The sequence below is a fragment of the Boleophthalmus pectinirostris genome, unplaced genomic scaffold, assembly GCF_026225935.1.
Source record: "Boleophthalmus pectinirostris isolate CB_2022bp ecotype Guang Dong unplaced genomic scaffold, ASM2622593v1 HiC_scaffold_2, whole genome shotgun sequence".
Taxonomy (NCBI): Eukaryota; Metazoa; Chordata; class Actinopteri; order Gobiiformes; family Gobiidae; genus Boleophthalmus; species Boleophthalmus pectinirostris.
Genome location: NW_026571152.1, coordinates 42,472,120 through 42,703,714, shown reverse-complemented (window position 1 = coordinate 42,703,714; position 231,595 = coordinate 42,472,120). Strand labels below are relative to the sequence as shown.

General features: G+C 41.2%; 7 protein-coding genes, 1 long non-coding RNA gene and 1 other non-coding gene across 9 annotated transcripts in view; 3 read left to right on the top strand and 6 right to left on the bottom strand.

The window, feature by feature from the left end:
- The window catches only part of LOC129409540 (pleckstrin homology domain-containing family G member 7-like), a 55,979-nt gene extending 28,594 nt beyond the window's left edge, over window positions 1–27,385 (top strand). Inside the window, exons 4-6 of the mRNA XM_055155929.1 lie at window positions 22,184–22,302; window positions 24,973–25,013; window positions 27,284–27,385. Coding sequence (XP_055011904.1) covers window positions 22,184–22,302; window positions 24,973–25,013; window positions 27,284–27,385 — 262 coding nt within the window. The remainder of the gene's footprint in view (window positions 1–22,183; window positions 22,303–24,972; window positions 25,014–27,283) is intronic.
- A 1,718-nt stretch (window positions 27,386–29,103) lies between these two features.
- LOC110165608 (pleckstrin homology domain-containing family G member 7-like) lies at window positions 29,104–76,767 on the top strand. Its single transcript, XM_055155928.1, has 12 exons — window positions 29,104–29,196; window positions 31,109–31,330; window positions 35,373–35,468; window positions 36,412–36,510; window positions 40,267–40,380; window positions 46,161–46,335; window positions 59,934–60,049; window positions 64,332–64,419; window positions 68,330–68,409; window positions 71,662–71,809; window positions 73,518–73,615; window positions 76,569–76,767. Exons 1-12 carry the CDS (start codon window positions 29,104–29,106, stop codon window positions 76,677–76,679), a joined length of 1,440 nt encoding a protein of 479 aa, XP_055011903.1. The 3' UTR covers window positions 76,680–76,767.
- LOC129409625 (U6 spliceosomal RNA) lies at window positions 44,176–44,286 on the bottom strand. Its single transcript, XR_008632481.1, has one exon. It is a non-coding gene; the product is annotated as a U6 spliceosomal RNA (small nuclear RNA).
- Window positions 76,768–90,958: 14,191 nt separating the features above from the next.
- On the bottom strand, window positions 90,959–144,318 carry eea1 (early endosome antigen 1). Its single transcript, XM_055155119.1, is given in 30 exon segments — window positions 90,959–93,890; window positions 96,084–96,182; window positions 96,351–96,367; window positions 96,370–96,470; window positions 99,034–99,272; window positions 101,168–101,353; window positions 102,191–102,322; window positions 104,529–104,714; window positions 106,394–106,576; window positions 108,995–109,189; window positions 109,287–109,388; window positions 111,304–111,634; window positions 113,092–113,231; window positions 114,606–114,761; window positions 115,717–115,830; window positions 116,927–117,127; window positions 118,326–118,529; window positions 121,338–121,457; window positions 121,546–121,695; window positions 123,503–123,841; window positions 129,237–129,353; window positions 133,589–133,744; window positions 134,122–134,243; window positions 136,938–137,042; window positions 137,135–137,156; window positions 137,257–137,322; window positions 138,743–138,797; window positions 139,256–139,368; window positions 140,061–140,138; window positions 144,159–144,318. Coding segments are annotated over 30 exon segments (4,176 nt in total). The 5' UTR covers window positions 144,183–144,318; the 3' UTR covers window positions 90,959–93,767.
- A 1,210-nt stretch (window positions 144,319–145,528) lies between these two features.
- On the bottom strand, window positions 145,529–175,362 carry nudt4a (nudix (nucleoside diphosphate linked moiety X)-type motif 4a). The gene is made up of 5 exons (XM_055155713.1): window positions 174,830–175,362; window positions 157,780–157,890; window positions 152,996–153,040; window positions 151,634–151,721; window positions 145,529–148,126 (listed from the first exon to the last, which is right to left on the bottom strand). The coding sequence occupies exons 1-5, from the start codon at window positions 174,926–174,928 to the stop codon at window positions 147,891–147,893; spliced, it is 579 nt and encodes a 192-aa protein (XP_055011688.1). The 5' UTR covers window positions 174,929–175,362; the 3' UTR covers window positions 145,529–147,890.
- A 3,171-nt stretch (window positions 175,363–178,533) lies between these two features.
- On the bottom strand, window positions 178,534–187,139 carry ube2na (ubiquitin-conjugating enzyme E2Na). Its single transcript, XM_020931398.2, has 4 exons — window positions 186,999–187,139; window positions 185,023–185,269; window positions 179,624–179,764; window positions 178,534–179,529 (listed from the first exon to the last, which is right to left on the bottom strand). The coding sequence occupies exons 1-4, from the start codon at window positions 187,026–187,028 to the stop codon at window positions 179,483–179,485; spliced, it is 465 nt and encodes a 154-aa protein (XP_020787057.1). The 5' UTR covers window positions 187,029–187,139; the 3' UTR covers window positions 178,534–179,482.
- Window positions 187,140–192,809: 5,670 nt separating this feature from the next.
- On the bottom strand, window positions 192,810–205,831 carry LOC129409539 (T-cell differentiation antigen CD6-like). Its single transcript, XM_055155927.1, has 5 exons — window positions 205,514–205,831; window positions 195,179–195,469; window positions 193,931–194,260; window positions 193,226–193,311; window positions 192,810–192,881 (listed from the first exon to the last, which is right to left on the bottom strand). The coding sequence occupies exons 1-5, from the start codon at window positions 205,578–205,580 to the stop codon at window positions 192,810–192,812; spliced, it is 846 nt and encodes a 281-aa protein (XP_055011902.1). The 5' UTR covers window positions 205,581–205,831.
- LOC129409391 (uncharacterized) lies at window positions 203,079–205,212 on the bottom strand. Its single transcript, XR_008632392.1, has 3 exons — window positions 205,158–205,212; window positions 204,468–204,553; window positions 203,079–204,148 (listed from the first exon to the last, which is right to left on the bottom strand). It is a non-coding gene; the product is annotated as an uncharacterized LOC129409391 (long non-coding RNA).
- Window positions 205,832–210,337: 4,506 nt separating the features above from the next.
- Window positions 210,338–231,591, top strand: LOC129409538 (myotubularin-related protein 5-like). Its single transcript, XM_055155926.1, has 13 exons — window positions 210,338–211,009; window positions 211,700–211,823; window positions 214,208–214,313; window positions 215,576–215,710; window positions 215,958–216,066; window positions 219,918–220,031; window positions 223,423–223,500; window positions 223,575–223,688; window positions 224,119–224,247; window positions 227,227–227,325; window positions 227,466–227,664; window positions 231,171–231,283; window positions 231,559–231,591. The coding sequence occupies exons 1-13, from the start codon at window positions 210,338–210,340 to the stop codon at window positions 231,589–231,591; spliced, it is 2,025 nt and encodes a 674-aa protein (XP_055011901.1).
- Window positions 231,592–231,595: the final 4 nt, after the last annotated feature.

The window sequence follows — 231,595 nt, the reverse complement described above, 5'->3', positions numbered from 1 at the left end:
GCAGACGCCCTCCTCCTCCTCCCGCAGACGCCTCCTCGCAGATGCCCTCCCCTCCTCCTCCCGCAGACGCCGCGGTGAGACAGTAGCTCATTCGTGAGTGGAGGAACTCGCTCGAGCACTAAACCCGTGTAAGCCTGAGGAGTACACGCGCTCCTGCCGCTTTAAAACAGGACAGGTGACAGGTGGCAGGTGACAGCTGACAGGTGACAGGCGCTCAGGCTCACTGCTACTGTCGGGCTCAGGGTGCATCATGGGAAATAGCAAAAGGATTTTAGGTGAATGTTTAAAGATATTTCTGACAAATAAAATTAGATCGTAGATACAAGTTCCGGAGCGTCTTTCTGGAATTTTGTGTTTATTTTTTCGATCTAAATTTGCCGTTTTGTTTGGTTTTATAGTGCTGCAAAATGACAGAATAAACTGCGACTAATACTACAGTTTACAGAATTTGTGTAGGTTTTTAAATAGGGCTGGGTATCGTTCATTAAGAAGTTGCCGATACGATACATATCTGGATACAGTGCACTTTCGGTTTGATACGATATATTTCAAATCGATTCGATACGGTTCAATAAAAAAAAGCTAAATCATGGCTCCGATACTAAAAGTCTTAGTTAAACCACTTTTTGTGTAAAGTTCATCTGAAAAATGCCCATTTTAATCATCAAAACAGTGAAAATGTCAAATGTGTTGAATAAAAAAAGATTTCTTCCTCTGAACAAGCAACAAAACTGTAGCTGTAACAAAATAATTAGTGAAAATATACCCCAAAATACTCTCGGCGATATATCGATACAGCAGCCCACGATATCGATACTGTATCACCACATTAAACGATACGATATATCGATATATCAATATTTTTGCACAGCCCTATTTTTAAAGATATTTCTCATGTATGAAAACACTCATAGTTATATAAGTTTAATGCCACAGGGTGGAACATTTCAGCTGCTGAACACTGGACTTTAGAGGGAAAAGAGAAGGAAACGTGTGAAGTTGAAGAGACAAGAATGTGTCAAAGCAAGTTACAGGTAAAGTCTGTGGAGAGGAGACACATCTGGTTTTTAAATATATTTCTGACATGAAAATATCCGGATTTATATTATTTTAATGCTATAAGGTGAAACTTTCCTCGTGAAAACTGTGGACTTTAGAGGGGAAAGTTGTAGACGGAAACTAACAGAATTTGTGTAGTTTTTTAAAGATATTTCTGACATACAAAAACACTCATAGTTCGATTGTAGATGGAACATTTCAGCTGTTGAACACTGGACTTTAGAAGGAATGTGAAGGAAACGAGCACTAGTGTAAGATTTTACTTACTTAAATTTTACGTAAACCTAAATTAAGAACATATATTTTAGTTTCGGTCCCGAGTCATATGTCACTCTGAACTTGAGCAGAGGTCAGAGGTCAGTATGTGTCCAGCTGAGGTGTGGGACTCTGCCTCTGCCTCTGGAGACGAGACGAGACGAGACGCTTCCATCAGCCCCAGAGGAGGAGCTCATGTGTCTGTGCGACTTGAAATGAAATGCATTTTCTGTTTTACTGTCCTTTGTATCATGTCAGTTCTTCTGTCAGTTCTTCTGTCAGTTCTTCTGTCAGTTCTTCTGTCAGTTCTTCTGTCAGTTCTTCTGTCAGTTCTTCTGTCAGTTCTTCTGTCAGTTCTTCTGTCGGTTCTTCTGTCGGTTCTTCTGTCGGTTCTGTCTGTTTTGTCGGTTCTTTCTTCTTCTGTCGGTTCTTCTGTCTGTTCTTCGTCAGTTCTTTCTGTCTAGTCTGTCGGTTCAGTTCTTGTCAGTTTTCTGTTCTTCTTGTCAGTTCTTCTGTCGGTTCTTCTGTGTTCTCTTCTTCTGTCGATCAGTTCTTCTGTCAGTTCTTCTGTCAGTTCTTTCAGTTGTTGTCAAATGTGTTTTTGGTGTCTGTCTGTCAGTTGCTGTTTGCTGTCTGATCTCTGATGAGGAGACTTAGAGTATTTGTTTTAAGTTGGCTCAGTTTATGTTTAAATCCTGGAACCTCCGTAAGAGACACTTTATATTTGAAGTGTGATCTGTCTGTGTATTGTTTTATGTGTCTTATAATTCAATGCGGGTTCGGCACCAACTAAATGGTGCATGACACTAAATAAGTAAACTCAACTAAACTATTAAAACAGCCATAGTTGGATAAGTTTATGTTGAGTTTATAAAGCCATAAAGTGGAACATTTTAGCTGCTGAATACTGGACTTTAGAGGGAAAGCGAAGGAAACCAGTAAAGTTGAAGAGACAAGAATCTGTCGAAGTAAGTTACAGGTAAAGTCTGTGGAGAGACACTTCTGACAGAATGAATACAGATTTTTTTAAAGATATTTTACACAGTTATATAAGTTTAATGCCATAGAGTGGAACATTTCAGCCGTTGAACACTGGACTTTAGAGGGAAAAGAGAAGGAAACGTGTATTATTATAAGGTTATGTTTTTGGAGGTGTGAGAAGACGAGAAGTGTGACATTTCTGACATATAAAAACAGCCATAGTTGGATAAGTTTACGTTGCATTTATAAAGCCATAGAGTGGAACATTTCAGCTGTTGAACACTGGACTTTAGAGGGAAAGTGAAGGAAACCAGTAAAGTTGAAGAGACAAGAATCTGTCGAAGCAAGTTCCAGGTAAAGTCTGTGGAGAAGTGACTCTACTGAGAGAATCATTACAGGCTTTTCAAGATATTTGACACAGTTCAATAAGTTTAATGACATAAGGTGGAACATTTCAGCCGTTGAACACTGGACTTTAAAGCAGGCGTGTCCAAACTACGGCCCGTGGGCCAAATGCGGCCTCAGACAAATTTTTCTTGGCCCTCAGACTTCCAGGTGAATTGGCCCAAATGACTTTGCATCAATTAAAAATGAACTTTATGCTACAAGTTTTTTTGAAAATCTACCTTGATAAAGCCAATATTTAATATTTATTGTGTGGTGGATTTTAGCATGAATAAAGAACTGATGGCTCATTCTAATGTGTTTAAACTTGCACATATTTCAATTATTCACTGTATTGAGCTCCAGTCTATGACCTCGATCAGCCTCTGCTTCATCTGTGTTTAGAAATGTGGCCCTCGATGAAAAAAGTTTGGACTGTGTGAAGGAAACCTGTACTATTATGTCTATTTTTTTGAGTGTGTGAGAAGATGAAAAGTGTGACATTTCTGACATATAAAAACACCCACAGTTGGATAAGTTTAAAGCCATAGGGTGGATTATTTCAGCCGTTGAACACTGGACTTTAGAGGGAAAAGTGAAGGAAACCAGTAAAGTTGAAGAGAAAAGAATCAAAGTAAGTTGCAGGTAAAGTCTGTGGAGAGGAGACTCTTCTGAGACAATAAGTACAGGTTTAAAATATATTTCTGACTTACAAAAACAGCCATAGTTAGATAAATTTACGTTGAGTTTATAAAGCCATAGAGTGGAACATTTTAGCCATTGAACACTGGACTTTAGAGAGAAAAGTGAAGGAAATCTGTACAATTTTAAGTCTTTTTTTGGGCGTGAGAAGAGACAAGAATCTGTTCATTCAAACTGCAGGTAAAGTCTGTGGTGAGGAGACTCTTCTGACAGCATCAATACAGGTTTGACGTATAAAACCGGCCACAGTTAGATAAGTTTAATGCCATAGGGTGGAACATTTCAGCCGTTGCACACTGGCCTGTGGAGGGGAGAGAGAGTGCACTGGCGGAGGGAAACCTGTCCTGTTATGAGCCTGTGTGTTTTATGGGTGTGTGAACTGACAAGAATCTGTCAGAGCAGATCAGCTCAGAGCTCCGGGACGCACGGAAGAACGTGATTCCGGAGCGTCTTCCTGGAATTGCGCATTAATTTTGTGGCCGTAAACAAACACAACAACAAACGTGCGGCGGTTCTGTTCATCGAGAGTCATTACATGAACATGAAAGAGTTTGTGACGCTTCTGGGGAATGCGGTTTCCTCTTTCACACGTTTAACAACGCACAAACCCGGCACATTGAGGCTGCGCTCACACACAGAACACACTCTGTTCCACCTTGTGATGTCATCATGTGGTGATACAGCAAGTGCTCCACTGTGTTTTTAAACTCCACACACCTTCACTAGAATCATCTGGGTCATTTCAGTTCTACAATTTCCAACCTTAATGAACTAAAATACATGGAGTGTTTTAAGCAGCACTCAACCAATGTTTTTTTTTTTTTTTGACATTAATGACACTAATAAATCGGGAGTTGGAGGAGCTGACAGTCGATATAAAAGCTGATATATTTAGTGATGTAAAAATTCAGTGTAAATCTTCAGTTGATTATAAAACTTAGGTTTGGCTCGAATGGATTTAAATTTTTTAATATTTTTTTTTAGGCAACATTTATTGTTATTTTGTCTCTTTATGTCATATTTAAAGACCGTAGGTCAGCCTAGTGGTCTTTTTACATCACATTCAAGTCTGTAGTCCTGTTTTAGTCCTAGTTTAGACCTGACGTAGTCCTGGTTTAGTCTTCGTTCAGTCCTGGTTTAGACCTGACTTAGTCCTAGTTTAGAAATAACATTCCGCCAATAGACATACATGAAGAACACCCAGGGGCGGACTGGCAATCTGTGCGTTCTGGAAAAGCCCAGAATGGCCGTCCAGTCTAGGACTGAACCAGGACTGAACCAGGTCTAAACCAGGTCTAAACCAGGTCTAAACCAGGACAAAACCAGGACAAAACCAGGACAAAACCAGGACAAAACCAGGACTTGAGAGAGAGGGAGAACCCTGAGCCCGTGGAGCAGTGTGTCCATAAAGTGCGATCGGGCCACAACTGCACTTTGCTCTGTGAGGTGCCGACCTCTGGCCGGGCCTTTTGCCTGTGGTCACCTGACGGTCTACGCGGGCGCACCTCCAGGCCCGTCCCAGCACTCAGTCCTGGTTGAGTCCTGGTTCAGTCCTATATTTAGTCCAGCATCTCGATCGATGTTTCTTCTGTCTGTGAAGTGATGTTGTATTTTTGACCGTCGAGTCGCGTTTGTGAATTTGTATTTGTACTGAAGAAAGTGTAATCGTAAATTTTCATTTGGTGACTGTAATTCTTGATGTCGTAACTTTTCAGTTCATATTCCGATTCATAAAATTCACACAGCACATTTTATGTACGACTGAAAATCCAAGAGTTTGTGCATATAATATAATAAATATTCGTAGAGTGTTTTGAGCAGCACTCGACCGATGTTTTTTTTTTTTTTTTTGCGGCCAATATGATCCCAATAAAACGGGAGTTGGAGGAGCTGACAGTCGATATAAAAGTCGATATATTTAGTGATGTAAAAATTCCCTTCAGTTGATTATATAACTTAAGTCTGGCTCTACTGGATTTTAAATTGTGTTTGTTTAGGCAACATTTATTGTTATTCTGCGTTTTTACGTCATATTTAAAGACAGAAGGGGACTTAAGTTATATAATCAACTGAAGGAATTTTTACATCACTAAATATATCGACTTTTATATCGACTGTCAGCTCCTCCAACTCCCGTTTTATTGGGATCATATTGGCCACAAAAAAAAAAAAAAAAAAACATCGGTCGAGTGCTGCTCAAAACACTCTACGAATATTTATTATATTATATGCACAAACTCTTGGATGTTTTCAGTCGTACATAAAATGTGCTGTGTGAATTTTATGAATTGGAATATGAACTGAAAAGTTAGGACATCAAGAATTACAGTCACCAAATGAAAATTTACGATTACACTTTCTTCAGTACGAATACAAATTCACAAACGCGACTCGACGGTCAAAAATACAACATCACTTCACAGACAGAAGAAACATCGATCGAGATGCTGGACTAAAATAGGACTGAACCAGGACTCAACCAGGACTGAGTGTTGGGACGGGCCTGGAGGTGCGCCCGCGTAGACCGTCAGGTGACCACAGGCAAAAGGCCAGAGGTCGGCACCTCACAGAGCAAAGTGCAGTCGTGGCCCGATCGCACTTTACGGACACACTGCTCCACGGGCTCAGGGTTCTCCCTCTCTCTCAAGTCCTGGTTTTGTCCTGGTTTTGTCCTGGTTTTGTCCTGGTTTAGACCTGGTTTAGACCTGGTTCAGTCCTGGTTCAGTCCTGGTTCAGTCCTAGACTGGACGGCCGTTCTGGGCTTTTCCAGAATGCACAGATTGCCAGTCCGCCCCTGGGTGTTCTTCATGTATGTCTATTGGCGGAATGTTATTTCTAAACTAGGACTAAGTCAGGTCTAAACCAGGACTGAACGAAGACTAAACCAGGACTACGTCAGGTCTAAACTAGGACTAAAACAGGACTACAGACTTGAATGTGATGTAAAAAGACCACTAGGCTGACCTACGGTCTTTAAATATGACATAAAGAGACAAAATAACAATAAATGTTGCCTAAAAAAAATAAAATTTATAAAATTAAAATCCAGTCGAGCCAAACCTAAGTTTTATAATCAACTGAAGATTTACACTGAATTTTTACATCACTAAATATATCAGCTTTTATATCGACTGTCAGCTCCTCCAACTCCCGATTTATTAGTGTCATTAATGTCAAAAAAAAAAAAAAAACATTGGTTGAGTGCTGCTTAAAACACTCCATGTATTTTAGTTCATTAAGGTTGGAAACTGTAGAACTGAAAAGACCCAGATGATTCTAGTGAAGGTGTGTGGAGTTTAAAAACACAGTGGAGCACCTGCTGTATCACCACATGACATCACAAGGTGGAACAGAGTGTGTTCTGTGTGTGAGCGCAGCCTCAATGTGCCGGGTTTGTGCGTTGTTAAACGTGTGAAAGAGGAAACCGCATTCCCAGAAGCGTCACAAACTCTTTCATGTTCATGTAATGACTCTCGATGAACAGAACCGCCGCACGTTTGTTGTTGTGTTTGTTTACGGCCACAAAATTAATGCGCAATTCCAGGAAGACGCTCCGGAATCACGTTCTTCCGTGCGTCCCGGAGCTCTGAGCTGATCTGCTCTGACAGATTCTTGTCAGTTCACACACCCATAAAACACACAGGCTCATAACAGGACAGGTTTCCCTCCGCCAGTGCACTCTCTCTCCCCTCCACAGGCCAGTGTGCAACGGCTGAAACTGTGGCCGGTTTTATACGTCAAACCTGTATTGATGCTGTCAGAAGAGTTCTCCTCTCCACAGACTTTACCTGCAATTTGAATTAACAGATTCTTGTCTCTTCTCACGCCCAAAAAAAGACTTAAAATAGTACAGATTTCCTTCACTTTTCTCTCTAAAGTCCAGTGTTCAATGGCTAAAATGTTCCACTCTATGGCTTTATAAACTCAACGTAAATTTATCTAACTATGGCTGTTTTTGTAAGTCAGAAATATATTTTAAACCTGTACTTATTGTCTCAGAAGAGTCTCCTCTCCACAGACTTTACCTGCAACTTACTTTGATTCTTTTCTCTTCAACTTTACTGGTTTCCTTCACTTTTCCCTCTAAAGTCCAGTGTTCAACGGCTGAAATAATCCACCCTATGGCTTTAAACTTATCCAACTGTGGGTGTTTTTATATGTCAGAAATGTCACACTTTTCATCTTCTCACACACTCAAAAAAATAGACATAATAGTACAGGTTTCCTTCACACAGGAGTGTCCAAACTTTTTTCATCGAGGGCCACATTTCTAAACACAGATGAAGCAGAGGCTGATCGAGGTCATAGACTGGAGCTCAGTACAGTGAATAATTGAAATATGTGCAAGTTTAAACACATTAGAATGAACCATCAGTCTTTATTCATGCTAAAATCCTGAAATCCACACAATAAATATTAAATATTGGCTTTATCAAGGTAGATTTTCAAAAAACTTGTAGCAAAAAGTTCATTTTTAATTGATGCAAAGTCATTTGGGCCAATTCACCTGGAAGTCTGAGGGCCAAGAAAAATTTGTCTGAGGCCGCATTTGGCCCACGGGCCGTAGTTTGGACACGCCTGCTTTAAAGTCCAGTGTTCAACGGCTGAAATGTTCCACCTTATGTCATTAAACTTATTGAACTGTGTCAAATATCTTGAAAAGCCTGTAATGATTCTCTCAGTAGAGTCACTTCTCCACAGACTTTACCTGGAACTTACTTCGACAGATTCTTGTCTCTTCAACTTTACTGGTTTCCTTCACTTTCCCTCTAAAGTCCAGTGTTCAACAGCTGAAATGTTCCACTCTATGGCTTTATAAATGCAACGTAAACTTATCCAACTATGGCTGTTTTTATATGTCAGAAATGTCACACTTCTCGTCTTCTCACACCTCCAAAAACATGCCTTATAATAATACACGTTTCCTTCTTTTTCCCTCTAAAGTCCAGTGTTCAACGGCTGAAATGTTCCACTCTATGGCATTAAACTTATATAACTGTGTAAAATATCTTTAAAAAATCTGTATTCATTCTGTCAGAAGTGTCTCCTCTCCACAGACTTTACCTGTAACTTACTTCGACAGATTCTTGTCTCTTCAACTTTACTGGTTTCCTTCACTTTCTCTCTAAAGTCCAGTATTCAGCAGCTAAAATGTTCCACTTTATGGCTTTATAAACTCAACATAAACTTATCCAACTATGGCTGTTTTAAGTTTAGTTTAGTTTAGTTGAGTTTACTTATTTAGTGTCATGCACCATTTAGTTGTGCCGAACCCGTTGAATTATAAGACACATAAAACAATACACAGACAGATCACACTTCAAATATAAAGTGTCTCTTACGGAGGTTCCAGGATTTAAACATAAACTGAGCCAACTTAAAGGTTGTATGGAGGATTTTTTTTAGTTCAAATTGTCAGTGAAAGTTTCTAACACCATTACAGAGATGCAGCAGCCTTGTAATTATGACCAAAAAAAAAAAAACAGAATGAAAATCTATCGACTGTGGACGTAGTGAGGCCAGATAAACATCAGCCAATAGATGACGAGGCTGCCTCATTTTCTGTTGGCTGTTGAGTTGTCAATCAAACTCCCTACGTTTCTAGTGTAACTGACTCACGGCGTGCAGGGATTACGTGGTTTATGCAGCGGTTCTTAGAGGGTTTTTCAAACTGTAGCTTCCTCGCAGTTCGCACAAAGTTTGTTGCGACGGCGGACGAGAATCCACGACCAGTTCGCCGCAAAAGAAAGTCAGTTTTTGAGTCGCTGAAAAAGAAGAGAAGAGGAAAAGGAGCGAAGACAAACTGAGGTGATTCTTGGAGATTCTTCCAGCAATTGCGCAAATGAAGCAGATGAAGGGTCTAAAACTAAATTATTTCCAGACAGGTCACTTCAACAGTAATTCTGAACACGCACTGGATGTAAACAAGCGTGATTTCTAGAGTAAAGAGGCGGGAGGAGATGTTTCTCCTGAGGCTGTGGAGGAGGAAGGAGGCGTCACACATGCACAACATTTGAAAAAGGACTGTTGCTGTATTTCTTTTCGCTTAAAAAATCCTCTATACAACCTTTAACACAAATACTCTAGTCTCTCCTCATCAGACGCAGCAACAAACACCAAAACACATTTGACACAACTGACAGAAGAACTGACAGAAGAACTGACAGAAGAACTGACAGAAGAACTGACAGAAGAACTGACAGAAGAACTAAGAAGAACCGACAGAAGAAAACCGACAGAAGAACCGACAGAAGAAACAGAAGAACGACAGAAGAACTAGAAGAACTGACAGAAGAACTGACAGAAGAACTGACAGAAGAACTGACAGAAGAACTGACAGAGCAGCTCATGATACAAAGGACAGTAAAACAGAAAATGCATTTCATTTCAAGTCGCACAGACACATGAGCTCCTCCTCTGGGGCTGATGGAAGCGTCTCGTCTCCAGAGGCAGAGTCCCACACCTCAGCTGGACACATACTGACCTCTGACCTCTGCTCAAGTTCAGAGTGACATACGACTCGGGACCAAAACAGTCTTTAATTAAAATATATGTTCTTAATTTAGGTTTACATAAAATTTAAGTAAGTAAAATCTTACGTAGTGCGCGTTTCCTTCACATTCCTTCTAAAGTCCAGTGTTCAACAGCTGAAATGTTCCATCTACAATCGAACTATGAGTGTTTTTGTATGTCAAAAATATCTTTAAAAAAACTACACAAATTCTGTTAGTTTCCGTCTACAACTTTCCCCTCTAAAGTCCACAGTATTCACGAGGAAAGTTTCACCTTATAGCATTAAAATAATATAAATCCGGATATTTTTATGTCAGAAATATATTTAAAAACCAGATGTGTCTCCTCTCCACAGAACCAGGTTTCACACGTTTCCTTCACTTTTCCCTCTAAAGTCCAGTGTTCTGAAATGTTCCACCCTATGCTTTAAACTTATCTAAAGTGTGATCTTTAAAATATTTTAAAAAACTTATTGATTCTGTCACGAAGTGTCTCCTCTCCACAGACTTTACCTGTAACTTGTTTAACAGATTCTTGTCTCTTCAACTAAAAAACAACATCATTAATACACGTTTCCTTCTCTTTTTTCCCTCTAAAGTCCAGTGTTCAGCAGCTGAAATGTTCCACCCTGTGGCATTAAACTTATTATAACTATGAGTGTTTTCATACATGAGAAATATCTTTAAAAAATAGGGCTGTGCAAAAATATTGATATATCGATATATCCGTATCGTTTAATGTGATGATACAGTATCGATATCGTGGGCTGCTGTATCGATATATCGTCAAGAGGATTTTGGGGTATATTTTCACTAATTATTTTGTTACAGCTACAGTTTTGTTGCTTGTTCAGAGGAAGGAATCTTTTTTTTATTCAACACATTTGACATTTTCACTGTTTTGATGATTAAAATGGGCATTTTTCAGATGAACTTTACACAAAAAGTGCTTTAACTTTTAGTATCGGAGCCATGATTTAGCTTTTGTTTTTTATTGAACCGTATCGAATCGATTTGAAATATATCGTATCAAACCGAAAGTGCACTGTATCCAGATATGTATCGTATCGGCAACTTCTTAATGAACGATACCCAGCCCTATTTAAAAAACCTACACAAATTCTGTAAACTGTAGTATTAGTCGCAGTTTATTCTGTCATTTTGCAGCACTACAAAACCAAACAAAACGGCAAATTTAGATCGAAAAAATAAACACAAAATTCCAGAAAGACGCTCCGGATCTAATTTTATTTGTCAGAAATATCTTCAAACATTCGCCTAAAATCCTTTTGCTATTTCCCATGATGCACCCTGAGCCCGACAGTAGCAGTGAGCCTGAGCGCCTGTCACCTGTCACCTGTCAGCTGTCACCTGTCCTGTTTTAAAGCGGCAGGAGCGCGTGTACTCCTCAGGCTTACACGGGTTTAGTGCTCGAGCGAGTCTCCTCCACTCACGAATGAGCTAGACTGTCTCACGTCGCGGCGTCTGCGGAGGAGGAGGAGGAGGAGGGAGGGGAGGAGGGGAGGCGTCTGCGGGAGGAGGAGGGGAGGGCGTCTGCGGGAGGAGGAGGAGGGCGTCTGCAGGAGGGAGGGGGGGGAGGGGGGAGGGCGTCTGCGGAGGAGGAGGAGGAGGGCGTCTGCGGAGGAGGAGGAGGGCGTCTGCGGAGGAGGAGGAGGAGGGCGTCTGCGGGAGGAGGAGGCGTCTGGAGGAGGGGGATCTGCGAGGAGGAGGAGGGCGTCTGGGAGGAGGAGGGGGGTCTGGAGGAGGGGGGCGTCTGCGGGAGGAGGAGGAGGAGGCGTCTGCGAGGAGGAGGAGGAGGAGAGAGGCGTCTGCGGAGAGGAGGGGAGGGGACTGCGGGAGGAGGGGAGGAGGAGGGGTCTGAGGAGGGTGCGGAGGAGGAGAGGGGAGGAGCGCTGCGTGGAGGAGGGAGGGTCTGCGGGAGGGGAGGGCGTCTGCGAGGAGGAGGGCGACTGCGGAGGGTTAGGCGACTGCTGGAGGGAGGCGTCGCTGCGAGGGGAGAGGGGGCGACGGGGAGAGGGAGGGTCAGGCGACTGGAGGAGGGAGGGCGCTGCGGGAGGCGTCTAGGGCGAGGAGGAGGGGGCGAGGAGGGGAGGGCGTCTGCGAGGAGGAGGGAGGGCGACTGCGGGAGGAGGAGGCGTCTGCGGAGGAGGCGTCTGGAGGGAGGAGGGCGATTGCGGAGGGGAGGCGGGGAGGACTGGAGGGGAGGGCGACTGCGGAGGAGGGTCTGCGAGAGGAGGGCGAGCGCGACTGCGGGAGGAGGAGGGGAGGGAGGAGGCGTCTGCGGAGGGGAGGGGCGTCTGCAGGAGGCCGGAGGGCGTCTGCGGGGGGAGTCTGCAGGAGGGCGACTGCAGGAGGGCGACTGCGGGAGGGCGACTGCACGAGGGGAGGGCGACTGCAGGAGGGCGTCTGCAGGAGGGGAGGGCGTCAGGGGCGTTTACTCTGCGACTGCAGGAGGGTTTAAAGCTGCACGGAGAAACATTTAGGGCGAAGCGTCCGTCTTCTGCTTGGATTTGGAGACAGTTTCTTCATTAGTAGAGTGTCCATAGGGTGTAGTATTTTACTAAATTATTTTGTTTACAGCTACAGTTTTGTTGTTTGTTCAGAGGAAAGAAACTCTTTTATGTGACACATTTGACATTTCACTGTTTTGAGGATTGAAGTGTTTGTGTTTCATTTGAACTTTGCACAAGAAGTGATTTAACAAAGACTTAGTGCCACAGCCGTGATCTAGACTTTTATTTAATTAAACATTAAGTGTGAACTGTATCAAGGTGTGGATCGAATCTGCAACTTCTTAATGATACCAGCTCTGTCAACAAACTGTCATTTGTTTGAAAGTAAGTAAGTAAATCTTTATTTATATTGCACCTTTCACAGATTAAAAAAATCAGGCAGTGCTTTACAGAGCAAAACAGCATAAAAACAACATAAACAAGAACAGAAGAAGTACAGATACAGTCAACTAAAAGCCTGTCTAAAGAGCAGCTGCTTTTTAAAAGAGTTTATAGAGTCTGTCTCACGTAGAGCCGGGGCAGGGCGTTCCATCATTTGGGAGCCACAGCCTGAAAGCTCACGTCACCCCGAGTTTTAAATCGGGTCTTTGGGACCATCAAGAGGCTCTGACCTGAGGACCAGAGGGCGCGACCTGAGGAGTCGGGCGCAGTAAGTCACTGATGTACTGGGCACCTGTCCGTTTAAAGCTCTGTAAGTTAAAACCAAAATGTTAAAATCAACACGGAGCTTAACAGGAGCCAGAGCAGTGAAGATAAAACAGGTGTAATGTGAGTTCGTCTGTTTGCTCCTGTTAAAAACCTTGCAGCCGCATTTTGTACAAGTTGCAGCCGTTTAAGAGTAGAAGCGTTAAAACAAGTAAAAAGAGAATTACAATAATCTAAACGAGATGAAATAAAAGAACGAACAATCATTTCAAGATCAGCATTTGATAACGTTTGGTTTGGTTGGTGAGTTTGGTTAAAATACAGAAAATCTGCTTAAAAAAACGACCAAAACAAAAAGAAAATGTGACTGTACTGACTCACGTGTTCGTCATGAATGGACCGAGTGCAGAACAGTTTTCTTAATCACGCACTTGTTTCACATTTTTATTATTCACCAACCACCACAAACCGAGAGTGTCCCAGGTTTTAATTTTGAAAACCCGGTGACCCTGTTTATGCTGTGCTTTTGTAAACGAGTCCCTCTCACTCTCAAATAACGTTTCAGCCACAAGTAAGAGTTGGTTTTTTGTTTAAACCTGCACATGTTACAAATATTTAAACCTGCACATACCTGCACGTTAAAATGTCTTTTGAAAAATGCCTGTATTTCAGTTTTTTTCAAGACTTCAAACAAAAATGTCCCGAGTCCTGCCTCACTCTGCTGCTTTGATCTGAGCGTCTGCAGTGAACCGTCATCACAGAAAATATTCAAAACTGTTCCCAAAGTTCACGAGCGAAAATTGTTGATAAAATAAATCTATTTTAAAGCTCCTATATCGCACAAAATGGACCCTTTCTCTGACTTTTTCACCATGGAGATGTTACTACTTCTTCTGGAATGCTCCACGGTATGACTTTAAACCTTTCTATCTCCATGGAGACCAAACCAGACCAAGCTCCAGGTCAGATCTGTGGAGAGGCGACCCCGCTCACAGTCAGAATTTAGTTTTTCGAGGTGTTTTTGAGCTATAAAACCTGCGTCTATAATTGAATAAAAGTAAAGTGGAGCTGTTTAATGTCACACTGTGGAACATTCCAGGCAGAGCAATGATGTATCCATGGAAACAAGCAGGTGGTAAACCCTCTCTCCACCAGAAAAGTTACACAGTGCAGCTTTAAAGTATAACTCAGATGTTATGTTACCAGTGACTCTTTTCTCAAATACTTCTTACTTTTACTTGAGTAGTTTTTGCTTTAAACCACTACTTTGTACTTCAACTTCAGTAATATTATTCATTTTAAAGGTGCACTGTGGAACTTTTTCTATGCATATGTCATTTCTCAGTCTGGGATGTTCCGCAGTGTGACTTTAAACGGCTCTACTTGACGTTTATTCAATCACAGGTGGATTTAAAGCTCAAAAATACGGAGAAAAACAGACATTGTGACTGTGAGCGGGGTCGCCTCTCCACAGATCTGACCTGGAACTCTGTCTGGTTGGTCTCCATGACGATAGAAAGGTTTAATGAGCAGATTTCGTAGCCGCTGTTCCACCTCCGGGCGTCCGTCGTGTACGAGGAAGCGACATTTATATTCTGAGCCTTTATCACTCCTCAGTCACACAAATCTGCTCGAGTTTATCACCGTTTTATCTTTTTTGTCCGACGCGCTCGACTTCCTTATTGTGTTTTGTAATAACTTTTATCTGTTCTGACCAAGTTGTCGTAAATGATGCGTGTTTGGGAGCGTGGATAAGACGAGCTGTGATCTCTGGACAGTTTGTGTTGGAGAAAAACGTTTAGTATCAAATTACACGTGTAAAATCTCCAAAGGTCAGAGCTGATTTTAAAGTTTCAGGTGAATTCCAAGAGTAAATTTTTATTATCTTATTTTATTTATTAGATTTTATCCAGTTTAGTGTTTAAAATGCCTATGACAGATTTTGATGATTCTCTAATTTTATTTTACTTTAACTTTTAGTTCTGGTACATTTGTTCTCATCTGAATTTTTTTCTTAATTTTGCGTTTAAAACTCCCCCAAATACAGATATGTCAAACTCAGGCCTGGGGGCTAAATTTGGCCCGCGATATAATTATATTTGGCCCGTGAGATCAAATTAAATCTATATTAGAGCTGCTGCTGCTGCACACAGATCGACTACAGAGACATGATTTATCTAAAATGTTGTTATTTTATCTTCTGTTTGTTCTGAATTCAGTGTTTAAGCAAAACTATTATTAAACATTTATTTGAATAAGAAAAGGTTTAACATTACATATGTCGAAAGAAGAGAAAACATGCAGATGTTGCTGAAATTTTTCAATAAATATTTAGTTTGGCCCACGACCTAGTCCCAGTTTTTAATTTTGGTCTCTGTCAATTTGAGTTTGACTCTCCTGATCTAAAATGTACATTTAAATTCATTCATCAGTATTATTATCCTCTAAAATACAATTCATGAACAACATGAACATCAAGACAAATGTCATTAGTCAATCAAAAAACATTTACATTTATTGAATTAATCAATTAATTTTCCTGACAATTAGTCAGAACGTTTTCAGTTTCAGACACTTCTGACCTAATACATCCTTTTTTCAGTACAACCTGTTATTTAACAATCTGCTGCTGGAGTTGTAGTTGTGTCATATGACTAATAAAAACTACAGAACCAGAAATACAAAAAAATTATAAAAAATAATAATAAACTAGAAAAGCAGTCAGAGAGCGCAGACCTCCGCCAAGGACTACCCCCATTTTTTATATAAATTATGATAAAATCCGTCTTCTGGATCAGATCCGGATCAGCCATTGTTGTCCCATTGTCCATCCCTGAGTCAAATTTTCATGGGGTTTGGTCAATAATTAAACCAAGATATTGAGAAACAAAAATTTTTGGCCCCATTTACCACAATGTTAACTAAAATTTCAAAGTGATCCAGAATCCAGGATTTCTTCCGGATCAGCCCCAAAATGAAATCAGTTCTTCCTTTTCACATTTCCAACAAATCCTGAAAATTTCATCAAAATCGGTCCATAAGTTTTTGAGTGATGTTGCTAACAGACAAACAAACAAACAAACAAACAAACAAACAGACAAACGCTGGCAAAAACATAACCTCCTTGGCGGAGGTAATAAATAAATTAATAAAAAAAAATTTAATTCACACTCTTTCATACAAAACACACACAAACATGTATAAACATTTGGACATTAAAAAAGGCTTAATTCTGGGCCTTGGCTACAAAGTGCAAAATATCAAGTCTGTAAATAAACTAAAAAATTTCCTTATTGCCTCAAAACAAAACAAAAGTGTAATGTCCCCATGACTTGACTGGTGCAGGTCCAGGGCTCAGAGCCACATCACTTCCTGCATTTCCATGTGTTTATTACATTTGGATTTGGACATTTGGACTCAAATAAACCTGAAAATAAAAATAGAACAGAATGTGCATTTACACAGACCAAGATAAAGTGTCATTTGTCCATTTATTTAAGAAATGTTCTGAACACAGACGCTCAGAGCATCGAACGTTTTAATCTGTGTGTCATTTGTTCATTTGTTTTTCAATATAAAACCAAAAAGAAGAAACGGAAGAAAAAACTGCTATTTTCTTCATTATTTGTCTCCAAAACCAAAATGAAAAAAAAAACAGATAATGATTAATTTTTTCAGTTTCTGATTTTGTGTTTAAATTAAAACACTCAGTTTAAATCCCGTTGACGTGACTTAAACTGAGATGCAGGACTGAACCAGGACTGAACCAGGACTGGACCAGGACTGGACCAGGACTGGACCAGGACTGGAACCAGGAGGACTAGGACTGAACCAGGACTGAACCAGGACTAAACCTGGACTAAACCTGGACTGAACCAGGACTAAACCAGGACTGAACCAGGTCCGGGACCAGACCAGAATCAGACCAGGACTGAGACTGGAACCAGACCGGGACTTGAGACCAGGACTTGAGACCAGGACTTGAGACCAGGACCAGACAGGGACTGAGGCTGGGACCAGACCACGATCAGACCACGATCAGACCGTGATTGAGACCGGGACTTGAGACCGGGACTTGAGACCGGGACTTGAGACCGGGATTTGAGACCGGGACTTGAGACTGGGACTTGAGACCGGGACTTGAGACCACGATCAGACCGTGAAACCAGGACAGTCCTGGTTCAGTCCTGGTTCAGTCCTGGTTCAGTCCTGGTTCAGTCTTGGTTCAGTCCGTTATCCGTTTTTTCCATTTTTCATTTAAATTCGATTAAAAATCGAAAACTGAAAAAACAAATCATTATCTGTTTTTTTAAATTTTGTTTTTGGAGAGAAATAATGAAGAAAATAGTTTTTTCATTTTCTTATTTTTGGTTTTATATTGAAAAACAAACGTACGAACGAATGATACACACAGCTTCATTTTGACTCACTACACTCTTTGGCAAAGTTTGGCCCAAAACAAAATTCCTACTGGACACTCGTTTTCCCGACGTCATCGCGCAGTGTGTGACGTAGAATAATGACGGAAATCTGCTCGGAAAGTCACGACTCTCAGCTTTACAAGGGACATAAAGTTTCTGTCTTTTATGGTTGGAAAGTTCTGCCCGGTTTTATAAGACATGATTCCAGGTGTTGTTTACGATACTGTTGATCTGGAAGGATTAAGGATGATAGTTTTACACAAATCAAGAAGCAATTTGTAAAGAAAAGTTGAAAAATATGTAAAAAAAAAAAAAAAAAAAAAGAATTAGAGGAACCTGAGTGTGTCCCAGTTTAGAATTTTGAAAATCTAGTCACTCTACACTAAGGATGTCCTGATCCTGATCACATTTTTTTGCCCCCGAGTCCGAGTCCTTTGATTTTGAGTATTTGCCGATACCGATTCCCAATCCGATACTTCTATAAGACATTATAAAATGAACTAAGAGCAAAGAATCAGATCCAGGATGTTTGGGGGATCAGATTGTGTTGATTTTATGTGTCGTATTTGGGCTGAACTTGTAAAAAATCAAATGTCCAAAACTTTAATTTTTTATTAACTTTTCTAACATTTCATCACCATTTTTGGAAATCTTGACTTTTACCACAGTCTCGTCTTGGAATGTGTAACTTATTAAACTTAATGAACTGGACAAAACAGGAACCAGACCAGAACCAGATCAGACCTGAGACTCGACTCTGCACAATCTACACTTTGTATATTTGACTTTATATGGAAGGATGTGTGTTATATTTGAAACATTTAGGCTCGTCTATGAAATCCAAATAAAACAAAATCTTACCAAATATGCGAGTTTCAGCTGACGTCATTGTTATTAAAAGCCCGCGTTGCTGCTGGGAAATATTTTGGTCAGAGGCAAGAAACACGGTAGCGTCAAACACAGTGCGTAACCTCGCGTATTTCTCCCCGATAATGGTAAATTCCTGCTGCATTATCGGATGCACAAATAGAAGCACGGAAGAAGGAAAATGTCTTTTTCGTATTCTGAGTGAAAAGAACCACTAACGGTGAATTAAACGACTTTCAAACATCCGCAGAGCAAACGTAGAAGATCCTAACAAACCGTGGACTCAACAAGTTCAACAACACATCCAGACTCTTGGAGGTTTTCATCTTTTCTGCTGTGAATGGCCCAGGAGTTTCACCAAGTCATTGTGGATATCGCCCAAGTGAATATTTGTCCAGGGAGTTGGAGATTCAGACCAGAAATTTGGTTTGGTCCACCTTTTGTCGGGGTTGAAAAGGGTGATTTGTCGTCCGTCGATGTTTATGACCAATTTCTGGTCAAATGGTCTTGGGTCCTCTGCCGTTAGAGTGGATAAATAACCGGGATCAATACCCTTTACGTGCTTTCTCGCTCCGTCCGTCATGTTGAATTAGTGTTTATTGCTGCTGACCAAAATAATTCCCAGCATGCAACGCGTGCTTTTGTCAACAATGAAACTCGCCTATAAAAATGAGATGACAGAAGCTCCACAGCCTCTCAGTCGCGCTAACTGGACGTCCCTGAACAAACCCTGCGCCTCAGAAAAACTGTTGAGTCCTGTGTGCGCTGTGTGTTATATATGTATGTGGGTCCGGTCAAGTGGTAACGGAGGGAAACAGGGGCAGATTTTTGACATTCAAATGTCTCTTATTCAGAAACTAGAGGAACTATTGAAATAAGTAAAGTATCAGAATGTAGGAAAGAGTTACACTCCAACAGGGTCAAGTTAAACCTGTGAGATTCTTTCAAGTTGTTGACAAAAAAATTTAAAAACTCATGTTGGTAACGGAGGGAATGAAATATGCAGCAGTTTTTGGGCAATAAATCCAAACAGTGATAACTCTTGGTTCTCACTTCCATATCCTTAACAAACTGGTTTGAATATTTGCTTCATATAGTTTTCTACCATATGGTACAAGATTAGGTTGAAAAACCTCTTACTTTTTGACTCATGAGATTTTTTATTAAGAAAGGTCATGGTAACGGAGGGAAAAGTAACGGAGGGAAAATTGTACAAACAAGTAGAAGGTGCAGGATTTTACATCATTTGTCACTTTTTTCTTACGAATACTTTAATATTACTTCAAAATGAAAGGAAACTATTTCTATAAAATCTGTCAGTCCTTCCAAGAACATTTTTATCATTTTAAATTTTTATTTTTTTTAAAATCCTGTCCCTTCATCAACAGTTCAAAGATGGAATAACACAAGATATGATGAAATACATCCATTTATTTACATGATTTGCAGGTCTTTGAAATTTGGGAAATAATTTTTGTTCCATGTTTCATACATGGTCTGTTTAAAACTTTAGAACCAAAAATGGTACAGAAAAAAGGTCAACAGTTTCATAAACTAGAGTACATATGTATCTGTTCAATACATTTTTATATCAGATGCATTAACTTGAATTTTTGGCCTTGTTGTTTACTTCTGCTTGACCGGGACCATATTATTTATCTGATTATTTACACATGACATCACAAGGTGGAACAATGTTTTCTGTTTGAGAGAAGTAGAAGCCTAAAAAATGCAGGGTTTGTGCGTTAAACATGTGTGAATGAAACAAAAAAACACAACTCCAAGTCTGTTTGTGATGAAGAAACGAGATTAGAACACGACTTAAATCTCGTAAAAGTCCTTTCTGTGTAATATACGACCTTTAACAAACCTACTTGAGACGGCTCCTGTGTCTTTACAAACTCACCTGTACGATCTTCTCCGGGGTGAACCTGCTCGTGCTGTAGTGACGGGAGATTATGTAAGAAACTGGGCCAAGTCACGGCTGCAGAGCTCACGGCGTCTGAGCTGCGCCCGGAGCCGCGCAGAGACCTGGGTTTTTCCGTCTTGGGTTTCAGACTCTGAAATGTGACCGAGCGGACGGAGCGTGGAGGAGACGGTCTGACAAACCAGAGGACGGATACACAACACAGACTTATGACACGTTTACAGGGTGTTTGTTGTAAATAAAATGTTAAAGAGTGTGTGAGATTGTTCGTTCTCGTGTCAGAATCTGAGGAGCTTCTGTCTCTGTGTTTTTTTGTTTTTTGTTCATTCACAAACACGGATTTCTGTATTTTGGCAAAACAAACGACAATTTATGCTCCTGCTAGTTTAGACCTGGTGTAGTTCTGGTTTAGTCTTAGTTTAGTCCTGGTTTAGTTTATGCTTAGTCCTGGTTTAGACCTAGTTTAGTTGTGGGTTTAGACCTGATTTAGTCCTGATTTAGTCCTGGTTTAGTCCAGGTTTAGTCCTGGTTTAGTCCTGGTTTAGACCTGATTTAGTCCTGATTTAGTCCTGGTTTAGTCCAGGTTTAGTCCTGGTTTAGTCCTGGTTTAGTCCTGGTTTAGTCCTGGTTTAGACCTGATTTAGTCCTGATTTAGTCCTGTTTAGTTTTAGTCCTTTTAGTCCTGGTTTAGTCCAGGTTTAGTCCTGGTTTAGTCCAGGTTTAGTCCTGGTTTAGTCCTGGTTTAGTCCTGGTTTAGGCCTGGTGTTTGTACTGTGTCCTGGAGTGCCCAGAAAGTTGTTGTTGTTGTTGATAATGTTGTTTTTAATGATGTTAATGTTGTCATCGTTAATGTTGTTGTCGTCGTTAATGTTGTCGTTAATGTTGTCGTCGTTAATGTTGTCGTTGTTAATGTTGTCGTCGTTAATGTTGTCGTCAATGTTGTCATCGTCGTCAATGTTGTTGTCGTCGTTAATGTTGTCGTCAATGTTGTCGTCGTCGTCAATGTTGTCATCGTCGTCAATGTTGTTGTCGTCGTTAATGTTGTTGTCGTCGTTAATGTTTGTCGTCGTCAATGTTGTTGTCGTCGTCAATGTTGTTGTCGTCGTTAATGTTGTTGTCGTCAATGTGTTGTCGTCGTCAATGTTGTTGTCGTCGTTAATGTTGTTGTCGTCGTTAATGTTGTTGTCGTCGTCGTTAATGTTGTTGTCGTCGTTAATGTTGTTGTCGTCGTTAATGTTGTCGTCGTTAATGTTGTCGTCAATGTTTGTTGTCGTCGTTAATGTTGTCGTTAATGTTGTCATCGTCGTCAATGTTGTTGTCGTCGTTAATGTTGTTGTCGTCGTTAATGTTGTTCGTCGTCAATGTTGTCATCGTCGTCAATGTTGTTGTCGTTAATGTCGTCGTTAATGTTGTCGTCGTCGTCAATGTTGTTGTCGTCGTTAATGTTGTTGTCGTCGTTAATGTTGTCGTCGTCGTTAATGTTGTCATCGTCGTCAATGTTGTTGTCGTCGTCAATGTTGTTGTCGTCGTTAATGTTGTTGTCCTTGTTAATGTTGTTGTTGTCGTTAATGTCGTCGTTAATGTTGTTGTTGTCGTCGTTAATGTTGTCATCGTCGTCAATGTTGTTGTCGTCAATGTTGTCGTCGTCGTTAATGTTGTCGTCGTTAATGTTGTCGTCGTTGTTAATGTTGTTGTCGTTGTTAATGTTGTTGTTGTCGTTGTCGTCGTTGTTGTTATTTTCTGTACTGGTCCCTTTAACAACTGCAGAATTGTCAATAATCAATGACAACCAACTAAATCTCTGGCCGTAACATCACAGTTCTCCACTTCTACAGAAATGTAAATGTAAAAAACGTTAAACCAGATTTTATTGATGGTTTTGTCTTTGTTTCGTAGGTTACAGGAGAGGAGGCGGAGCTCCGTGGTGGTCAGTTTACCGGGCCTGGACGTTTCACCGGGAGATCTGTTTGTATCAAACGGAGCAGCACATTTACTCAACGGTTCAACATTTTCAGGTGAAAAAAAGAGCCGTTTTATTTCTGTTACTGGACCAACATACATGTCATTATAATTCAAATAGACTTTTATTCTCCAGTGAGCAACCTTTTGCAAAATGAAAATATCAGGGAACTTCTCATTTTAACGACTGCAATGACCTGTGTAAATGTTAGAGCCGTGGCGAGTTTTAGTTGAGGAACAGTCTGATGCCTATAAAACAGAAAGTTATTTATTTATTAGCACATGAAATGATACATTTACTATGGTTATAGACATGGACAAATTTTAGTTGTTCAGCACAGCACATATAATTCCAAATCCCTTGGAAGGAGCTGGAGAGTTAATAACTCCAGAGCTACAGGTTGGAGCTCCCTGCTTTAGGATAATCCCAGTGTGTTTGAACATTTACACATTCACCAAACTGCCCTGAGGTGACGTCTTAGGTCGGGTGAGGTTAAGACACTTGATTGCCGCCGGAAGGAAATTTGTCTTCTGCATTTGACCCACTCTTTAAAGCTCTGGGGCAGCGGTGAGGAGCATCTGACCCACAGAGTCTGGGGTCCCACCTGCAGATGTTGTGCTGGTGTTGGTCTGGACTCCTTCAGACGGACGACTCTGCTTTTTGCTTTAACTTGGATGTCAAAATGTTCTCATGGTTTTCAGTTTCATGAGTGTTTATTTATTTAGCGTGTATATGACATAATATTAAAATAAAAAAGGCACACTAGAAAAAAAATTGGTGCAGGAAGAGGGCTTGTACAGTATTAAAGCCTCCACCTTCTGAATGCATTAAAACTGAACATTACAGCTGCGCAATACTTTTAAAAATGATATTTACACACCTTAGATTAAATAAATTTGATTTAAACATGGATTAAAATACAATTAAACGCCCCACAATTGAATGATTGTTGTATTGTGTGTCAGCAGTGTTGGGAAGGTTACTTTTAAAATGTAATCCCCTACAGATTACAGATTACACACCCCAAAATGTAGTTTGTAACATAATCCATTAAATTACTTAAAGTGAGTAACGTAATCTGATTACTTTGGATTACTTGATATTGTCATGTTTTTTTAAACGACATGAATGAAAATTCTTGTTTGTTTTCTTCAAATTGTCTGAGCCCAAGTCTCCATGAATAAACAACTGTTTACTGTAGAAACAAAGACCACGAGATCTGAACAGAAGAGGTTTTGTCTGTTAAAAGACAGAAACAAGATCAGACTTTCCTTCACCAGATTAAAAAATATTATTGATAGAGAAATGATTTTTTATATGAGATCACCTTAAATTATGTCAACCTACTGTTAGGTGTCGTGTTGTTTAGACCTGGTTTAGTTTGATGACGATGATGAAGTGTGTGTGTGTGTGTGTGTTGTGTGTGTGTGTTGTGTGTGTTGTGTGTGTGTTTGTGTGTGTGTTTGTGTTGTGTGTGTGTTGTGTGTTTGTGTGTGTGTGTATATGACAGTAGTGCAGATATTATGAGTCTATGCAGGTTGTTTTCACCGGTGCCAGTAGCTCCTGTTTCACATTTAAGTTGTAGGCGATTTTATATTTGTTTTTGTTTTTTATATATTTATCTCACATCGGGAGAAGAATTTCCAAGACACAAATGCGTTTTTACCAATGCACTGCTGCTTCCACTGTGTGACTGACACCGCCAACTTTAACATGACGTTTACATCTCTCTTACTGTCACGTTCTGTTTGAGTTTCCAGCAATGAGTGGAAATACCAAAATAAAAAAATTAATAAATGGGATGTAGCACAAAATGTGAAAACAGGAAAATACCGCCTTGTAATCCACTTATTTCAGCAAAGTAACTGTAATCCAATTACCACTCATTGAAACAGTAACTGTAACTGAATACAGTTACTCATAATTTGTACTCTGATTACATAACTCCGGTACATGTAATCTGTTACTCCACAACACTGTGTGTCAGGATCTGATTTTTTTAATGTTATAAAATTAAATTTGATACACTACAATGCCATTTAAACAATATAGCAATATAATATTTAGTTTTAATTGTGATGACAACGGTCCTAATTTTCTGTCATTCTGAAATCCGTAGACAATTCCGGGGCTGAAGTGATCCAACCGATCTTGATCTTGAGACCGGCCTTGAGATCGTTTTATTCGCGGTCTTAGTCTCGCCTCAGACTTAACCGCATCTTATCTTGGTCTGGACTGAGTTTGGTCTTGGTCTTGTCTCGGTCTTGAAGGTGTCTGGACTTGGTCTGGTTTTGGTCTTGAAGGCATTTGGACTTGTTCTTGTCTCGATCTCTACCGTGTTTGGACTTGGTCTTGCCACGGTCTCGAGTTCTGACACTTGACGAGTGATAAAATGGAGATAGATTTATAAAAACATTGACATATTTGTGCCAGAATAACTGTAAAATACAAATGAAATATTGAAAATTACAAAGATGGTCTTGATGTGGTCTCGGTCTTGTTTCGATCTCAGCCTTTATAAAATTCCATACACTACGAAACCATTCAAACAATATCAAATTTAGTTTTAATTGTGATGACAGCGGTGTTAATCTTCCATCATTCTGAAACCTGTAGATAAATTTACCAGGATGTGATTAACGACTTGAAGCATTTCACTGGAACAGATTCAAAATAAAAAAATAAAAGTTGCATTATAATCAAACGTATTTCTGTTTTGTCCCAGATTCTAAGAAGTTAAAGTGGCCCTTCTCACGGCGGAACACGGTGAGTCTGTGTGTGTTTGTGTGTGTGTGTGTGTTTGTGTGTGTCTGTGTGTGTGTGTGTGTGTGTGTGTATGTTTTTTTTATGTGTTTTTTTGTTCTGTTTTTCAGCTGTAGCTTGTTGGTTGTGGTGAAATTTAATTAAACTGTGGTCTTGGTTCTGGACTTTGTTCTCTGACCCACTTCCCAAAGCAGATTACATTTCTTCCTCTTGCCCCATTGGCCGTTTAGATTTGAGAATTAACAAAAAGCTGAACAAGAACTGCAGCGCTTTTAAAGGAAGTACCGGCATTGTTAAAAATCTACAATTGTGAATGTTTTTTTTTTTTTTTACCTCATACGTCAACAAACTTTTGTCTTTAATCTGTGTATTATACTTTAACATATCGTTTTGATGTATTTTGTGAACATCTGCATCAGTGTGAACGCTTAGGCTGCGTTCAGTCTGCAGCCTGAAGTGACCCAAATCAGATTTTTTGTCTCTATGTTCCTGTATCTGATCTTTTAATGACAGTCTGAACGACACAGATCCGATTTTTTTCAAATGTGACCCAGGACACTTGGATCTGTGCTCCTGAAACTGATACATATCTGATCTTTTGACATGTGACTTCAGTGTGAACGGCCAAAGTGCATTCATCCACCTACACGTTATCAACAAGACACAAATGTACACAAACGTTCTTCTCCTCAAACGAAAATTGTTAATGAACTCCTTGTGACTGAAACACATCTCCACTCACCACTCTTGGCTCCGTCTCCACATCCACATGTTCCTTTCAAAGGACTGAACCACAAAACACCACGACCAAAAACCTCGTCCTTCTCCTTCTCAATCTCCTCCTTAAAACAAGTCAGTTGTTCATGTTGTGGCTCCGGTACGAGAGGAACTTTAAAATCTCCAGGTGCTCGATGCTGCGTCCATGTTTGGACAACTTGTGTAAACACAGAGACGCTCGCTGCGGTTGACGTCGTCGTGTCTCCAGTGTCACATGTGGGACACTTTTGGACCGTTTAATGTTCACACTGGAGTCACATACAAGTCACATTTAACTGGAAATGTGAACGACCTCGAAAAAACATCAGAATTGAGCGTTAAGCCCTGCAGTCTGAACTAGGGATGGGCATGATTAATCGATAATTGATCATTAAGAATTTCATCGATTACGTTCATTTTAATCGACAAACCGAATGTATGTTTGTGTGTCGTGACCAAACAGGTGTGTACATGTGTCTCTGCATCAGAAGGAGCGAGACACAAACAGTGGGTCAGTCTGTAACGAACCGAAGCACAAATGTGGATTTAACCAGGATTTGTAGAAGAAATTCCACACTTTCCGTTGCGTTGGGACAAGTGTGAGTCCATGTGCACAGTGGATAAAGCAGCACATATGTTTCTGTGTCCAGTGGGAAAAAGTTTTTCCAGGTGAGAGTCGCTCAATGTGGATGACGAGGCCCCGCCCCCCTCCCCCCGTACGCTGTCCTGGTTTTGACAAACACAAATCTGGTCACACTGACCTGTATTCACCTGAGTCATGTCTTTTAATCCAACACAAGTTGAACCACATCAGCGACACAAGAGCTGGAGTTTTATCTTCACTTAGTTTATGTAAATTAGTGATGTGGTTTTAAGTTTTGTTTCTGTGAGATTTGAACAAAACTGAATTAAACACATTATAATGTCAAACAGCTGATGTGGATCTAGAGTCGTTATGTTTATATGTCGTAAAGTTGAATTTATTTATGCAGATTAGTGCAGATAGTAATAATAATGATGATCATTTTAATATAAAAACATTAATGATTAATCGATAATTGATCGTTAATTCTTCCGATGATCGATTAAGGAAATATCATCGAATGCCCGTCCCTAGTCTGAACGTAGCCTTATATCAGAGTTTATGTGTTATATTAAAGCTGTAGTGTGTAACTTTTTGGTTGGGGACCTGCTTGTTTCAATGGAGATGTCACTGCTCAGCCTGGAATGTTCCGCAGTGTGACATTAAACAGCTTTACTTTACATTTAATCAGTTACAGGTGGGTTTAAAGCTCAAAAATACCTAGAAAAACAAACATTGTGACTGTGAGCTTGGTCGCCTCTCCACAGATCTGACCTGGAAAGAAAGCTTTAATGCCAGTGCCATTCTGTGAAAAAGCATTTGACGCACCTTCCACCAGAAAAGTTACACAGTGCACTTTTACTAACTTGACATTCCAGGCGTGTGTGTGTTTTACCTACGACCGGGATTTGACCCTTGACCTTTGTGTTTCCAGTCTAAAGGGAAGTTGCAGATCGGCACGGCGTCGGATGTGGAGAAGTGTCTTTCAACGGCGCAGATTCAAGACTGGAGGAACCCGGATTTACAAGGTGTGTGAAGTATTTTAAATATCCTGTATTACACAAACTGACTCTCGTGAGGTTTAAGTCGTGTTCTAATGTTGTTCTTTACTCAAAATCAGACCTGGACTTGTGTTTTGTTTCATTCACATGTTTGAGTAACTCTTTATTATGAGTCTGTCTACATCTGCAAAGCTCAAAACGCTCTGCTCCACCTTGTGATGTCATATGGAGGTAGTTTTCAAGTTTACGTCTCCCTTTTTATCTTTAGTTCAGCGGTGATTGACGATTCTAGGACTGAAATGATCCAAATGATTCTAGTGAAGGTGTGTGCAGTTTAAAAACCCAGACCATTTTTTTGCGGACTTAGTCTCGCCGCGTCTTGTCTTGGTCTTGAAGGCGTTTGGACTCAGTCTTGTCTCGGACTCGGCCGCGTTTGGACTCAGTCTTGTCTCGGACTCGGCCGTGTTTGGACTCAGGCTTGTCTCGGACTCGGTCTTGTCTCGGACTCGGCCGTGTTTGGACTCGGTCTTGTCTCGGACTCGGCCGTGTTTGGACTCAGTCTTGTCTCGGACTCGGCCGTGTTTGGACTGGACTCGGTCTTGTCTCGGACTCGGTCTTGTCTCGGACTCGGTCTTGTCTCGGACTCGGCCGTGTTTGGACTCGGCCGCGTTTGGACTCGGTCTCGTCTCGGACTCGGCCGCGTTTGGACTCGGTCTCGTCTCGGACTCGGCCGCGTTTGGACTCGGTCTCGTCTCGGACTCGGCCGCGTTTGGACTCGGTCTCGTCTCGGACTCGGCCGCGTTTGGACTCGGTCTTGTCTCGGTCTTGAGGTCTGACTCTCGACAAGTGATAAAATGAAGATAGATTTATAAAAACATTGATATATTTGTGCCAAAATATCTGTAAAATACAAATGAAATGTCAATAATTTCAAACATGGTCTTGATTTGGTCTCAATGGGCTGTGGTCTTGATCTCTGCCTTCAAAAGTCCTGGTCTTGTGTGAGTCTCGACCCTCAGACGTCTCAGGCAGGTCTTGGTCTAGTAAGTCTTTATTTATTTCTATAGAGCTTTTCACAGACATTTTTGTCACAAAGACGCTTTACAGAGCTTTATTCAGCATTATTCACTCTACACCTGGTGATGGTGAACTTCTGTTGTAGCCACAGCTGCTCTGGGGCAGACTGACAGAAGCGTGGCTGCCAATCGGCGCCATCAGTCCCTCCGACCACCACCATCGCTCATGCACACACACCGCTTTCATACTACTCAGTGTGGGTGAAGTGTCTTGCCTAAGGACACTGTCACGGGTTCGTCCGAAATAAATGTAAAAAATGATGACTCAGTCGAAAAACTTCACTCAAGTGAGTTTTTATTCACACCACAGCTCCAAGTGCAGAGTGGAATATTTACAGTGACAAAATGAGGTGGAGAAGTGTACAACAATATGTACAATAATCACAGTTACAGCTGCCAGCCCCACGTGGTCAGGCCAAATACAAACTCCCAAATGACCGGAGCTCCGTCCTTTTATACCCCCTTAGCCCCTCCCCCCGGGCTAACCAATTAACGAAAATGGGGTTTTAAGGAATTAACATAAGCAAAACTGTATTGAGGAACACAAATCAACTTGGAAATAAACATAATAAAAATAACTTAAAGAACCCCTCATAAGGTTAACAGAAGTTCCATTAAACAACTTCAAAAACCCACAAATGACCCCAAATAGACACAATGGTTGAGTCCACGATCACATGTCCCCCTTGAGCGCCACTATGCGCTATTTAAAGCACAACCAGGAAGTGCCTCGGTTTGGCCCCGAACCCAAGAACTGGAGGCTGCTGCAGGTAGAAGTGCGGTGTCGTCGTATAGTGTGCACCTCGAACGCACGAGCCGGGAAACCGTTCAGATGTTGGGGAAAAACAGGACGGCGAGACACACGCGCGGTCCTGTGTAAAACGAGGAGGGAAGGAAGCGTCGCGCTCTTTGGCCAGATGCAGACGCGCCAGTCGGGAGATGACGCGGCAACACAGGCGCTTTTCCCAGTGTCTCCATCCAAGTCCAGACCAGGTCCGGCCCTGCTGAGCTTCTGAGATCTGACGGGATCAGACTTTTACAAGCCAGTATGGCCACGCCTCCATTAGTCTTGCCTACAACACTAACCACATGACATCACAAGGTGGAACAGAGTGTTTTCTGTTTGATAGAAAAGCTTAAATATGTATAAATGTGTTTGTTAAAAATGTGTGAATGAAACAAACCGATTTAAACAGTCCAGGTTTGTTTGTGACGAGGATCAGAGATCAGAGAAGAGTCTAATATTGTCGTTTAAATCCGTATTGGCTCAGGCTTTAGCGCTGTGTTTGGAGAGCTAACGGCCCGAGTCTTTATCCAAATAAAAGAGTTTGAAGAGAAGTGACTCAAATGACAAATGACAGAAACATGTTTAACCAGAACCAGAAAGTCCAGGTCTCCACACGTATAAAAACAGTCGAGTGGTTTTAGTCTCTGTACAAATCTGCGAGGAACAAAAGTGTTTATTTTAGCCGCTCACGTCAGAACATTTAAAAGAAGTGATTTAAGACGCACAGAAATGTTCACAGGTTATTAATGGAACAGTGTGCGACGTTAACACTGTTTTACGTTTAGATGTTCTTGGTTTGTCCGGAATGTTCCACAGTTTGGTTGTTGGTGATTTCTAGGAGGATTGTGTAAGTGCAGTGTTGGGAGTGTTACTTTTAAAATTGTAATCCCCTACAGATTACAGATTACACACACCAAAATGTAGTTTGTAATGGAATCCATTAAATTACTTTAGGTGAGTAATGTAATCTGATTACTTTGGATTACTTGATTTGCTGTAGAGAAACAAAGACGAGGAAATCTTCACATAAGAAGTTTTGTCTGCGAAAAAGAAAATAAAAAGTCCAGATTTTTACTGAACCAAATTAAAAATATTATTGATAGAAGAAGAAACACGTCCACACAGCAGGATTTAGTCCTGGTTTAATCCTGGTTTAGAACTGGTTTAGAACTGGTTTAGATCTAGGTTAGTCCTGGTTTAGTCCTGGTTTAGCCCTTGGTTTAGTTCTGGTTTAGAACTGGTTTAGTCCCGGTTTTAGACCTGGTTTTAGTCCTGGTTTAGATCTGGTTTAGATCTAGTTTAGACCTGGTTTAGACCTGGTTTTAGACCTGGTTTTAGACCTGGTTTTAGACCTGGTTTAGTCCTGGTTTATTTTCCAGCAATGAGTGGAATTACAAAAAAAAAAAAAAAAAAAAGGGGGATTTATTTCAAAATGTTAAAACAGTAAAATCCCTCTGTGTAATCCATTTATTTCAACAAAGTAACTGTAATCCAATTACCACTCACTGAAACAGTAACTGTAACTGAATACAGTTACTCATCATTTGTACATTGGTGTGTGAGTGTGTGTGTGTGTTTCCTTGTTGTAAAGCAAGTTGGTAAAACACTGAATAAAAACGAGACTATTTACTTTTACAAGAGTCGGTTTTGTTTAATACAGGACCTTTAAAACATAAAAAAAAACAGAACTAGTCATAAAAAAGCAGAATTACGAAACATAAACACATAAAATCATCCTAATTATTCACCAGGATGAGTTTATAACGTCTCTTTACGACTTTGGGCCAGAGAAGAAGAACACGACTTAAACCTCAGAGTTCATTTCGTGTAATCTGCTGTATGACCTTTAATTCTGAACTGTTTTTTGTTTGTTTTGTTTTCCTTGGTGATTCCAGGATTATTCCGTGGTGGAGTTCTTACGGGACCAGTCTCTCCAGGTGAGCCCCGCCCCCGACGCCCCTGACCCCCACGCCGCCCACGCCGCCCACGCCGCCCACGCCGCCCACGCCGCCCACGCCGCCCACGCCGCCCACGCCTACAAGAGGCAGGAGGCCGTGTGGGAGCTCTTCACCAGCGAGTGCGTCTACTTCCTCGATCAGCTCATGGTCCTGAAGGAGGCGAGTATCTCACGTTCGACACCGCAGCGTCATTTTACGGGCACCGTCCAGAGGGTCCGTCCGCGGAGATGTCACTGCTCACCCTGGAATGTTCCGCAGTGTGACTTTAAACTGCTCCACTTCACATTTATTCAGTTACAGGTGGATTTAAAACTCAAAAATACCAAGAAAAACAGACATTCTGACTGTGAGCGGCGTCGCCTCTCCACAGATCTGACCTGGAACTTAGTCTGGTTTGGGCTCTGTGAAGTCCGAAAGGTTTAAAGCCATACTGCGGAAAATTCCAGACATCTCCATGGAGAAAGGTTACACAGTGCAGCTTTAAAGGGCTCATATTACACTGTTTTCTGATTTGTTCTAATGTCGTTTCCTCGTCACAATCGGACCTGGAGTTGTGTTTTGTTTCATTCACGTTTAACACAAACCCTGCAGATTTAACAGGAGTTCTACACTCTGTTCCACCTTGTGATGTCATGTGGTAATACAGGAAGTGCTCCACTGTGTTTTTAAACTCCGTACAGGGCCGTTGTTTGCCGTTTGAGTGTCCTAAGCACAAAAGCTTTGCGGTGTCGCCCCACCCGAAATGAACAATAATTCAGAATTTATCAGAGAGATTTGCTTCTTTTCCAAAACAAATACACCAAACCTGAAAGTTAACATAATAAATTATTTAAAAAGGTGAATAAATAAAGAAAATAAATAAATGGCACCAGCGTTATTATAAACAAAGATTTGTGCAATGACTGAACATTGAACTGAACACTGTAAACACAGAACAAGTTCAGACACTCTTAAGTAATAATGTACAAATAGTTGCACAATAGAATTTACTCAATCAAGGAACTTTAAATAAGAATTTGAAAGTGAAAGAGTTTTCACGGAGAAATTATCTGCTGCACGTGTGGAGGTCCAGACATCGAGAGAGAAAATAAAGGAGGAAGAGAGAGAGAGATTTTGGAGCATTCTGTTGGCGCTGGCTCCAGTTTCTTATCCAGTCTGGCGCCACCTAGTGTCTCTGCTCAATTTCATTTCTCTCCAGCGACTAGAATCAGAAAACACTAGACGGTTTACAAAAACCCCAGAAGTTGTAGACGGCGCACCGACCAATCAGCTGTGACCTGTGAAGTCATGACGTCAAACTGACTCCGTCTGTCTGTGTCCCTTTTGTGGAACAACACGACAGTAAACAAATCGTCGAGATGGATGTAGACGAAGACAGACATTCTGTGTTGGCAACGATTCCCCAGATCCCCGAACAGAGAGAATGAAGAGGAAAGATGTTATTGTTGTTCTTCCTACAGGATTTGGAGCATTAGATACGTCACGACCAAACAACAGCGACTGATTAAATAAAAAAAGTCCCCGTCTACTGTCGAGCGAACGAATCCTAATGCTGCGAGGTCACACGGTTTCCACCAAGTGAAAAACAGCTTCTCGCCTCTCTTCACTTTGGAGGGACAGTTTTGGCGAGGAGAAAGTTCAGTTTGTCGACTGGACAAAAGTTAGTTTGGTTGAAGACGTTTCTCAGTTCATCCAAGCTGCTTCTTCGGTTCCGCAGCTTGGATGAGCTGAGGAACGTCTTCAACCAAACTAACTTTTGTCCAGTCGACAAACTGAACTTTCTCCTCGTCGTGGATTCTACCTGGACGACTGAGGGATTCTTCACACGTCTTGATGGACGGTTTTGCAAAGATTCACGATCCTGACGGCGATGGCACTGCACATTTAACACAGAAACCCTGCAGATTTCAAACAAAAAAAATCACTTGTGATGTCATTTGGTGATACAAGAAGTGCTCCACTGTGTTTTTAAACTCCACGCACCTTCACTAGAATCATTTGGATCATTTTTTCAGTCCTGGAGTTGCCCAGACTCTACTGAACTAAAGGTAAAAGGAGCTGTTCACTTGAAAACTACCACTTCATGACATCACAAGGTGGAACAGAGCATTTGGAGATGTAGACAGACTAATAACAAAGAGTTACACGAAACAAAACACAACTCCAGCTCTGTTTTTGAGGAGGTAAGAACATCAGAACACGATTTAAACCTCTCAAGAGTCTGTTTTACACGATATAAAAGCTTTAAAATGTAAAAATAGTAATAAAAAAGCAGAATTACCAAACATAAACACATAAAATCATCTTAATTATTCCCTGTGATGAGTTTATAATGTCTCTTTACGACCGTCTGACCGTCCGCCAGAGCGGAAGTCGGCCGTCACGATAATTAGAGCCTCAGCGAGCCTGCCAGCGGCGCTCTGGCATAGCTCCCTGATTCGCGGACAATAAAACACTTGAGAATTAATTGCGGACAGCTCACGGTCGACTTATTCTGACCTCAGGAGCGGCTTTAAATGCGTCTGTACTAGAGCGAAACTAATCTGACTGTTACATGGAAAAACACAATGCAACTCCTTTGGCAAAACAACACAAGAACGTACTTTAAAGCTGCACTGTTTCCGTTCTGTTTGTTCATTTATTTATTCATTTTCTGGTGTTTGGGATTGATTCCTTCCATTGGCGAAAACTTTGGGGCTTGTGTTTTGTAGTGATCTAACGATATTTAAATCCCTCGATACGATATTTTCACGCAACTCACAGTTCCATATTTATTGCGATATTTTGTGGAGGTTTACAAAATTGTGAATATGCTACTTTTTCCTTTTAAAAGCCTTGGAAAAAACTTGAAAAGCTGTCGGTTCTGTTTATAATATGAAGAATTACGATTTAAAATGTGCTTAAGAACAGTTATTTTTTCATGTCGTCCGCACTGAAACAGCAAAGGATCATGGTCTGTGTAGTTCCCTCTGTTTTTTTAGCTGAGGCAAAGCAAGAAAAGTTGGTAACACTTTATAATAACTACAACTTACTTAGCCTTAATAAAGCATGAACAAAGACTTAATTAATAATGAACAAACATTTAATTAATAATGATTCACGCTTAGTAAATGCTTAATAAAGCATAATTCGTCTTCACTTTAGAAAAACTCTCAAAAAGACTTAACTAACTAACAGATAACAGCTGCCTGAATGATCATTGCTTTGTATTATTAGTAAATCATTCTCTCATAGTTTACTAATCATTAATAAATGCTCAAATGGTTAGTTCATGAGTAATTAAGTATGAAATAATTATGAGTAACTATTTACAGCACAGGTGAATTAAGTGTAAGTGCTAATTAAGGTAGTAATTAAGTAGTTACTAAGTGTGAATCATTATTAATTCTTTGTTCATTATTAATTAAGCCTTTGTTCATGCTTTATTAAGGCTAATTAAGGTGTAGTTATTATAAAGTGTTACCGAAAAGTTTAATTGTACAGCACAATTCGTTATACAAAGTCACAAAAAGTGTTTTACAGAATCAGAAACACAATAAAATCACAAAGAAAGACTTAAAAAATCACCATAACTATAAATTTAAGCGAAGAGACTTTTAATTCCATATACTGTAATGGCCCACGATATTATTTTATGACTTCCGTCTCAGCAGATTTATACAAAACCAGTGATTTGTTCCAGTTTTAAACAAGAAGTGCCCCTATTTTTGACCAGTCTGATCCCCGCCAACAGTAAAGAGAGGCGTATATTGTCATTTGTTTAAGTAAAATACAAAAATTCTGCTTAAAAACGACCAAAACACAAAGAAAACGTCAATATGCTGACTTACATTTGGGCCGAGTGCAGAACGATTTTCCGTAATTACGACTCGTTTCACAATTTTATTATCACCAACCACCACAAACCAGAGATGTCCCAGTTTTTTATTCTGATAATCTGGTCTTTAAAAGGCTGGACTTAACCTGAACTATTGTGTAAATGTAAACTAAACCTTTTACCCTCAAGGGACAAACTCGTACGTCTTTCCGAACAAACAAAGATGCCCTGAACTTGAAATCCAGAACTTAAATTCCTGAGCTTCTATTGTTGTTGTTTTTGTTTTTGTTTTTAATATTACACTATTTTCTTTTCTAATGTAGTTTCCAGATTTCTTCACTTTGTTCTAAATCTCGTTCTTTGTGTGTGTGTGTGTGTGTTCAGGTGTTTTTGGCCACCCTGAAGAGTCTGCAGACGAGGAACTGTCTCACGGATGTGGATGTTTGGAGGCTCTTCGCGAACCTCAACGAGCTCTGTCTGGTGAGGAGTTCGCTCAAACCGTACAGATGGTTTGACGTTCGTGCTCCGGTTAAATTAGAATTCTGGAAACTGGGGGCAAAAAATAAACTGAGGGAGACTTTTCTGCAGAATGTGGTTTCTCATTAGACTTGGTTTAGACCTTTAATAGTCCTGGTTTAAACCTGGTTTAGTCCTGGTTTAGTCCTGGTTTAGACCTGGTATAGTCCTGTTATAGACCTGGTTTAAGTCAAGTTTAGACCTGAAATAGTCCTGTTTTAGACCCGGTTTAGACCCGGTTTAGACCCGGTTTAGACCTGGTTTAGACCTGTCATAGTACTGGTTTAAACCTGGTTATGACTTGGTTTAGACCTGGAATAGTCCTTTTTTAGACCTGGAATAGTCCTGGTTTAGACCTGGAATAGTCCTGGTTTAGACCTGGAATAGTCCTGGTTTAGACCTGGAATAGTCCTGGTTTAGACCTTGTTTAGACCTGGAATAGTCCTGGTATAGACCTGGCTTAGACCTGGTTCAGTTCTAAATTAGTGCTGCAAATTCAAAGAAAAGTTGATCACAATATTTTTAGCCAGTTCCAAAAAATAGCATTTTTTTTATTTGTCAGTTAGTTTAAAGACACATTATGTAACTTTTCTGGTGAAGGCTCCAGTAGCTGCTCGTTTCCGTGGAGATGTTTCCATGTTAAAGTTTTGTCTGAAAATGTCACAGTTTCACATAAACCTGATCTGGCTGAATGTTTAAAGTGACAGGAGAGTTTATGACTCCAAATACTTGGAAATATTTGAATTCTCAGCGTCAGAGGAATTTCTCTTCACACGAGTCGCCTCGGTGACACAAACACACCTCAGTCTGACTCTGACTCTGACTCTGACTCTGACTCTCTGCACTTTCACTCTCTGTTCTCTCTGTTCTCTGTTCTCATTAGTTCTGTTCCCTCTTCTTTCTCCAGGTGAGCTTCGGTTTCCTGAACAGCCTCTTTCGTGTCATCAAGGACACTCTGGCGATAAGTGAAGGGGGCGGGGCCACGCTTCTGCAGCTGCTCAGCAAAGTAAGTCTGACTCAACACGCTGCATTTTACACCTCGTCAGACGGGATCACAGGAAACCCTCAGAGGGTCTCCGCTGTGACGCCAGCACTTTGTCTTAGACTTGGTTTAGACCTGGAATAGTCAAATTCACTTCAATTCAATTCAAATTAAGTTTATTGTCAATTTTCATATAAAACATATGAAGAACTGAAATTGTATCTTCTAGATTAATAATAATAATAAAAGTCCAAGCGTTCTTCTTTGGGGAGACACAGATTCTTGCTTCCTGTTGCCGGGTGGTTTTAGAGGGGAGAGAGTTCAGCATCCTAACAGCCTGGTGGATGAAGATGTTAGTGAGTCTGGTGGTGTGGGAAACGAGGCTCCTGTAGCTCCTCCTGGAGGACAGGAGGCTGAACAGGTTGTGTGCGGGGTGACTTGTATCACTCACAGTTGTGATGTATATGCGGGTGAGGCACATGCCCACTTGAGTTTCCACAGGAAGTCGAGATGCTGCTGGGTTTTCTTCACCAGTGCTGCAGTGTTGGTCCAGATGTCCTCACTGATGTGTGCCTCAGGAGTTTAGTGCTGCTCACTCTCCACAGCAGCACCGTCGATGGTCAGTGGTGGGTGTTGGGTGTGTCCTCTCTGGAAGGATCTCATTAGTCTTGCTGATGTTCAGCCGGAGGTTTTTGTCTCTGCACCGTGTGGTTTTGTCACTACACTCTTTCCTGTAGTGACTACAAGAAAGAGTGTAGTGAGTCTCGTCGCCCTCGTGATGAGTTGTGTCGTCCGCCAACTTCACAAGATGGTTGGTGCTGTAGGTTGTTGTGCAGTCCTGTTATAGACCTGGTTTAGATTTGGTTTAGTCCTGTTATAGACCTGGTTTAGATTTGGTTTAGTCCTGTTATAGACCTGGTTTAGATTTGGTTTAGACCTGGAATAGACCTGGTTTAGATTTGGTTTAGACCTGGAATAGTCCTGTTATAGACCTGGTTTAGATCTTAGACTCTTCTTTACACAGTCTGACCTGGCATCTCGGCTCCAAAACCTTTACAGAATCCTCAGACCCTGCGAAGGGCTGAAGCAGATCCGCTGTGGGCCAAAGACGATCACTTTCAGAGACTTGTGTTCTTCAGTCATGCTTTTGTTTGCATGTTATTTGTTGAATAATCGGGGGTGTGTGTGTTTTTCTTTGACATACAAATAAATCGTGTACATTTGCTAATCTCATAAGTAACATCTGAACCTGGAATGTCTCGTGCCATTTGATAAATCTGAATCACAAAGGGACTCGAGGTTAAACAGTTATTATAAAAACGATAAAAATATTTGGTGAATGAGAAATTTGCTGGATTTATGGCTCTGCAACACCCACGTGAAACCACACGAGTATTGTCTGTGCACAATCACATAAGCCGAGCTCGAGCTGCACTTAAGGTTTAAAAGAAAGAAAATGATTAGAGAAAAGTATTCACTGCTGGCAGCAAATTCCGTCTAAATGATTGAAATGTACAGAATCACAGGCTGAATTTTTTTTTCCATTTTATTTATTGAATATAAACATACATACATGCAGATATAAGTCTGTGGGATGTTCTGTCTTTATTCATACTTTGCTGTGACGTCATGCTGGGGGTGTTCTGCGTGTATCTCTATAGACTTTTTTCACCTGACGGTCTACGTGGGCACGTCTCCGGCATTTCACCGCTGCTGATATCGCTGTGATTTTAGCGAATTTGTATGAAGAAAAACCCACCACTTCAATCCAGGTTAAAAAAGCATCTGTGACGCACGTTACTCACATTTGTACCAAGTAAAACATTACAATTTTTTTCCTTGTAATGCCTTAAATTACTGCATTACAGCAAAAAAAAACAATGCATTACAGTAATTCGTTACTTTTATAACGCTTTACTGGGGGTGTTCTGGATGTATCTCTTTGTAGAGGTTTGCACGGGACCTGCAAAGAATTGTAATTTTCATTGCTGCTCCCGCCTGCATCTGCGATATTTTGTCCCGCTCCCGCCCACAAATCCGGCAAGATGTGGACGTTCACTTTCTTAAGCTCTAAACACGGAGGCGGAAAGGAATTGTGTAAAATATGCGTGAGATTAGACCACGTCCTCAAGTTTAGTCTGTCAGTTTAAAATGTTTTTCCATCCATCCATCCATTTTCTTCCGCTTATCCGGGGTCGGGTCGCGGGGGCAACAGTCTGAGGAGGGCCTCCCAGACTTCCCTCTCCACACACACGTCCTCCAGCTCTTCCAGGGGGATCCCGAGACGTTCCCAGGCCAGCCCAGAGACATAGTCCCTCCAGCGTGTCCTGGGTCTTCCCCGGGGCCTCCTCCCGGTGGGACATGCCCGGAACATCTCCCGAGGGAGGCGTCCAGGAGGCATCAGAAACAGATGCCCGAGCCTCAACTGGCTCCTCTCAACGTGGAGGAGCAGTGGCTCTACTCCGAGCTCCTCCCATGTGACTGAGCTCCTCATTCTATCTCTAAGGGAGCGCCCAGCCACCCTGAGGAGGAAACCCATTTGTGACGCTTGTATCCGCGATCTCGTCCTTTCGGTCACTACCCAGAGCTCATGACCAGAGGTGAGAGTAGGAACGAAGACTGACCAGTAAATTGAGAGCTTCGCCTTTCGACTCAGCTCCTCTTCACCACCACGGTCCGATACAGCGACCGCATCACTGCCGACGCTGCACCTGTCCACCTGTCAATCTCACGCTCCATGCTCCCCTCACTCGAGAACAAGACCCCGAGATACTTGAACTCCTCCACTTGAGGCAGGGACCCTTTTTCCGGTCGTGAACCATGGCCTTGGATTTGGAGGAGCTGATCTTCATCCCAGCCGCTTCAGTGCACATTGCAGGTCCTGGTTTGATGAAGCCAACAGGACAACATCATCTGCAAACAGTAGAGATGAGATCCTGTGGTCCCCAAACTGGACCCCCTCTGACCCCTGGCTGCATTTTTTTAATGCCAAATAAAATCTCCAGCACAAATGATGTATGATACACAAACATGAATCATTTATATATTTTATTTTACACTCATATTTAGTTTGCGGGACTGAGGTTTATCATCCTGCCCGTCCGCTCTCGCCCGCTCCCGCAATGAGCTTTCAAAATGTGTCCCGTTCAAACCAGATTAAAGTCTAATTTGAGTTTCAGAGCCGTGCCTCCAGTTCAGCATCACACCCACAGGAAATGTTGACCGTATCAACACCACGGTCGGCGAGAATTCCAATTTATAACGTCCCGTGCTTTATTTTTGTATAACCGGCGAGACTTAATCACCGTCCTGTATCACTAGTATACACGAGCATCGCCATAGCAACAGATAAACACATGAACCGCTGTGAGGAGCGACGAGATTCAACGGAAACAGAAATAAACAAATCTCCGAACGTTCCACAGACAAAAGTGCACTATGTCACTTTTTGGTTCGGAGTCCGTCACCTGTAACTGTAACTCGGTCCGGTTTGGTCTCCGTGAAGATTGAAAGGTTTAATGCCATACTGCGGAACATTTTTATATCAGCGCTTTGTTCCCGGTTGTTTTGTTTTAAAAAGTGTGATCAGATACGAGTGATTCCAGCGTCGTGAAGCAGATCGAGACGAGATAAAGTGTTATATTTGTGCTGTTGAGAGGCGATGAGATGATTCACTGATTATACACAGATAACCTGAGAGTGTGTGTCTGTGTGTCTGTGTACGTGTGTGTGTGTGTGTCTCTGATCATGTGTTTAACCTGTGTGTGTGTCTCTGTGCAGGTGTTTGAGGAGAGCGTCTGTCACTGTCTTCAGAAGTACTGTCTGAACTACTCCACGGCTCTGCTCTACCTGGACAGCCTCAAACACAGAGACGACTTTGGCTCCTACGTGAAGGTACGGAGAGGGACCCGACACACAGTGTGTAAAGACGTGGGCTCGGGGAGTGTGACGTCTCCCACAGGGTTCGGCTCCAAATCACGAGGCTGATCATAATTTTACCTTACACTAATGCTCATTACAAACTCATCGAAGTCGTCATTATTCACTCCACAAACTGACTAAAGTGAGGCTGCCAGTCTGCACCATCGACCCCTTCATCCACCACCATCCCTCACACCACTCAGACCGGGTTTTCAAGCTGACGTCTCGGTGGCTGAGTAGCAGCAGTCGCACTTCAATCCGTGTATCATTCGTTCATTCGTTTTTCAATATAAAACCAAAAATAAGAAAACGAAAAAACAACAGTTTTCTTCGCTATTTGTCTCCAAAACCAAAATGAAAAAACGGATAACGATTCGTTTTTTCAGTTTTCGATTTTGTGTTTAAATGAAGAATGGAAAAAACGGATAACGGCCGTTTCCCGTTTACGTGACTTCTGTGACTGCGATGCCGAACTTTGCACCGGGTACGGACTGAACTAGGACTGATCCAGGTCCGAGACCAGACCGAGACTAGAGCGGGACCAGAGCGGGACCAGACCAGGACCAGAGCAGGACTGGGGCGGACTCCAAGCTTTGACTCTGAGCCTCCGCGGGGTCCAAGCCTCAGCTTCGAGCTCCGGCCCTGCCGTGGGCTCTGAGCCTCCGATCTGGTCTCGGTCTTGTCTCGGTCTTGTCTCTGTCTCAGGCCTGCTCTGGTCCTGGTCTGGTCCTGGTCTTGTCTCGGTCTCAGTCCCGCTCTGGTCCCGGTCTGGTCCCGGACCTGGTCCATTTGAACCAAAAGCTCTTAGTTCGGTTCGTTTTCGTTGGTGTGAAAGCGTCAGTTGGATGCTTTGCACCACCTTGGAACCAGCCGCGGTTCTGGAGCAGCCCGTCCGGACCTGTAGTCCACAGAACATTCTCACTTTCCCCGCACGGAACCAGCGCGGAGACGATGACACGGAACCGCTCGGACTGCTGGTCTCCGGTCTCAGTTCCGCTCTGATCCCGCTCTGGTCTCGGACCTGGATCCGTCCTGGATTCAGTCCGTATGCGGTGCAAAAGTTCGGCATCGCAGTCACGGAAGTCACTTAAACGGGAAACGGCCGTTATCCGTTTTTTTCCATTCTTCATTTAAACACAAAATCGAAAACTGAAAAAACGAATCATTATCCGTTTTTTCATTTTGGTTTTGGAGACAAATAGCGAAGAAAACTGTTGTTTTTTCGTTTTCTTATTTTTGGTTTTATATTGAAAAACGAATGAACGAATGATACACGGATTCACTTCACTGCAAGAAAGTTCCAGGTTCCATCCCCGGGTCACCTGAGTGGAGACACTGTGAGAGGTTTGCATGTTCTCCCCGTGTCCAGTTTCCCCCATCATCAACCCAAAACATGCACCAGAGGTAAAATCCTCCAGCTGAGGTCCTGATCAAGCCCAGCAACCACATCACGGAGCTGGGTCCCCGGGCCCCATGTGCTGCCCACTGCTCCTGAAAGGATGGGTCAAATGCAGAGGACAGTTTCCCTACAGGAATAATAAAGTACCACAAAAAAAAATATCATAAAATTAAATCCTGATCCCGTCAGATCTCAGAAGCTCAGCAGGGCCGGGCCTGGGCGGGACTTGGATGGGGGATGGGGCAAGACACTTCACCCACATTGCCTTGTGAAAGTGGTGTGTGTGTGTGTGTGTGAGTGATGATGGTGCAGATTGGCAGCCCTGCTTCTATCAGTCTGCCCCAGGACAGATGTGGCCACAGTTGTAGCTTACCACAACCAAGTGTGTAATGAATGAATAATGCTCTGTAAAAGCATTTTTGAGTGTCCGGAAAAGCGATATATAAAACTGATACTTTATTTTTAATTTTTATTTATTTTATTTTATTTTTATTTTATTTTATTTTATTTTATTTATTTTTTTATTTTATTTTTTTTTTTAAATTTTTATTTCTAAAGGAACTGATTTAAGGACAAAATAACAAAATAAAAACTCCAGGATCATGTAGAGCGAGTTAAGACGAACACTTAAGACCAAAATGACAAAGCTCACAGCAGCAGGTGCAGAGAGAGACAGTGGGGTGACAGTATTTTTCAATGTAAAGTCAACTGGAGCCAGAGTGGATGGATCCAGAGGCGTGCCCGTGCTCGCGTCCTGCCTGGATCGCGGCGGCTCGCACGTTCGCTCTGCTCTCTTACATAAACAGCGAGCGGAGGGAGCGCGGGACGACTCTGTGTGTACTCTGACAACACGACCAACGGCAAACAAACCCTCAGCGCCAACTCCAGGAATGTCCCGCCCGGGCACAGCGCGGCCTTCACCGGTGTCCATGATGGAGGTTACCTAGCAACCACAATGTAAACAAACGCCAGAACCAGTCTAATTTTCACACGAGTTATAATTAGACTAACGAAAACAAATGACACACCACCGAGGGAACATATCAGACTCATCACAAACAGAGCTGCAGTTTTGTTTCGTTTTGTTTTGAGTTCTTTTCTCAAAAAAAAAAAACACGACATACAGGATACAGGAAGTGTTCCACTGTGTTTTTTTTTATTATTCAAGTTTTTATTTTATTTTACAATTTTTACCATATAACATAACAGACAGCAGCACATTACTTTGGCCCGATGGAGTAAAACAACAATAAACAATTAAATAAAAATGTCAAAGTGCCTGTGACAAGCCTCCACACGTCTCTCATTTCCACTCAGTTTAACCTGTTACAAATACAATTAGTTTCAATTCTAAATAAAAAGGCCAAATCCATACCACATCCATAAAGTGCAAAAAACAAAGGCTGTGTTCAGACTGCACCTGAAGTGACCCAAATCCGATTTTTTGGCCTCTATGTTCCTGTATCTGATATTTTAATGTCAGTCTGAACCACACAGATCCGATTTTTTCAAATGTGACCCAGGACACTTGGATATTTGCTCCTGAAACTAATACATATCTGATCTTTTGACATGTGACTTCAGTCTGAACGGTCAAAGTGCATTCATCCTCCTACACGTTATCAACAAGACACAAACGTCACTATTCTGCACTGAAGTTGGCGAAAATTGTTAATGAACTCCATGTCACTGAAGTGAAGCACATCACCACTCACCACTCTTGGCTCCGTCTCCACATCCACACGTTCCTTTCAACGGACTGAACCACAAAACACCACGACCAAAAACCTCATCCTTCTCCTTCTCAATCTCCTCCTTAAAACAAGTCAGTTGTTCATGTTCTGGCTCCGGTACGAGAGGAACTTTAAAATCTCCAGGTGCTCGATGCTGCGTCCATGTTTGGACAACTTCTGTAAACACAGAGACGCTCGCTGCGGTTGACGTCGTCGTGTCTCCAGTGTCACATGTGGGACACTTTCGGGCCGTTTACTGTTCACACTGGAGTCTCAGACAAGTCGCATTTAATTGGAAATGTGAACGACCTCGCAAAAACATCGGATTTCACAAAAAAATCGGAATTGAGCATTAAACCCTGCAGTCTGAACGTAGCCAAAGATTTGTTTTCCCAATGCACCAATTTCAAATGTGTTTTAGTCAATGGATCAAACCTGTCCCAGGCATTTCAATCAAAAACAGGTGCCCAAGATTTTACAAAAATGTCCATGTATCATTCAACTGAGCCAATAATTTCTCATATGAGACTATTTTCATCAAATTGTCCATCCATCTATTAAAGTCTGGAGGAGAATGATCCTTCCGTTATTACCCCCACCTTTAAAACCACATACTCACATTTTGTTACCCCGGCAAAAAATAAGGAACGTTTCACAATTGTGGGTGTCATCCTTGCGCCAGGGGCCATGCTTCTCACCTTCTCTGTTCCACTGTGTTTTTAAACTCCGCACACCTTCACTAGAAACATTTGCATCATTTTGGTCCTGGGATTGCGGTGGTAGTGCATGTCATGGTGATTTTAAAGCGCTAAAGGGGGGAAGGGCGTTGAAGTCTATGACAGAAATGATCCTCCAGTGAAGACAATGAGCCGGGTTCATGTGATACGAGGTTTAGACCGAGCTCCAGGACACAGAACAGTTCTATGGGGGAATTTGCCGTGTAACTGTCGGGTATCAGATGTGTTGACCTGGTTTTTGGTTCATATCTCTGGAATTACTGGGACTATTGACATGAAATAAAAACTGGCTCCAAGTTCTAAACTAACTAAACACCAAAATCACTTTTTTCTCCTGATTTTCTGTGTAAATGTTTTTAAAATAGAAGTGTGTCTCTTCTCCAGGCCATATTTTGGTATTTTACTGTTAAAAATTTGACTTTTGGTTCAAACTCGTGTCTGTATCGGCCTCTTTAGGATCAACTACGGTCATGACTAGGGATGGGCATTCAATAAAATTTTCTTAATCGATCATCGGGAGAATTAACGATCGATAATAAGATTAATCATTAAAATTTTTTGTATTATAATGTATCATCATTATTATTACTATCTGCACTACTAATCTGTATAAATAAATTCAACTTTACGACATATAAACCGTAACGACTCTAGAGCCACATCAGCCCGTTTGACATTATAATGTCAAAACTCTCACAGAAACAAAACTTAAAACCGCATGACTCATTTGCATAAACTAAACGAAGAAAAAAAAAAACAGCTCTTGTGCACTGATGCGACATGACTCAGGTGAATACAGGTTAGTGTGACCATATTTGTGTTTGTCAAAACCAGGACAGCGTACGGGGGAGGGGGGCGGGGCCTCGTCATCCACATTGAGCGACTCTCACCTGGAAAAACTTTTTCCCACTGGACACAGAAACATATGTGCTGCTTTATCCACTGTGCACATGGACTCACACTTGTCCCAACGCAACGGAAAGTGTGGAATTTCTTGTACAAATCATCGTTAAATCCACATTTGTGCTTCGGTTCGTTACAGACTGACCCACTGTTTGTGTCTCGCTCCTTCTGATGCAGAGACACATGTACACACCTGTTTGGTCACGACACACACAGCAACATACATTCGATTTGTCAATTAAAATGAACGTTATCGATTAATCATGCCCATCCCTAGTCACGACATTTGAGTTTTCAGGTTGGACTAGCGGCGCCGATGAGTCAGACGCAGGTTATTATGTGACAAGCGCAGACACTGGCGTTTACGGGCGAGACGTGAGGACCCGCTCTCAGCCCCGCCCCCACCCGCACCGCCATGTCCCGCCGTGTCTGGAGAAAAGGGAAACGGCGTGATCCGAGAACAAATGTCTGCTCTGTTCCAAAATCCGGGAGCGCACCAGTCCACGCCGTGTCGGATTGGTGTGGCTGTCGGTCGGCTCCAGAGCCTCACACCTGCTCCCCCCAAACCCGCCGGGCACCACCCACTTTTTTTCAGATTAGGGAGGATGATTTATGGCTTTTTAAAAAACACAGTGGAGCTTTTGTGGAGTTTTTGTATTGCCACATGACATCACAAAGTGGAACAGAGTGTTTTCTGTTCAAGAGAAGAACCTAAATATGCAGCGTTTGTGTGTTAAACATGTGAATGAAACAAAAAAAAACACAACTCCAGGTCTGTTTGTGATGAGGAAACAACATTACAACACGATTCTAAGTTCAGTTTTTGCAAATACAAGTTTTTTTTTAATTCTTTTTGTTTAGTTTCGGCTTTGACTTGGACTCGTTTTGTGATCTGAATGCGCTGGTGAAAAGCTCTTGTGTTCCGTTGTTACACAAAAGTCTCTCATCTGTCGGCTCCGGTCTCTCTTCTTTCTCTTGCAGTGGTGTGAGCGGCAGGAGCAGTGCCGGAGGCTGCAGCTGCGTGACCTGCTGGTGGCGCCGTTACAGAGGCTCACCCGATACCCGCTTTTGTTGAGGAACATCGCGAAGAGGCTGCAGACGGAAGAGGAGATCCGAGGCCTCCAGTGTGTGGCGGAGCAAGTGGATACGGCCATCTGTAAGTTCCCTCTCTGTGTCTCTGTCTCTGTCTCTGTGTCTCTGTGTCTCTGTGTCTCTGTGTCTCTGTCTCTGTGTCTCTGTGTCTCTGTGTCTCTGTCTCTGTGTCTCTGTCTCTGTGTCTCTGTGTCTCTGTGTCTCTGTCTCTGTGTCTCTGTGTCTCTGTCTCTGTGTCTCTCTGTCTGTCTCTGTGTCTCTGTGTCTCTGTGTCTCTGTCTCTGTGTCTCTCTGTCTCTGTCTCTGTGTCTCTCTGTCTCTGTGTCTGTCTCTGTCTCTGTGTCTCTGTGTCTCTGTCTCTGTGTCTCTGTCTCTGTCTCTGTCTCTGTGTCTCTGTGTCTCTGTGTCTCTCTGTCTCTGTGTCTCTGTCTCTGTCTGTCTCTGTCTCTGTGTCTCTCTGTGTCTCTGTGTCTCTCTCTGTGTCTCTGTGTCTCTGTCTCTGTCTCTGTGTCTCTCTGTCTCTGTGTGTCTCTCTCTGTCTCTGTGTCTCTCTGTCTCTATGTGTCTCTCTGTCTCTGTGTGTCTCTCTCTGTCTCTGTGTCTCTCTGTGTCTGTCTCTGTGTCTCTGTGTCTCTCTCTGTGTCTCTGTGTCTGTCTCTGTCTCTGTGTCTCTGTCTCTGTCTCTGTCTCTCTGTCTCTGTCTCTGTGTCTCTCTGTGTCTCTGTCTCTGTCTCTCTGTGTCTCTGTGTCTCTGTGTCTCTCTGTCTCTGTGTCTCTCTCTCTGTGTCTCTGTCTCTGTGTCTCTGTGTCTCTCTCTCTGTGTCTCTCTGTCTCTGTCTCTGTCTCTCTGTCTCTGTGTCTCTCTCTGTGTCTCTCTGTCTCTCTGTGTCTCTCTGTGTCTCTCTGTGTCTCTCTGTGTCTCTGTCTCTCTGTGTCTCTGTGTCTCTGTGTCTCTCTGTGTCTCTGTGTCTCTGTCTCTGTCTGTCTCTCTCTGTCTCTGTGTCTCTGTCTCTCTGTCTCTGTGTCTCTGTGTCTCTGTGTCTCTGTGTCTCTGTCTCTGTGTCTCTCTCTCTGTGTCTCTGTCTCTGTGTCTCTGTGTCTCTGTCTCTGTGTCTCTCTCTCTGTGTCTCTGTGTCTCTGTCTCTGTGTCTCTGTGTCTCTCTGTGTCTGTCTCTGTGTCTCTCTCTGTGTCTCTCTGCTCTGTCTCTCTCTCTCTGTGTCTCTGTCTCTGTCTCTGTGTCTCTCTGTGTCTCTCTGTGTCTCTGTGTCTCTGTCTCTGTGTCTCTCTGTGTCTCTGTGTCTCTGTCTCTGTGTCTCTGTGTCTCTCTGTCTCTCTGTCTCTGTGTCTCTCTGTGTCTCTCTGTGTCTCTGTCTCTCTGTCTCTCTGTCTCTCTCTGTCTCTGTCTCTGTCTCTCTCTCTGTGTCTCTCTGTGTCTCTGTCTCTGTGTCTCTGTGTCTCTCTGTCTCTCTGTGTCTCTGTGTCTCTCTCTCTCTGTCTCTGTGTCTCTCTGTGTCTCTGTGTCTCTGTCTCTGTCTCTGTGTCTCTGTGTCTCTCTGTCTCTCTCTGTCTCTCTGTGTCTCTCTGTGTCTCTGTGTCTCTGTGTCTCTGTCTCTGTGTCTCTCTGTGTCTCTGTCTCTGTGTCTCTGTCTCTCTGTGTCTCTGTCTCTGTGTCTCTCTGTGTCTGTCTCTGTCTCTCTGTGTCTCTGTGTCTCTCTGTCTCTGTGTCTCTCTGTCTCTCTCTGTCTCTCTGTCTCTGTGTCTCTGTGTCTGTGTCTCTCTGGGGGGCGGAGCTCTTATCAGACTCTCGCTCTCTGTTAATGAAGAAAGACGTGGTCCTTCGGTCAAATGAGGCTGGCAGGTTTAGGAGCAAATTTGGGGCCACGTCCATATGAGGAAAAGAAATTTATTTACAGATGAAATAGTAAAATAAAAAACCGAGGATCATGTGTCGCGGGTTAATACGAACATTTAAGACCAAAATGGCGAGGCTCACAACAGCAGGAAGTACAAAGAGAGGGGAGAAAATAAATAAATAAAAAATTAATTAAATATGAATAAATAAATTTAATTGTAAATAAATTAAAATAAAATAAAAAAAATAAATAAAATATGAATAAATAAATTAAATAAATAAATAAATAAATAAAATAAATAGATAAATAAAAAAAAAAAATAAATTAAATATGAATAAAATAAAAATAAATAGATGGATAAATAAAAAATAAAAAGATACATTAAAATAAAATAAATAAATGAATGAATAAATGAGTGAATGAATGCTCTATTCATGGTTACGTCACAGTCCACGAAGACATTTGGAAACATGCGATGACAACGTCCGGCCAGGGTTCCCACGGTCATGGAAATCCTGGAAATCCTCAAAGTCATGAAATTTTAGTATCTCTTTCACACAGCTCCAGTGTTCTGTTACGTTCTCATGAGGCTGTTCTGATTATTTGTGAACGTCTGCGCCTTTTGTTTAAAAGAGACGACAATAAATGCACTGACAGGATTTAGAATGTTCAAAAACTATAATCCCAAACCATGAGGTGAGTGGAAAGAGTTAAACATTTCAGATTTAGACCTAAAATTCTCATCAGTTCTACACATGTAGGTGCTGTAAAGTCATGGAAAATTCACTTTAGGTCATGAAAAAGTCAAGGAAAAGTTTTGAAATTTTGTCAGTGAGTGGGAATGAGTCCGGCTGGCTCTGATTTTGGTCTTTAGAATGATCTTGATCTGTATCAGAACAAGTCAAGTTTATTTATATAGAGCTTTTCACAGACATACTGTCGGTCACAAAGTGCTTCACAAACAAAAGATAAAAAAACAGCATAAGATAATTTCATAACAACATCATCAACGTCACAGCAGCTCTAAACCTGAGGGGGAACAGTTACTCACATTTTTAGTCACTTTTTAAAAGCATCTACATGATCTTGAGTTTCCTGAAGGTGAGGAGGCAGTTTGTTCCAGAGTTTGCGGGAGACGATTTGAAAGGATCTGTCTCCTCGAGTTTTAAAGCTTGTCCACGGAACTATTAACCAGAGATGGGACCAAGTCGTTGTTTTGGAAGTCTCACCTCGAGTCTTGAGTCACTGGCCCATAAGTCCAAGTCAAGTCCAAGTCGCCTGCTTTGAGCTTCAAGTCATTTCAAGTCTTTAAACCAAATATAGCTTAGATTTTTGCAATTTTAATAAGCAAGTCTTTATTTATATAACACTTTTCACTGACATATGTCACAAAGATGCTTTACAGAGCATTATTCAGCGTTATTCATTCACTGCACACCTGGTGGTGGTAAAGCTACTATTGAAGCCACAGCTGCCCTGGGGCTGACTGATGGAGGTGCGGCTACCATCACTCACACACACTCCACGTTCATACATAATTTATATGAATTTTAAACTAAACTTGTACTTAAAAAGTCATAGTATATTTATAGGTGAGTATTTATAGATGATATACGAGTTGTGGAAATGCAAACTTTTTCTTTTTAAATGTTTTGACAAGATCTGAGAGTGAATCATTACGGTCAGAACAGAAAGAATTCAGATTTAAAAGTGCTTCTCAAGTCACAGGCCTCAAGTCCAAGTCGAGTCCAAAGTCTTAGTCCGTTTTCTCAAGTCAAGTCTCAAGTCCTAAAGACAGTGACTCAAGTCTGACTCGAGTCCAAGTTATGGCTCACAAGTCCCACCACAGCTATTAGCACATTTTAGCTGGTAGACGTCAGGCTGCAGGCCGAGGTGTATAGAAGTATAAGAACACAGACTAATGTACGCCCATGGACCTGGTTTAGACCTGGTTTAGACCTGGTTTAGACCTGGTTTAGACCTGGTTTAGACCTGGACCACTGAGAATTTCACAGATATAAAGACACATGGGAGTAGAAAAAAAAGTTCTACCATTTAATGTGGAAAATCATGAAAATTTTTGTCTAAAGAAAGAGTTGTTTTTTTTTAAATATCATCATATTAAAGTCGAGTTTGAAATGTGAGTATGGTGACAGCTCTAGTCCACACTGATTGATCTGAGCATTTGTCAGTGTTTTATAAACAGATTAAACCCTGTAAATCTTCTGAAATCTGCTGAAATCTCTTTAACAGTCAAAGAATTGTTCTCAGGTGACAGTAACGTTACTTAAAAATAATATTCGTCAAGTAGAAGTACAAAGTCAGAGGCCCAAGAAATCAGCTCAGAGTAAAAAACATTTTGGATATATATTTTAAGTGACCTGAGTGCTTTACAAACAGATTAAACGCTTCAAATGTGAGGAAGTGGAGTTATCTGAGGACAAAGAGAAGAGACTAGTTTAAAGCCTTCTGTCTCACGCTCCGGTGCACAGTCATGTTTGTTTTCCCTTTTGTCCTGTTCTGGCAGGTCACTCGAACCAGACGGACAGGTGCAGGCGCAGGTGCAGGTGCAGGTGAAATCACTTTGTTATCATTAAACGAGCTCTGCCTGATCAGGTTTCCACGGCGCACTTTACCCCGTACAGTGTCCAGGTCCGGCGTGGGCAGGAGCGCGGGTATTTAGCCACACTTTATCACTTTATGGAGGAAAAATGACGTCTGTGATCCGGAAATCCTTTATCATTAAATCAACAACAACGTTTAAAGTTCAGATTTGGGCTTTTAGATTCAGTGCTGTAGTTTTAAGTGTGTGTTTTAAGTGTTTTTAAGTATGTGCCGATACGTGACGGGGTTTAGGTTTGATTAGGAAAGGAGTGATGATTGGGAATGTCGGGATAAGTTTCCAGGGAATGAACCTGTTCAAAAGTGCCTTTAAATAAAAGCACAGGGTTTCCAGAGTCATGGAAATCCTGGAAAAGTCATGGAATTTTAGTATCTCTTTCACAAGTTCTTATTAGACTATTATGACTATTTGTGAACATCTGCGCTTTTTGTTTAAAAGAGACGACAATAAATGCACTGACAGGATTTTGAATGTTAAAAAAACTATAATCCCAAACCATAAAGTGAGTGGAAAGAGTTAAACATTTCAGATTTGGACCTAAAAATCTGATCAATTCTACACATGTAGGTGCTGTAAAGTCTTGGAAAATTCACTTTAGCAAAAACCAGTCTAAATTTGTGTTCCAGTGTTGGCACAAAGCAGGTCTACAGCATAGAGCGGATCTACAGAACAGACCTACTGCCACATTTGGCTGAAGTTTGTCTGACAAAAGTGACAAATGCATCTGTGTTTGTCACGATGTGCGTTTGGTTTGGTAAACGTGCAGAGGCTGGTAAATATCACTGCAAAACCAGAAAAGAATGAAACTCCAGTTTGGAACTTTAAAAAACAGGTTTAAAAATCTTCCTTCACTTTTTTCACAGTTTTGTGTAAAGTGCCAGAGGAAGTTCTCTTAAAGAAGAGGTTCTCAAACTGTGGGGGAGGGTCCAAAAAAGGGCCACAGAGTGTTTCAGTGAAGTTTGTTTGACTTTGTATTAGTGACCAGGTTTGTTTCCATGTGCGTGTTACTGCGGCGCACACACACACACACACACACACACACACACACACACACACACACACACACACACACACACACACACACACACACACACACACACACACACACACGAACACACACACACACACACACACACACACACACACACACACGCACACACACACACACACACACACACACACACACACACGACACACACACACACACACACACGACACACACACACACACACACACAAAAAGGCACACACACAAAAAGCACACAAACACAAAAACACACACACAAAAATGCACACAAACACAAAAACACACACACAAAAACACAAACACAAAAACACACAAACACACACACATACACACAAAAACACACACACAAACACACACATACAAAAACACATACACACACACACAAAAAAACACACACACACACAAAAACACACACACACACACACACACACACACGACACACACACACACACACACACACAAAAACACACACAACAAAAACACACACACACAAACACACACACACACACACAAAAAACACACACACACAAAAACACACACAAAAACAAAAACACACACACGAACACACACACCCATGCACACACAAGCACGAACACACACATGAACACCCACACACACGAACACACCCACACAAGCACACACAACACACACACACACACACACACACAACACACACACACACACACACACACACACACACACACACACACACACACACACACACACACACACACACGAACACACACACACACACACACACACACACACACACACGAAACACACACACACACACACACACACACACACACACACACACACACACACACACACACACACACACACACATGAACACACACGAACAAGTACTAAGTAACTAAGTTGTAAAGCACTTTGGGGAAACTTGTTACGGTTGTTTTGAAATGTGCTATAGAAATAAAATGACTTGACTTTACACACACACACACTCACACACACACATTGCCACGCCCGTGTTTAGAAGCTCCTGCGGGTCATTAGATTCTCTTAGTCACCTCTTAGCTCTTGGCACAGACTCTGCAGCGGTGACATGTCGCAGATCGTCTGAGCTTTGAACCCGTCACCGACTCCGAGCTCCGAGTTTGTCAAATCAAAATAACAATGACGAACAATAATAATTACAGCGCATTTGTCACAAGAAGCTCCTGAAATTACAAGTCACTGCAGAACAACAAAACAGAGTGAGAGAGCCGTAAGTGCACGCTGGAATAATGACCTCTGTTTTTTATTATTATTATTACTACACCGTCATTAAGAGAACTGTGCTCTTCAAAATAACTTCAAAATAACACTGCAGAAGTACTTAGAAGAAGCACAAAGAACTGGGAAAACCACTAAATAATCGAGTAAGAGTTTATTTTGAGACGTAGCATCTGATTTATAATTAGAAGTTTGAAGACAGAACGTGAAATAAATCGCAAAGTCTGTTGTTTTCAAAAGAGAGACACAAACACGAGACAAACTAAATCAGACGTGAAGGAGGTTTTGTCACTTGAGACTCACTCACAGTGGGAAGACGAGCCAAAACCTCTACTCAAATAAGAGTACAAATATTACTCAAGTAGGAGTAGAAGTACTCTGCTGGAAAAGTACAATTTCTTTAAAGGTTCTATATTACGCAAACTTGACTCTTGTGAGGTTTAAGTCGTGTTCTAATGTTGTTCCCTCCTCAAAAACAGACCTGGAGTTGTGTTTTGTGTTTGAGTAACTCTTTATTATGAGTCTGTTTACATCTCCAAAACTCAAAACACTCTGTTCCACCCTGTGATGTCATGAAGCACATGAAGTTGAAGTGGACAGCTCCTTTTACCTTTTTGTTTCATGGAGATTGGAAGGTCAAATTAAGATTCTTTAGAATTTAATTTAATTTAATGTATTTTTATTTTATTTTTATTTTAATTGTATTTTAATTGTATTTATTTTTTTATTTTAATGTTATTTAATTTAATGTATTTTAATTAAATTTTAAGTTATTTAAATTTTATTTTAGAAAAAAATGTAAATATGTAAGTTGTGTGAGGGCCTGGTTTCAGGACTTTGGTGCTGTGAACTGATTTGTGGCAATAAAAGAATAATTAAATTAAATTAAATTAATTAATTAATTAAAACACAAACACAGTGGAGCTCTTCCTGTATTGCACATGACATCACAAGGTGGAACAGAGTTTTCGGCTTGTGTGTTAAACATGTGTGAATGAAACAAAACACGACTCCAGGTCTTTGTCCTGTTAAATAACACGTTTCAGTTTCACTTCAGGTCGTGTGTTGTTGTTGTTGTGTGTTTCAGGTTGTGTGTTTGTTGTTGTGTTTCAGGTTGTGTGTTTGTTGTTGTGTGTTTCAGGTTGTGTGTTTGTTGTTGTGTGTTTCAGGTTGTGTGTTTGTTGTTGTGTGTTTCAGTGTTGTGTGTTTGTTGTTGTGTGTTTCAGGTTGTGTGTTTGTTGTTTGTTGTGTGTTTGTTGTTGTGTGTTTCAGGTTGTGTGTTTGTTGTTGTGTGTTTCAGGTTGTGTGTTTGTTGTTGTGTGTTTCAGGTTGTGTGTTTGTTGTTGTGTGTTTCAGGTTGTGTGTTTGTTGTTGTGTGTTTCAGGTTGTGTGTTTGTTGTTGTTGTGTGTTTCAGGTTGTGTGTTTGTTGTTGTGTGTTTCAGGTTGTGTGTTTGTTGTTGTGTGTTTCAGGTTGTGTGTGTTGTTGTGTGTTTCAGGTTGTGTGTTTGTTGTTGTGTGTTTCAGGTTGTGTGTTTGTTGTTGTGTGTTTCAGGTTGTGTTGTTGTGTGTTTCAGGTTGTGTGTTTGTTGTGTTTGTGTTGTGTGTTGTGTGTTTCAGGTTGTTGTGTTTGTTGTTGTGTGTTTCAGGTTTGTGTGTTTGTTGTGTGTGTTTGTTGTGTGTTTTCAGGTTGTGTGTTGTTGTGTGTTTCAGGTTGTGTTTGTTTGTTGTGTGTTTCAGGTTGTGTGTTTCAGGTTGTGTGTTTGTTGTTGTGTGTTTCAGGTTGTGTGTTTGTTGTTGTGTGTTTCAGTTGTTGTTGTTGTGTGTTTCAGTGTTTGTGTGTTGTTGTGTGTGTGTTGTTTGTTGTGTGTTTTCAGGTTGTGGTGTGTTGTTGTGTTTTTGTTTGTTGTGTGTTTCAGGTTGTGTGTTTGTTGTGTGTTTCAGGTGTGTGTTGTTGTGTGTTTCAGGTTGTGTGTTTGTTGTTGTGTGTTTCAGGTTGTGTGTTGTTGTGTGTTTCAGGTTGTGTGTTTGTTGTTGTGTGTTTCAGTGTTGTGTGTTGTTGTGTTGTGTGTGTTGTTGTGTGTTTCAGGTTGTGTGTTTGTTGTTGTGTGTTTCAGGTTGTGTGTTTGTTGTGTTGTGTGTTCAGGTTGTGTGTTTGTTGTTGTGTGTTTCAGGTTGTGTGTTTGTTGTTGTGTGTGTTTCAGTTGTTTTGTGTTTCAGGTTGTGTTTGTTGTTGTGTGTTTCAGGTGTGTGTTGTTGTTGTTGTGTGTTTCAGGTTGTGTGTTTTGTTGTTGTGTGTTGTTGTGTTTTATTGTTGTGTGTTTCAGGTTGTGTGTTGTTGTGTGTTTGTTTGTTGTGTGTTTCAGGTTTTGTGTGTTGTTGTGTGTTCAGTTGTGTGTTGTGTGTTTTAATGTTGTGTGTTGTTGTGTGTTTCAGGTTTGTGTGTTTGTTGTTGTGTGTTTCAGGGTTTGTGTGTGTTGTTGTGTGTTTCAGGTTGTGTGTTTGTTGTTGTGTGTTTCAGGTTGTGTGTTTGTTGTTGTGTGTTTCAGGTTGTGTGTTGTTGTGTGTTTCAGTTGTTGTGTGTTTCAGGTTGTGTGTTTGTTGTTGTGTGTTTCAGGTTGTGTGTTTGTTGTTGTGTGTTTCAGGTTGTGTGTTGTTGTGTGTTCAGTTGTGTGTGTTGTTGTGTGTTTCAGGTTGTGTGTTTGTTGTTGTGTGTTTCAGGTTGTGTGTTGTTGTTGTTGTTGTGTGTGTTGTTGTGTGTTTCAGGTTGTGTTTTTGTTGTGTGTTTCAGGTTGTGTGTTGTTGTGTGTTTCAGGTTGTGTGTGTGTTGTGTGTTTCAGGTTGTGTGTTGTGTGTTTCAGGTTGTGTGTTGTTGTGTGTTTCAGTTGTTGTTTGTTGTGTGTGTGTTGTTGTGTGTTTCAGGTTGTGTGTTGTTGTGTGTTTCAGGTTGTGTGTTTGTTGTGTGTTTCAGGTTGTGTGTTTGTTGTTGTGTGTTTCAGGTTGTGTGTTGTTGTGTGTTGTTGTTGTTTGTTGTTGTGTGTGTGTTGTTGTGTGTTTCAGGTTGTGTGTTGTGTGTTTCAGGTTGTGTGTTGTTGTGTGTTTCAGGTTGTTGTGTGTTGTGTGTTTCAGGTTGTGTTTGTTGTTGTGTGTTTCAGGTTGTGTGTTTGTTGTTGTGTGTTGTTGTTGTGTGTTTAGGTTGTGTGTTTGTTGTTGTGTGTTTCAGTGTGTGTTGTGTGTGTTTGTGTGTTGTGTGTTTTCAGGTTGTGTTGTTGTTGTGTGTTTCAGGTTGTGTGTTGTTGTGTGTTTCAGGTTGTGTGTTGTTGTTGTGTTGTTGTGTGTTGTTGTGTGTTTCAGTTTGTTGTTGTTGTGTGTTTCAGGTTGTGTGTTGTTGTGTGTTTCAGTGTTGTTGTGTTGTTGTTGTGTGTTTCAGGTTGTGTGTTTGTTGTTGTGTGTTTCAGGTTGTGTGTGTTTTGTTGTTGTGTGTTTCAGGTTGTGTGTTTGTTGTTGTGTGTTTCAGGTTGTGTTTGTTGTTGTGTGTTTCAGGTTGTGTGTTTTGTGTGTTTCAGGTTGTTGTTGTTGTGTGTTTCAGGTTGTGTTTGTTGTTGTGTGTTTTCAGGTTGTGTTGTGTTTGTTGTTGTGTGTTTGTTGTTGTGTGTTTCAGGTTGTGTGTGTTGTGTGTGTTTGTTGTTGTGTTGTGTGTTTCAGGTTGTGTGGTTTGTTGTTGTTTGTGTGTGTTGTTGTGTGTTTCAGTTGTTTGTGTGTTTGTTGTTGTGTGTGTGTTGTTGTGTGTTTCAGGTTGTGTGTTGTTGTTGTGTGTTTCAGGTTGTGTGTTTGTTTGTGTTTCAGGTTGTGTGTTTGTTGTTGTGTGTTTCAGTTGTTGTGTGTTGTGTGTGTTGTGTGTTTCAGTTGTTGTGTGTTTGTGTGTGTTGTGTGTTTCAGGTTGTTGTGTTTGTTGTTGTGTGTTTCAGGTTGTGTGTTTGTTGTTGTGTGTTTCAGGTTGTGTGTGTTGTTGTGTGTGTTTCAGTTGTGTGTGTTTGTTGTGTGTTTCAGGTGTGTGTTTGTTGTTGTGTGTTTCAGTGTTTTGTTGTGTTGTTGTGTGTGTGTGTGTTGTTGTGTGTTTCAGGTTTGTGTGTTTGTTGTTGTGTGTTTCAGGTTTTGTGTTTTGTTGTGTGTTTCAGGTTGTGTGTTGTGTGTTTCAGGTTGTTGTTGTGTGTTTCAGGTGTTTGTTGTTGTGTGTGTTTCAGTTGTGTGTGTTTGTTGTGTGTTGTTGTGTGTTTGTTGTTGTGTGTTTCAGGTGTGTGTGTTGTGTGTGTTTCAGGTTGTGTGTTGTGTGTTTCAGTTTGTGTGTTTGTTGTGTGTTGTGTGTTGTTGTTGTGTGTTTCAGTTGTGTGTGTTGTTGTTGTGTGTTGTGTTTGTTGTGTGTTTCAGTTGTTGTTGTGTGTTTCAGGTTGTTGTTGTGTGTGTTCAGGTTGTGTGTTGTGTGTTGTGTGTGTGTTGTTGTGTGTTTCAGTTGTGTGTTTGTGTGTTGTGTGTTGTGTTGTTTGTGTGTTTCAGTTGTTGTGTGTTTCAGGTTGTGTGTTTGTGTGTGTTTCAGGTTGTGTGTGTTGTGTGTTTCAGTGTGTTTGTGTGTGTGTTTGTTTGTTGTTGTGTGTTTCAGTTGTGTGTGTTGTGTGTGTCAGGTGTTGTTGTGTTGTGTGTTTCAGGTTGTGTTTGTTGTTGTGTGTTTCAGGTTGTGTGTTTGTTTGTGTGTTCTTGTGTGTTGTTGTGTGTTTCAGGTTGTGTGTGTGTGTGTTGTTGTGTGTTTCAGTTGTGTGTGTTGTGTGTTTCAGGTTGTGTGTTGTTGTGTGTTTCAGGTTTGTGTGTTGTGTGTTTCATGTGTGTTTGTTGTGTTTCAGTTGTGTGTGTTGTTGTTGTGTGTTTCAGTGTTGTGTGTGTTGTTGTGTGTTTCAGTTGTTGTGTGTTTGTTGTTGTGTGTGTTTCAGTGTTGTTGTTGTTGTGTGTTTCATGTGTGTGTTGTGTGTGTTTCAGGTTTGTGTTGTTGTGTGTTTCAGGTTGTGTGTGTTGTTGTTGTTGTGTTTCAGGTTGTGTGTTTGTTGTTGTGTGTTTCAGGTTGTGTGTTGTGTTGTTGTGTGTTTCAGGTGTGTGTTGTTTGTGTTGTGTGTTTCAGGTGTGTGTTGTTGTGTGTTTCAGTGTTGTGTGTTGTTGTGTGTTTCAGGTTGTGTGTTTGTGTTGTGTGTTTCAGGTTGTGTGTTTGTTGTGTGTGTTTCAGGTTGTGTGTTTTTGTTGTTTGTGTTTGTGTTGTTGTGTGTTTCATGTTTGTTGTGTGTTTGTTGTTGTGTGTTTCAGGTTGTGTGTTGTTGTGTGTGTTTCAGTTGTTGTGTGTTTTGTTGTTGTGTGTTTCAGGTTGTGTGTTTGTTGTGTGTTTCAGTTGTGTGTTTGTTTGTTGTGTGTTTCAGGTGTGTTTGTGTTGTTGTTGTTGTGTTTCAGGTTGTGTGTTGTTGTTTGTGTGTTTCAGGTTGTGTGTTGTTGTTGTTGTTGTGTTTGTTGTTGTGTGTGTTGTTGTTGTGTGTTTCAGGTGTGTGTGTTGTTGTTGTTGTGTGTTTCAGGTTGTGTGTTGTTGTTTGTGTTGTTTCAGTGTTTGTGTGTGTTGTTGTTGTGTGTTTGTTGTTGTGTGTTTGTGTTGTTGTGTGTTTCAGGTTGTGTGTTGTTGTTGTTGTGTGTTTCAGTGTTGTGTGTGTTTGTTGTTGTGTGTGTGTTCAGGTTGTGTTGTGGTGTGTTGTTGTTGTTGTGTTTGTTGTTTGTGTGTTGTGTTGTGTTGTGTGTTTCAGTGTTGTTGTGTTTTCAGTTGTTGTGTGTTTCAGGTTGTGTGTTTGTTGTTGTGTGTTTCAGGTTGTGTGTTTGTTGTTGTGTGTTTCAGGTTGTGTGTTGTTTGTTTGTTGTGTGTTTCAGTGTTGTGTGTGTTGTTGTTGTGTGTTTCAGTTGTGTTTGTTGTGTTTGTTGTTGTGTGTTTCAGGTTGTGTGTTTGTTGTGTGTGTGTTGGTTGTGTGTTTGTTTTGTTGTTGTGTGTTTCATGTTTGTGTGTTTGTTGTTGTGTTGTTTTGTTGTTGTGTGTTTTGTTGTTGTGTGTTTGTTGTTGTGTGTTGTTGTTGTGTGTTTCTGTTTGTGTGTTGTTTGTTGTGTGTTTGTTTGTTGTTGTGTGTTTCAGGTTTGTGTGTTTGTTGTTGTGTGTGTTGTTGTTGTGTGTTTCAGGTTGTGTGTTGTGTGTTGTGTGTTTCAGGTTGTGTGTTTGTTGTTTGTGGTGTGTGTTTGTTGTTGTGTGTTTCAGTTGTGTGTTTGTTGTTGTGTGTTTCGGTTGTGTTTGTTGTTGTTGTGTGTGTTGTGTGTGTGTTTCAGGTTGTGTTTGTGTTGTTGTTGTGTGTTTCAGGTTGTGTGTTTGTTGTTGTGTGTTTCAGGTTGTGTGTTTCATGTTTTGTGTGTTTTGTTGTTGTGTGTTTCAGGTTTGTGTTGTTTGTTGTTGTTGTGTGTTTCAGGTTGTGTGTTTGTTGTTGTGTGTTTCAGGTTGTGTGTTTGTTGTTGTGTGTTTCAGTTGTGTGTTGTTGTGTGTTTCAGTGTTGTGTGTTTGTGTGTTTTGTTGTTGTGTGTTTCAGGTTGTTGTGTTTTGTTGTTGTGTGTTTCAGGTTGTGTGTTTGTTGTTGTGTGTTTCAGGTTGTGTGTTTGTTGTTGTGTGTTTCAGGTTGTGTGTTCAGGTTGTGTGTTTCAGGTTGTGTGTTTGTTGTGTGTTTCAGGTTGTGTGTTTGTTGTTGTGTGTTTCAGGTTGTGTGTTGTTGTTGTGTGTTTCAGGTTGTGTGTTTTGTTGTTGTGTGTTTCAGGTTGTGTGTTTGTTGTTGTGTGTTTCAGGTTGTGTGTTTGTTGTTGTGTGTTTCAGGTGACCTGGAGGGGAAGGTGAAATGGCTGGATAATTATCAGAAGGTGAAGCAGCTCCGTGATGCTCTGGTGTGGCTGCCCGTGTGGGAGAGAGACAAACGCGCCGTCATCCCAGAGGTGAGCGAGGGAACTGCACTCTGGTCACTCTGGTCACTCTGGTCACTCTGGTCACTCTGGTCACTCTGGTCACTCTGGTCACTCTGGTCACTCTTTGATTCTGCGCTCTGTTTATATGGAAAAGCAGCTGTTGTTTTATGCCAGATGCTTTAATGCTGCACTGTGTAACTTTCTGGTTGGGGGTCCGTCTTCTTGTTTCTATGGATACGTCATTGCTCTGTCTGGAATGTTCCGCAGTGTGACATTAAACAGCTCTACTTTACGGTTATTCAATTACAGGTGGTTTTATAGCTCAAAAATACCTCGAAAAACAAAACATTCTGACTGTGAGCGGGGTTGTTTTTGCAAGTCTCAAGTCTTTGACCTCAAGTCCGAGTCAAGTCCTAAGTCGAGTCTCAAGTCTCGAGTCACTGGCTCATAAGTCCAAGTCGAATCTCGAGTCAATGGCTCATAAGTCCAAGTCGAGTCCAAGTCGAGTCTCGAGTCACTGGTCCAAGTCAAGTCAGTCACTGGCCATAAGTCCAAGTCCAAGTCGAGTCTCGAGTCACTGGCCCATAAGTCCAAGTCGAGTCTCGAGTCACTGGCCCATAAGTCCAAGTCGAGTCCAAGTCGAGTCCAAGTCGAGTCTCGAGTCACCGGCTCATAAGTCCAAGTCAAGTCCAAGTCGAGTCTTGAGTCACCGGCTCATAAGTCCAAGTCAAGTCCAAGTCGAGTCTCGAGTCACTGGCCCATAAGTCCAAGTCGAGTCCAAGTCAAGTCTTGAGTCACCGGCTCATAAATCCAAATCCAAGTCCAAGTCCAAGTCGAGTCTCGAGTCACCAGCTCATAAGTCCAAGTCCAAGTCGAGTCCAAGTCGAGTCTGGAGTCACTGGCTCATAAATCCAAGTCAAGTTCAAGTTATTTCAAGTCTTTAAACCAAAGTACCAAATACATCTTAGATTTGATCCATTTATATGAATTTTAAACTAAATTGTACTTATAAAGTCATGGTGTATTTATATATGAATATTTATATAAAAGTTGTAGAAATGCAAATTATTTCTTTTAAATGTTTTGACAAGATCTGAGTGTGAATCATTATGGTCAGAACAGAAGTGCTACAATTGTTTTGCCACGAAGGATCATGTTCTCTGTAGTTCCCCCTGTTTACTGTAAGTACTATATTGTACTGTGTTGTACTGTGTATTTACTGTAGTACTTCTGAGTATCACAGTACTTCAGTTTCATCCAAAGTAAGTTTGTTCCTGTAAAATGAATCACTGCGTTTATCAACTATAAAGAGAAAAGTATTCTCTAAAAACAGATATTTTTTAGGAGAAACATAAGTCACAGGCCTCAAGTCCGAGTCGAGTCCCAAGTCTTTGTCCATTTTATCAAGTCAAGTCTCAAGTCCTAAAAACAGTGACTCAAGTCTGACTCGAGTCCAAGTCCCGACCTCAGATCTGACCTGTCACTTGGTCTGGTTTGGTCTCCGTGAAGACAGAACGATTTAATGCCGTACTGTGGAACATTCCAGACAAAGCAAGAAAAGTTACACAATGCAGCTTTAATGTCTGACAGAAAGTATTGGAAACTTAAAGCGCACGTGACGGGTTTTCATGTTTTTGTGGTTCCTGGTTTGGTGGTGATGCCTGTGGTGAGTTTTTAATCATAGTTTTACATTAAGAAGCAGCAGTCAGAATTCCCACGGTCATGGAAATCCTGGAAAAGTCATGGAAATTGATTCTAGGCCTGGAAAAGTCATGGAAATTGACTTTAGGCCTGGAAAAGTAATGGAATTTTGAGTATCTCTTTCACGCAGCTCCAGTGTTCTGTTCAGTTCTCGTGAGTCTGTTCTGTTTTCTGTGTCTTTTGTTTAAAAGAGACGACAATAAATGCACTGACAGGATTTTAAATGTTCAAAAACTATAATCCCAAACCATAAGGTGAGTGGAAAGAGTTCACATTTCAGATTTAGAACTAAAAGTTTGATCAATTCTACACGTGTAGGAGCCGTAAAGTCATTGAAAAGTTCAGTTTTTTTCTGACAGATTGAACAGTTTTAAATAAATAAACTGTTGTCATCTGTTGCTATAAGTTTAATCAGAACTATTTTGCCACTTAATAATAATAAAAATAATACATAACACTTGTTTATCTCGTTTCTTGACTCTCGAAGACGCTTCTCTCAGTTCGTCTTTGGCTCTTGTTTACATTACTGTTGCTTCGGCACAGTCCTAGAATGCGAAAGTGAAAAAATGGCAGATGTCCAAAACAGTTTTTATTTTTAGATAACGTTTTGGCAAAAAGCCCACGTCAGAACAGAACAACAGAACAGATGTGGAATTACCTGCTTATGTCACGTCTGTGTCCAACCAGGAAATCAAACAAACGCACTTAGCAAGAAATTTAATTAAATCTTAAACTTGTTCATTGTGTTTAGTGACAGAAGCGACTTGACCTGTGAAGCACACTTTGTGTTTGTGTTTGAGTCTGTTGCGTGTGTTGCGTTTGAGTCTGTTGTTTGCGTGCGTTGCGTTTGTGTTTGCGTCTGTTGCGTGTGTTGCGTTTGAGTCTGTTGTTTGCGTGTGCGTCTGTGTTTGCGTGTGTTGCGTTTGCGTGTGTTGAGCTTGTGTTTGCATCTGTTGCGTTTGCGTCTGTTATGTTTGAGTCTGTTGCGTTTGCGTCTGTTGTGTTTGAGTCTGTTGTGTTTGCGTCTGTTGCGTTTGTGTTTGCGTCTGTTGCGTTTGTGTCTGTTGCGTTTGAGTCTGTTGCGCGTGTTGCGTTTGCGTCTGTTGTGTTTGCGTCTGTTGCGTTTGTGTTTGCATCTGTTGCGTGTGTTGTGTTTGCATCTGTTGCGTTTGCGTCTGTTGCGTTTGAGTCTGTGTGTGTTGCGTTTGCCTCTGTTGTTTGCGTCTGTTGCATTTGTGTTTGCGTGTGTTGCGTTTGTGTGTGTTGTGATGTTGCGTTTGCATCTGTTGCGTTGTTCTGTTTGAGTTTGTTGCGTTTGTGTCTGTTGCGTTTGCGTCTGTTGCGTTTGTGTCTGTTGCGTTTGCGTCTGTTGCGTTTGCGTCTGTTGCGTTTGCGTCTGTTGCGTTTGCGTCTGTTGCGTTTGCGTGTGTTGCGTTTGCGTGTGTTGTTTGAGTCTGTTGTGTTAACGTGTGTTGTTTGAGTCTGTTGCGTTTGCGTGTGTTGTGTTTGCGTGTGTTGTTTGCGTGTGTTGTGTTTGCGTGTGTTGTTTGAGTCTGTTGTGTTAACGTGTGTTGTTTGAGTCTGTTGCGTTTGCGTGTGTTGTGTTTGCGTGTGTTGTTTGCGTGTGTTGTGTTTGCGTGTGTTGTTTGCGTGTGTTGTGTTTGCGTGTGTTGTTTGAGTCTGTTGCGTTTGCGTGTGTTGCGTTTGCGTGTGTTGTTTGCGTGTGTTGTTGCGTGTTGTTTTGCGTGTGTGTGTTTGCGTGTGTTGTTGCGTGTGTTGTTTGCGTGTTGTTTGCGTGTGTGTGTTTGCGTGTTTGTTTCGTGTGTTGTTTGCGTGTGTTGCGTTTGCGTGTGTTGTTTGCGTGTGTTGTTTGCGTGTGTTGTGTTTGCGTGTGTTGTTTGCGTGTGTTGCGTTTGCGTGTGTTGTGTTTGCGTGTGTTGTTTGAGTCTGTTGTGTTAACGTGTGTTGTTTGAGTCTGTTTGCTGTTGCGTTTGCGTGTTGTTGTTTGAGTCTGTTGTGTTAACGTGTGTTGTTTGAGTCTGTTGTGTTAACGTGTGTTGTTTGAGTCTGTTGCGTTTGCGTGTGTTGTGTTTGCGTGTGTTTGTTTGCGTGTGTTGTTTGCGTGTGTTGCGTTTGCGTGTGTTGTGTTTGCGTGTGTTGTTTGTGTCTGTTGCGTTTGCGTGTGTTGCGTTTGCGTCTGTTCTGTTTGTGTCTGTTGTTTGTGTCTGTTGTTTGTGTCTGTTGCGTTTGCGTCTGTTGCGTTTGCCTCTCTTCTGTTTGTGTCTGTTGCTTGTGTCTGTTGCGTTTGTGTCTGTTGTTTGTGTCTGTTGCGATTGTGTTTGCATCTGTTGTGTTTGTGTTTGCGTCTGTGTTTGCGTGTGTTGCGTTTGCGTGTGTTGCGTTTGCGTCTGTTGCGTTTGCGTCTGTTCTGTTTGCGTCTGTTGTTTGTGTCTGTTGTTTGTGTCTGTTGTGTTTGCGTCTGTTGCGTTTGCGTCTGTTGCGTTTGCGTCTGTTGCGTTTGCCTCTCTTCTGTTTGTGTCTGTTGCTTGTGTCTGTTGTTTGTGTCTGTTGTTTTTTGCGTCTGTTCTGATCTGATTTGTCTCTTTTACAGAATCTCAAACATCTGCTGAAGGCCGTCACTCTGGAGAACCTCATTTCTCATCGCAGCCTCCTGTTCGAAGGCCGACTGGTGCTGACAGGTGAGCACCTGCTGGACTCAGGGTTCGGGTTAGATCAGGGGTGTCAAACATACGGCCCGGGGGCTGGATCCGGCCCTCCAAGACCTTTAATCTGGCCCTCGGCTGATTTTCTGCTAACATATTTTTATTATATTTTCTATTAAAATCTTGTTAATTTTGCGCGGTGCTGAGCAGAACAGCGTCTCCAGCGTCTCTGTACGTGGCCCCTCCCACCAGAGCAGCACAAATGAAGACTTGTCTCTTTCCAAACGCTCTTAAAGGACGATCGTTTTGACTGTTGACCGTGACACCCTCATCAGAAAAATGTCCAACATGAGAAAAGTGGAGCTGAGTGCAGGATTTTACAACAAAAATTGACTTATTCCTGTTTACAGACAAGTTCATGTTAAAACTTTGTGTTGAAATTGTATTTTTCTTAAAGTTTCAGGTTGTTCATAATATTATAATATTTAGTAAAAGAATTATATGACATGAGTTTTCTGCTCCGGACACTTTGGGGTCAGAGTCGGTTGGACACGACCCCCGGACTAAAATGAGTTTGACACCCCTGGGTTAGATAGTACGCTCCGGAGGGACGGCCTGCTGTTGTTGGTCAAAAAGTGTTAAAGTTTTGGAGCACGGTTGAGGTTAAAGTTCTTCTGTTCATGTTACAATCTGGTGTTTTGGTTCAAGACGATTTGTCCAGTCAGAAGCAGATTGAGCCTCACGTGACTCTTTCAGTTGAGTTGCTGGTTCAAAGCTGAAATCCAGTTGGTTTAAAAATAAAATGTCTCCCTAAACCCCAGCACCTGCAGCAGTCCTGAGTCAGTGCTAGTGCAGCCTCTGCAGCTCAGGGAGGGACCTGTGGAGGTTCTGAGCTTCACATGACGCCTGAACATAAACTGAGAATAAAGAGACAAACTTGGACGTGTCTTTATCTGCAGGTTTTGGCTCAGGGAAGTTGTGATTGTAATACCTTTTTAAACCAGTAGGGGGCTGCTGTTCCTTTACCTGACACGTGTCTCCAGGAGTTTTTCATGATCAGATCTTTTACTCTAAACACACAACACGAGTCATAATCAGATTATCAGAGTTTATCTGAATCCTGGAGTTTGTGATCGTCTCCAGTGAAGCGTCTCCTCCGTCTGCGTCACTTCTTCTTGCTGCTGAAGCGTCCGGACGTGTTATCAGGTTCACGAGGAGGAGGAGGAGGAGGAGGAGCCTCAGGGGGCAGAGCAGTTTGGACTTTCCTGTAATAAATCAAATGATTAATTAGTAACTGCGTTTTGTGTTTGTCTTTATGAGAGATAAACTCAAGCACTTTAATAAGGACACTTCAGTGCACCAGATCAAATCTATATTGAACAAAAGGTTTATTAAGAACGAGTCGGGCTTAAAAACAGATTTATGAGATGGATAAATAGATTGAGACTTTATTAGAGTAACCAGACGTCTCTTTTACCTGGGACAGTCCCAGTTTTGAGCCTGTGTCCCCTGTCCAAGCAGATTTATTTTAAAAAACAGTGATTTGTCCAAGTTTTATACAAAAAATTTAACAAGTGTCTCTATTTTTGACCAGTCTGATCCCTGCCCACAGTAAAAAAGAGACATAAACTGACATTTGTTTCGGTAAAATACAGAAAAGCTGCTTAAAAATGACAAAAACACAAAGAAAATGTGACTATACTGACTCATGCTTGCTAATATTGATCCAAACTGTGACAGATGCCTCCAGTTTCCAGCAACTTCTGGACTGATGTGTTAAATATTTTATCACAAATCATCTGTTTTGTTTGAGGAGGTTTGTAACTCACGTAAAAAAAATAAACACTCGCGGAGATCCAGATCCATTTATCAATTTAAAGAACAAAAAAAAATAAAATAATATTCTCGATGGTTGACTTTCTTTTTGATATAGGCGAGTTTCATTGTTGACAAAAGCGCGCGTTTCATGCTGGGAATTATTTTGGTCTGCGGCAAGAAACACTAATTCAACATGACGGACGGAGCGAGAAAGCACGTAAAGGGTATTGATCCCGGTTATTTATCCACTCTAACAGCAGAGGACCCAAGACCATTTGACCAGAAATTGATAAACATCAATGGACGACAAATCACCCTTTTCAACCCCGACAGAGCCTGGACCAAACCAAATTTCTGGTCAGAATCTCCAACTACCTGGACAAATATTCACTTGGGCGACATCCACAATGACTTGGTGGAAACTCCTGGGCCATTCACAGCAGAAAAGATGAAAACCTCCAAGAGTCTGGATGTGTTGTTGAACTTGTTGGAGTCCACGGTTTGTTAGGATCTTCTACGTTTGCTCTGCGGATGTTTGAAAGTCGTTTAATTCACCGTTAGTGGTTCTTTTCACTCAGAATACGAAAAAGACATTTTCCTTCTTCCTGTGCTTCTATTTGTGCATCTGATAATGCAGCAGGAATTTACCATTATCGGGGATAAATACGCGAGGTTACACACTGTGTTTGACGCTACCGTGTTTCTTGCCTCTGACCAAAATATTTCCCAGCAGCAACGCGGGCTTTTAATAACAATGACGTCAGCTGAAACTCGTCTATCGTGTGGTCACAAAATAGTATCTTCTCCTCCTGCTGCTACAGGTGACAAGATCTACCTGACTGCAGGAGGAAAGGAGGGGAGAGGAGATCAAGATCACCAAGAATAGAAATTCTATCATAAAGAAAAATCCTGCTTAATATTATATAAACTGGCTGCAACATTCCGGCCCCTAATCGTTGTAGCAAAACAATTACCATATTTTAACAGTAGACGGAGCCATAAAATCTTAAATTCAAGTTAAATAAAAAAATAACCAGTATTATCATTATCATATATAATTTTAAACCAATTTAAGCCAACCAGAAGATCTTAAGTTTCTTAAATTCAACTAATAGTTCAAAGTTCTTGTTTTTGTCTTTTAATTTCTTAAGTAAATATAAACTGGCTCCGACATCATCTCTGCTCTGTTTGGTTGTTACACTTGAACCGTCTACGCCAAAGTATCAAAAAAATCTCAATTAAAACTCTCCTTATTCTTCTTAAATGGACGTCTCCTGCTCCACCCAGAGTCGACGCTCGGATTAGAGACTTTCTGTATTTTGTGAACTGAGAAAAAGTCAGATGTCGTCTCGGGGGGAAAACATGGGTTCAATTTTTTCAGTTTGTTGAGTCATTTAATTGTTTTTCACTCTTGTCTTTGATTCCTGTCTCACTCTTTTTTCAATCTGGTACATGTTTATTGTGAGTAGGTGACCTGGTAGTGTGTTTTTTTTTGTGTGTGTGGGTGTCTGTTTTACTCAGCTTTTTGTCTTTATTTAAATCCTGTCAATGCAGATATTTGGAAATTTGTTATTAACTAAAGTTTGGAAGAAAAATAAATAAATAATGAAAAGGCCGAGCACAGAACAATTTTCCTTAATTACTCACATAATTCACTACTTTTTTATTACCAACCACTTCGAATTGGAGGTGTCCCAGTTTTTTTTTAAATGTATTATTATTTTATTTATTTTTTTTTTTAATAATTTGTCAAGTTTGAGGGATTGGATACCCAGCACATCCACAAAAATACAGACTTAACTAAACACGCATACAAAAAATAAATAAATAATTTAAAAAATAAAATAATAATAATTGAGTTTTTGATTCTGAAAATTTGTTCTCACTAAACTTTATTGCTCCCAAAGTAAATTCAAAATGATTCACTGAAGGAGTTGAGGTTTGGCGTTCGGTGACGTAACAGTGACTAAGCCTGAATCATTCTTCATAAATGATTTGCTCACTTAAGTATTTTTTATTGCTACCAAAAGATTTATCGATCAGAAACGGTTAAATGTGTAAGAATGTTTGATTTTTTTTTTTTCTTGTAAATGTTTGACTTTCGTAACAAATCTTTGTCTCACTCCAGAAAACACGAAGCTCCTCGACGTTTACCTGTTCCTGTTCGACGAATTTCTCCTCATCACAAAAATCAAGAGAAGCAAAAAGGTATTTTCTTGAGTGATTCTCGTCTGTTCAGATCCTTCGGTGGTTTTCAGATTCCAGAGTGTGATAACGTCAAACTCACAGACGGGGGCAGGACACAGTTTGATTACGTCACAGTTCTTCATCGGGATGGGACGAGATCTGTTCCCTCGAGACTCCGCGCACACGAGAAAATCAGTCTGACGATTTGAGATTTGATCCTGTCTTTACATTTGGTATCTGGCCTCGCTCAGGCTCTGGAAATTTGCGTGATTTTGAGCAGCTGTAGCAGAAGACTCCTCCACAGAGACACGAAAACTTTAAACTCTGTTACAGTTTTGAATTCGTCGTGATCAGACCAGAGGAGCAGATACTAGGGTTGGGCTTTATCCAGATTTTGATACCGTGAAAGCATCTCAGGATTGTACCGGGGCATACAGTTTTACCTCGGGCCGGGTATCATTCAGAATTTGCCGATACGATACATATCGCGATACATAGGCCACAATACGATACATATTTCGATACAGTGAGCGTACGATTCGATATAATTCAATACGATATATTTCAAATCAGTTCGATACGGTCCAATAAAAAAATAATGTCTAAATCATGGCTGTGATACTAAAAGTTCTTTGTTAAACCACTTCTTGGGCAAAGTTCAAATGAAACAAACATTTTGATCAGCAAAACAGTGAAAATGTCAAATGTGTCGCATAAACAAGTTTCCTTCCACTAAACCACAGGTGTCAAACATAAGGCCCGGGGGCCAGATCCGGCCCTCCAAGACCTTTAATGTGGCCCTTGGGTGATTTTCTACTAAAATATTTAAAATGTTGAAATTGAGTTCATCAATTCAAAAAGATTTCTGTAATAGATTTGCGTTTTTCTGTACAAATATTTGAACTTATTGTTATTTTTGGGGTTTATATGACATGAGTTTTCTGATCCGGCCCCTTTGGGATCAAAGTCGGTTGGACACGGCCCCGGACCAAAATGAGTTTGACACTCCTGCACTAAACAATCAACAAAACTGTAGCTGTAACAAAATAATTTAGTAAAATATACCAAAAAAATTAATCTTGGTGATATGTCGATACAGCAGCCCACGATATCGATATTGTATCATCACATTAAACGATACGATATTTCAATATTTCAGCACACCCCTAGTATTACCGTATTACCAAAATGTTTTAGTACGACTTTGGTAAACTTTGAAGCCTCACCGCTGTACAGTCTGTGTGTGAGATCTGCAGATTTAAGTTACGCATCCAAAAGTTGTAGTTTTTACGCTCGTGTAGGACGAAGTACACGTGCAGTGGAGCCAGGCCCATAATCTCTGAAAAGTTAAAACACGAACCGTCTCCAACACGACACAGAACAGACTCACGATCAGCCGGAACTGATAATGAAACTGAGACCGTTGCTATTTTTTGATACCGCAGTATATTGTAACACCGTATTACCGCCCAACCCTAGCAGATACAGTTTAGTCGAATCATTTAAATAATAAAAATGAAGTTTAATAACATATTGTAGACTAAGGCTGTGCAATGAATCGAATTTTCATCACGATTTCGATTTGTGTCAGTCTGCAAACTCATATAATCAAGTTGAAACGATTTACGTGCCGGTGAAAGTGAAGACCGGAACCGTAGTTTTGCAAAGAATCATGTGGTGCGTCCGCAAGCGCAGCAGGACTCACGTCTGTCTCACTATTTAACAGATATTTCTGCCGCTGGACTTATTTTCTCCGCTAAAGCGCGACATGTAAACAAACAACGTCGTGTGCGGAACATAAAACCCAGAGCACAATCCTGTCTGAACCCGGCACGGTTCTAAAGTCGCACTAAAGCTTCAAAAAGTTCATTTTGGGATATTTTTTATATAAATATAGAGATTGTAGAGCAGCAGGATATATAGTTTATTTTGGATACATTTATGTTTTTCTACGTCTTGCTTCATGTTCAAAGTTTATTTTATTCAATTTATGTTTTATACATTACAAAACTGATCAAAGGTTTATATTTGGAGCCGATAATTATTTTAAATTGAAAAGTTTTGCGTAAATTATCAAAAACAAACTGTTTGTTTTTAGAGAGAGAAATGCTGAATAAATGCATTGTGTAACTACAAAATAATCGTTTGAATAATCGTGATTTCAATATTGACCAAAATAATGGTGATAATGATTTGGGGATTTTGGGAAATGGTGTTTAAAGCGTTAAGGTTGTTTAATGCGTCAAAACTATATGATGAAAATGACTTAATATGTCGACAGTTATAAAAATGACAAAATAAACTCATTCACAACACAATATCTAAAGAAACCAATTAAAAATCATGAGATTAAAAGTCTGAATTGATCCCATTATTCTTCAAAATGTCGTCTTGTGAAAATTTAAATTTATAATTTTGTCATTTTGAGTGAATGGATACTCGGCACATTCATAACAAAATAGACACAACAAAATAAAAGACTAACACACATACAAAAAAAAAAAAAAAAAAGCAACAACAAAAGAACAAAGTAAAAAAAGTAGTAAAAGTTAAAAAAAAAAAATAAAAAAGAGAAGAAAGAAGAAAAAAAGGCCGTTGGGCGTTTGCATGTGAGTTTTTACATTTTGGAGCTGACAAATCAAAGTTGCATTTACGCATTTTCTTTTTTTCATCTCGTGAAAATTGTCTCGTCCCGTCCCGAGTTCTTTAACACGAAACCTCCAAAAGTTAAATTCACAAATGTTGAACGTGATCATTTCTCTGCGGGACCAGAGCCAAGATCTCGCTCTTCTACTCCACAATTCTGCATTTGAACATTTTTAATTTGAGCTGCTTCCGTCTGTGTTTAATCTGATGGGCCTGGAGAAGCTTGGGACGTTCTGATGTTCTCATGTCCTGACCTTCTGATGTTGTGAGATTATGATGTTCTGACGTTGTGATGTTCTGACCTTCTGACCCTGTGATCTTTTGACGTTCTGATGTTGTGATGTTGTGATGTTCTGACATTCTGAAGTTCTGATGTTCTCATGTCCTGACCCTGTGATGTTCTGATGTTCTCATGTCCTGACCCTGTGACGTTCTGATGTTCTGAATGTTCTGATGTTCTCATGTCCTCATGTCCTGACCTTGTGACGTTCTGATGTTCTGATGTTCTGATGTCTCATGTCCTGACCCTGTGATGTTCTGATATTCTGAAGTTCTGATGTTCTGATGTTCTCATGTCCTGACCCTGTGATGTTCCCTGACCTGTGTTTGTGGCTCTGCTCCGTCCAGAGGTCCATCGAGCAGAACCCTCTGAGGCTGCCCCAGAACCAGGAGCTGGAGCATCTTCTGAAGGACGGCTGGACCTTCACGGTGGTGGACCAGCCCGTGTCTCTGGACCGACTCCAGCTCAAGAACATCGACCAGCTCAACGCCTCCAGTGAGATCTTTAGACTCCTCATCTCCATTATTACAAACCACTACTCACTACTCTTTAAAGCTGCACTGCGTAACATTTCTGGTGGAGACTCCGCCACCTGATATCTCCATGGAAATGTTCTTGCTTTGTCTAGAATGTTCCACAGTATAGATTAAACCTGTCCGTCACGAGAGATGCAGCACTACGCGACATTACACGAGGAATTATTGTATTTTTGAGCAACACAAACAGCTGTAATGAATATGTAAAAGTTTAAAGTCACACCACGGAACATTCCAGGTAAAACAACGATCCACGTACCATTGGTTATTTTGGATTTCAATAAAGAACGAAAAACTATAAAATGGGAAAAACAGTTTGAAATAGTCACAGTGACAATGTTTTTGATTGATGGTTATTTGAATTTTTTTTTTGATTTTCTTTAGATTTAGACAAACTTTATTGATCCACAAGGGAAATGATTTGGACACAGGAGTCACACATCACAATAAAATATAATAACAAAAAGAGAAAAAATATAAATGGTGATTCTAAATAAGCAGCAGAGACAATTGTCAAAATAAACTTTAAACTAAATATTAGAAATAGAGATCGAAATCATTTTTTTGTTTGACACTAAAACTGAAAAAAATGAAAAATGAAATCAACTGTTTTCCCATTTTCTTGTTTTTCTTTCTTTATTGAAATTCAAAAGAGCCGTTGTTTCGCCTGGAATGTTCCATGGTTTGACTTTAAACTTACACATATTCATTACAGGTGTTTGTGTTGCTCAAATATACAATCATTCCTTCTGTAGTGTAGATCACTGCTGCCGCTCTCTCTCTCTCTCTCTCCTGATAAACAGGTTTAATCTAAACAATCACATCTCCATGGAGACGAGCAGGTACAAAAGTTCCGCAGTGCATTATTTTCTGATCTCTGGAGTTGTGTTTTGTTTCTTTCACACATGTTTAACACACAAACCTGCAGATACACACTGAGTTCTGACAGTTCAAACAGAAAACACTCTGTTCCACCTTGTGATGTCACGTGGTAATTAATACAGGAAGTGCTCCACTGTGGGTTTTTTTTTGGTTTATTTATTTATTTATTTTATTGTTTTATTGCCACAAATCAATTCACATCAACAGTGTCCTGAAACCAGGCCCTCACACAATTTACATATTTACCCTTTTTTCAAAAATTAAATAAATAAATAAAAATAAATATAAAAAAATATAATAAATTAGATAAAATTTAAATACATAAAATTAAAGTAAAAAAAAAAAAAAGTTAAATAAAATTAAAACACATAAAATAAAATAAAAATACATAGAATGTAATTAAATAAAAAATACAATTAAAATACATAAAATACCTTCACTAGAATCAACTGGATGATTTTTTTTTTTCAGCCCTGGAATTGCTCAACTCTACTGAACTTAATGCAAAAAAAAAAAAAAAAAAAAGGAGCTGTTCACTTGCAAACTTCTGCTTCATGACATCACAAGGTGGAACAGAGCGTTTGGAGTTTTGTAGATGTAGACAGACTCATAATAAAGAAACAAAACACAAGTCCAGGTCTGTTTTTGAGGAGGGAACAACATTTTAACATGATTTGAAGTGTGTAATATGGAGCCTTTAACAACTTTTTTCATGATCTCAAAGCTTCTAATATTTCCAGAGTGATTAAAAGTTGATTTTATTTTGTTTTTGTTTGTTTTTCCAGCGTCGGGTTTGCCTCACTCGTTTATCATCATGCACCAGAACCGGTACCAGCAGTGTATCGGAGCCTTCATCCTGCAGGCTCCTTCTGAAACGGCAAAAGTAAGACGACGTTTTCACACTTTTTTGTACTTTTATCTTTTTACAAACACTGGGATCAGGTGACATCACAACATTCTACTGACAGTTTTCAGATTTTGTAAAACATGAAACACTACAATACAAAAAAAAACAAAAAAAAAACACAAAAATTGGTTAAAACTGACCTGTTTATAACCCTTGGCTTTTAGGATGTATAGTGTCATATATTTTGCTAAAAAAAAAAAGTGTTTGGCTAAAAGTTTTGTGACCAGTGTACTTCAGGAGACTCATAATTATTTTGTTGATTTAAATAAAGGCCTTTTAATTATACGTTTTCTCAACACATAATTAATTTGAAACCGCGTAATAAACAGGTGTGGGTTAATGTTTTTCTTCTTCCCGCTCCTTTTTGAGAACTTTTTCTTTTGTTTACAGTGTAGATGTAGTTTGTATATGATGATTTTTTTTCTCTCTTGGCGCAAACTCAAAATAAAAAACACGACTCAGTCACTCAGTTGAAGATTGTGATGTCATACTCCCAGAAAAAGGTTCTCCAGCCTTTTTCCTCTGGTGAGCTTCATTTACCAAACAAAATACTAGAGAACTACTCATTTTAGTGTTTGCAAGAAATTTACATATAAAAGTCACTGCAAGCACATAAACCATAAACCATTATCCATTTATTAGTAAGTAGTATTATTAACCACAAAGTTGGGTTATAAAATGATGGTCTCAGGTGTCTGCACTGCCCCCTGTGGCTCAGAGACGTTACAGCGGCTCGGTTTGTGTTGGAGTCTCCACGGTCCAGCTCCAAACTACATCTGTGACATGTTAGAGCCGCATGAAACAGAATCAGTGTGTCATTCGTTCATTAGTTTTTCAATATAAAACCAAAAATAAGAAAATGAAAAACAACAGTTTTCTTCATTATTTGTCTCCAAAACCAAAATAAAAAAACGGATAACGATTCGTTTTTTCAGTTTTCGATTTTGTGTTTAAATGAAAAATGGAAAAAACGGATAACGACCGTTTCCCGTTTACGTGACTTCTGTGACTGTGATGCTGAACTTTTGCACCGGGTACGGACTGAACCAGGACTGATCCAGGTCCGATCCAGGTCCAGGACCAGAGCGGGACCAGAGCCGAACTGAGACCGGAACTGAGACCGGAACTGAGACCGGAACTGAGACCGGGACCAGAGCGGAAATGAGACCGAGACCAGTGGTCCGAGTGGTTCCGTGTCATCGTCTGTGCGCTGGTTCCGTGCGGGGAAAGTGAGAATGTTCTGTGGACTACAGGTCTGGTCCTCCGCACTCAAGAACCGTGGCTGGTTCCGAGGTGGAGCAAAGCCTCCGACTGACGCTTTCACACCAACGAAGCTTTTGGTTCAAATGGACCAGGTTCGGGACCAGACCGGGACCAGAGCGGGACTGAGACTGAGACAAGACCAGGACCAGACTGGAGGCTCAGAGCCCACAGCAGGGCCGGAGCTCAAAGCTGAGGCTCAGACCCTGCAGAGGTTCAGAGTCAAAGCTTGGAGTCCGCCCTGGTCCCGGTCTGGTCCCGGTCTCAGTCCGGACCTGGATCGGACCTGGATCAGTCCTGGTTCAGTCCGTACGCGGTGCAAAAGTTCGGCATCGCAGTCACAAAAGTCACGTAAACGGGGAAACGGCCGTTATCTGTTTTTTCCATTTTTCATTTAAACACAAAATCGAAAACTGAAAAGTCGAATCGTTATCTGTTTTTTCATTTTGGTTTTGGAGACAAATAATGAAGAAAACTGTTGTTTTTTCATTTTCTTATTTTTGATTTTATATTGAAAAACAAATGAACGAATGATACACAGATTAAACATCTGCACTGTGAGGAGTTCAGGGACCAGACTCCTGATGTAGTCCTGGTTTAGTCCTGGTTTAGTCCTGGTTTAGTCCTGGTTTAGACCTGGTTTAGTCCTGGTTTAGTCCTGGTTTAGTCCTGGTTTAGTCCTGGTTTAGACCTGGTTTAGACCTGGTTTAGACTCGGGCTCCTGCTGGTGCTCAGTCAGAGTTTCAGCTGCAGCTCAAACCTGGAACAGACTGAAGATGTGACACAGACTTTAGACTCTGACTCTGTTTAAATCCAGACTCAGAACTGTTCTGTTCAGCTGCTTATGTTTCCACGGAGACCAGCAGGTAGCACATTACAGGTCAGATCTGTGGAGAGGCCAGTGCAGCACAGTGAGGATAGTGTTTTTTAATCCAATCTGATCCACTTTTCCAAAGTGCTGCACAAATATATAGTAAGAACAACAATAGAAGTTTTAACAGTATAATTTAGTGATATAATCACCTGAAATTGAACAAAGCAGGATCGAAAAGTGAGAATAGAAATAAAAATAAATATAGAAAAAAATAATAAAAGAAATAGAAAAAAAAAAAAAAAAGAATATAAGCAGTTTCTTTGCTTTATTATTAATAATAAAGCAAAGAAATTTCTGATAATAAGAATTTATAATATTTAGTAATTAATACGTGAATAATAATACATAAATAAAAATGTATAATTAAAATAAAAATGGAAAATAATGTAAAATAGAACAAAAATATATAATACTAATAAATAAATAACAATAAAATAATATAATAAAAAAAATAAGAATAATACAATAATAATAAAAAATAAATAAAATAGAATAAAATGCATAATAATAATAATAAAATAAATATAATTAAAAATAAAAATAGGAAATAATAATAGATATATATCTATAGATAATATATCTAATATATAGATATATAATCTATATCTATATCTATATATATATAATATAAATGAAAATGGGATACAGTGGAACATCCCGAGAGACAACCAGGTGGTGGATCCTGTACCAGAAAAGTTACATAATGCGCCTTTACATCTCACAAGAATCTCTTTTGTGTGACAGAGGAGCTTGAAGAGTTTTTAAGAGTGAACCTGTTGTGTTTGGTGTTCGCAGAGAGCCTGGATGTCAAAGATCGAGGAGGCGGTGACGACTCTGCTGAAGCAGGACTCTCAGCAGCCGCGACTCAAGAGCGCCCCCCTGTGGCTCGAGTCTTCACAGATCTGATCCTCAAAGCCATTTTCTGTCCCCGTGCACTTGGACGTCTCGTCTCTGCGGACGTCCTCACTGACTCTTTTAGTTTTGTACAGTGTCTTTGGCCTCCGGGCGGCTGCTGCGTCGTCAACAATAAATGTCATTATTTAGAAAACGACGCTGGTTTTTCTTCACACGGGACAAAAAGTCTGATGAAACGGGAAAGATCTGAGTTTTGGAGAATGTTAAAAGTGTTTAACTGTGTCATTTTTTTAGTTGGGAGGGTCTGTCACCTGCTTGTTTCTATGGAGACATCATTGCTCTGCCTTGAATGTTCCGCAGTGTGACTTTAAACAGCTCGACTTTACATTTATTCAGTTACACGTGGATTTAAAACTCAAAAATACAGAGAAAAACAGACATTCTGACTGTGAGCGGAGTCGCCTCTCCACAGATCTGACCTGGAACTTCTGGTTTGGTCTCCGTGAAGATAGAAAAGTTTAATGCCAGAGTATAAACCAGGAACCATCTAAACCAGGACTAAACCAAAACCAGGACTAAACCAGGACTAAAAACTAAACCAGGAACTAAACCAGGACTAAACCAGGACTAAACCAGGAACTAAACCAGGACTAAACCAGGACTAAACCTCAAAATTACCTAGAAAAACAAATATTCTGACAGTGAGTGGGGTCGCCTCTCCACAGATCTGATCTGTGACTTGGTCTGGTTTGGTTCATTGAAATTTTAAATAATTTCAGTCAAAGCTGCAGTGTGTAATTTTTCTGGTGGAGGCTCCGTCAGACGCTTTTCTCCATGGAGATGTTATTGGAATGTTCCACAGTGTGGCTTTAAACCTTTCCATCTTCATGGAGACCAAATCAGACCAAGTCCCAGGTCAGATCTGTGGAGAGGCGACCCCGCTCACAGTCAGAATATCTGTTTTTCTCTGTATTTTTGAGCTTTAAATCCACCTGTGATTGAATTAAAGTCTGTTTAATGTCACACTGTGGAACATTCCAGACAGAGCAATGACGTCTCCATAGAAACAAGCAGGTGATGGACTCCCAAACAAAAAGTTACACAGTGCAGCTTTAACATTTCCAGTTTGTCTTTGCCACATTACATTAGTTTTCTACTTTTTCTATAATTTCCTCGTCCAAACCTGCACAGACGAACGATCAGAGAGAAATCAGAGGTTGATGTTTTGCAAGCCTCAAGTCTTTGACCTCAAGTCCGAGTCAAGTCCAGGGTCAAACACAGTCAAGTCCAAGTTGAGTCTCGAGTCACTGGCCCATAAGTCCAAGTCAAGTCCAAGTCGTCTGCTTTGAGCTTCGAGTAATTTTAAGTCTTTAAACCATCTTAGATTTTTACAATTTATATGAATTTTAAACTAAATCATATTTTAAAAGTCACGGTTTATTTATGAGTATTTATATAAAAGTTGTAGAAATGCAAATTTTTCCTTTTTAAATGTTTTGACAAGATCTGAGTGTGAATCATCACGGTCAGAACAGAAAGAATTCAGATTTAAAAGTGTTTAATAACAGGTATTTTATCGTCTTGTCTGCACTGAAATGGAAGGATCAGGTTCTGTGTACTTCCCTCTGTTTTACTGTATATTAGTGTATATTTCTGTAGTACTTTTGAGTATCACAGTATTTCAGTTCCATCCAAAGTAACAAACAGAAGTGGGAGCGACATGTTCCAGTTTGTTCCTGTAAAATTAATCACCACATTTATCACCTGTAGAGAGAAAAGTATTCTCTAAAAACAAGTATTTTTTAGGAGAAGCATCAAGCATCTTAAAGGTTGTATGGAGGATTTTTTTTAGTTTCAAATTGTCAGTGAAAGTTTATAACACCATTACAGAGATGCAGCAGCCTTGTAATTATGATGACCAAAAAAAAAAACAGAATGAAAATCTATCGACTGTGGACGTGTTGAGGCCAGATAAACATCAGCCAATAGATGACGAGGCTGCCTCATTTTCTGTTGGCTGTTGAGTTGTCAATCAAACTCCCTACGTTTCTAGTGTAACTGACTCACGGCGTGCAGGGATTACGTGGTTTATGCAGCGGTTCTTAGAGGTTTTTTCAAACTCTAGCTTCCTCGCAGTTCGCACAAAGTTTGTTGCGATGGCGGACGAGAATCCACGACCAGTTCGCCGCAAAAGAAAGTCCGTTTTTGAGGTCGCTGAAAGAAGAAGAGAAGGAGAAAAGGAGCGAAGACAAACTGAGGTGATTCTTGGAGATTTCTTCCAGCAATTGCGCAAATGAAGCAGATGAAGGGTCTAAAAACTGACGCGTCGGTCGCTAAATTATTTCCAGACAGGTCACTTCAACAGTAATTCTGAACGCGCACTGGATGTAAACAAGCGTGATTTCTAGAGTAAAGAGGCGGGAGGAGGTGTTTCTCCTGAGGCTGTGGAGGAGGAAGGTGGTGTCACACATGCACAACATTTGAAAAAGGACTGTCGCTGTATTTCTTTTCGCTTAAAAAAATCCTCTATACAACCTTTAAATCCAAGTCAAGTCCAGAGTCTTAGTCCATTTTATCTTGTCAAGTCTTAAAAACAGTGACTCAATTCTAACTCGAGCCCACTTATGAACAGATTTTTGGAGTTATAAGACATTTAAAAGACTCAAAATGTCTTTAAAAGTGCAGAAATCAAATGACAAATATTATAAGATTATGGATCTGTGGTGTAACTGCAGCCTGTTCAAGTGACATCTCAATAATCTGATAATCTCCAGAAATCAGATTATGATCAGACTCCAGATGAAGAAAAAAGAGGTAGAGCGTTTCAGTGGGTCTTAAGAGTAAAAAAAAAATAGTAGTACAGGTCTACGAGGGTTAAAACAGTCGTCTTTGAACAGAAAATTACCCTTACTGGAAAATGTATCTTACTGGTCGAAACGCGTTTGTGTCCCTTCATGTAATAAAGGACTTTTAATATATTCAGTCCACGTGCCTCGGGTTTGTGCTTTACCTGTTCTTACATTTTCCAGTCAGGGTGATTTTCTGTTCTATGATCAGATTCCGTTGTTGTTGTTGACAGACGAGACTCGTGGAATAGAAACAGACTTAGACTTTATTATTTAAGTTGGTGATGAGATGAAGTGGAACAGAAACGGCTGCGTGTGAAGTGAACAAACATTACATCATTCTTTTCCTCATCACTTCATCACTTCATTCTGGTTCACACTGACCTAAGGCACCGCTCCTCCTCCTCCTCCTCTTCCTCCAAACTCACACACAATCAAACAGTTGTGTGAGACTGAGCTCTGTCCGTGGGCCTGTCACCATCAACACTGTAAAAACTTATCCTCCAAAATATGAACGATCAAACTTGATATTTTGGGTAATTTTTGATTATTTTATTTAATATTTGAGTAAGTTAGATCTGACTGAAAATGTAGAGATGTGCAAAAATATCCATTTATCGTATTTAAAGGTCCATCTGATGTAAAATAACTCTTTTCACATTCTATCTTCTGCACATAAACAAGCACAGTTTGAGTTTTGGAACATTCATGACACAATAGTTCTGAAATCTTACTGATTTCTTGGAGACAGTCACAGACCAGGAACTATGAAAGTCCGACTATTGCTCCTCCCCCCGCCCGTCTTGAGAAAGCACAGGCTCCGCCCTCCAAATGTGACGTAGGCTCTGAGTGAGCCGCCCTTCCTCCGCCGTCTCAGGGAGGGAGGGGGAGACAGGTGTGACCCTGACAGAGGCAGGAATAAACTTTTATTCATCATGGAGACACAGCGCGTTCAGCCGCATGTGTTGGACCCGGAATCGGACGAGGACTTTGAGGAGCACGAAGCTCAAGCACCGCGTCCACATCAACTGAACATTACTGATTGGTAAAGTTTTAATAAACACTAGTAGATAAACTTATTATATCGTGTTCACTGCAGTGTAGAACAATGAGCTTCTGCTGTCGCTTTTGTTTAAGTGTTCATGTGGGAATTGTCAGTCGAGGCGGTGGTGGGTTTTTTTCCCCCCCAAAATGAGGCTCTATGTTCACAGATTTCCTTCCATCATCATTTTGAATCAGATTTCATCCCATTTCTCCCAATTTGTCAATCACACCAAACTATTCTCCAGCAGCCGTCGACTGCAGATGTAATGTTAAGGTCACGGAGCAAAGGAGGATAAAATGACTCTGAATCATATACAAAGTAGGAAAAAAAGTACAAAATAATGAAAAGCCTTTAATACTACATGGCAGATAAAGTTAAAATACGCCAACGCGTTTGGCCCTTTGGCCTTCATCAGGGCAAACTCGAGATGGATGTCACAGTGCAGATTTAAAGTAATAGGTGTAGGTCACATGTTCGCAGTGGCCAGCCCACTGTGAACATGTGACCTACACCTGTGGTATTAAAGGCTTTTAATTATTTTGCACTTTTTGAGTGCCTCAGTTTTTTTCCTACTTTGTATTTGAGACTGATCCCTACACTGAAGAGCATCAAAAGGACAATTCTACACATTTTTGTATATCCAAGTAGCACTGCTGACTCTGAATCATCTTTTTAAATGTGGTATAAAAATTTAAAAAATCACTTGAATTAGTTTCATTTTGAGAAATATCTTAGAAATGAGGGAGCATAGAGCTGAAAGCCGGCTGCTGTATCGATAAATTGCCAAGACTATTTTTGGTATATTTTACTGAATTATTCTGTTACATCTTGTTTAGTGGAGGGAAACTCTCAGAGACATCTGTTATTCTGACACGCCGCTATTTACACATCAACGTCTCATTGTCGGAGTAGCGGCATAAACATTGTTTTTCAAGGGTCACACTCCTTCGACTTTTTTTCCCCATTTTCCGAGTAGAGGTACTTTACTATTATTCATGTCAGAAAAGCAAAATGTTAAAAAATAGTAATGTGATAGACTGTTATACTTTGCGCTTCCACATATCATTAGAGTGCCTCCGCTCAGTTTCATTTCTCTCCAGCTCTAGATCAGGAATCAGAACACACGAGATGATTTGCATAAACTGTGAGCTGTGAAGTCATGACGTCAAAGTGGTGGCGTCTGTCTGCACAACAGTAAACGTTGCGTCGAGATGAACGTAGACGAGAAGACAGACAGACAGACATTCTGTGTTGGCGACGATTCCCCAGATCCACCGAGGATTTAAAACCGGAACAAAGAGAATGTTTGATGAATTTGATCTCGGTGAAAGACGTTATTGTTCTTCTTCCTACAGGATTTGGAGCTTTACAAACGTCACCCCTCTGCTCCTGGACCGGCCCTTTCCTCAAATTTTATTACCCTTTGTGCCCCACGAGTCAAACAGTTTGCGCACCCCGGCCCTAAACTAACCCCGGACAGAGCAGTGCCCACAGTTAGCATCACACTCCCAGGGAATGTTGAGCTGCAAAATATCAATACTAGGGGTCCAACGATATCCAATACGATATCGTCACGGTATGAACCTCACAGTACGATATTTATTGCGATATCATGGGAAAGTTCACGATATGATGGGGAGGCTCATGATTAGGGATGTAACAATATCCAAATCTCTCAGCACGATATTTTCACGATCTACATCTCACGGTACGATATTTATTGCGATATTTTGTTAATTCTTTGGATTAAGTCTTGTCGAGGCATTTTAAGAGGAAAAAGTCGCATATTAAGACGTAAAAGTGTTAGAACTGTTATTTCTTCTTGGCGTCTGCATTGAAATGGAGCAAAGGATCATGGTCTATGTAGTTCCCTCTGTTTTTTTTTTTTTTTTAGCTATTGCTGCACCATAACTTTTAATTTAAGACACTTGTAATTCGATATATCGTGATGGTCCACGATATTATTGTGAGAACGATATCACAATATTTCGGTTTTTGTTACATCCCTAATCAATACGTACAACGCATTTCCATCACTCATTGTTGAATTCGCTGAACATTTAGAATCGTTTTGTGGAGATGTTTTTCGCTCGTTCGTTTATCTTTCGTTCTCGTGACAGGCCACACCGACGGCAACAGACTCGCCCGCCGCCGCAGCAACACAAAACCAGATTTCAACACGAAAAATCCACGTTAAATCCATGTAAAACACACATGACATTTAAGTTTCTCTCGTTACAAACACGTACAAAGATTATTAAAACAGAAGGAGCGTTTAATAGTGTTGACACCACAGTTCAAACATAAGAACTCGACTCGATACCGATTCTGAACCCAAATGATCCTTTTAAAAGCTGTTTTTTTTTGGAAAATATTGTCATTTTCAACACAGAATAATAGTCAAATGGTCAAACTCGAGATGAAGCTGCTCAGGAAAAGTCCCAATTCCGTTCAGGTTGTGTGATTTTTTTTTCAGTATCGATACTTTTTACGTTTTAGTATCGATTAGTGTTTGATTTTTAGCGATGGTTTAGTGACGTGAGTGAAAAAAGCAGAAGCCTGTAAAGAGAGAGTCTGAGTTTAAGGTGCAGTTTTGAGTTTCAGAATTCAGATTTTTCTCATTTCTAAATTTCGACGTGAATCATCAGAGTTTAGCGTCTGAGTAAAAGTGTGAGGAGCCGATCTGAGGTAGAAAACAAAAGCAGAAACAGACTCAGCGGAGCGGAGACGAGGACATTCTTCAGTAATGAGCCCAGAGACGAGGACGAGGACAAAGAGACGACTGTGAGAATCAAACCAGAGCCCAGAGCCAAACGCCAACGCTCACGCCAACACACTCACGCCAACGTCACCAACACTCACGCAAACGCTGCTGTCACGCTCACGCTCACGTCAACCTGCTTACGACACCCACTCATGCCAACCCAACACTGCCAACACTCAAGTCAACGCCAACAATCACCAACACTCACACCTGCTGCCTGCTTACTCCAAAGCCGCCCACTCACGCTAACGCACAAACCAACGCGGCCCGCTTACGCCAACGCTCACGCCAACACTGCCCACTCGTGCCTAAGCTCACGTCAACACAGCTCGCTCGCGCCAACCCTCATGTCAATGCCGCCTGCTTACGACACCCACGCACGCCAAACCTGCCAACCCAACGTTCACGCCAAAGCTCACACCAACAGTGCCTGCTTACGCCAACGCTCATGCCAACGCCGCCGCTTACACCCACGCTGCCCACTCATGTCAATGCTCACACCAACGCTCACAGCAACGCCAACCGCTCACGCCAATGCCGCCTGCCAACACTCACACCAATGCCACCGCTTACGCCCACACTCTCACACACGCTGCCTGCTTACACCAACGCCGCCCGCTCGCGCCAACACTCAGACCAACATCACCAACGCTCACACCAAACATGGCCCACATACACCAACACTCACGCTGACGCTGCCCACTCACGTCAACATTCATGGCAACGCTCACGCCAACGCTCATGCCAAAAACAACTCACTCACTTTAACACTCATGCTCATGTACCAACATCTCACGCCAACGCCGCCTGCTCACACCAACATTCACACCAACAACACCAACGCTTACGCCAAATGCTCATATGCCAACATCTCACGCCAACGCTGCCCACTCATACAAACACTGCCTGCTGACGCCAACACTGCCCGTTCACGCCAGTGCTCACACCTAACGTAGCCAGCTCACGGAAACACCACACGCTCAAGCCAACACTCTCGCCAACGCTCACATGCCAACGTTTCACGCCAACGCTCACATGCCAACGCTCACATGCCAACGTCTCACGCCAACGCTCACATGCCAACGTCTCACATGCCAACGTCTCTCATCAACGTCTCACGCCAACGTCTCTCGCCAGCATCTCACGCCAACGTCTCACGCCAACGTCTCAAGCCAACATCTCTCGCCAACATCTCTGCCAACGCTCGCCAACATCTCTCGCCAACGTCTCACGCCAACATCTCTCGCCAACGTCTCACGCCAACATCTCACGCCAACGTCTCACGCCAAGCTCACGCCAACATCTCTCGCCAACATCTCTCGCCAACGCCTCTCGCCAACGTCTCTCGCCAACGTCTCACGCCAACGTCTCTCGCCAACGTCTCACGCCAACGTCTCACGCCAACGTCTCTCGCCAACGTCGCCCGCTCCACTTTCACACTTACACCCAGATTTCAGAACATTTCAAAATGAGAGGAATGATTTTCTCCAGTTTTCTCATCGACAGCTCGAACACGGCAGAAAAATTAAATCTCAAATCTGAATTAAAGAAGCACTACGGAACATTTCTGCTGCAACGTTCCACAACACGGCATTACGACCAGGCTCCATTACAGGTCAGATCTGTGGAGAGGCGACCCTGACCACACTGATACTTTTTAATGGAAATTCTGTTAGAAATAAAAACACCTGCGACTGAATAAAAGCAAGATGGACAACTTTAAAGCCACGCTGCGGAACATTCCAGGCGACGCTAAAACTAACTAAGGTTCTGGCAGACCCTCTGTCGGAAATGTTATGTAGTAGAGCTTTAAACTTGAACAAATCAGAGTCATTTGTCTGGATTTGAGGACGTTTTGACAGTTAAACAAGTTTATTTTTCGGAAAAGTGGAATCTGTTCGATCTATTCGCGCCGAGAAGACGTTTGGAAACACGCGGTGAAACTTCCGGTGTAGTTCCGGAAATGATGAAAACTGAGGTGTGGTTGGAATTGTTGACGTACCGAACATAACGGAACGCTACAGTGACATGGAGGACATTTTCTAATTTTTCGTAGATTTTCGTCAGACTTACGACCGGAAAACAGAGCCCAAAGGAAGTTTCGTCGCATTTTTCCGATCGTTTTCCTGGTTTGTGACGTAAACGTGATTAGAATAAAACCGTCTAAGCACCAAAGCACCAAAATCTGGGCCCATTCTCCCTGTTGTCTAAAGAAAAATGAACGTTAAAAGACTTCGAAGGTCCAACGCCCCCGACTCGACTCAAGAAAACTCCTGCTCAACTCAAGAACTTAGAATCGTCTTGTTTAAGATTTTACTTTTTCCCAGACAGTGTTCTCGCCGTAAACACAGAGGAGCAGCCGCGCACACAGACCTCTGCACCACAGACTCGGGAAAGAAAAGTGTTCTGAGGGAGCGTGACGTCACCCGCGGCGCTCAGCTCCAGTCAAACGAAGCTCATCGAGGGTGGAGGTTATAGGAGCGGATCCGAAGCCAGAATTTACAAGCGAAATAAAAACTCCAGGATCATGTAGAGCGAGTTAACACGAACATTTTAACCCTCTCCAGGCAGGCGTTGCAGATTTGCAACAGCTAAATGCCAATTACCTACTTACTCCACATCCATATTTTATGAGCTTTTTTTACTCAGGAGCCTTTTTCCCATCCATGATAAACGTGGACGATGCAAACGGCTCCATGCAAACGGCCAGAAGTGCCAAGTACTTTTGTTGTTTACAAAGGATAAAAAAGTCAGGATTGTATATTACTACCCCATATGATCATTTTCCCCAAATATCAGATTTTTCCTGATACTAAAAATTAATTTGAGCCTGAGAGGGTCAAGAGCAAAATGACGAGGCTCAGAGCAGCAGGTACAAAGAGGAGCCACAATTTCAATGTAAAGTAAATTTTTCACAGCGGCCGGAAGTGTCCCGTTTTACATTTGTGGAACTTCTGATTGATGGTTTTCTGTGTCAGAATGTGTGTGTAAATCCATCCATCCTTTTTCTTCGGTTTTATCGGGGGTCGGGTCGGGGGGCAGCAGTTTGAGAAGAGCCTCCCAGACTTCACTTTCTACACACAAGTCCTCCAGCTCCTCGGGGGAACCCAAGGTGTTCCTAGTCTGTCCGGCGTGTCCCGGGTCTGCCCCGGGACCTCCTCCAGGTGGGACATGCCCGGAACACCTCCTGAGGGAGACGTCCAGGAGACACCAGAACAGACGCCCGAGCCTCAGCTGCTCCACGTGGAGGAGCAGCGGCTCTACTCCGAGCTCCTCCTGTGTGACTGAGCTCCTCATCCTGTCTCTAAGCTGCTGGAGAATATGACACACACTTACACACACACCCCTACACACACACACACACACTTACACACACACACTTAGACACACATTTACACACACACACACACATTTAGACACACTTACACATTTACACACACAGCACACACACACACACACACATTTAGACACACTTACACATTTACACACACATTTGCACACACATTTACACACACATCTACACACATTTACACACACATTTACACACATTTACACACACATTTACACACACATTTACACACATTTACACACACATTTGCACACACATTTACACACACATTGCACACACATTTACACACACATTTGCACACACATTTGCACACACATTTACACACACATTTGCACACACATTTACACACACATTTGCACACACATTTACACACACATTTGCACACACATTTACGCACACATTTGCACACACATTTGCACACACATTTACACACACACACACTTACACACATTTAGACACACACACACACTTACACACATTTAGACACACACACACATTTACACATACATTTACACACACACTTACACACACATTTACACACACACACTTACACACACACTTACACACACATTTGCACACACATTTACACACATTTTGACACAGAAAACCATCTTCCGGCCGATGTGAAAAACGTCGATTGGAGCCAGATCCACGTCACACTCCTTCAGTCCACTTCTTTACACGGTCAGTTTTCTGCGCACACTAAAACACGTCACACTGCTAACGTCACACATTATTGCTTCAAAGCTGCGCACACACACACACGCACACGCGCACACACACACACAGCTGTGATCTTTAGTGCGGTGAGAAAAAAAACAACAACAGCAGCAGCAGAAAAACTAATTAAATTAACAAAAAAACAAAAAACAAAAGATCCAACAGGCAACTGGCAAGAAATTCCACTTTACACTTGAGAAACGTGGACAAAATGACAAAATGATCTCGTCACAGCCGCCAGGGACGTCAAGACACACACAAAAAACAAGAATAAATGTTGAAAATTAAAATAGTTTTTGAAAACACAATCCAAAAACTGTGAAAATGTTGTTTTTTTTCATAAGATGTGATCAAATTCATGAAATATAATGTTACAAATGTTAAAAAAAACACCTTTATTTAGTAGAAATTATGTATAAAGCTGCACCTTGTAACTTTTTGGGTCCGTCGCCTGCTCGTTTCTATGGATACGTCACTGCTGTGTCTGGAATGTTCCGCAGTGTGACTTTAAACAGCTCTACTTTACGTTTTTTCAATCACAGGTGCGGGTTTTAGAGCTCAAAAATACCTCGAAAAACAAACATTCTGACTGTGAGCGAAGAGAAAAAGGCGTTTGACAAACTCTCCAAAGAAAAGTTACACAGTGCAGCTTTAAAGTGTCAGAGAAAGTGTAAATCGCGTTGAACTTTTGGACAGAAATCCCCCAGAGCGACGTCATCGTGTGACCCGTCTCATGAATCATAACGTTACAAAAAATTATTAAAGATTGGGAAAAAAAATACACTTTACCTCATCGCAATTGAATCGAAATCGCAATTTAAATTTACGCTGTCACAAAGACTGAAATTTAATCCTGACAAATATCGTAACGTCCTTCACCACAAAAGACAAAACGTACTGTTTCTCCTGTTTTAGTCCTGGTTTCAATTTTGGTTTTAGATCTGTTTAGACCTGTTTTAGTCCTGATTTAAACCTGGTTTAGACCTGGTTTAGACCTGGTTTATACCTGTTTTAGACCTAGTTTAAGACCTGGTTTAGACTTGGCTTAGACCTGGTTTAGACCTGGTTTAAACCTGGTTTAGACCTGTTTTAGACTTGGTTTAGACCTGTTTTAGACCTGGTTTGGACCTGGTTTGGACCTGGTTTAGACCGGTTTAAGACCTGGTTTAGACCGGTTTAAGACCTGGTTTAGACCTGGTTTAGACTTGGTTTAGACTTGGTTTAGACCTGGTTTAGACCTGGTTTAAACCTGGTTTAGACCTGGTTTAGACTTGGTTTAGACCTGGTTTGGACCTGGTTTGGACCTGGTTTAGACCGGTTTAAGACCTGGTTTAGACCTGGTTTAGACTTGGTTTAGACTTGGTTTAGACCTGGTTTAGACCTGGTTTAAACCTGGTTTAGACCTGGTTTAGACTTGGTTTAGACCTGTTTTAGACCTGGTTTGGACCTGGTTTAGACCGGTTTAAGACCTGGTTTAGACCGGTTTAAGACCTGGTTTAGACCGGTTTAAGACCTGGTTTAGACCTGGTTTGGACCTGGTTTAGACCGGTTTAAGACCTGGTTTAGACCTGGTTTAGACTTGGTTTAGACCTGGTTTAGACCTGGTTTAGACCTGGTTTAAACCTGGTTTAGACCTGGTTTAGACTTGGTTTAAACCTGGTTTAGACCTGGTTTAGACCTGGTTTTAGACCTGGTTTAGACCTGTTTCAGACTTGGTTTGGACCTGGTTTAGTCTTTGTTTAGACCTGGTTTAGACTTGGTTTGGACCTGGTTTATACCTGGTTTAGACCCAGTTTTAATTCTGGTTTTAGTCCTGGTTTAGTCTGTCTTTAGTCCTCACAGTCAGAATGTTTATTTTTCTAGATATTTTTGAGTTTTAAATCCACCTGTAACTGAATAAACATAAAGTCGAGCTGTTTAATGTCACACTGCGGAACATTCCAGACAAATCAGTGGCGTCTCCATAGAAACAAAAGTTACACAATGCAGCTTTAAGCACTTTTTCCACCACAGAGTTTACTTTACTTTTTGGAGAAATGACTTAACTTTGCTTCCAAAACCGTCACGATTACAGAGACAAACTTTTAATCAAAAATCATTTACAGGTCAGTGAAATAATCTCGACGTCCCCGCGGCTCGTTTTAAATAAAAATAAAATAATTTAAAAAACAGACAGATATGAAAGATGACGATAAAACCTATTTTCCTGTCACACATTCTTTGGTCATGAAATCGGCGAAAACACAAACAGAAGTTCCACAAAGGCAACGAACAGTAAAACTCTCAATACTTTTCGGTTCATGAGTAAAAATACGATTGCAAAAAAAAAATAAAAATAAAAAAAATAAATCCTGCAAAATCAAAATGTTTAAATCAGCATCAGTTATCAAATGATTTCGTAGCGTTTTACGTTTTACAGTTTAGTGTGTTTCTGTCGACATTTAAATCACGTTACAAGATCTGGAAATGTAAATGAGATTTGTGTTTTTGTGGGGTTTTGCGGGTTTTTTTTGTTTTTTTGTGTGTTTTGCGATAAATTCCGCATTAAGTTTCTCTTTCCTCACGTTCTTCTCCTCGATTCTGCAGGAAACGGTTGAGGAAGTCCCACGAAAAGATCTAAACTCGTCACTCAGACCAGTAAAGTTTGATTCTTTTTTTTCTCTGATCAGTTTTAGTCCTGGTTTTGGTCCTGGTTTTAGTCCTGGTTTTGAACCTGTTGTGGACCTGGTTTAGATCTTGTTTTAGTCCTAGTTTTAGGTCGGTTTTGGACCTGTTTTGTAGATAAAAACTCATCACTGAGACCAATAAAGTTAGATTTTTTTTTTCTCTGATCACTTTTAGTCCTGGTTTTAGTCCTGGTTTTGGACCTGGTTTTAGTCCTGGTTTTATTTCTGGTTTTAGATCTCTTTTAGACGTAGTGTAATCCTGGATTTAGTCCTGGTTTTAGATCTGTTTTAGACCTGGTTTAGACCTGTGTTTTGTCCTGGTTTTAGTCCTGGTTTAGTCCTGTTTTTAGTCCTGGTTTTAGATTGGTTTTGGACCTGTTTTGGACCTAGTTTAGACCTGATTTAGTCCTGGTTTTAGTTGTGGTTCTAGATCTGTTTTAGACCTGGTTAAATCCTGTTTTAGTCCTGGATGTAGTCCTGGTTTAAGATCTGTTTTGAACCTGTTTTAGCCCTGTTTTTAAGACCTGGTTTTAAGATCTGGTTTAGTCCTGGTTTAGTTCTGGTTTAGTTCTGGTTCCACAGGCGTTTGCTCCTGAAGTCTCCTCAGTTTTACTCTTTCGTTCCGTGTTTTTCTTTGGGTCGACGCTTAATATGACGCCTTTGATTGACAGCTGAAAAACGGAGCATCGAGGAAACGAATCGAGGAGAAAGGAATCGAGGAGAAAGGAAGCGAGGAAAGAGAAATGCGACGCGGCCGTAAAGTGCCTATGACAGGTTGGACGACTCTTTTCACTAAAACACAGTTAAGATCATTATATTTATTTATTATATTTAACATTTTCTCATTATTTTTCCAAGTTTGGCCATTTTTTACAGTTTCAAATTTTACTTTCTGACTGGAAATTGTAACAAGACACTAGAGAATTCCCCGGCAACAATGTTTTTATTTCCACTTGGCTAAAACTCCTCTAATGTTACAGAAATGATGATTTAATGAATAAAAATATTTTAAAAAATGCCTTTATTTTGTTGGTGCACTGTGTAACTTTTAGGTTGGGGTTCGTCACCTGCTTGTTTCTCTGTCTGGAATGTTCCGCAGTATGACTTTAAACAGCTCTACTTTACATTTATTCAATTCCAGGTGGTTTTAAAGCTCAAAAATCCCTAGAAAAACAGACATTCTCTCCACAGATCTGACCTGGAACTTGGTCTGGTTCGGTCTCTATGAAGATAGAAAAGATTTTGTGGGACTCTCCACCGGAAAAGTTACACAATGCACCTTTAAAGTGTCAGAAAATTGGGTTTCTTTTGTGTAAATTGAGCCAAACGTTTGGACAGGATTCTCTCAGTGCGACGTCAGTGTGAGACTCTCTGCTTCCTGTGATTTTCAACGTGTTTTTCAACTTTTCTTCGCAAACTGCTTCTTGATTTGTGTAAAAGTATAAATTATATTTAAAATGAACAGGTTTTATCCCAACAAATTTAGTCAAAATTAGGTAGAATCCAATCAGAATCCACTAGACGGTTTGCAGCCAATCAGAGAAGAGTCAGACATTCTGTGTCAACGATTCCCAAGATCGAGGATTTAAAGCCGGAACAAAGAGAAAGTTTGGTGAATTTTATCTTGGGGAAAGACGACGTTATTGTTCTTCTTCCTACAGGATTTGGTGCATTACAAACGTCACAACCAAACAGCAGCGATTGGTTAAACCAGGTGTGTCAAACATACGGCCCGGGGACCGGATCCGGCCCTCCAAGACCTTTAATCTGGCCCTCGGCTGATTTTCTACTAAAATATTGTAATTATATTTTCTATTAAAATCTTGTTAATTTTCTGTGGTGTTTATCACAGCAGCGTCTCCAGTGTCTCTGTACGTGGCCCCTCCCACCAGAGCAGCACAAATGAAGACTTGTCTCTTTCCAAACGCTCTTAAAGGACGATCGTTTTGACTGTTGACCGTGACACCCTCATCAGAAAAATGTCCAACATGAGAAAAGTGGAGCCGAGTGCAGGATTTTACAACAAAAATGGACTTATTCCTGTTTACAGACAAGTTCATGTTCAAACTTTGTGTTGAAATTGTATTTTTCTTAAAGTTTCAGGTTGTTCATAATATTATAATATTTTGTAAAAGAAAGAGTTCATCAATTAAAAAAGATTTCTGTAATAGATTTGTGTTTCTCTGCACAAATATTTGAACTTATTGTTATTTTTGGGGTTTATATGACATGAGTTTTCTGATCCGGACACTTTGGGATCGAAGTCGGTTGGACACGACCCCCGGAACAAAATGAGTTTGACACCCCTGGGTTAAATTTTTAAAAAGTACCCATGTACTGTCGAGCGAACGAATCCTAATGCTGTGAGGTCACACAGTTTTGACAAAGTGAAACTGTCTAATGAGGCTCGTAGAATCCACAGCAAAGGACAAATTCAATTTGTCAACTGGACAAACGTTTATTTAGTTTGAAAATGTTTCTGTCGACATCTGAGGTTAAAGCGTAAATGATTCCTCTTATCTGCTGAAATTTTATCTTCCTTTTCCAAGTTTCTTAACGTCCAGCTGTGGTTTGGCTCGTGAGTTAAATCCCTCAGTCGTCCACGTAGAATCCAGCAAAGGAGAAAATCTATTTACAGGTTCCCACTTTTTTTCACTGACAAAATTTCTAAACTTTTCCATGACTTTTTCCATGAGCTAAAGTGAATTTTCCATGACTTTATGGCTCCTACATGTGTAGAACCGATCAGACTTTTAGACCTTATGGTTTGGGATTATAGTTTTAAACATTCTAAATCCTGTCAGTGCATTTATTGTCGTCTCTTTTAAACAACAGAAATAATCTAAATAGTTTCACATGATTATGTAAAACAGTTGGGTTAAGACACTAGACGTTTTTTTAAACTTCATCCTTCTCTTTTTGAACAGATCCCAAATATGTTCATCTACATTTCCCTGTTTTTGTTTTGTTTTTGAATTTTGTTGCACCTCAAACAATTGGAGCTGTGTGAAAGAGATACTAAAACTCCAAGACTTTTCCAAAACTTTCGTTGAATTTACAAAATTTTGTGACTTTTCCAGGCCTGGAGAATGACATTTTCAATTTCCATGACATTTCCAGGATTTCCATGACTGTGGGAACCCTGAATTTGCCAAATGGACAAACCTAAATTCTCCTTTACCGTCAAAATGAGAGAATTATCAAAACCTGTCATGTGCACTTTAATCCGCAGAAAGTTGAGATTTTTTTTCAATGTTGTTTCCAAAATATTTATAAATTTCTATAATATATTTTTCTTTGTTTAAAAAAATAATCAAATACTGTTGAAACTGGCCTCGTCGTTACCGTCTTTGCCTTTGTAGAATCGACATTTTCGCCAACGTTTACAATTTCTACTTTCACTTTTGCAGATGTTTGACGGGCGGCGGCGGCGGCGGCGGCGGCGTCGTCCCGATCACAGTACAGCAGATCATCCAAACGAAAAAAACAAAAACAAATAAAACAAAAAAAACAAAAACGCAAGACAAATGGCATTAATGTCTCAGTGTCTCCCCCTTCTGGCACAGTCCACGGGAGCAGCGAAGGCACAAAAACACAGACAAACCCACTGCTTTTTTTTTTTTTTTAGAGAAGTTAGAGGTGGGAGCTCAGTACGGGGTCTGTCCTTTTATAGTGCACATGAATTTAGACGTTACAAAGAGACGCTGGTGCCCTCGGCCCGGCGGGTACAGGCGGGCGCGGGCGGGCGCTTAGCCTTGGAGCTCCTCGAAGCACGTCTCACAAACTCGCACGGGTTTTTTAGAAGACGGCGTCAGAGCGTTTCTCGACGAACACTCGGCGCAGAAGATGTTCCCGCAGTGTCGGCAGTGGTGCTGCAAGAGACACAACGGGAAAAGACGGGATTAAAGAGACAAGATGAGGCGAGTTTCTGACGTTCTGATGTTTCCTCGGCACAAACACACCTGGAGTTGTGCTTTTTGTGGATTTTTTGAACACACAAACCTTACAGATTTCTTACTACAAACTGAAAACACTGCTCCACTTTGTGATGTCATGTGATAATACAGGAAGTGCTCCACTGTGTTTTTAATTCCACTCACCTTCACTAGAATCATTTTGATCATTTCAACCCTGGAGTTGCCGATCTCTACTGAATCAAATGAAAAAGGAGCTGTTCAACTGAAAACTACTACTTCATGACGTCAGAGGAGCTGTTTTCAGATCGGCCAAAACGGTGAAGGTTCCTGCATCAGTTACACGGGGAACCAAAGTTCTTACTGTGAACGAGCCGCGTTCAAACCGTTTAAAAGAACCTTTGACACGTCGACAGAGGGAACAGATTTATCACCAAATAGAAACAAGGCCAAACGAAAGAGGAAAATAACAAACATGGATCAAACCATCGACGCCAGCGAGAGTTTCTACTGAGACAAATCATCATTTATCTGCTCTGGAGAAACGTCTGCTGTGGAGAAACGTCTGCTGTGGAGAAACGTCTGCTGTGGAGAAACGTCTGCTGTGGAGAAACGTCTGCTGTGGAGAAACGTCTGCTGTGGAGAAACGTCTGCTGTGGAGAAACGTCTGCTGTGGAGAAACGTCTGCTGTGGAGAAACGTCTGCTGTGGAGAAACGTCTGCTGAGGAGAAACGTCTGCTGTGGAGAAACGTCTGCTGTGGAGAAACGTCTGCTGTGGAGAAACGTCTGCTGTGGAGAAACGTCTGCTGTGGAGAAACGTCTGCTGTGGAGAAACGTCTGCTGGAGAAACGTCTGCTGTGGAGAAACGTCTGCTGTGGAGAAACGTCTGCTGTGGAGAAACGTCTGCTGTGGACAAACGTCTGCTGTGGACAAACGTCTGCTGTGGACAAACATCTGCTGTGGACAAACGTCTGCTGTGGAGAAACGTCTGCTGTGGACAAAGATCTGCAGTGGAGGAACATCTGCTGAGGAGAAACATCTGCTGTGGAGAAACATCTGCTGAGGAGAAACGTCTGCTGAGGAGAAACGTCTGCTGTGGAGAAACGTCTGCTGTGGAGAAACGTCTACTGTGGAGAAACGTCTGCTGTGGAGAAATGTCTACTGTGGACAAACGTCTGCTGTGGAAAATCTGCTGTGGACAAACACTGACTGTGGAGAAACGTCTACTGTGGAGAAACGACTGTGGAAACGTCTGCTGTGGACAAACGTCTGCTGTGGACAAACGTCTGCTGTGGACAAACGTCTGCTGTGGACAAACATCTGTTGTGGACAAACATCTGTTGTGGAGAAATGTCTGCTGTGGAGAAACGTCTGCTGTGGACAAAGATCTGCAGTGGAGGAACATCTGCTGAGGAGAAACGTCTGCTGTGGAGAAACGTCTACTGTGGAGAAACATCTGCTGGGGACAAACGTCTGCTGTGGAGAAACATCTGGTGAGGAGAAGACGGTCACGTTGCCCAGTCCAAAGATGGAGCCTCACTCGGCGAACACAGACACAGTAAATATTTGTTCTCCTCTGATATTCCACACACTTTTTCTTCTGTTCATTTGACCTGATGAACCTGCTCATGTCGACTGTATCGTCACAGTTCACTTTGAAAAACAAGGTTTACTTTCGGTTCCTGAACGCTCTGATTTTTGGCGTGAACATTTCAGTCGGTTCAAGATTTGGTTTGGGAACTGGAACCAGCGCGGTTCTGTCGATCTGAAAACGCTACAGGTGGAACAGAGCGTTTTGAGGTTTGGAGACGTAGACAGACTAATAATAATAAAGTGTTACACAAACATGTTTTGAACACGGTTTAAAACTCACTACAATCCATTTTGTGTAATATAGTAATTCCTGTATCACCACATGACATCACAAGGTGGAACACAGTGTTTTCTGTTTAAGAGAAGAACTTCCTCTAAATGTGCAGGTTTGTGAGTTAAACATGTGAATGAAACAAAACAAAAACACAACTTCAGGTTTGTTTGTGACGAGGAAACATTAGAACAGGTCAGAAAATCGTGTCCCTTTATCTGACCCTTTAACTCTTAATATAATTAAATAAATAAAACAAAAACCTGAACCTCGATCTTCAGTCTCACCTTCCTAATCGTGACTGAAAATCCTTTTCCACAGGCCATACAGTTCTGCACCTCGCTGTCGTCAGCCCACTTCCGGGTCAGAGACTGAGACTGTTTAATCTGAAACGGAAAAGAACAAAGACACAACAAATATAAAACATTTAAACAGCCCGTGGTTTAAAACAGAACGAGAGGAAAAGGTCCGGGAGCAGATTTGTTGGACTCATTTGTCACTGGCTCAGACTTTGGTGAGTGTGTTTTGTTTTTTTTGTGTGTAAATGTTCAGACCTGGAGGGACTGGTTTCTCGGCCGAGCTCCTGCATGGCGGCCGTCGTGTCGTCCAGTTTGCGTCGCAGCTCCACCACTTTGGTCTGGAGCTTCTCGATCTCGCCCTCCCCTTTAACGCACCTGTCACATAAACACACACACACACACATGTATGAGTACACACACGTCTATACACACACACACACACAAGCACAGGGATGAGGCTGCACCCAATTTTAAAATGTGTCAATACCAATTAAAAGAAAATCTGTGGAATATTTGCACAATTGAACAAAATCTACTGGGTCCAACAAGTGTCTGAAATTCCATCCTAACAGTGTCTATAAGGATCTCATAACTTTATTATATATATATATAAATATCATCATCATCATCAGTCTATTATTATTATTATTATTATTATTATTAGTAGTAGTAGTAGTAGTAGTAGTAGTAGTAGTAGTAGTAGTAGTAGTAGTAGTAGTAGTAGTAGTAGTAGTAGTGTATTTATGTATTATTTATTTATGTATTTATTATTTATTATCATCATCATCAGTAGCAGTAGTAGTAGTAATATATTTATTATTTATTATTTATTATTATTATTATTATTATTATTCAAGGTCCCTGAAGTCCCAAATGACACTTTTGCCATATCTCAGAAACTAATGATGATAGAAACATAAAACTGGTACCAAATGATCCACAACGTCCATATTTATGTTCAACTTCCACTGATACTATTCGACTAAAATTAATTATTTTTGATGTTATTAAAGAAAAACAGATTTTTCAGCTCAGGTTTAAGGCCACAGACTCTAAAAGACTTGGACCCAGTTGAACAGTGAACATTAATAGCTCATTTCACATGGAAATTTCAACACATTGATAGGTAAAAAATTTTCAAAAACGCAACCACACGGCACACACGCACGCACACCGCACACACACACGCACACACACACACACACACGCACACACGCACACACACACACACACACACACACACACACTCTCTGTTTAATGAGGCTCAGAGTTTTCCTGTGGTCGTGTCTTGGTCGTGTGTCTGTGTTGAGTAAAACTTTAATGACGGTGAGTGACCTCAGACTGAAATATAAACTGACTGTAGTTGGACTTTTAAAATTTTAAAAGCGCTTCACAAAAGGAAACACATTTCAGCACTTCTCAATGTGTCAAACTGAAATGAACCGCACACGTGTTTGTTATTATTCATGATTTCTCTGAGTTTCTCCTGTTACGTTTGTGAGCGTCTCTTAGATCAAGAGAGTCAAACTCAAATCCACAGAGACCAAAATTAAAAACTGGGACTAAGTCGTGGGACAAACTAAATATTTATTGAAAAATTTCAACGTCATCTGCATGTTTTCTCTTCTTTCGAGATCTGTAATGTTAAACCTTTTCTTATTAAAATAAATGTTTAATAATAGTTTTGCTTAAACACTGAATCCAAAACAAACAGAATATAAAATAATAACAACATTTTAAATAAACAATGTCTCTACAGTCGATCTGTGTGCAGCGGCAGCTCCATTTGATATGATCTCGTGGGCCAAATATAATTATATCGTGGGCCAAATTTGGTCTCTGGGCCGGAGTTTGACATGTCTGTCTGATGAACAGAGGAACTCAGTCTCCTACAAGCTCCTACAGCTCCACTCAAATATTTATATTTACATTCTAATTATTTTGTATTTACATTATTTCTAGCAAAAACTATTAGTAGTATTTCCCCTTTTACTTACACACAAACATATACAGTTGTATTTTTGCACTTTGTTTATTCTCTGTGTGTAGAAACTCTCAGTCGTCCAGGTTGAATCTATGACAAAGGAGAAATTCAATTTGTCGACTGGACAAACTCTGCAGAACTGAAGATGTGAGCTGAATAAACATTTGTCCAGTTGACAAACTGAATTTCTTCTTTGCTCTTTGTTTATTATTATTGCAACATTACACATGTGAAAATATTTCCCCTTGTTGATCAGTAAAGTTTAAGTCTAAATCCAAGATTAATGATTTTATAGAACAGAACCTGAGTCTCAAATGGGCGGTGCACAGGCCAACTCTGGTCCCCAATTAAAACCCGTCAACTCAAAAACATTCAGTACTGACACTCAAACTCCCTCGACTTCAGGTGTAATACCTCAGAGTGACCACTAGGGTGTATGATTGTAAACAGTATATATCCTTCTCTTGGTGAACATTTATCAGTCAGGGGGTCACACTTTGCCAAAACTAAACCTTCCATTAAGCAACGATTAAACAAACACGCACGGAGGAAGTGGAAATTATTTGTACACGTGTTTGTGTCGGATTTAAAACACATTTAACACAAACACACATGAACCACACAAGTAATAAATGCACATTTTTTGATCAACGCCATTTTGACCTTTGTATTTTGGCAAATAACACATTTTTTGTGGACCTAGTTTATATAAAGTGGAAATGTTTTGGTCCTCTGGAAAATTTAACGGCTCTATTCACGTTTACATCACAAAACCAGAAGACATTTAGAAACATGTGGATGACGACTTCCTTTGTGTTTCCTCGTCGGGAACTACACCGGAAGTCGTCATCCGCATGTTTCTGGTAACGTCTTCCGGTAACTGCGAGCCGTTTGGAGGACCGCTGGAGTCGAGTCATAAGAGTCATTCTGTCTCTTTAGGATGTGTTGTCTGACCTCTCGAGCAGCGCCCTCCTCTCGTCCTGGTTGTTCTGGACCGTGGCCTCCAGGACGGCGATCTCTCCTCTGAGCTCGTCCGTCTGTTTCTCCAGCTCGCTCACGCGTCTCTGGCTGCTCTGACACTCCCTCTTCAGCGTCGCCACGTTCTCGTTCAGCGCCGTCACCTGGATGCTGAGTTTGGTCTCCGCCTCCTCGCCGCGCCGCACCTGCTCCTCTCGCGCTCGCTTCTCTGACGCCTGAAACGTCACACGGTCGGCAAAGGTTAGAAGTCAGAACTTACTGATACGATAAACACGATACGGATCTGAATACAAAAAAACACTTTCGATTTGTAACGATATACAGACTAAACCAGGACTAAACCAGGTCTAAACCAGGACTAAACCAGGACTAAACCAGGACTAAACCAGGACTAAACCAGGACTAGGACTAGGACTGGACTAGGACTAAACCAGGACTAAACCAGGACTAAACCAGGACTAAACCAGGACTAAACCAGGACTAAACCAGGACTAAACCAGGACTAAACCAGGACTAAACCAGGACTAGACTAGGACTAAACCAGGACTAAACCAGGACTAAACCAGGACTAAACCAGGACTAAACCAGGACTAAACCAGGACTAAACCAGGACTAAACCAGGACTAAACCAGGACTAAACCAGGACTAAACCAGGACTAAACCAGGACTAAACTAAACCAGGACTAAACCAGGACTAAACCAGGACTAAACCAGGACTAAACCAGGACTAAACCAGGACTAAACCAGGACTAAACCAGGACTAAACCAGGACTAGACTAGGACTAAACCAGGACTAAAGCAGGACTAAACCAGGACTAAACCAGGACTAGACTAGGACTAAACCAGGACTAAAGCAGGACTAGACTAGGATTAGACTAGGACTAGGACTAAACCAGGACTGAAAAGGGACTAAACCAGGACTAAACCAGGACTAGAGTCGGACAATAATCTGTGTCATTCATTTGTTTTTCAATATAAAACCAAAAATATGAAAACAAAAAAACTATTTTCTTCATTATTTGTCTCCAAAACCAAAATGAAAAAACAGATAATGATGTGTTTTTTCAGTTTTCGATTTTGTGTTTAAATGAAAAATGGAAAAAACGAATCGCGTTTATGTGACTTAAACTGCGATGCCAGACTGAACCAGGACTGAACCAGGACTGAACCAGGACTGAACCAGGACTGAACCAGGACTGAACCAGGACTGAACCAGGACTGAACCAGGACTAAACTGTTTTCAGTCCAGGTCTGCTCCCAGTTCCGGTCTCAGTCCCAGTCTCAGTCCTGTCCTGGTCCCAGTCTAAATCCTGGTCTCAGTCCTGGTCTCACTCCCTATTTGTTTCCGGTCCTGGTTCAGGTCCTGGTTCAGTCCTGGTTCAGTCCTGGTTCAGTCCTGGTTTGGACCTGGTTTAATCCTGGTTTGGACCTGGTTTAGACTTTGTTTAGACCTTGTTTAGACCTGATTTAGACCTGATTTAGTCTTGGTTTAGACCTGGTTTAATGCTGGTCCAGTTCTGGTTTAGTCCTGGTTTTGTCCTTGTTCAGTCCTTGTTCAGTCCTGGTTTAGTTCTGGTTTAGTCCTGGGTCAGTCCTTGTTTAGTCCTGGGTCAGTTCTGGTTTAGTCCTGGGTCAGTTCTGGTTTAGTCCTGGTTCAGTCCATTATCCATTTTTTCCATTTTTCATTTGAACACAAAATCTAAAACTGAAAAAACAAATCATCTGTTTCTTCATTTTGGTTTTGGAAACAAATAATGAAGAAAATAGATTTTTTATTTTTATTTTTTTTCGTTTAATTGTGATTTGTGATGAGTGAAGGTTCATATGAGTTTTTTCTTCTTCTCGCTCCTTTTCGAGAAATGTGCTTTTCTGTTGTTTACAATCAGGGCTGTGCAAAAATGTCAAAATATCAACATATCGTATCGTTTAATGTGATGATACAGTATCAATATCGTGGGCTACTGTATCGATATATCACCAAGAGGATTTTTTGGTTTATTTTACTGAATTATTTCATTGCAGCTACAGTTTTGTTGCTTGTTTAGTGAAAAGGAACACTTTCATGTGACATTTTCACAGTTTTGATGATTAAATTGTTTGTGTTTCTCACCAGCTGGTCCTGCAGAGTCTTGGTCTGACCGAGCAGAGCTTCTTCTTTCTTGCTCTTGCCGTCCCTCGTGAGCTGATGCTGTTTCTGCTCCTGCTCCAGTGCGCCCTCTGCTGCCTCCACTTTGCTCTGCAGCTCCAGTTTCTGTTGGATCAGGAGCTGTTTGGCCTCCTGCAGCTCCACCAGCTCCTGGAAGAAGAAAAAAAAACAAAAAACAACAGAGATGAGAGATGTACAGGTGTATTTGAGGGACTGGGACTTACAGAAATGCATCCTTAATTTCCACTGTTGGGCAAGTGACTTTAAAACTCTCATGTGTTTTTATGACTTTTTACTGTCATTTTAAAGTATTTTTTTTTCCATTACAATATTTCTGTATTTAAATATAAAACATTACACGAATAAACCATTAAACCATAGAACTTTAAAATTTAAACCATTCTCAACAAAAAGAACTAAACCAGGTCTAAACCACTAAACCAGGACTAAACCAGGTCTAAACCAGGAAAAACAAACTGAACCAGGAGAACCAGGAACCAGGAAGGTCTAAACCAGGTCTAAACCAGGAACCAGGTCTAAACCAGGTCTAAACCAGGTCTAAACCAGGTCTAAACCAGGACTGAACCAGGACTGAACCAGGTCTAAACCAGGTCTAAACCAGGAAACTAAACCAGGAAACCAGGACTAAACCAGGAAACCAGGACTAAACCAGGTCTAAACCAGGTCTAAACTAAACCAGGACTAAACCAGGTCTAAACCAGGTCTAAACCAGGTCTAAACCAGGACTGAACCAGGACTGAACCAGGTCTAAACCAGGTCTAAACCAGGTCTCTACTAAACCAGGTCTAAACCAGGTCTAAACCAGGTCTAAACCAGGAACCAGGACTGAACCAGGTCGAAACCAGAACTGGACCAGCATTAAACCAGGTCTAAACCAGGACTCGACTAGAACTGGACCAGGACTAAAACTGTAGAAACCTGAAACACTGAAGACAAAGAAATATCACCTCCTTTTATCGTTCTCACCTTCTCCATCTTCTCTTTGAGCGTCTTTAAATCTGCGCTCAGTTTACTGTTGCTCTTTTCTAACGCGGATTTTGCTTTGTTCAGTTCGTCCACTTGGCTCCTCCCCTTCTCCAGCTCGCCCTTCATCTGAGCCTGAAAATATTAAATCACATTCAATAAAAAAACATTAAAAGAGCTTCAGTCTTCGTCTTTTCCTATTCGGATATTGCACGATGACAGGAACTCATTACGTAGATTGACAAATATATTTGACTCAATATTTGTTGACAAAATTTTTATTTTTCAGTTCCGAATGTGTCAAACTGAAATGGAACAGATATTTTTAATTATTCATGATTTATTTGAGCTTCTCGTGTACGTTTGTGAGTGTCCCTTAAATCGAGGGACAGAGGAGCTCAGTCTCCAACAGCTCCACTCAAATTTTAATTTTTATATAATAATTATTTGGAATTTAGTTTATGAAGTATTTCCCCTTTTACTTATACACAAACATATACAATTATATTTTTGCACTCTGTTTATTATCATTACTACATTACACATGTCGAAATAATTAAACTTGACTGAGGTGAAACTGTTTGGGGCCAGCAGTTCCCTCACTGATGTGGGACCCTTCAAAATTTATGTTTGTCCCACAGTCACCAACCTTAGGGTCTTAACCCAGGAGAGTCAAACTCATTTTGGTCCGGGGGTCGTATCCAACCGACTCTGATCCCAAAGTGTCCGGATCAGAAAACTCATGTCATATAAACCCCAAAAATAACAATAAGTTCAAATATTTGTGCAGAGAAACACAAATCTATTACAGAAATCTTTTTTAATTGATGAACTCTTTCTTTTACAAAATATTATAATATTATGAACAACCTGAAACTTTAAGAAAAATGTAATTTCAACACAATGTTTTAACATGAACTTGTGTGCAAACAAGAATAAGTCAATTTTTGTTGTAAAATCCTGCACTCGGCTCCACTTTTCTCATGTTGGACATTTTTCTGATGAGGGTGTCACGGTCAACAGTCAAAACGATCGTCCTTTAAGAGCGTTTGGAAAGAGACAAGTCTTCATTTGTGCTGCTCTGGTGGGAGGGGCCACGTACAGAGACGCTGGAGACGCTGCTCTGCTCAGCACCGCGCAAAATTAACAAGATTTTAATAGAAAATATAATAAAATATTTTAGAAGAAAATCAGCCGAGGGCCAGATTAAAGGTCTTGGAGGGCCGGATCTGGCCCCCGGGCCGTATGTTTGACAGACAGTGATTTTAAATTTGACAAACAGATCAACAATGTTTTAAAATCAAGTTTTTGTCATTTGTAGCTTTTTGAACAAGTCGTGCTTTTATTTCATCACGCCTGGACGACTGTGACGCACTTTATTCCAGCATTTCACAAATCGCACTTTACCGACGACAGTCCAAAACTCTGCAGCGCGACTTTTAACAGGAACAAAAAGAAGAGAGCACATCACCCCAATCCTTGCGTCTTTGCACTGGCTTCCTGTTAATTTTAGAGTTGATTTTAAGATTTTATTGTTTGTTTTTAAAGCTTTGAATGTTCTGGCCCCACAGTACGACTCGGACCTCATCTAAATGTATTCCCCCTGCGCTCTGAGGTCTGAGGTCCGGCTCCAGCTCTCGGTGCCTAAGACGAGACTAAAAACCAGGAGGACCAGACCTTCTCTGTGGTCGACCCTAAACTCTGGAACATTCTGCCCCCCCACGTCCGAACAGCCCCACAGTGACAGAGAGTTTTAAGTCTCGTCTTAAGACCCACTTTTATTCTCTGGCTTTTAACACCGCGTGAGTCGTGTGCTCCTCTGTGATTTTTTATTTATTTTTATGTGTTTTTATTGGTTTTATTGATTTAATTTATTTATTGGTTTATTTATTTCTATTCTATGATTTTATTCTCATTTTATTTTACAGTTTTTACCACAAAGAGCATGATGTAAAGTAGAAATAGATCGATATATATATTAGTATTTATGACCTGCAGCTTAAGTGCAAGGAGAGAACTGCTGAAAACTGAAAGCTCTTAAAGGTTTGTAGTAAAAAATGGGCTGTGGTGAGTTTGAAGTATTTTTAAATGATATAATTTAGGAGGAAGATCAAAGTCAGCCCCATATATTGGCCCAAAAACATCGACAGATCTAATCGGTCGTCAGTTTCTTTGGATTTTAAACAGTCAGTATCAACATCGGTCATGAAAAAAAGCAGATATATATTGGTTTATCCCTAATTTAAAGAGCATTTATCTTAACAATAATTAACTAAAATCATGTGCGTGCTCTTTAGTATGAAATAAAAGTATAAAAGAACAGTGTAAGATGTGAACAGACCATTTGCTTGTTCTGCTCCTTCAGGTTCTCCTCCTGCTGGTGGATCCTCTGCTCACGTTTGCTCAGCTCTTGCTCCAGAGACTTGGTTCCAGATTTTAGCTCCTGAATCTGAGCCTCTAAGCTGGTCTGGTGGGTCTGGTTAGCGGCCAACTCCTCCTGTGTCAACTTCAGCTTGTCTTCTGACACCTGTGATCAAAACACGAATAAAACATGAATGAAACAAAACACAACTCCTGGTCTGTTTGTGATGAGGAAACACAGGTTGGACAAGGTTTAAAAGTTCCATCTGATGTAAAATAACTCTTTTCACATTCTATCTTCTGCACATAAACAAGCACAGTTTGGGTTTTGGAACATTCATTACACAATAGTTCTGAAATCTTACTGATTTCTTGGAGACAGTCACAGACCAGTGTGATAGAAATTCAGATTGTGGAAAGATTTCTTTAAATCTGTCTTTGTGTAAATGAATGTGATTTCTACCTGAAACCCAGAGCAGTCATGAACATGTGTAAAGGTTCATCAGGCACAACTGTCTCCTCCTTCAGGAAGCCCTTTGTTGTCATCAATTGTATGTTCATTTAGCACCAGCCTCTGAAACCAAAGTCACTCTGCTTTGATATGTATGTAACTTGTATTTCTGTATAAATACTCAGAGCTCAAATGCTCTGGGAGAGACATGGGCAGAGACATGGGCAGAGACATGGGCAGAGACATGGGGAGAGACATGGGCAGAGACATGGGCAGAGACATGGGCAGAGACATGGGCAGAGACATGGCAGAGACATGGCAGAGACATGGGCAGAGACATGGGCAGAGACATGGGCAGAGACATGGGCAGAGACATGGGCAGAGACATGGGCAGAGACATGGGCAGAGACATGGGAGAGACATGGGAGATGTAGTAGGAACATAGGGCTGGAGGGGAGAGGCTGTTGGGCTTTGGCCGGAACAGGCCTCGGCCCTGTCCATATCTGCTGTAACAAGAATAAACCTCGGTCTATATTCCAAAAACTCATCAGGCTTCGCAAATGGATTCATTATTTATCTTCAACAGATATATAATTTTTTTTTCGATAACACCAGGAACTATGAAAGTCTGACTTTCGCTCCTCCCCCCGCCCGTCCTGAGAAAGCACAGGCTCCGCCGTCTCAGGGAGGGAGGGGGAGACAGACGTGACCCTGACAGCGGCAGGAATAAACTTTTATTCATCATGGAGACACAGCGCGTTCAGCCGCATGTGTTGGACCCGGAATCGGACGAGGACTTTGAGGAGCACGAAGCTCAAGCACCACGTCCACATCAGCTGAACATTACTGATTGGTAAAGTTTTAATAAACACTAGTAGATAAACTTATTATATCGTGTTCACTGCAGTGTAGAACAATGAGCTTCTGCTGTCGCTTTTGTTTAGGTTCATGTGGGAATTGTCAGACGATGCCCACAGAAACAGAGAGCGTTTGCTGCCAGGAAATTCCGAAGGTAATATTTTATATCGTCTTGAAATATAAATATTATTACTGATGGCGGGATGGAGGTGGAGTGGAGGCGGGGGGCGGGTGTGAAGCTCTTTCTGCTATGTCAAACGTGTCATAGGTGCATCTGCCGCGTCATCGTTGTAGCAGCTTTAGTTTGTTGTCACGTGGGAGGGAGGCAGAAATACTCTGCAATTTGATAAAAAACGCTGAATCAATTTAAAAAAAAACACTTCAGCGACAAATACAAGGCCCACACATCACTCTTAGAAGGTAGAAACTAGCTCTGAAAAGTTGATTTTGCATGAGATGGGCCCTTTCATGCTCCACTGTGGAACATTCCCGGTGCGTCCTCACAGCGTTTTCATAAAAAGTAACTCTTGAGGTACCTTCAGGTCTTGCCTCAGAGCAGACGCCTCGGACTCTTTCCCGTACAGGTCGGACTGGAGCTTCTTCAGCGAGTCCTGGTTTTTCTGCAGAGACGTCTGGAGCTCGGAGGTTCTGTTCTTCTCCGAGGATAAACTCTGCTCCAGAGTCGCCATCTGAGTCTGCAGCCGGCTCTCCTCCTCGCCCTGAAGGACACACACCACAGCTCAGAAAACACACACAAATCAACAAATATCAGGGAAAATATTGTGGTAAAAGTATGTTTTTGTGAGGAAATTATTATATTTTAAACAAGGATTCTCTCCACTGTTTTGATTAGAGCCCGACCGATATGGATTTTGTTGTGGCCGATATGAAACCGATATACTGGGAGTTGGAGCTGCCGATATAATCACCGATATATTTAGTGATGTAAAAATTCACTGTAAATGTTGAATTGTTTAAAAAACTTAGGTTTGGCTCTGGTGGATTTTAAATTGGGTTTATTTAGGCAACATTTATTGTTATTCTGCCTCTTTACATCATATTTACAGACAGTAGGTTGACTTAATGGCATTTTTGCATCACATTCTAGACACTAGTGATGGGGATTCCAGTTCTTTTTAGAGAACCGGCTCTTTTGGCTCGGCTCACTAAAAGCTGCTGGTTCTTTTGGCTCCCAAGTGGCTCTTCAGATTGTTTTTGTTGCAAGCAGGACTAAAGCACGTCTAAAAATAGGACTGAATCAGGACTGAACCAGGTCTAAACCAGGACTGAAAAAGGACTAAACCGGGACTTATTTATTTTATGCTAAACTACAGTCAAATATGCTCGTTTTTTTTATTTTTATTTTTTTAATCCTACGTACACGCAAATTTCTCAAAGTTTCGTTTTTAGCCGCTGCCGCTGTCAAACCACGAATCTGCACGCGGCGTGAAGAGAAAAAAAGTGAGAGAAAGAGAAAACACGGCTCCCAATAAGGATCAGGCTCCCGTCGTTCCCTTCAAAGAGTCGGTTCTAAGAGTCATTTCGTTCGCGACGGACCCATAACTAGTAAAGAAAGTAGCGCTATTAGCCTTTAGCCGTAAATACGTGCGCGCCGCGGTAATTAATTATATGCGCAAATGTCATAATTCACACGTCTGTTCACAGCTCATTTACATATCAGTGCAGGTCCAGTAGCAAATATACGGCCAATATAGTCACTTTAGAACAGACCAATAGAAAACAGTCTGTTTATGTGCGGGAGCTACAGCAGCTAACCCATAACAAATGACCAAAACTAGCTTCAGAGTCGACATATTTCCAACACTCACCGCTCACACAGGCTCCTCCCACATCACAAATCTGCACTAATAAATGTCCTTTTAATCCAGACTCAAACCGATTGTCCGTAAAAAGAAAATAATCTCAGTGTTTGGATCTGTGTCTGCAGGTGTAAACAAACACACGTGAGTGACGCGACTCTGTGGTGTGTTCAGGGACAGTACGGACACACACAGACAAATGACTCCGTAGATAAATACTGATGTGGAGCCACATATTAGGACATTTATCTGTCTGTAAATTGGATTAAATGAACAGAATGTAGAGAGTCTAAGCTTTATAACGAGGTGTAACATGCCCACGTGAAATATCGGCCCCTATCAGCAAGCATATCGGCCGATAGCCGATATGCCTAAAGTTGCCCATATCAGCCGATAATATCGGCCAACCGATATATCGGTCGGGCTCTAGTTTTGATCAGTTTTAGAAGATGTTTTTACCCAAACCCTTTAGAACTTTAACATCTTTCAATTCATTTAAATCATCTCAAAACTCCTTGTTTATGTTTTTAGTTTGTCTTTTTAATCTTGAGTTTGTTCTATTATTATTTATTTATTATTTTGTTCATATCAGGAGTGTCAAACTCATTTTCACCAAGAGTCACATTTGGATCATGTTTGTCATCAAAGAGCCGGTTGTAAAGTTAAGACTGAAACTGTGACTGTAATATCAGTATGTTACAAAACTGTAAAAGTGAAGTCCGAGGTCCAGCTCATGGGGCCTAAGACCAGACTTAAACCCAGGGAGGACCGGACCTTCTCCCCCCAGTGGAGTGTTTAAACTCTCGTCTTAAACCCACTTTTACTCTGTGGCTTTTAACGACGCGTGAGTTGTGTGATCCTTTTTATTTATTGTTTTTTATTTATGATTTACTGTCTTTTATTGCATTCATTTGTCAGTGCAGCACTTTGGAAACTGACATGTTTTTAAAATGTGCTGTAGAAATGAAGTATAAAGATGGGATAAATAGTTCTGAGACGCGTCATTCTGGTCTAGAGGTCGTTTATTTTAAGAGAACTCTGCAAGTAAAATGATCTTGCTGCATGGACAGATCATTTCACTACTTTTAAGTCATTTTCTGATAGATTTAAGTGTTTATATCTTACGTTTTGGCCAAGTTTTTCTGCAGTGTGGGCTCAAACCAGGACCATGAAAGGCACAATAAAAAAATGTAAGAGGTTTGTCTGTTTTATTGTGCTTTTAGATGTTCTAAGAGTTAATTTGAGACATAAATACCTTAATTACTTGTCTAATAAACCAGTGCAGATGATGATAATTGTATAAAACGTCGTTCTTACCTTTTGAACGTTGACTTCCTGTAACTTTGCCACTTGCGTTTTCATTTTCTTGAGCTCCTCGTCAAACGTGGCCTGAGCAGATTTAAACTGGGCCTGGAGTTTGTGGATGTCCTTCTCTTTGTCCTTTAAACCCTCCACAGTCTTGGTGCATTGTTCCTGTAAAGAACTCAGCTGCTCCTTCAACTTCTTCTCTTCCTGGATTTTGGAACGAAAACGGATTCATTTTAAACATTTTGATCATAAGTTTGCAGCGTTACCGAACATTTTCACAGGACGTTTTTTACATTCTTACCTCCTTCGTCTTGTCCAGCTGCTCTTTCGTTTCCTTCAGGGTTTTGCCGAGAGCTTCGTTGGACTTCGTGAGCTCCTGTTTGGTCTTTTCACTGCTTTTGTCCTGTGGAAAAGTACAGTTCAGCCTTTCAGTCCAAATGGTACCGTATTTCCCGCACTATAGGGCGCACTTAAAAGCCTTTCATTTAATCCAAAAAAGACTACGTTTTATAATCCAGAGCACCAACAAGATCATTTAACATGAGGAGTTCTCTTAAAATAAATACCAATAAACTAGTAAAAGTGCTGCATAGACAAATTAATACAATAAAAGACAATAAATCATAAATAAAAAGTGTTAAAATGCATTACCATAATTTCCGCACTATAGGGAGCACTTAAAAAACTTTAATTTCATCCAAAAACGAGTGTGCGTCTTATAATCCAGAGCGTCTTATATATGAATTTCTTGGTGTGTCTTAGTACGACTTTAGTAAAGTACAAAGCCGCTCCACTTGCAGCGTTACGGCTCCCGTCGTCAGGAGCATCAGGAGTAAAACAGACTGTGATTCCTTTTAATATCAAAACGCAACTGTCAAGAGACTCGCTCACAACGCCCACTTTACACTCAAGGCTGTTCGAAAGTGAAAGTGCGTTTAGCTGCGTGGGAGCAGTGATTGAGAGAAGGAGAACACACATTCACCGAGAGACTTACGCCACGATCTGCCAACGGACCTAAGGATCAGGATCAACTGTGGTCCGAGCTTTCACCAAGACCTGAATCATCACTGAACTGAACTCCAGGGAACAGGAACCACACTGACTCAGATCAAGACGAGAGGGATGTGGACGTGTGGACTAGGGATGGGCATGATTAATCAATTAATCGATAATTGATCATTAAGAATTTCATCGATTACGTTCATTTTAATCGACAAACCGAATGTAGGTTGCTGTGTGTGTCGTGACCAAACAGGTGTGTACATGTGTCTCTGCATCAGAAGGAGCGAGACACAAACAGTGGTTCAGTCTGTAACGAACCGAAGCACAAATGTGGATTTAAAGATGATTTGTACAAGAAATTCCACACTTTCCGTTGCGTTGGGACAAGTGTGAGTCCATGTGCACAGTGGATAAAGCAGCACATATGTTTCTGTGTCCAGTGGGAAAAAGTTTTTCCAGGTGAGAGTCGCTCAATGTGGATGACGAGGCCCCGCCCCCCTCCCCCCGTACGCTGTCCTGGTTTTGACAAACGCAAATCTGGTCACACTGACCTGTATTCACCTGAGTCATGTCTTTTAATCCAACACAAGTTGAACCACATCAGCGACACAAGAGCTGGAGTTTTATCTTCGCTGAGTTTATGCAAATTAGTGATGTGGTTTTAAGTTTTGTTTCTGTGAGATTTGAACAAAACTGAATTAAACACATTATAATGTCAAACAGCTGATGTGGATCTAGAGTCGTTATGTTTATATGTCGTAAAGTTGAATTTATTTATGCAGATTAGTGCAGATAGTAATAATAATGATGATCATTTTAATATAAAAACGTTAATGATTAATCGATAATCGATCGTTAATTCTTCCGACGAACGATTAAGAAAATTTCATCGAATGCCCGTCCCTAGTGTGGACGCAGGAATCACCCAACTGTTTCAACTATTATGACTTATTGTCAATTTTCTAACAGTTTAGCGTCTCAGACAGGATTTTTTTTTTACGTGTTACAATTGAACAAAGTTGAGAGTTATTGTGAACGCGTTAAATAAAGTTCGACTGACTTATCAAACTGTTGTGTTTCGTTTAATGCTCCTTAAAGTCCGGTGCCGTTTATATGTGAAAAAAGTTTGAAAATAGACCATTCAATGACAGTGCGCCTTATAATCCAGAGCCCTTATAGTGCAGAAAATACGGTAATATTTCTTTATTTTAATTTACTTTTAAACCATTTCCATAGAACTGCAGACTGCGCTCCGTCTGTAACTATGACCCTTCAGATTCTCGTACGTGATCGTAGCTGTGGAATATTAAACGTACCTTCTCGTCCATGGAGGCTTTATGGTTCTTTCTCTCGGTCTCCAGTTGACCCTGTGCCTCCTTCAGCGCCTTGTCCGTCTTCCCGAGGTTTTCCTGCACAGACAGCAGCTCCTTCTTGACGGCGTCTCTCTCCTGTTGAGTTTTGTGCAGGTCGGAGGTCAGCGCCTGCTCCTTCTTCTGCTGCTCTGTGCGTTGACCTTTCACCTCCTCGGTCACTCGCTCCAGGTTCTTCTGCAGAGCTCCTCTCTCTTTCTCAGAGTGTTCAAACTGTTTCTGCGTCTCAGTGAGGGACGCCGTCTTCTTCTGTAACTCCTCTTTTAACGCCAAAGCCCTTTAAACACAAACACGGTTATATTACTGTTATTGGCTGGAAGTGTTTTGTTTTTATTTTATTTATTAATTAATGTATATATTTTATTAATTTATTATTATTATTATTATTGTTATTATTATTATTTTTATTTATTTATTTATTTTAATTTAATAATTTTATTTATTTATTCACATTTTTAAAAAGAACAGTGCAGTCCTCTATTACTTAAAACTGACTCTTTTGAGCTTTAAGTCAAGTTCTAATGTTGTTTCCTCCTCAAAAACAGACCTGGATTTAAATCCTGGTTTAGTCCTGGTTTTAGTCCTCATTTTAGTCATGGTTTAGACTTGGTTTAGTCCAGGTTTAGTCCTGATTTAGTCCTGATTTTAATCTTGATTTTAGTCCTGGCTTAGACCTGGTTTTAGTTTTGGTTTGAGTTCTGGTTTAGTTTAGTCCTTTTTAGATTTAGACCTGATTTTAGACCTGATTTTAGACCTGGTTTAGACATGATTTTAGACCTGGTTTTAGACCTGGTTTAGTCCTGGCTTAGACCTGGTTTTAGTTTTGGTTTGAGTTCTGGTTTAGTCCTCATTTTAGTCCTGGGTTTAGTCCTGGCTTAGACCTGATTTTAGACCTGATTTTAGACCTGGTTTAGACATGATTTTAGACCTGGTTTAGACCTGATTTTAGACCTGGATTAGACCTGATTTAGACCTGGTTTAGACCTGATTTAGACCTGGTTTAGACCTGGTTTAGACCTGGTTTAGACCTGGTTTAGACCTGGTTTAGACCTGGTTTAGACCTGATTTTATACCTGGTTTTAGACCTGGTTTAGACCTGGTTTAGTCCTGGTTTAGACCTGGTTTTAGTTTTGGTTTGAGTTCTGGTTTAGTCCTCATTTTAGTCCTGGGTTTAGTCCTGGCTTAGACCTGATTTTAGACCTGATTTTAGACCTGGTTTAGACCTGGTTTAGACCTGGTTTAGACCTGGTTTAGACCTGGTTTAGACCTGATTTTAGACCTGGATTAGACCTGATTTAGACCTGGTTTAGACCCGATTTTAGACCTGGTTTTGACCTGGTTTAGACCTGGTTTAGACCTGGTTTAGACCTGATTTAAGACCTGGTTTTAGACCTGGTATAGACCTGATTTTATACCTGGTTTAGTCCTGGTTTAGACCTGGGGTTTAAGACCTGGTTTTTGACCTGGCTTTACTCCTAATTTGAGTGAATTTTAAAAACACACTGAAAACACTTCCATCTATTTTCGTTTTATCGAAGAACTCATCCTAAATCTTCAGTTTGTGTGAATAAAACAAAAAAAACACAAGTCCACGTTTGTTTGTGACGAGGAAACCACACGAGAACAAATCAGAAAATAACATAATATGGACCTTTAAGTGTCAAAAAATCCCCTCAAACTAAAACAAACTTAACATTTAAATCAGGTCATGAGAAAGTGTTTGAAAGTCTTTACCCGGCCTGTTCCTTCTGCAGCACCTGTTGCAGCTCTTTGGTTTTCTTCTTCACCTCGGAGCCTTCCTTCTGAAGCTTCTGCACTTCCTGTTGCGCTTTGTCTCGAGACGCCTCCACCTCAACGACCTGAGACTCCAGTTTCTGTCACACACGTGTCACAGAGAGTTCAGGATTCATCGAACATCTGAAACTAATCGATACTAAAACCAATATGGAAACTAAATACTGATAATAATAATGCAAAAAAAAAAAAAAAAAATCACATTAACAGTCCTGATTTTGGTCCTGGTTTTAGTCTTGGTTTTAGTCTTGGTTTTAGTTCTGGATTAGTCCTGGTTTAATCCTGGTTAAATCCTGGTTTAGACTGGTTTAGTCCTGCTTTTAGACCTGGTTTAGTCCTGGTTTTAGTCCTAATACTAGTCCTGGTTTTAGTTCTTGTTTTAGTCCTGGTTTAGTCCTGATTTTAGTCCTGGTTTTAGTCTTGGTTTTAGTCCTGGTTTTAGTCTTGGTTTTAGTCTTGGTTTTAGTTTTGGTTTTAGTTCTGGTTTAGTCCTAGTTTAGTTCTGGATTAGTCCTGGTTAAATCCTGGTTTGGACTGGTTTAGTCCTGCTTTTAGACCTGGTTTAGACCTGATTTAGTCCTGGTTTTACTCCTAATACTAGTCCTAGTTTTAGTTCTTCTTTTAGTCCGGGTTAGTCCTGATTTTAGACCTATTTTAGTCCTGGTTTAGTCCTGATTTTAGTCCTGGTTTTAGTCTTGGTTTTAGTCTTGGTTTTAGTCTTGGTTTTAGTCTTGGTTTTAGTCTTGGTTTTAGTTCTGGATTAGTCCTGGTTTAATCCTGGTTAAATCCTGGTTTAGACTGGTTTAGTCCTGCTTTTAGACCTGGTTTAGACCTGATTTAGTCCTGGTTTTACTCCTAATACTAGTCCTGGTTTTAGTTCTTGTTTTAGTCCGGGTTAGTCCTGATTTTAGACCTGGATTAGTCCTGATTTTAGTCCTGGTTTAGTCCTGATTTTAGTCCTGGTTTTAGTCTTGGTTTTAGTCTTGGTTTTAGTCTTGGTTTTAGTTTTGGTTTTAGTTTTGGTTTTAGTTTTGGTTTTAGTTCTGGTTTAGTCCTAGTTTAGTTCTGGATTAGTCCTGGTTTAATCCTGGTTAAATCCTGGTTTAGACTGGTTTAGTCCTGATTTTAGACCTGGTTTAGACCTGATTTTAGTCCTGGTTTTAGTCCTGGTTTAGACCTGGTTTTAGCCCTGTTTTAATCCTGGTTTAGTTCTGAGTCAGAGATAGTTTAGATTTATTGACGAAGTAATCGATACTAAAACTAATATGGAAACAAAATACTGATAATCATAATAATGCAAAAAACAAAAAAACAAAAAACAAACTCATTAACAGGACAAAATCTGAGTTTTCCTGAACAGTTTTAAGTGTGATTTTGAGATTTATCAGAACAAATATATAAGTATACAATAAATACAGTAAATGAAATCTATTTAACATGAATGATGGTTTCACCTTTTTGTGTCCCTCCAGCTGCTCCACGCTCTGCTCCGACGTCAGCAGTTTGTCTCTGAGCTCCTTCACCGTGTTCTCCAGCTGAACACACTGCTCCTTTCTTTCCTTCAGTTTTTGAACTTGCTCCTCGGCTTTTTTCTGCAGTTTGTTCAGTTCCTACACATCGTAAAATCGATATATAGCGTTATTAAAAAAAGGAATTTGTTATTATAAATGTGGAGTTGAAGAACATGTTGTTGTTTTTTTTAACTTAAATTTTTATTTTCTTTTTCAGCAATAATACAATTATTTAAAATCAATGAAAACATTTCAATTTTTTTTAAACAATATAGGTTTGTTACAAAAAAGAAACAAGAAACAAGCAAGCAACCGGGTAATAATGACATAATTAAACATAAACATCCACTCTTTATGTATCAGAGACAGTTATAAAAAAAAAAAAAAAAAGCCCCATGTCGTTTCTACTGTATTAGCAAAGGCAAAACAGGTTTCCAGCGCTTAATAAAAATGTTTTTTTGAATCCTTAAAGAATATGTTATCTGCTCCATTTGGTATATATCCCATACTTTCTGAATCCAGATGTTATAAGAGGGAGGATCTGGTTTGAACCATCTAATGGTTATACATTTTAAGGCTGCAGTAAGTAAAATGTTTAAAAGGTATTTTTCATCTCGTGTGCCAATACTTGCAGGTAATGCTCCTAACAATGCTACTACTGGGGTAGATGGGACACATCGATTAAAAATGACTTTAAGGGCATCAAAAACTTCCCTCCAAAACAAATCCAGTTTAGGACAATGCCAAAATATATGTGTGTGGTTAGCATTGACCACACCACAGTTTCTCCAGCATGAGCCGGAATGTACTGGACCCATTTTAGCAGTTATTTCTGGAGTTCTGAAAAATCTGGTAACAACTTTCCACTTGAATTCTCGCCAGATGGTTGAATTTGTAACAAGATGTGATTCTGTACATGTCTGTTCCCAGGTATCTGCCGATATATCTATTATCATCTCCGCTTCCCATCTCTCTCGTATATATTGAGTATTATAATTACACATATTCAATAAAATATGATATAGATTACGAAGAACGTGTTTTGATCTCTGACCTGTTGTTTGTCTTGTAGTGCGTGCTGGGCCGTCTCCAGGCTGTTTTCCAGATTTGCTTTTTGTGAAGATTTCGCAGCTTCCGTGGAAAGAAGCAGCTCTGTCTTTGCCTTGAGCTGATGGAAAAAGCAAAGATTCACCAAATAATAATAAGTTGTGTTCACGTTTTAGTATTTGAACCTATAGAACTATGAGATTTGATTAGAAAAAAAACAAAAAAACAACAACTTATGACCCGCAGATGTTGATCCTTGTCACTATTTCTGCCGTAAAACCGTAACATCGCCTCCTTTATCAAGTGAATAAATATTGTGAAAATACTGAGCTCAAAATTGCCCCTTAAGTGTTGGGAAGGTGACTTTTAAAATGTAATCCCCTACAGATTACAGATTACATACCCCAAAATGTAGTTTGTAACATAATCCATTAAGTTACTTCAAGTGAGTAATGTAATCTGAATACTTTGGATTACTTGATATTGTCATGTTTTTTTAAACTACATGAATGTACCAACCACATCCTGAAATTTCCTGTTTGTTCAGTTTTTACTTGACCAGATTAAAAAAATTACTGATAGAGAAATAATTTTTATATGAAAACACAATTATGTCCACACTACTGTTAGTGTCATATTGTGTTAGTCTAGTCCTGGTTTAGTCCTGGTTTAGTCCTGGTTTAGTCCTGGTTTTAGTCCTGGTTTAGTCCTGGTTTAGTCCTGGTTTAGTCCTGGTTTAGTCCTGGTTTAAGTCTTGGTTTAGCCCGAAATGTGAAAACAGGAAAATCCCTCTGTGTAATCCATTTATTTCAACAAAGTAACTGTAATCCAATTACCACTCACTGAAACAGTAACTGTAACTGAGTACAGTTACTCATAATTTGTACTCTGATTACATTACTCCAGTACATGTAATCTGTTACTCCTCAACACTGCTCATGAGTCGTGCAAAGGCAAAAGGCAGAAACCAGTGTGTGTTTTTTGTTTGTGATTTTGTTCATAAATATATTTTATGTTTAAATCTAACCTCTCGCCTCCTCCTTTTGTTGCTGCCTTGGCTCAGGGTCTCAACACATTCAATAAATAAACCTTTGTATTCAATTATACTTAAATCATCTTTAATGTGAAAGTATTTGGTGCATTTATTCTGTACATTCTATACTGCTAAAAGCTTGTGTAAGAAAAAAAAAACACATGATATGAAACGCGGCGTGTACCTGTGAGTCCAGCTGCGTCACTTTCTCCGTGGTGTCTGCGAGCTGAGCGGTCAGTTCGGTCACAGAGGACTCCAGCGTGTGGGCGTGGTCCTGTGCCGTCCTGATCTGGGTCTTCTGCTCTTGGATCTGTTTGTGGAGGTTCTCCTGGGCCTGTTTGTGGCTCTCAGACTGGTTCTTCAGCTTCTCTGTCAGATGTGTCACCTGAGAGAAGAAACAAGGAATATTTAACACAAAAACAGCTTCATTTATTGGAATAAGTTTATACATGTCTGCAAATTATTATTATTTTTTCAGTTTTATATAGGGCTGGGCAAAAAAAATAAATAAATAATAAATAATCGCATTAATCGCATGAGTTCGAGCGATTAATCGTGATTAATCGCATGTTATACGCAAAACCAATTAATGAATTAAAAAGTAGAGTATAGTGACTTTTACTGGAAATGTAAATGAAATAGTCATACATTTGTTGTGCAAACAGTGTTTCTTTCACAGGGGAACCTCAGAGTCTTCAAAGTGTTCAGTGAAGGCTCAAGAAAAAATATTGAATGGACTTTTGTGCTACATAATATATTTTTTCAATATTTTTGATGCTGTGAGTAATGAACACGACACTAGTAATAATTTCTAGATCATTGTTATAAACTTGGACTGATATTTCTTGGGAAACAAAGGGTTAATATAATGAAATGAAAATGGACCAATCACAGTTTTTCTTCCAGTTGTATCTGGGTAAATCAGTGACTGGGCCCGTGGTCCGCGGAGACTCGGACACTTTGTATCTCACGTGGTCAGAAAAAAGTGAAAAAAGTTTAAAGAAAAGACGTCAAACTTAAAGAAACGCTGGCGGTCGAGTTTTTCAAAATAAAAGCCAGTGAGAAACAAACGTTTACAATAAAATAAATAAATAAATAATAAAAACTGCGTTAACGGCGTTAAAATAATTGTCGGCGATAATGACTTAATTAGTTAAACACCAAATTAACACGTTAACGTGCCCGGCCCTAATTTTATATTATCAACCGGTAAAATGGAAACAGTGCATTGCAAGAGTCAGTTCTAGAGGTCAGAGTGGCTGTGGTCAGTGGCTGTGGTCAGTGGCTGTGGTCAGTAGCTGTGGTCAGTGGCTGGTCAGTGGCTGGTCAGTGGTCAGTGGCTGTGGTCAGTGAGCTGTGGTCAGTAGCTGTGGTCAGTAGGTGGTCAGTGGCTGTGGTCAGTGGCTGTGGTCAGTGGTCAGTGGCTGTGGTCAGTAGCTGTGGTCAGTAGCTCTGGTCAGTGGCTGTGGTCAGTGGCTGTGGTCAGTAGCTGTGGTCAGTATGGTCAGTAGCTGTGGTCAGTGGCTGTGGTCAGTAGCTGTGGTCAGTAGCTCTGGTCAGTAGCTCTGGTCAGTGGTCAGTACCTGTTCCTGGAGGGCGTGGTTCTTCTCCTGGAGCTGGTGGAGCACGGCGGTCTCTCCTTCTCCGGCCTGGATCTTGGCGCACAGATCTTCTCGCTCGGACTCCAGCTGACTCACGATGTCTTTGCTCTTCTGCAGCAGAGCCTCCAGGTTCTGGATCTTCTGGTCTTTGTCTCCAATCTGACGCAGAACCTGCTCCAGGTCGTTCTGAGGAACAGCCAGAACATTTTTATAAAGAGACTAGATGAAGCACGGATTATGAATCTAACACTTCAATCACCACATCAAATATTAGACTAAACTGGGGATGAACCTGGACTAGATCAGGACTAAACCTGGACTAGATCAGGACTAAACCAGGACTAGATCAGGACTAAACCAGGACTAGATCAGGACTAAACCAGGACTAGATCAGGACTAGGTTAGGACTAAACCTGGACTAGATCAAGACTAAACCTGGACTAGATCAGGACTAAACCTGGATTAGATCAAGACTAAACCTGGACTAGAATGGGACCAAACAAAATCTACATTAGGACTCAACCAGGACTAAACCAGGACTAAACCAGGACTAAACCAGGACTAAACCAGGACTAGATCAGGACTAGGTCAGGACTAGGTCAGGACTAGGTCAGGACAAGGTCAGGACTAAACCAGGACAAGATCCGGACTAAACCAGGACTAGAATGGGACCAAACCAAATCTACATTAGGACTAAACCAGGACTAGAACAGGACTAAACGAGGACTAGATCAGGACTAAACCAGGACTAGAACAGGACTAAACCAGGACTAGAATGGGACCAAACCTACATTAGGACTCAAACCAGGACTAAACCGTGTAAAGGTGCAGAGTCAATCACTTCTGGTGGAAACCTGTTTGTTTCCATGGAGATATTATTTGTTTACAACATGGAATGTTCCACAGTATGTTTCATTAGGGGTTTTTCCGTGGCTTAAAAGTGCTGATATAAAACTGAAAAAATGCACAGCGGACTCAGATGACCGATGTCCAAAACCATTTTTTATTTTTAAATAATGTTTCAGCAAAAAGCCTTTGTCAGATCATTTCTCTTTCTTTAGACCACAGTATGAGCGAGCTGGGCATTTTTTCACTTTTATTTTACTGTTCCTTGCATTTGCGCCTCTACAAGAACCTTGGTGTGCGTTTTCTATTTGATTTGATTAAAAGTACTGAAAAACATTCTCATCGTGACCAGGATCTCCACAGATTTGACCTGCATTACATCCTTTTCTCCATAAGCACAAAATGCTCGTATTAGTCTGTTCTACATGATTCTGGTGTTTTTATTTTGCTGTTTTGACTGTAGATAAATTCCTGTTCCTAATACAGAACTGCTTCCAACTGCTCGTCTTGTGAGCGTCATTAGACTGGAGCTGAGCATTGTGGGAGCTGTCACGCTCACTCGGTCTTGGTTCAGACTGCAGGGCTTAAACGCTCAATTTGGAATTTTTATGTGAAATCCGATTTTTTTTGCGAGGTCGTTCACATTTCCAGTTAAATGTGACTTGTATGTGATCTCCTTATTTGTTTTAAGGAGGAGATAGAGAAGGAGAAGGACGAGGTTTTTGGCCGTGGCGTTTTGTGGGGCAACGTCAGCAACGTCCGTAGAAAGAAACATGTGGGTGTGGATTCGCAGAGTGGAGGGATGAATCTGTGCTTCACTGCTTCACTCACACGGAGTTCAGACACAATTTTGGTCTGACGAGAAGAACGTTTGTGTTTGTAGGTGGATGAATGCACCTTGGCCGTTCAGACTGAAGTCACATGTCAAAAGATCAGATATGTATCAGTTTCAGGAGCACATATCCAAGTGTCCTGGGTCACATTTGAAAAAAATTGGATCTGTGTCATTCAGACTGTCATTAAAAGATCATATGCTTTTCTAAAAGCATATAGAGATGAACCAAGATCAAAAGTTATTTCTAAACTTTATAGTGAAATACGGTGCAGTGGGGTTAATGATGTTAAATATATAAAGGAAAAATGGGAAAAAGAAGGAGGGTTTAGGCTGCAATTAGAAGAGTGGGAAGAGATTTTGAAGAACAATGTGAAGTGCACAGCATCCATCAGTTGGAGAGAATTTGTCTGGAAGAATGTGATGCGTTTTTTTAGGGTGCCTTCTCAGGGTGCTGCTACGGGGAGGGACACCTCCTGTTGGACAAAGTGTGGGACAGGAAGCGCCGGTCATTATCTCATATTTTGGGAATGTCCAGAACTTTCACAGTTCTGGTCTCAGGTCAGGAGCAGGATTGAAAAAGTTCTCTCTGTTACTTTACCACACAAATTTGAGACATTGTACCTTGGGATAAAGCCTGCCCATCTTATAGAACGTAAGAAAAAATATATTTATAACATATTACTGGCTGCTGGGAAAAAGTGTATTACAAAAAGACGGCTTAGTGATAAAGTTCGGTGCACTGAGGACTGGATAAATGTTGTTCACACCGTTTATGTCATGGAAAAACTGACATTTAATATGAGACTTGACTTTGACAAATTTGACAATTACTGGAAAACTTTGAGAATGGAGAATGTTTGTTGCCCTGTTTAGATCCGATTTTAATTGAGTATGACTCTATGAAACCATATGTATGTATGTATATATGCATATATATATTATTTTGTATTATTATTGTTATTATTATTATTATTATTTTATTTTTTATTTTTTTCTTGTTTTGTTATTATTAGTTTTAATATTACCAAGCTTTTTTCCTTTTGTTCAAGCTTGATAATTTCTATAATATAAGTACAGTGACTTTGTTTACTTTTAGAAAAGGAGAAAGGAAACTATAATTGAAATGCTGTGTCAATGTACAATATATATTGTTCCGTTGTTTCCAATAAACTTTAATGGAAAAAAAAAAAAAAGATCAGATACAGGAAGCATAGAGGACAAAAAATCTGATTTGGGCCACTTCAGGCTGCAGACTGAATGTAGTCTTATCCCACTTCTTTATACAGTCTCTGTTTATAAAGTCGTGTTTGTACCTGAGCCTCTCTGAGTTTCCCGTTGGTGTTCTGCTGAAGAGCCTGGAGCTCCTGGTGCTGCTGTTTGGCCTTCTCCAGCTGGTGTTGCAGATCTGTGTTTTTGCTCACACTTTCCTTTAACTAAAGAAAAAAAAACACATCCATATTTGTTATTTTTCTTCTATCGTTCTATACTCCTGGAGCTGTCCTCATGTTCTCAGACCCTCACCTGCTCCTCTGCCCGCGAGAGCTTCAGCTGTAGATCTGCCGCCTGCTGCTCTCGATCTTTGAGCTTTTCTCCGGACAGTTGCCTCTGCTCCTTCAGACGTCCCTGCACTTCGCCCAACTGTCTCTCCGTCTCCAGCAGTTTGGCGTGAAGCTGCAACAGAAAAACACCTCAGTCAAACGCACTACGCACGCACTGATGTTTCTACCTCTGAGTTTCAGAAGAACGACAGATGACTTTAGTCCACTCGCATCACCAGCGTACAGCCATCGTGTCCTTAGGCAAGACACTTCACTCACTAGTACGAATGTGGAGTGTGTAAGTGTAATTTTGATTGTGAAATCGATTTGTGTGTGAAACGATCTCCAAACTCATATCATCGAGTTGAAATGATTTAAGTATATTTATTTCATTTTTGTAAATACAGAGATTGTAGAACAGCTGGATAAGAAGTTTATTTTTCTGCCTTATTTCATGTTCAAAGTTTATTTTATTCATTTTATGTTTTATAAATCGCAAGAATATAGAGAAAAATCTCGCACACCGTCTTATTTGCAAATTGTGAGATTTATTAGTGCAACTTTTATATAGACTATTGCAGGGGTGTCCAAACTTTTTAAACCACACACTAAACCACACACTAAATATTAAATTAAATAGATTTTCAGAAAACTTGCAGTAAAAAGTTCATTTTTAATTGATGCAAGGTAATTTGGGCCAATTCACCTGGAAGTCTGAGGGCCAAGAAAAATTCGTCTGAGGGCCACATTTGGCCCAGGGGCCATAGTTTGGACATGCCTGGACTTTTGGCAGCTCCAAGTTCCGTTTTATTAGTATCATATCGGCCGCAAAAGAAATCTATGGTCCCGGTCAAGCAGAAGTAAACAACAAGGCCAAAAATTCAAGTTAATGCATCTGATATAAAAATGTATTGAACAGATACATATGTACTCTAGTTTATGAAACTGTTGACCTTTTTTCTGTACCATTTTTGGTTCTAAAGTTTTAAACAGACCATGTATGAAACATGGAACAAAAATTATTTCCCAAATTTCAAAGACCTGCAAATCATGTAAATAAATGGATGTATTTCATCATATCTTGTGTTATTCTGTCTCTGATTTGTTGATGAAGGTATAGGATTTTTTTTTTTTTTAATGTATTTAAAATGATACAAATTTGCTTAGAAGGACTGACATATTTTATAGAAATAGTTTCCTTTCATTTTGAAGTAATATTAAAGTATTCGTAAGAAAAAAGCGACAAATGATGTAAAATCCTGCACCTTCTACTTGTTTGTACAATTTTCCCTCCGTTACTTTTCCCTCCGTTACCATGAACTTTCTTAATAAAAAATCTCATGAGTCAAAAAGTAAGAGGTTTTTCAACCTAATCTTGTACCATATGGTAGAAAACTATATGAAGCAAATATTCAAACCAGTTTGTTAAGGATATGTAAGTGAGAACCAAGAGTTATCACTGTTTGGATTTATTGACCAAAAAGTGCTGCATATTTCATTCCCTCCGTTACCGACATGAGTTTTTAAATTTTTTGTCTTGAACTTGAAAGAATCTCACAGGTTTAACTTGACCCTGTTGGAGTGTAACTCTTTCCTACATTCTGATACTTTACTTATTTCAATAGTCCCTCTAGCTTCTGAATACAAGCTATTTGAAGGTAAAAAAATCTGCCCCCGTTTCCCTCCCTTACCACTTGACCAGACCCTATATAGAAATCTAAACACTCAGGATGCTCTGATTCGTCGTGCACACAGACGTAAGAGTGTCCTGGTTTCTGTTTCCGCATGTAAACATCACATCCAGAACAGTTGTAACGGGATAAGGGTCATAATCAGGATACTCGAGCGCTTCTCAACGCACTCACTGTTATTTCTGAGCGACTGTGGTCTGATCATTTCCCTCATGGATCAATAATGTTCGTCTGAGTCCGCGTCCTCACCTGGCTGATCTCGGTCTGCTGCTGGGCGCCCTGGCTCTCCTTCTCCTCTCGCTGCTGCTCCAGCTGTTTCCTCTCGGCCCTCACCTCCGCGTGTTTCACCTCCAGCTCCGTCAGGGCGCTCTTTAACCTGCCCAGCTCCCCCTCCTTGTCCCGGAGCTCGGCCTGGGTCTTCTGCAGCGAGGCCTCGGCCCCCGTGACCTTCGTCTGGAGCTCGTGCACCTCGGTCTCTCGCTCCCTCAGTCGCTCCTCTAGGTTTTTCTTTGACGCTTTTTCAGACGACAGCTGCTTCTCCGCTTCCTGGTGCTCGCTCTCCTTACGGGTTAACTTTTCAGACAAAAGCTGTAAAAAAAAAACAATTAAATAAAGTTAATAAAATAAAATAATCGTACAGGCAGAGCGAGAATCATACACAACAGACGAATTAGAATAAGAATTTTCCTTAAAAATTGGACTTTTACATCGTCTCAGTAACAAAAAATGAAAATGATTATTCGAAATTAAACTGAATTCTGAAGTAAGTGAATGGTTTGTGCTGATTTTAAAGCCAAATTAATTTATTCCTCGATCATGTAAACGTCTATTCTTGTTAAAAAATAATTGCGGTCGTTCAGCTCAGGCTCGTTAAATTTGTGTGTTGATCGTTCATTCGTTTTTCAATATAAAATAAAAAATAAGAAAATGAAAAAACAACAGTTTTCTTCATTATTTGTCTCCAAAACCAAAATGAAAAAACAGATAATGATTCATTTTTTCATTTTTCGATTTTGTGTTTAAATGAAAAATGGAAAAAACGGATAACGACCGTTTCTCGTTTACGTGACTTAAATTGAGATGCCGGACTAAACCAGGACTGAACCAGGTCCAGGACCAGACCCAAACTGAGTCTGGGACCATGACCAGGACTGAGACTGGGACTGAGACCAGGACCAGACTGGGACTGAGACCAGGACCAGATCGGGACTGAGACTGGGACCAGACTGGGACCAGACTGGGACCAGACTGGGACCAGACTGGGACCAGAGCGGGAATGAGACCGGAACCAGATCAGGACTGAAACCGGGACCATATCAGGACCAGACCAGGACTAAGACTGGGACCAGCCCGGGACCAGCCTGGGACCAGACCAGGACTGAAAACGGTTTAGTCCTGGTTTAGTCCTGGTTCAGTCCTTGTTCAGTCCAGCATCGCAGTTTAAGTCACGGAAACGAGAAACAGTCACTATCCGTTTTTTCCATTTTTCATTTAAACACAAAATAAAAAACTGAAAAAAAACCCCGACTCATTATCTGTTTCTTTTCATTTTGGTTTTGGAGACAAATAATGAAGAAAACTGTTGTTTTTTCATTTTCTTATTTTTAGTTTTATATTGAAAAACGACCTACAATTCTGCGCTCGAGCAAATAAAAAACTACAGACAATAACATATAATCGATAAAAAACTCGCCGTGAAGGTAACACATGATTGACAAGCCGAGTATGACGTTTAAATTGAGCATTTCACTTTACGTCCGTCCTTGTCCTGGGCTATAAACGCTATAGAAATAAACAGGGACTTCAAAAGCTCCCTGAAGACCGGAGCGAGCTATGGCATTCCCGCCGCAGCCTCAGCGCACGGAAATCTGCGGCACGCGAAGAGAAAACCGGCCCCGTAAATCAACGTCATAAAACAGACACACGAGCCATGACCGGCCGACGACGTTAAAGAGCAGCGTCGGACACTAACTGGGGACCATGACGGGGCATCTGGCTCGCTGTCCGACGAAGCAGCTGCGCGACAAGTGTTCGGAGAATATTATCCCGGATTCTATGACTTAAATAAGACTCTAATCGTCGGGATCCAAACCTAAAAACCCCCCCTATTGACCGCTCACCTGTCGGGTCTCATGTTATATCCTTATCGCACAATTGCTTTTGTTCGCCGTGCCGTCATCGGATAAGTTTAGGCGTGGGTCAGTTTTCCGCCTGAGGTGAGTCAAGGGCACGGTCCGCTGCAAAAACTAATCCTGAAAGTCTCATTCGAAGAAGTTAAAGGTTCGATATTGACACGAAACTGACTCTTCTGAGGTTAAAGTCGGGTTATAATGTTGTTTTCTTTTCAAAAACAGACCTGGAGTTGTGTTTTGTTTCATTTACAGATGAAAACACATTTAACGAAGGTTTTTGAACAATAAAAACACATTATTTTAACAGAAAGGTACAAAAATACAACTATATTTATTGTTTTAAAGCTCCAATATTACGCAAAACTGACTCTTGTGAGGTTTAAGTTGGGTTATAATGTTGTTTTCTTCTCAAAAACAGAGCTGGAGTTTTGTTTTGTTTCGTTTACATCTGAAAACATGTTTAACGAAGGTGTTTTTGAACAATAAAAACACTTGAAACGCATTATGGAGGTTTAGATCGAAGCAGAAGAGACATATTTTAACAGAAATTCTCAAAAATACAACTATATTTATTGTTTTAAAGATCCTATATTAAACAAAACTGACTCTTGTGAGGTTTAAGTCATGTTTTAAGGTTATTTCCCTCTCAAAAACAGAGATGGAGTTGTATTTTGTTTCATTCGCAGCCCAAAACACGTTTAACGAAGGTGTTTTTGAGCAATAAAAACACACAATTTTAACTAAAATACGCAAAAATACAACTATATTTATTGTTTTAAAGCTCCAATATTACGCAAAACTGACTCTTGTGAGGTTAAAGTCGGGTTATAATGTTGTTTTCTTCTCAAAAACAGACCTGGAGTTGTGTTTTGTTTAATTCACAGCCTGAAACATGTTTAACGAAGGTGTTTTTTTACAATAAACACACATTATCGAGCTTCTGCTTGAAGCAGAAGAGATGTATTTTAACAGAAATATAGAAAAATACAACTATATTTATTGTTTTAAAGCTCCTACATTACGCAAAACTGAATCTTGAGAGGTTTAAGTCGGGTTATAATGTCGTTTTCTTCTCAAAAACAGACCTGGAGTTGTGTTTTGTTTAATTCACAGCCCAAAACATGTTTAACGAAGGTGTTTTGGAACAATAAAAACACATTATCGAGGTTTTGATTGAAGCAGAAGAGACACATTTTAACAGAAAGAAACAAAAATACAACTATATTTATCATTTTAAAGCTCCTACATCACACAAAACTGACTCTTGTGAACTTTAAGTCGGGTTATAATGTTGTTTTCTCCTCAAAAACAAAAACAGTTCTCTCTTCCTCTTGTTTTTACTACAACTTGACTTTACACACAAAATTTCTGCTCCTGGTCTCGGATTTTATAAAATACATTTCCCCTTAAAACTGCGGCTTATATATTATATTTTTTTCTTCTTCATTACACATTTTTTGGGCTGGTGTGACTTAAACTCCTATAAATACAGTATATATATCCTTTCTTCTTTGTACAAATCTTTTTGCAACAATTCTATCTCCATAAAGCACATTACTACATGACATCACAAGGTGGAACAGTGTTTTTTATTTGAGAGAAGAGCTCAATATACATAAATGTGCAGGTTTGTGTGTTAAACATGTGAACGAAACAAAACACAACTCCAGGTCTGTTTGTGAAGAGGAAACGACATTAGAACATCAGAATGGGCTTTTTAAACTCTTGTAGGAACCCCGGGCGGCCATGTTCCTGTTGATATCCTGTTCCCGTTGTGATTGTGCTGCAGTTACCCGAGTCGACAGCCCGCACGGCCCCCCCTGCTGGCGGGTTAATGACAAAGCTGCGCGGGATTCTGTGCGTTACTAAAGACGGCCGATGACAGACGAGTATTGTTAGAAGACATGACAGCGAAGGCCGGGGGGACGGGCTGGTTAACATTTCTGTGAGAGCACTTTCAAGAGGCCGCGCGTGTTATTTAAAGCAGTGTCCAAAGTGCTGCACAGAGATCAGAAAATAAAGACAAGAAAAAGGTCAATTGTTCATCTTGATCAACTTGATCATACCAGTCCAAAAACAATAAAGCCAGTAAAATCAAATAAAAGCCAAACCACGTCTCTTCTCCAGGGATCTCAGAGGAGTTCAACAAACCCGTGTTCAAGTTTTACAAAAGTACAGGAAGAACAGAAGAACAGACCCTCCTCACTGCTCTCACGTTCTTAACACCAGGTACAAAGGTCTAGCTCAGACATGTCAAATTCAGGTCCAGGGACCAAATTTGGCTTCCGATATAATTATATTTGGCCAACGAGATCATATCAAATATGTATTAGAGCTGCTCCGAATGTTAGAAGCTTCTATCGCTCTATGACTCCTCTCGTTTATCAAGCCGTAATGAGGCTTGAACCAACGTGCACTGAGTTGGATGTGCGCACAGCCTGAGTGCAGAAAACTCCGCTGTCTGTGCGGCTAAACATGAAGCCGCGACACAAGCGCCGCTGTCAGAACCAAAACAGTTCATCTCCGTGTGACAAAACACGTCACGATGCCGAATCAACACTGGTGAGCGGGACACGTCTCAATGTCAAAGGCAGCGAGCACAAACGACGAGAAGAAATGTCTCAAACCCCAACAGCCGACATACACCTAAACCCGAGCGACAGAACTCGCCTAACCCCCGGGAAGAGCCCGAAATCCACTGAAATCCCACAAGACACCGACACGACACCAGACAGAACATAGGCCTCTTCAGAGTGAAACAGAATCCTGTGTCTCGGGTTCATACGAACATTTAAACGCCAAAAATGCCGAGGCCACAGCAGCAGCCACAGAGAGACGAGACACAATACACCAACGCAAGTCAAGGACTAAAATCACTTTTAAGGGCAATTCTTTTTTACAGACACTTAACAATCCATTTTTATTTATTGCTTTGGTTGTGTTTGGTTCAACAATGGTTTATTCAAGTGTATTTTTGTGAACAAATCCTCGCTGTAAACCAGACACATTAGACTAGTTCTGTGTTAACACGTCTGTTTTATTTAGGCCTGTTGTTTTTGTTTGTCTTACAGTTTCTGTGTTACATGTTCTTTAGAAAGTAAAGTTTATTGATCTGTGAAACGGTGTATTTGCATTTTTATTCCATTGTCGTTCCAATTTGAATTTTAACGGCACACACTGAAAGAGAAAGGAGCTGTTATAATTAATGATTATCTGGAAAACTATTCATATTTGACTACACAAATGCATAAAATTATAAATAGATCATAATTTTTCTGAGATTTTGAGACACTCCCGTTGCTCTAACTCGATCCTTCGTGGAGTTATGACCGAAAAAACGCATATTTGACCTTGGTTCCCTTGACCTTCATGTGATCTTGACCGGTTTCAACCAGTAACATCCAGTGTGCCCCGGTTATGTGTGCGCCAACTCGTGTGATGGTTGGGTGAATATTTTAAGCCGCAGATGGTTCAGAAATCATCGAAATTGCCTAAATCCTTTATAACGACGTGACCTTTCAATTGACTCATGTGACTTCAAATGACCTCGGATCGTCACCAAACTATTTTTGCGTCATCGGGCCTGGGGGCTTGACCCGCGTACCAAATTTGGTGACAATCGGTTCATAAATGGTGGGTGGACAGACACACAGACACACACGGTGAAAACAAAAACTGGTCAATCCTTCAGGGACCAGGTAATAATTGTAAAATATAAAGATGATTACTTCGCGGATTTCACCTATCGCGGGTTATTTTTAGAACGTAACCCCCGCGATATACGAGGGACCACTGTGTAACGTCTGTGAGCGAGACCACAACCCTGGAAATAAACCTGAATCGCTCCGTACCTGGTTTTGCTGCTGTAGATTGTTCAGGTTGCTCTGGAGCTCGTGGATCTGCTGCGTGTAGACGGCCGCTTCCTGAGGCCCTTTCTCCAGCTCGGCCTTCAGCTGTGAGATGGTCATCTGCGGAGTCGAGGAAAAGCACAGCTCAGGTTCTGTTACAGCTACAATAATCACAGATAAAAACTGTAAAATGAAAAGTGAATAAACCACTAAAACACCAGACGGAAAACAAAATGATGCGCACCAAAAAAACACACACGAGGGCTGCACGATTTACCACAGACTGAACGTACGCAATAAGAAATCACAAAAACTGTAATTTTCTAAGCAAATTCATCTCTTTTAACCCTAATCTTGGAGTTTAGACTTTTACAAACATGTTCTGAAGTCTGGTTTTTGGATTAGTTCAGTGGGCGTGGGATGTGGGGGTTTCAACGTCCGTCCATTCGACGTGAGATAAAAACATTTAATAAAATAACTACAACTTAAACGTCAAACCGGAGCCACTGGCAACGGTGAAAAACTGCATAGACTCACGAGGGGACCAGGACTGAACCAGGACTGAACCAGGACTGAACCAGGACTGAACCAGGACTGAACCAGGACTGAATCGAATCAGGACTAAAACGAGACTAAACCGGGACTAAAACAGGACTAAACCAGAACTGGAAAAAGACCGGCGCAGAGCTTCACGTCGCACGGGGCTCAACGCACACTTTGAGGACACCCTGCTCCGCTCTCAAGTCCAACATTAGTAGTTTCGTCCTCGTTTTGGTCCTGGTTCAGTCCTGGTTTAGTCCTGGTTCAGTTCTGGTTTAGTCCTAATTTAAACAAGGTTTAGTCTGTTTTGGTCCTGTTTTGGTCCTGGTTTAGTCCTGGTTTAGTCCTAGTTTAATCCTGGTTTAATCCTGGTTTAATCCTGGTTTAATCCTGGTTTAGACCTGGTTTAGACCTGGTTTAGACCTGGTTTAGACCTGGTTTAGACCTGGTTTAGTCCTGGTTTAGACCTGGTTTAGTCCTGGTTTAGTCCTGTTTTTAGACCCGGTTTAGTCCTGTTTTAGTCCTGGTTTCCGTTTTGGTCCTGGTTTTGGTCCTGGTTCTGGTTTAGTCCCTGTTTGGTCCCAGTTCAGTCCTGGTTTTGTCCTGGTTCAGTTCTGGTTTAGTCCTAATTTAAACAAGGTTTAGTCCTGTTTTGGTCCTGGTTCAGTCCTGGTTCAGTCCTAGTTTAATCCTGGTTTAATCCTGGTTTAGACTTGGTTTAGATCTGGTTTAGACCTGGTTTAGTCCTGTTTTTAGACCCAGTCCTGGTTTAGTCCTGGTTTAGACCTGGTTTCAGACCTGGTTCAGTCCTGGTTCAGTCCTGGTTTCAGACCTGGTTTAGTCCTGGTTTAGTCCTGGTTTAGACCTGGTTTAGTCCTGGTTTAGTCCTGGTTTAGTCCTGGTTTAGACCTGGTTTAGTCCTGGTTTAGTCCTGGTTTAGTCCTGGTTTAGTCCTGGTTCAGTCCTAATTTAAACCTGTCCTATTTTAGTTCTGGCACCTTTATGTTTCTACTGTTTTTTCAGTAGATGACGTCACAAATCGCGTACAAATCCCCACTGCACCACTGAAATACTTCATGAGAAAATATCCCACATGTCAGCACCTCTTGGACTTTGAACAGAATCCTACGAATGAAAAATAAATCAGAAATCTAACCGTGACAGTTTTTTATGTTTTGATTTTTTTATCCAAAATGGTGCAGCCCTTCCATAAACTGAAATAAACTTGTGAAATGAAGCGAACAGAAGCTTTGGAAACATGTTTTACCTCCAGTTTACGGATCTTGGGAAGTTTTACAGAATGTGAAAACATGAGGAGAGGGTGAGAGGGTGAGGAGAGAGACACACACAGGTCAGTTACAACAGGTTCATTTTGACTCAACAGGGATTTTTTTGTTTGTTTGTTTCATTCACACATGTTTGAGTAACTCTTTATTATTCGTCTGTCTACATCTCCGAAACCTCAAAATACTGTTCCACCTTGTGACGTCATGAAGTGGTAGTTTCAGTGAACATCGCTTTTTACCTTTAGTTCAGTAGAGATCGGTAATTCCAGAGCTGAAATGATCCAAATGAAGTTGTGTTCATTCATTCATTTGCTTATTTGATTGAGGAAATGTACATGAACATATTTGGGACGTGGTGCTCAAAAGGTAGACAGTCTGACGGCATCTAGTGTCTCCGCTCAATTTCATTTCTCTCCAGCGACTAGATCAGGAATCAGAAAACACTAGACGGTTCGCAAAAACCCCGGAAGTGCGAGTCAATTGGAGAAGTGACAGACATTCTGTGTCGTCAACGATTCTCGAGATTGAGGATTTAAAGCCGGAACAAAGAGAATGTTTGGTGAAGTTTATCAAGGGGAAAGACGTTATTGTTCTTCTTCCTACAGGATTTGGGAAAAACTTAATATACCAGATATTCCCGTTAGTGGTGCATTACATCGTCTGACAATTCCCACATCAACACCTAAACAAAAGCGACAGCAGAAGCTGATTGTTCTACACTGCAGTGAACACGATATAATTACTTTATCTACTAGTGTTTATTAAAACTTTACCAATCAGAAATGTTCAGCTGATGTGGACGTGGTGCTTGAGCTTCGTGCTCCTCAAAGTCCTCGTCCGATTCCGGGTCCAACACATGCGGCTGAACGCGCTGTATCTCCATGATGAATAAAAGTTTATTCCTGCCTCTGTCAGGGTCACACCTGTCTCCCCCTCCCTCCCTGAGACGGCGGAGGAAGGGCGGCTCACTCAGAGTCTACGTCACAGTTTGGAAGGCGGAGCCTGTGCTTTCTCAGGACGGGCGGGGGGAGGAGCAATAGTCGGACTTTCATAGTTCCTGGTCTGTGAGATTTCAGAACTATTGTGTCATGGATGTTCCAAAACCCAAACTGTGCTTGTTTATGTGCAGAAGATACAATGTGAAAATAATTATTTAACATCAGATGGACCTTTAAGGATTTTTTTGTTTTCGTTTATGGTCGTACAACGATGAAGAAGGCACAGAGTTTATCCTTACATCCGTACAAAATAAACAGTAATAAGAATGAAAAAAGTAAGAACTTATGGAGTCTGGAGTTAAAAACACAGTGGAGCACTTCCTGTATCACCACATGACATCACAAGATGGAACAGAGTGTTTTCAGTTTCAGAGAAGAACCTCAGTCTAAATGTGCAGAGTTTGTGTTAAATGTGTGAATGAAACAAAACACGACTCCAGGTCTGTGTGTGACGAAGAAACATTAGAACATAGATCAGAAAAAAGCATGAAACGGACACTTTATTTACCGTAAATTCCGTCGTTTTGCTGCGTGTCTCTTCCGTGAGACGCTCGTACTCGTACTTCTGAGGTCGTGTGACGCTCGTACTCGTACCTCTGAGGTCGTGTGACGCTCGTACTCGTACCTCTGAGGTCGTGTGACGCTCGTACTCGTACCTCTGAGGTCGTGTGACGCTCGTCGTGAACTCGTACTCGTACCTCTGAGGTCGTGTGACGCTCGTACCTCTGAGGCCGTGTGACGCTCGTACTCGTACCTCTGAGGTCGTGTGACGCTCGTACTCGTACCTCTGAGGTCGTGTGACGCTCGTACTCGTACCTCTGAGGCCGTGTGACGCTCGTACTCGTACCTCTGAGGTCGTGTGACGCTCGTACTCGTACCTCTGAGGCTCGTGTGACGCTCGTACTCGTACCTCTGAGGCCGCGTGACGCTCGTGTACTCGTACTCTGAGGCCGCGTGAACTCGTACTCGTACCTCTCGTACTCGTACCTCTGAGGCCGCGTGAAGCTCGTACTCGTACTCGTACCTCTGAGGCCGTGAGGCGCGTGACCTCTCGTGACTCGCTCGTACTCGTACCTCTGAGGCCGCGTGACCCTCGTACTCGTACCTCTGAGGCCGCGTGACGCTCGTACTCGTACCTCTGAGGCCGCGTGACGCTCGTACTCGTACCTCTGACTGAGGCTCGTGTGACGCTCGTACTCGTACCTCTGAGGCCGCGTGACGCTCGTACTCGTACCTCTGAGGCCGTCGTGACGCTCGTACTCGTACCTCTGAGGTCGTGTGACGCTCGTACTCGTACCTCTGAGGCCGCGTGACGCTCGTACTCGTACTCTGACTCGTACTCGTGTGACGCTCGTACGCTGACCGTCTGAGTACCTCTGAGGTCGTACTCGTACCTCTGAGGCTCGTGTGACGTACTCGTACCTCTCGTACTCGTACCTCTGAGGTCGTGTGACGCTCGTACTCGTACCTCTGAGGCTCGCGTGATGCTCGTACTCGTACCTCTGAGGCCGTGTGAGGCTCGTACTCGTACCTCTGAGGTGGTGTAGTTGGCCTGGAGTTGCTCGTAGTGAGTTTTGAGACGTTCAGACTCCTCCTCTCGCTCTCTCGTCATTTGGTCCATCAGCGTCTGAACCTGCACCAGCTCCTTCTGCAGCACCTCCACATCCTCCACCCCGGGGCGCTGCAGCTGTGGGACCAGCAGGGGGCGCAGTGTTAAAAGTGCATAGCATAACTTTTCTGGTGGAGGCTCCGTCAAATGTTTTTCACCATGGAGATGTTATTGCTTTGTCTTTGGCAAGCCTCGATGAGCTTCATTTGACTGGAGCCGAGCGTTAAATTTAGAATGTGAGCTTGTAAAATCACTTTAAAAGACAAATGACCCTTATGTATAACTGTTGTATTAGCGTTAATGTTTAGTTTAATACTTATAAACACACAAAATGACATCGCACTGAGGTCATTTCTGTTGCGGCCCGGACGTAAGTTTGAACTCCAAGAACAAATGAATGAATGCGTGACATGTTTGTGCACTGACTAAATATTCTGAATTAAAAATAACCGCACCAGCTCAGTCTGCAGCCTCTCGTTCTCCCCCGACTCCTTCTGCAGCTGTTGGGAGAGTTTGGCGAGTCTCTGGTCGGCCGCCAGTCTCAGGCTCTTCTCCTCATCGTAACGCGATTTTAAGTCTGTGGAATTAAATGAAATCAGATGAACAAATGTCGGTGACGCAGGAAATCCCAAAAGAGTCAAAATTATTAAGGAAAAAAACAGTAATTGCTAAAGTAGTATTATAATTTCCCCATATACCACACTTTCGCACTTTTTTGGTCTGTGGTACTAAACTAAAACTAAAGAACAAATGAAGGTGATGCAAGAAATCACCAGAAGATCCTAAATTATTAAGAAAAAAACTATTAGTACTATAGTTTATATAAGAATTTACCCATATAAGGTGATTTTAAGTCTGTGGGATTGAATAAAAACTATTAAAGGCAATAAGAGTAATGCAGGAAATCACCAAAAGAGTCAAAATAATAAAGAAAAAAATTTGTTATTACTAAAGTAGAATTTTTATTTCTACATATACCGTGATTTCAAATTTGTGGGATTAAACAGAAACTAAAGAACAAATGAAGGCAACGACAAAAACACAACAAATCACCAAAAGATTCAAAATTATTGAGAAAAAAAAACAATTATTGCTACAGTAGTATTCATCATTTCTACAAACACCATGATTTCAGGTCTGTGGGATTAAACAAAAACTAAAGAACAAATGAAGGCAACAACAAAAGCACAGGAAATCACCAAAAGATTCAAAATTATTAAGAAAAAAAGCATTTATTACTAAAGTACTATTATAATTTCTCGATATACTGCGATTTCAGGTCTGCAGTATTAAACAAAATCAGAAGAACAAATAAAATTGATGCAGGAAATCACCAAAAAATCCTAAATTATTAAGAAAAAAAAACTATTAGTACTATAGTTTATAAAAGAATTTACCCATATAAAGTGATTTTAAGTCTGTGAATTTGAATAAAAACTAATAAAGGCAACAACAGTAATGCAGGAAATCACCAAAAGAGTCAAAATAATAAAGAAAAAAAAGAGTTATAACTAAAGTAGAATTATTATTTCCCCATAGCGGGCTGAATAATGATTAAATGTAAAACATAAAGTCGAGCCAAGTTAAAAATATTTGAATTAAGAATATTTTATCTTGATTTGATTAAGTTTTACTTGTAAAGAAAAATTTTCTACCAATGAAAGCATATTAAAATAAATAAAATGCTTCTTGTTACACATAAAAAGTAAAACAATTTCTTACACTTTAAATAAGAAATATTCCAAAACGTAGACTAACTTTTCATGCCGGGACCCCAAAATAAACATACACACGCCTCTCGATATCCAACTTCAAGAGTCAAAACATGATGATTTAAGTAAAAAAAACTAAAAATATATATTATAAGAATTGATACCCTACAGTGTGATTTTAAAATAATATCTTGAAATCATCTTGCGACCTTCATTTTGGCACCACTGACCTACATACGACCTTCTGCCTCGGAACAAAAGCACTTCCCAATCACCACAAACCAGCTGTAAACGTTTCCTGATTATAATTCTGTTTATTTTGATTAAAGCCGTAGTCTAAACTTTAGTGTAATTAAAGTAATAAAAAAATAAAATAAAACAAAACAATAAAGTAATAACATTTAAAAATAATCCTTCATTCCAAATGCCGTCGCTGCTCTGAACTGCACCAGATGAACTCAGATGAACTCAGATGAACTCAGATGAACTCAGATGAACTCAGATGAACTCAGATGAACTCAGATCTCTGCTGCTGCTGGTTTTATTCTCATGTGTTTTTAAATGTGTTTTTATGTGTTTTTATGGTGAAAGTGTCAAAGGAAAATTTCTGTCACCTGCCGAGACAATAAAGATCTCTCTATTTCATCCATCAATCCATCCAGCTATTGATCCATCCATCTATCTATCCATCCATCTATGTATTCATCCATTTATTCATCATTCATCTATCCATCTGCCTATCTATCTATCTTTTTATCCATCTATCTATCCATCCATCTATCCATTTAGCTATCTATCTATCCATCTATCTATCTTTTTATTCATCTTTCTATCTAGCCATCTATCATCTATCCATCCATCCATCTTTTTATCCATCTATCTATCCATCTATCTATCCATCTATCCATCCATCCTTTAATCCATCTATCGAGCCATCCATCTATCTTTTTATCCATCTATCTATCTATCCATCCATCCATCTATCATCTATCTATCCATCCATCTATCCATCTATCCATCTATCTATCCTATCCATCCATCCATCTATCCATCTATCTATCCATCTATCTATCTATCTATCTATCTATCTATCCATCCATCTTTTAATCCATCTATCTATCCATCCATCCATCTATCCATCTATCGATCCATTCATCTATCTTTTTATCCATCTATCTATCCATCCATCCATCTTTTTATCCATCCATCCATCTATCCATCTGTCCATCCATCCATCTATCTATTCATTTATCCATTCATCCACCCATCCATTTATCATTGATCTATCCATCTAGCAGTCTATCTATCCATCTAAAACTCTATCCATCTATCTATCTATCTATCTATCTATCCATTGATCCATCCATATATTCATCCATCTATCCATCTATATGTCCATCTGTCTATCTATCTATCTATTTATCCATCCATCCATCCATCCATCTTTTTATCCATTAATCCATTTATCATCGATCTATCCATCTAGCAGTCTATCTATCCATCCCTCCATCCATCTCTCCATCTCTCCCTCCCTCCATCCCTCCGTCCGTGAGTCTTACCGACGATCTCGGTGGCGAGCTGCGCCGCCTTCTGCTCGAACAGGTCCTTCATCTGTTTAATGTTGAACTTCTCGGTCTCGGCCTCGTTCAGTTTCCGTTCCAGAGCTGTGGAGTAAAAGACGTGTTCGTGAGTGAAGGACGCCGCACGTCTCACTTCTCCTGAAACAAATCAAATTCACAGATATCACGTGTCGTACCGGCGTCTTCAGGCCCATCGCTCTGAGGAAGAAGAAAAAAAGAAGAAAGAGAGAGTCACGTTTCAGCGGATTTCAACACATTTACAAAACAATCACAACTTTAATTATTTAAAACTCATTACTGGCTTCAGTTGTCCTTGAACTTTGTCCAGTTCTTTCTTGAGTTCTCCAGAAAACCATCTCTCCTCCTGAAAAAAAAAAAAGAGCATGTCGTTCATGTGAGTTTGATAAAACAGAAGATATTTATTATATTTTTCAGACTGATTGTCGCACTTTTTTTCATGGTTTGGGTGTTTCTTATTAGTCTGATTCATCAGCCGGTTTCACTTGGTGTAAACCGTGTGACCTCGCAGCATTAGGATTCGTTCGCTCAACGGTAGACGGGGACTTTTTTTATTTAACCAATCGCTGCTGTTTGGTTGTGACGTAGGTAATGCGCTGCTAACGGGGATAACTGGTATATTAAGCTTTTCCCAAATCACGTACGAAGAAGAACAATAACGTCTTTCCCCTTGATAAAATTCACCAAACATTCTCTTTGTTCCGGCTTTAAATCATCGATCTCGGGAATCATTGCCAACACAGAATGTCTGTCTCTTCTCTGATTGGCTGGTGCCCAAACCCCTTCCAGGGTTTTTGTGAACCGTCTAGTGTATTCTGATTCCTGACCTAGTCACTGGAGAAAAATGAAATTCAGTGGAGGCACTAGGGGGCGTCAGACTGGCTAGTTTCCTGTGACTTCTATATTAAAATGTTTTTGGTGAAGTGTGGAGAGGTTCTAGTCTTGTGTGTGAGTATCTGCTGCTCCTGTTCCTCCTGCACCACTGTCACTTGGCTCTACTGCGCATGTCTCCTGCAGAAAGAGCCTCTGTCCTGTCTGTATCATGTCAGTCGATCGCACCGTTACTTCTGCACCACTGAACAATTTAACATTTAAACAAAGACAGAGAAGACTGAACACAAATGCCCCCAAAAACAAAATCAGATTCTGCAGATTACAAACTGCAGGTCGTGAAATCTGCAGCTGAAAATGGAAATCAAGCAGCAGAAAGAAAGTTTGGAGTGAGAGAGAAACTTGTGACACCGGGAGGATGCACCGTGAAACTTTCCTGAAGTCACTGGATGGATGGACAAAGTCTGGACTTCAGTGACACCGAAACCATCCTGTCGGGATTCAGAAAGACCTGAATAATTCTAACTGGAACTGATGCTGAGTCTGACTCCGTTTACCTCTGGAGGTCGAGGCCGAGTTGTTCAGAAGTGACACCGAGGATGAAGAATTGAATGATTTAGTGATTTGGAGTGAGATGGAGAGTTTGTTAAACTTGTTCTGTTCTGTTGTTTATGTTATAGTTTATCTGAAGAACTGTTCATATGTGACGTTAACAGTCTGTTATTCTCTCTTCTATTGTTTTTACTACAACTTGACTTTACACAGGAAATGTCGGCTCCTGGTCTCTCATTTTAGAAAATAAATTTCCCCCAAAAAGTGCGACTTATATATGTTTTTTTCTTCTTCATTATGCATTTTTTGGCTGGTGCGACTTATACTCCGGAGCGATTTATAGTAAAAAAAAAATAGAGTACTTAAAATTAAAGAGTTGATACCTTCAGTGAAGCGTGTAAGTCCTGAACCTCCTGCCGCAGCATCGTCAGGTCTTCTCTGGAAAAGACAGACAAAAGGTGAACACAAACAGGATTTTAAAAGCTGCACTGTGTAACTTTTTGGTTTTTGGGTCCGTCACCTGTTTGTTTCTATGGATACGTCATTGCTCTGCCTTGAATGTTCCACAGTGTGACATTAAACAACTCCACTTTACGTTTATTCAGTAACAGGTGCAGGTTTTGTAGCTCAAAAATACCGAGAAAAACAGACATTCTGACTGTGAGCGGGGTCGCCTCTCCACAGACCTGACCTGTAGCTTGGTCTGGTTTGGTCTCCGTGAAAATAGAAAGGTTTAATGCCATACTGTGGAACATTCCAATAACATCTTCGTGGAGAAAAACATTTGACGGACAAGTTACACAATGTAGCTTTTAAATAAATATATTTTTGATTATTTTAATAATAATAATAATAATTATTATTATTTTTTTATGTTTTGGGAGGAACATTCTTACCTTGTGGGGGCCATGTGTGCAGGGAAGTCTCCAGTGTCATGAAAAAGCTCGTAGTGTTTGAAAAGCTCCTCCGCCGTGTTGTGAGATTTCATACACTGAGGACAGATGAAGCCCTGCACAAAAAAAAAAAAACTTTACTCAAGCTCTACACCAAATATAAATAAAATCACTGAGGCTGACTGAGGGATTGGACCAATTTGGAAGCAAAAAAACACGGTTTATAATATTTTCAAGCCCCTGTGTCAGATTGGAGTCCTCATTTCGCTCAAACGCTGTTAAGATCATCATAGCTTTTTAAGGTTTTGCTAAAATGTTGATTCTTTCCCCAAATTTAGACATTTTTAAGGTATAAAATTTTACTTCCTGGTTGAAAATTGTGACGTAACCATAGAGAATTTCATAACTGAGCTAAAACTTCTATAATTTGACGAATAAAAACATAAGAAAACACCTTTATTTAGTTAAAATCATGTTTAAAGTGTCATAAAAATGTATTTCTTGGGTAAATTGTGTCAGTGTGGGACTCTCTACTTCTTGTCATTTTCAAAATATTTTTCATCTTTTCTTCACACATTGCTTCTTGATTTTTCTGTAAAAATCTTTTTTATTTTTTTATCCCACCAAATGAAGTCAAAATGAGAGCATCATCAAAACCTGTCATGTGCACTTTCATTTATCTCTTAATTTACCAGAATTCAATCATTTAACAACATTATTATGATTTATTCAACATATTGTCACACACTAATAGTAAGATCATTAGTAAACTGGTGATATTTTCCACAATAAGGTGAAGGAATGGTACCTCAGAGGTCTGGTCATGGTTCTGTTCGGTGCTGGGCTGCTCTGTCTCTGCGTTCTGGGAGCCTCCTTTCCCAGGAGTCTGAAAAACAAAAGAGAAAGAAGAAATCTGTCAATAAAAATAGAGTAGAGTGCATGAATAAAACTGAAAAGAGTCAGCGACATTGTCCAGTCTCGACTCGTGTGGGTTATCTGAAGGACTTCTGTCGTTGCATTTTCAAGCTGTTTTCTGTAGTTTAGTTAAACAAATGACAATATAACCTCCTCTTTACTGTTGAAGGGGATCAGATTGGTCAAAAATAGGGACATTTCTCTTATAAAACTGGGACAAATCACTGGTTTTGGATAAATCCGCTAGACGGGACAGGAAATTGACCAGAGAGATGTTATAACCAATGTTTACTCTGACAAATTGACTATTGGGTCAGTCCATATGAAATCAGCAGTTTTCAAGGAATCTCCTCTCCATCTCAGATTTGGCTGAAAAATTTTCAACAAATTTCTAAAATTACCAAATGAAAGAATCTCAAATTTTAGCTCAGTCCCTCGAGTCGTTCCTGAGTTATGGCCCGTTGAAAATTTGGGGTCATGCTCACTTTTTCAGAAGCCTTAATGTAAAAGTATGTTTGAGAGACCAGAACTTCATAAAAAATAGAGCGAGGAAGCTGAAAATTTGTAGTACTGTACATTCTTGGTCATAGATTCTGAATCTGTTGTCAAATATTGTGTATCTTTATGAAAGGGGGCGCTGTGGGCCCCCAAAATCTCACATTTGGTTGCTGCTCAATTATTATATTTTTTTTCAATTTTTGAGGTCCAAGATCTATTTACTCCAAGCAGATATTTACAAACTAACTGTTGAACCTGAATATTTGAGAGAATGAACATTTCTCACAACAATCTCACAATCTCAATGAAAATCTGTATTATTGTTGATTCAAATAGTGTTTAAGTCTATTAAAGGTAATTTAACCTTTCCAGCAGGTGGAAAAGAACCTAAGCTGCACCAAAAATGACCTGTGAGAGCTCATTTTTAAAAATTCAGTTTGAAATGAAGGAAGTTAATAGTAGATGTTTTTATTAATTTTAACTAATCAGAATATGCCACAGTTTCTCTGGTAAAAATTTGATCAACATCTAACTGTGCCCAGATGGAGAACCGAGGGTCCAAAGAAGGGGCCAAAAAGATCACATTTGGTCTGTGTCCATATTTGGGACTCTACACCATCCACATGAAAGCTCAGAAAAGTGTGAGATTTGTGTCAGAAATGGTCATTCTCTCAAATATTCAGGTTCAGCAGTTAGTTTGTAAATATCTGCTTGGAGTAAACAGATCTTGGACCTCCAAAATTGAAAAAAATTTTTTTGCGGCAACCAAATGTGAGATTTTGGGGACCCACAGCGCCCCCTTTCAGAAAGATACACAATATTTGACAACAGACTCAGAAACTATGACCAAGAATCTACAATATTCCAAATTTTCAGCTTCCTAATTCTATTTTTTATGAAGTTATGGTCTCTCAAACATGATTATAAATTAAGGCTTCCAAAAAAGTGTGAACCTGGCCCCAAAATTTCAACGGCCCGTAACTCAGGAACAACTCAAGGGATTGAACTAAAATTTGAGATTCTTTCATTTGGTGACTTTAGAAATAAACAAAAATAAAAATTCAGCCAAATCTGAGATGGCTCATAGGGGACTGACTCTATTGTATTCATTGATTCTTTGTAGTGACATTATACTGGGAGGGGGGGGGTTCTACATGTATCTCTATGGTGGAATGTTCAGTTACCGTGGTGACACAATGCACACATGGGTGATCACAGCCAAAAAAAGTTAAAACATTTTCTAAAAACTCAAGAAAAATTTGAAAAAAATGACATCTCTATTGACCTGGGACAGTCAGTTTTGAGCCTATGTCCCCTGTCCCAGCGGATTTATACAAAACCACTGATTTGTCCCAGTTTTATACAACAAATGTCCAAGGTGTAACTATTTCTGACTAATTTGATCCCTGTCAACAGTAAAGAGAGGCATAAAATGTCATTTGTTTAGGTAAACTAAAGAAAACAAGGCTAAAAATGACCAAAACACAAAGAAAACGTGACTATACTGACTCACGTTAGTCGTGAGAGAGCCTAACAATTTCAAAGTTTCAATATGGAGTGGTTCTGTTATTGTTTGTCTGAAGAAATTATTGACCATTTGCACAGTTTACCCCACACACCTCGTAGTGATTCCAAAGGTCAGTACTGTAACGTTAGTCTTGTTCAGAGACACATGGATTTACCGTAAGGTGACCACACGTCCCTATTTACCCGGGACAGTCCCAGTTTTGTCCCCTGTCCAAGCAGATTTACACAAAACCACTTATGTGTCCCGGTTTTATACAAGAAATGTCCCAAGTGTCCTTATTTTCAACCAATTTAATCTACAACAGGAATAAACTAAGATTAAACCAAGACTACATCAGGTCTAAACCAGGACTATCACAGTTTTTGACTAATCTGATCCCTGCCAACAGTAAAGAGGAGCATGAATTGTCAATTGTTTAGCCAAAAAACAGAAATCCATGTTTGTGAATGACCATAAAGCAAAAAAAAATGCAGACACAGAAGCTCCTCAGAATTTGACTGACATGAAAATACACAATCTTACATGCAATGCACTTTTACTATTTATTTTTAATTGTATTACTTACTTTTTTACTATTTTATTACTATTTATTTTTTATTTTATTTTTTTTATATTTATTTTTTATTTTATAGAATTTGGAGCATTTTGTAAAGGAGAAGAATCCGTGTATCATTCGTTCATTCGACTGAACAAGGACTGAATCAGGACTAAACCAGGTCCGGAACCAAACCAGAAAGACCAGGATTGAGACCAGGACCAGACCAGGACTGAAAACAGTTTAGTCCTAGTTTAGTCCTGGTTTAAGTCTCGGAAATGGGAAACGGCGTTTCCGTGACTTAAAATGTGATGCAGGACTATTGCGCCGCATACGGACTGAACCAGGACTGAACCAGGACTGAATCCGGACTAAACCAGGACTAAACCGTTTTCAGTCCTGGTCTAGTCCCAGTCTCAGTCCCAGTCTCAATCCTGGTCCTGTTCCCGGTCTGAATCCTGGTCTGATCCCGGTCTCAGTCCCGGTCTGGTCTCGGACCTCGTTTAGTCCTGGTTCAGTCCTGGTTCAGTCCGGAGGCGCAAATAATGAAGAAAATTGTTGTTCGTTTTCTTATTTTTGGTTTTATATTGAAAAACAAGTTTCTTCTTCCGCCGCATTTTTCACTTTCACTTTGATTTTATTACAACTTCATTCTCGTAATATTATAACTTTATTCTCATAATATTACGACTTTAATTTTGAAATGTTACTACTTTATTCTCGTAACGCCAGCAAGTTTTTTTTTTTTTTTATCTGACCCTTATATTCCGTCGTACTTTCGCATACGTCTGTATCCCGATTTGACATGAGATTCGCAGTGCATCCTGGGAAATGTAGTTTGATGCCATGCTAGATTAGCTCGTACGGTCAGTTTACCCTCCCACTGGAAACTCATGTGACAGGCCACTGGGGAAACGTTTGAATAAAAGCCTGTCTACGGAGAATCTCACATTAAAATCCCGTAAATGAGCTTAAACGTTTCACTGACATTCACGAGTGCGGCTGAAACGTCCACATTAGATTAGCATGTGGAGAGGAGGACGACGCTACCGCTAACAGAGATAGCTCCAGAAAATGCGTTTTTATGGCGTGATTATCTGCGGCAATCGTATTATTTTGTGTATCTGCTTCTCCTGATCAAACCACAGCGGATGGACATGTTAAAAATAGAGATAAATAATAAAAAACTCTCATGTTAGCGGTGGTGGCTAACTAGCTTCTCTACCTTGGGTGCACTCGGTTTGTGTACTACGACACGCCGGAGCAGTCGCTACGCGTAACAGCGACAAGGTTACCGCCCATCCGCGCCACGCCGTGCTATAAAACCATAGACAGCCGCTATATAAACAGGCCCGTGTCAATGATAAAACGTGATATTTTTATAATGTCGGTGCAGATTTTCCGCGGGTGCAGAAAACACGCGGACTCACCATCTGAAGGATCCGCCTGAGCATGGTCCGGTGTGCGCGCTGTTCAGATCCTTAAAGCCCGGGTTTGTTTTGTTTTTTTTGCGATGTGAAGTTGAGTCGCTGTGGAGCACCTGACCAGAACCCAGACACCAGCAGCGGCGGATGGGCAGGTCAGAGGAAGAGGAGGAGGAGGAGGAGGAGGAGGAGGAGGAGGAGGAAGAGAAAGAGGAGGAGGAGGAGGAGAAGGAGGAGGAGGAAGACGAGAAGAGAGGAGGAGGAGGAGAGGAAGAAGAGAAGAGGTGGAGGAAGAAGAGGAGAAAGAAGAGGAGGAGGAGGAAGAGGAGGAGGAGGAAGAGGAGGACGGGGAGGAAGAGAAGGAGGAGGAGGAGGAGGAGAGGAAGAGGAGAAGAGAGGAGGAGGAGAGGAAGAAGAGAAGAGGTGGAGGAAGAAGAGGAGAAAGAAGAGGAGAAGAGGAGGAGGAAAAGGAGGAGAGGAGGAGCTGTTAATCACAATCTTTGAAGTTACACATTAAAGGCCCATATTACACACTAATCATTATAGGGTGTCTAAGACTAAAGCAGGATTACATTAGGTCTAAAACAAGATCTAAACCAGGACTAAACTAAGACTAAACCAGGACTACATCAGGTCTAAAACAAGGACTAAACTAAGATTAAACCAGGACTACATCAAGTCTAAAACAAGGACTAAACTAAGATTAAACCAGGACTACATCAGGTCTAAAACCAGGACTAAACTAAGACTAACCTAAGATTAAACCAGGACTAAACTAGGACTAAACCAGGACTACATCAGGTCTAAACCAGGACTAAACTAAGATTAAACCAGGACTAAACTAAGATTAAACCAGGACTAAACTAAGATTAAACCAGGACTAAACTAAGACTAAACCAGGACTACATCAGGTCTAGCCCAGGTCTAAACCAGGACTAAACTAAGACTAAACCTGGACTACATCAGGTCTAGCCCAGGACTAAACCAGGACTAAACTAGGAGTGGACCAGTCATCCCTGTTTACCCGGGACACTCCCAGTTTTATACAAGAAATGTCCCAGGTGTCCCTATTTTGGAGCAATTTGATCTAAACAGGACTAAACTAAGAATAAACCAGGATTACATCTGGTATAACCAGGACAAAACGAGGACTAAACTAAGACTAAACCAGGACTACATCAGGTCTAAACCAAAACTAAACCAGGACTATCACAGTTTTGGACTAATCTGATTCTGCCAACCTTAAAGTGGAGCATAAATTGTCGTTTGTTTTACCAAAATACACAAATCCGTGTTTGTGAATGAACAAAAAACAAAAAAAAACACAGACAGAAGCTCCTCAGATTCTGACCGACACGAGAACGAACAATCTCACACACTCTTTAACATTTTATTTACAACAATCATCACAACCCGAGTCTGTCATAGTTTAAAATTTTGAAACTCTGGTCACCCTAGGCCCATATTCCACTCTAATCTCTGTTCTGAAGATGTTTCCTGGAGTTGTGTTTTGTTTCATTCACATGTTTAAAACACAAACCCTGCAGAAAACACTCCACTGTGTTTTTAAACTCCACACACCTTCACTAGAATCATCTGGATGATTTCAGAATCTCTGGTGAACTAAAGGTAAAAGGAGCTGTTAAGTTCATGACATCACAAGGTGGAACAGAGCATTTTGAGCTTTGGAGATGTAGACAGAGAAATAATAAAAGGTGTGAATGAAACAAAACAAAACTCCATGTCACTCAACTTTGTGTAACACAGGATCTTTAAATTATCATTACAATAAAGTCTGTCGACGTAAACACTAAACACGAACACAACATTTCCCCTCAGGTTTATGAGATTAATGGCACAGGCAAGTCTATTTTATCAAAAACATTGCTGTAATTTTGTACAAAAAGTATAATTTTAATACAAATTTATTTCTCATCTTTTATGGAACACTATATTTTGTATTATCAGACCTGGGTCCAGACCACAGGTCCAGACATACTGAACAGAAGAAAGTGTAAGTTTTGATTGAATAGAGTCGTTTTTAATTAGATTTTAAAGAGAAAACACAGATTTAACAGCCACTTACATCTTCACTCAGAACATTGACACCGTTGTATTTAAGGCACGTATAAGTTATAAGGAGACACATTGTGAGACCAATGTAAAAATCTAAGCCTTTGTAACTGATACAGTTAAACTAACTTTATTACAGTGGTGAATAGTTGTCGATGTCTTTATCAAACAGCAGCTCGTTTGTTGTCATCAGCGGCTGCTTCAGATGACCATGAAAATACAAAATACTCCTCACAATATCTCATAAAACAGAGGTGTCCAAACTATGGGCCGGGGGCCAAACGCGGTCCTCAGACCAGTTTTTATTGGCCCTGAGGCGTCCAGTTGAACTGACCTGACTGATCATAGTCAGTGCTTTTTACAGCAAATTTAAGCAGTTCTACCAGCCTGGGTCCAGAACTCAACCGTCTTCAGTATTTCACAGAGATGTGAGTCTGGTCATTGGTGAATCTTCCTGTTTATGAGCAAAGCACAAAACTCTGTTCAACTTGATAAAGTTGATTTTATATACGATCAGTAGCTCCAGTTTTACAAGCATCACTGAAATAAACAAGTCTGATGGGACGATCACGTTTGGACTTGAGCCACAGCAGAGGGCACAAGGACCAGACTGATACTAATCTGTATAAAAACACAGAGATCATTCTGGATTTCCCAGGCAATAATACTCTCACTATAACCTCAAAAACATCACACTGCCGTGTGATACACACACTAAATTCATGTTTCAGTTCTTATGAAAGCAGGTTGTTCCTGAACCACCTGAACCTGTGCTTTTCTGGCAGAAGCAGAAAAGCACCGTCTGAATGATTCACTGCACAAACCACAGGTCTTTGGTCGTCTGCTTCAAACATGTTTTTCGAGTTGTGGCCCTCGGTGGTAAAAGTTTGGACACCCCTGTCACAAAACAGCTACGACAGAAAACTGTAATAGAATATAATCATTGACAAACACACTGTTTTACTAAATCTGTTTGTAAAGATCCGTCTGCAGCTCTGACCTGTCAAAGAAAACAATCAGACCCGACTGAGGCCACTGAAAGTCTCCATGGAGATGTTTTTTCTTTGCCTGGTATGGCATTAAACACACCCCTCTGCATTTATTCAGTTGCAGGTGAGCAGGATCCCCTCCACAGATCTGGCCCATGACCTGGTCTAGAGGCAAGAACTACTTTCTGATCTCTGTTATAATGTAGTTTCCTCATCACAAACAGACCTGGAGTTGTGTTTTGTTTCATTCCCACAAGTTTAACTCACAAACCTGCACATTTAGAGTCAAACGGAAAGAAGAACTCCAGTGTGTTTTTAAAGTACATACACTTTCAGCTCTGGAACTGCCCATTTCTAGTGAATAAAAAGTAAAATGTAGCTGTTAACATGAAAAGTGCCACTTCATGACGTCACAAGGTAGACAGACTAATAATAATAATAAAAAGTTACTCAAACATGTATGAATGAAACAAAAAAACACAACTCCAGGTCTGTTTTGGATGAGGATTATAACATGGCTTTAACGCTCACGAGAGTCAGTTTTTAGACCTTGAAATATGACAAAAGAACAACGCACTTTCTTCCCTGATCTATTCCAAATCCAAAGGCACTGAGGTGAGATTAAACGTCCATTTCAGAGGATCGCATCACGTCGGTTCTCTCGGTTCTTCGCGTTTTATCGGTTGACTCGCTCGGAGTCTGTGGAACAAAGCTCGTAATGCGGCGGGCTGTGCTCAGACGTGGAGTTTCCGTTGGCAGGGGCACAGACAGGGCCACAGACAGGGTCAGTGACAGGGCCGCGCGTGGGGCTGTAGTGTTTTATCAAAGTCCGGAGGTATTGCGCGTGGTCCGGCCGGTGCCTCTGCAGCTCTCGAATGGCCTCATCCACTTTGAACCATTTGCGTTTTCTTCCTGTAAGAACAAAAATGTTGTAAGAAATTTGTGACACTCGTAGGATTGGGCAGAATTGCGTCGTCATTTGGGTCCAAAGGTTTAAAAAAAAAAGCTCTGCTCTAGTGTCATGTGCAGCTCTCAATACACGTATCAAGAATCTCAGACTTCCGGTCATTGCGCAATTCATACTGGGAAGGATTTTCCGAAAAAGTGAGCATCAAACCTCCATGTTTGTTTTCCCAGTGGGATGTGTCTATTGACAAAGTCGATCTTTTCAAGTCTTTTGAACCATTTCACTTTTGTTTCTGGTTCTGATATTGTCATATTTTAGTTTTGGGATTCGGACATCGTAATTGTGTGGTTGTTGGATCCTAACAGCGGAAAACGACTCGAGAAATGTGTTTGTGAACTTCATAAATGCAAAAGTGAATCAGATGTGTGTGACTCAAACCTCCGTTCAAACAGTTTCTCTTCCCAACGGAATTGAAAAATAGTGAAAGGTGAAGGCGATGGGCAGGATTGATCCACAGGAAGAACCAAAAAGGAAACATTTGACTGACTAAGTAATCATCCCGAGTTTACAGAGAACATTTTGTATGGGAGTGACATCAAAGTGGGATCCCGTTTGTTAATGGAGAGGAGCAGAAGACAAACAGACTGAGCTGCACTTTCTTTTTCTTGTGGTTTTACAGCAACATCACGTCTTGGTCTCTTTGCAGTGGAAGGTGTTTCTTGGTGAACAGTTGGTGCCTTTCGCTTTGGACGTTGACTTTTTAAATTCGTAACTGAGGTGGAGCAACGGATCGGGATTTTGCTTTGTTGTTTCTCCACATACAAAATGTTCTCTGTAAACTCAGGATGATTTCTTAGACCAGGAGTGTCAAACTCATTTTGGTCCGGGGGTCGTATCCAACCGACTTTGATCCCAAAGTGTCCGGATCAGAAAACTCATGTCATATAAACCCCAAAAATAACAATAAGTTCAAATATTTATGCAGAGAAACTCAAATCTATTACAGAAATATTTTTTAATTGATGAACTCTTTCTTTTACAAAATATTATAATATTATGAACAACCTGAAACTTTAAGAAAAATACAATTTCAACACAATGTTTTAACTTTAACTTGTATGCAAATAGGAGTAAGTCGATTTTTCTTGGAACATTCTGCACTCTGTGTCCGCTTTTCTCATTTTTGACATTTTTCTGATGAGGGTGTCACGGTCAACAGTCAAAACGATCGTCCTTTAAGAGCGTTTGGAAAGAGACAAGTCTTCATTTGTGCTGCTCTGGTGGGAGGGGCCACGTACAGAGACGCTGGAGACGCTGCTGTGATAAACACCACAGAAAATTAACAAGATTTTAATAGAAAATATAATAAAAATATTTTAGTAGAAAATCAGCCAAGGGTCAGATTAAAGGTCTTGGAGGGCCGGATCTGGCCCCTGGGCCGTATGTTTGACACCTGTGTCTTAGACAGACAAATGTTTCCACAAACAGTGCGTGTGTTTGGAGTTTGCATGTTCTCCCTGTGTCTGAGTGAACCCAAACACAGGCAGAACAAGTCAAATTGTCCAGCTGAGGTCCTGACCGAGCCTGGCTCAAAATGGGTCAAATGCAGAGGACAAAGTTCCCTACGGGGACAAACAAACTAACCTAAACTTCACCTTTTCCTTCTAAATGACCTTGAGTTTAAATTATAAAATCAACAACAAAAGTAAATATTTGTTGAACCAAAATAGGTTTGAACGTCTAAACCACAGACGAGCAAACACCAGACAGAAATCAGGCTTTAGTCATTTCACACAGAATTTAAAAGTTACAGACTTAAATAAACCCTCCAGACCAAAACCTCGTCTCTGTCAGAGCTGTGGTGTCATTTTGAACAATACAATATTTATGTAAGATTTCAGCAATCCAGCGATTCTCAGAGCAGATGGTAAACACCAGAGGCTCACGGAGTTAAATAAGGAGCAGTGAGTCTCCTCTCGGTGCCAGGGGCAAGAGAGGACACGGAGACGGACGAAGAGAGAGAGACCCTCCCCCCCGCCCCACGTCCACGTCCAGACTTATTTTGGAGCAGCTATAAATGATCTCCTCAAACACACAAGGAGCACGTTCAAAAACTACTACAACTACGATTCAACTCAAGAACCACAACAATAAAAACTTCAACACACTGATACTCTGCAGCACTGTTGGGCAACTGACTTTAAAACTGTAATGTGTTATTTTTATTTTTGTGACTTTTTACTGTGATTTCAAAGTAATCTGTTACTTTACAATATTACTGTGTATAAAATGTAAAAAAAATTACACGACTATTGCAGCATTTTCAAGTTCAACAAAATAACTGAGAAGATGCTGAAGTTTTGCGCCGTATATGGACTAAACCAGGACTGAACCGAGGACTACAACAGGACTAAACTAGGTCTAAATCAGGACTAAACCAGGACTGAACCAGGACTAAACCAGGACTGAACCGAGGACTAAACTAGGTCTAAACCAGGACTGAACCGAGGACTACACAAGGACTAAACTTGGTCTAAACCAGGACTGAACCGAGGACTACACCAGGACTAAACTTGGTCTAAACCAGGACTGAACCGAGGACTACACCAGGACTAAACTAGGTCTAAACCAGGACTGAACCAGGATTGAACCAGAACCAGAACTGAACCAGAACTGAACCAGGACTGAACTGAGGACGACACTGGGACTAAACTAGGTCTAAACTAGGCGTGAAGAATCCCTCAGTCGTCCAGGTAGAATTCAAGGCGAGGAGAAATTAAGTTTGTCGACTGGACAAAAGTGAGTTTGGTTGAAGACGTTCCTCAGCTCATCCAAGCTGCTTCTTCAGTTCTGGTCAGACGCTGGAGGACGCTTCCTTGCTTCCTCCCCGCAGATATAAGGAAGTGTCCACCAGCGTCTGACCAGAACTCAAGAAGCAGCTTGGATGAGCTGAGGAACGTCTTCAACCAAACTCACTTTTGTCCAGTCGACAAACTGAACGTCTCCTCGCTACGTTTAAACTAGGACTAAACCAGAGCTGAACCAGAGCTGAACCAGGTCTAAACAAGAACTAAACCAATCTTGGACTAGAACTTGGAATCTAGGACCGCCCGAGTGAACCCCGAGTCCGTGGAGCAGGGTGTCTGCAAGGTACGATCAGGCGTCAGCTGCTCGTCGCCCCATGGAGCGCGGAGTTCTGCGTCGGTCCTTTCGCTCGTGGTCACCTGACGGTCTACACAGGCGTGTCTCTGGCGTTTCATCGCTGCTGATATCACGGTAATTTTAGTGAATTTATAGGAAGAAAAACCCACCACTTCAGTCCAGGTTGAAAAAGCATCGTGACGAGCGTTACTCACATTTAAAATATTAATATTGTTTTCCCTGAAATACCACATTACTGCGTTACAGCAAAAAGCAACACATCACAGTAATTTATTACTTGGGGAGATGATTCTAACTGGAGACACTGCTCTGTCTGAAGCTCTGTTAGAAAAAAAAAAAAATGGACTTACCAATGTTAACAGAATCCTCCCAGTCCTCCAGCGTCTCCGTCACAGTGAGAACATAAACGTATGTCCGATGTTTTCTGTTTTCATTGTGCTGCAGAACAGTGACAGAATAATATTTCATACATTAGTAGTAGTAGTAGTAGTAGTTTGTTCGGTCATTTTGCAGCTCTACAAAACAAAACAAAAACAAAACATAGACCACAACCCCATAGATCATGACCGAACGGGTTTAGGCTGAAGTAAAAAGTACTTCTAACACCAAACCCTGTTAAACTACGACAGAATTCCAAGAAAGAAAACAGTGTATGAACAGCAAGTTAACATAGAATTACAGTAAATTATAACTGAAATTGTATAAGAGACAAAATTATAAATTAAAACAAACAAATTTTAATGCATAATTCATTCATTCCAGAGCTCTAGATCTTTTAAAACATATTGCTTTATACTCTTTTTTAAAGGCTTCTACAGTATTAGAGTTTTTTAAATCATCACTCAGGTTATTCTATAAACTAACTAATAGAAATACAATCACTTTTTTTCTTAGTTCTTATCTTCATTTGTTTTTTTAAATACCTGTTCCTCTAAGGTTATACTGAGTCTTTCTGCTCAGATAACTCCTGTAAACAAGGAGGAAGCAGATGATTCTCGGCTTTGTACATCACTACAGCTGTACTCGGGTCAACAAGATAAAAAAAAAATTAAGTAGTTTTAGCCTAACAAAAAGAGGATTTGCTGGTGCATAGTAATTCACATGATTAATAATCCTAATAACCTTCTTTTGGAGTAGAAATATGTGTGTATATGTGTAAATATGGTGTATATATGTATAATATGTGTGTACATAATATATAATATGTATATAATATGTGTACAGTACAAAATGGGGAAAAAAAGAAAACGTTTCGGGGTTAAAATTATATTTTGTTTGCATAATATGTAATTTATTTTTGCTATATGTAAATATTTGTTAAGTTCCGTGATCAATGTACAGAAGCAACCACATACATTTTGAAACTATGTCATGAACAGAGGTGGGTTCATATAAGTTTTTCTTCTTCCCTCCTTTTCGAGAAATGTGCTTTTCTGTTGTTTACAATGTATATGTAGTATACATGATTATTGTTTCTCTCTTGGCACAAACTCGAAATAAAAATGAATGAATCAATCAATTAATATTTGATTTATAAGTATTCCCTCATATTTCCACACAGTAGTTTTATACATGGAAGGAATAGACAGTTATACATTAAATAAAGGGAGTTTTGATGAAGTCTTTTAATTTGACTCATTATAGCACACATATAGATCACATATAACACAGAGTTCTGTTTTTAGACAGAGGAATGAACTGTGGACGCTCACCTCAAAAACCCCCACAAGCCGACCAAGTTTCCCTCTGACACCGGCCTGCACAGAAGAAACACTCATAAAGACCAAAAGACCAAAGCTCTGACTCCTGCAGGAAAACATCAGGACCTCGCGAAAAGACATGACGCGTCTCGAGGGGCGAGCCTTCATGAAGGATTAAATATTAAACATCTGCGTCACGAAACTGAGGCTTTATGAAAAATGTAGCTAAACTAAAGATAAAACTAAAGCGTAAGTGCTCCACAGAGACTGGAGCCCCTCACAGCAGGAGGCCACATGAGTCTGAGGAGATTCACTCACATTCAGTAGAGAACATTCTGTGTGTGTAGTGTGTTAGTCCTGGTTTAGTCCTGGGTCAATCTTGGTTTAGTCCTGGTTTAGTCTTGGTTTAATCTTGGTTTAGTCCTGGTTTAGTCCGAGTTTAGTCCTGGGTTAGTCCTGGGTCAGTCCTGGTTTAGTCCTGGGTCAATCCTGGGTTAGTTCTGGTTTAGTCCTGGTTTAGTCCTGGTTTAGTCCTGGTTTAGTCCTGGTTCAGTTCTGAGTTAGTCCTGGTTCAGTCCTGAGTCAGTCCTGAGTCAGTCCTGGTTAGTCCTGGTTTAATCCTGGTTTAGTCCTGGTTTAGTCCTGGGTCAGTCCTGGTTTAGTCCCGGTTAGTCCTGGTTTAGTCCCGGTTCAGTCCTGGTTTAGTCCTGAGTCAGTCCTGGGTCAGTCCTGGTTTAGTCCTGGGTCAGTCCTGGGTTAGTCCTGGTTTAGTCCCGGGTCAGTCCTGGTTTAGTCCTGGTTTAGTCCTGATTTAGTCCTGGTTCAGTCCTGAGTCAGTCCTGGTTTAGTCCTGGTTTAGTCCTGGGTTAGTCCCGGTTTCAGTCCTGGTTTAGTCCCGGTTCAGTCCTGGTTTAGTCCCGGTCAGTCCTGGTTAGTCCTGAGTTAGTCCTGGTCAGTCCTGGTTTAGTCCTGGGTCAGTCCTGGTTTAGTCCTGGTTTAGTCCCGGGTCAGTCCTGGTTTAGTCCTGGTTTAGTCCTGATTTAGTCCTGGTTCAGTCCTGAGTCAGTCCTGGTTCAGTCCTGAGTCAGTCCTGGTTTAGTCCTGGGTCAGTCCTGGTTTAGTCCTGGTTTAGTCCCGGTTTAGTCCCGGGTCAGTCCTGGTTTAGTCCTGGTTTAGTCCTGGTTCAGTCCTGAGTCAGTCCTGGTTTAGTCCTGGTTTAGTCTGGGTCAGTCCTGGTTCAGTCCTGGTCAGTCCTGAGTCAGTCCTGGTTTAGTCCTGGGTCAGTCCTGGTTTAGTCCTGGTTTAGTCCGGGTCAGTCCTGGTTTAGTCCTGGTTTAGTCCTGTTTAGTCCTGGTTCAGTCCTGAGTCAGTCCTGGTTCAGTCCTGGTCAGTCTGGTTTTAGTCCTGGGTCAGTCCTGGTTTAGTCCTGGTTTAGTCCTGGTTAGTCCTGGTTTAGTCCGGTTCAGTCCTGGTTTAGTCCTGGTTAGTCCTGTCAGTCCTGGGTTCAGTCCTGGTTTAGTCCTGGGTCAGTCCTGGTTTAGTCCTGGTTTAGTCCTTGGTTTAATCTTGGTTTAGTCCTGGTTTAGTCCGAGTTTAGTCCTGGGTCAGTCCTGGGTCAGTGCTGGTTTAGTCCTGGGTCAATCCTGGGTTAGTTCTGGTTTAGTCCTGGTTTAGTCCTGGTTTAGTCCTGGGTTAGTCCTGGTTCAGTTCTGAGTTAGTCCTGGTTTCAGTCCTGGTCAGTCCTGAGTCAGTCCTGGTTAGTCCTGGTTTAATCCTGGTTTAGTCCTGGTTTAGTCCTGGGTCAGTCCTGGTTTAGTTCAGGTTCAGTCCTGGTTTAGTCCCGGTTCAGTCCTGGTTTAGTCCTGAGTCAGTCCTGGGTCAGTCCTGGTTTAGTCCTGGTTTAGTCCTGGGTCAGTCCTGGTTTAGTCCTGGGTCAGTCCTGGTTTAGTCCTGGTTTAGTCCCGGGTCAGTCCTGGTTTAGTCCTGTGATTCCCAGCCCTCTGAATTCATTTTGTGGTAAATAATAAAAATAATGCTCCAACTAATTCCTCCAGTAGAAAAAGAATCGTCCGTCTGTGTCTCGTGTGGTGAGTCCAGTAAATAAATAAACCAGCACCAAATATCTGTGTTATTGACGTTAAAGGGAAAAGTCTATTCATGGAGCTGAATCACTCTCTGATTGTGGGAAAGACGAACCGGCGAAGGCAGAGCTGGGTTTTTTTTTTTTGTTTTTTTTTCTGGAGTGATGCAGAAAAGCGTGAGTGAGATCTCTGGTATGTGTGAGCTAAATCTACATTTTATTTTTACTATGATTATTTTAGAATCATATTTACCGTATTTTCCGGACTATAGGGCGCACTCAAAAGCCTCTAACCCCGACAAAAAACGACCACTCGCGCCACAATCCAGAGCACGAATCCACTCGGGTCCCAGCACGACTTCAGTAAACTACAAAGCCGCAAACACACACGGAGCAGACAGCGACCGCACAGCGAAACACACCCACAGACACACTCATCGCTCCACGCCGACGAGGAACGGAACGGAGGAACGAACCTAAAAAGCGAGCGCAACGTGCCGCTTCTAGACACGACTGAACAACTGAGTCACTGCGAACACGCCGACAATCCAGCGGTCCCAGACACACCCTCCCTTCTAGGCCTGTAACGATAACAGATTTTGCTGGTGCTGATGCTAAATGAATGTTTATCGTCAGTCCCTGTTCCTCCCCTCACCTCTGGTCATGAGCTCTGGGTAATGAAAGGACGAGATCGCCGATACAAGCGCTTGAAATGAGTTTCCTCCACAGGGTGTCTGGGCGCTCCCTTAGAGACATAGAGTGAGGAGCTCAGGCACACGGGAGGAGCTCGGAGTAGAGCCGCTGCTCCTCCACGTCAAGAGGAGCCAGCTGAGGTGGCTCGGGCATCTGTTCTGATGCCTCCTGGACACCTCCCTGGAGAGGTGTTCCGGCCATGTCCCACCAGAAGGAGACCCCGAGGAAGACCCAGGACACGCTGGAGGGACTAAGGCTGCGTTTAAACTGCAGCCTGAAGTGACCCAAATCCGATTTTTTGTCTCTATGTTCCTGTATCTGATCTTTTAATGACAGTCTGAACGACACAGATCCGATTTTTTCAAATGTGACCCAGGACACTTGGATATTTGCTCCTGAAACCGATACATATCTGATCTTTTAACATGTGACTTCAGTCTGAACGGCCAAAGTGCATTCATCCACCTACACGTTATCAACAAGACACAAACGTCACTATTCTGCACTGAAGTAGGCAAAAATTGTTAATGAACTCCAGTGTCACTGAAGTGAAGCACATCTCCACTCACCACTCTTGGCTCCGTCTCCACATCCACACGTTCCTTTCAACGGACTGAACCACAAAACACCACGACCAAAAACCTCGTCCTTCTCCTTCTCAATCTCCTCCTTAAAACAAGTCAGTTGTTCATGTTGTGGCTCCGGTACGAGAGGAACTTTAAAATCTCCAGGTGCTCGATGCTGCGTCCATGTTTGGACAACTTCCGTAAACACAGAGACGCTCGCTGCGGTTGACGTCATTGTGTCTCCAGTGTCACATGTGGGACACTTTTGGGCCGTTTACTGTTCACACAGGGGATCGAATACAAGTCGCATTTAATTGGAAATGTGAACAACCTCGCAAAAACATCGGATTTCACAAAAAAATCGGAATTGAGCGTTAAGCCCTGCAGTCTGAACGTAGCCTAAGTCTCTGGACTGGCCTGTGGACACCTCGGGATCTCCCTGGAGGAGCTGGAGGAAATGTGTGCGAAAAGGGAAGTCTGGGAATCCTTTAGTGGTCTTCATGGTTTTATCACAAGACGAGCTTCACATGGACATTTTATACTTCCACTGCCCAGGACTAATGCTCTGAAAAGAACTGTTCTGTACAGAGCGATAGAGCTTTGGAACACGCTCCCCCAAACCTTAACTGTTCACAAGCAGGAAACAAGTTTTAAGAAAAAGTTAAAGAAATATATTGGAAATTGTATATAATTATATCTAGTCATTAGTCACGCATTGTAATTATTGGATATATTATAATTGTAGTGGTGTTGTGTAGTGCAGTAAACTGTGGAACAGGATTTATGTGTGAACTTTATTATTATAATGGAACATTTTATTGTAAATTATGCCAACTTGGACCCCAGGATAGTCTTTACCTGAGTAAAGACTAATGGGGATCCAATAAATAAATAAATAAATAAATAATTCCCTGCTTAGACTGCTGCCCCTGAGACCTGGCCCCAGATAACGCGGGAAAAAATGGATGGATGGAGTGGGATTCGTCTTAAATGATCTTAAGTATCCCCACCCCCGAAAGTCTGAAATCTGCTGAAATCCTCCAAGACACTGACATGATACAGACAGAACAGAGGCTCTTTCTGCAGGAGACATGCGCAGTAGAGCGATGTGTCGGGGTGAAAGAGCGAGACATGGAAGCGACGATTTGCCGAGGAAGATGCTGTTATTTTGTGCTTCATACACACACCCTCCTCATCAAAAACACACGGAGAAATGCAAACGATGCAGATTTTAAGTTAAAGTCGACTGATGTGTCTGTGGAAGAAGGAAACAGAGCTGCTGCTGCTGCACGTGAGCTCAGCGTCAGTGAGTCGATGGTGGGACGACAAAAACTTTCAGAGGCGATAAAAGCAGACGGCCTGAACATGAAAACATTCTGCGGCTTATATTCAGGTGCGCTCAATAGTCCGGTAATTACGGTACACAAACACATATCGTTAGTTCTTCAGACTCTGACCTCCTCAAACACCTCCCTGACGGCCGCTCCGCTCGGCTCCTCCTCCGGCTCCACTCCTCCTCCAGGAACGATCCACTGCTCCGGGTGCCGACTGCTGCTCACCAGTAACACCTGAGAAAGACAAAGAGCAGCACCTTTATTCAGACTTGGGGTTGGACGTCAATAATCAGTCGATAACACTTTAATAATGCCACTTTTTATGCAAACTGCACTACAAATGAGCAGATTTATTTTTACTCACATTAATTGCACGTAACTGAGCCATTCTGGAGTCAAATAAGAGAAACTTGAACCATATAGTTTATTAATATTTGTGTAGCATCCAGAACTGATGGTTAAATGCCTTTTAATCTTTTCCTTGTCGTGTCATAGAACCAACGTAAGAGCAACACAAGAACAAAATAACAGAAATGACCATATGATTACCGCATCACGAGCTCATTACATTGTTTAACCGTTGTCCATATTTTAACATGAATTCAATACAAACAACAAGAAGCTCAAATAAACATTTACAAATAAAACAAACCTTGTTCCCCTGTCGACTGTTGCCATCTTTAGGTTTTTTCATATAACCAGTTTTGAGGAGTAACGGATTACATGTACTGGAGTTATGTAATCAGAGTACAAATTATGAGTAACTGTATTCAGTTACAGTTACTGTTTCAGTGAGTGGTAATTGGATTACAGTTACTTTGTTGAAATAAATGGATTACACAGCGGTATGTCCCTGTTTTCCTTTTTTTTTTTTTAGGGGGATATTCCACTCATTGGCAGAAACTAAACCAGGTCTAAACTAGATCTAAACCAGGACTAAAACCAGGTCTAAACTAGATCTAAACTAGGTCTAAACCAGGTCTAAAACCAGGTCTAAACCAGGTCTAAAACCAGGTCTAAACCAGGACTAAACCAAGACTAAACCAGGACTAAAACAGGACTAGCCAAGGTCTAAACCAGGACAAAAACAGGACTAAACCAGGCCTAAACAAGATCTAAACCAGGACTAAAACCAGGTCTAAACTAGATCTAAACTAGGTCTAAACCAGGTCTAAATCCTGCTGTGTGGACGTGTCTCCTCCTCTTCTATCAATAATATAATAATAAGTAAAGTCTGGACTTTTTATTTTCTTTTAGCAGACAAAACATTTTATGTTACGATCCTCGTCTTTGCTTCTCTACAGCAAATCAAGTAATCCAAAGTATTCAGATTACATTACTCACTTTAAGTAATTTAATGGATTATGTTACAAACTACATTTTGGTGTATGTAATCTGTAATCTGTAGGGGATTACATTTTAAAAGTCACCTTCCCAACACTGCATATAACCTTTTACCGTTGATTTTGTTTTTCACTCTTAACGTTGCCGTGTTTACTTTGCGTCTTTTCTGTGTACAAAGCCAATGTTTTTACCTTCACTTCCGCTCACACAGGAAGTCACCAAAATAAAAGCATAACCTTGCTATTAAATGCCATGGACTAACTGGAGATAACTTGACCTTTACAGTTTGGATGTGGGACTGTATTTGACACCATCTTTGTACAAACAGGTTTATTTGTTTCTACACTTTCATTAAGCAGCTGAGCCGCAGGATGATTCTTATCTATGTCATTATTATAATGATTCAACACAGCAAAAACTGGAGGGTTCAAATTTCAGGGTAAAATATTTAGTTTTTAACACAAAAAGTGTCATTTTAATTACTTGAAAGTTAAATGGAGGTTCGAGTTGGGGGAGTTGATATGACTGAAGTTAATTCCAACTTCCCTTAGTGTTAATTTGGTTCTTCAGTCCCACCACTTCAAACTCCCACGAGAGAAAACCAGTTTGAACCAGTTTTATACATAATTTCATCTTAAATTCACAAAAATAAAGTGTAAAAATAAAACATCTCTGTGTGTTGTTTAGCTAAATCAGGATAACTCTACAAAGTGTTATCTGTTTACTTTCAGAACATTCATATAACTCTTGATTTTGGGGTTAAACAGGAACTTTTGTAGCCAGGCTGACACCACCTAGTGCCTCTGCTCAATTTCATTTCTCTCCAGCAACTAGATCAGGAATCAGAAAACACTAGACGATTTACAAGAACCCCAGAAATGTGAGTTCAGGCACCTGCCAATCAGTGAAGATCCAGACATTCTGCGTTGTCAACGATTCCCCAGATCCCCGAGGATTTAAAGACGGAACAAAGAGAATGTTTGGTGAATTTCATCAAGGGGAAAGACGTTATTGTTCTTCTTCCTACATTTGGAGCATTACAAACGTCACAACCAAACAGCAGCGATTGGCTAAATAAAAAAAAGTACTCACCTCCCGTCGAGCGAACGAATCCTAATGCAGCGAGGTCACACGGTTTACATCAAGTGAAACCAACTCATGAATCAACTTTAGTCCAGTGTTGCTTAATTAACATGGCCCAAAGTGTTAAATTAACTCAGATAACTCATATAAACGCTGAGAAAAAGTTAAAACTGATTGTTGACGGGGCTTGAGAGGACATTAAGATTTTTGCTCCATTTTCATAGAACATTCAGTCTTGACTAAAAATGTTACTACAATAAAACATGAACTCCATATTGGGATTAGGGTCACACTTAAACTTTAAACAGCAAAGCAAACAGGGAGGAGGTAGGAGGAGGTGGTGGGAGATGGTGTTGCGCTCACATCCATAAAAGCCTCTAAATTAAGCGTACACCCCCAATGAAGAACTCCACACCCCCATAGCTCCTCCAACCAAAAATGCCCGGCGCCGTCCCTGTTTATTCACGGTTTTCAGTTTCAAAGTTCACATTTTAAACGCGTCCAGAAGAACTGACAAAAAAAAAAAACTGAAACGTGAACCGACAAACTAAAACAAGAATCACATTTCAGAACATTTGTACAGATCTGAACTCCAGGGTCGGACGATTTCACGAGGACAAAAACTGAGCTTTTCTTGTTTTTGGAGGAAATTATGGCGCTTCAAAAATTGCAGTCTTTAGTCATTTGCTGTTTGCATCCATTCAAATTGAGATTTAAATTTGATTAAGATTAAATTTGCAGGTTTATAAAAAAAAGAACACATTTTTAAACAACAGAGTGGAATCTAACGAACAAAACTATTGTAAGGTCCAAACATTCGTAAAGCCGTAGATTGACACTTGTTCCACCTTTTATTTGACTTTAAAAAGTAAAATAAATACTAATAAATCCAGAGAGAGTGATCCGAGTGCAGTTAAAAACTCTTCACTGAGTATTCACGTAGAGTTTAGGACATAAAAAAATGCACGAAAGGCAAATTTTTACAGTTAAAGTGACAGGAGGTCGAAAAACTGTTTGGTTCTGCTCCACACTCCCATGATGCACCTGCACTCGTCTTAAATAAGGAGCCACAGACACAAAATAATACAAAAAATAAACATTTCTGAGGTAAACTTATGATTAACATGAGCAATAATTAATTGAAAGAAAAATTTTAATACATCAGATTATTATTTAAGCAAATACTGTATTTTCTGGACTCTAAGTGTCACTTTTGTTCATGGTTTGTGTGTTTCCTGTGACTTATTCTCCTGAACTGACTACTGATTACTTCTTTAAAAAGTAAAGTAGTTAAGTTAATGACTACTTGCTTTTAAAAGTAACTAAGTTAGATTACAAGTTACTTTTTTAGTTACTTTCAGCAGCGGCTGATCCCCCACCTTTTGCAGCTGTTTGTATTTCCAGCTGTAAAAGTCGTCCCTCTCTCCTCCAGTGTTTACATCTGACTCGTGGTGAAGCAGAGCTGATGTAACATCACAGGAAACGTGTCACCAGAGACGATTTATATGATCTTTGGGGTCACATAACCCACATCGGCAAAAAATAAATTAATAATATAATAATAATATAATAATATCGCCCTGAAATGCAAAAATAGTAATGCACAGTGTATTAGATAAGTAACTTAAATCTGACACTGGTTAGACGATTCCGTACTGAAAAAAGTAGTCGGACGACAGTAACTCGTTACTGAGCAGCTCGTTAGTGGCATCACTGGTCGGGATTCAGAAAGACCTGAATAATTCTAACTGGAACTGATGCTGAGTCTGATGACAGCGACACAGAAGAGTTTGCGTCGCTCTGTTTACCTCCGGAGGTCGAGGCCGAGTTGTTCAGAAGTGACACCGAGGATTAGGGATGGGCATTCGATGAAATGTTCTTAATCGATCGTCGAGAGATCGATCGATTAATCATTAACGTTTTTATATTAAAATGATCATCATTATTATTACTATCTGCACTAATCTGCATAAATAAATTAAACTTTACGACATATAAACATAACGACTCTAGATCCACATCAGCTGTTTGACATTATAATGTGTTTAATTCAGTTTTGTTCAAATCTCACAGAAACAAAACTTAAAACCACATCACTAATTTACATAAACTAAGTGAAGATAAAACTCCAGCTCTTGTGTCGCTGATGTGGTTCAACTTGTGTTGGATTAAAAGACATGACTCAGGTGAATACAGGTCAGTGTGACCAGATTTGCGTTTGTCAAAACCAGGACAGCGTACGGGGGGAGGGGGGCGGGGCCTCGTCATCCACATTGAGCGACTCTCACCTGGAAAAACTTTTTCCCCACTGGACACCGAAACATATGTGCTGCTTTATACACTGTGCACATGGACTCACACTTGTCCCGAACGCAACGGAAAGTGTGGAATTTCTTGTACAAGTCATCGTTAAATACGCATGTGCACTTCGGTACGACTGACTGTTTGTGTCTCGCTCCTTCTGATGCAGAGACACATGTACACACCTGTTTGGTCATGATACACACAGCAACATACATTCGGTTTGTTGATTAAAATTTACGTAATCGATGAAATTCTTAATGATCAATTATCGATTAATCGACTAATCATGCCCATCCCTACCGAGGATGAAGAAATTAATGGATTTAGTGATTTGGAGTGAGATGGAGAGTTTGTTAAACTTGTTCTGTTCTGTTGTTTGTTATAGTTTATCTGAAGAACTGTGAAATATGTGGCTCTGTTCTATTGTTTTTACTAGAACTTGACTTTACACAGGAAATGTCTTGCTCCTGCTCTCTGATTTTACCAAATAAATTTACCCAAAAAGTGCGACTTATATGTTTTTTCTTCTTCATTGCGCATTTATTGGCTGGTGCGACTTATAATCCGAAATATTATACAGTGATCATCTTAACTAGGGATGGGCATGATTAGTCGATTAATCGATAATTGCTCATTGAGAATTTTATCGATTACGTTAATTTTAATCGACAAACCGAATGTAGGTTGCTGTGTGTGTCGTGACCAAACAGGTGTGTACATGTGTCTCTGCATCAGAAGGAGCGAGACACAAACAGTGGGTCAGTCTGTAACGAACCGAAGCACAAATGTGGATTTAACCAGGATTTGTAGAAGAAATTCCACACTTTCCGTTGCGTTGGGACAAGTGTGAGTCCATGTGCACAGTGGATAAAGCAGCACATATGTTTCTGTGTCCAGTGGGAAAAAGTTTTTCCAGGTGAGAGTCGCTCAATGTGGATGACGAGGCCCCGCCCCCCTCCCCCCGTACGCTGTCCTGGTTTTGACAAACACAAATCTGAGTCATGTCTTTTAATCCAACACAAGTTGAACCACATCAGCGACACAAGAGCTGGAGTTTTATCTTCTTAGTTTATGTAAATTAGTGATGTGGTTTTAAGTTTTGTTTCTGTGAGATTTGAACAAAACTGAATTAAACACATTATAATGTCAAACAGCTGATGTGGATCTAGAGTCGTTATGTTTATATGTCGTAAAGTTGAGTTTATTTATGCAGATTAGTGCAGATAGTAATAATAATGATGATCATTTTAATATAAAAGCTTTAATGATTAATCGATAATCGATCGTTAATTCTTCTGACGATCGATTAAGAAAATTTCATCGAATGCCCGTCACTAATCTTAACCATAAAGAATCACCACAACTATAAAAAAAAATAAATAAAATGCATGATTTATTTAAGTAAATATTAAATCAAACAAAACAGGAATAATTTTCTTTGTAATGAAAATATTACAAAAATTACAAAACTAGGTTTAGGCTCCAGCAACAATAGTGAATTTATTTTTATTTCCATGTGGTTTGGTACTTGTTTAGTGTCAGTCAGTGGGTGGTAACAGCTCTCCTCTGCACCCTGAGCCCGGTAACAGCTGGAGATGTGATTTTTGAGATGTTCATTTAGCAGAACACGCTGAGCTCCTTTTATTCAGAACATTTATTAATCGTAACATGAGAAAATAATCCAGCGATGTGGTTTTATTAATAGAGACCATGTTTAATTATAAATCAGCCTGTATTTAATCTTACGGGGGCAGCTGGCAGGGTGTTTGAGTGACTGGAATTTTCGCCTCCTCGCGAGAAGGTCTCAGGTTAGATTCCTTGCTTGAATAGGGCCTTTCTGGAGCCTTATCCTGTTTCCATGATTTCAGAGGGCGTTGACTGACAGGCGGATTAACCAATCAGAGACACGTGGTTGGTTTGAGTAAAAAAACAAACAAAAAAAACCCACTGCTGCTTATACTTTAAAAAGGAGACAAAAACAAAGTCATTTTCACACGTTACTGTGCTCTTTGGACAGACCGCAGTGAACACGAGATTTAGTTTTATCTACTTCACTTTTGACAGACTCACCTGCACAGAACCAGACCCGCCTGCACAGAACCAGACTTGCGCAGACCCAGACTCACCTGCACAGAACCAGACTCGCCTGCGCAGACCCAGATTCATCTGCGCCAGACCCAGACCCGCCTGCGCAGACCCAGACTCGCCTGCGCAGACCCAGACTCGCCTGCGCAGACCCAGACTCAACTGCGCAGACCCAGACTAGAGCGCAGACCCAGACCAGCGCAGACCCAGACCCGCCTGCGCAGACCCAGACCCGCCTGCGCAGACCCAGACTCGCCTGCGCAGACCCAGACTCGCCTGCGCAGACCCAGACTCGCCTGCGCAGACCCAGACCCGCCTGCGCAGACCCAGACTCACGTGCGCAGACCCAGACTCACCTGCGCAGACCCAGCCCAGACTGCGCAGACCAGACTCGCCTGCGCAGACCCAGACCCGCCTGCGCAGACCCAGACTCTGCGCAGACCAGACCACTGCGCAGCGCAGACCCAGACCCGCCTGCGCAGACCCAGACTCGCCTGGCAGACCCAGACTCGCCTGCACAGACCCAGACTCACCAGCGCAGACCCAGACTCACCAGCGCAGACCCAGACTCGCCTGCGCAGACCCAGACTCACGTGCGCAGACCCAGACCGTCTGCGCAGACCCAGACTCGCCTGCGCAGACAGACCCAGACTCACGTGCGCAGACCCAGACTCACGTGCGCAGACAGGCCCAGACCCACCTGCGCCGACAGACGACCCAGACTCACCTGTACAGACCTAGAGTCACCTGCACAGACCCAGACTCCCCTGCGCAGACAGACCCGGACTCACCTGCGCAGACAGACCTGCCAGACAGACCCGGACCCATCTGCGCAGACAGACCCAGACTCCCCTGCGCAGACAGACCCGGACTCACCTGCGCAGACCCAGGCAGGATGATGACCCAAACTGCCAAACAAACGTGTTAAACATCAGCTCTGTAGCGCTGATTCATATAAACATACGTGACCTGAGCTCTTTTTTATCCAGTACAACAACGCCACACGCTCCACTGTCACTGTGGACTGTGCAGGTCGACCCGAGGTCCGCCACATTCACACTGCACTCGCCCGATTCCAGAGAGAGACGAGCCGCTCTGAGACTCTGAGTATCTGTTTAATGTGTTCCAGAAAGAGACTCACGTTCACACCATAGACTCTAAACATACATAGAGTCTTTACAGCCTTTTTACATCGACCAGACCAGAAGGTTCCCCAGTGCGGCTTTAAACAATATGAACCGATGCTGTTTTCTGTGAATCGTTAGTGATGTCCAGCCTCTAAACCAGGATGACGGAAGTGATCAGTGAGTCCTCCACGTTTAACCTGAACACGAGGGGCTTTATGACGCTCGTCTGGGGCCCAAAACTCTCTGGCACCACCACACCGACCCTCCTAAAGGTCACAGAAAGGTCACGACGTAAACAGCCTGTGCCTGGACATGAAGCACCTGGACAAATCTGTTACGATAAAACTAGAGTACTACATTAAAAAAGACTGTGACAACCTCAAACAAATCCAGTAACATCTAGAGAAAATATTTGTCTGGCATCGCCTACACGCGGCTTTCTGGAGCCTTATCCTGTTTCCCTGGTTTCAGAGGGAGTGATTGACAGGCGGGTTAACCAATCAGAGACACGTGGTCAGTTTGGGTAAAAAAAGACCCACCTGCGCAGACCCAGACCCAACATTTAGAGAAAATACTTGTCTGTCATCACCTACTCACAGCTTCTGTCACTTATTCACAGGGTTGGGAAGGTGACTTTTAAAATGTAATCCCCTACAGATTACAGATTACATATCTCAAAATGTAGTTTGTAACGTAATCCATTTAATTACTTTAAGTGAGTAATGTAATTTGAATACTTTGGATTACTTGATTTGCTGTAGAGAAGCAAAGACGAGGAAATCGTAACATAAGATGTTTTGTCTGATAAAAGAAAATAAAAAGTCCAGACTTTACTGAACCAAATTAAAAATATTATTGATAGGAGACGAGGAGACACGTCAATCATGATTTAGTCCTGGTTTAGACCTGGTTTAGACCTGGTTTAATCCTGGTTTAGACCTGGTTTTAGTCCTGGTTTAGACCTGGTTTAATCCTGGTTTAGACCTGGTTTTAGTCCTGGTTTAGTCCTGGTTTAGACCTGGTTTAGACCTGGTTTTAGTTCTAGTTTAATCCTAGTTTAGTCCTGATTTAGTCCTGATTTAGTCCTGATTTAGTCCTGGTTTTAGACCTGGTTTAGTCTTGGTTTAGTCCTGATTTAGTCCTGATTTAGTCCTGATTTAGTCCTGGTTTAGTCCTGGTTTAGTCCTGGTTTAGTCCTGGTTTAGTCCTGGTTTAGTCCTGGTTTTAGTCCTGGTTTAGTCCTGGTTTAGTCCTGGTTTAGTCCTGGTTTAGTCCTGATTTAGTCCTGATTTAGTCCTGGTTTTAGACCTGGTTTAGTCTTGGTTTAGTCCTGGTTTAGAACTGGTTTAGTCTTGGTTTAGTCCTGTTTTAGTCCTGGTTTTAGACCTGGTTTAGTTTCCAGCAATGAGTGGAATTACCAAGAAGAAAAAAAAAAAAAAAAAAAGGGATACAGCCCAAAATGTGAAAACAGGAAAATACCGCCGTGCAATCCATTAGTTACTCATAATTTGTAATCTGATTACTTAACGCTGGTACGTGTAATCTGTTACTCCTCAACACTGATTATTCATGAGTGAGTTTGGCGCAATTTTGGACTTTTTTGTGATTCAGATAAAATAAAGATGAAATTATATTTAGTTTTGAATTGTTAATCGCTTTCACAACATCCCTGATTTTTCATCACTATAAATACTCCTGCAGAGTCGAGATACTAGAGCCTTTACTCATGTTCACACACAAACGCAAATAGACACACACACACACAGACACACACACACACAGACACACACAAACACACACTCACACGCGCTCACAGCTTTACAAAAGTCCCGTCTCAGCAGTTTTATTCTCGGTGAAAATACCAGAGCTCAGAGCTGGAGGTCAGTGACCGAGCGGCACCTCTGTCCGAGCAACGCGTCCAAAACAAGAGCGGCTTTACGGACTCTGCGGCGACACGGGGGAGGATCTACACGTGTCTCTATGGCTGAATGTTCTGCAGTTACCGTGGAGACACAATGGACACATGAGCAAAGTTGTAAGATGGTCTGAAAACTCAAGAAAAAAAAACACAAAAATGGATTTAAAGAGCACATTTTCAAATCAGTTTGTGTTAAGATAAAGCTCGGGTTAAAGTCTTATAGAGGTTCTAACAGAGTAGTGCTTACAGCTAGCATCACAACCCCAGGGCAGGAGCAGGGGGGGGTGACAGGAGCCCAAAGACACGACGGGGGGGAGGACACCGATATGCACGAGCAGATCTGTGGGGACACCGCGTGCTGCACCTTGGTTCTATAAATTGCAGCTGTGGGGGGTCACTGCGAGTGTCGCTCCTTCAGCCGAGCACTCCCCCTCCAGAGCCCTCTCCCTGTCGTACTGACACTGACCCTTGGGACCATTCTGAACTGCTACGGTACCTTGTGAGTCTCTAACCTTTTTCCTCCGGTGAAATCCTTTACAAAATAAAAGTATGAACTGAGTACTGTATTTTCTGGGTCATTAGCCGCGGTCTTAAGCCTCTAACCGCATCAAAAAACGACCGCACGCCCTGTAATCCAGAGCACTCCATACACGAATCCACTCGGATGTCCCAGTACGACTTTAGTAAACTACAAAGCCACAACACCCGCAGAACACACAAACACACACGGAGCAGACAGCGACCGCACAGCAAAACACACCCACAGACACACTCATCACTCCACACCGACGAGGAACGGAACGGAGGAACGAACCGAAAAAGCGATGAGCGCAATGTGCCACTTCTAGACACGACTGAACAACTGAGTCACTGCGAACACGCCGACAATCTGTTGGTCCCAGACACACCCTCCCTACACGCCACAACTGAACAAAGCCCAGAGTCACCGTGAACGAACAAACAAACAAAACCACTCACCCATCACACTGTTGGGTTTCCTTTAAAGTCCCACGCCGTTTATTTGTGAAAAAAGTTCGAAAATAGACCATTTAATGACAGTGCGTCTTATAGGCGAGTTTCATTGTTGACAAAAGAGCGCGTTGCATGCTGGGAATTATTTTGGTCGGCGGCAAGAAACACTAATTCTACATGAAGGACGGAGCGAGAAAACACGTAAAGGGTATTGATCCCGGTTATTTATCCACTCTAACAGCAGAGGACCCAAGACCATTTGACCAGAAATTGGTCATAAACATCGACGGACGACAAATCACCCTTTTCAACAAAAGGTGGACGAATCCAAATTTCTGGTCAGAATCTCCAACTACCTGGACAAATATTCACTTGGGCGACATCCACAATGACTTGGTGGAAACTCCTGGGCCATTCACAGCAGAAAAGATGAAAACCTCCAAGAGTCTGGATGTGTCGTTGAACTTGTTGGAGTCCACGGTTTGTTAGGATCTTCTACGTTTGCTCTGCGGATGTTTGAAAGTCGTTTAATTCACCGTTAGTGGTTCTTTTCACTCAGAATACAACAAAAACATTTTCCTTCTTCCGTGCTTCTATTTGTGCGTCCAATAATGCAGCAGGAATTTACCATTATCGGGGAGAAATACGCGAGGTTACACACTGTGTTTGACGCTATCGTGTTTCTTGCCTCTGACCAAAATATTTCCCAGCAGCAACGCGGGCTTTTAATAACAATGACGTCAGCTCAAACTCGCCTATAACCCAGAGCGACTAATAGCCCATAGAATACAGTAAAAATAAGTTCCACGGCCACAGAAGGGAACAGTCGGACGCCGATAAAACACAAACCATTATCCCTAAAGTCAGGCATGAAAATGAGACCTTTATTCAGAACAATACGTAGGATATAATTCATAAATCCCTTGGCGAGCTGCGTGGAAAGAAGTGGAGATCTACTGGCAGCTTCTGAGCTACAGGCTGGAGTTTAGTTTTAGTTTATTTATTTAATGAGACTGTGACAAAGTGGGAGTTGGGGAGTTACCTGGGGGGAGGTACTTCCTGTGGGCGAAGTAAAAAGCAAAGCAGGTGTCACCAATTAGGGGGATTTCTGTGCAGGTATTTGGTGTTTTGCTTTGAGTAACTTATTTTTTGTCTATTTGTATTTTTGTTGGTTAAACCCAGAGGTCTGTTTTTTTAAATAAATTTTGTCTGCGTAAGACACCTTTTTTTGTGTCATCTGCCTCCTACTTCGACCACTTTGGCCAGCTTCCCCACAGAGACTGACAGTGGACAATTGACCTTTTTCACAAACATCTGGTTAATGGTTTTCTGTGTCAAAATGTGTGTGTAAATGGTCACATTTTTCTACAGCGCTTTTCCACCTTCAAGGCCCTCAAAGCACTTTACAACAACGAACCACTCACACACTCACACACACATTCATAAACCAGTGCACACAGACTCTGGGGGTGCGGTGGGTTAAGTGTCTTGCCCAAGGACACAAAGACAGCATTCATCTGTGGGAGCTGGAATCACATCAGCCAAAACGTGGGTCAGTGGATCTGATGCTCAAACCAAGATGTTTTTTATGCCAAGAGTGGGATTCGAACCGCCTACCTTCAGATCAGTGGACGAACGCTCAACCAACTGAGCCACTGTCGCCCCAGTAAATGTGTGTGTACCGTGTTTTCCGGACTATTAGTCGCTCTGGATTTTAAGGCGCACTGTCATTAAATGGTCTATTTTCAAACTTTTTTCACAAATAAACCTTGTGGGACTTTAAATGAAACCCAACAGTGTGATGGTGAGTGGTTTTGTTTGTTTGTTCGTTCACGGTGACTCTGGGCTTTGTTCAGTTGTGGCGTGTAGGGAGGGTGTGTCTGGGACCAACGGATTGTCGGCGTGTTCGCAGTGACTCAGTTGTTCAGTCGTGTCTGGAAGCGGCATGTCGCGCTCGCTTTTTCGGTTCGTTCCTCCGTTCTGTTCCTCGTCGGCGTGGAGCGATGAGTGTGTCTGTGGGTGTGTTTCGCTGTGTGATCGCTGTTTGCTCCGTGTGTGTTTGCGGCTTTGTAGTTTACTGAAGTCGTACTGGGACACTGAAGTAGATTCCTGTATAAGGCGCTCTGGATTTTGGGGCAGCGTCTTCACAACCTGAGAAAGATTTTCATGGAGGACGGGACTCGAACAGACCTCGAAGAGTCGCGTTTTAGGTTTGTGGAACTTCGGTTTAATGGTTTTCTGTGTCAAAATGTGTGTGTAAATGTGTGTGTAAACATGTGTGTAAATGTGTGTCGTTTTCTCCAGCAGCTTCATAAATCTGCCCCATAACCAAATCTTCAACCAACAAACTCCACAAAGGATAAACATTCTAACATGAACAATTTATCCACAACGATCAAGAGAAGAAAGACCAAAACTTAAAGGAAACAACGAGCCACATTAGTGAAGTACAGAGTAAAACAAACAAACACTGAGAATATTGTAAGAAAACAAACTGTGAGAAAACAAATTAGTCATAATTGCAGAGAAAACGGCAATTATGACTAATTGCCCTGGAGGTGAAGCGCTCTCCCGCTGGGTGCTGCTGGGTGCCCGTCTGCAGGACCCCACTGTGCTGTTTGCCCACCGTCTGTCAGATTAATGTCACCAACTCACCCCCAGACACACACACACACACACACACACACACATACACACAGACACACACACAGACACACACACACACAGATACACACACACAGACACACACAGACACACACACACACACACACACACACACACACAGACACACACACAGACACACACACACACACACAGACACACACACACACACACACACACACACACACACACACACACACACACACACACACACACAGACACACACACACACAGACACACACACACACAGACACACACACACAGACACACACACACACAGACACACACACAGACACACACACACACACACACACACACACACACACACACACACACACAGACACACACACACACACACACACACAGACACACACACACACAGACACACACAGACACACACACATACACACACACAGACACACACACAGACACACACACAGACACACACACACACACACACACACAGACACACACACACAGACACACACACAGACACACACACACACACACACACACACACACACACACACACACACACACACAGACACACACACAGACACACACACACACAGACACACACACACACAGACACACACACACACAGACACACACACACACACACACACACACACACAGACACACACACACACACACACACACAACACACACACACACACACAGACACACACACACACACACACACACACACACACACACACACACACAGACACACACACAGACACACACACACACACACACACACACACACACACACACACACACACACACACACACAGACACACACACACAGACACACAGACACACACACATACAGACACACACACACAGCACACACACACACACACACACACAGACACACACAGACACACACACACACAGACACACACACACACAGACACACACACACAGACACACACACACACACACACACACACAGACACACACACACACACACACACACACACACACACACACACACACACACAGACACACTCCGTTTCTCTGTGGTTAATTCAAACACAAACTGTTTCTGAGTCAAACCAAGAACATATTAAAGTTGCATTATGTAACTTCCTGGTTGTTGTGGTTCTGTCACCTGCTTGTTTCTATGAATAAGCTGTTTCAAACAGTTCTACTTTACATTTACTCATTTACAGGTGGTTTTAAAGCTCAAAAATACCTAGAAAAACAGACATTCTGCAAAAATATCAAAATATCGTGATAATGTGATGATACAGTATTGATTTTCATGGGCTGCTATTGATATATCACCAAGAGTATTTTTGGTATTTTATTTGGTATATTATTTTACTAAGATGTGTGTTAAATCATTCAGTGGTTCAGGTAGAATCCATCACAAAAGGAGAAATTAAATTTGTCAACTGGACTTTCATCCAAATTTTATTTCTCCTTTTGCCGTTTATTTTACTAAATTAGTTACAGCTATAGTTTTGTTGCTTGTTTAGAGGAAGGAAACTCTTTTATGCAACACATTTGACATTGTCACTGCTGTGATGAGTAAAATGGGAGTGTTTCATATGAACTTTGATGAGGGCGTAGGTTTAGTCTCAGCTTTGGTCTGGACATGATCATCATCACGAATGTCGGACTTCCAGTCACTGAGCAATCCACACCGAGAAGGATTTTCCAAAAAAGTGAGCATCCAACCTCCATGTTTGTTTTCCCAGTGGGATGTGTCTATTGACAAAGTCGATCTTTTCAAGTCTTTTGAACCATATCACTTTTGTTTCTGGTTCTGATATTGTCATATTTTAGTTTTGGGATTCGGACATCGTAATCGTGTGGTAGTTGGATTCTGACAGCGGAAAACGGCTCGAGAAATTTGTTTGTAAACTCCATAAATGCAAAAGTGAATCAGATGTGTGTGACTCAAACTAGAGCTCGACCGAGATGGATTTTGTTGTGGCCGTTATGAAACCGATATAATGTGAGTTGGAGCTGCCGAAATATAATCGCCAATATATTTAGTGATGTAAAAATTCACTGTAAATCTTGAATTGTTTAAAAAACTTAGGTGGATTCTAAATTGGGTTTATTTAGGCAACATTTATTGTTATTCTGCCTTTTTACGTCATATTTACAGACAAAAGTTCGGTTAAATGGAATTTTTGCATCACATTCTAGACACTAGTGATGGGGATTCCAGTTCTTTTTGGAGAACCTGCTCTTTTGGCTCGGCTCACTAAAAGCAGCTGGCTCTTTCGGCTCCCAAGCGGCTCTTCAGATTGTTTTGTTGCAAGCAGGACTAAAGCAGGTCTAAACCAGGACTGAAAAAGGACTAAACCAGGACTAAAACGGACCTAAACCATGTGTAAAACAGGACTAAACCAGAACTGAACCAGGACTGAGTGTCGGGACTCGGTCTCTGTCTCTCTCCGTCTCTCGAGCCCAAGATTAGTCCTGGTTTATTTATTTTATGCTGAACTACAGCCAAATATGCACTTTTTTTCTCTCCTTTGCATAGGCATAATTCTGAAAGTTTCGTTTTCAGCCACTGTCAAACTACCACGAGTAAAGAGAAAAAAAGTGAGAGAAAGAGAAAACATGGCTCTTTGCTGTAAGAGGGGTTTCGTTCGTGACCGACCCATCACTAGTAGCTTGTAAAGAAACTACCGCTTTTAGCCTTTAGCCGTAAATACGTGCGCGCTGCTGTAATTAATTATATGCGCAAGTATCATCACACGTCTGTTCACAGCTCATTTACATATCAATGCAGGTCCAGTAACAAATATACGGCCAATATAGTCACTTTACAATAGACCAATAGAAGAGAAAACAGACTCTTTATGTGTGGGAGCTACAGCAGCTAATCGCTAATGAGAAAAAACAAAACTAGCTTCAAAGTCGACATATTTCCAACACTCACAATTCCGTTGGGAAGAGAAACAGTGTGTGACAGTTTGAGTCACACACATCTGATTCACTTTTGTATTTATGGAGTTCGCAAACAAATTTCTCGAGACGTTTTCTGCTTTTAGGATCAAACAACCGCACGATTACGACGTCCGAATCACAAAACTAAAATATGACAATATCAGAACCAGAAACAAAAGTGATATGGTTCAAAAGACTAGAAAAGATCGACTTTGACAACAGACACATCCCACTGGGAAAACAAACATGGAGGTTTGATGCTCACTTTTTCGGAAAATCTGTCCCAGTACGAATTGCGCGATGACCGGAAGTCCGAAATTCTTGACGCGTGTATTGATCGTTCCCGAAATATTGTTGTGACATGTCCCTACGCAAACCTACGCCCTTGAACTTTGCACAATAAGTGGTTTAACAAAGACTTTTAGAATCACAGACATGATTTAACCTTAATTTTTATTGAACCGAATCGATTTAAAATATATCATATCCAATGGAAAGTGCAATGTTTCGAGTTATGTGTCGTATCGGCAACTTCTTAGTGATACTCAGCCCTACTTTCCACAGATCTGACCTGTAATTTGGTTTGCTTTGGTCTCTAGGAAGACAAAAAGTTGTGAAACATTCCAGACTAAAATCAATAACACCTCCGTGGAGAAAAGCGTTTGACGGAGCCTCCACCAGAAAAGTTACACAATGCAGCTTTAGAAGTTCGGGACAGGCCACGGAAAAGAAGTTTAAAGTCCCCCCCAAAAAACGCGCTCACCTCTTCCTCCTTCTCATTTCTGAAGCAGAGACACGCCGCTCGCCGCTTGAAGCCCTCGCAGTCGTACGTCCTGGTCTGGTGGGGTTTAATCTTCATCATAAGTCACTAAAAACCGGGAACCAAACTCCAAACCAAAACGAAAATCTCGGTTTTTCGGCGTAAAATCCAGGTGTGCGCGTCCGTGTTCGGTGTGAGAGAGGTGAGAGCCGGTGTGTCCTTCGTGCCCGCGCGTCCCCATGTGCTCCGTGCGTCCGTGCGTCCGTGCGCGCTCCTCTCCGCGCGTAAACACACCCGCGCCCGACCAATGAGCGCGTTTTCTCTATTTTACGCCTCAAACCCAGATCAGAAATAGAAATGTAGAGCCGGAATTTACTTTTTCAGAGCCAAGACCCGCTTCTGAGTCGAATATTACTTCCTAGTTTAGTACATTGTTTTTTTTTTACGTCAAAAATTGTTTCATTCGCACAAACCCTGAAGATTTACGCGGAGTTCTTTTCTCAAACTTTTAAAAATATAATTTAATAAACCAAAACAAAACATTAACAAAACTCACACACATGTAAACTTAAACTGAGGCAGATAATTATACATGCAAAGAAACCAAAAGAAACTGACGAAGTGGTTAAAAATAAAATCCTAATTCTTAGACTTTAATGATTCACAAGGGAAATTATAAATTTAAGTTCCATGTCTAAGTCTAAGTCATAAGTCTAAGTAATAACTCTAAGTTCTAAGTGTAAGTGGTAAGTCTAAGTCTAAATCTAACTCTAAGTTGTAAGTCTAACTTCTAAGTCTAAGTTGTAAGTCTAACTCTAAGTTGTAAGTCTAAGTTGTAAGTCTAACTTCTATGTCTAAGTTGTAAGAATAACTCTAAGTTGTAATTCTAAGTTGTAAGTCTAAGTTGTAAGTCTCACTTCTAAGTTGAAGTTGTAAGTCTAACTCTAAGTTGTAAGTCTCACTTCTAAGTTGAAGTTGTAAGTCTAACTTATATGTCTAAGTTGTAAGTCAAACTCTAAGTTGTAGTTCTAAGTTGTAATTCTAAGTTGTAAGTCTAAGTTGTAAGTCTCACTTCTAAGTTGAAGTTGTAAGTCTAACTCTAAGTTGTAATTCTAAGTTGTAAGTCTAACTTCTATGTCTAAGTTGTAAGTCTAACTCTAAGTTGTAATTCTAAGTTGTAAGTCTAAGTCTCTTTATGTTAAGTTGTAAGTCAAACTCTAAGTTGTAGTTCTAAGTTGTAGTTCTAAGTTGTAATTCTAAGTTGTAAGGCTAACTTCTATGTCTAAGTTGTAAGTCTAAGTTGTAAGTCTAAGTTGTAAGTCTAACTTATATGTCTAAGTTGTAAGTCAAACTCTAAGTTGTAGTTCTAAGTTGTAGTTCTAAGTTGTAATTCTAAGTTGTAAGTCTAACTACAATGTCTAAGTTGTAAGTCTAAGGTCTAAGTCTTCTATAATGTTGAGTGTTTTGATAGATTTATTGTTAGAAATACTGTTTAGTGTTTGAGTCTTAATGTCGAGCAGAGCAGCGTCTCCAGCGTCTCTGTACGTGGCCCCTCCCACCAGAGCAGCACAAATGAAGACTTGTCTCTTTCCAAACGCTCTTAAAGGACGATCGTTTTGACTGTTGACCGTGACACCCTCATCAGAAAAATGTCCAACATGAGAAAAGTGGAGCCGAGTGCAGGATTTTACAACAAAAATTGACTTTTTCCTATTTACAGACAAGTTCATGTTAAAACTTTGTGTTGAAATTGTATTTTTCTTAAAGTTTCAGGTTGTTCATAATATTATAATGTGTTGTAAAAGAAAGAGTTCATCAATTAAAAAAGATTTCTGTAATAGATTTGTGTTTCTCTGCACAAATATTTGAACTTATTGTTATTTTTGGGGTTTATATGACATGAGTTTTCTGATCCGGACACTTTGGATCAAAGTCGGTTGGATATTTTTAAAAATGAGTTTAACACTCCTGCTGTACAACTTTTTAACTCTGATGAAATGAAACTCTTCCAAATTAAAGCTGCGCTCTGTAACTTTTCCAAGCGGGGTCGGACACCTGCTCGTCTTCAGTGAAAGGGCTGCCTGCGTCTTTGCCTGAAATGTTGCGTAGTGTGGCATTAAACGCTCATGTCGCCATCAGGGCAAGTTACAAGTCAGGTCTGTGTGGAGACGACTTCCGCTCACTTTCCTTTTTTTTCCTGAGTATTTTAGAAGAACAAAAACTCCTGTAATTGAACAAATACAGGACAGATAAAGGTTTGTGCAGACGAGACTTTGTTATGCAATTGTAAATTTATTTTTCCTCTATAATTTTGTGCGGTTTAAAGCCTTAATAATAATAATGATAATAATAATAATAATAATAATAATAATTTAGACTTTAAACTGCACAAAATTACAGAGAAAAAAGAAACAAACAGCTCTTACGGCGTGTGAATTTGTGATTTTTTTAGACATAAATTGCAAATGCAACAAACAAGAAAAAACAAAAATAAAAGCGATTTGTAATTATACACAGTGTTGGGGAGGTGACTTTTAAAATGTAATCCCCTACAGATTACAGATTACATACCCCAAAATGTAGTTTGTAACGTAATCCATTAAATTACTTAAAGTGAGTAATGTAATCTGAATACTTTGGATTACTTGATTTGCTGTAGAGAAACAAAGACGAGGAAATCTTCACATAAGATGTTTTGTCTGATAAAAGAAAATAAAAAGCCCAGAATTTACTGAACCAAACTAAAAGTTGTCAGTACTGCATGGTTTAGTCCTGTTAAATCCTGGTTTACTCCTGGTTTAGTCCTGGTTTAGATCTGGTTTAGATCTGGTTTAGACCTGGTTTAGTCCTGGTTTAGACCTGGTTTAGTCCTGGTTTAGTCCTGGTTTAAATCTGGTTTAGTCCTGGTTTAGACCTGGTTTTAGACCTGGTTTAGTCCTGGTTTAGATCTGGTTTAGACATGGTTTGGACCTGGTTTAGTCCTGGTTTAGATCTGGTTTAGACCTGGTTTTAGACCTGGTTTAGTCCTGGTTTAAATCTGGTTTAGTCCTGGTTTAGATCTGGTTTAGACCTGGTTTAGTCCTGGTTTAGACCTAGTTTAGACCTGGTTTTAGACCTGGTTTAGATCTGGTTTAGTTCTGGTTTAGACTGGTTTCTGGTTTAGTCCTGGTTTAGACCTAGTTTAGACCTAGTTTAGACCTGGTTTTAGACCTGGTTTAGATCTGGTTTAGTGTCCGGCAATGAGTGGAATTACCGAAAAAAAAAAAACAAACAAACAGTGGTTTAGCCCAAAATGTGAAAACAGGAAAATCCCTCTGTGTAATCCATTTATTCCAACAAAGTAACTGTAATCCAATTACCACTCACTGAAACAGTAACTGTAACTGAATACAGTTACTCATAATTTGTACTCTGATTACGTAACTCTGGTACGTGTAATCTGTTACTCCCCAACACTGATTATAGATAATGTTTTAACACTATATAATGCAACTTGAGTGTTAAAGTACTCAGAATATTCAGAATACGATACTCTGATTGGCCCAGAATACATGAGAATTCACATTTTAATTCAGGTGTTCTGTATTCTGTAAATAAATACAATATAATAAAGTATTTTCATCACTGCCCGTCACACTTCGGCAGCTCGGTGCTTCCCTCTTGTGGACAAACGCTGCGTTGCGCTAAAAACACATGACACTTAACAGTATCAATCAACAGATTTTATTTACAGAACATAAACAGATGCAAGTGGACCATTCATAGCATTCAGAAAACAGGAAAATAATTCAATTTCCCCCCACCCCAAGATTCAGAGAAATAATGAGTTTATAAACAGTGAATAAAATACAGGCTTTTTTAGGCCATTGGACTCGTGTTAAGATCCTGGAACCCGACCCTTCACAACCCCCCCGTCGTGCTGACAGCTCCGAGAAGCGACCGTGAGGACAAAGAAATGCACCAGAAGCAGCAGAAGCAGAGGTGAACGGTGAGAACAAGGCATCGTTAGTATGAGCAACAGTTTGTCACACAGGTAAGACAGGTCGTAAAAACATAATCGCTAAAACTAAAAGAAAGGTCCAGTCTATTCTCCGCCCTTCTACGCCACGGAGTTCGGAGCCGCCGGGTTCTGCTCTGCTCCGCTCCGCTCCGCCGGGGTGACGCCTATTTTTTTTAAAAAGCAGCAGGTAGCGGCGAGACAGAAGCATTTTTATCGACAAAGAAACGACAGAGAACGGCGTTAAAAAGAAAGATAAAAGTTCGAGCGTTTTCTAGTGCGTCTTTTCTTGGACTACACCGCCCCCTTGTGACCCAAACAGACACCGCGCGCACCAAAACCCGAAGTGGAGCGCGTTTCCTGTTTGAAGCGACTGTCGGCGGGCAAATGAAGTCGAGAGAGTAAAAACCTCAGCCCGTGCGCGTGACCGGAGTGAAGGCAGACACAGAGGACTATTGGATTGCGCGCGTGTGTTTGTGTGTGTGTGTGCGATTAAATCAACTGTCAGCAGATCTGTTCACTTACATATATGTATGTTTATAGAATAATATAGATGTATAGTTATCATTAAGACCAGAGTCCTTGATGCAAATGGAGTAGGAGGTCTTGGCCGAACATGAGGAGTTGCGTTCACACTTCCACTTCCGTCTCCAGATCGTCTACACTTCATTTTTGTTTCCAGCGTAAAGCCTGGTCCAGGACTTGGCTAAAAGGCAAAGGCAAAAGTTTAGATTAAAACGTGAACTAAAACTAAATAAAAACTAAAAAAAAAAACACAGAGCAGATTGTTTCCCGTTCACCTGTCTCGATGGCGATAGCTTCGTTGGCCTTCCACTGCTCGGCCACGTCGTTCGCTAGAGGGTCGTCGGGGTTGGGCGCGCTTAGTAACGCCTGAATCGACAGGAGGACTGTGCGGATCTGAAGAGCAGGTGACCATTTGTCTAAACCAAACAAAAAACAGAGAAAGAAAGACGGAAAAGTTTAACATTCACACTGTTATTTATTTAGCAAATATAACTCGACAATAAAAAGAAACACACTAGACAAAAAGTAGGTGCGAAGAAGAGGAAAAAAAAACAATAGGGCGAAATACTAAAGCCTCCACCTTATGAATACATTAAAAATTTTGCATTATCGTTGTGCATAAAAAGATATATATATAGAAAACTAACATTTAAACAGCATGGATTAAATTCTTTTGATTCAAACATAGATTAAAACACAATGAAACATCCACAATTGAAAGATGATCAAACATTTGCACGAAATATCAAGCAGTTCCTCAAACTCTTTTTAAACATCGCCTCTGATCTGCTTCACTAACCAGATGTGAAAACTGCTCCAGAATTTACAGCCTCAGTATCGTTGCAAAACTGAGCTCTTGATGTGACAAATTGGAACATGAAAATTATGAATTTGACGAGTTTTGTATCTGTGAATCTCTGCATTGGTTTTAAAACAAAATGTGAAATGTTTGGGGATCGGTGTTGAATTATAATGAATTTTATACATAAAAATACAAATTTGATAAATATTAATCTTATAAATATTAAGAATGTTCAGTGTGGTGAATAAATGAGGTTTATGTTCTCTAGCCAGAATTCCCATCTTTTTTTTCGATAATTTCCTTGTTTGAGCTCCTGATGAGTCATTTCCAGAGAAACACTGAAGACACGAATCGTTTTATCCCGTTCAGAGCGTCTAGAACAACCAAATACACAACAAAACCTGCCCATGTTTCTCCGATGCTGCTGAAGTCAGTGACATAGTGTGCCCGGTGTCATGGCGGCGTAAGTACCGTTTTCATAGGGGTGACGTGACGGTGCAAAGCCTCTATACACAAATCCACTCGGGTGTCCCAGTACGACTTCAGTAAACTACAAAGCCGCACCACCCGCAGAACACACAAACACACACGGAGCAGACAGCGACCGCACAGAGAAACACACCCACAGACACACTCATCACTCCACGCCGACGAGGAACGGAACGGAGGAACGAACCGAAAAAGCGAGCGCGACGTGCCGCTTCTAGACACGACTGAACAACTGAGTCACTGCGAACACGCCGACAATCCGTTGGTCCCAGACACACCCTCCCTACACGCCACAACTGAACAAAGCCCAGAGTCACCGTGAACGAACAAACAAACAAAACCACTCACCATCACACTGTTGGGTTTCCTTTAAAGTCCCACGAGGTTTATTTGTGAAAAAAGTTCGAAAATAGACCATTTAAAGTGACTAATAGCCCGGAAAATACAGTAATCAAACAGTTCCGTTCCTCGTCGGCGTGGAGTGATGAGTGTGTCTGTGGGTGTGTTTCGCTGTGCGGTCGCTGTCTGCTCCGTGTGTGTTTGTGTGTTCTGCGGGTGGCGCAGCTTTGTAGTTTACTGAAGTCGTGCTGGATTGTGCCGCGCAGCCATTTTTTGACGGGGTTGGAGGCTTAAGAGTGCATCTAATAGTCTGAAAAATATGGTAAATGTGCCCTGCGAGATCAAATCAAATCTGTATTAGAGCTGATCCACCGGCTACAGATCGACTATAGAGACATTATTTAAAATTTTGGTAACACTTTAGATTAGGGAGCAAATATTAAAAGTTAGTTAATAGTAAAATGCGTAATAAGTGCTTAATTACAGCTTTGTCAGTATTTATAAAGTACTTTTAATGCATTTTTGTCTAAGGTGGTGTTTTGCGAGTACTAACACATTAACTATTTTCTTCCCATTAAAATAGTGGAGATCACAACTGATGTTTTTGTACAAACACTGAACTCTTAATAAACATTAATAAGTGTTTAATTAATACTAACTAATAACTAAGTAACAGCTAATTACCAAAACGATTACCACTTAGTTAGTGATTAATATCTGGTCCCTAAACTGAAGTGTTACCAAATGTTGTTCTGATTTTATATTCTGTTTGTTCTGGATTCAATGTTTAAGCAAAATTATTATTAAACATTTATTTTATAAGAAAAGGTTTAACATTACAGATCTTGAAAGAAGAGAAAACATGCAGATGTTGCTGAAATTTGTTAATAAATATTTAGTTTGGCCCACGAAAGTTTTGGTCAAAGTTTAAAATTTTGGCCTCTGTGCGTTTGAGTTTGACTCCTGTGTTTTAAAATTTTCGACTAAGCCCTGATGAAGACCAGTCACGGCCGAAACACGTAATTGAAATAAAGTCCTTTTACTCGCATGAATTTAACTTTTTTTTTTGGAGTGCCTGGATTTCGTTGTGTCTAAAATATCACGATAAATCCTGATACTAAAACGAAGGACGATATATTGTGACTTATCAATAATTTTGTATAATATTATGGTTGAGTACATTCACATTTCACATTTTTAAATCATGAAAATAGTAAATGGAACTTACTAATTTTCATGAAAAACACACGGCTTTAACGCTTTTTGAATCGATGTGAGAATCACGCAGTGAAGTATCGCAATATATGACTGACTCGATATTTTCGAGTAGACTGAATAAAGAAGTGGACGAAGCGAACGTGACGTCGCCCACAGCGTTCGGCTCGAGTCAAATGAAGCTCCAGTTCCGTATTTGGAATTCCGACTGAGTATCATAGCAACCGAAGAGCCAATCAGGAGTAGGCGTGTGCAAAAATACTGAAATATCGATTTATCTTATTGTTTAATTCGATGATACGGTCGTAAATATCGTGAGTTACTGTATCGATATATCGCCAAGAGTATTTTTAGGTATATTTTACTAAATTATTTGGTGTAAGAGCTACAACTGTGTCGACAATTTCACCGTTTTGAGTAAAATGAACGTTTTTCAAATTAATTTTGCCCTGACGAAGACCATCTTGCCGGTCGAAACGCGTTGACGTCCCTTCATGAAATACATCGGGAGTGCCTCGGGTTTGTACCTTGCCCACTTTTACATTTTCCAGTAAGGGTCATTTTCTGTTTAAGACAACTGTTTTAACCCTGTTTTAACGTCTCGTTCTTTCTGCCTCGGAGCTCGTCTCGCAGCAGCCGCTCACGTGACCAAAGTGTGGAAGTGTCGGCCCCTCCCCCGACTGCTTCGCTCTGCGTGTCGATCGCTTCAGTGTATCGAAGCGTTTCATTGGCTCGGCGAATGTTCCGCTCTGTGATTGGTTCAGAGTGCTTCAGAGTGTTCAGTGCACTTCCGTGGTTTGACGAGCGCTGAACTGCTGCAGTATAAAAGATGCACCAATATTTCTTGAAAATGTTGGAGAGTGAGGAGTATTGTGTGACGTTAGTGGTGATTTTGGTGACTTTTGCAGACTTTTGGCATTTGTTTCATTTTCGATGGCATCTACAAGTGGAAAAAAGCGATCCATGGTTTGGGATCACTTTGATCTAATTCCACCAAACAAGGTCACCTCTTTTCTTATTTACAGCAAGTTATTTATGTTGCTCTTTACATATTTTAAATCATCATTATTATTGTTGGTGTTGTTCGGTACGGTGTCGCTCTGCACACAAGTATTGTCTTACACTAACAATACTTCATCGATGTTGAGACACCTGAGGCCAATGGTTAAATTTGTCCACTAGAGGTCAGTGTTTCTCCGAGGCCTCAGACACGTTGAACCATTTGAGACGATATTGCGACTGAGGTGTCAATGCTTCACGAGGCTCTGTTCGCCCATCACTACCTGTACGGCTATTTTTTACTTTATAACCCAGTGAAGCGCTCTACCTCTACCTCTATTTCATTATTTAACTTTTCACAGACTTAGCGGACTTTTACTATCACAGCCATGATTTAGTCTTGGTTTTTCATTGAACTGTATTAAATTATTCCTAATTTATTCTTATTCTATTTCTTTTTATTTATTTACTGTAATTTATTGGATCGTTTGCATCGTTGTCTGTTTTTGTATGCTTTCTGGATGCTGTTTTTATGCTGCTTGTACTGTTCTTTGCTGCTTGTACCGCGCTTTGTAAACCTTGTGTTTAAAAGTGCTTCATAAATAAAGATGTATTATTATTATGATTATTATAAATCGATTTGTAATTTATCGTATCAAATCGTATTGAATCAAAAGCGCACTGTATCGAAAAACGTATCGTGTATCGAGGTATGTATCGCATCGCCCCGTCCCGCTGCACCACTGGTTTGGGAGGGGGCGGGCGCTTTACAACGCTGTCAATCAAACCGGTTTCTAGCAATAACGGGCGGGACCTCGAGGAAAGAACTCGTCTGATTGGTCTGTTATTAATGCTCAGATCTTGATTTACAGACAAAATAGTGAAATAAAAATCAGTAATCAGAGTACAAATTATGAGTAACTGTGTTCAGTTACAGTTACTGTTTCAGGGAGTAGTAATTGGATTACAGTTACTTTGTTGAAATAAATGGATCACACGAAGGGATTTTCCTGTTTTCACATTTGGGGCTTTATACCTTTTTTTTTTTTTCTGTAATTAAACTCATTGCCGGAAAATAAACCAGGTCTAAACCAGGACTAAACCAGGAATAAAACCAGGTCTAAACCAGGTTCAAACCAGGTCAAAAAAACAGGTCTAAACTAGGTCTAAACCAGGACTAAAACCAGGACTAAACTAGGTCTAAACCAGGTCTAAACCAGGTCTAAAACCAGGTCTAAAACCAGGTCTAAAACCAGGTCTAACCCAGGTCTTAATCCAGGTCTAAAACCAGGTCTTAAACCAGGTCTAAAACCAGGTCTAAACTAGGTCTAAACCAGGACTAAACCAGGACTAAAACCAGGACTAAACTAGGTCTAAACTAGGTCTAAAACCAGGTCTAAAACCAGGTCTAAAACCAGGTCTAAATCAGGACTAAAAGAGGATTTAACAGGACTATGCTGTGTGGACGTGTTTCTTCTTCTATCAATAATATTTTTAATTTGGTTCAGTAAAGACTTGGCCTTTTATTTTCTTTTATCAGACAAAACATCTTATCTTACGATATCCTCGTCATCGTTTCTCTACAGCAAATCAAGTAATCCAAAGTATTCAGATTACATTACTCACTTTAAGTAATTTAATGGATTATGTTACAAACTACATTCTGGTGTGTGTAATCTGTAATCTGTAATCTGTAGGGGATTACATTTTAAAAGTCACCTTCCCAACACTGACCCCAGGATCATGTAGAGTTGGTTAATACAAACATTTTAAGACCAGAAAGAGACGCCCGACAGCAGCAGATACAGAGAGAGAAGCCCAGTCACTCACCTTTTAAAATGTCAAGGCATATTCTTCCCAGTTTGTCTACATTGGGGTGATAGATTTTGGTCATGAAGCGGACTTTCGGAGCTGCCATGGGGTATTCCTCTGGTAAAAAGAGTTCAAGCTTAAAGGTTCCTCCCTCAAACGGAGAGTCCTGAGGTCCGGCGATCACCACGTGAAAGTAACGCGCGTTGCTCTCATCAGGAAGAGCTTTAATGCCTGGAACCGGCTCTGCCAACAAGCGCTGAGTTTCCTAAAGGGACAAAGAAATAAGAGCAAACATGAAGGACTGAGATTTCCACATCACAGAGTGGAACTGTAGCTCGAGGATTTTTTTTTTTTATTCCTGACTGTTTTGTTGTAAACGGTGCACAAAAAGAGAAGGAACTTTCAGAGGTGAGAGAGTCATCACCAGAGTTAAATGTTCCTCCGCATCAGCAATCTGCTCAAAACAAATACAAGAATTTCCCTTTTAAAAAAGTGGAAGTTGTGGTTTTCTGTGCATCAAAGCAGATGTAACATTTAAATATGAATAAACAGAACAAAACTAAAATAAACTTATGATTCTAACTGTGGAAACTTTCTGACATGTTTCAGATAAACCACAGTCACAGCGGTGCCGTCAAACACAGTAGAGGAGCTCCGGGTTTCGGGCTCCGGGTTTCGGGCTCCGGGTTTCGGGCTCCGGGTTTCGGGCTCCGGGTTTCGGGCTCGGGCTCCGGGGAGCTTCGGGCTCCGGGCTCTGAGCTCCAGACTCCGGCTCTGAGCTCCAGACTCCGGGCTCTGAGCTCCAGACTCCGGGGAGCTCCAGACTCCGGGCTCTGAGCTCCAGACTCCGGGCTCTAAGCTCCAGACTCCGGGCTCTAAGCTCCAGAGAGCTCCAGACTCCGGGCTCTAAGCTCCAGACTCCGGGCTCTAAGCTCCAGACTCCGGGCTCTAAGCTCCAGACTCCGGGCTCTAAGCTCCAGACTCCGGGCTCTAAGCTCCAGACTCCGGGCTCTAAGCTCCAGACTCCGGGCTCTAAGCTCCAGACTCCGGGACTCCGGGCTCTAAGCTCCAGACTCCGGGCTCTCTAAGCTCCCAGACTCCGGGCTCTAAGCTCTCAGCTCCAGACTCCGGGCTCTAAGCTCCAAGCTCCAGACTCCGGGCTCTAAGCTCCAGACTCCGGGTTCCAGACTCCAGACTGATTTTAACTGTGGAAACTTTCTGACATGTTTCAGATGAACCACAGTCACAGCGGTGCCGTCAAAGACAGAAGAGGGGCTCCGGGTTTCGGGCTCCGGGTTTCGGGCTCCGGGTTTCGGGCTCCGGGTTTCGGGCTCCGGGTTTCGGGCTCCGGGTTTCGGGCTCCTGCAGCGTGTCTGTGTCTCTGCGTCTTTCAGCCCTTTTACTGCCTGAAGTCAAAGCTCCTCTGGCCTCAGTCTGACAGGTTTAATGCAAATGTCTCAGATTCGGCTCCTCAGATTCGGCTCCTCAGATTCGGCTCCTCAGATTCGGCTCCTCAGATTCGGCTCCTTTGCTCCTTTGAGTCTTAATCTAAAACCATTTGTGTGAAGAGGACTGAGGTTCCAGAGGTTCCAGAGGCAGGAGAGGTGAGTGTTGGTCTGATCTGCTCGCGGTTCAGTTCCTGAGTCGCGCAGAAAATGCTAACTAGCCGGTTTAGCTTAGCCTGAGTTAGCTCGGGGTTTTAAGCCTCATTCGGGTAATTTACCGTTTTATGAAATGCACCTGGATAATCTGTGCATTATTCATCAGTTAGTAGAAGGATCGGTGTATTTTAGCCCCGAATCCGCCACATCTGAACATAAATAAAGGAAAGTTAATTTAACAAACGAGCGTTAGCATCTCTGTGGCTAACAGTTAGCCTCCAGGACTCGGGCGGTGAACTCAGATCCGCTTAAACTCACAGATTCACAGATGGGCTTTTGATTTGCGAAGGGAAACGTAGAGACGTGTTGTAAAAGGCTGTGGTGTGTTTGTACCTTTATGATCCTGCGAGGCAGACCTGCCATCTTCACTTTAGTTCGGCTCCTTCAGCAGCGCAGACTCACACTGACAGACCCACTGCTTCCGGGTTCCGCACGTCACGTGGTCACGCCAAAGCGCCGCTCCTAAAGTGTGCGTGCGCGCGACCCCGAGCCCTGCGGACTTACGGTAACGTGCATGTGCGCGTGCATGTGCGCGCGTGTGTGTGGTGGGTTATTTACACCAGGGTCTGCAGCCTTTTTCCTCCAGTGAAAAACTTTTACAAAACAAAATGAAGAAACAGAGAGAAGAGAAAAGCGCCGGCCTCAGCAGAGGAACAGAAACTTTTATAATTTTATGAGTGCACAAAGTCAGACATCAAAATCATCACTGTTGGGCAAGTTACTTTGAAACTGTAATGCGTTATTTATTACCTATTACTGTCATTTCAAAGTAATTCGTTACATTACAATATTACTGCATTTAAAATGTAAGGCATTACATTACTATTGCATTACTTTAAGTTACTCTCACCAAAATAACTTTTGCGCTGTATATGGACTGAACCAGGACTAAACCAGGTCTAAACCAGGACTAAACCAGAAGTGAACTAGGACTAAACCAGAACTGAACTAGGACTAAAACAGGACTCACTGTCAGGGACGGGCTCGAAGGTGACGCAGGAGAAAGGAGCGGCTCTGCTCCGCACCTCACGGAGGTAAGAGCGGCTGTCGCCCGATCGCTCTTTATGGACCCTGCTGCTCAGGCTCGCGGCCCTGATTTCAGCAACTATTTGCAGGTACAAGACCCGGACTCTGCTACAGCGCGTACTTCTACCTTCCTTCAGCGTGTCCAGAAGTCCAACGATGGTTTGCATCGTCCTCTGTCTTTTGGGTGTGAGCGCAGGAGCCTTTGTCGGTGCAGAAACGTTTCGTCGACGTTGTGGGTTTTCGTCGGGAGAGAAAACTTGCAACCGTACAGCACTTCAGAATCACACTGATACAGATTGAACATGTATTTAAATTTGGCAGCTGAACACATTCTGTACTGTACAGGAGACAGGAGTCCCTCAGCCAATCAGGACGCAGCGGGAGGAACACAATACACATTCATACAATGTGAAAAAAAAAAAGGCATGCAAAATTGCACACAAAAAACAAAAATCTGCGAGACCGCGAAAAGTGAACTGCGATAGAGGGAGGGACGAGTGTAAACCAGGTCTAAACCAGAACTGACCCAGGTCTAAACCAGGTCTAAACAGTGTGGAGTTCTTTGTCAGTCCTTTCGCCCGCGGTTACCTGAAGGTCTACGAGGAGCATCTCCAGCGTTTCACCGCTGCTGATATCGAGGTGATTTTAGCGAATTTGTATGAAGAAAAAAACACCACTTCAATCCAGGTTAAAAAACAAACAAACATTGTAACGCGCGTTACTCACATTTGTACCGAGTAAAATATTACTATTTTTTCCCCTGTAATGCCGAACATTACTGCGTTACAGCAAAAAGTAATGCATTACTGTAATTCGTTACTTTTATAACGCGTTACTCCCAACACTGAAAATCATACATGTACAATATTAATACACATTTAATTAGTCAATTTAGACATATTCAGCACAATCTGTGTAATTGAAATGTCTTGGTGAGCTTCTTGTCAGGGGGCGGAGAGCTGAGACCCCTGATATAAACAGTCTGTGATACACAGTAACAGATCACATGTAGTGGAGTTATAATTTAGTTATAGTTATATATACCCACTCATTGCCAGAAACTAAACCAGGTCTAAACTAGATCTAAACAGGACTAAACCAGGACTACAACAGGATCTAACAGGATTTAACAGGTCTAAATCATGCTGCGTGGACGTGTCTCTTCTTCTATCAATAATATTTTTAATACAGTTCAGTAAAGTCTGGCCTTTTTATTTTCTTTTAGCAAAGAAAATATCTCATGTTACGATATACGATAAGTAATTTAATGGATTTCGTTACAAACTACATTTTGGGGTCTATAATCTGTAATCTGTAACGGAATACATTTTAAAAGTCACCTTCCCAACACAGACTGTATAAATAAACATCTTCCATCAAACACAGGCTCTGCTACAGGAGCTGAAGTGGTTAATATCTTATATGAATGACCTAATAATAAATTCACAGATGCTAAATTCTAGATATAAGTGCTTGAAATCAGTCTGACATAACAGACGTTCATCCACTCATATTAATCATAAACTAAATTTAAGTGTGTTTGATCTAGAATTTAGCAGAATTTACAGTATTTTATTTTTGAATTTGGCGTCTGAGAACTTATTTTCAGGCCATGAACACTAATCACAAACTGGTTTTAAGTCTGTTTATTTAAAACTTAACATTAATAAACTTATTTCCAGCCCGTAAACACTTAACACAGATGCCTCATTCTCGTCTAGAGGTCGTTTATTTTAAGGGAACTTGCCAAGTAAAATGATCTTGCTGCGTGGACAGATCATTTCAATACTTTTATGTCCAATTTCTGGTAGATTTAAGTGTTTATGTCTTACATTTTGGCCAAGCTTTTTTACAGTGTGAAGTGTTGCAGAGAAAACTAGGGTAAATGGGAAGTGGCTTATTTTAAACATTTATTGCCTCAATTTAAGATTTTCTGACTAGCTGAGTCATGGAAGAAATATATGTGACAAATTTTAAGATTTAAGAACCAATTCCGAAATCAAAACAGTAGATCATAAATCTGAAAACGAGATGAAAAACCTGATATAAGTTTTAAAATCTTGGCCAGATCAGAGAAATGTGGTCCCGGTCAAGCAGAAGTAAACAACAAGGCCAAAAATTCAAGTTAATTCATCTGATATAAAAATGTATTGAACAGATACATATGTACTCTAGTTTATCAAACTGTTGACCTTTTTTCTGTACCATTTTTGGTTCTAAAGTTCCATACGTTTTAAACAGACCATGTATGAAACATGGAACAAAAATTATTTCCCAAATTTCAAAGACCTGAAAATCATGTATTTCATCATATCTTGTGTTATTCGATCTTTAAACTGTTGATGAAGGTATAGGATTTAAAAAAAAACGTATTTAAAATGATAAAAATTTGCTTGGAAGGACTGACATATTTTATAGAAATAGTTTCCTTTCATTTTGAAGTAATATGAAAGTATTCAGAAGAAAAAAGTGACAAATGATGTAAAATCCTGCACCTTCTACTTGTTTGTACAATTTTCCCTCCGTTACTTTTCCCTCCGTTACCATGAACTTTCTTAATAAAAAATCTCATGAGTCAAAAAGTAAGAGGTTTTTCAACCTAATCTTGTACCATATGGTAGAAAACTATATGAAGCAAAAATATTCAAACCAGTTTGTTAAGGATATGGAAGTGAGAACCAAGAGTTATCACTTTTTGGATTTATTGACCAAAATGTGCTGCATATTTCATTCCCTCCGTTACCGACATGAGTTTTTACATTTTTTGTCAACAACTTGAAAGAATCTCACAGGTTTAACTTGACCCTGTTGGAGTGTAACTCTTTCCTACATTCTGATACTTTACTTATTTCAATAGTTCCTCTAGTTTCTGAATAAGAGACATTTGAATGTCAAAAATCTGCCCCTGTTTCCCTCCGTTACCACTTGACCCATGTGCAGTGTGCTGGATCTTCTCCACAGTTCTACAGAAGCTTCTGGAACAAACAGAGGAACTAGAGCCTCCGCAGACTCTCACACAGACGTACGTCCACTTCCGGGTGCTGCAGGCCAAAGTCACGAATGTCAAGTCTCACCAGGGATCAGGCGAAAAAAAACAAAAACACACACACACTTGGACACTAATGTTCTGTCTGATTTTACACACAACCAGAAGCTCAAATGCTGTGTTTAAATGATTTATTCATACAACTAATTTCTTACATTTACTGCGAAAATCCACAAACAGACCTTTATTACACATTTATTACACATTTATTACACATTTAATTATATGAAATAACAGACAGGAGTTATTATTATTCATGGAGTTCTGAGGGTAACATGGACAAATTTAAAACCCTAGAGTGTGACTGACCCCAGTTTGTGACAGACCCTAGAGTGTGACTGACCCTAGAGCAGGGGTGGGCAAACTGCGGCCCTTTAAACCTTTTAATCCGGCCGCCGAACTGGAATAAATTACAATAATAAACCTTGTTGATGTTTTATTTTTCCTGCATTTCCGGCGTTTCCCAGTAGATGGCGCACTATATATACATTAAGGTGCGACGTATTATGTTGGCCGCAATGCTTTATGGGAAAGTGTTCTTACAGGAGATATTCGGACCATGAGTGAAGTAGAAGTGTTCAAGACAAAGGCTGCACTGCTTCCATTTTAATTTGGTAGAAGTTAAACATGGAAGATTTGTAGACTCTAAAGGGCCGTTCACACCAAGGTGTCAAAGCGTCCAGTTTCAATGTAAAGTCTACGTGGACGCGCGACTAGAGCGTCCTGCCTTTTTGCGGCGCGTCTTCAGCGTCAGCGCGGCGCGAATCTGGCGTCAGCGCGGCGCGTCTTCAGGGTTTTGGCGTCAGCGGCCAAGACGCGCGTCCAAGGCGTCAGCGTCAAGAAGTTGAAAATGCTGAACTTTTCGCGTCAGACGCGCCGCGTCGACCAATCAGGGACGAGTATCCAGTGACGCAGCGATGTTATTATCAGAAAGCAAGACCCGAGAACCAGAACGAGAACCACAAACATGAACGGAGCATAAAAATATACGCCACAATCACCGAGCCGATCGCGAGGACTACACCAGGAACGGACCAGGACTAAACCAGGACTAGACCGGGACTAAACAAGGACTAGACCGAGACTAGACCGAGACTAAACAAGGACTAGACCGGGACTAGACCGTGATTAGACCAGGACTAGACCGGAACTAGACCGTGATTAGACCAGGACTAGACCGGGACTAGACCGTGATTAGACCAGGACCAGACCGGTATTAGACCAGGACTAGACCGGGACTGATCCAGTGTCATTAGTGGAGTATAAATATATATACGCCCCAGTCGTCGACCCGATCTCCGCCGTTGATGTTTTATGTCATAAAAACACTCAAGTCTCTCTCAGTCTGGTCTGACATTGTTTCGGGAAAAGAGCGGGACCGGGCTCTTGTTTCCAGGGCAACGGACGCGCGTCAAGTATTTTTGTCCCGTTCGTCCACGGCGTCAAAGATGCGCGTCGGGGGCGTCTAAACTCAAATGCAAAGGCGTCCAAATAGAGGCGTCAAGGCGTTTTTATGACGCCTTGGTGTGAACGGCCCTTTAGAGTTTGGTTTTACTGCATGTGCATGTGCAGGTGTGTTCGTGTGTGACTGTGTGACTGTGTGACTGTGTGGCGTGAGCTCTGTGTTCGAATTGTTTCTCAGTTAGACTCGAGAACGGTTCGCTCATGATGTACATTCGCCTGTGGTGTTCAGTGAAACAGATCTAAACACTTTAATGTGTTCTGAATCTTTCGTGGCAATGTTGTAGCGTGTAGTGCGCGTCCTACATAAGCGTAAATACAAATGTAATGAAGCCGAGCTCTTAACACGTTATGTCCGTTCTTCTGTCCAGACCTTCAGTCAAATTTTAGGACCCTATGTGGCCCGTGAGCCAAAAAGTTTACACACCCCTGCCCTAGAGTGTGACTGACCCCAGAGTGTGACTGACCCCAGAGTGTGACTGACCCTAGGGTGTGACTAAACATATCAGAAGATGTAACAAGATTAAAGTCATTCTGTATTTACACAAATGTATTAAACATCCAGGAGCTCACTGATCTCACATGGATCTGACTTGGTCTAAGTCCGGGTCTCACATGGATCTGCCCCGGTGTAACTCCAGGTCGTCTGAGGTCCTCTCTCTAGCGCCCCTTCTGGCCCGGGCCTGAAAGGACACAGCACATCCACAGGTCACAAAACTCTGGGTGTTTGTCAGTCCTCAGGATCCTTCCTCCACAGACGTCTTTGTAGGTCTCGTCTGGAGTCGGCTCCTCCGACGCAGAACCAAGTGTCCTGCTCACTCTGAGCTGACGCTAAACTCACGCTCACACTCATGATTGTGTCAGGACTTTATTTGATTAAAATACAATTTACTGATTCAATAAAGTTTGTGAAACATGAAAGTTGCAGTGCACTGTGGTCAAGTCTAAACCAGGTCTAAACCAGGACTAAACTAAGACTAAACCAGGTCTACAACAGGACTAAACCAAGACTAAACCAGGTCAGTACCTTGCAGTAGTAGTACATTGGGAGGGTGAACAGGAGCATCAACAGAAGAATCACCACGGCTCTGATGATCAGGTCTGAGTCTGACTCTGCAACACAAAAGAACCCAGATCAGACCAGGACCCAAACCCAAGCCCCAAAACCAAGCCCCCCAAAACCCTGTTACCATGGTTACGGCCATTGCCCGATTTGTCCCTTTTTAACATAATGAGTAACTCTTAACTGTTTTTCTCCTACAGCTGTGCTCTTCTGGTGATGAAGATGTTTCAACTCCAGACATTTTCATTTGATGGAGCTGTTAGAAACACTGGGAATTCACCCTCCTCTGAGTAACTAAGTCCAGCCCAGAGGAGGAGTTTCAGAGTGAACCTGCCTCGTTTACAGCCAACAGCATTATGGATCATTCTGTCCCTGTTACATTTGATTGGCCTGTTGTGGTCTTTGTCCATGTCTTGAGAACACTTCTCTGGAGTCCAGGTCTGACCCCCATTTGCAGGTGAGTCTGGGTCTGTCTGCGCAGAGTCAAACAATGATAACCCCTAACCCCTGACCCTCACATGACCCTGTGACCCCTGACCCTCACATGACCCTGTGACCCCTGACCTCACATGACCCTGTGACCCCTGACCCTCACATGACCCTGTGACCCCTGACCCTCACATGACCCTGTGACCCCTGACCCTCACATGAGTGTGTATCTGGACGTACCTCCCACAGAGAGCTGGAGTGTGTGGCTCTGAGAGGAGAAGTTGTGGTCAGACACCTGCAGGAGGTAAACACAGGTGTAGTTTCCTTTGTGGGCGGGGCCAGCGTCAGAGAACAGGAAGTGGGCGGAGTGATTGACGGCGGGCAGGGTGCAGTTCTGAGCGGGGGGCGCGGCGGGAGAGAGGAGCCGGAAGGAGCCTCCCGGGTACTGTGGCTCCACGGAGCATTTGACCCTGAACTTTGAGCCCAGCTGCACCTGCACCCCCTGAGGCTGGAGCTCGGACGCCCCGTCACTCACAGACACGGAGATGATTGGACGATTCAGGACCAAGTCTGTGGAGACACGTGATTGGACAGATCAGTCTCTGTGTGTGTGTGTTACACTCCTCTGGAGGAACTAGAAAAAACATCAGAGACATAAAACTGTAAGATCAGACTTTTACCTGAACACATCACCTCCAGACCGTGTGAGGAGGAGGATGAACCAAAAACACATTCTCTCACTGAAGACTTTTTCACACAAACAGACTTGACCTCCCACACACGACTCTGTGGAAAATCCGATCTCTTTTCTCTATGAACAGCAGAGCCACAGTCCAGGTCTCTGCACACAACATCTGTGTCCTCCTGGTCCCAGTCTCCATTGGGCTGCACTCGTCTCCACTCTCCTCTGTGTTTCACCTCCACAGTCCCAGCACAGCGACTGGCTCCTCCCACCAACCTGAGAGGCTCTGAACAGACAAGAGACAGAGTGAAGTCCCGCCCCTTTACCTGAGCAGTGAAGCCCCGCCCCTTTACCTGAGCAGTGAGGCCCCGCCCCTTTACCTGAGCAGGTGAGGTTGACAGTGGCTCCAGAGGAGCAGGTGCTTGAGTTGGAGCGGGGACAGTCCATCAGAGCAGACTCATGGCCCTCACAGTGGAACGTCTGCCCCAGAGGAGAGAGCGCCCCCTGGAGGAGAGAAGGAGCCCCACAGTCCAGCTCCCTGCACAGCACCTCTGCCCCCCGCTGGTCCAAGTCCCCGTCACAGACCCCGGTCCAGGACCCATCCCAGATCTGCACTGATCCTGAACACAGACCGGACCCCGAGACCAACCGCACAGAGTCTGTGGACACACACAGGTTTTCTGTGTTTCCAGAGAATCAACAAAGAGAAGCATGAGACAGAGGAGTGTGTGTGTGTGTGTTACACTCCTCTGGAGCAACTAGAAAAAACATCTGAGACACAAAAAAATGTAAGATCAGACTTTTACCTGAACACTTCACCTCCAGACCCCAGGAAGAGGAGAATGAATCAGAGACACATTCTCTCACTGAAGACTTCTTCACACAGTCGGATGTGACCCTCCACACACGACTCTGTGGAAAACCAGATTTTTCTTCTCCATAAACAGCAGAGCCACAGTCCAGGTCTCTGCACAAAGCAGTTGTGTCCTCCTGGTACCAGTCTCCATAGCGCTCCTCCACTCGTCTCCACTCTCCAATGAGTCTCAGCTCCACAGTCCCAGCACAGCGACTGGCTCCTCCCACCAACCTGAGCGGCTCTGAACAGACAAGAGACAGAGTGAAGCCCCGCCCCTTTACCTGAACATTTTCTGAGTTAGTGGAGCAGATTAGTGAAAAAATTGTTCACTTTGGTATAAAAATCATTAAATTTGGCACAGATCCTCTCTAAGGATCACTATTTTGGAAAAAGGCATTGGCCACTCAAGATGGCCACCATTGTAATTAAATGGTTATTATATAAATGATTCAAAAGTGATCCAAGCATAACATTTGATATAAATACTCTCTAAAGGACATGATAATGCAAAAAGATGCTTGTCACAAATTCAAGACGGCCACCATTTTAAAAATGACCACTGTTCCTGTGTAGAATATTAATTATTTCAATCTGTGGCCATACCAGTTTGTCAAAGCCTGATCTTGTCAAGTCTCAGAAGCTCTGGGATCTGACGGGGTGCAGTCACCAGGACTGGGCCTGGTTAGTTCTTATATGGGAGATGCTGATTGGGCGCTCGTCATAAAAAACTGTTTACGTTGTGTCCTTAGACAAGACACTTCACCCACATTGCCTAGTGGTGTGTGTGAGTGATGGTGGTGGTCAGAGGGACGATGGCTCCGATTGGCATGGCAGCCACGCTTCTGTCAGTCTGCCCCAGGGCAGATGTGGCTACAAACGCAGGTTATCACCACTGGGTCTGGACTGAATAATGCTCTGTAAAGCGTCTTTGTGACAAATGTCTGTGAAAAGCACTATATAAATAAAAAATACTTACTAATTGTTCAAATGGTGATGCAAACATAAAATCAGGCAAAAATAATTTTCCTTCTCAAAGTAGCTTCTAGACCACCACTTTCATCGAGTTGTTCCAGGTCCAGGGTCATTGGCATTTTGTTGATCTTGTGAGAGAGCGGAATGTTGGTGGAAATGATTTTAGAGCCGTCATGTTCAGAAACATGATGGTAGACGGTGATTGGAGGGGTTCCTTTGTGTCTTTCTGACACAGTTGTATGATTAAGGCCAATGGTTTATCCTTTTACCACCTCAATTTTAGACATATTACACATTTATGTTTGGGAAACTAGTTTCGGGTCACTTACACCTCACCCAATCATTCATCCAGTGCCTTTTAAGTCCTGTGTGGTCTGTTCACCTTCCGGATAAGCACATGAACAAGTCATGTATTGTCTTGCTTACCCTCGGCTCTCAGTTCAGCTCATTTATCTCAGAGTCGTGCACTGGATACCCAACAGGTACATGCAAATAGGTGCTGAAACGGGTGGGTTTTAACATTCTGGAGTTTTATGGGCAGGTATGTGGGCGGGTAGCGATTACATATGGGCGGGTCAGATGAATCAAGTGGACGATGAACGGGAGAAAAATATTTGACCATTGCGTCCGTTGCCAGTGTCATTTCCCGTCTTTTACCGGAACGATGACAGACCAGGCTGAGAGAGACTTTATTGTTTTATTACATGAAACCATCAGTGAAGTTCGATCGGCTCAACAGCTGCACTCCTGGTTTATTCCTCTTTTAGACCTGGTCCAGTCCTGATGTAGTCCTGGCAATCAACTCGGCAGTTGCAGCGTGTATCACACTGGTTTAGTTCTGGTTTAGACCTGGGTTTAGACCTGGGTTTAGACTTGGTTCAGTCCTGGTTTAGTCCTGGTCCAGTCCTGGTCCAGTCCTGGTGTAAGTCCTGGTGATCAGCTCTGCAGTTTGTGGCGTGTGTATATTTATATTCCGCTAATGACACGGTGCAGGTTCAGTCCTGGTTTAGTCCTGGACTACTGGCCTGTCGGACTAATGGGCTGATTTAACTTTAATATAATCACTGGTTAATGGGCCCCCTCTTATTTTCTCTATACATTAATGACCTTCCGGACATTTGTAAAGATGTGGATATACAACTTTATGCAGACGATGCAGTGCTCTTCACAAGTGGGAAAAATTTTAAAGAAGTATCTCAGATTCTCACATCAGCATTAACACATGTTGAGAAATGGCTCATCAGGTCCTGTCTCCTGTTAAACACACAAAAAACTGTGTGTATGTTTTTTTCTAAAAATAAAAATAAAAATAAGGTAACTAGGTCAAATGTGTATTTCAAAAGTCAAGAATTGAAATTAGTGAAGGAGTTCAAATATCTGGGAGTAATGTTGGACTCTGCACTTACATTCAAAAACCATGTTAAAATGGTGTCTAGAATAATCAAATACAATCTATACAATTTCAATCAAATACGCAGGTCATTAACTAATGAAGCTGCAATGATGTTTTTACATTGTATGATTTTTTCTCACATTAGTTATTGTATAACCAGTTGGTCTTTGTCAGGTGTATCAACTCTTAAGCCAATAGAATCCCTCTACAAAAAAGCTTTGAAAATATTAGACAAGAAACCCTTTACTTACCATAGTTGCAATGTGCTCTCCAAATACAATCTATTGAGCTTCCAGAATTTTATAAAATTTAGAAATGCCTGTTTGATGCATAAAACTTTGCACGGTTTAGCTCCACCTCCACTCAGTGATTATATCAGGTATAGGTCAAGTGTTTCATGTCGCTCCTCCAGGGCCACAGACAGAGGAGACTGTGAGGTGCCTGATAGAAAAACCTCTTTCAGTCAAAATGTGTTTTCATATAAGGGCAGTGTTGTGTGGAACAGTTTACCACCCACAGTTAGAGACTCCCCCAGCTTTACGACTTTTAAAGGCCATTTAAAGACATGGCTCAGGTCAACACAGGTGTGTGATCATTTAATATAGTTTACAATGTGCAATGGGCAAAGTGCAATATGCTATTTATTAAGTATTTTAATATTTAAATTACGGGCAATATGTAATATACTAAAGAATTTTACCTTCGAGGGCACGTGCAATACATTGTAGAAAAGCACTTTATAGTAATTTTAGCAATGGGCTGTGTGCAATATCTATACACTGGCATCTTAACTAAACAAGGCAGCGTGCAATTTTGATCAAATAATACAGCATCCTTTGCTTGACCTGTGTCTGTGATCTTGTGACTGACCAGCTCTTTGTGTCTGTCTATTTGTATTACTGTATTGTCTGTCGGGGTGTATTGTTTTTACTGTGCATTTAGTTTTATGATTACATCAACCTGCCTAGGGACAGCAGATCTGATAACATATTTACATATCATGTATATGTTCATTAATGTGTTTTGTCCCTATTTTTTTTTTTAATAAATAAATAAATAAAATAAAAAGTGTGGTGCTGGACTGAGTGGGTGCGGGCGGGTGCTGGTCCCAAACATGGACTCGTGCAGGACTCTGATCTAACTACATATATTTCTTACTAACTGACAAGGGGCTGATGGATTTGGGACAATAAATTTACCTAAACTATTACTACTAGTCAAGAACTACAGTGTGAATCAACCTAGACGAGAGACACTGAGGCCCAGGCTGAGTTTCACAGCGGTGAAGTCTCCAGAGTCCTGCTCGTGTCATGACGTTCACTCGATTAAACCAAACCTTCCTGAACACATTAAACTGAGCTCTGACAGAAATGGTGACATCTTGAGTTTTTGAGTGGCACACACCTTTTTCCATGAGAATGTTCCTTGAAGAATCTTTGTACCAATCTTGATGACTGCATCACCATGTGTTAAATTTAAGATTTAAGATTTAAGAGAAATGGCGACCATCTTGAAAAATGCTGGTGGTCATGTTAATTTTTTGAGGAACAAGCTCCATTCTCCAAAAAAACATTAACAGAGTATTTTCACAAAATGTTCTGCCTACATCACAGTTTGAACACTCGACATAATGAGCATTTGACAGAAATAGCGGCCATCTTGAAAAAATGGCTGCCATTTAGAATTTTTGATTTTTTCCCATGTGACCCTCAGAGAATCTGAGCCAAATTTCATGCTTTTAGACCAAAGTGAACGATTCTCTTGAAATATGCAATGAATCTGCTGCACTAAGTAACTTTCCACTGAATCAGCAAAGACAGTGAAGTCATGTAAATGTGTTTGTGATGTTTGAGCGGCGGCTCTCTGACTCTGATGTCAGAAAGTGTTTATCTTGTGTCGTCCCTCTCACCAGGAGGTTGTGGGTTAGACTCCTGATGTGTGTGAGTGGAGTGTGCATGTGCTCCCTGTGTTACTGTGGCAGAGTGGTTAGCCTGGTGTGTGAGTGTCTTTACCTGAGCTCTTGTCTTCTGCCAGGACCCCTGCACACACAAGAGACATGTCACATAATGTGGTGTGACCCAGAGCGTCACACAAAATGTTGCGTGTTGGTAGATTTTATGGTATATTTAAGTGTATATTTTATCATTTTGTATTTGCCCCTTGAAAAGTACTTTGGTAAAAACACTTTTCTGCATTTAAAACCCGGGACGCCTTAAAAAAGTCATTTGGTGCAACGGACATATAGTTAAAATTAAATTAAAAATAATTTATATTATTGAAAATGATAAAAAACATAAACTGAGATCTACAAATGAACAGCAAGACTTTACATATGTTTTTTTTCCCTAAAGTTTTGAAGATTTTTACAATGTGCCCCAATACAGCATTAACTCTGAACTCTGGGGGCATTTTTTCTTTTCATAAAAAAGTTAAACGCTTCAAAAGTTTTAAGTAATTTAAGTAATTTAAGTTAAAAAAACAAAAAACAAAACAGGTCTAAACCAGGTCTAAACCAGGACTAAACCAGGACTAAACCAGGTCTAAACCAGGACTAAACCAGGACGGAACGAGGACAGAACCAGGACTGAAAATGGCAATAACACTTGTGGTCTCTGCATTTGACACATTCAAAGAGCAGAAGTGTAGGTGGTTTTACATCCTGTTTGGTTTCACCTGCTCACGGGACTAATGCGAACAGTGTGGCTAAAGTTCAATTGTCACCACACGTGTGTTTTAAACCTGTATTAGTCCAGATCCAGTCTTGTTTGAAACTTACTTTAGTCCAGCTTTAAACCTGCATTAATCCAGGTTTAAACCTGGTTCTGACTGGGACCAAAAAATGGCCCTGGACTTCCCCCACAAATCGACCCCACGGTTGGACGACCGTCCTGGACTTTTCCAGAATGCCCAGACTGTCAGTGCAGCCCTGGTCCTGTCTTGTTTTTGTCCTGTTCAAGATTCAACATATTATTGTAAATGTCATAGAAAAATAAAGAAATAATGTCCAGGTTCAGTCCATTTTAACCTGGACTAAACCAAGTCTGAAAATGTCAGTAAAACTTGTTATCTCCTTTCACACATTTTCAGTGCAGGAAATGCAGACAATGTGTTATTTTGGTCTTTCACTCTCGTGCGCTTCACTTTTACACGTTTCTTATTGTCTCCAAGGAGAATTCTTTTTCACAGACACTGTGAAAACAAACACACAGATACAAACAGTAAAGACAAACACACAGATACAAACAGTAAAGACAAACACACAGATACAAACAGTAAAGACAAACACACAGATACAAACAGTAAAGACAAACACACAGATACAAACAGTAAAGCCAAACGACAGAGGACAGGAGCTCACACATGCAGACGACGATCTAGACTCCAGACTGATACTACTACTACTACTGAACTACTACTGAACTACTACTACTACTACTACTACTACTACTACTACTACTACTACTACTACTGCTACTACTACTACTACTACTACTGCTACTACTACTACTACTACTACTACTACTACTACTACTACTACTACTACTACTACTGTACTACTACTACTACTACTACTACTACTACTACTGCTACTACTGCTACAACAGCCACTATTACTGCTACTATGACTACTACTTCATCTACTTCTAGTACTGCTGCTACTGCTACCACTAATACTACTTCTACTATTAAAACACACACTGCTACTGCTACTGCTACTACTACAACTACTACTTCAACTACTACTTCAACTACTACTAATACAACCACCACTTCTACTACTACTGCTACTACTACTACAACTGATACTACTACTACTACTACTGCTACTACTACTGCTACTACTACTACTACAACTGATACTACTACTACTACTACTGCTGCTACTACTACTACTACTGTTGTTTAATGTTCTGGTGTGTTCTCAGAGTGACTGTTGTCGCCCTCTGGTGGTGGTTTAACAGAACGCAGTTTTCACATTAGAAACATCTGGAAGTTTAAATCAAGGATCTATAATAACATTTTATTCTACTTCCATATAAATGCAGTGGAAACATGATCATGGTGCATTTCTGCTCCGTCCACTGAAAAACAACGACAAAGTGTGTTTTGTTTAGAGCTTGTGACTCACTAGAAGAACACAGAGCGTGACCAGATTTTCAAAATAAAAAAAAAGTGAAGTTCCTGGTTTGTCGATACAGCAGCCCATGATATCAATACTGTATCTAATTAAATCAAATTAAAAAATCAATATTTCAATATTTTTTGCACACTACCAGCTGAGGGCCACAAGAGATTTTTTATTACAAATTTTTCTATTTTATTTGACTTGTACATTTACATTTATATAATTTTGCCTGATTTGACTCCAGTCTCTTGCACTTTTTTGTTTTTTATTTAGAATTTATTATTACCGTTTATATTTTTACTCTTTGTTATTATATTCTATCGTGATGTTTGAGGCTTCTGGGTCCAAATAATTTTCCTTGTGGATCAATAAAGTTTCTCAAAGTTTTATAGGGCAGAGACAGAGAGGGCCAGCAGAGGGCGCTGTGCGGACAGAGACAGTTGTATGTGTTATTTTTTAAGTGTTTTTTATTTACTCCTATTATTTAATTATTATTCTTTACTTCATCCTGTCAGTGGTATTAGAACATTATCGATTTTTGTGATTGCCCATTGTGTCTTGTATATTCAAAGTTACTTTGAAAAAAAAAAAAAAAAAAAAAGGTACAGGTTGAAAGAACGACAAATGACATAAACGACATAATAAGTATATGTAATTCACAGACTTCCTTTATTTAGAGAATGTTTGATTAAAAACCCTCTGTTCACTGTGGGAAAAAGAGGGCAGAGACAGGGAGGACCAGCAGAGGGCGCTGTGTGTACAGACCATGGATCTTTAATAAAAACTATAACTATAAATTATTATTATTATTATTATTATTATGATTATTATATTATCTTTTTATTTATTATTTTATTTTATCATTATTTTTATTTTTACTTTTTATAAAAATGTTAGTTTGATGATAGATGTTTAAGCAGAGGACACTGTGCGGGAAAAGACCATGGATTGATTTTATGTATTATTTTGTTGTTTATTATTTATTATTTTTCATTATTATAATATATTATAAATTATATATTTTTTATTATTATTATTTTTTTTTTACTTTTTAAAAAATCTAGTTCTATTGTAGAGACAGGGAGATCCACCAGAGGGCGCTGCACAGACCATGAATTTTTAACAACAAACTTTTATTATTACTATTACTATTACTATTACTATTACTATTACTATTATTTTTTATTATTGTATATTTTTTTGTATTTAATTTTTATTTTTAATTTTTTATATATTTTTTATTTACTTTGAAAATCCACAAACAGACCTTTATTACACATTTATTACACATTTAATTATATGAAATAACAGACAAGAGTTATTATTATTCATGGACAAATTTAAAACCTTAGAGTGTGACTGACCCCAGAGTGTGACTGACCCCACAATGTGACTGACCCTAGAGTGTGACTGACCTAGAGTGTGACTGACCCCACAATGTGACTGACCCTAGAGTGTGACTGACCCTAGAGTGTGACTGAATCTAGAGTGTGACTGACCCCACAATGTGACTGACGCTAGGGTGTGACTGACCCTAGAGTATGATTGACCCCACAATGTGACTGACCCTAGGGTGTGACTGACCCTAGAGTGTGACTGACCCTAGAGTGTGACTGACCCTAGAGTGTGACTGAATCTAGAGTATGATTGACCCCACAATGTGACTGACCCTAGGGTGTGACTGATCCTAGAGTGTGACTGACCCTAGAGTGTGTCTGACCCTAGGGTGTGACTGACCCTAGGGTGTGACTGAATCTAGGGTGTGACTGAATCTAGAGTGTGACTGACCCTAGAGTGTGACTGACCCTAGGGTGTGACTGAATCTAGGGTGTGACTGATCCTAGAGTGTGACTGACCCTAGAGTGTGTCTGACCCTAGGGTGTGACTGACCCTAGGGTGTGACTGAATCTAGAGTGTGACTGACCCCACCTAAGTGTGACTGACCCTAGAGTGTGACTGACCCTAGAGTGTGACTGACCCTAGAGTGTGACTGACCCTAGAGTGTGACTGAATCTAGAGTGTGACTGACCCCACAATGTGACTGACGCTAGGGTGTGACTGACCCTAGAGTATGATTGACCCCACAATGTGACTGACCCTAGGGTGTGACTGACCCTAGAGTGTGACTGACCCTAGAGTATGACTGACCGCACAATGTGACTGACCCTAGGGTGTGAGTAAACATATCAGAAGATGTAAAATGATTAAAGTCATTCTGTATTTACACAAATGTATTAAACATCCAGGAGCTCACAGGTCTCACATGGATCTGAACCAGTCTAAATCGGGTCTCACATGGATCTGACCCGGTCTAAGTCCGGGTCTCACATGGATCTGACCCGGTCTAAGTCCGGGTCTCACATGGATCTGACCCGGTGTAACTCCAGGTCGTCTGAGGTCCTCTCTCTAGCGCCCCTTCTGGCCCGGGCCTGAAAGGACACAGCACATCCACAGGTCACAAAATCTCTGTGTGTTTGTCAGTCCTCAGGATCCTTCCTCCACAGACGTCTTTGTAGGTCTCCTCTGGAGTCGGCTCCTCCGACGCAGAGCCAAGTGTCCTGCTCACTCTGAGCTGACGCTAAACTCACGCTCACACTCATGATTGTGTCAGGACTTTATTTGATTAAAATGCACTTTACTGATCTAAACCAGGTCTAAACCAGGTCTATATGAGGTCTATACCAGGTCTAAACCAGGACTAAACCAGGTCTACAACAGGACTAAACCAAGACTAAACCAGGTCAGTACCTTGCAGTAGTAGTACATTGGGAGGGTGAACAGGAGCATCAACAGAAGAATCACCACGACTCTGATGATCAGGTCTGAGTCTGACTCTGCAACACAAAAGAACCCAGATCAGACCAGGACCCAAACCCAAGCCCCAAATCCAAACCCCCAAAACCCTGTTACTGTGGTTACTGCCATTGCCCGATTTGTCCCTTAACTCTTTATATAGTTTTTCTCCTGTTTCAGTGTGGAGAAGGTTTCAGTCGTGCTCATCTGGACTCTGTTTTTGTGATGAAGATGTTTCAGCTCTAGACATTTTCATTTGATGGAGCTGTTAGAAGCACTAGTTCTCCTCTGAGTAACTAAGTCCAGCCCAGAGGAGGAGTTTCAGAGTGAACCTGCCTCGTTTACAGCCAACAGCATTATGGATCATTCTGTCCTGAAACCAGGCAGGTTCACTCTGAAACTCCTCCTCTGGGCTGGACTTAGTTACTCAGAGGAGGATGAATTCCCAGTGTTTCTAACAGCTCCATCAAATGAAAATGTCTGGAGCTGAAACATCTCCATCACAAAAACAGAGTCCAGATGAGTACGGCTGAAACCTTCTCCACACTGAAACACTACTGGACTCCTGGTATGTGTGTGTTACACTCCTCTGGAGCAACTAGAAAAAAACATCTGAGACATAAAAATGTAAGATCAGACTTTTACCTGAACACTTCACCTGCAGACCATCTGAGGAGGAGGATGAACCAGAGACACATTCCTCTCACTGAAGACTTTTTCACACAGTCAGATGTGACCTCCCACACACGACTCTCTGGAAAATCTCCCTGTTCTCCATAAACAGCAGAGCCACAGTCCAGGTGTCTGCACACAGCATCTGTGGCCTCCTGGTCCCAGAGATGAGAGGAATCCACCACTCGTCTCCACTCTCCTCTGTGTTTCACCTCCACAGTCCCAGCACAACGACTGGCTCCTCCCACCAGCCTGAGAGGCTCTGAACAGACAAGAGACAGAGTGAAGCCCCGCCCCTTTACCTGAGCAGTGAAGCCCCGCCCCTTTACCTGAGCAGGTGAGGTTGACAGTGGCTCCAGAGGAGCAGGTGCTTGAGTTGGAGCGGGGACAGTCCATCAGAGCAGACTCATGGCCCTCACAGTGGAACGTCTGCCCCAGAGGAGAGAGCGCCCCCTGGAGGAGAGAAGGAGCCCCACAGTCCAGCTCCCTGCACAGCACCTCTGCCCCCCGCTGGTCCAAGTCCCCGTCACAGACCCCGGTCCAGGACCCGTCCCAGATCTGCACTGATCCTGAACACAGACTGGACCCCGAGACCAACCGCACCGAGTCTGTGGACACACACAGGTTTTCTGTGTCTCCAGAGAATCAACAAAGAGAAGCATGAGACAGTCACACACACGTGTGTCGCTGTTGAACGTGTGGGAGCTGTTCTGTTTTCCTGTTGCCCATGAAGTGCTCCTCTTTTTGCTTGGCCTTTAGTTATATTATAATATGACAGCCTCTTTGCTGCTGCTGTAATGGTGCGGGGCGCAGAGCTCTATAAAATTGGTGCTTCTTGGCGTATTCACTCCCCCCACCCCTGACCTCAGACACCGAGCACAGGGCCATGGACACAAGGACGGGGATGTGAGGACCACTCCAGCCGGACAGAGACTAGGCACATGAAGGACGCTCTGTAAAGGCTTAAGGCCCAGAGCCCAGGAGTAAAGTGTCGCAGGCATCGTGTGTGGATGGCCTGGGTCCCTCTGTCTTGTTCAGTCAGCACTGACATTATCTCAGTCTATGGTGCAACTAAATCCTGGCTCCTGCTGGAGAGTCTCACCTTTCATTCCTGGTGAAATATTTGTCTGGATTGGCTCATCTCAGCTCAGGCAAACTGTTTGGAGATGCCTTGAAAAGGAACTGTACTAAAGGAATGGGATTTAAAGACTTTTCCTTGCAAATATTTTAAGAGTGTTTTTGAATGTCCTACCAACACATCTGCCTACTTCTAATATTAATAAATGTATCTATACTTTTTTTTAATCCGGCCCGCCGAACTGGAATAAATTACAATAATAAACCTTGTTGATGTTTTATTTGTCATGCATTTCCAGCGTTTCCCAGTAGATGGCGCACTATATATACAATGAGTTGCGGCGTATTATGTTGGCCGCAATGCTTTATGGGAACGTGTTCTTACAGGAGTTATTCGGACCATGAGTGAAGTAGTTGGTGCTTAAGATATAAAACAGCACTGCTTCCATTTTGAGTTGGTAAAAACCAATCAAAGAAATCTGTGGTCTCTGAGTTGTAATAGTTAATGTGTACAACATTTCGGAGGCAGGTTTTACTGCAGTCACAGGTGTGTGTCTGTGGTTGTGGTGTGAGCTTTGTTTTTGAGCTGTTTCCAGTCATATTTGGAAACGGTGAACTCATGATAAACATTCACTCGTGTTGTGCAGTGGAACAGGTCTCAACAGTTTCATGTTCTGAATCTTTCACAGCAGTGATGAAACGTGTAGCGTCTGAAGTCCTGGATAAATGTGAATAAGAATGTAATGAATCTGAGCTCTTAACACGTTATGTCCTGTCTTCTGTCCGGCCCTTCAGTCAAACTTTAGGACCCTATGTGGCCTGCGAGCCAGAAAGTTTGCCCACCCCTGCTCTAAAATGTCACAATAAGGCCGAGAATGTTTAGTACAGATGATATAAGACCCGTTTAGATTTACAGTTTATCAGTGAAAAAGGTGAATTTGGTGTTTAGTGAGCCTTTAAGGATGGTAAGTCAGTGGATAAGTGAAGTAAACAGAACTAAATCTAGTACCTCTGGGGTTGGCCCAGAGAGCACATTAACGTGTGTGAAAACCACCTAAAACACAAGCCACCATTTTGGTTCAAAAATGGATTCTCTTTGAACACAGTTAACACAACAAGACTAAAGAACAACAGACCAACAAATACAACAGTCCAATCAACCAGAAACAAACAAATCACCAGTGCAACAGAAACACAGGGGTCAATGGCCATTCATTCATTTATTGTCTTTTTTGTCTATTTTACTACATGGTACCAGCAAAGTATTTCAGTCTCTGCCTCCTCTCTCCCTCAGCTGCACCTTGTCTTCTGATTACCAGCCCACAGTTATTACACTGCGTTATTAACTTGTAATTACACAATTATTGCATAATATTAAAGTTAGTATAGTAGCCTACATCATTTATTACTATTCTACACTGCGTATTTGCGGGGACTTCCGGTGAGGCAGCGCCATGTAAAGTTGTGTCTCGTTGAGCTCCGCACAGGGACACACTCTTAATAACCATTTCGCTTTGGAAATAGTGCAACGAAGCTTTGCCTGCTAACTTAAGGTTGCTGTAATATCGGGTTGCGATCAACATGCCCAAAAAACAAGCAAATAAAACGGAACAATTGGATGCGGGAGCTGAGCCTCGCGCGGAAGCTAACGCTAGCATACCTGACCCAACCTGCCTGGACGAGGACGCAGCAGCCCGTGGCTACACCGGTGACCGACAAATTCTCAACGCAATCACTACGCTTAAACAAGAGTTGTTTGCCAAAATAGATGAGAAGGCAACTGAGACACAAGCGGAATTACGCAACGCCTGTTGGGAAGATTAACAGGAGGCTGGATGCTATTGAAAGCCGCACGACTGATGTAGAAGCTGGAGTCAGCGAACACTCGGTCATTATCTCTGCTTTGGAGTCGGATGTGTCCAGTATGAAAAAGGATCTTGACTCACTGAAAGCCCGATGCGAGGACTTAGAGGCACGATCACGTCGCTGTAATATCCGCGTCACAGGTGTGAAAGAGGGACGAGAACATGGTAAACATCCTTCCCAGTTTGTAGCAAACATGCTGAAAGAAGCACTTGGTTTGGACAAATTGCCGTGTCTGGACATAGCACACAGAACAACCCGTACTAGACCGACACAAGAGGACCTACCGCCACGAGCATTTGTAGTAAAATGTCACTATTTCACTGAAAAAGAAATGCTTCTGAAGGCTGCTGCAGCTGGGATGATAACGGCCACTGACGGAGACTGCATCCGTGTCCTGTCCGACTTCACTCAGGCCGTGAGCAAACAGCGCGCGGCGTTTACGGAGGTGAGGAATCTGCTTCGCGGCTGCGAGGGGGTCCGCTACGGATTGAGGTACCCGGCCACGCTGAGGATCACGACTGCGGACGGACGTGAAAGCAGGTTCAAAGATCCCAAAACTGCAAAGGAGTTTGTTCTGAAGGAAATAAAGAAAGCATGACTGACGAAGTTACTGTTACAGCAGCTAAGATTTCCCAGGGATAACCAGGTGACACGGTCTGGCAAGGTAATATTTCATTGTCTATTTACGTGCCTTCCAGACTTATAAACAACGCTACCTCTACTCCCCATAGCAATATGTTATGTAAGTAGTCAAAGGACTAAGCGAAGCTTGTTGCTAAAATTGTACAATTATTATTATTATTTTATTTTTTTAAACAAAAAAACTGCATAGGTCCCTGTGTGGGAGACATGGTAAGCATCCTAAATGGAGTGTGATGATGTGGACTTTGGAAACCAGAAGTTGGATGGTCTCTTCATGGGACTATTTTTGATTTATTTCTATTTTTATAGTATAGTTGTTCATCATTGTACCTTTCTGGGGTGTTGTTTTCCCCCAATGTTGTGTTACTGGAGAGCAGGCTTTTTTGTTTTTTTGTTTTTTCCCCCCTACTCCAACTACTCTCAATACTTCAACATTAAATCCTTGTAATGCTATCTACCCATAAGGCTCTAACCCCTACTACATTGGTCAGCTGGAATGTTCGTGGGCTCAACCACCCTATCAAACGTAACAAAATTTTTTTCACATTTAAGTAAACTGCATTGTCGCATTGCTTATATACAAGAGACAAATTTGCTTAACAAAGACTATACAAGACTCCTCAGAAGGGGGTTCACACAATGTTTCCACTCAAATTTTAATAGTAAGAGTAGAGGAGTGGCTATTTTAATACACAGGGATGTGCAATATGTCGAGACTAAAACCCTAAGGGACAAAAATGGCCGTTATGTCATCACTCAAGGCAAACTATATAATAGGCCTGTTATTTTGGCCAATGTCTATGCCCCTAATTGGGACAATGCCAATTTCTTCACAAATCTCTTCTCCCTTTTACCAGACCTTGACTCTCATGAGCTAATATTGGCTGGGGACCTGAACTGCACCCTGAATCCAGCCCTGGACCGTTCTAGCCCTAAAGTTATGACGCAAAACAAATCAGCCCGATGCATTAGTGAGTTTCTTGAAGCTTACGGTGTGATGGACCCATGGAGATTTAAGCACCCGACATCCAAACAGTTTTCTTTCTTTTCCCCCGTACACCAAAATTATTCAAGAATTGACTACTTTTTAATAGATCAAAAATTATTACCCTTAGTTACCCACACAGAATACGACAGCATCGTAATATCTGATCACGCACCAGTGGTCTTAAAATTGAGCTTTCCAGAGAATGTGGCCTCGCCCATATCCTGGAGGTTAAACTCCAGATTATTGTCTGATCAAAAGTTTGTCGAATTTATTAATACACAAATAGATTTTTTTATAGAGCTCAATGAATCCCCTGAGATAAGCTGTTCCACACTCTGGGAAACTCTAAAAGCCTATTTGAGAGGGCAGGTGATTTCCTTTGTTGCAGGGGAAAATCTGAAACAAACAAAACGAGCCTCAGAGATAATTGATCGAATCAAGGAAATAGATCAGCAACACTCAGCGTCACCCTCTGACGAATTGTACAAGGAGAGAATCTTGCTCCAAACCGAATTCAATGAAGTCACCAATACTAAGGCCATAGACCTTCACCTTAGGTCCCGCCAAACATATTTTGAACATGGTGACCGGGGCTAACAAACTGCTGTCACATCAGCTGAAACAATCAACAACTGCTGGCTCTATTGTTGCAATTAAGGATGGGCATGGACATGTACTTATAGATCAGAAGGACATTAATATGGAATTCAAATTATTTTACGAGAAATTGTACAGCTCTGAAGCCAGTGACTTGGTCCAAGTGGAGAACTTCTTCAGTGACCTGACTCTGCTCACTTTAGAGGACTCAGATAAAACTAAGTTGGAGTCGGATTTGTCTCTGTCTGAAATAGACAATGCCATTAGGAAGATGAAATCTGGTAAAGCACCTGGCCCAGATGGGTATCCAATAGAATTTTTCAAAACATTTGCCTCCAAATTGGCCCCGTTGCTGTTAAAAGTTTTCAGGGAGTCCCTGGACAACAAAGTTCTGCCCACGACAATGACCCAAGCTACAATTTCACTGTTGCTGAAAAAATCCAAAGACCCGCTCCTTTGCGAATCATATCGTCCCATTAGCCTTCTCAACTGCGACTATAAGATTCTAGCAAAGGCGCTGGCAGGGCGACTTGAAACTGTCCTTCCAAAATTGGTACACCCAGACCAGACGGGGTTTGTTGTGGGGAGGCAAATATCTAGCAATCTTCGGCGGGTGTTTAATGTCATCTATCAACGCAGTGATATTGTGCCTGAGGTAGTGATATCCCTTGATGCACAAAAAGCGTTCGATAGAGTGGAATACAATTTTCTATTCACCACACTTAAAAGAATGGGATTTGGCCCTATTTTTTGTTCTTGGATCCATATGCTGTATGCAACACCTCAGGCATCAATTAGAACAAATAAGGTTATGTCTAGTTTTTTTCCTCTTGCTCGTGGAGCAAGACAGGGCTGCCCATTGAGTCCAATCCTATTCAATATCGCTATTGAACCCTTGGCAATTATGATAAGGGAATCTACGCAATTGCTTGGAATACAACGAGGGGGACAAACCCACAAACTATCCCTCTATGCAGATGACCTTCTCCTCTTTCTTTCAGATCCACACACCACTATTCCCATTGCTTTAAACATTATAGATAAATTTGGGCAGGTGTCTGGTTATAAATTAAATATGTCTAAAAGTATACTCTTCCCGATCAACAAAAAGGCTCAACAATTAGATCTCCAGGGTTTCCCCTTCACAATAAACAAGGACCATTTTAATTACTTGGGTGTATGTGTCACCTATGATTATAACCTCCTATTTAAAAAAAATTTCACAAATTCTCTAGAAAAAGCAAAACAAGATATGGATAAGTGGTCCAAACTCCCCTTGTCACTGGTCGGAAGAGTTAATTCTGTGAAAATGATAATCATGCCTAGGCTTCTTTATCTGTTTCAGACGGTGCCAGTCTTCATTCCTAAAGCTTTTTTTAAGGAACTGAATGGGTGCATGTCCATGTTCATCTGGAATAAAAACATCCCTCGAATCAGAAGAGAGTTCTTAGAAAGACGGAGGGAAGATGGTGGTCTATCACTACCAAACTTTCTTTACTACTACTGGGCAACAAACATTAACAAATTACTTTTTTGGGCTGCAGACACGCCAGAGGCGGAGTGTCCATCCTGGGTCCATCTTGAAGAGCACTCTAGCAATCCAGCTTCACTCTCATCGCTTATGTGCNATTGACAGCCTGTCAGCTCACAGATAACGAGGCAGTGTCGTTATCTATTGGCAAATGTTTAGCCCCACCACGTCCAGAGTTGATGAATTTTTATTCTCTTTTTTTGGTCATCATAATTACAAGGCTACTGCATCTCTATAATCTATCATTGACAACTTGAAACAAAAAAAAATCCTCCATACAACCTTTAAAGCTCACAAGAGTCATTTTTGCATAAGAACTTTGGACAGAAAACAGAGTCATATGGGCCTTTAACAAAATTATGCTCATTATAATTATTTGTACAAAAGATAAGTGGAGTATGGAAAACAGTTACAGTGTTTGGATCACATATTGAAAGCTGCTCATATCACGTTTGCTGCTAAATGTTTTGAATCTTAAGGCTACAAATTGGGATTTTTCTTGATTTTTGGGTCGAGTCGTCGCCCATAAACCAGAAGATCACCAGTTTGATCTCGTGTGTGTTTCTAATCAACGGTTAAAAAAGAGAAAAATGAACATAAACACGTGACGACTGATCATATATATTTGTTATTTTTTACACCAGGGACTCTAGTTAAAGACGCACTATGGGACTTTGGGCTGTTAGTTTTGTCGCTGGGGGATAATCGGCTGTGCAGCTCAGAGTTTCCCACACACAGACTAAGAATGAACAGAATCAAAACCACCGAGGTCCACAAATTAATAGCCTGGTCCTCTCCCCCTCACGATAAATGGGCCAGAATTAGGGCTGAACGATTTTAAGAAAAAATTGAATTACTATTTTTCTGGCTGATATTGCAATTTTGATTTAACAATTCCGCTTTTTTTTTTTTTTATTAAGTTTCAGTGCACATGAACGTTTACAAACATCACAGAAACTTCAGAAACATCGTACCAGAGTCTTGCACCGGGTCCGGGACCTGTGAGCGCCCGGCGTGACTCGACTGTCAAAAATACAACATCACTTCACAGGCTTATTTATTGAGCAGAAGAAATTGATCGAGATGCCGGACTTTTGGGCCGCATACGGACTGAACTAGGACTAGACCAGGACTGAACCAGGATTGAAACAGGACTGAACCAGGACTGAACCAGGATTAAATCAGGACTAAATCAGGGCTAAATTAAGACTAGACTAGGACTAAACCAGGTCTAAACCAGGTCTAAACCAGGACTAAACCAGGTCTAAACCAGGACTAAACCAGGTTTAAACCAGAACTAAACCAGGTCTAAACCAGGTCCAAACCAGGTCCAAACCAGGTCTAAACCAGGTCTCTAAACCAGGACTCAACCAGGACAAAAAAAAAAGACTAAACTAGGACTGAACCAGGATTGAATCAGAACTAAACCAGGTCTAAACCAGGTCCAAACCAGATCTAAATCAGGACCAAACCGGGACTGAACCAGGAGTAAGACCAGGACTAAACCGGGACTGAACCAGGACTGAACTAGGACTGAACCAGGTCTAAACCAGGACTAAACCAGAACTGAACCAGGGCTGAACCAGCACTAAACCAGGATTGAATCAGAACTAAACAAGGTCTAAATCAGGTCTAAACCAGGACTAAACCATAACTAAAACAGGACTAAACCAAGACTAAAACAGGACTGCACCAGGTCTGAACCAGGACTAAACGAGAACTGAACTAGGTCTAAAAAAGCTAGTTTTGTTGCTTGTTTAGTGAAAAGAAACTCACTTATGCGACACGTTTGACATTTTCACTTTTTTGAGGATTCAAATGTTTGTTTATTTTTTATTGAATCGATTTTAAATATATCGAATTGCATCAAATCGAAAGCTCAGTGTATCGAGATATGTATCGTATCGGCGACTTCTTGACGATACTCAGCCCAAATTTTTTATATAACTGTGGGAAACACTGCAGCTGCTACAGTTTAATAAACCGCTTCCTTGAACATTTCCGGTTGATTTTTCTTCGGACATTGACGCATTTTCCAATCATCTTGTCTCCTGCAGCTCTGTTTTGGCTGTTTTTTTTGTTTTTTTTTGCTGCTCTCATTCACACCTACGTTCACTGCGATGGAAAACTCACAGCTCCTTCATTAAACTCTGCTTTTCACCGAAGGTCACGGCTCGGCTCCTGTTTCCGCCGGCGCTTTTGTTTGGCACTTTTGCGCTAAACCCCCGGCGACGCGCTCACAGATCTATTCCCCCCCCTTCCTCCCCTCGTCGTGCGGCGTTTTCTGACGGGTTTCTGTTGCGTTCTGTGCTGTCTCTGCAGAGGACCATCACGCTCGGCGCCGGGGACAGGCAGGTGATCCAGACGCCTGTCACGGACTCGCTCCCCGTCAGCGGCAGCAGCGTCGCTCAGCTCTTCAGACAACTCGGTACGGAAACACTCAACACTTCACTATGTTAAATACTAAACTGTACTTCTACACTAAATTAAATAAAATAAAATAAATATTAAACTATACTCCTATATAACAAATAAAATAAATATTAAACTATAGTCTTGCATTAAATTAAATTAAAATAAATACTAAACTATACTCCTACACTAAATAAAATAAAATAAAATAAATACTAAAACTACTCCTACTAAAATAAAATAAAATAAATACTAAACTATACTCCTACACTAAATAAAATAAAATAAAATAAATACTAAACTTTACTCCTTTAAATTAAATTAAATAAATACTAAAACTATACTCCTACACTAAATAAAATAAAATAAATATTAAACTTTACTCCGGCATTAAATAAAATAAATATTAAACTATACTCCTATAAATTAACTAAATAAATAAAATAAAAATAAATAAAATACTAACGCTATAAATAAAATAAATCAAATAAAATCAAATAAATACAAATTATAAAAATAAAATAAATAAAATAAATACTAAACTATACTCCTTTAAATCAAATCAAATCAAATAAATATTAAATTATACTCCTCCACTAAATAAAATAAAATAAATATTAAACTATACTCCTTTAAATCAAATAAAATAATATTAAAGCTATACTCCTGCACTAAATAAAATATAAATAAATACTAAACTTTACTCCTTTAAATCAAATAAAATAAATACTAAAATATACTCCTACACTCAATGAAAATAAATAAATATTAAGCTATACTCCTATAAATGAAATAAAATAAATACTGAACTATACTCCTGTAAATCAAATAAAATAAATATTAAACTATACTCCTATAAATGAAATAAAATAAATATTAAACTATGCTCCTACACTAAATAAAATAAAATAAATATTAAACTTTATGCTTACACTAAATCAAATAAAATCAAATAAATACAAAATTATTCTTCTATAAATCAAATAAAATAAAACTAAACTATACCCTACTAAATAAATAAAATAAATATTAAACTATACTCCATAAATAAATAAAAATATAATACTAAAATATTCTCCTGCACTAAATAAAATAAAATAAATACTAAACTACCTATAAAACAAATAAAATAATATTAAAACTATACTAATAAAATAAAAATAAATATTAAAACTCCTCTAAATAAATAAAATAAAATTAAACTATACTCCTGCACTAAATAAAATAAATATTAAACTTCTCCCTCTCTCTTCTCTCTTCTCTCTCTCGTCTGTGCAGGTATCTCGTGAACGTGCTCTGTCTGTTCTGTGCGGCTCTGACTGAACATAAGATCCTGTTTTTGTCGAGTAGTTATCAGAGGCTGACGGACGCGTGCAGAGGGCTTCTGTCCATCATGTTCCCGCTCAAATACAGGTCTGAGTTAAATAAACTCTTCAAAAACACCTGGGATAAAAGTACTATTACTTCAATTTATCATCTAAGATTTAGTTTATTTTATGCTCTGCGTGATTCAGCATTTGGGTTTGACACTTCACCAGAAAAGTTACACATCTTGAAATTAAAATACTAAATTGTGTGGAGAAGTAAGAGTAAAAGTGCAGAGGATGGAAACTGTGTCTGATCGTACGTTTTAATTAAACATAAATGTGTCTGTCTGCAGTTTCACGTACGTCCCCATTCTTCCCGGTAAACTTCTGGAGGTCCTGAGCACGCCCACCCCCTTCATCATCGGAGTCAACTCTTTCTTCAAATCTGAGACGCAAGAACTGGTGAGTCCATTTTATTTGAGAACTATCACTCCTGATTCAAGGTCTGTTTATACGAGAACACTTACAGGTAAAAACGACAAAATATTTTATGGGAAGTGTCTTTCGTTTGGACGGTGACGGCGTTTTTGGGGCTTAAAAACGCAAAAATCTGACACCACCCTCCAGAGTGGATAAGTTGAAAACGCTCCACTGTAGTGTTTCCGTCTACACTGCCCAAGACGCAAAACTCTGGTCAGATCTGCTCAGGTCACGTACACGTTTACGTCACATAGATGCGTCAAGAATCTCGAACTTCCAGTCATCATCGCACAATTCATACTGGGAAGGATTTTCAGAAAAAGTGAACATCAAACCTCCACGTTTGTTTTCTCAGTGGGATGTGTCTATTGTCAAAGTCGATCTTTTCAAGTTTTTTGACGTGACTTAAACTGTGATGCACGACTGAACCAGGACTGAACCAGGACTAGGACTAAAACAGGACTAAAACAGGACTACACTAGAACTAAACCAGGTCTGAACCAGGTCTAAACCAGGACTGAACCGAGACTGAACGGGCACTGAACCGGGACTAAACCTGGACTGAAGCAGGACAGAAGCAGGACTGAACCAGTCTCAGTCGTCGTCTCTCAGTCCCAGTCCCAGTTCGGTCCCGGTCTGGTCCCGGTCTCAGTCCTGGTCTCAGTCCCAGTCTGGTCTCTGTCTGGTCTCTGTCTGGTTCCGGTCTCAGTCCTGGTCTCAGTCCTGGTCTCAGTCCTGGTCTCAGTCTTGGTCTCAGTCCCGGTCTCAGTCCGGTCTCAGTGGTCTCAGTCCTGTCTCTCCTGGTCTCAGTCGGTCTCAGTCCCAGGTCTCAGTCGGTCCGGTCCAGTCCTGGTCTCAGTCCTGGTGTCAGTCTCAGTCCTGGTCTCAGTCCTGTCTCAGTCCTGGTCTCAGTCCTGGTCTCAGTGCGGTCTCAGTCCCAGGCTCAGTCCCAGTCTGGTCCCAGTCTCAGTCCTGGTCTCAGTCCCAGTCTCAGTCCCGGTCTGGTCCTGATCACCCAACAGTCTACACAGGTGCACCTCTGGGTCCGTCCCAACACTCAGTCCTGGTTCAGTCCTGGTTCAGTCCTGGTTCAGTCCTGGTTTAGTCCTGGTTCAGTCACATTTTGTTTACATCAGTTTAAGCAACAGAGAAAAACATTTGACAGATCCTCCTCTAGAAAAGTTACACAGTGAAACTTTACGCAAAACGACAAACTGTACACGTCTCATCAAATTACATTATTACAGAAATGACCCCTGACCCTTTGTTCGGTCCGTTTTAATCTCAAAATCCAGCACATTTTTATTCTGTGCCAAGTTTAGTCTGAACCTGCCTTAAATTCAGCGTCAAAGAAAAAAAATCAGTTTTATTAAATGATGATGAAGTCTGCGGTGGGAGATCTGACAGCGCCATCGCGATAAAACCCTTTTACATTTTGATCTCTGTGTTTTATCTTACAAATATTTCTGCGATTAACAACAACATCTCATCACTGCTGGGGTCAGAGGTCAGAGTTTATCTCCTGGACGAGTTAAATGTCTGAGGTTCTATAATGAGACACTGTTGAGAGACTCTGAACTCACACAACCACTGTCATCTTTTATGTCGTATTATATCAGCGCACGAGAGTTTAAAGATGCACTATGTAAAGGCCAATTTACGGTCCAGCGTCAAATCATCTGCATCACAACGCAGAGAGTGTGTGTCAACGTGAACCCCCTACGCAAAGTGTCTGCGTCAACCGACGTGCACCCCCAAAATTTTCTAACTACGCGTCGAAGCGATGCAGACAGCAGGGGAAGCGACGCAGACGATAAGGGCTGTGATTGGTCCTCTGTACCGCCGCTCTACATACATTTCCTGTACTCAGCTTTCCTTTCTTTCAATATACATTGAGTAATAATGTGTTTAATTCAGCTTTGTGCACATGTGTTTACGTTTTACAGAAACAAAACTTAAAACCACACAGCTAATTTGCATAAACTAATCGAACTAAAAACAGCCCTTTCCTTGTGCGCTGATGCGGTTCAGCTTCTGTCGGACTAAAGGACATGACTCAGTGGAATCTGAGTGTTCTTTCTGTGACAGAGGGATGTTCTGCTGATGGTGAATCTGTTCTGTTGTTGTCGTGTTGGAGATGGTTCATGTGAAACTTTTCTGAGATTATACGTGTGCAGGTCACACGCGTAGACCGTTTATATGAATGGACAGATATTCTAGCCTTTTAGCGTTTTGGCGGTGAATTAATTTGCGGTGCATAGACCTTGACACATATTTTCATATGTGAAAAACGACCGTGACAAGGCGACGGCGGCAGTGCGCATTGAGTCGATGCAGAACTATACTTTGCCCTTAACTTTTCTGGTGTGGCTTCTGGAAACTATTTGTCTCCAGGGAGATGTTATTGCTTTTCCTTGAATGTTCCAAGAAAAGGCATCAAACTTACACATCTCCATGGAGCATCATTATCAAAAATATCGAAAATCAGATACTAATCAATGCTAAAACTGTCGTTGAAAGTAGATACTCATTGACCCTTTGAGCCCGACGGTATCGTATACGATATCTGGGAGTATGTTTTTATATAACCACACATAACTTTGCAACCATAAAAGACAGAAACTTACTTTTCTCCCTTTGAAAAGCTGGGACTTGCTAACCTGATTCATCAGTCGGTTTTACTTTGTGGAAACCGTCTGACTTCGCAGCATTAGGATTTTGTTCGTTCGACAATAGACGGGTACTTTTTTTATTTAACCAGTCGCTGCTGTTTGGTCGTGACGTATGTAATGCTCCAAATCCCGAAGGAAGAAGGACAATAACGTCTTTCCCCTTGATAAAATTCACCAAACATTCTCTTTGTTCCGGCTTTAAATCCTCGATCTCGAGAATCGTTGCCAACACAGAATGTCTGGCTCTTCACTGATTGGCTGGTGCCTGAACTCGAACTTCTGGGGTTCTTGCAAACCGTCTAGTGTATTCTGATAACTGATTTAGTCGCTGGAGAGAAATTAAATTGAGCACCATCAAAGCAAAATCCCAATCCCTCACTCGACCTCGGTTATGAATTTAAAAAGTCAACGCCAAAGCAAAAGGCTCCAACTGTTCACCAAGAAACACCTTCCACTGCAAAGAGACCAAGACGTGATGTTGCTGTAAAACCACAAGAACAAGAAAGTGCAGCTCAGTCTGTTTGTCTTCTGCTCCTCTACATTAACAAACGGGATTTTGTTTTGTTGTTGCTCCACATACAAAATGTTCTCTGTAAACTCGGGATGATTTCTTAGTCAGACAAATGTTTCCTTTTTGGTTCTTCCTGTGGATCAATCCTGCCCATCGCCTTCACCTTTCACTATTTTTCAAATTCGTTTATGTGACACGTTTGACATTTTCACTGTTTTGATGATTAAAATTAGCGTTTTTCATATTCACATTAACTGGTTTAACAAAGACTTTTAGTATCACAGCCATAATTTAGCCTTTATATTTTTATTTAACCATACTGAATCAATTTGATATATATTTTATTGAACCGAAAGTTCACCTGTCGACATGTATCGTATCGTGGCTTATGTATCGAGGTATGTATCGTATCGGCAACTGCTTAACGATACAGATTTTATAACAATTAAAAAAAAATAAGAACAGCAAGGTGTCTCTTCTTAACTATGGACAAATGTCAAAGAGAATTTGAGACAGTTTTAAAGCAAGGATTTAAACTGCTCAAGTGACTGTGCAGTTCTAATGTTGCAGAGGCAAAATAAATACACAACACGTGGAAAAAAATCCTGTACGATCCCTTTAACTTCTCCGTGCCTCTTGTGTGTTTGCAGTTGGACGTGATCATCGCTGACCTGGACGGTGGAACAGTGACGATCCCCGAGTGCGTCCACATCTCTCTCCTGCCTGAACCTCTGCTGCAGCAAACACAGACTCTGCTCTCGATGGTGAGGAACAGCGTCCAACAGACTGCTCATGGTTTTAATACTCTGCTCTTTTAACACTGCACACGACTGGGCACAGATGTGAGAGTCGACCGCTGTGTTATTAGTCATAATGTGTCTTAGTTCTGTTCCCGGTCTCAGTCCCGGTCTCAATCCTGGTCTGGTCACGGTCTAAGTCCTGGTCTCAGTTCTGGTCTGGTCCCAGACTCAGTCCTGGTCTGGTCCCGGGCTAAGTCCTGGTCTCAGTCCCGGTCTGGTTCTGGTCTGGTCCTGGACCTGGTTCAGTCCTGGTTCAGTCCTGTTTCAGTTTGTACGTGGCACAAAAGTCCAGCATCACAGTTTAAGTCACGTAAACGGGACTTTTGTGCCACATACGAACTGAAACAGGACTGAACCAGGACTGAACCAGGTCCAGAACCAGACCGGGACTGAGACCAGGACTTAGCCCGGGACCAGACCAGAACCAGACCAGGACTTCGTATGTGGCACAAAAGTCCAGCATCACAGTTTAAGTCACGTGAACGGGAAACGGTCGTTATGCGTTTTTTCATTTAAATACAAAATCAAAAACTGAAAAAACGAATCGTTATCTGTTTTTTCATTTTGGTTTTGGAGACAAATCATGAAGAAAATTGTTGTTTTTTTCATTTTCTTGTTTTTGGTTTTATTTTGAAAAACAAAAGAATGACACACAGATTCAAAAGGCGACTAAAAAAACTGTTTGTGTTTGTGTGAGCGACGTGTTTAACGGCACAAATCAGTGTTGTAGTTCCAAGTAAGTTTGTTCTTTCTGGTCACACTGTGAAAAATAAAGCTCAGATTAAGTCGAACTTGAGTAACAGAGCTTCTAATGGAGCGGTGCTTCCAGTGAGCTTGAATATTGATGTCATCAGCTTCAAGTATCAACCGTCAAGTGTTTGGATCTTATTTGTATTAGTTAGACCAGGGGTAAATAGCTCCATGTTTAGGCCTTTTGCGTTTGCCTTTGGTTTCTTTTTGTTTTGTTTGGTTGCTGAGTCTCCTGCTGGAGCCGCCTCTCCTCGTGTCTCTGTGTCTCTGTTCAGTGTCAGTGCTTCATTTTCACACTGAGCTGAAGAACTCTGAGGGTGACACGGGAGAATGTGTTTGTTTAATACAGACCGGCCGCCAACAAGGACTGTGGAGTATGAAGAACACGCAGCTCTACTGTGGAAACTTACACTGACTAAATGTTTGGCAATCACAACAGCACTTTGTCTAACATTTATTCATTACGGGTGTTTCAAGTCCGTGTTCTTTTGAGTTTCAAGTACCGTATTTTTCGGAACCAGCCAAAAAATGTGTAATGAAGAAGAAAAAAACATAAGTCGCACTTCTGGGGGGAAATTTATTTTATAAAATCAGAGACCAGGAACCAACATTTCATCTCAAAAGTTAAGTTGTAGTAAAAACAATAGAAGAGAGAACAACAGACTGTTAACGTCACATATGAACAGTTCTTCAGATAAACTATAACATAAACAACAGAACAGAACAAGTTTAACAAACTCTCCATCTCACTCCAAATCACTAAATCCATTCAATTCTTCATCCTCGGTGTCACTTCTGAACAACTCAACCTCGACCTCCGGAGGTAAACAGAGCGTCACTTCCTCTTCTGTGTCGCTGTCGTCAGACTCAGCATCAGTTCCAGTTAAAATTATTCGAGTCTTTCTGAATCCCGACAGGATGGTTTCTGTGTCACTGAAGTCCAGGCTTTGTCCATCCATCCAGTGACTTCAGGAAAGTTTCATGATGCATCCTCCCGGTTACCGTGAAGCTGTGTTCTCCATCCCCGCTTTCCTCTAGTCCCTCACTCCAAACTTTCTTTCTGCTGCTCGATTCTCGTTTTCGGCTGAATATTTCACTAGTTGCAGCAGGACAGAGGCTCTTTCTGCAGGAGACATGCGCAGTAGAGCCAAGTGACAGTGGTACAGGAGGAACAGGAGCAGCAGATACTCACACACAAGACTAGAACCTCTCACCGCTTCACTCAAACATTTTAATATATAAGTTGGACCGGAGAATAAGTCACAGGAAACACCCAAACCATGAAAAAAAGTGCCACTTATAGTCCGAAAAATAAGGTACTTCTGTTTTGTTCATGATCATAATCTTAGTTTTTTTTTTTTCAGTTGTTCACTAATGCGTCGTCGTTGTTTCCTTTAAGTTTTCGTCTTTCTTCTCTTGATAGTTGTGGATAAATTCTTCATGTTAGAATGTTTATCCTTTGTGGATCTTGTTGGTTGAAGATTTGGTGATGCGGCAGATTTATGAAGCTGCTGGATAATACGACGCACATTTACACAGATATTTTGCATTAAAGTAAGTGATGTTTACCCAACATCGCAACAGGAAACATTATAATAACAGAATATATCATTTATAAGTTATAAGTCACAGGAAACACCCAAACCATGAAAAAAAGTACAACTTATAGTCCAAAAAATATGGTAAGAATGAAAAACAATAAAATGGGAAAAATTATTATTATTATTATTATTATTATTATTATTATTATTATTATTATTATTTTAGTGTCAAACAAAAAAACTGATTTCGACCTCTATTTCCAATATTTATTTTAAAGTTTAATTCAAATAACACCGATCCAAAAACAGTCTCGGTGCCTATATTAATTTTGATATTTTATTCTCTCTGCTTTATTTGCCCCAGAAGGACTTACCTGAAAAATCGTTGGAGTTTTGTGGACAAACATGTCGTCTTCTTTTAAAGCGACGTGTTTACTTTCACGTTTTAGAAAATAATTGTTGAACTCCATGACGAGAAACGGGAAGCAGCGATAAACTCTCCTTTTGTTCAAGCAAATAAACCAGAGTGAATAAAATATCAACATTAAAACGGGCACGATGACTTTTAAAAAAAATAAACTTTAAATGAAATATTGGAAATAGAGGCCGAAATCTTTTTCTCCCAATTTCTCTCAATTTTTTTTTATTTGACACTAAAGCGGAATAATGAAATAACAAACGGTTTTCCCATTTTATTGTTTTTTGTTAATTAAAATTCAAAAGGACCATTTCGGTTGCTCAAAAATACAATAATTCTTTCTGCGAATAGGGCGACACTCCACAGATCTGACCTGTAAAGTAGACTATAGTTGCCTCCTTTGAGATGGATTGGTTTAATCGCGAGACAAAGCAATAACATCTCCATGGAGACGAGCAGAAAAGTTGCACAATGCACCTTTAAATGTGCAGAAAATGTTTAAAATGTAGGATTCTGTTCAGAGTTTGTATTGTAAACAAACCAAAAAGACAACTGGGGAAAAATAATTCTACTAATATACCTCAATTACATTACAAACAGATAAGATAAATAAATTTTTTTACAGTAATGTTTATTTTTTGTTCAGGTTTTGGACCCAGAGTTGGAAGTCGCTGACCACGCCTTTCCCCCAGTCTGCAACCAGCCCTCCTCACTAAAAATACAGGTAAAGTTTGGTTTAATCTCAACATTTCTCTTTGTTTTTAGAGTGATTTTAATGTTTGTCTCTGGTGATTTCAGGACAAAGAGATCCGTGCCGTGTTCCTGTGGCTCTTCGCTCGCCTCTTTCGGGGATATCGATGGTGTTTACACATAATCCGCATCCACCCTGAGCCCGTCATCCGCTTCCACAAGGTACGAACTGAACACGACGGCTGCTGCGTTTAAGTCAAATCTGATGTCATCTCGGAGCGTTTTCACATCGCTAGTTTGATTATTTGGTCCGCTCCAGACAGTAAAATAGTTATTCTGTAGCATACCGTATTTTCTGCACTATTAGTCGCTCTGGATTGTAAGACACATGGTCTATTTTCGAACTTTTTTCACCGGACTTTAAAGGAAACACAACAGTGTGATGGGTGAGTGGTTTTGTTTGTTTGTTTGTGGCGTTCACGGTGACTCTGCACTTCTTGCATTTGTCTCATCCTCAGTTTATGTTCAGGTCTCATGTGAAGCTCAGAACCTCCAGAATTCCCTCTGTGAGCTGCAGAGGCCGCACTAGCACTGACTCTGATATTGTGTGTTCCTCGTGTGATAAAGCGTTCTGTCCGTGTCTGATTTTCAGGCTGCGTTCTTGGGTAAAAGAGCTCTGTCTGAGGACGACTTCCTGATGAAGGTTCTGGATGGAATGGCCTTCGCCGGGTTTGTGTCTGAGCGAGGACCTCCCTACAGAACCACGGACCTGTTCGACGATGTGAGAAGAATTAATATACATGTGTTACTGTGTAAAGGGATGCACCGATACAGCTTTTTCAGTTCCGATACTATTTTCGATACTATGGCTTTACATATCTGTCTATTATCGATATGAACCGATACCACTGCAGAGACAGAAAACAACATTTATTTCTATAAAACTACAATGAAATAAGAAAAAACTGTTGCAAATGTGTTATATATATAAGTGTCTTTTATCTTTTAAAGGAACAGTTTGGAATTTTGGACATAGGGCCTCATTTCCTAGTGAGCCTGAATAATAAGAGAATAATTTTAGAAGTAAAACCAACCTTGCATTTGAAGGATTTATGTCTGAGCAGCAGTGAGTTGTACTTCCTGATAGAAAACTCAGCAGCGGCGGACTGACCTTACCTAGCACAAGGGTGTCAAACTCAAATTCACAGAGGCCAAAATTAAAAACTGGGACTAAGTCATGGGCCAAACTAAATATTTATTGAAAAACTTCAGCAACATCTGCGTGTTTTTTCTTCTTTTGAGATATGTAATGTTAAATCTTTTCTTATTAAAATAAATGTTTCATAATAGTTTTGCTTAAACATTGAATCCAGAACAAGCAGAATATAAAATAATAACAACACTGTCAATAAATAATGTCTCTAATACATATGATCTTGCGGGCCAAATACAAGTGTATCACGGGCCAAATTTGGCCCCCGGGCCTGAGTTTGACATGTCTGACCGAGCACCTGTCTTACTGGCAAAGTAAAAATCTGCTGCTGCTGAGAAAATAGTCCCTCAACATGTGTCGATTCACGTGATACAAAAGTTAGTTTTATTTCAAACATTATTCTATCAACACAGACGTTCACATGGACAGTCTGGTGTAATAATAGATTTGCTTCGGGTGTTTTGTGGAGTGAGTAAGACTGTTTTTAGTGGCAGGATAAACTATGACCATTGACATGCACTAGTCTAACACCAGTGACCTCTGCAAATACAAGGACTGGACGGAATATTTAAAAAAGTGTCTCCACACGTCTCCAACACTCTGGATCACGAGGAAATGAGGTCCTGTGTACAAAATTCTGGACTGTCCCTTTAAGTAACTACAGCGTAGGGCCCAACCAATATATCGGTTGGCCAATTGTTTAAATATGACGTAAAGAGGCAAAATAACAATAAATGTCGCCTAAACAAACCCAACTTAAAATCTAATACAGACAGACCTAAGTTTTATAATCAGCTGAAGATTTACAGTGAATTTTAATGTCACTAAATATATCGGCAGCGGCAAAGCCTGTTATATCGGTGTCATATCGGCTCCAAAAAAAAAAAAAATCCATATGTGCAGAGCTTTGCATAAGTGAAAATTCAAACATTGTGAGACTTTCTGGGCGAATTACAACTAGTAAAAAGTCTGATTTACAAAGACTACTATCTAATTTATATGCCAAATGAAGATATGACTGAATCGATATTTGGAAGACGATATCTAGTCCAGCAAGTTTTTCAATTTTGGTGCCGACATCAGATCCCAGTATCGGATTGGTGCATCCCTTGTGTTACATCATCATCTGTCATGTTGTGTGTGACCTGGAGCCTGACCTGGAGAACCGAGTCGTTAGAGTGTAGTGTCGATGTACAGCAAAGGTGGGACTTGCAAGTCGTGACTTGGACTCAAGTCGTGACTTGAGTCACTATTTTTAGGACTTGAGACTTGACTTGATAAAATAGACAAAGACTTGGGAGTCGACTTGGACTTGAGGCCTATGACTTGAGAAGAATTTATGCTTCTTCTAAAAAATATATGTTTTTAGAAAATACTTTTCTCTTTACTTTTGATAAATGTGGTGCTTAATTTTATAGGAACATGTCCCTCCACTTCTGTTACTTTGTACTTTGTACTTTGTAACTGAAGTACTGTGATGTGGTATCCTCAAATGTACTACAGTAATATACAGTACATACACAGTACAACACAGTAATATACAGTACAACACAGTACAACACAGTAATATACAGTACAACACAGTAATATACAGTACAACACAGTAATACAGAGGGAACTACATGACAAATAACTGTTATTTAGCAGTTTTAAATCTGAATTCTTTCTATTCTAACGTAATGATTCACACTAAGATCTTGTCAAGACATTTAAAAAGAAAAAAATTACATTTCTACAGCTTTTCTATAAATACTCATATATAAATGTACCATGACTTTAGTTTAAAATTCATATAAATTGCAAAAATCTAAGCTATATTTGGTACTTTTTTGGTTTAAAGACTTGAAACGACTTGAAGCTCAAAGCAGACGACTTGGACTTGACTTGGACTTACGGGCCAGTGACTCGAGACTCGACTTGGAGTTGCCTGTATTTGACTTGGGACTTGACTCGGACTTGAGCTCAAAGACGTGAGACTCGCAAAACAATGACCTGGTCCTACCTCTGATGTACTGTACAAGACATGAGGCATTTTCACTCAAAATAGTATCAAGTCCCTGGTCCTTATTCAGTAAGAGGGAGTCATGAACCGTACATCAGCTAATTGCGACGCTCTTATCTTGGAGTCAGTCTGCTTTCTCTAAATCAGATTTATCGGACTTAAAGCTGCGGCGCCGCGCTCCAGTTTCACTTCACTGTCAGAAAAAAACTGCGCAAGTTCCCGAAAATGAACTCATGTGGATATTAACTCTGTAATAATGATTTTGTGAGAGCTAGAGATGAGTTACACAGTTAAATACACACTTCCTCCCTCCGCAGTGTGAGAATAAGTTGCCCTAGTTTGCATGTTCTCCCTGTGCCTGTCCTCCCCTCCTCTAAAAACACAGACAGTAGGGACACATCCAGGGCCAGGACTCGACTGAAAAACAGATTCTTAATTTCCCTGAAGAGGAGATGAAAAATAGTGGGACTGTCCTGGCTAAATAAAGATCAATAAATTGGACAAAAATAGGACTTAAAATGATTTATTTATATTTGTTTGTGCAGCTCATGGCCAATCAGGTGGAGAGGATTCGACAGGCGGAGGGCGACCCCCACAGAACCATGAACCACATCAAGGAACTGGCAGAACATCTCTTTAAAAACGTAAGTCCGGTCTCATCGTGCTCTCCTACGCACTCTGAAACTTACCTGAAGAATTATAGCGTTGTATGAGCAGTTTTACCGTTTATTTTACCTTCTGTCTTCCTTATATGGTCTTCTTCTCTCTTCCTCGTCCTCTGCAGGAGAACCCGTACCCCACCGTGTCAATGCACAAACTGCAGCGTCCGTCAGAAAACGCCCAGACTCCGCACTCCCCGTTCCCGCCGCTGGACGACGTGGCCGTTCAGCTCTTCGTGGACCACGCTGCTGCTAAACTCAAGACGGCGCCCCCTGTGGTGAAGGCCGAGGTCAAGGCCATGGTGCCCTCCGGACCTCCTCTGGGTGAGACACATGAACACACGACGAGAAATGAAAGGGATTTCTGGATGCAGCCTCATTCATCATTCACCAGTTTCTTTTTGTGGAAACTGTCTGACCTCGCTGCATTAGAATTCGTTCGCTCAACTGGTATATTAAGCTTTTCCCTAAATCAGTAGGAAGAAGGACAATAACGTCTTTCCCCTTGATAAAATTCACCAAACATTCTCTTTGTTCCGGCTTTAAATTCTCGAGGATCTCAGGAATCGTTGCCAACACAGAATGTCTGTCTTCGTCTATGTCCATCTCGACACTTTGTTTACTGTTGTGCTGAAACACAAAAGGGACACAGACAGACGCCACGAGTTTAACGTCATGGTTTCAAAGCTCCTCGCTGACTGGCCGGTGTGCCGTCTACAACTTTCAGGGTTCTTGCAAACCGTCTAGTGTTTTCTGATTCCTGACCTAGTCGCTGGAGAGAAATGAAATTGGGCGGAGGCACGAGGTGGCGCCAGCCTGACTACCAGTGAGTGTCTCTATGTCAACTGGAAGCAACTACAAGCAGCAACACCCTCCAGTTATTTTAATAGATCCATGGTTCGCGGTAGTAAGCCTGACATAATCTAGGAAAAATGAGAAAATGTCCCAGTTTTCTTCATCTCCATGTCATTGTAGCGTTCCGTTATGTTCAGCAAATCAACAATCACAACCGTACCTCAGTTTTTATTATTTCTCCACTGACGCACAACTCCGAGTGCACTGGGTACATGGAAATAGAAGAGACGAGGACAATCTGTGTATCATTCGTTCATTCGTTTTTCAATATAAAACCAAAAATAAGAAAACGAAAAAACAACAGTTTTCTTTGTTATTTGTCTCCAAAACCAAAATGAAAAAACGGATAACGATTCGTTTTTTTCAGTTTACGTGACTTCCGTGACTGCGATGCTGAACTTTTGCACCGCATATGGACTGAACCGGGACTGATCCAGGTCCGAGACCAGAGCGGGACTGAGACGGGACAGAGCGGGACTGAGACCGGTACCAGACCGGACCAGAGCGGACTGAGACGGGGACCAGACCGAGACCAGAGCGGGACTGAGACCGGGACCAGACCGGGACCAGGGCGGACTACGAGCTTTGACTCCGAGCCTCCACGGGGTCCGAGCCTCAGCTTCGAGCTCCGGCCCTGCCGTGGGCTCTGAGCCTCCGGTCTGGTCCCGGTCTGGTCCTGGTCTTGTCTCGGTCTAGGGCGTGACGTGACGTAGGTTTACGTGCGCAAATCGTAGTTGCAGGTGGGATTTATAAAGCAAAGATTGCGTGGTTTGGTGCGTGCGGTGGGTTTTCTAAATATGGAGTTTGCGTGGCGCACGCCTTGTCGTAGCTACAGGCGTACGCACGAACTTACGACAACTCCTGCGCAGTTTTTATAAATGAGGCCCCTGGTCCTCCGCACTCAAGAACCGCTGCTGGTTCCGAGGTGGTGCAAAGCATCCGACTGACGCATTCACACCAATGAAAATGAATCGAACTAAGAGCTTTTGGTTCAAATGGACCAGGTCCGGGACCAAACCGGGACCACAGCGCTACTGAGACCGGGACCAGACCGGGACCAGAGCGGGCCTGAGACCGAGACTAGACCAGTCCCGGTCTGGTCCCGGTCTCAGTCCGGCTCTGGTCTCGGTCTCAGTCCCGCTCTGGTCTCGGACCTGGATCCGTCCTGATTCAGTCCGTATGCGGTGCAAAAGTTCGGCATCGCAGTCACGGAAGTCACGTAAACGGGAAACGTTATCCGTTTTTTCCATTCTTCATTTAAACACAAAATCGAAAACTGAAAAAACGAATCGTTATCCGTTTTTTCATTTTGGTTTTGGAGACAAATAACGAAGAAAACTGTTGTTTTTTCGTTTTCTTATTTTTGGTTTTATATTGAAAAACGAATGAACGAATGATACACAGATTGAGGACGACAAATTCAATTCTATTCTAGTCACTGGAGAGAAATGAAATTGAGCGGAGGCACTTGGTGGCACCAGCCTGACTAACAGTGTGCAGCCTGTGCTCTAAACCTGGTATAAAGACGACACCTCTGTGAAGTCGCCCCATCAAACGCAAACCTACACAAAAACTATGTCAATCGTTCGTCCTTCGTTTGTGCTGCAAAAAGTTCCATTTGTGCTGCTTTAGTTTTGAAGATATTAACAATTCTTTTATCAGTCAAATTGGGGTCAGCAGCCTCCAGGAAGATTCAAAATGCTCTAAAACGGCCCAAAATGGTGTCAATCATTTGTTCTTCGTTTCTGAGATTACTGTTCTTAAAATATTAGCAGTTTTATTTTCAGCCGTTGATGTCATCCAGTAGCCAGGCTGGCCCCACCTAGTGCCTCCTCTCAGTTTCATTTCTCTCCAGTGACTAGGTTAGGAATCAGAATACCCGGAAGTTGTAGACTGCACACCAGCCAATCATCTGTGAGCTTTGAAGTCATGACGTCAAACTCCCGCGTCTGTCTGGGTCTCTTTTGTGGAACAGAACAACAGTAAACAAAGCGTCGAGATGGACGTAGACGAAGACAGACATTCTGTGTTGTCAACGATTCACAAGATCGAGGATTTAAAGCTGGAACAAAGAGAATGTTTGGTGAATTTTATTAAGGGAAAAGACGTTATTGCAGGTTTGGTGCATTACATACATCACGACCAAACAGCAGCGACTGGTTAAATAAAAAAAGTACCCTCCTACAGTCGAGTGAACGAATCCTAATGCTGCGAGGTCACACAGTTTTCCAGGAAGTGAAACCGGCTGGTGAATCAGGCTAGTCATCCAGCCCCTCAAAATGTTAAATAGCCTCAAAACAGGCAGAGAATTATAGAAAATGTTTGTATTTTGTTTGTCAAGTATATTTCTAAAATTTATATTTTTGCGGAAATTATGTGACATCATTTCCACTCCGCTGACGACAGCGGCTTTAGCAAAACTCTACAAAACTAGTGAAGAGAAACGATCTCAGGCTGTGGAAAAGTCTGTATGAGTCTGTAGTAATTTGCTTTTGATTCAAATATTTTATATTGTAATAGATACTTTTCCAAAGCCTAAGATTCTTTATCATTTTATCATTGGTTATCATTTTAGCACAAACTATAGACATAGTTTTTGTGTGTGTGTGTTTGATGGGGGCCAACTTCATGGAGGTAAAAAGGATACATACGGATTTGTCTCATTCTCAGTTTATGTTCAGGCCTCATGTGAAGCTCAGAACCTCCAGAATTCCCTCGCTGAACTGCAGAGGCTGCACTAGCACTGACTCAGGACTGGTGCAGGTGCTGGGGTTTAGGGAGAGGCCGTTCAGATCAGAGAGAGGCATATTTTAGGTTTAAACACAACGTTGAACCAGCAACTCAAATAAGAGAGTCACGTGAGACTCATTCTGCTTCTGATCGGAGAATCGTCTGGAACCAAAACACCAAATTCTATCAAACATCATGGCCTCTTTTCTCGATAGTTAAAGTGAAAGTGTGTTTCTGTTTACCAGGCGACACGGTGGACCGGAACAGTCACGTGATGGCGAACAGCGCCCGCAGACTGGAGGTGGTCAGAAACTGCATCACCTACATCTTCGAGAACAAGATGCTGGAGGCCAAGAAGGTAAAAGTCCCACACACACACAGAATAACCAACGCGTGAAACGACTATTATTTAAGTTTTTTTTAATGAGAAGTGGTTTGTTTTTTTTTGTCCCAAGTCGTCGTAGATGATCATTTGACATTCTTATTTTTACTTGTGTCTTATTTCTGTCTTTTTCCGTACTGCTTTTCTTTTTTTGCCTGCCGTGCTGAGGGCTCTGACACACAGCCCTTGTACAGTCACTGGACATTTTTTCCATATTTTAGTCTAATATTGCTGTTGGGTTGTGTCTATAGCTGATGCTGAGAGCTTTGATAGACAGACCATAGTATA

What these genes read in the sequence shown, in the direction of transcription:
- LOC110165608 (XM_055155928.1), top strand. Translation starts at nt 29,104, where the DNA reads ATGTCCCCCTTGAGCGCCACTATGCGCTATTTAAAGCACAACCAGGAA. An exon ending in AGCTCATGGTCCTGAAGGAG is followed by an intron (nt 31,331 to 35,372) that starts GCGAGTATCTCA and finishes GTGTGTGTTCAG; the next exon opens with GTGTTTTTGGCCACCCTGAA. An exon ending in AACGCGCCGTCATCCCAGAG is followed by an intron (nt 60,050 to 64,331) that starts GTGAGCGAGGGA and finishes TCTCTTTTACAG; the next exon opens with AATCTCAAACATCTGCTGAA.
- nudt4a (XM_055155713.1), bottom strand. Translation starts at nt 174,928, where the DNA reads ATGATGAAGATTAAACCCCACCAGACCAGGACGTACGACTGCGAGGGC. An exon ending in GAAATGAGAAGGAGGAAGAG is followed by an intron (nt 157,891 to 174,829) that starts GTGAGCGCGTTT and finishes TGTCTTTCTCAG; the next exon opens with GTGTTACTGGTGAGCAGCAG. An exon ending in TCAGGGAGGTGTTTGAGGAG is followed by an intron (nt 153,041 to 157,779) that starts GTCAGAGTCTGA and finishes TCTTCTGTGCAG; the next exon opens with GCCGGTGTCAGAGGGAAACT.
- ube2na (XM_020931398.2), bottom strand. Translation starts at nt 187,028, where the DNA reads ATGGCAGGTCTGCCTCGCAGGATCATAAAG. An exon ending in TGCCTCGCAGGATCATAAAG is followed by an intron (nt 185,270 to 186,998) that starts GTACAAACACAC and finishes TTGTCCCTTTAG; the next exon opens with GAAACTCAGCGCTTGTTGGC. An exon ending in ATGCCTTGACATTTTAAAAG is followed by an intron (nt 179,765 to 185,022) that starts GTGAGTGACTGG and finishes TGTTTGGTTTAG; the next exon opens with ACAAATGGTCACCTGCTCTT.
- LOC129409539 (XM_055155927.1), bottom strand. Translation starts at nt 205,580, where the DNA reads ATGGACTGTCCCCGCTCCAACTCAAGCACCTGCTCCTCTGGAGCCACT. An exon ending in TCTGGAGGTGAAGTGTTCAG is followed by an intron (nt 194,261 to 195,178) that starts GTAAAAGTCTGA and finishes GTGTCTCCACAG; the next exon opens with ACTTGGTCCTGAATCGTCCA. An exon ending in ACTCCAGCTCTCTGTGGGAG is followed by an intron (nt 193,312 to 193,930) that starts GTACGTCCAGAT and finishes TTTGTGTTGCAG; the next exon opens with AGTCAGACTCAGACCTGATC.
- LOC129409538 (XM_055155926.1), top strand. Translation starts at nt 210,338, where the DNA reads ATGGTGACCGGGGCTAACAAACTGCTGTCACATCAGCTGAAACAATCA. An exon ending in TCAGCTCTTCAGACAACTCG is followed by an intron (nt 214,314 to 215,575) that starts GTACGGAAACAC and finishes TCGTCTGTGCAG; the next exon opens with GTATCTCGTGAACGTGCTCT. An exon ending in CCGTCATCCGCTTCCACAAG is followed by an intron (nt 223,689 to 224,118) that starts GTACGAACTGAA and finishes TCTGATTTTCAG; the next exon opens with GCTGCGTTCTTGGGTAAAAG.